Consider the following 271,977-nt stretch of genomic DNA (forward strand, 5'->3'; position numbering starts at 1 on the left):
CGACTCCTGGGGCACCTCCCTGTACGCGAACAGCAGGTGAGGTAAGTACTTGTCCCAATCCTGTGGGTGCTGGTTCATAAAGGTTCTCAGCATCATCTTTAGCGTCCCGTTAAACCTCTCCACCAGCCCGTTGGACTGGGGGTGATAAGCTGAGGCCCAGTCGTGCCGGACCCCACATTTCTCCCACAAACACCGGAGCAGGGCCAACATGAAGACTCTTGGTCTGTCAAGACTTCCTTGGGGAACCCCACTCGGCTGAAAATGGTCAGGAGCGCATCGGCCACGGTGTCGGCTTCAATGGAAGCTAAGGGCACTGCCTCGGGGTAGCGGGTGGCAAAATCTACCACCACCAGAATGTATTTCTTCCCCGACCGGGTCGTCCTGCTGAGAGGCCCCACGATGTCCATGGCCACCTTCTGGAAAGGCTCCTCTATGATGGGCAAAGGTCTCAAAGCCGCTTTCCCCTTGTCCCTGGCCTTCCCCACCCTCTGACAGGGGTCACAGGATCGGCAATACTGCCGGACCATGGTAAAGACCCCAGGCCAGTAAAAGTTCTGTAGCAACCTCTGCCGGGTGCGCCGGATTCCCTGGTGCCCTGCGAGGGGGATGTCACGGGCCAGGTACAGGAGCTTGCGGCGATACTTCTGGGGGACCACCAGCTGCCTCCTGATCCCACAGGACTGTACTTCCCTTGTGGGAGCCCATTCTCGGTACAGGAACCCCTTCTCCCACAGGAACCTCTCCTGGCAGCCTCTCCTCATGGTCCGTCCCACCCTGAGGTCGGCCAGGTCCCTGAGCTTCCGCAAGGAGGGATCTTTCCTCAACTCGGCCTGGAACTCAGCGGCTGGGGCAGGGACGGGGCCCGGTTCCCCCTCAGTGACCAGGTCTGAGGCCTCAGCCTCGCTGAGCCGTGCCCCTCGGCCCTCCCTCCCCACCAGGGTAGGGTCCTGCCCCTCCAGTGTGGTACCCTCCCCGAGGTCAGGGTGCAGTGCCCCTCGCCAGCTCTGGCTACAGATCACAACCAGGGTGGTCTGGGGGTTGCTTGGCCAGTCCTCCAGGTCCCCTCCCATTAACACCTCAGTGGGCAAATGGTGGTGCACGCCCATGTCCTTGGGGCCCTTCTTGGCCCCCCATTTCAGGTGTACCCTTGCCACAGGCACCTTGAATGGGGTCCCGTCCACCCCTGTCAGGGTCAGGTAGGTGTTGGGCACCACCCGATCTGGGGCCACCACCTCAGGCCAGGCCAGCGTCACCTCCGCGCCCGTATCCCAGTATCCATTGACCTTCCTCCCATCCACCTCCAGGGGAACAAGGCACTCTCTCCGGAGGGACAGCCCCGCGCCCACCCTGTAAACCGAGCACCCTGAGTCCAGAGCATCCAGCACTCTGGCGGAGCTGGCCTGGAGCCCTCCCCCCTCCTGAGCAGTTGTTAAGCTGTCAGCCCCCCTTGCCTAGGCCATCTGCCCCTCATCCGGCTGGGTCCCTACCCAGTTAACCCTGGGAAGGTTCAGTCTGCTCAGTCTGTCCCTGAGCTTGGGGCACTGGGTCCGTGTGTGGCCTCTCTGGCCACAGTGATAGCAGCCATTGGTCCCCTTGAGCCGGTTGGTTGGCCCTGACACTGGATGTTCTTCTTGGGAAGGGGTTCTCCATATTCCCCCTTTGGGAGGTCCCAGGGTGACTCTCTCTCTGCATCAGGGCGGGCCTGTTCCTTTGGGACTCCTCCCTACCACCCCCTGTCCGGTTCTTCACAAACTCATCGGCCAGCCACCTTGCGTGTCGTGGGTTCTCTGGCTTTTTGTCCATCAACCATAGCCTCATGTTGGATGGGCACTGCTCATACAGTGGCTCTAGTATGATCAGTTTAACCAGGTTTTCCTTCGTCTGGGCCCCCTCTGCCCACTTGGTGGCATATCCCTCCATGCGGATGGCTAGTTGCAGATATGAGGCCTCAGGGCTTTTACACTGACTCCAGAACCCTTCCCAATACATCTCAGGAGTCAGCCCAAACTCGCGGAGCAGGGCCTTTTTGAATAGTTCGTAGTCCCCTTTCTCCACCTCTTCCAGTCAGCGGTTCAATGCCATGGCTTTGGGATCCAGTAAGGGGGTGAGAAACCGGAGCCTGTCCGCAGGATCAACCTGGTGCAGCTCGCAGGCTGTCTCAAAGGCATCCAGGAAGTCATCCAAGTCCTCCCCCTCCTTACGCTGGACCAGGATGCACTTGTCAAAGCTCCTTGCAGTCCCGGGTCCCCCATCACTCACAGCAGCCAGGGGCTAACTGCTCCTCAGCCTGGCCAATTCCAGCTCATACTGCTTCTGTTTCTCCTTCTCCTGAAGCTCATGCTGACACTGCTTTTCCCACTCTTCCCGCTCCTCCTGCGGTTCCAGCTGCCTGAACTCCAACTCTCTCAGTTTTAGCTCCTTCTCCCAGTGCAGCCAGAGATGGGGAGCTCTTCCAGGAGGATCCCCTGCTGGACACGGGGGTCACGGGGCCCTCTGTATTCGCTGGGCTCCTCCCAGCCCTTCCCCTAGGCATAGGTCAGAGGGGTCTCGGGAAGCCCTCAGCAGCCGCCTGTTCGCTCCCCACTGGAACAGACACTGGTGCCTGTGCTGGATCTGCCAGGCGGCTTCCCTCAGAGACAGGGATCCGTTCGTTCCAGCGATCTCCCTCCTCCAGCTGGGCAACCAGCTGTTCTTTGGTGAGTCTCTCAATGCGCAGCCCCCTCTGCCTGCACAGCTCCACCAGGTCACTCTTAAGGCACTTCGCATACATCTCCTTCCTGGCCACTCACAGGCCTGTGTGCTCGCTGCTCCCCACAGGTTCCAGGGAGAACCCCTAGGGTGCCAGCCCTTCTCGAGGAAGTGCCATCCATGGGGTGCAGTAAATCCCACGGCTACCATCTGTTGTCACAGAGTGGGGGGGAGTCCAGACCCTGCACCCTCACTTCCTGTGATTCACTGTGACTCTCAGCCAGCCAGTAACACAGAAGGTTTATTAGAGGACAGGAACACAGTTCCAAGCAGGGCTTGCAGGTCCAACCCCTCAGCCAGGTCCCTCTGGGGGGCAAGAAGCTTAGACCCCAGACTTGGGGTTTCCTGCGTCTTCCCAGCCAGCCCCAAACTGAAAACTCCCCTCCTCCAGTCTCACTCCTCCTCCCCTCGGCTCCTCCTCCAGCCTTTGTCCAGTTTCCAGGCAAAGGTGTCACCTGGGTCCAGCCCTCTCCCAGCTCAGGTGACAGGCTCAGATCTCCTCACTCCAGTGAAGTCACCCCCTGCTCTCCCACTCCCCATGCAGACAGTCCCAGCAGAACTAGACATTCCCAGGTCAATCTGCCCCACTCCCTACTGCATCACAGAACTACCCAAGAGGCAACCATGACCTCCCTCACTCCCCCCAACACCTACCTCCAGGAGCTGCCTCAGGCTTGGGGCAACACCTTCCACCACTGTCCAGACACTGGCCCCCAGGACTCCCCTGACACTCTAGTAACACTCCTGCTTTAAAGAGACTCCACAAAACAATGGGGCCTTAGGTCCTGAGACCAAAGCTGGGACCACTGGCTTCCTGTTGAGGGTGACTGCATTCCCCACCAACTCAGCCCCCTGGCTGCTCACTCTGGACTCCCACTCAGAGCCCTGTGGCCCTGGAGCAAAATTTACCCGGCTCCAGAGGGTGCAAATCCAGAGGGACATGCGGCTGGGGCAGCGTTGGACATCTGGCCATGCCACTCTGACACGTATGCAAATCACATCAGCCCTCAACTTTCCTCTATCACCCGCAGGGGGAGCCAGAGAACACCATATGCAAATAAGCCTGGTAGCCCCTAGCAGCACAGCCTTAATTCCCCTGCTTCACCTCTAGAGGGCACCGATGAGCCGGCATCCTGGCAGGCCGGGTGGTGCTGGTCCGTGCACTGCCAGAACAGAACATGTGCACAGACGCACGTGTGAACACACCGTACAGGTGTATTGGCGTGCAATATACACGGCCCGGCCATGTGCAACCCTGTGTGATACTCACTGCGTGTGCAACACACCAGGGCTTGCGCCTGGCCCCAGACACCTTGTGTGAGAGACTTGGCCAAATCCCAGCAAGGCCTGTACACAATGGGAGCCTCTGCCCCGCCCAGCCTGCTGGTCTGCAGCCAGTCCCCACTGTGACCCAGACGCCCCGTGCTGGCAGCAGACGGGGGGCTCCGCAGTTACGCATCTAGGTGCAGGGCGTTGCCTAGACAGGCCCAGACATGCCTGTTTCCCCTCTGCGCTCCAGCTTCGCCATATGGCGCCAAGGGGCCATGCGGGGCCTCAGCTGAAAGCGACAGCTCGCTGGCTGTCTGGTTCGTGCTGGCTGGATATGTGGGAAATATTGAATCTGTAACTCGTAGACAGCTGTGGCCAAAGCTGCGGGGGGTGACGCTGGTCCCTGGGGTGGCTCTCAGAGCTCCCCGCAGCATGAGCCCGTGAGAACGACCACCCCAGCTCAGCCACGTGGGGACAGTCAGACTCCAGACCAGAGAACTTTGCTCAGCTCCAAGGACTCACTCCGGGAGCCTAAGGGCTGGGGTGCAGATTGGCAGCCAGCAGAAGGAAGGAGTGGGGCTTGCGGAGTCCGGAGCAAGGCACTGGTGGGCGAGTTCCCCGGTGGGCGTGGACGCTATCACTGTGAGCAGGTGATAGCGATTCACCCTGTGCCCCTTGGGTAACCCTGAATGTGTCACCCCCAGCCAAGGCGAGGCATCTGCAGATGGCTCGGGGGCTCAGGCCTGCTAGAACTTTGAAACACTCCATGCCAATTTCCTGTGCAGTTCGGGGGGGGGGGGGGGGGCTGAGATCCATGTGGCTGGGATCCTGGCCCTGCACCAGGGCAGGCCACTGCAAGGAGACAGGGAGCAGGTGGGGTCAGGCAATGTGACATTATGGGTGTATTATAATATCTCATTGAAAGGTGACAGGGCCAGAAGGAGTTAATTAACTCCCAGACTGACCTGACCCGGAGATGAACTTTAAAGACTGGGTAGGAAGAGATGGAAATGGAGAGAGCTGTGAAATGCAGCTGGCATTGTTAGAGAGAGAAGGGGAGTTGTGTGCTCAGGTCTTGTGATGTCAGCAAAGGAGTCTTGTCTATGGCTGTAGCTTTGATTCAAAGATCAAAAGAGGAATATTAACATTTAGGAAGACACTGGAGTGAAATAGTGTTATTGTCTGTATGTCTCTTTGAAGGTTGTGGTAACCTGTATCTGAACTGTTGAAAGGATAAATTACCCTTTGCTAATTGCCATGATGTATGGGAGAAGGAAAGTTAAGCTTATTGTTTTCTCAGGCCAAAAGGCTGCAGGAAATGTATAAAGACCTTGGGACATGATCCCTCTTCATCTCAGATCTGCTTTGGGTTTCAAGAGGGGGAAACCCTGAGCCCTAAGGATTGAGATCCCCAGTCACTGACTGGAGTCACCCTGAACATGGACATTAGATGATAACCTATGGACTGGTTTCAGAGTAACAGCCGTGTTAGTCTGTATTCGCAAAAAGAAAAGGAGGACTTGTGGCACCTTAGAGACTAACCAATTTATCTGAGCATAAGCTTTCGTGAGCTACAGCTCACTTCATCGGATGCACCTATGAAACCTATGAACTGTTTCTAAAAGGACTTTTGGCAGCTACAAGCTCAGCTCTGCTCTGTATCTGAACCTCAAGAATTGAACTCAAGTCTGTCTGTATATTGATCTTTTAACCAATTCTCTCTCTTTGCTTTTTTAATAAATTTTAGTTTAGTTAATAAGAATTGGCTATAAGCGTGTATTTTAGGTAAGATCTAAGTCAGGGGTCGGCAACTTATGGCACTCTGCTGCCTGCCGGGTCCCAGCCGCCAGCCCTGCTCAGCCTGCTGCCGAACCCAGGCCAGGACCCCAGCATGCAGCAACGTGCCATTCAAAATCCTGCCCCCCCATGAAGAAGCTTGCTGGGTTCCTGTCCCTCTTCCTCCCTGCCGCCCATCAGCTGATGGCCCTTGTGTGGGAGGAGGAGAAGCAGAGCTGCAGCTCTCGCTGCTCTGGGGAGGAGGCGGAGAAGAGGTGGGGACAGGGCCTTGGGGAAGGGGGTGGAATCAGGGCAGGAGGCGTTCGAGGAGCATGGTGGGCGGGTAGGCGGGAGAGGGCTGGCGTCAGGCTGGTGCTGGGAGGGCGGCACACTGCTGATGCTGGGCAGAGCCCCTCTGAGCTGGGACTGGATGCCCAGCAGAACTGAACTGTTCCTGAAATGATAGGGCAGAAATGGGCGGGGAACAACCCTCAACAGCCCATGAGAAAACAAACCCTGGTGATTTGGGGTGATCTGATTTTTAGGCCGATTGCTGGAGCTTTTGGAGTCTCTCCTGAGCTGGGGATGCTTGGGGTGGCCATGCTGCAGCCCCCACCATGGCCCCCCACCCCTATCTCTAGGCCACCCCCATCCACCTCCCCACAGCAACACTCCACCTTCAGTTGCGGTGCAGCCCCCACCGACACTCCCTGCACCCCCCAAGGGGGACCACAGTGCCGGAAAGGAGAGGCCTGGAAGCCCCGGCCCCAGGACACGAGAGATACTCTCCCAGCCCCCACCCCACTCAGACAGCCTTTCCCGGTGCTTGCCCCCAGCCAGCTCTGGGTGGATGGATGGACAGACATAGCAGCACCCACACACTGTTTTTCTCCAGGATTCTCTTTATTAAAAATGTGCAAGGTACAAAAATGGCAGCAGGAGAGAGAGCGAGGGCCACGCCCAGCACTCCCTGTGCCCACTGAGGCCAATGGCACCTGCCAGGTCCCCAGTGCATGGGCACCAGCTCCTGAGCAAACCCAGACAGACAGACACAGACTTATCAACTTCTGAAAAAGACAAAGTTGCTTACAAATCTCTAAGCAGTTTGCACCAGGCAAACCAATCCATACAGCACATGCAGGTGGGGGGCTGCCACCTGCAGAGACCCGGGCCAGGGACGAGAGCCTTTAGCTAACACGTCCTGTTCCCCACCCCACCCCACCCAGATTCAGCTGACGCTGAGGAATCAGAATATTACAGCTCCCAGAGGCTGTCGCCTCTAGATCTCATTTGGACCATCCCAGCTGGGTGTGATTTTGTTTCGTTGGAGCTGCTGCCCAGAGTCTCTGGAAAGCAGGGCCTGTCCCTCCCTGGACCCGCCTGGGGCTGGAAGGCAGGCCCTGGGCAGAGATTCCATGTGCCAACTCTTCCACCTCCCCTGCCAGCCTGGGGCTGCCGCATGGAACGAAACAACAAAAACCAAGAGTCTGCAGGAATGTACAAGCCGCTGGTGGGGAGAGGCGCTGGCCTGCGCCGGGCCAGTTCTGGTCCAGGGATGTACAAGCCGCTGGTGGGGAGAGGCGCTGGCCTGCGCCGGGCCGGCTCTGGTGCAGGAATGTACAAGCCGCTGGCGGGGAGAGGCGCTGGCCTGCGCCGGGCCGGCTCTGGTGCAGGAATGTACAAGCCGCTGGCGGGGAGAGGCGCTGGCCTGCGCCGGGCCGGCTCTGGTGCAGGAATGTACAAGCCGCTGGCGGGGAGAGGCGCTGGTTGACTCTGGTGCAGGTGAAGCTGCCTGGGCCCTACTACTCTGGGCAGTTCAGGATGTCATATTTCACGTAGCCCACTTGCTCCACCTGGTAGCGTGGGGTCATTCGCCAGTAGAAACGGTCCTGGCAGAAGTGGTACTTTCCTGGGCCGGGGAGGAATCCAGAGGGAAGGGGTTAGCATGAAGGAGGAGCTGTGGGACCTGCCTATTCCCAGGCTCCGGGGAAGCCATGCGCAGCCCCTGCTGCCCAGCCAGGCTGAGCACTCTGCCCGGGTACAGGGGCAGTGCCAAGGAGCCATGGAGAACTCCCGCTCCCAGCTCCGCAGAGCCAGGGCCCCACGCTCAGGTCCATCGTGGCCCAGAGAGAGGCCCCGCATCCCAGAGCCCAGAACCCTTCTCACCTTGGTAGAGGAAGACATTGTGGGCATTGAGGGGCACGCCGGCGAAGGTGTCATCAGTGAGACGTGGGTAGCCCTTATCCACCTTCTGGACTTTCACGTCCAGCCTGTGGGGAGAAGAGCAGCGCTGGATCAGGCACCCACAGACCCAGACATGGGGCCCTGCCCACGTGGGCCTCTGTCACAGGGGCAGGAAACGAGCTAATTCCCTGAACCCGATTGCCGCCCCCGTCCCCGTCAGCTAAGCATCAACTTCAACCCGTGCCCAGCCCCCGTCCCCATTGGCCCAGCATCCACCCTGCCCTGGTCGCCACCCTTGTCCCGGTCGGCCAACCCCGGCCTCACGCTCCGGGGCACGCCCTCACCTCCAGTACTTCTCCCCGCTGAAGAGCAGCACCTTGCCGCGTCCCCGCTGCAGGGCCCCCGAGATCCGCTCTGCCTCCTTGCCGATGCCCAGCTTCTCGATCCCGCGGGGGCCCACCACGCTGCTGCCCGTGTACACCCAGAAACGCCGACCTGCCACAGTGACACGGTGCTAGCACGACAGCCCCAGCCGCAGGAGGACGTGCGCCCACGCAGCCCACGGCAGGGCGCCCGCCCACACAGGGGCACCGCGGTCCAGCAAGCCCCCCGCAGGAGCAGAGTGGCAGGGCACGGAGCTGCAGCCCTGGCTAGGGAAGGACCAGTCCCTCAGCCGGTCACTACGAGACTGGCCACTGGGCCCCTCACCCAGCTCCAGGGCGCCCAGGGCTCTAATGACCAGCTCGGCCCCGTCCCATGCTGCTTGGTGGCCCCCAGAGAGAGGCGCTAGGACGGACTTTGGCACGGGTGGCCCACCCCATGCAGCAGCCAGCCCCGAGTGGCCCCCAGGCTTGTGGCAGGGCAGCGTGAACGTGGGGAAGCTGGGACAAGAACCCAGCACCAGTGCAGCAGAAGCCAGGCCTGGCCCCCAGTGAGGGACACCCAGGGCACCAGGGAGTGGGTCTCTATGGGGCCGGGAGATCCTGGCAAGCTGGGCAGGTCCCAATCCTCACCCGAGAAGAAGAAGAGCTTCTTGGTGAGCACGTCCTGGAAGGCAGCGTCGATGGGGGCCGGAAGGGCTGGCCAGGTGGCCTTGATCCGGAATGGGCCCTGAATCGCCCTCTTCCGGGACATGGAGCTTTTCCAGTAATTCCTGAGGGTGCAAGATCCCAGCGTCATGGGGGGTGAACCCCAGGGTCCCTCCGCCCCCCAGAAACCCCTGTCAAGCTTGGCCCTGCTGCAGCAGACTTGGGGGTCACACTCTAGGGGCGAGGGGGCCCCACCAGCTCCCTTCATCAGCAGAGGGCTGGGAGCGGCTCCGCTGGGAGCAGGGGCGACTCCAGGATTAAATTCCCATGTAGATACCAAGGTCTGGGCTCCCCTCATCCCTGTGCCCCCCACCCCCACTGGGCACAGGGTGCAGGGCTCACTCACCCGCTCTTGAAGAAATGCAGCTCCCCATTGATCTTGGTGATGGCGTCGAAGGAATTCACTTTGCAGGCATCGTTGCTGGGGTCCACAGGGCTGGGCTCAGTTGGCAAGGGGGAGTCGTCAGGCTCGGCCGTGGTTGTGGTATCCTCGGCTTGTGTGGTTGCCTGGTCAGGGATGTCTGGCGCCTGCGTCGTTGGTGCTGGGGGCTTGGGACCAGAGCCACGGCCTGGGAGACGGGAAGCAACATGAGGCCAAAGCCGCAGGAGAAGGGCCCGTCTGCTGGCGGGCGATACAAGGGCCCCAGCAGGGCAGACCGGCGCAGCTGGGACAGGTGCACGCAGGTTGTGAGCCAGAGGCCCCGGCCCCTGGTGCCACCACGTGGGTCACGCTGCCAGCGCTCTGGGCTTGGAACAAGCCTATCTGGAGCAGTGGGGAGCTTGACGGGCTCTCATTGTGTGCCCTGGCACTCAATTCCTGCAGTTGGCGCCACCCTGGACAGGGAAGCGCCGGGGGAGATTTCAGAGACCCAGGCACGGCTCTCGAGCATGGGCTGCAGCCCGCCATGCATCCACACTCCCCTCTCGCCCGACAGGGAGGCATCCCTGCTACGCTGGCATGCAGCAGTCAGGGTTGCCATAGAAACTGGCATCTCCATGGACACTGATGGAAACGCTGAGCCAGTGACATGTTCAAGTCGGGGCCATTTCTCTTTCCAGGATCCACGCCGTGGCCCTGCCCTGCCCTGCCCCCCACCCCTGCCTGTGCCCGGGCTCAGGGCAGCTGCTCACCGTAGAGGAATTGGATGCCGCTGACATCGTCTGGGTGCAGGTGGAAGTCCTTGATGTAGCTGTACATGGGGTACATCAAGGCCTCGCGGACACTCGAGTGGTCCAGGCCCAGAGAATGGCCGAACTCATGGGCAGCAACCAGGAAGAGGCTGTAACCTGAAACCCCAGAACAGCTGTCAGGGCCCAGGCAGAGCGCCCGGCCCCGGGGGTCTGACGCCCACCCCCGCAGCCGCCGGCCACCCGCACTGGCCCCTGGGGGTCCGATACCGCCCCCCGCCAGCCCCGCCCGACCCTGGGGGTCCGATGCCCCCCCCCAGCCAGCCCCGCCCGACCCTGGGGGTCCGATGCCGCCCCCCGCCAGCCCCGCCCGACCCTGGGGGTCCGATGCCGCCCCCCGCCAGCCCCGCCCGACCCTGGGGGTCCGATGCCGCCCCCCGCCAGCCCCGCCCGACCCTGGGGGTCCGATACCGCCCCCCGCCAGCCCCGCCCGACCCTGGGGGTCCGATACCGCCCCCCGCCAGCCCCGCCCGACCCTGGGGGTCCGATACCGCCCCCCGCCAGCCCCGCCCGACCCTGGGGGTCCGATACCGCCCCCCCAGCCAGCCCCGCCTAGCCCTGGGGGTCCGATACCGCCCCCCGCCAGTCCCGCCCGACCCTGGGGGTCTGATGCCCCCCCCCCAGCCAGCCCCGCCTAGCCCTGGGGGTCCAATACCGCCCCCCGCCAGTCCCGCCCGACCCTGGGGGTCTGATGCCCCCCCCAGCCAGTCCCGCCCGACCCTGGGGGTCTGATGCTCCCCCCCCCCAGCCAGCCCTACATTGCAGTCCAGAGAGCCCTGACCAGCCGCCTGCCGCAAGCACATGCCCCAGGGGGCTGAGGTGCAGCAGCAGTAGGTGGGCTGGGGCCAGGGTCCGTGGCTGCTTGCTAGGAAGGGCCCAGCGCGGGGCAGGGGGTGGCCAGGGGCACAGGGAGCGGCTGTACCTTGGTCGGGACAGAAGCCCCACTTGTAGTCGGTGTCGTAGTTGCTCGTGGTGGAGCACCAGAGCTTCCCGTCCTGCCGCCCCTCGCTGGTGCACGCACTGTAGGCCTGGCCCAGGAACGTGAACGGGAACACGCATGGGTCACCCTGCGAGTTCCCGCCAATCACAGCTGTGTCTGCAGCACAAAACCAGCCGGGTGAGCAAGATTCCAGCCCCCTGGCGGGGGGGCAGCACCCCTAGGCTGCTTGGGCCCCTCTGAACAAGGAGACATCCGCTGGGGCAGCTGCCACTGCAAACACAGACTCTCTGGGGGCCCCCAAAGTGCAGGGGACACAGATATGGGGAGGGCAGCAGGGGCCGGGCTTCTGAGGAGTCTGATGCCAGCCCAGCTCAGGCACCGGCCCCACCTCAGGCCCAAATGGTCCTGGGCAAAGAGGCCAACCCCAGCAAGTGCCAAGGTGCACGCGCCAGGCGTGAGTGCGCTGCGGGCTCCCAAATTCAGCCCCCTCTCAGGCTCTCTCTGCAACTGGCCAGGGCTGCGAGCAGCCAGGGCAGAGGATGCCGGGGATTCGTTCCCACGGAGCCAGCTGGGGCTGCACGCTGGGCAGGAGTGCTGACAGCCCAAAGCAGAGGGTGGGGCAGGGCCCAGATAAGCAGCAGAGCCATCCAGGTTCCAGTGCTGGACGGGGCCCCTGGGGCAGATGGGGACTGCGCCCCGCTGCAGCCCCCCCGGGGTGCCCAAGGGGAGAGACTCCTGCAGAGCGCAGCAGGGCCGTGGGAGGTGCTGTGCCGTAAGGGGCCACCCCATCAGCTGACCCGGCTGTTGCCTGAACAGTCCCACCCTGCACCCCAGGAGCCCAGTACCTCTGCTGGGGCAGAACCCGTATTTCTGGTCCTGGTCGAAGCTGCCGGTGGTGGCGCACCAGCGGTAGCCGTCAGAGCGCCCAGCGGTGGTGCAGGCATCATAGGACTTCCCCTCGAAAACGAAGGGGAAGACGCACTTGGCCCCGTCGCTGTTGCCGTCGTAGGTGTAGAGAACTACCCGAGGGAAACAGAGAGTGCTGGAACGTCTCCGCCAGGCAGCGGCCTCCGGACTCACAGCAACCCCCCCGCAGTGCCGGGGAACCTGCCGCCTGCCCGCGATACCCTCCCTGCCCGGGGCCCCGCCCCAGGGCTGCCCCGATACTCACGCTCGCTGGGGCAGAAGCCGTAGACCTTGTCCCTGTCGTAGTTGGGGGTGGTGGCGCACCAGGGCAGCCCGTCGGAGCGCCCCTCCGAGGTGCAGGTGGAGTAGGACTGTCCTTCGAAGGTGAAGGGGAAGTGGCAGGCGGCCCCGTTGGCGTTCCCGTAGCTGGTTTTTACCACTGGTGGGGAGAGAGGAGGGGTGTGGTCAGGGTCTGCTGCCAGTGCCAGCAGCAGGGCGGGTTCCCCAGCCAGGCAGCGGCCCTGGAGTCTGACCTCACCTATCCCTGTTCCCAGCGTCCAGAACTCGTCATCGTCAAAGTGGGCATCTCCCTGAACCCCTTTGCCAGGGGGGAAAGCGTGGGCCAGAAGTCCGTCCTTCCCGTCAAACGGATACCCGTCACCGTGCTCTGGAGACAGAACCCCACAGTCAGCCACATGCCTGGCTCCTGAAAGTCCCCTCTGCCCAGAGAGAGCAGGGCAGAGAGGGGAGATGGCCGAAGCCCCCCATACAGACCCCCCCACGCGTACCAGGCCACGCTCGCGCACCCCGGCAGGCACACGCACCCAGCAAACACCCATGCTACCAGGGGCTGACAGGAGGTGTAAATGAGCAAGTATAACCCAGGAAACCTCCCCCTGTGCCTGCCCTTGGCCCCCTCACAAGCCCTGCTGCGGCACCCCTGGTACCCCACCCACCTGCCCTGACAGAGGGGCTCACCCTGGACGCCAAACTGGATCATGATGTCAGCCTCGCCGCTCTGCAGCCGGGTGAAGGTGAGCGGGGTCACGTCACTCCACACCTTGAAGGCTCGCGCAAAGGCATCATCTATCACAGAGGCGTCCAGGTCTGGGGAGTAGTTTAGTACCCTGCGGAGCGGGGTGGGGATGAGCAGCACAGGGTCAGACCACAGGGCTCAGGTGCACCAGGGTAACCCCCCAGCCACATCTAACCATGGACTAACCGGAGACACCCGAGACACCCAGGGGATGTGCTGCACTCTCACGACTCAAACCAAGGCCTCAGGTGCTCCAGCCCCACACGGTGGCTAGCAGAGCCCCGTTGTGCCATGGCACGGAGCCGCAGCATAGACTCATGGAATCGCAGGGGTGGAAGGGACCTCAGGAGGTCATCGAGTCCAACCCCCTGCTCAAAGCAGGACCAACCCCCAGCTAACTCCCCGCCCCTCATGAGAGCAGGCTCACGGTGCAGCACCCCCATCAATGATCAGCACCCCTCTGGGCTGGGCCTCCCTAGGCCAGGGTGACTGCCGGGGACCTCAGCCCAAGCCGGCTGGAGGACATTAGTCAGAGCTGGGCTCCTGGCAGGGCTGCAGCTGTAAATCAGGCCTGCATGGCCTTGGGCCAAGGCTCTCCCTCCCTGCCCCCAGGTGCAATCTCCTGTCTGTGGGGCATCACTGGTATTTTGAAGTCCAGGTGTGGCCTGGGGGGCGGGAGGGGCTCACCGGTAAGTGAGGTCATTGTGATCCCACTTGAGGTCTCCTTCGAAGGTGAGGAAGCTGCCCACATCGGGGACACCGCATCGAGGTGCCCGCATGGCATCCAACGTGTTGGCATCCAGCTCCCCTGTCTCCTCCAGCCCCAGCTGCTTCTGCATCCTCCTGAGCGCCTTGCCCAGGGACACCTGCCTGCTGCGGGTCTGCCCCTCTGCCTCCACATAGCCGAAGCGCAGCAGGTAGCTCTAAGAAAGGAGAGACGGTCAGAGGGGCGAGCAACGCCGGGCAGGATGGGCAGTGCCTGCTGCTGTCACGGAGTGTGGGGGAGTCCAGGCCCTGCACCCCTCTTCCTAGGATTCACTGAGACTCTCAGCCACCCAGTAAAACAGAAGGTTTATTGGACAACAGGAACACAGTCCAAAACAGAGCTTGTGGGTACAACCAGGACCCCTCAGTCAAGTCCTTCTGGGGGAGCAGGGAGCTTAGACCCCAGCCCTGGGGTTCCCTGCGTTCCTCCACCCAGCCCCAAACTGAAACTAAACCCCCCCAGCAGGTTCCCTGCTGCAGCCTCTGTTCACATTCCTCCGCAGAGGTGTTACCTCCCCCTCCCGCTCCTGGCTCAGGTGACAGGCTCTCACGTCTCCCATCCCCAGGGCACATTCCCAGGTCAACACTCCCCCCTCCCTGCTGCCTCACATCATCACAGCTGCCAGGACAGGACCAGCTGGGTGACCCAGAGGGAAAGTGACCCATCCCACTCCCATTCCCAAGGAGACTCCCAGCTTTCCCCAGCCCTGCATCCAGGACACTCCCTGCCCCTCATGAGAGCAGGCTCATGGTGCGCCCTCCAACCTGCGCTCTTCCATCCCTCCTTTGCCATGGATCAGGGGAAACAGACAAGGCCCTCGAGCGGTCACTGGGCTCAACTTGGCAGGGGACCCACGAGCCCACTGTCCTAACAGCCGACCGGCTGCACGGGCACCCCAGGGATGCCCTACTGGGGGTCCCAGCCCTTACAGGCGAGCCAAGTACTCACTTCTGCAAGCTGTAGATCCGTCACATTACTGACCAGCTCCCCGGGGAAAGAGATCACAGCCTGGGGCTTGGAGTGGAGTGGTGCAGCCCAGCAGCTCAGGGCCAGGAGCCCCATGGCTAGCGGGGCCAGGAGAGTGAGCCCCATGGTGAGGCAGTGGGCTGAAGTTCCCTTGCTGGCTGGCTGGCTGGCTCTGAGTGCCGGGCTGCCCTGCTGCTCTGTGCAGTGCAGAGCTGCCAGCTCCTATTTATGCTGTGCAGGGGGAGTGAGTCACTCAGCCCCTCTCCCAGCTGAGGTGACTAACGGCACACTCAGGCCCTTGGGGCTTTGCTCAGCCCTTTAACTATTTCAACACCTTGTTTACCAAAACACAGGGCCCCCGCAGGAAGCAGGACATCCTGTGAGGCAAGAGCAGCGGGGGAGGGGTTGGACAGGCCCCTCCGTGCCAATGCCGTGCCTGGGACGTGCCCAGCTGGCACTCCGGAAAGCAGCACACAGGCCCCAGCAGAGGGGCCTCCTCCCCAGGCTTCAGCACTGGGTTGCTCACGGCCTGGGAAAGTCGCAAACTTTTGCTGCCCGAACCTGGTTCTCCCACATGGGTTTGGGGCAACAGCTCCTCCCCCAAGCCCTGTACGAATTCGGGGCTGGACTGGGGCCAGGTGTCTGTTCCTTGGCCCAGCTCGCAGGGGTAATTCTGCTCAGTGGAGTAAACAAGCAGAGAAGCAGACCCAGGAGATGGTGCCCGATGGGAGAGGGGTGGGGTGCACGGTCAGGTGGAGCAATGTGCCCAGGGTGCTTTGTGGTACAGGGAAGGGAGCTGCCCACACGTGCACGGCACTGGTGCAGAGCCACCAGGGCACAGCTCCCACAGTCCTTTGCAACCGACCTCCTTGGGGCCCCTGAAGAAAATCACAAGCTCCAAGGCCCATGGGTCAGGCCAGGCATCCTGTGTCACCAGCACTGGGCAGTCCCGGGGTGCTCTGCAGGAGTCTCACCTCGCCCCGTGCAGGGCCAGGCTGACCGGGGCCCTGGGGGACAGGGCAGCGATTACCCTCCCCCCAGCCAGGGCCAGCGCCAGCCCCTTTCCTTGCAGGTCACTTTTCCCCACGTGTCGTTTCCTCGGCCCAGGTTCAGGCAGGCTCCAGCCCCAGCGACTCACCCTCCCGGCACAGAGCCACAGATCAGCCCAGCATGTGGCCCACCCTCTGCCGTGGCGCAAGGCTCCGTGGGCCTTTCCCACAGGTAACAACCGATCCCCCCAGCCCCACGACCTGCCCTGTTGGCACACACAGGGCTCTGGCTGCATGGCACGGCACAGCTCTCCCTCCGCCCTGGCCAAGGTGGCAGAAGCCTCGCCCGCGTGGCACTGTTTAGACTTGGTGGGAACCCGCGTGACGGAGGGGAAAGCGAACAGGGCAAAGGAAGGAGGGGAAGGAAGTGGCCAAGAGGCAGCTCAGGCCCTGCTGACCAGGACTTTGAAGCATCTGAGTGGCCAGGCTGGACCAGCCCAGGGACTTTCCCGTCTGCTGCCCTGTCACCAAGAGGGGCCAGTGGCAGCTGCCTGTGAGGCCGGCACAAAGCCCGTGGCTGGGGCAGCTTCCTCCAGTCTGTCAGCTGCGGTGAGGGTCCCTTGCTCCCTCCTGCCTTGAAAGTGGGAGCCTACACCCCACCTGCCAGCCCTGTGCCCCTGGAGCTGGCCCTGCCCTAAGCTGAAGACTCCCAGCTGGATCACTCTTCGCACAGGAAAGTCTCTGCAGGCCCCATCCTCCTCCTCAGTCCTGAGTCGGGTGGGGTGCGGCCCGGCTGCAGCCTGAAGGATTTTCCTGCCTTTCCCCTAGGAGCCCTGGGGGGAGCCGAGCTGTGTCCACAGCCCCGCATCTTGGCTGATGGATTTGAACCTCACCCCTCAAGGTCCAGTCGCTTACACCTGTACCGGGCCCTGGCTGGCACGGGGCACTGCCAGGGGGCTAGAGGATGGGGAGGAACAGGTCCAAGAGCTCATTACTCGCCAGCTGGCTTCACCCCTCGCCAGCCATGCACAGGCCCTGGGGAACTATCCCCTCTCCCCTTTAGGGGCCGGGGGGACCATTGGCAGCAGGTGTCCGCACCCCTGCAAGCCAAGGAGCCCATCCTTGTGTGCCGATGAGCCAGGATCGCAGTGGGAGTCGGGGCTCCTAGGCAGCTGAGAGCCCTGGCAGCAGTGGGATGATGGCAGAGAGCAGGCCAGGGCCGGCTGCACCTGGCAAGGAACCCTCCTCCCCCTCCAAACACAGCGTGGGAAGCCAGGGATGAGAAATGGGGCCAGTTGCTTCATCTCACACCACAGCCTGCAAGAGTGACGGGGAGGAAGTTACTAACCGAATGAAGAAAACCCTTCCTCCTTGAATCACCGCTCTGCACACATGCTAAGCTCATTCCATGGGAGCCCCCCGCCGGAGAGGGAGCCCCCCGCCCCAGGAATCCCCTGCCCAGCACTAAGCACCATGCACCTACCGACCCCCAGGTGCTCTGCAAGGCAACGGTGGAGATACTCCATGCCGCAGGCGCTACTCCCAACCTGGGGCACCTACAAACTCCACAGCTTGGGGAGCAGCTGGGGGCAGGGCAGCAGGCTTGGGGGGCTGCTCCAAGGCTCCATCTGCAGCCGCAGGCCGTGGGCATCTCAGTGCGTCAGGCCAGGGGCGCTGGAACAATTTGTACAGTGCGGGGGCTGAGAGCCATTGAACCAAACTGGAAACCGTGTGTGTGATGGGAACCACTTCCAGCCAGGGGGTGCAGCAGCCCCCCAGCATCCCTAGTTCCAGCACCTATGCATCAGGCCCAGCACCGGCTCCCTGGGCTCGAAGGCAGGGGCAGCAGAAGGGGGATTATTTCCCTTCCCTTGCTCGCCCTCTGTGCTGGGAACCCGCCTTCCCAGGACACAGAGCCCAGATGGCAAACGGGCTATAAGGGGGGAGCCAAATTCCACCCTGAGATGCGCCCGCTGCTGACACTTCGGCCCCTGGCTGGTTCGGTGGGCACCAGGCTGCAGAATCCGGCACACTGCCGGCCAGGGTGATGCCCACCCCAAGTCCTTACACGAGGTGCTGGACCCTGCAGGCCAGCCCCAGGCCAGCAAGGATGGCAAAGCCTCTTGAGAAAAAAGTTTCAAGACTTGGCCCAAACAACCCAGGAATCTGCCCAGGGTGGTTCCATGGCTGGGCTATGCAGGCTGGGCCATATGAGCACAAGGGTCCCCCCAGGCTTTGGGTCTATGAAACCACAGGGAGGCTCCTCTCCCGTGGGAACGTGCCCGTCCGCAGCGGCCGCCCACGCTCCAGCGATGTAAAACTCCCAGCAGAGCCACCCCAGCTCCTAGATAGACCTTTGGTCTGACCCAGTATGGCTTAGCCCTTCTCCCAGAGCCCCAGCCCGTCTCCTGCCTGGACTCACCTCTGGCCTGGGGGGAATGCCACCCCCCTGCCCTCAGACCCCTGCGATTCTAGCTGGATCCAGGATTCTCCTCCCCGTCCTGCCCTGGCCTGCTGGGAACCTCGCTGAGAGCGGACAAATGCCTGCTGCTGGACCCTCAGTAGCTGAATTGCTCCCTCACATTTGTGCAACCTGGGGACCCTTGGCTGGGCAGAGCCACCAGGGTGCCCAGGGTGGTATTTGAAGGACGCGCTGGGGTGGGGCGCGGGCTCTTCCAAACGCACGAAGGCAGGTGCAGCCCATGACCAGCCCCTGTGCACGTGAGCAATGTCCAGCCTACGCTCGCCTCTGGCCGGGGCAGTCTGACCCCGCTGGCACAGACCCTGGCTCTGCAGGCCTCCCCACGCTGGGCGGGGGTTCTGCCACCGGGGTCCGGCTGGCCCCGTGAGAGCGGGTCAAACACCGAGAGTCGGGAAGATCCTGGACACCAATACACAAAGCAGCTGGCACAGAGCCCGGGGCTCCCAGGATCCTCCCCGGGCCAGCCGCTCCCACTGACTCACAGCCAGGCTAAAACAGCTGCTGCTGGCATCAGCACCTGGGGATTTTCGGGTGACTGCTTGGAGCCAAACAAGGAGAAGAGGCCAGGGCAGAGCATGGGTAGGGAAATTTCACCCCCTCTGTCTGGAGCTAGTGAGCCTCCATGGAGGGCACCGGGGGAATTCCAGCACTAGCCCGGGGGCACCTCCCGTCTGGCACACACCCCAGCCAGCGCGCAGGCCCAGCAAGCGAGGCCGCTGCCTCCAGGCCAGGCCCAGGTTCCAGCTCTGCCGTGGATTCGGTGGGGCTGCTGCATACCCCCAAACCAACATAGCAACTGCCTCTGCGCAGGGGAGTCCCAGGCCAGCCTCAGGGCCAGAGCCTGGGAAGTGATCAAGATAAACAGGCAAATGAGTGCCAGAGAAGCGGAGCTGGCCCGGAGGGAAGGGGGTGCAGGCAGGCGTTTCAGAGAGGGGGGCTGTAACTTGCCCGTCACTCACATACAGCCCTGCGCTTCAGAGCAGGAGCCGTCCCCCATGTACCTGCACCTCGGGGCCACAGCTCCAGAAGGGTCTAGGGAGAAAAGCACCTGCACAAAGGAAGGTGAGGAGAGCACTGCAGAGCCAGCCAGGGACCAGAGGGCTGAATGCGGGGTGGGGAGAATCGCTGTTTCATCCCAAGAGCACCAGGGGCAGGAGAGAGGGAGGAGGGACCCTGCAAGCCCCTGCGCAGACCTGCTCTGTCCTGGCGTTTGCAGTAGCCCAGAAGCTTCCCAAGGCCCAACCACCAGAAAAGCAGCGCGGCTCCCCTTCCTGCAGTGCGTCAGCCCAGAGTCTGGCTCTCACCAGCCGAAAGGGGAAGAAGCCACCGTCAGCTGCCCACCAGCCTCTTACTCACAGCCAGGTCTTCCTGCCAGACACACATGTTGGGGAAGCCCCCTTCCACCAGCCATGTGAGGGCCCCTGCTGCAGGAGGCTTCCTGCCCGCTGCTGCAGACGCCCAGCTAGTGCCGATGGCTGGCTCCTGCAGAGGGTAGCATCTCAGGAACCCCCTTATCTTACACACGAATGCTGAGTGAGCACCCCCAACCCCCCAGAGGTGCAGGGTCCTACCCCAGGGCAACTGGCCGGGAGCCTCCTGTGAGAGGGGTGTGACGAAGTGGGACTGTTCTTAATGTTTCCTCTGAATAGTGTGGGGGTGCCTCAGTTTCCTCTAGGCAGTTCTTAAGTATCTAGGTGGTGGGGTAAGGGTGTATGATCATTGCAGAGCCCTAGAGGGCCGGTGTGTGCAGGAGTCTGGACACAGAGAATGGCCGACACCCTGTTTCCTGGCCACTGATGGCCTGGGCCCTTCCCCCCCTGCAAGGTGAGAGCTAAAGGGTTGGAGAACAAAGGAATCAGGTGACCACCTGGCCCGGGAAAGGAACAAAGCCCAGAGGAGGAGGGGCTGGAGGGAGTTTCAGTTTGGGGCTGGCTGGGACATGGAGTGAAGTGCAGACGTGGTTGTCTGGCTCACTGCCCCCCAGAATGGACCCAGCTGAGGGGTCCCGTTCTCTGCACCTGCAAGCTCTGTTTTAGACCATGTTCCTGTCGTCTAATAAACCTTCTGTTTTACTGGCTGGCTGAGAGTCCCGTCTGACTGCGAAGTTGGGGTGCAGGACCCTCTGGCTTCCCCAGGAGCCCCACCTGAGTGGACTCACTGGGGGGAAGCGCACGGAGGGGCAGAGGATGCTGAATGCTCCGAGGTCAGACCCAGGAAGGTGGAAGCTGTGTGAGCTGTGTGTCCTGCAGACAGGCTGCTCACAGAAAGGCGACTACCCCAGAGTCCTGACTGGCTTCATGGGGAGCAGTTCCAGAGCATCGCCCAGGGACTCCGTGACAAGGGGAGCTACAGGGATATCCTTCCACCATGGCCAACCCCAGCATGCACAGACCAGAGGCAGCACCCCCCCGCCCGAGATTCTTAACAAGGAAGAACTGGAGGGGTGGGGTGAGCTGCGTTCTGCTCTCTGAGCTGCATGGGTCACGTTCTCCAGCTTCTCTCCAGCACCAGGAGGGCTCGAGACTCTTTTAAAAGTGGTGTCACGATCCATTCTAGGAGGAGCCCTTCAGTGGGCCAGACCCCTCATCTTGCGAGCCCCCCTGCGCGCTCCATCAGCCAGTCCCACTGAGACAGATCCTGAGGGAGACGCGTACGGACGTCCCTCGCCCAGCATGGGCAGTGACGCTCACACAGCGCTGTCCCACAGTCGGGTTTATTCGCTAGCGGGGACATGGCCCAGGCAGGCCTTAGGGTAGCACAGAGAACTGAAGGGTAAAGCACAGTCCAGTCTGGTTAGCTCAGCGCCCAGCCAAGCTGTAGGGACCCCTTGGTTCAAGCTCCATCTCTCCATCTGTCCACCTCCTTGGTCAGAATCCGGTGGGCCCGCTCGGCTGCTTCAGAGCCCACACGTAACCTCCCCCTTGTTCTCCAGCTAGGGAAATGCTGCTTGGCTTCCTGCCGAGAGGTGGGGCCATCCATGGTCCTTGGGTGCCAGGTGTCAATGACCAGCAATTGGATCTGCCATTGTGTTCTCAAGAGCTCCATTGATATGAGACCTAAGACCCAGACAGCCGGGCGCCATTCACACCTGTGTCTTAGCCCACCCTGAGAGCAAAGAGTCCCTTTCAACCCACTAGGAAACAATGCAGCACATGAGGAAACCGGGGCACACACAATATTACAAAAAATCCCTACTTTGTCACAAAGGGATGTCACGGACTCACAGGTCGTGCCCACTCTTGGCCCCGTGTGGTCCCTGGGGGGAACCCGATGTGACGAAGCGGGACTGTTCTTAATGATTCCTCTGAATATTGTGGGAGTGCCTCAGTTTTCCCTATGCAATTCTTAAGTATCTAGCTGGTGGGGTAAGGGTGTATGATCGTTGCAGAGCCCTAGAGGGCAGGTGTGTGCAGGGGTCTGGACACAGAGAATGGCCGACACCCTGTTTCCTGGCAACTGATGGCCTGGCCCTTCCCCCCTGCAAAGTGAGAGCTAAAGGGTTGGAGAACAAAGGAATCCGGTGACCTCCTGGCCCGGGACAGGGACAAAGCCCAGAAGAGAAAGGGCTGGGGCAGACGGCGTTGTCTGGCTCACTGCCCCCCAAAATGGACCCAGCTGAGGGGTCCTGTTCTCTGCACCTACAAGCTCTGTGTTAGACCATGTTCCTGTCATCTAATAAACTTCTGTTTTACTGGCTGGCTGAGAGTCACATCGGACTGCGGAGTTGGGGGGCAGGACCCTCTGCCTTCCCCAAGACCCCGCCTGGGCAGACTCGCTTTGGGAAGTGCACAGAGGGGCAGAGGATGCTGAATGCTCCAAGGTCAGACCCAGGAAGGTGGAAGCTGTGTGAGCTGTGTGTCCTGCAGACAGGCTGCTCCCAGAAAGGAGACTTCCCCAGAGTCCTGACTGGCTTCATGGGGAGCAGTTCCAGAGCATCACCCGGTGACACTGTGACATCCCCTTCAGTGAAACAGCCCTTCTTGGGGGTCCACTCTCTCTCCGGGTTAAGCCCCTCCACCTCCTGGAGCCGCCCCTCTCCGAGACTTAGCATGCCTGTTTCTCGCCATCGGCCCCCTCAGGGAGTCCCCTTGCTCTGGACCCCTGGGGCCTCCACTCCCAGAGGGAATAATGCACCCCGGTTTTCTAGACCAGGGTGACACTCAACCAGTTTAAAACAGGGGGGTTTATTGAGCGTTCAAACCCAGCACAGGAAACTCTCAGGGCCTCATGCTTGGTCTCCCTCAGCACAGCACATCCAAGTCTCCCTTGCATCCAGGTGGGCTCTGCCTGCTCTCTCTCTCCAGCCCAGAGACCCTCTGCTTCCCAGCTGGGCAGCTGAGATCCCCGGCCCCAAGCTCCCCCTCTGTCCATTGTCTTCTCTCCAGGTAAACAGGGTCGCCTGGGCCCCCCCTCCCCAATTCTGTCCTCTGGCCCCCTCTGGCTGGAACCACCTGGTCAGATCACCGGGGTCCTCTCTTCACAGCCCATTGTCTTCCCATTGGCCAGAACGGGCTGTGACTCCTGAGCTGGGCCTCCGGGTCCCCAGGTCACCAGTCACTGGGGTATCCGTTCCCCAGGCAATTGGCTGGGGTCCCAAGTTCCATCGCTGGTCCTCTGTAACAACAAACTCCCTCTCCCATCCCCTCGTTAAACCAGTTACAGCCAGGGACACGGCGTCCCACCCCCTCTGCCTGCAAACCATCAGAAAAACAAGGAAAAAACAAGAAAACCCCCACTTCATCACAATGGAAACTGACATTTGCACGTAATCACCTGACTCCCAGAGCTGTGGCTTTAAGAAAACACCAAATATCGCAAGACTTGGAGACTCTGCCTTCAGAAAGTGAAAATCCAAGCCCAGGGAAGCCAAGAGAAGGACAACACTTGCTCTCTCCCGCTAATACAGAGGAGGTAGCTCTGTCACAGATTGAGGTGTCAGGGAAGAGGACTGGAACAACCTCATTGCACTGTAACTGATCAGTTCCTGGGAGCAGGAAGTGGAGCGAAGAGTTCGGAGAGGGCCTAGGAACAAAGGGGCAGAGCTGCTAACCACACCAGGCAAGCTCATTACCAGCAGCTCCTGCCACAGAGGATGGGGTAGCAAAGGTCCTGCTCAGAGAGGTGGGAATTGCAGGGACAGTGGGAGGGGAAAGGCTGTCAGGCAGCTGGAGAAAGGAGGGGATGGGAGCAAGGCGCCAGGGGCAGAGTCCTTCATGATCTCAGACCTCCATGGATGGGTACAGAGAAAGGGGGTGAACTGCTGCATTTTGGAGCCCTGGGAAGCACATGCAGGAGGGAACCGCAGCGTGAGAACAAGGGGGTGCAAGGAAGGGGAACAGCACGGTGCAGAGCCTGAGCAGGGAGTCAACATCTTGTGAGGATGACACAGCACAGTGTCCGGCAGAGAGCAGCTCAGGTTGCCACATGAAAGCAAAATCTGAGGACAGGAAGCAGCTGTAAAAGCAGGCAATGTGCTGACGGCAGGGACGCCACCCAACACCACCCAGATCTGAGTGGGGCTCGGGGTGCAGCCAGGCATCTGGACTCTGGGAACAGCAGGGTGTGACGTTCTGTACCTCTGGGGAACACCCAGCACCCCCATGTTCACCCTTATAAAACGAATGTGTGATATCCAGTGCAAAGTTTGTCAAGTCGGCTGTCTTAGGAAGGCTCATGATGCACTGAGCATGGTTGTTCTAGTGATGCAATAGTAATTGTTGTTACAGTGATGTTACAGGTTATAATTTCATACATGTAGTTATGAGCCTGAAAATGTGTCCTCACAGCTTAAAGCAAGCCCAGGCAAAACTCTCCAAGAGCAGAGGGGCAGTTCACACCTCATCAGGGCAGGTATGGGACAAACCCAGCCCAGCCTCACAGGGACAAAGGACACTGGCCAAGGCAGCAACAAAGGATCTGTTGGACTCTGGAGTAAGTCACCCCCCTTCCCTTGGTAAGTTTGGGACTACGATGAGGTAATGCTGACCTGACCCTGAAGTGGGGGAGGGGGCAAAGCCAAGAGAGAAGAAAGAACATGATAAAAGGGAGAGACCTTTGCCATGCTCTTCCTCTCTCTTCCAACTCCATCTGCAGACACCACCACCACCCGGCTGAAGTGCTGATCAAAGGGGAGAGCCTGGCTGAAGAGCAACCAGCCAGCCTGTGTGAGAAGCATCTACATTTGTAAGGGCATTGAAAGTGTTAAGAGCAGCTTAGAATGTTTTGCTTTTATTTCATTTGACCAAATCTAACTTGCTGTGTTTTGACTTATAATCACTTAAAATCTAGCTTTATAGTTAATAAGTCTGTATGTTTATTCTACCTGAAGCAGTGCATTTGGTTTGAAGTGTGTCAGAGACTCCCCTTGGGATAACAAGCCTGGTACATATCAATTTCTTTGTTAAATTGATAAACTCATATAAGCTTGCAGCGTCCAGCGGGCATAACGGGACACTGCAAGACGGAGGTTCCTAGGGTTGTGTCTGGGATCGGAGATATTGGCTAGTGTCATTCGGATGCACAATCCAAGGAGCAGCTTACATGCCAGAGGCTGTGTGTGAACAGCCCCGGAGTGGGGGTTCTCACAGCAGAGCAGGGTCAGGCTGGCTCCCAGAGGCAAGGATTGGAGTGACCTAGCAGATCACTGGTCTGGATAACACCAGGGGAACGTCACACAGGGACGCCACCCAACACCAGCAGGGGCTGTGTGGGGCTTGGGGCACAGCCAGGCACCCACAGACAAGGCGCCTGGGAGCCCATCTTAGCCAATGCCAGGGCAAGCCAAGCACAAGCCAGACAAAAGGCAGCAACCCCCCGCCTTCCCCTACCCACAACAGCATGGCAAGCTGCAGCAGCCAAGCTGCTGGGCACAGACACTGGAGCAGGCTCTGGGGCATGGGCCACGCTCTCCCCCGCTGCTGGATGCAGCATTTTCAACTCATGCCCACGGGGACCCCCGGGCACACGGATTCTCATGGGGGCACTGGAGCAGAGCCCATCTGGGGGCAGCTCTTCCTGGCTCAGTCACAGAAAGGCTCGTGCTGCAGGTGGAAGGAAACATGCTGGCAGCAGGAGCTGGAAGGGGGTCAGGCTGGAAGGGGGTCAGGCACTGCCGCTGGGCACCAGCACCTTGGCTCCACTGTCCCCGGTTCAGGGCTCCCACCTGCCAGCCCCTGCACTGGTTCCCACCTCATCCAGGGCAGGCTTAGAAGGGGTTTGCTGAAGGGTTGAGGGAGATCAGGTGGGATCCTTCAGTGCTTGTCACCCCTGTGACAGGCCCCCCAGTGAGCCCCTCACCCGCTGTCTCCACTGCACACCTCAGCACCCTCAGGTGACAAGGGGCAGGGCCCCGCTTGCCCGTGCAGCGCACAAGCCGTGGTGCCCCCGCTCCCTCCTGTGCTGGAGCAGCGGGGCCAAGGCGTTCCCACCATGCAGCACTGGCCTGAGGGGTCCGGGAACCTTTGTGGCGAGCAGCACAAGGCCAGAGCTCTGCGCCAGGGTGCAAGGAGACAGGGCCAGCCATGGTTAGACACCCCGGGGAGGACAGCGCTGTGGCCATGGCCTGTGAGTAAGTCCAGTGGGTGGAGCACAGCAGGGTCAGCCCAAGGTGCCCACTGTAACCACCCAACTGCCCCACACCCTTGGTGCTCCTCACAATCCCGATCCCCACCCCCATCCCATGCTCTAGCAATCTGCGCCCAGGCTCCTCAGATGGGCTTTGTCTCCACACTCCTCTGCGATAGCCTTAGGCAATTCCCCTCCCGCAGCTGGGCCTCAGTGTTCTCATCTGTGGAGTGGGCTCAGTGACACACCCGCCCCTGGAAGCGAGAGACACTGCCTCAGCTTCACTGCCCATTGGCCAGATCTGCTCTGGGTTGCCGGCAGGAACGGCTCAGCCTGCACCGTGGCATTTCCCAGCCTGCTCACGCCGGGCATGCCCCTTCTCCATGTCTCCTGCTCTTGAGCCAGGGCAGAGCCATTCAGGAGTAAACACTGAAAAGGGGCCCTGAGCCAACCCACCCATCCCCACAGCCGGGAGGTGATTCACTTCCAGCACCACCCTCAGACAAGGATATTCCACCAAGCTTATCAGCCACAAGGCAAGACTCAGCAACCACTCCCCTCCCACCAGCCATGCTCTCCCCCCCGCCTCCCCACGGGCCTGCTTAGATCCTGCAGCCCTCTTCTATTGCCACGTCCACACAGGGCTGGCTGTGCCCCGGGGCTCAGCACTGTTCTGCTGGGGCCAGCCACCTGCCTCACCCTTTACAAAGCCGAGAGGGTCCTGGTCTCCCCTCTCTGCAGCTGGTGCCAAGGGGGGGCAAAACACCCATTTGTTTCGATAGCACTGTACCCCCCGTGCCTGGCTAAGTGCCACCCTGCAGGCGGCCATCTGCAGCATGGGGTGCAGAGTGCTGCTCCCGGCCTTACAGGGTGCTGCAGGGTGGTCCCTCCTGGGGGGCTTCTCACCTCACTGTCACACTGCAAAAGCTGGAGCAACAGCTCCGCATAGCTAAGGGCCCTATTTCCCCTCCCCCCAACAGGTACATGCCAAGATGCCCCACCCCTCCGGGGAGAGCACCTCTGAGGGCCAAGGCACTGAGCCTGGGGGGCCAGGCTCTCTGTCCTCTGCTGAGACTGCCCCAAAGGGGCCAGGCACAAGTAGTGTGAAGAGGAGTTAGTGCTGTCAATGCTTCCCCTGGGGCAACATTCACTGGAGACTCTGACTTGTTTCCCAGGGCTTGGTGGCCATTGCCAGGCCGGCTGCATTAGACTGGAGACCTAGAGGGAAAAAGGTCCCTAAGCCCCCTCTGCAGCTTGTTCTTTCCAACATCACCCCCCACCCATCTTTGGGGACTAATGCACCTCACCCAGTCCACTCTGCCATGAGTCGAGATGGCACAATCCACACACCACAGGAGAGGGAAGGGGAGGCAGGAGTGTCACGGCCCCACAGGATTGGTGTATGGCCCCAGCTTCGGAACGGTCTCTAGGACGAACCCCTCTGATGTGCCCTTCCTCCAGGGTAGGCCGTGCAGCTTCACTGCCTCCTTACACACAACCTCTGGGCTTGCAGCCCCCGGGAGCTCCGTCAGCAAGTCCCTGAGGGAGACGCGTACGGACGTCCCTCGCCCAGCATGGGCAGTGACGCTCACACAGCGCTGTCCCACAGTCGGGTTTATTCGCTAGCTGGGACATGGCCCAGGCAAGACTTAGGGTAGCACAGAGAACTGAAGGGTAAAGCACAGTCCAGTCTGGTTAGCCCAGCGCCCAGCCAAGCTGTAGGGACCCCTTGGTTCAAGCTCTGTCTGTCTCCTCCTTGGTCAGACCCGGGTGAGAGCCCCAGCTCGGTCCAGCAGCCAGCTCTCCTCCCCGACCTCTCCCATCCTCTGCTCTGGAGCTGGGGACCGTTGTTCAGCTCCCTAGGAGAGGTGGAGAAGGCCACAGGCCTCTGGGCCTTGGTTGCTAGGTGTCCATGTCCTGGCGACTGGATTCGCCATGGTCTTCTCAGCCGCTCCGCTGATATCGAGACCTCGGCCCAGACTAGGGACACCCACTGCTCTGCTTCTTCGCCTGCCCTCAGGCATCAGGTCTAGGCTACAAACTTAGATGGGTATAACTGTCACTCAGGAATAATCCACTCCTCTGAGCAACGCCGCTATACCGACTGTCCCCACGGCATAGACAGCGCTTCTCCTGCCAACGCAGCCACCACCTCTGCGGGAGGTGGATTACCTACTCCGGCGAGAACAGCTCTCCTGTCAGCGTAGTAGCATCTTCACTTAAGTGCTACCATGTTACAGCTGTGCCAAACCCTGAGAGCAAGCCGTCCTTTCCCACCTCACCGGGTAACAATGGAGAATACTGGGGAAACTGAGGCACAAATACGACTCCAAAATATTACAAAATATTCCCCCTTGGTCAAAAGGGGCAGGTGGTTTGATGCTCTCAGTCTAACCCGGGGGCCTGTGGCACACATGGTTCCCGCCCGCTACAGTACTAGCCAGTAACCTTACTGCATGGCCAGCAAATCATCTCAAAGGGTTCAGACAGCAGCTGCCTTCTAGATCCAGAGAGCAGCAGTTCCAACAAGGAGTGTTAGCCTGACTGCTATGCAACAGATACAAAAGCCACTAGCCAAATGGTAGGTTTCAGAGTAACAGCCGTGTTAGTCTGTATTCGCAAAAAGAAAAGGAGTACTTGGTTAGCCAAATGGTGATATAGGAACCATGGTAATGAGAGGAACTGGGGCTTCATGGAGAACAAGTCTTGCCAGACAAAACTGATGTGTTGTGGTTTTTAACCTAAAAGTACAGAAGCAGTGGAGGAAGGGAAATGGTAGATACAACATACACGGATTCCAACAAAACATTTCACACAATGGCGCAAATTCTCAGCTGCAAAATTAATTCAGACTGGCTTGGATACAAACACCGCCATATGGACTAACAGTGGCTGGGAGCCCATGAGTAAACAGCAGAGAATCAAACCAGGAAGGCAGCAACTGGAAACTGCAGGGGTGTGCAGAGCCATTCTTGCACTAATGATCAGCAAGGCAGAGTAGACACCACACGGTGCAGATTCTGGGAATGCCAGCACGGCCAATTTGCAGGGGCCTAGAGATTCGAAAGCTGGGCAGAGAACAGTCACATGCCCCTCGGAGGGCAAGGGCGGGGGGAAGAGGTCAAAACTGGGCATCTCCACACCAGATATGGAGCTAACATGGTTAAAAAGTCTAGAATAGACAAGGCACCTTGCCTTAAGCACATTCTCTGGTGGTTAAAATCTGCAGCAGCACCAACATCCCACCTTAAATCCTAGTGTAGACGAGGCCTACCTAGTGAGTGGATCGGCTTGTTCCAGTGTATGCAACCTTCTGGGGAGATCCCCTCCAGATTCCTGCCCAGGACGTCTTGAGCAGGACTGCAAATCACTGCTCTGTTGTCTCAGGTGTGGAGCCAGCAGCCAGCACAGCTCCTGCTGGTCCCAGGGGAGCAACTTGGGCACCACATGGGGCTCGCTCCCCTGGGGCCCGCAGCCACTGCCCTGCTCTCACTCACCTTGTTGTTTTCACTTATTTTTCAGTAATCTGCTGATTTCCCCCCTTTCCTAAGCTAACCAATGCTGATGAATCAGCAGCCCCAGGAGGGGCTGAAATCCGGTGGGCTGGAGCAGTGGCTCTGAGGTCTCAGGTCCTGGCAAGGAAGCCACAAGAACAAAGTCGAGGGGAAAAAACAGCCAGAAGAGCAGTTCCCCATGTGGAGAGGGGCCAGGCCATGCTGCTGTTAGCACTTTTAACCCTGAGTGCAGCCTGATAGGGCCTTGGATTCAGGGCCCAGCGAGAGTGACCCGACTAGCCAGTCTCCCAGGCAGGAGGCTTACACACAGCCTGGCACCCACGTGTGCAGTGACAGCCATTCCCATGCCACGCTGCAGCATGGCGGATGTCGAAACACAGGGGCAAGGTTAAGTGTAGGCAGGCCGGCCAAAGCACACGCACCGAGGGCCCTCACTCACTTCCTTGGTCCCTGGGTGCTGTCTTCTTCAGCGTCAAGAAAAGCATCTTCAGCGTCAAGTTAAGACCCTGGAGTCACATTTTGGGGCTCCTTGAGCATCTCTTTGGATGAATATTTCCTCCACAAATACATTCACAGTTACAGCCCATAGCGCTGCTCCGTAGGTCTTGCCGGGCAGTTCTCCACCCTGAGCTCCTACGCCCCCCTCCTCAGGCGGGGAACTCCTTCAACACAGCACCTGGCCATCCTATGCCACAGCCTCACTGGCTGGGGAAGAGGGGCACTGTGCCCTCAGGTGCAGCTATGGCATTCCCTGTCTTTGCACCAGCCCTGTGTGCACAAATCCCAGATGAGTGGAATTACATAATGTGGGCACAATCTCTCAAAAGCTCTAGGAGATGGCCCTATTCAGCCGTTGGGCACGATTCACAGCAAAGGGCACGGAGAAATAGTGCCCAAGATAAGAGGGCCCCTGCTTGGTCACAGAGCAGTATAGGAACAATCCCTGGGAAGCAGTCCTGGCATGCCCTTCCGGGAGGTGGTCTGGACTGCTGGGAAGGGGCCGAGTGCTGAAGCAGCTGAGTGAAGCAATGTGGTGTGAGGAAAAACCCATTTCCTGCAGCAATGGTTGTTTTGCTCAACATTTCACAAAATGTGCTGATGCAACAGGTGGAATATAAATACGAGCCTTGTTTATGTAGCTGCAGGGCATTAATTCATGTCTCCATCTCCTTAATCAGGTTTTTTCTGTTGTTTTAAATAGGAGGAACAAACATCACTGGTAATGACAGTCACAGCCTAGTGAGCAGCCCAGTGACAACTCACACAGCTCAGAGTGTTAGAGGAACCACACCGCACTCAGCGCTATTCGGAGACTGAGTCAGAGCCAGACTACACCACGGGGATGCTACTGGGGTAGTTTCAGCCTCTCCATTTCTAAAGCCACCTCGCTAGTCAGCACAGCTATCAGCCTCTGCTCACTGAAGACCCAAAGGCAGGAACAGCTGGGGCACATCAGCAAAGCCTAGATTCACAGAGTTGAAGGCCAGATGGGACCATCAGATTGTCTCATCTGACCTGCTGTATCCCACAGGCCAGAGAACCTCATTACTCCTGTACTGAACCAGTAACTTGTGTTTGATTAAAGCATCTGCCATTGGCTCCAGTTTGGATCTGAAGACATCAAGAGATGGAGAACCCACCACTTCCCTTGGGAGTTTGTTCCATGGTTAATCAATCACACTGTAAAACATGTACCTTATTTCTCATTTGAATTTGTCCAGGCTTTAACTTCCAGCCCTTGGTTCTTGTTCTGCCTTTCCCCACTATGTACCGAAGAGCTCTTTAACCCAGTCTTCGCTCTGTGAAGTACTTATGTCACGGAGTCCCCAGGCGATGCTCTGGAACTGCTCCCCATGAAGCCAGTCAGGACTCTGGGGAAGTCTCCTTTCTGGGAGCAGCCTGTCTGCAGGACACACAGCTCACACAGCTTCCACCTTCCTGGGTCTGACCTCGGAGCATTCAGCATCCTCTGCCCCTCCATGCGCTTCCCACAGCAAGTCCGCCCAGGCGGGCTCCTGGGGAAGCCAGAGGGTCCTGCTCCCCAACTCCGCAGTCAGACGTGACTCTCAGCCAGCCAGTAACACAGAGGTTTATTAGACGACAGGGACATGGTCTAACACAGAGCTTGTAGGAACAGAGAACAGGACCCCTCAGCTGGGTCCATTTTGGGGGGCAGTGAGCCAGACAATCATGGCTGTACTTCACTCCATGTCTCCAGCCAGCCTCAAACTGAAACTCCCTCCAGCCCCCACCCCGGGGTTTTTTCCTTTCCTGGGCCAGGAGGTCACCGGATTCCTTTGTTCTCCAACCCTTTAGCTCTCACCTTGCAGGGGGGAAGGGCCCAGGCCATCAGTTGCCAGGAAACAGGGTGTCAGCCATTCTCTGTGTCCAGACCCCTGCACACACCTGCCCTCTAGGGCTCTGCAGTGATCATACACCCTTACCCCACCAGCTAGATACTTAAGAACTGCCTAGGGGAAACTGAGGCACCCCCACACTATTCAGAGGAACCATTAAGAACAGTCCCACTTCGTCACAACTTATAATCATGATCAAGTTCTCCCTTGATCTTCTTGAGAAACTAAGCAAATTGAGCTCTTTAAGTCTCTCACTTTCAGGCAGGTTTCCCAGCTCTCAAATCATTTTGGGGGCCCAGATCTGGAACAGCAGGGGGTATTGAAGATCAGCAGTGAGGTGCATTAGCAGAGCTGGGGAAAGGCAGGGACAGGAGGCTGAACTATGCCTGGCTTGGAAATGCCATTAGTTTACCTGCAAGCATACATTTCAGAAGGGGGCCAGGCCCCCGTGTCCAGCAGAGCTCTGGCCTTTGGGTTGGTGGAGGGTGAGGGGTCTCTAAGTCACACCAGAGGCCAAAGCATATGGGGAGCAAAAGGTGACTTAGAGAAGCCTATGGGGTGGGCTACATCACAAGGGCAGGAATAAGTCCCTCTGGCCTGTTCCACCAGCGATGGGGTACCAAAATACAGCCTGCCCCTGCCATGTCCCTTCCAGCCCTGGGACATCCCCTCCACCCAGGGAATCCCCAACTGACCCCTTAAAGCAGCTGGGCAGAGGGCCATGCAAGAGGAACTAAGTTAGTTTGCATCATTTGATGCCCAGTTCCCAGCCCAGTAAGCAGTTTGTGCTCCAGTTCCAACTCAATCTAATCCAGCCCCAGGGCCCCAGCTCCAAGCTGTCACCTGCCCCGTGGCAGGAAGACCGAGTGGGTGTTGTGCAGGGTGCCAAAGGGCGCTCCAGGCTCTATGCACAGACTGTGGTTTGAGGATGGTCAGGATGGAGCTGTGAGATTATAAATCTTGCACAGAGCATTCATTGTAAGGGGCAGTCACCTGTCAAGGGACCCCCCCCCCTCACATCCCACACCAGAGAGGCTGCTTCCGCCTCCACAGGCAGGACACACTGCATTATTATTGTGATGTCACAGGTCTGAGGATTGCTTTATAGAAAAGAAAGGCAGACAAGATCCATGCTCACCAGGGGCCTCCCGCAAGACTGAGCTCTCAGTGCAATGGGATTCTCCCTGCCACAGTCACAGAAAAGTGTGCAGAGCCTGATGCAATCACTCATGCCTCATTCCAGCCCAGAAACGACTTTCAGCTCAGCTGTCCCAAAGTGATTGATTGGGGCATAAACCTTTCAGTGATGTATTTAATTAGCCTGAATAAAAACCAGATAAGAGATGCAAATGTAATTTGCTGATGGTACAGTGGAAGTTACTCTTCTGCCCTCTGGTGGGCACTTGGCATCTAGGCTGGCTTCCACTCCAATCCACAGGAGTCACAGGCTGATTCACAGTCTTAGGGTATGTCTACACTACGGAATAAGGTCGAATTTATAGAAGTCGTTTTTTTAGAAATCGGTTTTATATATTCGAGTATGTGTGTCCCCACAGAAAAATGCTCTAAGTGCATTAACTCGGCGGAGCGCTTCCACAGGACCGAGGCTAGAGTCGACTTCCGGAGCGTTGCACTGTGGGTAACTATCCCACAGTTCCCACAGTCTCCGCTGCCCATTGGAATTCTGGGTTGAGATCCCAATGCCTGATGGGGCTAAAACATTGTTGCGGGTGGTTCTGGGTACATATCGTCAGGCTCCCGTTCCCTCCCTCCCTCCATGAAAGCAAGGGCAGACAATCGTTTCGCGCCTTTGTTCCTGAGTTACCTGTGCAGAAGCCATACCACGGCAAGCATGGAGCCCGCTCAGGTAACCGTCACCCTATGTCTCCTGGGTGCTGGCAGACGCGGTACGGCTTTGCTGCACAGTAGCAGCAACCCATTGCCTTCTGGCAGCAGACGGTGCAATACGACTGGTAGTTGTCCTCGTCGTGTCCGAGGTGCTCCTGGCCACGTCGGCTGGGAGCGCCTGGGCAGACATGGGCGCAGGGACTAAATTTGGAATGACTTGACCAGGTCATTCTCTTTAGTCCTGCAGTCAGTCCTATTGAACCGTCTTATGGTGAGCGGTCAGGCGATACGGACTGCTAGCAGTCGTACTGTACCATCTTCTGCCAGGCAGGCAAGAGATGAGGATGGCTAGCAGTCGTACTGTACCATCTTCTGCTGAGCAGCCATGAGATGTGGATGGCATGCAGTCCTTCTGCACCGTCTGCTGCCAGCCAAAGATGTAAAAGATAGATGGAGTGGGTCAAAACAAGAAATAGACCAGATTTGTTTTGTACTCATTTGCCTCCTCCCCTGTCTAGGGGACTCATTCCTCTAGGTCACACTGCAGTCACTCACAGAGAAGGTGCAGCGAGGTAAATCTAGCCATGTATCAATCAGAGGCCAGGCTAACCTCCTTGTTCCAATAAGAACGATAACTTAGGTGCACCATTTCTTATTGGAACCCTCCGTGAAGTCCTGCCTGAAATACTCCTTGATGTAAAGACACCCCCTTTGTTGATTTTAGCTCCTTGAAGCCAACCCTGTAAGCCGTGTCGTCAGTCGCCCCTCCCTCCGTCAGAGCAACGGCAGACAATCGTTCCGCGCCTTTTTTCTGTGCGGACGCCATACCAAGGCAAGCATGGAGGCCGCTCAGCTCACTTTGGCAATTAGGAGCACATTAAACATCACACGCATTATCCAGCAGTATATGCAGCACCAGAACCTGGCAAAGCGATACCGGGCGAGGAGGCGACATCAGCACGGTCCCGTGAGTGATCAGGACATGGACACAGATTTCTCTGAAAGCATGGGCCCTGCCAATGCATGCATCATGGTGCTAATGGGGCAGGTTCATGCTGTGGAACGCCGATTCTGGGCTCGGGAAACAAGCACAGACTGGTGGGACCGCATAGTGTTGCAGGTCTGGGACGATTCCCAGTGATGCGAAACTTTCGCATGCATAAGGGCACTTTCATGGAACTTTGTGACTTGCTTTCCCCTGCCCTGAGGCGCATGAATACCAAGATGAGAGCAGCCCTCACAGTTGAGAAGCGAATGGCGATAGCCCTGTGGAAGCTTGCAACGCCAGACAGCTACCGGTCAGTTGGGAATCAATTTGGAGTGGGCAAATCTACTGTGGGGGCTGCTGTGATGCAAGTAGCCCACGCAATCAAAGATCTGCTGATATCAAGGGTAGTGACCCTGGGAAATGTGCAGGTCATAGTGGATGGCTTTGCTGCAATGGGATTCCCTAACTGTGGTGGGGCTATAGACGGAACCCATATCCCTATCTTGGCACCGGAGCACCAAGCCGGCGAGTACATAAACCGCAAAGGGTACTTTTCGATAGTGCTGCAAGCTCTGGTGGATCACAAGGGACGTTTCACCAACATCAACGTGGGATGGCCGGGAAAGGTGCATGATGCTCGCATCTTCAGGAACTCTGGTCTGTTTCAAAAGCTGCAGGAAGGGACTTTCTTCCCAGACCAGAAAATAACTGTTGGGGATGTTGAAATGCCTATATGTATCCTTGGGGACCCAGCCTACCCCTTAATGCCATGGCTCATGAAGCCGTACACAGGCAGCCTGGACAGTGGTCAGGAGCTGTTCAACTACAGGCTGAGCAAGTGCAGAATGGTGGTAGAATGTGCATTTGGACGTTTAAAGGCGCGCTGGCGCAGTTTACTGACTCGCTTAGACCTCAGCGAAACCAATATTCCCACTGTTATTACTGCTTGCTGTGTGCTCCACAATATCTGTGAGAGTAAGGGGGAGACGTTTATGGCGGGGTGGGAGGTTGAAGCAAATCGCCTGGCTGCTGGTTACGTGCAGCCAGACACCAGGGCGGTTAGAAGAGCACAGGAGGGCGCGGTACGCATCAGAGAAGCTTTGAAAACCAGTTTCATGACTGGCCAGGCTACGGTGTGAAAGTTCTGTTTGTTTCTCCTTGATGAAACCCCCCGCCCCTTGGTTCACTCTACTTCCCTGTAAGCTAACCACCCGCCCCTCCTCCCTTCAATCACTGCTTGCAGAGGCAATAAAGTCATTGTTGCTTCACATTCATGCATTCTTTATTCATTCATCACACAAATAGGGGGATGACTACCAAGGTAGCCCAGGAGGGGTGGTGGAGGAGGGAAGGAAAATGCCACACAGCACTTTAAGCACAGCACTTTAAAAGTTTACAACTTTAAAATTTATTGAATGACAGCCTTCTTTTTTTTGGGCAATCCTCTGTGGTGGAGTGGCTGGTTGGCCGGAGGCCCCCCCACCGCGTTCTTGGGCGTCTGGGTGTGGAGGCTATGGAACTTGGGGAGGAGGGCGGTTGGTTACAGAGGGGCAGCAGTGGCAGTCTGTGCTCCAGCTGCCTTTGCTGCAGCTCAACCATACACTGGAGCATTCTGGTTTGGTCCTGCAGCAGCCTCAGCATTGAATCCTGCCTCCTCTCATCACGCTGCCGCCACATTTGAGCTTCAGCCCTGTCTTCAGCCCGCCACTTACTCTCTTCAGCCCGCCACTTCTCCTCCCCGTCATTTTGTGCTTTCCTGCACTCTGACATTATTTGCCTCCACGCATTCGTCTGTGCTCTGTCAGCGTGGGAGGACAGCATGAGCTCGGAGAACATTTCATCGCGAGTGCGTGTTTTTTTTTTTCTTTCTAAGCTTCACTAGCCTCTGGGAAGGAGAAGATCCTGTGATCATTGAAACACATGCAGCTGGTGGAGAAAAAAAAAGGGACAGCGGTATTTAAAAAGACACATTTTATAAAACAGTGGCTACACTCTTTCAGGGTAAACCTTGCTGTTAACATTACATACATAGCACATGTGCTTTCGTTACAAGGTCGCATTTTGCCTCCTCCCACCGCGTGACTACCCCCTCAACCTTCCCCCCTCCCTGTGGCTAACAGCAGGGAACATTTCTGTTTAGCCACAGGCAAACAGCCCAGCAGGAATGGGCTCCTCTGAGTGTCCCCTGAAGAAAAGCACTCTATTTCAACCAGGTGACCATGAATTATCTCTCACTCTCCTGAGGATAACACAGAGAGATAAAGAACGGATGTTGTTTGAATGCCAGCAAACATACACTGCAATGCTTTGTTCTACAATGATTCCCGAGTAAGTGTTACTGGCCTGGAGTGGTAAAGTGTCCTACCATGAAGGACGCAATAAGGCTGCCCTCCCCAGAAACCTTTTGCAAAGGCTTTAGGACTACATCTAGGAGAACTGCAAATGCCAGGGCAAAGTAATCCTTTCACATGCTTGCTTTTAAACCATGTATAGTATTTTAAAAGGTACACTCACCAGAGGTCCCTTCTCCGCCTGCTGGGTCCAGGAGGCAGCCTTGGGTGGGTTCGGGGGGTACTGGCTCCAGGTCTAGGGTGAGAAACAGTTCCTGGCTGTCGGGAAAACCGGTTTCTCCGCTTGCTTGCTGTGAGCTGTCTACAACCTCCTCCTCCTCATCTTCTTCGTCCCCAAAACCTGCTTCCGTATTGCCTCCATCTCCATTGAAGGAGTCAAACAACACGGCTGGGGTAGTGGTGGCTGAACCCCCTAAAATGGCATGCAGCTCATCATAGAAGTGGCATGTTTGGGGCTCTGACCCAGAGCGGCCGTTCGCCTCTCTGGTTTTCTGGTAGGCTTGCCTCAGCTCCTTAAGTTTCACGTGGCACTGCTTCGGGTCCCTGTTATGGCCTCTGTCCTTCGTGCCCTGGGAGATTTTGACAAACGTTTTGGCATTTCGAAAACTGGAACGGAGTTCTGATAGCATGGATTCCTCTCCCCAAACAGCGATCAGATCCCGTACCTCCCGTTCGGTCCATGCTGGAGCTCTTTTGCGATTCTGGGACTCCATCATGGTCACCTGTGCTGATGAGCTCTGCATGGTCACCTGCAGCTTGCCACGCTGGCCAAACAGGAAATGAGATTCAAAAGTTTGCGGTTCTTTTCCTGTCTACCTGGCCAGTGCATCTGAGTTGAGAGTGCTGTCCAGAGCGGTCAGAATGGAGCACTCTGGGATAGCTCCCGGAGGCCAATACCATCGAATTGTGTCCACAGTACCCCAAACTCGAGCCGGCAACGTCGATTTAAGCGCTAATCCACTTGTCAGGGGTGGAGTAAGGAAATCGATTTTAAGAGCCCTTTAAGTCGAAATAAAGGGCTTCATTGTGTGGACGGGTGCAGGTTTACATCGATTTAACACTGCTAAATTCGACCTAAAGTCCTAGTGTAGACCAGGGCCTACTGCCCCAGCCAAAGAGCTTCAGGTAGCAGAGCAACTACAACGCAAAAGGCCAGGGCTTACTCCCATCATGCTCTTCGGTAAACCGATTGCTGCCCCCATGAGAAGGGCAATGTTGGGCTCTCACAGGGACACTGCAACCGGGACCAGTCTGAGTGCATTCCCCTCCATGATTAGGAGCACAGAAGACAGAAAGCCCCAAGTAGGGAGTGAAGTGAACAAGGAGCCCCCCCAACACACACACACACAATTTTTACTAGAGCCTACGGGACCACAGGAGACCCATCAATCAATCACTCAAGTAACTGAGAAACACTCTGAAGTCTTAACGCCAGTTAACAAGATCAGGAGATCAATGTGCTGTCAAAAGAGAAGCCAGCAGAAGAACTCAGTCCAGGTTATCTTTCTGCCTGCAGAATTCAGTACCAGCTGAATGTAAGCCAAGAAGCCAGAAGAAATAGCTAACAGTGTCATTCTCTGGTGAGTAACAGTGGACCAGACCCTTGTATGATGAGTACCTCCTGTTCAGGAAGCTCACATCTGTAGAAGACTGTGGGGAAGTTCAGGGTAAATGGGTTACAGTCCCATAACTTCCCCATGCTCATCTGGAATAGTGAATAGTGACACGTCTGAAAGCCAGTTTCCCTCTCATCAACCTGCCCAGGCCCAAATCCCAGATTGCTTCTCCTCCAACACAGGCACAAAGGCAGGAAATCACCTGTGCCAATGATACCATCAGCTGTGTGCACTCCAGTACCATGGAGATGAGTTCAGCATGCCGGCCAAGACAGACCAACTGATCTCCCTTAGAGGTTTCCATAACACCCATCAGCATCATATTTTGGATGTAGGACAAATGCAGAATGCGAACACAGGTCCTGTCCAACAAGCACGGAGAAACAATTCTATGTGTTTAATGTGATTATATTTGCCTCACTGGTGATTTTGTATGTTCAGTTACTGACCAGGAATCTAAACAGATTGGATTGCCTTCCCCATTCCGCTCCAACACATCTGGAACACGTGTTACCACCAGCCTAAGACATCACCAACTAGTCCTTCAACCCTCCCCTCCCCTCCCCTCGCTCTGCCCTCTTGTGGGTGAAAAGAAACTACTTCCTCTTTAAGAAAAAAAGGAGGACTTGTGGCACCTTAGAGACTAACCAATTTATTTGAGCATGAGCTTTCGTGAGCTACAGCTCACTTCAGCGGATCCTCTTTAGATCACTACACCAGAAATTCCCTGTCCCAAGGGATGGGACAGAGTTGGAGCCCTGTCTACTACACGGTGCCTTGGTAAACAGTCTGGGTTTAAACTCAATTTAAACACCGCTTCAGCTAAAATAGTTCCTGATTAGTTCCCTCCCTAGAATTGGAAATGTAGTTTAAACAGGATTCAGCCTCATTCATGCTGGCTAGCCAACCCACGCTAGAATCCATCTGACCACTTCCCTGGCAGGATAAAAGCCCTGCACTCTGCTTACGCCAGGCTGATGCACAGCCAGCACAGTGGCTGTACGGATCACCCTACAACGGCAATGCACTGAGAACAGCCAACTCGTTTCACCTCAGACCGCAGGAGTTGCTACGAGGATTTCTCCTGTTTCCCCACTCTGGTCACTCCTGATTCCCACCCACCTGCCGGCCCCTTCTTTGGGAGGGAACAAGCAGGCCTCTACCCTGGCAGTCACACACGAACACGAACACATGAACACACACACAAAAGGAGTAATTGTGGCACCTCAGAGACGAACCAATTTATTTCGTGAGCTACAGCTCACTTCACACACACGGTCACAGTCAGACAGACACGGACAGACAGACACACACACGGTCACAGTCAGACAGACACAGACAGACACACACACACACGGTCACAGTCAGACACAGACAGAGACACACGGTCACAGTCACACAGACACGGACAGACAGACACACACACGGTCACAGTCACACAGACAGAGACACACAGTCAGACACAGACACACACGGTCACAGTCAGACACAGACACGGTCACAGTCAGACAGACACGGACAGACAGACACACACACGGTCACAGTCACACAGACAGAGACACACAGTCAGACACAGACACACACGGTCACAGTCAGACACAGACAGACACACACACGGTCACAGTCACACAGACAGAGACACACAGTCAGACACAGACACACACGGTCACAGTCAGACAGACACAGACAGACAGACACACACACGGTCACAGTCAGACTCAGACACACACACACGGTCACAGTCAGACAGACACGGACAGACAGACACACACACGGTCACAGTCAGACAGACACGGACAGACAGACACACACACGGTCACAGTCAGACTCAGACACACACACACGGTCACAGTCAGACAGACACGGACAGACAGACACACACACGGTCACAGTCAGACAGACACAGACACACAGTCAGACACAGACACACACGGTCACAGTCAGACAGACACGGACAGACAGACACACACACAGTCAGACAGACACGGACAGACAGACACACGGTCAGACACGGTCAGACACAGGGACGAAGCCGGGCCGCGGCTGACCGGCCCCACTGAACACGCGGAGCCGCCGCTCCGGGAACCGAGCGCCCGGCGCTGAGCGGGGCCCCCGGGGCGGGACCGGGACCGGGACCGGGACCGGGACCGGCCTGGCGGCGGCGGCGGCGGCGGCGGCGCCTCCCCACCCCCCGCTCCCGGCCGCGGCCCGAAGGCGGCTCTGCCCGCGCCGAGGGCGCCGGGGGCGGCGAACGGAGCCGGAGCCGGAGCCGGGCCCGGTCCGCGGGCGGAGCCGCCGCGGCCACGTGACCCGCCTGACCCCAGCGTGACCCCAACGCTCAGGGTCCGGCCAGCACGAGCCCCGCACGTCATGACGTCCTGTGCGTGCGACTTCACCTATTGACGCGCCGATGCTTCCGCGGGGAAATATAGTCCCCGGGGAGACCTTCTCTGGGCGCCGGTGCTCGGAGCTCCGGCACCGGAGGCGGGTCGGTGCCGGGGTCGGGGGGCGCCCCAACCGGAGGGTGCGGCCTGGGGAGATCGCGCCCCTCCGCCCCCGGTGCGGTGAAGTAAGTAGTCCGGCGCGGGGTCCCGACGGGAATATCCCTCCGCGGGGGATGGCGGCCGAAGGGATGCCGGGTCCGGGGGCGCCGCGGCCGCCGCAGCGGGACGCGCCGAGGGACGGGCCCCGGCACGGTGAGGGGGCGGCGCTCAGGCCCCGGGGCCCGGCTTCCCCCCGCCCGGCCGGCGCCGCCGGGCCGCCCGCGCGCGGGGACCCCGCGCCAAGATGGCGCCGGCCCGAGCGGGGGCGCAGGCAGCGCCAGGGGCAGCCCCGGCCCGGCCGCCCGCAGGGCCCCGCCAGGGAGGCCGGGGAGGGGAGGGGAGCGGAGCGGAGGGGCCGCGCCGCGCCGCCCCGCCCCCACCCCCCCGGGAGCGGGGTCCCGGGGCGCAGCCATGGAGGCCGGGCCCTGCCCTGCCCTGGGGCGGTGGGGCGAGGCCGGGGCCGGGGCGGCCCGTGCTCGGGGCTCCGGCTGCTGCCCCCCGCCCGGCCCCGCGGCTTGGGCGAGGCCCGGGGCAGACGCCGGGAGCCCGGAGCCTGCCCCCGACACCGACTCGTTCCGTGGCGCGGGGCCGCGGGATCCGGCCGTAACGGGCGCGGGGCCGCCCGGGAGGAAGCGGCTCGTGGCGGCCGGCCCCGGCCCTCCGCCCCGGGCAGCGGGGAAGGGGCGAAGGACGGGCCGAGCAGCGGCTCCTCACGCCGCCCGGAGTTTCCGCCTGCAGCGCCGTGCACTAGCGGGGGGAAACTCCATCTGCAGGGCCCGAGGCGTAACCCTGCTCCGCGGCCCGGTTAAAGTTATGGAGCCGTGGGGTTTCCGCATCAGTCTCGGGTCACTTGTGTATTCAGCACCCTGCCGTTCAGACCAGGTGTGGGTCTACGTTTTGTCTCGCTCTGCGCTGTACCAGAAGAGCGATTAAAGCAGAGAGACCTGGAGTCTGGACTCCTGGGTTTTTTATTCTTAGCTCCGTTGCCTGACATGAGAACGGCCAGACTGGGTCAGAGCAAAGGTCCCTCTAGCCCCGTGTCCTGCCTGCCGACAGCGGCCAGTGTCAGGTGCTCCAGAGGGAAGGAACAGAACAGGTAACCATCGATTGATCCAAGCCCTGTGGCCCATTCCTGGCTTCTGGCAAACAGAGGCTCGGGACACCGTCCCTGCCTATCCAGGCTAATAGCCATCGATGGACCTATCCTCCATGAGCTTATCTCATTCCTTTTTTAACCCTGTTATAGTCTTGGCCTTCACAACATCCTCTGGCAAAGAGTTCCACCGGTCGACTGTGCGTTGTGTGAAGAAATACTTTGTTTGTTTTAAACTTGCTACCTATGAGGAGTCCCAAGTCACTTCACTTTTCTGTCCTCTGGTGTATTTCTCTGTAAAATAGCAATAATTATGCTTTCCTATTCGATGGTGCTGTGTTATGAGGTTAAATTATTATTAAGGGGGGCAGGAGTGTTTGTGATGCTCTGATGAGGCTCCAAAGATGGGCAAAGTATTCCCATTGCTTGTTTACTGAAATGGTAACCTCCCCCTTAGTTCTGTGGTCAGTGTCATGTGACCTGGCTGTAGAGACTGTGATTGGGGATCCCCAAGTAGATTAGTCATTCCTTATTCTGGGGGGGATGCAGTCTCTGTATTTGACAGCCCTGCATTCTCCAGCTGAGCCCTTCTTCCTGCTAATATTGGGTAAAGTGAGTGCAGGCTAGGTTCCCACCCAGCGCTCATCTGAAGTTCGGTTTTGCTTTGTCTCCCCTTGGCTAGGATGAAAGTCTGGCATTTCCTGGTTGCCTTCAAGAACAAGAGTAGGAGGCGTGTCAGGCTGTAATCAGTCCTGGGATATCGCTGCCCCGGTATGTTTCATGCCTGGAACAAGTTCCAGAGGAGTACGGTGAGGGTGCACAACCTATGTCCCATCAGAGCATCTCATAAGGCTTCATTAGCATTTTGTCGTCATGTTTACATCATTTTAGTTTACACGTGTGTGTAAATAGACAATATTGTACATAGAAACAACCTATCTAAATACATACAAAACAAGCTGAACTTCAAATATAAATCAATACAGGTGACTTTAAATCTTATTAAAATATACGGAATTTGTTTGGCCCACTCAAGGTTGTGCTTAGTTTTATGTGGCCCTCCTGTGTAATAAGGTTGGGCACCATGGGAGTACAGCACACAACAAAGAGCATGAGCTGAAATATTGAGCTTCACAGCCTAGCTATGGGACAAGAGGAGGAAGGCAGGGTGGCATGAAGTAGAGTCATTGGCTTGGTCTACACTACATACTTTGGAATAACTATGAAAAATCCACACCCCTCAGTAATGTAATTATACCTAACCCCCATGTGGACAGTGCTATGCTGGCGGGCGAGCGTCTCCCACCAACATAGCTACTGCCTCTCACAGGGGTGAACTTACTAAGCTGACAGGAGCGCTCTCTCCTGTCAGCATAAAGCGTCTTCATCAGACACTCAATTTATAGTGTAGACCTGTCCCTAAAGACCAGTCGTGGTCTGATGTTTCCTTTCCTTCGTGAGAGCACCCCTGCTGTGTTATGTTTATATTTATTTTGTGCCAATTACTGTGATATCTAGGTGCCTGTCATTCTTCTCAGGTGGCTGGAAGGCATGGCAGGGTGTTATGTGCCCCAAGCGTACAGCAGGTCTGACTGCAGCACTTCCTCTTGCCTAGGTCACACTTAAGGGGCCCAGGCAAATTGGGCATGGAGGTGGAGGAGAACGAAGTGGAGAGCAGCAGCGATGCGGCCCCTCATCCGGCACAGGAAGAACCTTCGGAGAGCGGGCTTGGAGTGGAGACCTCTGAGGCCATGTCCGCAGACAGCAGCGATGCTGCTCCAGTGCCCGTCCTCTCAGAAGCAGATGACTCTGGCGTGGGGCAGAGCTCAGACAGCAGCGGGGTGTCTCTGGTAGGGGGTGGGTCTGGAAACCCCTTTGGGACGGGAGTGAGGAGGTGTCTGTGATTTTGTAGATGGGTGTAAGTTGTCAGACTCTGAGAATACTGATAGTATCCTTCAGGGAGTAGGATCTCTGACCCAGCCTAGGTGGGAGCCAACCCTACACAGCACAGGGCAAAGTGGACCACAGGGCCAGCTCTGTTTGAGGGGTCTTCTACAGTATGGATATACACACCAGGTTTGTATCTGCCAAGCCAAGGGGAAGAGCCCTGCCTACCTAGCTGGATTAGCAGAGGGGAGAGTGCATCTTGTGTCTTTAAGGGTATCTCCTAGCTATTCCCCTGGGCTGAAGGGTCATCAGTAGAAGCCAGAAAAGCTATCACTTGTCACCCTCTTGTGGGGGCCTTTGGGAACTTTCTTCTGGGCAGGTGCCTCCTGCGAGGCACGATGCTGATGGGGTATGCAGTTACAGGTTCGCTCCTGGGATGGCTCAACAGAGGCCTCTAAACTGAACTCCCCAGACTGTCTGTTTTCCAGGAGGAAGTGTCGGAGAGCAGCTCCAGCACAGATGCTATTCCTAGGGTCTACCTTCCCGACTCTTCATCTATCGCCCAGTCTACCCTGGTCTCCAGCGTCTCCACAGTGAGCCAGTCCATTATGGTATCGGAATCCCCACAGGTCCTGGTTCACTCCAGCGTCATCACCGATGGGGCCACAATGGTATCGGACTCCACTGCATCCACCTCCTCAGACCTGGGCTGTGCCATAGACAAAATCATTGAGTCCACAATTGGGCCTGACATCATCCAGAGTGAGTGCATCACCACATCAGTCATTGCCTGCTCCCTTTCCTGGTGCCCCAGGGATCTGGCATAGCTCAGTGTAATGTGCCCAGGGCTGGGCAAGGGGGACAGGCAGTGGAGACACGACAGTTGAGTGGGGAAGGAGCTGCTGCTCTAGCGAAGACTCAAGGAAACCGACTCGGTCAAAATGGAAATCCCATGTTGTGGGAGACTGCTCCTGCTTGCTTGCCCTGACCATTAGAAGTGGTGCCTGCTGTTCCTGGCCTTACCACTAGGTGGTGAAAGAAGGGACTTGCAGGGCAGCTCGCCATCGCTGCTGGAATGGGTTTCCATCTTCCGTCCGTCCTGAGTTCACAGCACTGAGTCCATGGAAGAGCGCCTGTGCAACCCCAAGTTAACTTTCCTCTCTCTCTCCTTCCTGCTTGCCCACCCTGACTTCCTAGAAGAATGCCTTCTCTTATTAATAATCAGCCTCTACAGTCGGTCCCCATCACCCTCCCGCTCTCTGTTCCCTTCCTAGGCTGCATCGCAGTGACGAGCGCTGAGGATAGCGGTGCCCAGACTACCCAGTATCTCATTCTGCAGGGACCTGATGATGGTAAGTGAATGCTTCTGGGTCCTCCACGGACTTCTTCTGCTTCTGAGCCCTTTTCCCATTTCCATCCTTCTACAACAAGAACAAAGGCCAGAAATCCCTGTGAGGGAATTGTACAGAAGCCCTGGTTGTGGGGAGAGTTCTTGGCTACTCTAGTCCCAGTTTCTCCCAGCAGGGGTCACTGTAGGCAGCAGGGTGGGAATGCTGTGGGGCAGAGCTCCTAGTTACTCCAGTCCCCTCCCAGCAGGGGACACTGTAGGCAGCAGGGTGGGAATGCTGTGGGGCAGAGCTCCTAGTTACTCCAGTCCCCTCCCAGCAGGGGTCACTGTAGGCAGCAGGGTGGGAATGCTGTGGGGCAGAGCTCCTAGTTACTCCAGTCCCCTCCCAGCAGGGGTCACTGTAGGCAGCAGGGTGGGAATGCTGTGGGGCAGAGCTCCTAGTTACTCCAGTCCCCTCCCAGCAGGGGTCACTGTAGGCAGCAGGGTGGGAATGCTGTGGGGCAGAGCTCCTAGTTACTCCAGTCCCCTCCCAGCAGGGGTCACTGTAGGCAGCAGGGTGGGAATGCTGTGGGGCAGAGCTCCTAGTTACTCCAGTCCCCTCCCAGCAGGGGACACTGTAGGCAGCAGGGTGGGAATGCTGTGGGGCAGAGCTCCTAGTTACTCCAGTCCCCTCCCAGCAGGGGTCACTGTAGGCAGCAGGGTGGGAATGCTGTGGGGCAGAGCTCCTAGTTACTCCAGTCCCCTCCCAGCAGGGGTCACTGTAGGCAGCAGGGTGGGAATGCTGTGGGGCAGAGCTCCTAGTTACTCCAGTCCCCTCCCAGCAGGGGTCACTGTAGGCAGCAGGGTGGGAATGCTGTGGGGCAGAGCTCCTAGTTACTCCAGTCCCCTCCCAGCAGGGGACACTGTAGGCAGCAGGGTGGGAATGCTGTGGGGCAGAGCTCCTAGTTACTCCAGTCCCCTCCCAGCAGGGGACACTGTAGGCAGCAGGGTGGGAATGCTGTGGGGCAGAGCTCCTAGTTACTCCAGTCCCCTCCCAGCAGGGGACACTGTAGGCAGCAGGGTGGGAATGCTGTGGGGCAGAGCTCCTAGTTACTCCAGTCCCCTCCCAGCAGGGGACACTGTAGGCAGCAGGGTGGGAATGCTGTGGGGCAGAGCTCCTAGTTACTCCAGTCCCCTCCCAGCAGGGGTCACTGTAGGCAGCAGGGCGGGAATGCTGTGGGGCAGAGCTCCTAGTTACTCCAGTCCCCTCCCAGCAGGGGACACTGTAGACAGCAGGGTGGGAATGCTGTGGGGCAGAGCTCCTAGTTACTCCAGTCCCCTCCCAGCAGGGGACACTGTAGGCAGCAGGGCGGGAATGCTGTGGGGCAGAGCTCCTAGTTACTCCAGTCCCCTCCCAGCAGGGGTCACTGTAGGCAGCAGGGCGGGAATGCTGTGGGGCAGGGCTCCTAGTTACTCCAGTCCCCTCCCAGCAGGGGACACTGTAGGCAGCAGGGTGGGAATGCTGTGGGGCAGGGCTCCTAGTTACTCCAGTCCCCTCCCAGCAGGGGTCACTGTAGGCAGCAGGGTGGGAATGCTGTGGGGCAGGGCTCCTAGTTACTCCAGTCCCCTCCCAGCAGGGGACACTGTAGGCAGCAGGGTGGGAATGCTGTGGGGCAGAGCTCCTAGTTACTCCAGTCCCCTCCCAGCAGGGGTCACTGTAGGCAGCAGGGTGGGAATGCTGTGGGGCAGGGCTCCTAGTTACTCCAGTCCCCTCCCAGCAGGGGTCACTGTAGGCAGCAGGGCGGGAATGCTGTGGGGCAGGGCTCCTAGTTACTCCAGTCCCCTCCCAGCAGGGGACACTGTAGGCAGCAGGGTGGGAATGCTGTGGGGCAGAGCTCCTAGTTACTCCAGTCCCCTCCCAGCAGGGGTCACTGTAGGCAGCAGGGTGGGAATGCTGTGGGGCAGGGCTCCTAGTTACTCCAGTCCCCTCCCAGCAGGGGTCACTGTAGGCAGCAGGGCGGGAATGCTGTGGGGCAGGGCTCCTAGTTACTCCAGTCCCCTCCCAGCAGGGGACACTGTAGGCAGCAGGGTGGGAATGCTGTGGGGCAGGGCTCCTAGTTACTCCAGTCCCCTCCCAGCAGGGGTCACTGTAGGCAGCAGGGTGGGAATGCTGTGGGGCAGGGCTCCTAGTTACTCCAGTCCCCTCCCAGCAGGGGACACTGTAGGCAGCAGGGTGGGAATGCTGTGGGGCAGAGCTCCTAGTTACTCCAGTCCCCTCCCAGCAGGGGACACTGTAGGCAGCAGGGCGGGAATGCTGTGGGGCAGGGCTCCTAGTTACTCCAGTCCCCTCCCAGCAGGGGACACTGTAGGCAGCAGGGTGGGAATGCTGTGGGGCAGAGCTCCTAGTTACTCCAGTCCCCTCCCAGCAGGGGTCACTGTAGGCAGCAGGGTGGGAATGCTGTGGGGCAGAGCTCCTAGTTACTCCAGTCCCCTCCCAGCAGGGGACACTGTAGGCAGCAGGGTGGGAATGCTGTGGGGCAGAGCTCCTAGTTACTCCAGTCCCCTCCCAGCAGGGGACACTGTAGGCAGCAGGGTGGGAATGCTGTGGGGCAGGGCTCCTAGTTACTCCAGTCCCCTCCCAGCAGGGGTCACTGTAGGCAGCAGGGTGGGAATGCTGTGGGGCAGGGCTGCTAGTTACTCCAGTCCCCTCCCAGCAGGGGTCACTGTAGGCAGCAGGGTGGGAATGCTGTGGGGCAGAGCTCCTAGTTACTCCAGTCCCCTCCCAGCAGGGGACACTGTAGGCAGCAGGGCGGGAATGCTGTGGGGCAGAGCTCCTAGTTACTCCAGTCCCCTCCCAGCAGGGGACACTGTAGACAGCAGGGTGGGAATGCTGTGGGGCAGAGCTCCTAGTTACTCCAGTCCCCTCCCAGCAGGGGTCACTGTAGGCAGCAGGGCAGGGGCATTGGCTATGGGGAAGCTCTTGGCTACTTGAGCCACTGCCTAGTAGTGTGAAGTGTGTGTAGCTGTGAGGGTCCAAGTTCCTTGGTGAGCTCTTGTTGGTGCTTTAGGTGCCCCCATGGTGTCCCAGATGGCCACTTCTGCTCTGGCCAACAGTTTGGCAATAGAAGCCATAGCCGATGGACCCACCTCCACGTGCCTAGACCAGCCTGGCCCTTCCGAGCAGTCTGAAATATTGGAGCTGCCCACACGGCTGGCTCAGGCCAGAGGGGCAGACGCTGGGGAGGAGCCAGACCAGCCGGACCTGGAGAGCTTGGAGGAGATGATGGAGGTGGTGGTGGTACAACAGTTCAGGTGCAAGATGTGTCAGTACAAGAGCATCTGCAAGGAAACGCTCATCAACCACATGAAGGAGCGCCATTTCCAGCCAGGTAGGAGTGCCGCCACCTCTGGGCGGCTTGCGTACCAGGAGGGGGTGCTGTGCGGGGTCGGAGCGGAGTTTATCAGGTGGGGCGCAAGGTAGTTAATGTATCAGGTGTGGGCACCGCTGTCCCCAGGGAGGCGTCTTATAATGGCTCTGTTGTAGCTGGAAAGAATCCAGACTTACACCAGTGTAACTGGGGGCAGAATTTGGTTTTCTGTCATTCGTTTACTGAGGACTAAATTTTTCAGCCCTTAAGTCTGAATTCTCCTGTTGGGGAGAATTTGGCTCTGAATATATAATTACTAGAAATATGAATGACTAAATATCACTATCTACAGCTTACAAAGTGAAAATCTACTTTAAACAACCGTATGAAAATAAAAAATTTTAAGTCTGAAGCTTTGGAGTCGCCCAATGAAATGAATAGGCAGCAGGTTTAAAACAAACAAAAGGAAGTACTTCACACAACACACAGTCAACCTGTGAAACTAGTTGTCAGGGGATATTGTGAACTGGGTTCAAAAAAGAACTAGATAAGTTCCTGGAGGATAGGTCCATCAATGGCTACTAGCCAAGATGGTCAGGGACACAATCCCATGATCTGGGTGTCCCGAAACCTCCAACTGCCAGAAGCTGGGGCTGGAAGACAGGGTGGATCACTCAATAAATTATCCTGTTCAATTAATTCCCTCTGAAGCATCTGGCCCTGGCTGCTGTCAGAAGACAGGATACTGGGCTAGATGGACCATTGGTCTGACCCGGTATGGCCGTTCTGATGTTCTTTATAAACCAGGTAGGGATGCTGATGACTCTCGGGGTGGGAGGAAGGAGATTTCTATACCAGGTGGGTGTGCTGCCATCTCAAAGTGTGCGAGTGGGTGCTTCCATGTCTGCAAAGGGGTAGGTGACTTGTCTACCGGGTGGGGTGCCTGCTCTGTGACACACCCCAGCTTGACTGGTGAGAGCAGCACGCTGCCCAAGTGATTCTCTTACTGCTTTCTCTGCCAGTGGCTGCTGCTCTGGCCTTGAAGAAGGGGCGTCTGCGGAAGGGGGGACCCTCCCCAAAGCCCCTGGAGGAGGATGTGCTGAAGGAGGAAGAAGAGGATGATATCATGGATGCTGGAGCCATTGATGACCCTGAAGGTACAGCCCCTTCTCTCTGGCCAGTGCAGCCAGCCACTGCCAGGGTTTGTGTCTAATGCCTCGGGCCATTCTCCCCACAGAGGACAGTGACTATAACCCAGCCGAGGATGAGCCTCGTGGACGGCAGCCCAAATACAGCCGCATTGTCCCCACGTCAAGTGAGGAGAGGCCACGTCGGCGGCCGGGGAGACCCCGCAAGTTCCCTCGCCTAGAGGACATGCCGAAGCCTGAAGGTAGGGGGTTGGAGAGGAGCTGCGGGTCCTGGCTGGCGGAGGGTGGAAGCTCGGGCCTGCTCCCCAAAGCAGGGATGAGGCAGACCCTGACGTGCTGGGTTGCTGTTGGGCAGGTGGTGAGGAGGAGCCCTTAGTCACGTCCCAGAGCACTCTGAGCAGCGAGCTGCAGAGCTCCGAGGCAGCCAGCTCCTCCGTCCTGCAGAACGGGGCCAGTGACCGCCTCGTGGAGCCCAGCATCAGCCAGTTGGACTCGGAGAACAAGGATCCGTCCTCCAACACAGGCCCTGAGGAGGCTGACACCGTGCCCAGGAGGCGAGGTCGGCCCTCCCGCCGCTTCCTGGGCAAGAAATACCGCAAGTACATCGGGCGCAGGTGAGGGGTGCTGGGCTGTGCCCGGGCTGGCGGGCTGTGCCCAGGGCTGGGCTGGCTGCCGTCATGGCACTGAGCACCGGCCCTGCTTTTGCAGGTACTACTACAAGTCCCCCAAGCCTCTGATGAGGCCCTACCTGTGCCGAATCTGTGGCTCACGCTTCCTCACGCACGATGACCTGCGCTTCCACGTTAACTCCCACGAGGCCAACGACCCGCAGCTCTTCAAGTGCCTACAGTGCAGCTACCGCTCCCGCCGCTGGTCCTCCCTCAAGGTGAGCATGGCCTGCCCCGCCCCAGCCCACCCTGGGGGTCGCTGCTGGCTCTGTGCCTCACGGCCTGCTCTTTACCTCTCACAGGAACACATGTTTAACCACGTGGGCAGCAAGCCATACAAGTGTGGGGAGTGTGATTACACAAGTGTGTACAAGAAGGATGTTATCCGCCACTCGACTGTGCACAGCCGGGACCGGTGAGTAGAGTGGGGGCCACGGGACTGATCCCTGTGTCCTGGCCAGGCAGCCCCTTCCCTGTACCCAGCTCCCCTCTGCCCCCATGTGCTGAGCCAAGCAGCCCCTTCCCCATGATTCCAAATGAAGCCAGGGCTGAGCTCAGTAGGCAGGATCTGCTTCTGTTCCCCTTTCCCTTCCCAGCACCAGGGGCCCCCTTTGGCAGTCACTGGGTGGGAGGGTTGTTTGGGGGGGGTCTCAGACTCAGGGAGAGTCTGACCCATTTTGTTTTTCTTCTCTCTCAGGAAGAAGAGAGCTGACCCGGTGAGTTCCCAGCTCCCTGATGGCTTGTGTCTTAGCCCCAGTTCTTACTGGGGGGTCCCCTGGCAGGCTTCTTTCTGCTTCTGCCGCCTGGTAGATAGGGATGGTTCTTGGCTGACTGGAGCCCCAAATCTGGCTGGCGAGGGGGCTGAGAGGGGCTGTCAGTGGCTCTCTTAGACACATGGGCTCATCTCTGCATCCCCTCTCTCTCTCTCTCTCTCCCCCCCCAGCCCCCAAAGTTGAACTCATTCCCCTGCCCAGTGTGTAGCCGAGTCTACCCCATGCAGAAGAGACTGACCCAGCACATGAAGACTCACAGCACGGAGAAGCCACACATGTGTGACAAGGTGGGGAGGGCATGGGGGGAAGGGGTGGGGCAAGATGCGCCCGGGGGCCTGGATGGGCAGTGAGTGTTGCTCTGTTTGGTTGCAGTGTGGAAAGTCCTTCAAGAAGCGCTACACCTTTAAGATGCATCTGCTGACACACATCCAGGCCATTGCTAACCGCAGGTAGGAGCAGGGGGATTCCCGGCCTGTGTCGGGCTAGCCTTGGGGTGGCCAAAGCCTGCTGGGTTGTCACCCCATCCCAAAGAGTGCCCAGGCACCCTGCCCCGAGTAATGGCCCAGTCTCCTTCCCTGGCAGGTTTAAGTGCGAGTTCTGTGACTATGTCTGCGAGGATAAAAAGATCCTGCTGAACCACCAGCTGTCACACATGAACGACAAGCCGTACAAATGCAGCTTCTGCAAGTACTCCACCTTCCGTGAGGACTTCTTGGTGTCGCACATGGCCGTCAAGCACACGGGTGAGAGGAGCCCGCCCACCCCCGTGCCCCTGGGCCTTGAGCCAGCCCCTCCCCTCAGATGCTGTCCCTGCTCCCCTGCTGGCTGACCACTGCACCCCTCTCTCTGGCTGCAGGGGGAAAGCCATTTGCCTGCGAGTACTGTCACTTCACCACCAAGCACAAGAAGAACCTGCGCTTGCATGTGCAGTGCCGCCATGCTGACACCTTCGAGGAGTGGGCCCAGCGGCACCCCGAGGAGCCCCCCTGCCGGCGCCGCCCCTTCTTCACCCTGCAGCAGATCGAGGAGCTGAAGCAGCAGCACAGCCAGGTGCAGACTCCCACAGAGCCTGCGGCCAGCCCCCCAGTGAGTACCATGGCCCCTGGCCCTTCCACCTGCCCCCTTCCCTCAGGCTCGGGCGTGCTCTCAGCTGTTTTTCTCATCCAGGTTCCTCCTGGCCCTGTGACCTACCACACAGTGCAGCCCCTCCCAACGGCGGAACCCTCCGTCTCTTCCCAGGATTCCTTGGGGGGAACCACCATCATTTATGAGCAAGGTGAGCTCCCAAGGAAGGGAGAGGGGCCTACCTGGGCAGGCACAGTGCAACTCACCTGCTCTCTCTACCTCTCCCAGATGTGGAGGGATCGGCAGAGCTGGCCACGCAGACAGCGCTGGATCTCCTGCTGAACATGAGCAGCCAGCGGGAGCTGGCCACAGGCTCCCTGCAGGTGAGGTCACAATGCCCACCACAGTTGAGAGGAGAGCCCCAGGCCTGACCCCCGCTCACCACCACCCGTCTGTTTTCCGTGCAGGTGGCGGTGGTGAAGTCGGATGACTCTGGAGCAGCGCAGGCCCCCAAAGTCCCATCACAGCAGGAGGAGGGGGCAGATCTGGATCCCACCGGGCAGCAGCAGAAGGTGGTGACGCTCCATGTAGCTGAGCACGGAGAGGCCTTAGTGCAGGAGGCCTATGAGGAGGCGACCCTGGGGAGCGCTGAGCTGCAGCAGATCACCATCCCATTCGGGAGCACCACGGAGTACAGCATCATCACGCCTGTCAGTGAGGAGATCCAGGCCCCGCAGACACTCTACAGGTAGGTGCCAAACTGGCTGCCCCTGCCCTGGGTCCCAGAGTCGTCAGATGCTGCTCCAGTCCCGAGTGTTAGTCATGTGGCTATCTAGGGCTGCCTTCCCTGCAGGAGAGTGCCTCTGCTCTCACCCTGCCCCCATTGTCAGGGCAGCCCTGGCTAGAGGGGAATGGGAGAGCCCTGGGGAAGAGGTGGGGACCCCTCTGACCCTGCCCTCTGCCCCTGTAGTGAGGAGGAGAGCCCAGCAGAGACCACCCGTACAGTCGTGGTGAGTGACGCCATGATGGCCGAAGCGCTGACAGAGCACAGCAGTCACTACATCCTGTCAGCCAGTTTCCCAGGGAACCAGCTCCATCATGTCGAGGTAAGAGGGGCCCGGACTCCTGTGTCCTGGAGGGGTGTAAGGCAGTGTAACTCTCAGGGTCTTCTCTCCCAGCAGCTCAGTGGGGACCCTGCCCTCTCACCAGGGGAAGGCCAGGAGGCCCAGGCCTCTGGCAGCAAGTGGCCCATGCTGCAGTGCCTGGCCAGGCAGCTCCGAAAGAACTCTGCCTTCTCCCCAGCACCGGAGGGGCAGGAGATCCCGTCTGCAAAGGTCAAATGGCCCGCACTGCAGGGTGTGGCCAAGAAGCTGTCGTGCAAGATTTCCACAACCAAGAAGCTGTCGTGCAAGATTTCCACAACCAAGAAATTCTCGTGCAAGATTTGCACAGCCATGTTCACAGGGAGAGCAGAGATGGAGAGTCACAAGAGGGCACACGTAGGGCCCAACACCTTCAAGTGTCCCGACTGCCCATTCACAGCAGCTGTGTGGCTGGAGGTCCGGGTAGGTTGGCTGGGCACCCATGGGCTGGGTGGGTGTCTGGTGTCGGCAGCTGGCTGATCTCACTCTCTCCTGCCCCCAGAGTCACATGGCACAGCACGCCAGCCTTCGACCCCACAAGTGCTCCCACTGCAGCTTTGCCTCCAAGAACAAGAAGGACCTGCGCAGACACATGCTGACGCACACCAATGAGAAGCCCTTCGCCTGCCAGATCTGTGGGCAGAGGTGGGTGAAACCAGCCAGGGCCCTCCAGTGCCTCCAGGAGGTTCTCTGCAGCAGCACATGGTGATAGCGAGCCACCTGTCCCTGGACATGCCCCTCCCACTGGGACTCTGCTCTCTGAATGGGCCTCCTGTTCTCTGCGCAGTAGCAGCCAGCCTGGCCCCTCCTCCTTTCCAGCTCCCAGATCTTCTTGGCAATGTAGAGCTGGAAATGAGGAGCCAGGCCTTGGAATACACCTCTGCTGGCTCCTGCCCTGTGCCTTCCAGGGAAGGGACGGTGTGAGAGGCCCTGCTGCCCTCAGCAAGCTCCAGCCCCCACTCTCGCTGTCCTTGTAGGTTTAACCGGAACGGGCATCTCAAATTCCACATGCAGCGTCTGCACTGCTCCGAGGGGAAGCGGCTGGGGCAGCCAGCAGCCGCCACCCAGCAGACCATCATACTGAACAGCGACGAGGAAACATTGACCACGCTGCAGAGTAAGATACCCGCCTTCCCTGATGGTGCAGGGGTCTGTGCCGAGCACTGCCTGATCTCAGACCATCTTGGGCTGAGCACTCGATGCAGCTTGTAAGCTAAGCAGGATTGGCCCTGATCAGGTCTTGGATGGGAGATCCCTTGTGAAGTTGCAGGATGCTCCAGGGAGCAGGTGGGGGCCCTCTCCCCTTGCAGCCAGTGCTGACCCGTGTCCCAGCATGGTTCTAGGGGACAGGGGGCTGCAGAGCAGTGTGAGTGACTCTGGGGTGGACGCTCTCCTTTTGCAGCCAACGCTGACCCCAGTGCAGTGCTAATGGGTGATGAGGACAGCTTTCTCCGGGTCAGTGCTGGGGGGTGAGCACCTGCTACTACTGCAAAGCCCCTCTTGTGGTTGGGATGTGAATGGAGGTCTCTGCTGCCTTTATTGTAGGTGTCAAGGTCTTAGCCCCAGTATCCTCGTTACCTTCCAGTTTGGCCGGTTCCATGTGACCTCTTTCGCTCTAGCTCCTGAGCAAGTGGGGTTAATGGCTTGTTCCCAGCTTGCCTGCTGGTGTGTGTTTTGGCTCCAGTTGATCCTGGGCTTGGGAGTAAGGGAGGGGATGGCGCTGGCTGATGGTGGGGTTGTGGGACAGGAGGATTGAGCAGGGCAGGGGATAGCGGTGGCTGAGGATCGTTTTCTCTCCCTTTCCAGCGGCTTTGCAGTCTGGCCAGGCAGTGCTGGCTCCTGAACGGCTGCAGCAGGCTCTGGGGCAGGAGCACATCATCGTAGCACAGGAGCAGAGCATCACGAGCCCGGTGAGTCAGCCAGATGTGCTAGCCACACAACCCCACACCCCCACCCCCAAGCAGTGGCCTGTGTCCACCGTTCAGAGGGGCTGGGTTCAGCTACCGCAGTCACAGGCTGCCCCTTCTCTATCTTGCAGGAGGAGGCCACGTACATCCAGGAGATCACAACGGCTGACGGGCAGACAGTGCAACACTTGGTGACCGCTGATAATCAGGTATGGGGGGAGCTGCTGTCCGTATGGCTCTGGCACCTGTAGGTGGGGTGCTGTGGAGAGCAAGCGAAAGTCCTGCAGGAGCCCCAGAGGAGGGCCTGTGGGGACTTGACTGGAGTGAAAGGAACCAATGGCAAACTCCAGCTGAATCTCAGCAGGGAGGTGACCCAGGCTGAGGCAAGTTCCCCAGCGAAGTGGGGAGCCTTAGTGCTTGGGCATCTCAATGCCAGGCTGGAGAGATGCTGGAAAGGTGCCGCAGGGCCGCGTCCCGCACAACCTGCGCCAGTGCTGTGGGTCGAGGTGGGTGCTGAGTCTCTGTTTCCCCTGTAGGTCCAGTACATCATTGCCCAGGACAGCGTGCAGCACCTGCTCCCCCACGAGTACGTTGTTGTCCCAGAGGGGCATCACATCCAGGTAAGGCCCCTGCTGTCCTGGCCCTGGCTAGCGGCCAGATCGTTTCCTAGGTTGTGGAGCCCAGGATGGAGCCATGGGCTGGGGCAGGAGGGGGTCCATGTTCCCTTGAAATCCAGGCCAGTCTCCTCCATGTGGATGAAGTGATCCGGCCTTGGGGGGGCGTCTGAGGAGCTGCCCTCCCCTCCCCAGCTCTCAGTCCAGCCCCTGTCTTTCAGGTACAAGATGGCCAGATCACCCACATCCAGTATGAACAAGGCAGCCAGTTCCTCCAGGAGCCTCAGGTAATGGGAGCAGCCACTGGCTGGGACTGGCCCTGGAGTTCCCAGACTTGTGGGAGAGGCCCTGGTGGGGAGGGGGAGCATCATGTGGCTGGGGAGGGGGTCCCAGGGTGTGGGCATTAATAACTCAGCGAGAAGGTGAATCACCAGTTAAACAGCCTCTGCTTTAGCTAGCTTTGTGAGGGGCCTGCACGTTCCACGAGCGCTCTGCTGCAGACAGAGGTAAGCAGGGCAGGGTGAGCCGCCCCCCCCACCCCACCCCACCCCCGGTCAGGCTTCCCGCCTGCCCGGTCTGATTCGTCTCCCTCTGTTCCCAGCAGATCCAGTACATGCCAGTTTCCCCAGAGCAGCAGCTGGTTACCCAGGCTCAGCTGGAAGCTGCGGCACACTCAGCAGTGACAGGTACAGAGTCAGGGCTCTCTGAGCTGAGCCCAGGCCGTGGGCTCTGGCGTGCTGGGTCCTGGGAAAGGCTTTGCCTCCTGCCCACTGTCTGTCTGCGAGTCCTGGTGCCCGGATTCATGGGGCATCCCAGCCCCAGGTGGTGTAACATAGTTGTTCCATCTCCTGGCTGCCTTCACGCGAGCTAGTGGTCTTAGTCACATGCTGCCTTCAAAAACCGCCCACCACCGTTGCTAGCAGGCTTGACAGGGCGGTTGTGGATTGGGCGGGCTGTGGTTACCCAGCTGCCCTCCTGGCAGGGCACAGGGAATGTGGGCGAAGCGTGCTCTTCTGCTGCATGTGCCCCCTAACTTAGGAGAACGAGCCAGGCTTGCTGCTGCTTAAGGAGCTGTACGTGGGAAGTGCTGATTCCCTGCACTCAGTGCTGTGGGTGCCCCAGGCTACCTCCTGGGCGGGAGCCATGCAGCTATGCTGACACCCAGGCAGAGCCCAGCAATCTGCTGCTATCCCCTCTTTGCTGGATGGAAACGCCTCGGGCGGACCCGGCTTGGCAGGTGGTGATTATAGCACGTCTCCTGGAGCCACAGAGCATGGAGTCCCCTAGAGCCCATTGTAAAAATGCTTTCTACGCCCCTCCCCCATGCAGGCTTTGGCCACCCCGCCTGTCCTGTGCGCCTGGCAAAGGCCCCAGCAAGGGCCCCCTTCCCTGCCTCCTGGACTGGGGCAACGGAAGGGTTGATGCTGCTCTCCCTCTCTCCGCAGCAGTGGCCGATGCTGCCATGGCCCAAGCCCAGGGCATGTTCACCACAGAGGCAACGGCTGAGCAGATCCAGCAGCTGCAGCAGGGGATCCATTACGATGTCATCACGCTGACGGATTAAGGGCTGGGCACTTGCTGCGGACAGGCAGATGCTCTGGGCCAGCCATCCACTAGCCAGGCTGAAAGGGGCTATAGGGTACAAGTCTGAGCACCCTCTGGCTGGGATTTGCTATTGACTTGCCGTATGCAGCAGGAGGGCTGGGTCTTGCCTATCCGCCCCTCTGCACAGGGTGCTGCATCCTAAGCAAGGGCTGCTCCCCTGGCATTCATGTGGCTAAGGGGCTGGGTGGGTGGTGGCGTGGCCCTGGCCTCTGGGCCTTTTGCACCTGACAGTCCCGGATCCTTTTTCCTGCATTGTGTCCTCGAGCTGCCGCCTGCCTGCCCTACGAGGTCCCAGCGTGAGATGGTGCTGAGCACAGCCATGTCGTGAAAAGGCCGTTCAATTGCAACAGCCGTGTAGGGTGCATGGGCCTGGCACGGAGAGGGCCTCCCACCTCGGCTTTCCTGGCCTGCAGGCAGGCAGCGCCCAGGCTCTGCACAGGGAGAGCAGCACGACCTGGAGAGAGGGAACCATACAGGAAGAGGCAATAGTTGAGATGTTCTATTTTTCTTCCAAACAGAGACGGACTCTGCTGGAGAGAGCTGGTTTGTACGGGGGAAGGGGGATAAATGCAAACCATCTGAAGCTTTGACTCTGCTTATGAATAAAAAGGCATCGGACTCTGCCTGGCCTTGTGGAGTGGGGCTCAGGGCTGCAGGGGCCCTTCGCAGACATGCAGCTCCCCCGGTCCGGCCCAGCCTCCCTTCTTGCACCCTGGGCATGTGGCGGGAGGGGGGGTGCTTGTGAGGTGCTCCCCCTGCAGCCACTACCTCACACAATCTGCCTGGCACGGAAGGGCCCCTTGGCTCTGTGTTGGAATTCCTGAGGTGAGCCCCCCACTGGCTTGAGCTGCTTGGAGACCGGCCTGGGGTGCAGGGGGCCGGAGCCTGCCACTGTGGTTAAGAGCTCGCGCTATCAGCTGCCGCCCCCCGCAGTGACCTTGACTAAGCACCGAACTGGGCGCCTCTACGCGGATGCTGGTGTAGCGTAGTGAAGAAATTAATGGAGTGGTAAACAGCCTAAATCCCATGTAACTCCGTCCCAAGCTACACATGCTGCCCCTCCCTGAGCCGATTGTGGGGAAGTATTTACATGTGATTATAACAGCTAATCTCAGAGTTTTAGTTCTCTCGGTTTGCATTAAATTGATTATCCATGGGGGGGGGGGGGCTAGAACCACCCACCTTCAGGGTGAGCCTTACCATGGTCTCCAGCCCTGGATGCTGCTGCTGGGCCGGGGCTTGGCTGCTGCCCCCTTCTCCCAGGGTTTGCAAAGGTGCTGCAGTGTAAGAGCTGGGGCAAGCGAGGGTACGTATCTTCCACCCCAAGCAAGGTGCTGGTTCAACATGAGCCCCCAGGGTTCCAAAGCCAGGGTGTTAGGGGGGACAGCAGGGGCCCTGTTTTCCTCCGGCTGCCGCAGGGGTGACTTGGATTCCTGATGAGCAGCGTGTGGGCTTGCAGAAGCCCCGGTTGCTCCTCCCTAGCCTGGCCAAGCCTCGTGAGGTGCTGCGATGGGGCATGGAGAGCTGAGCCAGGCCACACATTTGGGTTTGAGGATTTGTGTGGCAGCTGTCCCCCTCAGCCCTGCTGGCCTGGGGATGACCGCATGGCTGTGCCATCGGCTCCTCGTCTCTCACCAGTGCCACCCCAGCTAGTGCTCTGCCCTGGGGCCTGGAGTTCTGACCCAGACTAACCATTTCCTCAGTGCCCACCTCAGCTGTGCCGTCTGCACAGTGGGCCTAAGGCCATGCTGGGCTTAGAGGGGCTGAGCTCATTCTCATGGGCCAGGCTGTGACGCTCTGGGATACTCGACAGGGGCGCTGCTGGTGCACACAGGATGGACCCCAGGCTGCAAGAGCCCTTGGACGCACACACCCCTCTCTGCTCCGGCCAGGAGCAGGGCCTGGCCTGGCCTGACCTTCCAGGAGCAAGCGGCCTCCAGCGGCCCGCGAGTTTTCCCTTGGCCTTGGCGGGGGCAGGAGGGGCTGGTGCCTAAGGCCCTGGTGTACTGCCTGCACTGTCCCCTCCTGCCATGGGTGGACCTGCCCTGTGCCTGGCTCCTGCAGATAGCACCTCCCAGGCTGCCCCCTCCCCTAGGCTGTGGACCTTCCCCCCCCCCCCCCACACACACAAACACAGGGTGACCCCCCCCTCCCCTAGGGTGTGGACTTCTCCCCCCCCACACACAGGCTGCTGCCCCTCCCCTAGGCTGCGCACCTCCCCCCCCACAAACACAGGCTGCTTGCAGCAGCCCCCACTTCACGCCGCCCCCCACAGGCCTTGCCCCACCCATCCCCTAGGCTGCAACCGCCTCCACACACACAGGCCCCCCCCTTTCAGGCAGTGCCCCACCCAGCCCCTAGACTGCAGCCCCTCCCGCCCAGGCTGCCCCCCTCTCGTAGGCTGCAGGGGTCCCCCCCACAGGCAGCCCCACATCCCCTAGCCTGCAGGCCCCCCTCCCACACGGTCTGCTTGCTGCAGTCCCCACTTCAGGCCGCCCCCCATCCCCTAGCCTGCAGGCCCGTCCCCCTCCCGTCAGCCCCCCACACACACAGGCCGTGCCCCACCCAGCCCGTAGGCTGCAGCCCCAGGCCGCCCCCCATCCCCTAGCCTGCAGGCCCGTCCCCCTCCCGTCAGCCCCCCCCCCACACAGGCCGTGCCCCACCCAGCCCGTAGGCTGCAGCCCCAGGCCGCCCCCCATCCCCTAGCCTGCAGGCCCGTCCCCCTCCCGTCAGCCCCCCACACACACACACAGGCCGTGCCCCACCCAGCCCGTAGGCTGCAGCCCCAGGCCGCCCCCCATCCCCTAGCCTGCAGGCCCGTCCCCCTCCCGTCAGCCCCCCCCACACACACACAGGCCGTGCCCCACCCAGCCCGTAGGCTGCAGCCCCAGGCCGCCCCCCATCCCCTAGCCTGCAGGCCCGTCCCCCTCCCGTCAGCCCCCCCCACACACAGGCCGTGCCCCACCCAGCCCGTAGGCTGCAGCCCCAGGCCGCCCCCCATCCCCTAGCCTGCAGGCCCGTCCCCCTCCCGTCAGCCCCCCACACACACACACAGGCCGTGCCCCACCCAGCCCGTAGGCTGCAGCCCCAGGCCGCCCCCCATCCCCTAGCCTGCAGGCCCGTCCCCCTCCCGTCAGCCCCCCACACACACACACAGGCCGTGCCCCACCCAGCCCGTAGGCTGCAGCCCCAGGCCGCCCCCCATCCCCTAGCCTGCAGGCCCGTCCCCCTCCCGTCAGCCCCCCACACACACAGGCCGTGCCCCACCCAGCCCGTAGGCTGCAGCCCCAGGCCGCCCCCATGCTCTAAGCTGCCGCCTGCCCCGCACTCCGCCAACAGCCCGGACGGTCGCCGGGGGCTCTGAGAGCCGGGCTGGACCCGGCGGCTGGACCCGGGGCCGGCAGCGGGGCTCGGGGCAGAGACTGCGAGGTGCCCGGGGCTCGACCCCCGCGGAGGGGCCACTCCGGGGCGCAGCGTCCTGGGCTGGACCGTGCGCTCCGCGCCCCGCCTGCCACAGCACCCCGGCCCAGCGCGGAGCCGAGCCGCGGGAGCGACACCGGCCCCCTCCGGGCCCCCGGCTCCCAGGTGGGCCAGGGCTGGGCGGAGGGCTCGGGGAGGATGGTCCCTAAGGGGTCCCCGCATCTCGGCTGTCCCAGAGCCAGCGCCCCGTGCCCGGCGCCGCGGGACCCGGGCCCAGCATCCAGCTCGGAACCAGCATTTCGGCCGCCGCCCAGGGAGAGACTCGCAGCTCCCCCAGGATCGGTGCTTGGCCCCCGGGAGATCCCCCCAGAGATCGGTGCTTGGCCCCTAGAGAGACCCCCCCAGAGATCGGTGCTTGGCCCCTAGAGAGACCCCCCCAGGATCAGTGCTTGGCCCCCGGGAGATCCCCCCAGAGATCGGTGCTTGGCCCCTAGAGAGACCCCCCCAGGATCAGTGCTTGGCCCCCGGGGAGACCCCCCCCAGAGATTGGTGCTTGGCCCCTAGAGAGACCCCCCCCAGGATCAGTGCTTGGCCCCCACGGAGACCCCCTGCCCAGGATCAGTGCTTGGCCCCCAGGGAGACCCCCCCAGGATCAGTGCTTGGCCCCCGGGGAGACCCCCCCAGAGATCGGTGCTTGGCCCCCGGGGAGACCCCCCCCAGAGATCGGTGCTTGGCCCCCACGGAGACCCCCCGCCCAGGATCAGTGCTTGGCCCCCGGGGAGACCCCCTAGAGTTTGGTGCTTGGCCCCTAGAGAGACCCCCCCCAGGATCAGTTCTTGGCCCGTAGAGAGACACCCCCCCCAGAGATCGGTGCTTGGCCCCTAGAGAGTCTCCCAGAGATCAGTGCTTGGCCCCCACGGAGACCCCCCCGTCCAGGATCAGTGCTTGGCCCCCGGGGAGACCCCCCCAGAGATCGGTGCTTGGCCCCTAGAGATTCTCCCAGAGATCGGTGCTTGGCCCCCAGGGAGACCTCCCCTCAGACTGGTTCTGGGCCCATTGGAGACACCCCCCACCCCAGCATTAGTGTTCAGCCTGTGGCCCAAGCCATGCTGAGAAACTGGAGGGAGTTGAGGGAAGAGCAAAAGGGCCAGGGTCCCCCACGTGGCTGGGCGAAGCCTGGGCTCCAGGGGAATCGGGGTGCATGCCAAGCAAGCTGGAGCGGAGTTGCCGGCAGAATCGGGGGCTGTTGCTCGGAGCCGTGGGCTGACAGGCCCCCTTCATGAGAGTGGCCGGCCTGTGCAGGCCCCGGGACCTTGTCACTGCTGAGTGTGAGCTGTGTGCTGGGAGCAGTACAGGGGGAACCAGGTTTCTCTTTGTGTTTGGCCCATGGTGCTCTGGCCATAGGACAGGGTGGGTGAGAGGCCTCTTGTGGCTTGGGGACAGGATGGAGTAGTTGGGGGGGGGCTTTGCCTGGCACTAGGAGGGGCGAAGGGGGTGCTATGCTGGCCGTGCTGTGTGCACAGGATCTGGGGCGTTGGGGAGGTGACCCCTGTGCTAGGCGGGGTCTGAGCCCCTGGGCCCCTCCACCAGTTCAGGGGAAAAGGGGGGGCTGTGATGCGGGCTGGACTTACCCTAGGAGAGCTGTGGGGGTCAGCGCTTGGAGACACCACCGCTCTTGCTGCTCATTAGCCTGGGTGACCTTCCCGTTCCCCGTCCCTGGCCAGAGCTAAGCGGGTTTGTTACATGTTTAATATCCTGAGAGTGTGATTAGTCGGTGTTTAATTACGGATCCAACCTGGGAGATAATCTGTGTCTGAGCAGGGAGACGCGCCGGGCGGGTTCCCATCTGGGGGCTCCTGACTCCCAGGCCCCTGCCCTAAAACAGCTGCTCACAGCTGCCTGAACCAAGCCGCCCCTGGCTGCTCCCCAAATGCTCAGCTCCAGCCCCCCTTGCCTGAGCTCCTTTGTCCTGTTTCTTCTGGGTCAGTCCCCAGTGGAAGCCGGAAAGTCTCTGCCGCCTCCCTCAGCACATCCTGCCAGAAATGGCCCAGGCTGCGGGGGCTGCAGTCAGGGCAGGATATAGGGGTTTGCCTCTCCCTTGTGCTAACAGGAATGGGGGTTGGGCTTAGCTTCCCCCTTGCACAATGATTGAGCAACTAATTCGTTAACCATTTATCAGCCCCAGCCAGAGTGTTTCCAGCCCTCACTCTGACCACAGGCTCCTGAGAGAGATGCCGGCTGCCTCTCGTGGACTGTGGGCGATTTCAGCCAGCAGTGGCCCCACGGCACCCCTGGGTGTGTGTAGGCCAGCTGGCTCGCTCTGGGGCTCCAAGCAGGCCCTTCTGGCCTCAACCCAGAGCTGGCAAAGGTGCTGTGTCCCCCGCCTGGTCCTGAGTGGGGCTGGTCTGCACACACAGCAGCAGCGGTTTAAGTGAAGGTGTAACTTGAAACAGATCTTGTGGTCCAGGTGCAGGCCTGTGTCGGGAAGGGGAACCAGGTGGCCTCATTTGTTTCTATTCCAACATCTGGGTGGATAAGGTCGTGCACAAGAAGCTACTAGAGAGGCTAGTTGTCATCACGGATGAGAGGCAAACGGCCTAGGAGACAGCAAAGAGCAGGGAGAAATGGTCACTTAGTTCTCACCGTGTCACAAAGTCAAAGCAGGCTCCAAGGTGCCAGGCTGGAGCCTGTGTTGTTTAATCAAGTTATTAGTGATCGGAGCAGGAGGTGGGCAGGGTAGGGGCAAACGTGGCAGCTGGCGGGAAGTTAACTATTCCGGACTGGAGAGAGCAAACGCAGCCGGGAGAGTGGACAACACAGTTTGTCTCACTTCACTTCCCGCTCTTGGGTGATGGTCAGTGGCACAGAGGAAGGTCTAACACCATCCAATGGGGCATGCTGAAGTTAGACAAATTAGGAAATAAGGCGTCATTTTTCACAGGTGAGGTAGTTTCCCATTGGAACGACTTCCCGGGGCACAGGGTGGGTTCCCATCACTGACTCCTTTAAATCCAGACGGGATGTTTCTCCAAGAGCTCTGCTCTAGGAATGGTTTGGGGGCAGGTCTCTGGCCCGGTCAGACTGGATGATCGCAGTGGTCCCTTCTGGCCTCGGAATCCAGGAACATGGTGGCAAATGGAACTCAGTGTTGATAAACATGAAGTAATGCACATTGGAGGGGACAATTTGACACCTCCTGGGGGTCTAGATTAACTGCCAGGGACGGGAGCTGGGTGCCAGTGGAGACCTCTGCTGTGGGCAAAAGAGCTGAGCTGTTCGGCAGCACAAGGGCCGGGGTGGAGAATAACACGGGGAACGTTCTAGCACCTTTGCATCAATCGATGGTGCGGATCCTGTGGGCAGCGCTGGGCCCCCGTCGCACGCAGCTGAGGGGTCAGGGAAGGGTGAAGAGAACAAGCAAAGCTGGAAAAACGGAGCTGTGGGCAGAGCTGGCAGAGATTGGGATTGTTACCCTCGAGGGCGGGGGAGCAGAGGGGGCAGGACACCAGTCTATCCAGTCCTGGATGGGGCAGAGCAGTGAGAAAGGGGGCGTCAGTTCTCCCTGTCCCACAGCACAGGCCCCAGGGAGCGGCCAGTGAAACTGACAGATGGGAAATTCAAAACTAATAAAGGAAAGTCTTGTTCACACATTGTGTAATTAGCCTGTGGAACTCACTGCCACAGGATGTCACTGAGCCAAGAACTTGGCTAGATTCCAAGGGGGATGGAGATCCCGAATCTCCAGAGCTGTCACAGTTAATGCTAACAAAATGTTTGGAAGAGTTCCAGGGTCTGAACTGGTCTTTGACTATTGGAGATCAGGGTGAGACCTTTGTGGGGGGCCGATTCTCCCCGTTGATTGACTGTGGGATCCTTGTACCTCCCTCTGACATGTCTGGGGCTGGCTGTTTGGAGACTGGAGCAATGGGCCTCAGGGCTGAGCCTGTCTGGCCGTTCCTGTGTCCCTCCTGGTGCCCTTGCGATGTTAACCTGGCAGGTGCCGGTTCAGTGTAAGAGGTGGGTCTCATCTCTGGGAGTCGCGGCTTCACCCAAACTGGCCCGGCCCCGCTGGGGATAGAATCTGGGTGATGGCTCTCTCCCCTAGGCTGACCTCGGGCTGGCATGGCAGATGCTCCCGGAGGACACTGCCTGGGGGGCTGCTGAGCAGGGAGTGTCTGGGCCCCCAGACCCCTTCCAGCCCCAGGGCCCTGTGCAAGGGGTCACTTTAAACCCAGTGCTCCCCCCCGCCCCCCGCAGCTGTCAGCTGGCCTGTCTGGGTGGAGCCCTGGGAGAGGGTTCCTGTCTGCATGTCTGCTCTGGGGAGATAGGACTGTGTGTGATCCCAGCCAGGCCAGCCCTCCTCTCCAGCACTCTCGCCAGAGAGACCCCCGCAGCCAGGGGGTCCTGGCAGCTCCCTTCTGGCCTGGGGAGCAGCTTCCAGCAGGTACCAACACGCTCAACTAGTGACCTCGAACTGCCGTGGGCCTGCTGGGCACTCCAGCCTTGCTGCCTTGGGGGTGACCCTGCCTGCCCGGGGGGCTCTGGGGCTGTCGGGGGGTGTGATCCTGCCTGCCCGGGGGGCTCTGGGGCTGTCGGAGGGCGTGACCCTGCCTGCCCGGGGGACTCTGGGGCTGTCGGGTGGGGTGACCCTGCCTACACATGGGGCTGCCTGGAGGGGAGGGGGGTGACTCTGCCTGCCCGGGGGGCTCTGGGGCTGTTGGGGAGGTGACCCTGCCTGCCCGAGGGGCTCTGGGGCTGTTGGGGGGGGTGACCCTGTCTGCCCGGGGGACTCTGGGGCTGTTGGGAGGGGGGGTGACCCTGCCTGCCCAGGGAACTCTGGGGCTGTTGGGGGGGGTGACCCTGCCTGCCCGGGGGGGTGACCCTGCCTGTCTGGGGGGTTCTGGGGCTGCCTGGGGGGTGACCCTGCCTGTCTGGGGGGCTCTGGGGCTGTTGGGAGGGGGGGGTGACCCTGCCTGCCCGGGGGACTCTGGGGCTGTTGGGGGGGTGACGCTGCCTGCCTGGGGGGGTGACCCTGCCTGTCTGGGGGGCTCTGGGGCTGCCTGGGGGGGTGACGCTGCCTGCCCGGGGGGCTGTGGGGCTGCCTTGGGGGGAACCCTGCCCACCCGTGGGGCTCAGTCCTGTGCTACCTGCATGTTCACTTTGGTCCTGCTGGGCGCTGCGCAGGGGGCCGGTGTGATGCTGCTTAGCCCCCAGCTGTTAGCTCTGGCCCCCGAGCTGCATCTACACAGGGCTACAACCCCGCTGCTGGCCTGGGCTCCGGCTGCGGGACTGAAAATCGCTGTGCAGACGCTCAGGCGCCCTGCGAGGTGGGAGGTTCCCAGAGCTCGGCTCCAGCCTGCGATTTTTTCGCCCCGGAGCCCGAGTCAGGTGGCCTGGGCCAGCCCCAGCCATGCTGCGGGGCTTTTATCCCTGCGCGGAGGGACCCGGGTCTGCTTGTTCCATTGTTTGTGGCTGGCTGTTTCCTAAGCCTGTACTGAGGGCTGGTGACCAGGCACTTCCTCAGCCCGGAGCAGCATGCCAGAGAGCCCGGCTCGATGGGGAGGGGATCTCTGCGCTGGCAGGTGGGGCAGGAAGGGGTCAGTCAATAGAAGGGAGTTCTCCTCGGCATGATTGTGACGTTGTCCCGGGGGACTCACCGCCACAGGATGTTAGGGAGGCAGGGCTCCATGGGGCTGCTCCAGCTGCAGTAACGCTGGCTCTCGGGATGTTCTGGGGGACAGGAGTTTTCCAGCATTTTGTGCCTTGTTCTGGTGGGAAAGGGCCAGAACAGGGGAATCCAGCTGCTGCCAGGAGCAGCTGGAGGGGGCCCCACTGGGGAAGGGACTGTGGTTGGCCCCCAGTGGCATGAACGGCAGTCCCCGTTCCAGGGAGGTCTGAACAGCCCTTGTCCCCACAGCTCAGCCCCACGAGGCCTTCATGGATCTTGGGAACTAGCTAGCCCTGGTCCAGCAGGGCACCTCCTGAGCTAAGCCCAGGCCCCAGGGCCCAGCGGTGGGAGGGCGCTGGGTGCACCAGGCCATGACTTGCTCTGATCTGACCCACAGGGCGAAGAGTACGTGGTGCTGAAGCAAGGCTCCCGGGAAGCGGCGCCTGGCCTGCTGGCTGGCATGGCCCTGTGGGAGGGCCGGCGGGCAGGGCCAGCTGAAGGGCCTGCAATGCCCCACATCCTGGTCACTGACATCAGTGCTTCGGTGAGACGCAGGGAACCCTCGCACCCCCCAGGGCACTGCCATGGGCTTCCTCCTCCCTTGGCTCCCTGGCCCCTGCCCACCACAGCAGCCCCCACATCCTGTGCCCCGCGGGGGCTTGTGTGGCCCTGGGAGCTTGGGGAGGGCACGTAGGGCGCTGCCGGCAGCAGAGGTGGGAACGGCGCTCGGGTTGGGCACACGTGCTGGGCGGCTCCCCGAGGCCCCATGGTGAAGGGGGGCTGAGCGGTTTGGCCCCTGCTGTGCTACCATCCCTGGGGCCAGGCTGGGTTTGGGGCTCTCCCCTCAGGCAGCTGCTGGCTGGCTGCAGAGCACCTGGCCCATCCTGATGCACGAGGCCCTGAGCTTGGGTGCTGGGAGCCGGGGGCTCCTCTGTTCCAGGCTGGGCCCCTGTGTTTCCTCGGGGAAGGGGAAGGGGGAGATTTCTGGGCCGGGGAAAGGGGAAGAGGGAGAGCTCTGGGCCAGGGGGAGAGGAAAGGGGTCCCAGGGGGAGGGGAAGAGGGAGAGCTCTGGGCCGGGGCCCCAGCATGGAGCCCCAGGGGCTCTGTTTCACTCAGGCCCCAGCCCCTGTGCTCCCTGCAGGCAGGTCATCCTGAATTCCTCCCTTGGCAGTCTCCTGGGGGGCAGAGCCCTGCAGCCTGGGGCAGCCCTGCGACAGCCCCCAACCCACAGCCTGAGCCAGAGCCCCCAAGAGCGGCAGAAGAGGATGCAGAGAGCGTCTCCAAGGTGAGGGGTGCCCGGCAAAGTAGCCAGTGGCGGCGGGAGGGGCGGAAGGAGCCCGGTCTGGGGCTCACATGCAGGCAGGGCCCCCCAGGGACGCACTGGGTAGCAGGTCTCTAACTGCCAGGGGAGGGGTGTGCTGTGGGAGACACCCCCGGTGAATGGGCAGAGAATGGCGAGTGTTGGCGGGGACCGTGGTCTCGGGGGCATGGGCAACAGGAGGTACAGCGGGGTTAGAGCCCCAGGGGTTTGGGGCCGCTGCAGACGGCGATCCCGAGCAGGAGTCTGGGGTCGCTGGCAGCTGCCAACACCGTGCTGCTGAGGGGCTGAATGGGGGCACTGGGGAAATGCAGGGGCTGGGCCGGGCCCCTGGCTGGGATTGTGTGTGCCCTGCAGGCCCCAGCAGCCCCATGGGCCAGCCGGGACCCGGCACCACTGCACATGGCAGTATTCCTGGCCCTGCTCCACGGAGCAGACAGACGTGTTGCGGGCTCCAGCTCCGTCACCAGGGGCCCGACCCCAGGCCTGGCTCTGCTGGCCAAGCAGCCCGGCGGCTCTTGGGTCTCTGCCACACGGAACCCAGGTCAGTCCTGGGCTGCGGAGAGCCTGGCACCCAGCTGCAGGGCTGGCAGGCAGGACAGGGAGGTTCCCTGGAAGGTGGGGGAGGAGGTGGGGCTGGGGGACTCCCCCCCAGCTGTGGTGTCCCTTGGTGCCGTCAGAATGGGCAGTGGGCACTGGCTGCAGCTGCGTCACTCCCCCTGCCCCCATGTGTGGGGAGAGCGCCCCTTCCTGGCAGCCCCGTGCACCTCCCGCCCTCTCCCTCTGCTCTCCCGGCAGCCTGCGTCGGAGCAGGAGGCCTCCGAAGATGGAGGGAGCAGCCTGGGCTCCAGCCCTGTGGCGGTGAGTAGTAGGGAGGACGGGGTGTCGGACGCCCAGGACCGGTGCTATGCCCCCAGCCGTGGAACAGTCTCTAGGACAGGCCCCGTCAGTGTGCCAGGCCCCCCCGCTCCCTGGGGTCTCCCTCTTCCTGCACAGGGCAGGCCGTGCAGCTCCTTAGACAGGACCTGCAGGGCTCCAGCCTTTCTGCTTGGCACCGTCAGCTCCGCTCAGCCAGTTCCACTGAGCCAGCCCCTGGCAGAGCCTCGTGCGCCCTGCCGGGGTGACCGCACCTCGCCCAGCCTTTCATTGGCACTCGCACGGCGTTGGCACAACAGGCGGGTTTGCTCGTCCCTGGACACGGCCCAGGGAGGCCGTAGGGTGGCCCAGAGCGAGAGAGGTGGAAGCGCAGATGGTTCTGGTGGCCCCAAGCCCAGCCACGCTGCAGGGACCTCCGTGTTCAGGCTCTGGATCTCTCGGAGCGGCTGGGTCCCTTCCCAGGCGAGAGCCCCGACTCCCTCCGGCAGCCGACGCTGAGCCCCTCCTCGCCTCATCCCCGGCCCGTGTTCTCGAGCTGGGGTCCGCCCAGCTTCCCTGCTGAGAAGTGGGAACCCATCTCCCTCTGGGCCGAGGGCCGCTGTGAGCCCCCCCGCCCTGTGGGGTCCCGGTGCTGCTGAGAGGTGGGAACTAGGGCTATCAATTCATCGCAGTTAACTCATGTGATTAACTCAAAAAAATTAATCGCGATTTATTGCACTGTTAAACAATAAAATACCAATTGAAATTTATTAAATATTTTGGATGTTTTTCTACATTTACAAATATATCGATTTCAATTACAACACAAAGTACAAAGGGTACAGTGCTCACTTGATATTATTTTTGTTACAAATATTTGCACTGTAAAATGATAAAAGAAATAGTATTTTTCAATTCACCACATACAAGTACTGTAATGCAATCTCTTTGTCGTGAAAGTGCAATTTACAAATGTAGATTTTTTTGAGTTACATAACTGCACTCAAAAACAAAACAGTGTAAAACTTTAGAGTCTACAAATCCACTCAGTCCTACTTCTTGTTCAGCCAATTGCTCAGAAAAACAAGTTTGTTTACATTTACGGAAGATAATGCTGCCCTCTTCTTATTTACAACGTCACCTGAAAGTGAGAACAGGCATTCGCATGGCACTTTTGTAGCTGGCATTGCAGGGTATTTATGTGCCAGATACGCTAAACATTCATATGCCCCTTCGTGCTTTGGCCACCATTCCAGAGGACATGCTTCCATGCTGATGATGTTCGTTAAAAAAGCAGTGTGTTAATTAAATTAGTGACTGAACTCCTTGGGGGAAAACTGTATGTCCCCTGTTCTGTTTTACCCGCATTCTGCCATATAGTTCATGTTATAGCAGTCTCGGATGCTGACCCACCACATATTGTTGTTTTAAGAACACTTTCACAGCAGATTTGACAAAACGCAAAGAAGGTACCAATGTGAGATTTCTAAAGATAGCTACAGCACTCGACCCAAGGTTTAAGAATCAGAAGTCCCTTCCAAAATCTGAGAGGGAAGAGGTGTGGAGCATGCTTTCAGAAGTCTTAAAAGAGCAACACTCCAATGCGGAAACTGCCGAACCCACACCACCAAAAAAGAAAATCAACCTTCTGCTGGTGGCATCTGACTCAGAAAATGAAAATGAACACGCGTCAGTCTGGACTGCTTTGGATTGTTATCGAGCAGAACCTGTCATCAGCATGGACGCATGTCCCCTAGAATGGTGGCTGAAGCATGAAGGGACATATGAATCTTTAACGCGTCTGGTACGTAAATATCTTACAACACTGGCTACAAAAGTGCCATGCGAATGCCTGTTCTCACTTTCTGTTGACGTAAACAAGAAGTGGGCAGCATTATCTCCTGCAAATGGAAACAAACTTGTTTGTCCACTGAAGGCACCCGATGAAGTGAGCTGTAGCTCACGAAAGCTTATGCTCAAATAAATTTGTTAGTCTCTAAGGTGCCTTTCCTTTTTGCAGATACAGACTAACACAGCTGCTACTCTGAAACTTGTTTGTCTGAGTAATTGGCTGAAGTAGGTGTGACGAAGTGGGACTGGTCTTAATGTTTCCTCCGAATAGTGTGGGGGTGCCTCAGTTTCCCCTATGCAGTTCTTAAGTGTCTAGGTGGTGGGGTAAGGGTGTATGATCATTGCAGAGCCCTAGAGGGCAGGTGTGTGCAGGGGTCTGGACACAGAGAATGGCCAACACCCTGTTTCCTGGCAACTGATGGCCTGGCCCTTCCCCCCTGCAAGGTGAGAGCTAAAGGGTTGGAGAACAAAGGAATCCGGTGACCTCCTGGCCCGGGAAAGGGACAAAGCCCAGAGGAGGAGGGGCTGGAGAGAGTTTCAGTTTGGGGCTGGCTGGGACATGGAGTGAAGGGCAGACGTGGTTGTCTGGCTCACTGCCTCCCCCCAAAATGGACCCAGCTGAGGGGTCCTGTTCTCTGCACCTGCAAGCTCTGTTTTAGACCCTGTTCCTGTCATCTAATAAACCTCTGTTTTACTGGCTGGCTGAGAGTCATGTCTGACTGCGAAGTTGGGGGGCAGGACCCTCTGGCTTCCCCAGGAGCCTGCCTGGCTGGACTCGCTGTGGGAAGCGCAAGGAAGGGCAGAGGAGGCTGAATGCTCTGAGGTCAGACCCAGGAAGGTGGAAGCTGGGTGAGCTGTGTGTCCTGAAGACAGGCTGCTCACAGAAAGGTGACTTCCCCAGAGTCCTGACTGGCTTCATGGGGAGCAGTTCCAGAGCATCGCCCAGGGACTCCGTGACAGTAGGACCGAGTGGACTTGTAGGCTCTAAAGTTTTACACTGTTTTATTTTTGAATGCAGTTAATTTTTGTACGTAATTCTACATTTATAAGTTCAACTTTCATGATAAAGAGATTGCACTGCAGTACTTGTGTTAGGTGAATTGTAAAATACTATTTCTTTTGTTTTTTACAGTGCAAATATTTGAAATAAAAATAATAATATCAAGTGAGCCCTGTGCCCTTTCTATTCTGTGTTGTAATTGAAATTGATATATTTGAAAATGTAGAAAACATCCAAAAATGTTTAAATAAATGGTATTCTAGTATTCTTTAAGAGTGTGATTAATCACGATTAATTTTTTAAATGGCTTGACAGCCCGAGTGAGAACCCGTCTCCCTCTGGGCCGAGAGCCATTGTGAGGCCCCCCTCCGGCCCTGTCGGGCCCCAGTGCTGCTATCTGTCGCTCACTGTGTCTCTCCCCCGCAGCTGGACCTGGTGGAGAAGGAGTGGCTGCAGGGGGCGGCCAGTGGCCACCTGCTCACCCTGAGTCACCTGCTCAAACAGGAGCCATCCCTAGCCACCAGGAAGGCAAGTGTGGCCCCCATGCCCGGCCTGATGTGCTCAGCTGGCTGGGGAAAGTGGGAGGGGCTCTGGGCCCAACCCGCTGCTCTTGGGCAGGGAGGGGGCTGCTCTGTGTCCCAGAGAGGGGGGCTGCCCCAGCCCTAACCTGAGCTCAATCATTTTCTCTCTCTTTCTCTGGTTTCGCGGGACGTGCTGCAGGACTTCACCTCGGTGAGTACAGGGCCATGCCAGGCCCATGCTCCCTCCAGCCCTGAGCAGGTGGCTCAGGCTGGAGCTGGGGGTGGGTCGCGCAATGGTCCAATTCCTCTGCACTGCCTTGCAAATCCCAGAGGGGCCTGGGGCAAAGTCAAGCACTTGGGACCCCAAACTCCTGTGAAATCCCAGCCCCTCCTGCAGCTAATGAACCCACTGGCCTCACCTGTCCTCCACGGCCCGGCACCTGCCTGTCCCCTCCCCGCCCTCTTGCCCTCCCCCAGGCCTGTACCCCGCCCCCTCCATCTACAGGCTCTGATTTCCTGCTCTCTCTCTCTTCCCGGTCGCTGACCTGCTCTGGTTCCGGTGCGGCTCAGGGGGTAAGTGGGGGCAATTGGAACTGGCTGCTCCCGCAGAGGCTCTGGGGGGTGTTAGGTTTGCTGCAGGTTGGTTGACCCCTGGTCTCTGGCGGGAGCCCCAGTGCACAGCAGGGAGCCCAGGTAGTCTGGACGGGAGCTCAGCTGAGCCCCAGGGGTCACTAGCAGGGTAGTCCAGCCAACAGCCCGGGCTATAGGGAAGAAGGGGCCCTGAAGAACAGCTCCTCCCAGGCCCCGGCAGGGTGTCCAAATCCAGACGTTTGGTGGTCGAGTTTCCTGCCCCAAGTGGAAGGTTTTGGCTGCCGTCCCCCACGTTGGGCCAGTGCCGCACTGGCTCTGGGGGCCCCGTGCAATGCTTCTAACACGTCTCCTTCTCTGCCCGACCCTGCTGCCCGTCCCTGCTGGCGCTGCCATCCACCTCGCCCGGGAGCAGTTTGTAAGTATGACCCTTCTGGGACCCCAGGATCAGCCTCACCCCCTCCCTGCTGCATTCCCAGGCCGGGGCTCCCTGGCTCCTCCCCAGCGAGCTGAGCGCTGGCAGATGGGGTGCAGGGCAGGGGGGCCCAGCAGGGCACTAGGGCAGAGTGGGCAGATGGACTCAGCTCAGGGCTGGGAGTCAGGACTCCTGGGTTCTGTTTCTTGCTCTGATGCTGGCTCACTGTGGGGCCTTCGTGGTCAGCCCTTTCCCTGGGCCTCAGTTTCCCCATCTGACGGGCCTGACAATAGCCCCTCCCTCTCTGCACTCACCTAGGCCTGCCCCACTGTCACTGGTCTCTGCACAGGGGTTAGACATAGTGACTCCTGCCCGGGGCAGTGCCCCGTCAGCCCCACGGGAGGTGTCATGGAGCCGCTGGGGGAGAGGTGCTGGTGTCTGTGTCCTGCCCCCGTTCCCCGCTGGAGGTGCGATGCAGGTAGTGCCTCTTCCCGGGAGAGTGGGGCTGAGGGTGGAGCAGAGGTGGCTTTGCCTGAGCCCAGCATGGGGGGAGCCAGGCCCTGTCAGGGGATGGGTGAGGCTGGGTTGGGGGTTCTGAGCCCAGCCCTGCCTCTCCCCGCAGACGGCGCTGCACTGGGCGGCCAAACACGGCAAGGAGGACATGGCCTCGCTGCTGGTGGCTGCAGGCGCTGATGTCAACATGCGAGCGGTGAGTCCCGGCAGGCGAGGGGAGGCAGGCGGGCTCGGGGCCCTGTGCAGGGCTGGCACTGGAGGGGCTCCAGCCCCAGACAGCAGGTCCCAGTAGGGGCTCTGCCAGCCCCAGCCCCTGGCCTCCCAGCATCCCTGAGAGGGGGCCAGAGGGTGGGGTCCCTGGCCTGGGAAGCCCTGGGGGGTGGAGGGGCTGTGAGCAGCGAAGGAGGGGGGCAATCCATACATGCCTGGCTCTAATGGGTTCTCTTCTTCCCTCCCCATGCTGCTGGCCCTTTGCTCGGACCCAGCACGTGAGTACCTGCCTGCCGTGTGCCCAGCTGCTCGCGGGTGGGAGGAGCCGAGGGCACGCGGGGCTGCCGGGGGCTTGCCAGGACACCATTGCTGGCGATGGCCCCAGAGGGCTGCAGCCTGAGCTCAGCAGCAGGTGGGATGGGCCATGTCGGGAGAGGGGTGGCGGCTGGGGCCCAGCTGCACTGGGAGCATGGCACTGCGTGTGCCGGGCGTGTAGGGTTACCTGGAAGGGGTCCTGGAGCTCTGTACTAAGCCTGTGCTCTCTTCTCCCCTCCCCCACCCACACAGGGCGTGAGTATGCAGGTGCTCGGGAAGGACAGACGGACAGACCTCGCAGCAGGCTCCTCAGGACAGATTAGGCAGTGGCTCTGGTGCCCAGGGGCAGGGTGATAGTTGGTGGAGCAGGACTGGATGCTGGGGGGGTCTCATTGGGAAGGGGGGGTCTCATTGGGAAGGATGGGGGCAGAGAGATCACTGGGGGGCTGTGCTGTGGAAGGGGGTGTTTCTGTAGGGTCGGGGGGCCTCTCTAAGGGGGTGATGTCCATGTCCCCTGGGTGGGAGATTGGCCCATTTCCTTCCTGCTGGGCTGGGCTGGGGGTCTGAAGCCACCGGTTCCTCGCGTCCTGATGCCTCCTGTGTCCCCCCCAGGGCTACACCCCCCTGCACATTGCCGCACTGCATGGGCACCGCCAGGTCATGGACCTGCTCGTCCGGAGCTACGGTGAGCAGCACCCGCCCCAGGGACCTGCCCCCCCTGGCCTGGGGCCCTTCTGATGACACCACTGGCACAGGAAAGCACTGGGAAGGGGGTTAGGTGGGGCTGACGCCAAGGGCCCCACCCACTGGGTGACCCCTGTGGGGGTGGGGGTCATGCCCCAGGGCGTGGAGCCCTCCTGGTGCATTCTCCATCGCCAGGCCAGAGCTGAGCTGTGTGTCCCGGCAGGTGCCAAGCAGAACGTGCGGGATTACAGCGGGCACCTGGCCAGGCACTACCTGAGAGCAGACAAGCCCCTGGACAGAGCTGCCACGATGCCCCGTGAGAAGTGCCCCTTGTCTGTCTGTCTGTCCACCCTTCGGGGGCCCCGTCTCCCTGTGGGGCCCCCTGCCCCAGCTCCAGGGGTCGGGCGCCTCCCTTGCAACCTCTCCAGAAGGCGGGTCCATGGTGGGATGTGGGGCCACAAGCAGCGTGTGCATGGGGGAGAGCACACAAGCCAGGGCCTGGCTGCCTGCGGGGAGGGGCCGTGTAAGGGCTGGGCACTCCCTGCCACCCTGTGCACCCGCTGAGCTGCAGCTGTGCCCCCAGGGCTGGGGGGGGCTGCCGGGGGTAGGGGGGGGCTGGGGGTTGTAGGCCCTGCTGGGAGGGGGCTGCGTCTCCTGCCCTGACACTGCCCTGCCCTCTCTCTCCCCCAGAGCTGCCAGAAGTGCACGGCAGGAACAGGGCTCTGGCCTGCCTGCTCTTGCCCAAGGGCAGCAGCCGGGCCCGGAAGCGCTGGGGCTCTGCCGAGGACCTGATGGAGGAGGAGGAGCGGGGGCAGGCGAAGCACCTCACCGTGCCAGACTCATACCGCACCGTGCGCAAGTTCTCCCGCTAGTGGGGCCGGCTCCCGGCCCCTGCCAGCCCCGGCCCCAGTCCCACCCACTGCCTGGGGGCTCAGGCTGCCCCGAGTGCTCAGGGTCTGGGGAAGGGCAGTGGATGGGCCCTGCTAGCGACTGCCCGGCCGGAGCAGGGCCAAGAGGCGCCGTGTTTCCCAAAGTTCATACTAACACAGCTCCTCCCCCTGTCCAGTCCTGACCTGCAGCCGCTGCTGTCCTGCCCTGGCGATTCCCGTGTCCGTGGCGCTGACCATCACCCTCGGTGGTGGGGCTCGCTCGGTTACAGCCCGGCTGCACCTCGCCCCTGCCGCACTCTGCCTTTTTCTAATGGATCCTGACACTGAAATAAAACACTGCGTGCAGCTGTGGGTCTGGGTCTGCCTGAGCCCCGGCCAGGTGTGGGGGCAGAGTCCAGTCCTCGGGGTCGGGGGCACCCTCCTGCCAGGGATTGAGTGAACGGCGGGGCTGAGGACCAGAGCCCCTGGGGGCAGGGCGGGGTGGCACCAGGGTGAGAGGCTGACGTACACCCGCCCATGCTCGCCCTGCTGCTGGGGTCTCCCTGGCACCGCGGAGCAGCTGCTGTTTGGAATCTGCCCCCTGCTGCCGGCCCTGCCCGCCGGGGCTCGCCTGCCCCTCCCCAGGCAGCGAGGGTGCAGATCGCAATGGTTCTGCCCAGGGCTCAGTAATGGACCCTTCAGCCGGGGCCACTCCAGCCACCCACAGCTGGGCTCAGTGCACCCCGGTAGCACGGGGCACCGCCCTGAGGACCCCAGAGCTGTGGCTGCAGCTGGGGTGAGGGGCCAGGCAGCAAGGTGGGTTCTCTCCCCTGCCCGCGCAGCAGGCCTGGCTCCAGCCCCGGCTCTGAGGCGCTGCCCACGCTGGGCAGGGCCCAGGGGTTTCCTTGGACGCGGCGCCCAGGCAGTGGCGGGGGCCTGCCACACTATAGGCCTCAGGCAGCCCGGTTCCCTTCACCGCAGGCCCCACTGGAGCACCGGTGCCAGACCAACGGCTCCTCCCGTCTCGCCCCAGCCGTGGGCTAAGGCGTGTGCCACCCCCGCCCTGCCCCCGCCAGCTGCACCGCTGCCGCCCTCCGGTCATGGGCCCCCGTGTGTGGGCATGAGGCTGAGCCCATCCCCCCTCCAGCCCAGTGGGGGCTAGCCCGGGGGGCTTGGGGATGTCGTGCCCCATGTGTCGTTGCAGCAGGCCCCTCACTGTGCCAGCCAGGCACTGTTGCCCTACGCACGGGCCTCCTCCGGCCTGGCTCCACGGGTCATCCCCGGGACGGCTGGCACGGGAGCGTGGTGGTGGCATGACCGTGGCATGTTCGGCACACAGGGACCCAGCCGGGCTGGGGGATTTGCCGCCCAGACAATCTGTGCGGGCGCTTTAATGTGAGCTGGCATCAGGCTGCTCGTCCTTGCTAAGCAGCTGTCAATCACCCTGCTGGCCCCACACGGCCCCCCCCCCAGCCCCCTATAAAGCTCTGGGCTCTGGGCTCCCTCCCACTGGTCCTAGCAGCATGGCAGTTGCACAGCTGGTGTGGGGGGAGGCTCAGGCTGGCAACAAGCCGGGGGCCCCCAGAGGTGTGTGGGGTTCCCCAGAGCTGCTGCCTCCCCCTCCCCACGCTCTCCTGCAGCTGCCCTGCACCCGCCCAGCCCCACAGGGCTCCAACCTGCTGCCGCCGCACCTGAGCCTCCTTGCACAGCCAGTAAGTGACGCGCCAGGCCTGGGGCGTTGGGGGGGGCCGCAGGGGCTGTCTGCTGCCATCCAGCGGGTGCCCCGCGCGTGGCCCACCCCACCCCAGCGGGAAAAGGGGGGCAGGCAGTTAGCTGCGCGGAAGGCAGGCGCCAAGCACCCACTGGCAAAGTGTCTGCCACCCTGAGCTCAAATGGGAGAGGAGGCTAGTGAGTGGCTCAGGGGCAGGGAGCCAGGAGTCCTGGGGGGGGGGTGTCTAGCCCTGGCACTGGGGCAGGGGCATTGCGGGTGAGTGGGTAAAGCTGGGCATCACTGCCCACTCTGCTACTCACGCCTTGGTCCCCTGCAGCCAGCTGAACAGACTCTGCCCCAGAGACTGGGACTTGCCTGCCTCCCCTCCTGGGGTCTCTCATTCCCTGTGGGGTAGCAGCTCTCCCTGTTGTGGGGTGGCTGGGGGAGTGGCTGGCTGTAGGGGCACTCTAAGCCCCCCCCCCGGGACAATAGTACCCAGGAGCTGTGGTCCTGCCCTGGCCATTGGGTCAGGCGGGGCTGCAGTGCTCCCCACAGGGGTGGGTGATGGGAGCCCCCTCCAGCAAACCCCAGGGGGCTGCCTGTGGCATTCAGTACTCTGCATTGGTGGGGCAGAGCTGGGCCTGCCCAGCATCCTCCTTCCCCTGCCCCACAGACTGTGTCTGTCCCCAGGCTCAGCTCAGTGGGTCAGGGCTCTGCTCTGGCAGGGCTGGGCTGGGACAGTCCCACATCGTCGTCCCCCCCCCCCCCGCCCCCGCCCCACAAGCTCCTGGAGCAGCCCCAGCAGCACACAGGGCTAGCCCAGGGGTGTATCCACAGAGCCCAGCCTGCCCCTAGCACACAGAGCCAAGAGGGCGTGGGGGGGGGCGTTCCCAGTGTGGGAGCCCCAGCAGGATATGGGGGAAGGGCACTAGATTGGCCGGAGCAAAGGCCCCGCTCTCCGCTCGGGGTGGCTGTGTGGGGAACAGCCCCCGTGACAGGAGGGAGCAGATGCCAACAAATGTGCCAGTCCCATGTGGCTGAACACTGGGAGATGTGCTGGGGCATCCCCGGGGCAGGGCTGGGAGCGCATGGCTTGGGCAATCCACCAGCGAGCCCCTTCCCTGCCCACGCACCTCTGCAACCAGGGCTTCACCGCCCCTTCCCCTGCCTTCCAGGTGACGGCTGCTTACAACCTCCAGCCCCTGCTCCTGCCCGGCCCCGTGCTGTGCTCCCCCCGCTTCGGCCAGGGCCTGCCCGCGGAGCTGTCCCGAGCCAAGGCGGCCACCTCCCGGGAGAGCACCAGCGCCCTGAAGGCCTGGCTGGGCCAGCACTTGAGGCACCCCTACCCCAGCAAGGGCGAGAAGCTCATGCTGGCCATCAGCAGCAAGATGAGCCTCACCCAGGTCTCCACCTGGTTCGCCAACGCACGGCGGCGCCTCAAGAAGGAGAAGCAGCTGAGTTGGGCCCCCTGCAGCAAGTCGGACAGAGACGCCGGCGAGGGCGAGACTCAGGGCGAGCAACAGCCCGGGGGGCAGGGCGAGGGGCCAGGGGGCAGCCCAGGCACAGGGGGCAGCCCCAAGGAGGGCAGTCCAGGCCCCTGCCTGGAGTCAGAGCACCAGCGGCCAAGCCCGCAGCCCAACGCTGCTGAGCTGACACAGGGGACGCCGGCCCAGCAGCCCAAGATCTGGTGTCTGGCTGAGATTGCGACATGCCCCCAGCAGGAGCAGAGCTGCTGCCTGCGGCTGGAGATGGCACCGCCCTGCTGGGGTGTCCTACCCCCACAGCTCAGCCTGGCCCTTCCCTGGTGCCCCGAGAGCCACCGGACGCTCCCACAGTGACAGCGTGGCACGGGCGGCAGCCGGCCTGGGACTCACGGCCGGGGGGAGGGGGCTCTGCCCACGGGGAGCTGGGCTGTAGACAGGCCCTCCCAGGTGTTCAGCGGTGCAAGAGCCAGGGAGCCTGTAGATTTGGGGGAGGCTCTAGGGTAAAGAGTGAGTCCGTGGGGCAAAGAGGGCTTGGGGAGATGGTTCCTTGAGTGGCTCCCAAAAGACAGTAAAATATCTAGGGGGAGGGGGAGACTGAAGGGGGGGAAGGGTAGGAGGGGGCTGGAGGTTGGGGAGAGGGTGAGGCCAGGGGACGGTGCGGGAGGCCATGCAGATTGGGTTTGAATGGGGCCCAGGCTCCAGCCAGGGCGAGGTTGCTGCCATTGGGCTGTTGCCAGGGTTCTCATCAGCCCCACAGGATGGCAAGCGACAGGGCCAAGGGAGGCAGGGGGGCCAGCCCCACGTGCTCACGCCAGGAGCCTGCAGGCTGCACTCCAGCCACACTGTCCCCAACCTGGTGGCCCCCAATGCTCCCCCGGGGGGCACAGAGCCTAGCTGGGGGTCCAGGGGCAGCACCCACATAGCCGGGGTGATTGGGCTTTGCCATGTTCTGTCTAATAAAGATGAATGAGCAACTCAATGTCACCAGCCTCTTCCTGGGCGTGTGTGTTACCAGACGGCGGGCTCCACCACCCACCCACCCCGACCTCGGGACCCCACTGCCAAGAGCAGGGGGAGGGTGTACACTGGGAGGGGCCAGACCCCCATCCATGGAGTCAGGAGGGCTGCAGCCCCCCAGTGGCTTGGCCTCCACTCACAGCTTGGCTGGGGGCCTGGAGCCCCTCCCCCCCCCCGGGCTCACACCCACCAGGGGCTGGGAGAGTTTGTACAGGGGGGTGCTGACACCATTGAACAAAATTGTAAACCCTGGATGTGATGGAACCACGTCCAGCCAGGGGGTGCAGCACCCCCAGTTCCAGCTCCTCTGCCCCCCCCCCGGGCTGTGGGGATCGAACATCCCACGGGAAGGAACAGCCCGCGGAACAGCCAGCCACTAGCGGCCTCCCCGCCCCCGCTGTCTTAGGCAATGGCTCCCCCTAGTGGCCGTGGGGGTTACTGCATGAGGCCGGCCGGGGCGGGGACTGCAGGACGTGGCCGGTGGGTCCCAGGAGGGCTCTGGCAGCCTGCGGTTGCAGCGTCTCTGGAAGCGGAGAGCGCTGCCCCAGGGCGCTGGCCTTGCTGGGCTGACGGGAGCTGGCTGGGGACCCACAGGCCAGAGGCAGCGCTGGGGCTGCTCCGTTCCATGCTGCCACAGCCCAAGCTTTGGTCAGGTCTCCCCCTAAGCTCCGGCGCCCAAAGTCAGGGGCTCCATCTCCCAGAAACAGCTGCCGGCCACATGCAGCAAGAGAGCTGTCCCACTGCGCCCACCTCTGCAGGCCCAGCCACCCTGCTCACCCCTCACAGCCCCATGGGCAACCCCCAGCCAGCGGAGCGTTCTGGGGCACTGGGAGCTCCGCAGCGGATGGTCTGGAGGGACCTGGAGAGCTGGGCTGGGGCAGGTTTCAGGCTTGGGTGGCTTCTCGCTGGTGGCAAAGGGGGTCTGAGCCTCAGGAGCAGCACGAGCTGGGGGGTGGAACATGGAGACCCAGCGATGTAAACCCCCCTCCCCGATGGCTGAGGGTTCCTGGCACACTGGGCTGCTCCTGGGCTGCAGGGTGGGAAGGACAGGCATCCTACTGTGGGCAAACTCCACCCGTCCCTGTGCTGCGCAGATCCCTCCCTGTGACAGAGGGCACGAGTGCAAACATGGCCATGGGCCGGGCTCTCCGGGGCCCCATTCTCCAGGGCCGGGCTCTCCGGAGCCAGGCTCCACAGCTCCATGTGTGGCTCACCAGGGATATAAACCCTCCTGCTAATGCAGCACAGTCCTTACCGGACACAATGGGGTCTAGATTATAGCCCCTCCGCTGACTGTGGAGATCATGCAGATGCGGGGAGGGGTCCCCCCAAAGCCAGCAGGGCAGGCACCCACCCACACCTCTGTAGCAGGGTCTGACAGGCCAACAGCACCAGTAACATGCAGAGCAGACACGGCTCGCAACAAGTCTGTGGTTTGCACCGGAAGACGCTCCAAGACATAAAGACTGAAAATAAAGATCACATGGGCTGGGGGCTTCCTCCTCCATCCCCCGCATGCTCCAGCAGCCAGGTCAGCGAGCTCAGGGGCACAGCAGGAGAGAGCAGAAGAGGGTGAATCTGAGGGCAGACAGGGCAGGCCTGGCCTCCCATGGACAGTCCCAGGCCCCACAGATGAGGAATAGCACCGACACCAAGGGGAGCTGTAATGCTGGTTTTTAATGTCCCTAAGAACTAGGAAACAAAAATCAAAAATAGACTTTGCTTTCTTTGATAAAAGTAATAAAATGGTTAGCGGTGTTAAATTAATCCTTAAAAAACAAAACCCAAGGAGGTTAAATAAAGCCCAGAGGGCTTTGGGTAAAAACCACAACGACTACAAAACAGCTGCAAAGACGTTTTTACACACTAGAAGAAATTCCTTTTCTCTGCTTTTCTTTTATACAGTAAACAGCTTCGGCAAACACGGAACTCGTACATGTGGAAAGGAAACATGGATGCTAGGGAAACAAACCCTGCAGGGAGCATGGTCGCCACGGACAGAACTATTTACACTATGGACACAGAGCTGGGCTGGTGCCAGGCCAGCAGGAAGAGCCTCTGGACCCTGCCTGCTTCTCTCTTGGAAATGCCAGGCTTCAGCCAGCTGCAAGAGACCTTCTAGGCCACAGCTCTGTCAGTCAGTCCGTCCGTCTGTCCGTCCATCCATCCTTCGCCTGTGCAGCCGTCTCAGCACCAGCTGCCTCTTCCTCAGAGCTTTAGTGTTTGATGGGGCTGCAAACTCTTCCTATGACTGCGACCTTTGGCTTCATTGCCCCTCGACTAGGGCAGCAGCCAGTTTTCTTCCCACGGAGCGTAAGGCGAGGGAATCTCCCTGGACTCTGGTGAGGGAAGTGGCCTTGCAGGTTTACAGAAGAAAGCAAGCAGGGTGGAGCTGCCTGGAGAGAGTCCCCCAGGCCTGGGCTACTCGGCCAGCAGTCTCTCCACCTGCCACATCAAACCTTCCCTCCTCTGGAGCACTGTTACCTTCGCCCCTGGCGTCTGTCCCCGCACACTGCCCTCTGCAGATTAATTGGCATTGGTCTCCCGGCTGGTGCTTTGCTCTCGGCCCGTCTCCCGATCTTTATCTGCAGTTGAGGAAGAAGAGGAGGAGGAGGAGGAGGAACCTGTGGAACTGAGGGTCCGTCCCGAGTGCTTATAGGCTGTGACGAGCTCCTGCAGCCGCTCTGGCGTGGGCTCCCACTTGGTGAAGCCTGCGTTGTTTTGTAGGAAGATGACAGCAGTGTCGTGCACGGCTTTGTAGTACATCTCCTCTCTGCAAGGGAAGATGACAGGCACTCAGTACTCGCTTCGTGGCCCTGTCCAACCAGTCGCTCAGCTGCGCCTGGACCCTCCCACACTGACATCTCCCCATCCCCCTGCAGTAACTGGGTGCTGGCAAGCGCTGAGTGGGGATGCTCTCAGCCAGCCCCAGGCACAGGGCACAGCCTTGGGGAGGTCCAGGCTGTGCAAGGCCAGTGCCTGGTGCCTTCAGGACCCAGGGGAGCAGCAGGCTCAGGTGGAGGGGAACTCGAAGATCTCGCGGCACAGACACTGGCAGAAGCTGTAGAAGACACAGAGAATGAGGGTGGAGGGCACCAGGCTGACCAGCACGATGCCCAGGTTGTGGCGCTCAATGAGCAGGAGGTAGATGCCAAAGGGCAGGGAGCTGAAGTAGATGAGGCAGAGCATCCAGAGGATGAAGTGGGGTATGGCCTGCCAGGTGCAAGAGCGGCATTTCTGGATGGGGCCGCAGCAGGGCAGCGAGTCCAGGCTGGTGGGGCGGTACAGGCGTATCATGTCCAGCATGCCCAAGCCTTCGGGGGGCGCCGCGTCCTCCGGCACCTCCAGGATGGTGATGACCAGGCAGTCAGAGGAGCTGCGGGAGGGCTCCAGGACGCTGGGGCACAGGATGACCTCGGGGGAGGGCAGAGTGCCTCGCTTCTTTGCCCGCTCGTGGTACATCAGCACTGCCAGCACCTTGCTGTCGTCCTGGAGCAGCTGCACATCCTCCTCGGGGACCTGGGTCTCCTGCCGGCAGAAAGGGCAGCTGAGCAGGTGGGGTGAGGACTCCCCCACGGCCACCATCTTGCGCAGGCACTTAGCACAGACCCGGTGGCAGCAGCTCAGCAGCTTGGGCTTGCGGGCTCGTGCGTCGTAGCGATGGTAGCAGATCTTGCACTCCAGCTCCTGCGCCGTGAACACCAGCGGCTGGCAGCTCCCCAGCTCGCCATCCTTGTGGCTCATCGTCTCCCTTCCTGAAGCCGCTCGGCGCTCCCGGAGAGAAGGTCCTCGAGCCCAGCGGGGACGGTCGGGGAGCCCAGCCTGGAGAGAGAGACAGGGGAGACCTCCATGAGTAAAGGGTTTGTAAGCAGAGTCCCAAGGGCCTGCCTGGCCCCGGCTTCCCTCGCTCAGGGCCTCCAGCAAAGCCAGCCCAGGCTAGAAACAGGGTTGGGGCCTCCTTCTGGGCAGCAATTCAGGGGGCTCTGCAGCGCAGAGGAGCTAAGGAGAGGTGGGGCTGTCCCTTCCCTCCCACGCTGCCGCCTATCCCGCCTGGGCTGGAGTGTGGCCCCGGCCTCGTGGCAGGTGTGCACATCACAGGAGCCCTCAGAGCGGGCACTTGCTGGCTGCCCCTGCCCGCTGGCAGGCCCGGGGCTCGGCTGCTGCCAGCCCAGAGGCGGCCGGCCACGAGTCCTGGCAGTCTGCGTGGGCACAGGCTCTCCGCTTCCCTCCGTGATGGAAGGTGGGGCCCGGGTGGCAGCGATCAGCCGCCCCACCCAGCCAGGGGCCTAGGTCTGAGCCGGGCCCAGGCGCCGCCGGACCAGGCTGTGACCCTGCGGGCGGCTCCCCGGGCGCGGGCAGGTGCGAGGCTGGAGCCTCCCACAGAAAAGCAGGAGCCGGGGCCAAAGGCAAGGCCACTGGCCGCGGCGGAGCGCGGGCACCCGGCTGCTCCTCCAGGCCGGGCCTGGGGCCCCGGGGAGATGCCCCAGCCTGCGCCCCTGCGCCCGGGACGCGGCGCCGGAGCCGGAGCCGCCCAGGGCGCGCCGGCAGCCCCCTCCCAGCCCGGCCCGGCCCGGCCCCTCCTCCCGCAGCCGGCTGGGGCCCCGCGCGGGACGCGGCCGCTCACCTGCTCGCCGGGAGCCCGGGCTGCGGCGGGGCCGGGTGCGCGCCCCGTGGCGCCGGCCGAGCCCTGCCCAGCCCCGCGCGCAGCCGGCCACCGACGCAAGGAGCCTGCGAGCATCCGCCTCGGCGTCGGCGTGGCAGCGAGGAGCTGGGGGGACCGGCCAGCCCGGCCCGGCTCAGCTCAGCCCCAGCCAGGGGAGGGGGCCGCTCCAGCCCTGCCTCCACCGCCAGGAGCGCCCCCTGCCTCGGGAAATGCTGTTTGAGCCATCACTTGTATTGCGGTGGGACCCGGGCCCGCTGTGCCAGGCGCTGTACAAACCCGAACTGCTCCCCGGAGAGCCCAGCTCCCGCTCCCCTCTCCGCCTCAGGGGCCGCCCGGGAGCAGAAGTGGCTGCAGGGCACAGCCCAGAGCGGCTGGCCAGTGAAGCAGTGGGGATGGAGGCAGGGCAGATAATGTCGAACCGTGGGCCTGTGTCAGCCCTCCCGCTCTGTGGGGTGGGGGGCAGACCCAGGCTCGGCAGCGCTGGCAGAGAGCAGGGCCCCAGGTACCCTCTGCAGAGCTGCACTCCCGCGGCCTAGGGGCACCTTATACAATTGCGGAATAAACCCTCTTCCTTTCCTAGCCCGAGCCCCCCCCCCAGGCAGCTTTACAGTAGCTCCTGTGCACCCTGGGGCAGGGCTGGAGCAGGGGGGTCCACACTGAGTCCAAAGCTTCACTGCAGGACATTGCAACAGACAAGCCTGAGCCCAGTCCCGCCTGGGAGCGCTCTGCTGCTCATTCCCTCCTCCCCGGGCCTGTAGGGATCCCCTCGGGGAGAGAAAATGGAAGGGGGCTTAGGTGACTCATATGCCTGCCCTGTGCGCCCAGAGCCCAGACTCCAGGGATTTCAAGGGAGCACAGGAGGAACTAAAGAGCCCCATGCCCAGCACAAACCTGCCTCAAGCCTAGGCTCGCCCCAGCTGTCATCTACCAGTGCAGCATCTAAGCTCCTCCACAGGCCTGAGGCAGCTAGGCCCTGCTGAGCTCAGAGATGGAGGCTTCTGCTTTGTTGGCTGAGGGATCGTTGGTGGTCACTGTCCTTACCACCTCCTACCTGGAGGCTGGAAGGGGACCCAGCTCTCTGCCAGGTCACCCTTTCCCCACTGGCACACGGCACTTTTGCTGTAGAGTTTCTGCTGGAGCTTAAACCAACCCCGTTCCCTTTCATATCCCTCTTTATGCACCAGCATCGGCTCTGGGCAAAGGAGGTCAGGCAGCCTGGCCCCCCCAGGTGGACGGGCAGCTGCACCAGCTCACCCCCAGATCAGTACTGTCATACATTTGGAGCGAAATCCGGTGCTGATAAAGGGTGCTGGATTGCCAGCCCTGAGTCATCCCTACAACAGACAGCTGCTACAAGGGCAGTGCAAACATCCCTCATGGCCAGTGCAGCTGCCCGGGACACAGCAGTGCTGAGGCCGGGAGGGAGAGAGGAGTAGAAACTGAACTGAAAACCTAAGAAAGGCGGAGGACTCTGAGATGGGTGCATAATTATCCTCATTTCATAGATGGGGAACTAAGGCAGAGGGAGGTTAAGGTCAAAACTTCCCCCTCATTTTGGGTGCCCAATCTGAGCCAGCGTGCTCAGCGCTATCTAGCACTGTTTATGTTCAAAGCATAGATCACTGTGACTTCAGTTCAGCTCTGAGCACGGCCCTCCTACAATGCAGACCCAACTGTCTCGCATCAGGGACCCCAGAAATGAGGAATACAGTCAGCGACCATCTGTGAGAAGTCTGGTTTTAATGACTTGCCCCATATAACAGTAAAGTACTTTGTGGCACAGCCAGGGACAGAATCCAATTCTCCAGGGCAGCATTCAACTGCCTTAACCCTGAATTAAAGGGGAAACCACCATAGGTCACACTGAAAGGTGAACAGTCAGGCTGGAGGGAGGTCACTAAGGGAGTTCCTCAGGGATTGGTCTTGGAACCAATCTTATTTAACATTTTCATTCATGGCCTCAGCCCAAAAAGTGAGAGCATGCTAATGAAATCTGTGGATGACACAAAGTTGGGAGACACTGACAATACAGAGGAGCAGCATACCATGCAAGAGGATCTGGAAGACCTTGAAAACTAGTGTAATTGAAATGGGATGAAATTTAATAGTGCAAAGTGCAAGATCATGCAGTTAGGGACTAACAACAAGAATTTATGCTTGAAACTGGGGCCATATCACTTGGAAGTGACACAGGAAGAGAAAGACCTGGCTGTGCTGGTTGATCACAGGATGACTATGAGCCAACAATGGGATGTGGCTGTAGAAAAAGGCTAATGCAAGCCTAGGATGAATCAGGCGAGGTATTGCCCTTATACAAGGCACTAGTGAGACCTCATCTGGAATACCGTGTGCAGCTCTAGTTTCCCACGTTTAAAAAAGATGAATTCAAACCGGAAAGGGTGCAGAGAAGAGCTACTGGGATGACCCAAGAAATGGAAAACCTACCTTAGGAGAAGTGACTCAGAAGCGTGGCTCATTTAGCCTAACCAAACAAAGGCTGAGGGGAGATGTGATTGTTCCCTATAAATACATCAGAGACACAAACACCAGGTTACCGAAGTAAAGGTCCACTGTTGGCACAAGAACAAATAGATACAAACTGGCCATCAAGTTTAGGCTTGAAATTAGACGAAGGTTTCTAACCATCAGAGGAGTGAAGGTCTGGAACAACCTCCCAAAGGGAGCAGTGGGGGCAAAAATGTAACTGGCATCAAGACCGAGCTTGATCAATTTATGGAGAGGATGGTATGATGGCACTGCCTACAATGGCGTGTGCCCCATCTGTGGCTGATAGTAGCAAATATTCCTAACAGCCAGAGATGGGGCACTCGTTGAAGAGGGCTGAGAGTTACTAGATAATTCTTTCCAGGTGTCTGGCTGGTGCATCTTCCCCACATGCTCAAGGTCTAATTGATCACCGCATTTGGGGTCAGGAAGGAATTTTTCTCCAGGTCTGATGGGCAGAGAACCTGGGGATTTTTCACCTTCCTCTGAAGCGTGGGGCACGGGTCACTTGCAAGTTTAAACTAGTGTAAATAGTGGATTCTCTATAACTGGATGTCTTTAAATCATGATTTGAGGACTTCAGTAACTCAGCAAGATGTTAGGCATCTATTACAAGAGTGGGTGGGAGAGAGACTGTGGCCTGCAGTGTGCATGTGGTCAGATTAGTTGATCATGATTGTCCTTTCTGGACTTAAGTCTGAGGCTATCCTTTCTTTTCCTGAAATTCCCTGCTTCATTCACTATACACCTTCCAACTTCTTCAACAAATGAGGCAGAAATATCAGCCTCCTTCACTACACCTGTGTGATTTATCCCCAGAGCAGGTCCATTCTGCACCGAGGCAACGGTCCCGTGGAAAAAAAATTGTATGTGATCATGTAATTGAAAACTGTATCATAATGCATATGCCCAAGAGGGGAGAGTTAAGGTTCTATGGGCAACCTTAATTCTGGTGTTTACTTGTTTTTGAGTGCTTGACTTTGGGACCTTAATGTTTTTTTAATGTAATTTCCTAGGTATTTAAAAGAGCAAACAAAAAAAATTCCATCAGGTGGCATCATAGTGACATCAGCATGGTTCATCACTAGGGCTAGAACCTGTACATCCACCACAGACCTCTGCCACTTGAACTAACGGAGTAACTGATAGCAGTAGTAGGTTATCTTCCACAGGGACCAGCACTACAGAGGGTATCACACTTTGCAAGTGGGTTTCAGCTATTCACAAAGAGCAGAAGAACAGGGAGACTCTAGGATCTTGGGTCCCATCCCAGACTCTGTAGAGGAGGGTGCTCTAGTGCAGACTCTTCGGCCCATTCTCCCCATACTTGTCTCTTCCACTACCCTGGGTCCTTGGCCCCAGCTCCTTGCCCTTGTCTCTCCAGTCCCAGTCCCAATGCCCAACCAATTATAGCTCCCCCTCCCCCAACTCCTTGTTTCCTTAGCTTAGCCAGCCTCAATACCCCTCCTAGTACCTCATCTCTTCCCCTGCCACTGAGACTTCCTCCAGATCTAATCTCAATCATCTCCCCAAGCCTCTGCCTGGCTCTTGGTTCCCAGGCTCTTTGCCCAGCCAAACCCAGTTCTCTCTCTCTCAGCTCAGCTCCTTGTCAGATCTCTCTTCTCCTCCCCCTTCCCACTGGTTCCCCGTTCCAGTCTGCTTATCCAGCCAGCAATTCCTCCCCCTAGCCCCTTGCCAAATCCTCAACCCCCCCATTTACCACACTGGCTCCCAGTCCCAGTCTCCTTGCACAAGCGATCCCACTCAGACTCCTGGTCCCAATCTACGTTTTGTCTAGCGTTTGTCCTCTCTTCATTCAAATCAGACAGCTGCCTCCTCGCTGCTGCCTGGGTGCCTGCAGGGGGATTATTAAGGGCACAGGAGAGAGGGTCCCTGCTCTCAGTTCCAGTGCCCAGCCCAGAGGGGAGTAATCATTACAGGAAATGCCTGTGCTGGATCATGCTCAGTCACTTGTGGGGCTGGTGCACGTGCAGTCCAGTAGGAGCTGAGAGGAGGGAATATGCTCGACTGCGCTGTGGAGACGGCCCTAGGAGAGCCTCAAGTCTGCTCAGTGAGGATAGAATCTTGAAACAACTGCTAAAAGCAAAGACAGCTCTGCCAGGCATGTGCAACTGCCATTTTCCCAAAGGTTTACATAACTTGGCCATATTTGGATTTTCACAATAATGGTGTAAAGGTCCAACCTTTCCGTGACACTAAGGTTACCTGCCTGACATAGTTCAAGAAAACTGATGAGGTTCAACAAGGACAAGTGCAGATTCCTGCACTTAGGACGGAAGAATCCCATGCACTGCTACAGACTAGGGACCGAGTGGCTAGGCAGCAGTTCTGCAGAAAAGGACCTAGGGGTGACAGTGGATGAGAAGCTGGATATGAGTCAGTGTGCCCTTGTTGCCAAGACCAATGGCATTTTGGGATGTATAAGTAGGGGCATTGCCAGCAGATTGAGGGACGTGATCGTTCCCCTCTATTCAGTGTTGGTGAGGCCTCACCTGGAGTATTGGGTCCAGTTTTTGGCCCCACACTACACGAAGGATGTGGAAAAACTGGAAAGAGTCCCATGGAGGGCAACAAAAATTATTAGGGGGCTGGAGCACATGACTTATGAGGAGAGGCTGAGGGAACTGGGATTGTTTAGTCTGCAGAAGAGGAGGAGGGGGGGTGGGATTTGATAGCTGCTTTCAATTACCTGAAAGGGGGTTCCAAAGAGGATGGAGCTAGGCTGTTCTCAGTGGTACCAGATGACAGAACAAGGAGTAATAATCTCAAGGTGCAGTGGGGGAGGTCTAGGTTGGATATTAGAAAACACTTTCACTAGGAGGGTGGTGAAGCACTGGAATGGGTTACTTAGGGAGGTGGTGGAATCTCCTTCCTTAGAGGTTTTTAAGATCAAGCCTGACAAAGCCCTGGCTGGGATGATTTAGTTGGGGATTGGTCCTGCTTTGAGCAGGGGGTTGGACTGGATGACCTCCCGAGGTCCCTTCCAACCCTGATATTCTATGATCTGCTCCAAAACATGGAGGTCCTAGAGCTTTTCAAAGAAATGTTTTCAGAATTTATGAACAAGGGCAAAACAATGTATTTTTCTCTTGCTTTGTTCTAAGAAATGCCTGAATCATTTTGGCTGAAATTGTCCAAATATTTCAGCCTGAAGCAGGCTGCTGTCACTGCCGCCCTCTCTATAGAGCCACACGGCTCTCTGCTCTCTCTTACCTACTCTGTCCCCTGATGCACCTGATCTTTGCCTTTAACATTAGCTACGCCCTTATCCCAACAATACTCAGGTGCATATTTAGGGATCTCCAGCAACTCCTAGCAAGTTCATTACTGGATCCTGTCTTGTTCTCCTGGCCACACTTAAAAGGATCCTGAAACATTTGAATGGTTCAGAAAAGAGCTACAAGAATGATTTAAGGTCCAGAAAACCTGCCTTTACACCTTACAGCATGTGACCTAAGAAGATCAATCCATTTAGTTAATCAGAGAAGATTAAGAGGTGACTTGCTCAGTCTGTCAGTACCTACATGAGGAAGAGGGCTCTTCAATCTAGCAGACAAAGATAGCACAAGATCCAATAGCTGGAAGCAGCCTGGAAAGGAGGCACACATTTTAATACAGAGGAGAATTAATCACTGGAACTTACCGAGGGATGTGGTGGATGCGCTATTATGTGGAGTCTTTAAATCTAAAAGATAAGCCTTAGCTGAGCCAGCAGTTATGGGTTTAATGTAGAAAAAGGCAGGATTATACAGAAAATCAAATTAGATAAAAACACAATGGCCCTTCCTAGCCTTACCAATCTATAAATCCTCCCTTACTGCCCTCCAGGCCTCTCTGACCAACATATCTGTGGCTTTATCTCATTTCAGTTGAATGTTCCAAACTCCAAAGAGCTGCTCTTGGGCAGGAGGTGCCTCCCCAAGCCAACTCCACCGTCTCATATACCTCTGGCTTGCCACCGTCTCCAGTCCTGGCATCATATTCACCTACATTTGTACGATGGCGTAACAGGATCTCATTCACAATGGTCTCAACTGCACTGCATCCAGGCCTCTCCTCCTCTTGCCTGGATTATAGCAATTCCCTCTTCCAAGACCTCTGCAAGTCCCAGTACCTCAGAATCCAGCATATGCAGGGTGCTTCTGCCCCCTTCTCCTCAAATACAAAGAAGTGAGCTCATGTCACCCACAATCCTCAGCACCATTAACTGATTCCCCCATTATTCTAAGAGCCAGTTCAAATTTGCCCTGCTCCTGACTTCACTAAGAGAACGCTGACACCTCCCCGCCTCCATGTCCTCTTAAACATTCTTTCTATTACTGGAGTGAACGCCTCTCTGTGGTAGTTCTAAGGAGCCTATGACCTACGTATTAGAGTGCCTACCATCTCTCCCTCTCAGTTATGTGCAATTTTTAATCTCAGCAAAAGGGTCTCTTTTCCCTTGCCTATGCATGGGAGTCTCTGCTATCTATCATTGGAATGGTTTTATTTAACTCCCAGACATTTTGGATATAGTATTTTAGTGATGTGGCACTCAACTCTGCCCAACTCAACCCACAAACACTGCAGACAAACAGATTCAAAGTGATGATCATTTTCCTAGAGTTCACCCAGTCCAGGGGCACAGGAGAAGGCAGTCAATCTGAGGGCAGACAGGGCAGGCCTGGCCTCCCACGGACAGTCCCGGCCTCCCACGGACAGTCCCAGGCCCCACAGATGAGGAATAGCACCGACACCAAGGGGAGCTGTAATGCTGGTTTTTAATGTCCCTAAGAACTAGGAAACAAAAATCAAAAATAGACTTTGCTTTCTTTGATAAAAGTAATAAAATGGTTAGCGGTGTTAAATTAATCCTTAAAAAACAAAACCCAAGGAGGTTAAATAAAGCCCAGAGGGCTTTGGGTAAAAACCACAACGACTACAAAACAGCTGCAAAGACGTTTTTACACACTAGAAGAAATTCCTTTTCTCTGCTTTTCTTTTATACAGTAAACAGCTTCGGCAAACACGGAACTCGTACATGTGGAAAGGAAACATGGATGCTAGGGAAACAAACCCTGCAGGGAGCATGGTCGCCACGGACAGAACTATTTACACTATGGACACAGAGCTGGGCTGGTGCCAGGCCAGCAGGAAGAGCCTCTGGACCCTGCCTGCTTCTCTCTTGGAAATGCCAGGCTTCAGCCAGCTGCAAGAGACCTTCTAGGCCACAGCTCTGTCAGTCAGTCCGTCCGTCTGTCCGTCCATCCATCCTTCGCCTGTGCAGCCGTCTCAGCACCAGCTGCCTCTTCCTCAGAGCTTTAGTGTTTGATGGGGCTGCAAACTCTTCCTATGACTGCGACCTTTGGCTTCATTGCCCCTCGACTAGGGCAGCAGCCAGTTTTCTTCCCACGGAGCGTAAGGCGAGGGAATCTCCCTGGACTCTGGTGAGGGAAGTGGCCTTGCAGGTTTACAGAAGAAAGCAAGCAGGGTGGAGCTGCCTGGAGAGAGTCCCCCAGGCCTGGGCTACTCGGCCAGCAGTCTCTCCACCTGCCACATCAAACCTTCCCTCCTCTGGAGCACTGTTACCTTCGCCCCTGGCGTCTGTCCCCGCACACTGCCCTCTGCAGATTAATTGGCATTGGTCTCCCGGCTGGTGCTTTGCTCTCGGCCCGTCTCCCGATCTTTATCTGCAGTTGAGGAAGAAGAGGAGGAGGAGGAGGAACCTGTGGAACTGAGGGTCCGTCCCGAGTGCTTATAGGCTGTGACGAGCTCCTGCAGCCGCTCTGGCGTGGGCTCCCACTTGGTGAAGCCTGCGTTGTTTTGTAGGAAGATGACAGCAGTGTTGTGCACGGCTTTGTAGTACATCTCCTCTCTGCAAGGGAAGATGACAGGCACTCAGTATTCGCTTCGTGGCCCTGTCCAACCAGTCGCTCAGCTGCACCTGGACCCTCCCACACTAATGTCCTCCCCATCTCCCTTCCCTTCTGAAGCACCGAGGAACAGCCATTCTCTCTTAAAAGAAAGCCATACTGGTGAGTTAAAATTCAAAGACGCATCATGCAGCCCCTCACGTGGGAGGTATCTGTCCTGACGTGCCAATATAGCTAGGACCCCGCTGTGAGCTCAGCGGTGCCCACATGCGGTCAAGAGCCTTCCAAAGGATAACCTCAGAGAATCAGTGTGTGTTACTTCCCATGGACACTACAAGGGCTGCTCTTGGCTAAGCACGCACCACAGCACCATTAGCTCCTGGGGAAGTTAGAGAAGAGGGAACACTGTACAAATCTTGCAGCGCAGCTCCTTCTCCAACATACATAGCTAGGAATTCCGACCATCCCAGCTACGAAAAATCATGTCAGACAGCCTAGGCCAACCAGAAACCAATTGGGGACAAGTGATATTTAAGCACTTGCTGCCCACCAAGCAAGCTGGTAGCCTGCCATACAGAAGACTATGGTGAAAACTGGCTCAAGCTTCTGCTTCTTTTTAACTGTTACTGAATGGTGGCAGCAACAGGACATTTACAAGCCCAGAAAGCTACTGTGCTCAGCCAGCTGCACCTCAGACTGTATGCTGGTGAGTGGCACATGACTCTTCTCCACAGTACAATATGACATACGCAGGTCAGATCAGAGACATGTCCCTGAGGGAGAGGCTGATGTAAATTTTTAATAGTAGGGAAATATACACAAATATGGTGACCCTTGATACTGTCTGTTGAGCCCAATCTAAGATGTGCTCGAGGTTCATTTTGGATAAGTCACTTGGCTTTTTTCCTAGCCTGTTCCATACCCCTGACCAATGTCACCTTGGAGCAGGGGATTCCTGCCAAGGGCCTCTCTAAAATGCAGTACATCTCAAGAGCATCCCAACCAAGACTTGCGAGAAAGCCTACTTTTTGCAGATATGCTGAGACCCGCTGCGGTACTCATGATCGAAGGCTGGCAGGATGAGTTGGTGCCGCTTGAACTTGCTCTGCTCCATGCGGGTCAGGGCTGGCGTCGGAGGGTCCCTCCACTCAGGGATGAAGACAATGAAGGAGAGGGGCTCATTGGAGCTCTCCAGCAGTTTCTAATCCACAAGGAAAAGAAGTCTTATTCTTGACCAAGTAATGACAATCACGACAGGCTCTGTGAGAAGGAAATGCACCCTTCTCTGAGACCAGCATAAGAGCTGTCACAGTCCTCAGTGACCTGCTGATCTATAACCCTGCCATGGGGATGCGGGATAGCGGCAGAGGAAAGAGAGAGAGGACTGTCCCAGTCCAAGCACAGTGACAGGGATGAGCAGACGTACCTCAAAGTGAGAGACCATGGCATCCATCAGTTCCTCACAGAACGGAGGATTTGCCTCAAAAGAGCCACTTATGGGAAAGAAATCCAGGAATGGGCTGAAGGGAACAAGGGAAAAGATCCCAGTTAGGAAGGACCAACCATTAATGCAAACATCTTAGAAGGCATCAGCATCTGCTAAAGGGCAGCCACCTGCAGCCCGACTTCCTAGCAGGGCAGGGCCTGCTCATTTACTTCCCCTGTGGCACAAACTGTCACCAAGGAGAGACACCACCTGAGAACCCGCAGGCTGACATTCCTTGGCTCCAAGTTCACTATTTTCTTGATATCATCAATTATTCGCTGTCATCAATAAGTACTTAAGTCCAGGATAGAGTTCCCACCCCAGCCAAAAATGCACACACATAAATATACATACGGCAAGGGCAACAGAATGCAAGAGACTCACCCCCTGGATCCAAAATACCCATCTGTGTCCAGGAAGGCCGAACAGTACTGTTTAAAATAGCAGTTCAGGGGCGAGGCAAAGCATTCAAAACTCACTCCAAAGAGTTTGTGGAGGGCTTCAAAGACATGCACCGGGAGTGCCCCCTGCAGGCCAGTTCCTTCATACAGACCAACACCAAACATCATCTGAGGAGAGCAAACCCTCTGTGAGTGATTCCCATAAGAGCTATGCGCCGCCATTGCTCCCCTCTCACTGCACTCTGACCCAGGGCCACATGCCCCACTCCACCAGGCTGACAGTACCCCTTCTTCGCCCCACACTCTCAAGTCTCCAGAACAGTCAAGAATGCACTCTGGACACTTCATCCAACTGGGCCCCACCACTACTCACCACCCATCTCCCCTCACCTGGAACTCAGCCTAAGAGCAGCAGGCTATTCTGTAAATGTGTGCACTTCTCCAAGCTTGAGGGTGAATGCCAAGACCACATGATAGTTCCCCAGCATAGCACCCTACCCGAACATCTTGGAGAAAACCCTGTTTAAGCCCAACTTTGCTCCACTTCTGGATCTATTGTTCAGTTTTCTGCTGGGTCTCCCAGAGCACTGCTGACAGTGTCAGTATTACAGTTCCACCAGAACTGCCTGCTGCCCAAAAGCTGAGAAGGAACCAGTACCTGGTATCGACGGAGAAGGCACCAAACCCTGGGCAGAAACCTCTCGCAGCCAGAGTCGTCAATGCAACTGTACCGATAGAGAAGCCACTGGAAGAGAAACCCAGGTCATTAAAAATAGCAATAAAGGAAACAGGAGTGTTAGAGAGCCACAGGATGCTGAAGTGATAAGAAATCAGAGAGATGGGGGGTGCTAATACAATCCCATCCATTGAGAGAAGCAGGCACTGAGGTGATGGGAGTGGTAGAGACTTTAGAGAGCTTTGTACAATTTTTCAGGAACATCTACTTTTAATAGGTTTCAGAGCGGTAGTCGTGTTAGTCTGTAACAGCAAAAAGAATGAGGAGTACTTCTGGCACCTTAGAGACTAAAAGAAAAGGAGTACTTGTGGCACCTTAGAGACTAACCAATTTATTTGAGCATGAGCTTTCTGTAGCTCATGAAAGCTTATGCTCAAATAAATTGGTTAGTCTCTAAGGTGCCACAAGTACTCCTTTTCTTTTTGCGAATACAGACTAACACGGCTGTTATTCTGAAACCTTAGAGACTAACAAATTTATTTGTGCATAAGCTCTCATGGGCTAAAACCCACCTCATCGGATGCATGCAATGGAAAATACAGTAGGAAGATATATATACACACACAGAGAACATGAAAAAATGGGTGTTGCCATACCGACTAACGAAACTAATCAATTAAGGTGGGCTATTATCAGCAAGAGAAAAAAAAAACTTTTGTAGTGATAATCAGGATGGCCCATTTCAAACAGTTGACAGGAGGGTGTGAGTAATAGTAGGGGAAATAAACATGGGGAAATAGCTTTTACTTTGTGTAATGACCCATCCACTCCCAGTCTTTATTCAAGCCTAATTTAATGGTGTCCAGTTTGCAAATTAATTCCAGTTCTGCAGTTTCTTAAAACTATAATACCCACCTGCTGAAGTGAAGAAACAGATTGACAGAGCCAGAAGAATACCCAGAAGTCACCTATTCCAGGACAGACCCAACAAAGAAAGTAACAGAACGCCACTAGCCATCACCTTCAGCCCCCAACTAAAACCTCTCCAGCGCATCATTGAGGATCTACAACCTATCCTGAAGGATGACCCATCACTCTCACAGATCTTGGAGACAGGCCAGTCTTGCCTACAGACAGCCCCCCAACCTGAAGCAAATACTCACCGGCAACCACACACCAAAAACACTAACCCAGGAACCTATCCTTGCAACAAACCCCATTGCCAACTCTGTCCACATATCTATTCAAGGGACACCATCATAGTACCTAATCACATTGGCCACACCATCAGAGGCTCGTTCACCTGCACATCTACCAATGTGATATATGCCATCATGTGCCAGCAATGCCCCTTTGCACGTACATTGGTCAAACCGGACAGTCTCTACGTAAAAGAATAAATGGACACAAATCAGACGTCAAGAATTATAACATTCATAAACCAGTCGGAGAACACTTCAACCTCCCTGGTCACTCAATTACAGACCTAAAAGTCGCAATTCTTCAACAAAAAAAACTTCAAAAACAGACTCCAACAAGAAACTGCAGAACTGGAATTAATTTGCAAACTGGACACCATTAAATTAGGCTTGAATAAAGACTGGGAGTGGATGGGTCATTACACAAAGTAAAAGCTTATGCCCTACTTTTAAAGTGGCACACTGCGGGCTAGACACTAGAGGGAACTTACCTTTTACCAAAGACCTCACATCCAGAGTTGGGCTTGCTGTGGGGTGGGCATGTGACACAAATCGGAACCCTGGGGGCCTACTAACACCACTCTTCAGGTAAGCCTCCCCTGACTGAGATGGTAGGAGCTGTCCTGATTTCAGCAGGTATTCTTATTTAACACTCTTGTTGCAGTAGCACCTAGAAGCCTCTGCCAGGTCAGAAGAACATAAGAAAGGCCATATTGGGTCAGACCAAAGGTCCACCAAGCCCAGTATCCTGTCTACCGACAGTGGCCAATGCCAGGTGCCCCAGAGGGAGTGAACCTAACAGGTAATGATCTAGTGATCTCTCTCCTGCCATCCATCTCCACCCGCTGACAAACAGAGGCTAGGGACACCATTCCTTACCCATCCATTAATGGCTATTAGCCAGGACTTAACCTCCATGAATTTATCCAGTTTTCTTTTAAATTCTGTTATAGTCCTAGCCTTCACAAGCTCCTCAGGCAAGGAGTTCCACAGGTTGACTGTGCGCTGAGTGAAGAATAACTTTCCTTTTATTTGTTTTAAATCTGCTACCCATTACTTTCATTTGATGGCCTCTAGTTCTTATATTATGGAAACAAGTAAATAACTTTTCCTTATTCACTTTCTCCACACCACTCATGATTTTATAGACCTCTATCATATCCCCCCTTACTCTCCTCTTTTCCAAGCTGAAAAGTCCTAGCCTCTTTAATCTCTCCTCATATGGGACTCGTTCCAAACCCCTAATAGTTTTAGTTGCCCTTCTCTGAACCTTTACTAATGCCAGTATATCTTTTTTGAAATGAGGGGACCACATCTGTATGCAGTATTCAAGATGTGGGTGCACCATGGATTTATATAAGGGAAGTAAGATATTCTCAGTCTTATTCTCTATCCCTTTTTTATTTATTCCTAACATCCTGTTTGCTTTTTTGACTGCCGCTGCACACTGCGTGGACGTCTTCAGAGAACTATCCACAAAGACTCCGGGGCCCACTGTGCTAGGCACTGGACACACAAACATATAACAAAGTGACAGCCCCTGCTCCATGGAGCTTACTGCTTTTAAGATTCTTTATTTTCTTGGGGCATGGACTGTCCCTTATTATACATTTGTGCAGGCCTATCATATCTAATCAGACTACTGGTCCATCGAGTCCAGCACAGGCCAATAGCTGATGCTTCAAAGGCAAAACACTAATGATTCACCTGGCCAACTGAGCAAAGTTGCACATATGGGGAAGGAGATTCCTTTCTGACCTCACCACTGATCAGCTAACACCCTGAAACAGGTGAACTTGTTATTTTAGTTTGCATTATTACACGTTAGTAGACATAAAATTACCTCGCTGTGGTTCTTCACTCAGTTACCAGTAATGACAGGTATTTCACAAGATGCCTACACACTGAGGAACTGCTGCCTTTTATTGGCTCTAAATACGCTGCACTCTAAGTTTTAATGGACAGTCTTTTAATGAGTGGCCTAATACTGAAAGGTGGGTAACAGCAGGCAATGATCAGTTTTCACTTAGACCCTTCAGCATTCTGAGCACATAGGCCAGTCCATAAATACTCCTTTGTTTGTACAGTTCCTTGTCATACATGGAGGCCTGCTTTGGCCTCTACATTCTCCACCCCCGCTGGATCTCTGAATTCTCAAACTCTCAAAGTCAAGCAACCAGCACTGGGCAGAATTCCCCTTCCAATGTGGAAAGAGACCATGCTGTTTCAGAGTCCCTCTCAGAAGGCAAGGAGAAGGCAGATCTCTCCCATTAAAAGGCAATTCACAATGGTGAGTGTGTTTCTCTCGCTCAGCAGGACTGAAGTACAGCCCTTACCAGCTTGCTGAAGTAGCTGCGGCTCACTTTCACCATCTCCCCCTTGTACCGAACACATGCGACATTGTTCTCCACGTGCATTTCTACATTGGGGACTGGTGGGGAAGGGATGGCCAGTCTCACTGGGTAACAGTATACAAGCCGATCCTGGACCTCTGGTGCTTCTACCTCGGCTATGTGGGAGACAGAGAAAGACAGTCACATTAGAATCCAAGCACACTAAGGGGACAGGCTCCACCTCCACCCCAAAGACAGGAGTAATGGGTCTGGAGCAAAGGCGGTAGGCCCCACTCCAAACACATAAGGAGACAGGACTGGGGTGACCACATTACAGGTCAACCAGGCAGTCCACTCAGGCACCCAGTTAAGAACTGCACCCACAGCTTACTTTAAATACGTGTTGGCCAAGTGAAGCAAGACCCTACACTCAACTCAACAGCACTTCTCTGGCTTCAACACAATAACTCTGGACACTGCAGCTAATCAACCTCACTCAGGGAATATTCTCTGGGCATCCATGGCTATGGCTTTTGATGCAAACTGGAACACTAGACAAGCCAGATTAAGAGGAAAATCAAGGCCCCCAGGCTGGTGCTGCAAGAAGAATCTCTCTATTGCCCCCTGCTGAAGCCTACACATATCAGCGACAGCTGCTTAATTTGCTGTGGGGCCCAGGGAAGACTGTAACCTGGACTCTAAGGCAGTGTCTACACTAGCACTTATGTCAGCAAAAAACTTCTATCGCTCAGGGGTGTGGGGGAAAAAAAACCCAACAATCCACACCCCTGAGCGACTTGGTAGCAGAGCATGTCCCGCCAACATCGCTCCTGCCGCTCATTCGGGGTAGTTCAATTATCCCGTCGGCACAGAGCGACTACAAGGGAGACCCTACAGTGGTGCAGCTGCAGCGGTACAGCTGTGCCGCTTGTAAGGTCACTAGTGTAGACATAGTGTAAGAAATAAGATAGCAAGTTTGTAAGGGAGGAAGTAGGGATCAGGAGGAGGGGATGGAGAAGTGGGGGCGGGGGAACAGACATCTGGGAGGCATGAGAGGATACTGGCCATCTAGTCCTCAAGATGCAGGTGGTGGGGAAGGAAGGAGACCCAGACAATGCTGGGGAAGAGTAGTGCTTGGGGCAGCAGGGACTTGGAGCAGAGATGGAGAGGGGAAGATGGGGACTGGTGGGCACACACTGCCCCAGGCTAGCTGGGACAATGGAGGAATACAAGAAGCCCCTGGTTTGTACATTATTCTCAGCCTACCGAAACTACAAAGTGTGAGACCCCCTGGTGTACACTTCTAAGATGATTCATATTAATTGGCAGGGGGGTCTCGGAGGCCCACCTGCCCACTGCTCTCCTACTGTGCTATTGTCACTTGAGCTAGCACTGGACCCACCACGTCTGTTGTAATTAAACATGGCCCCTAGGATTCAGAAAGCAGCCTCCCCCACTACAACAAGTTGCATTTGCATGCGACAGGCTAGGCTGCATTCCACCACTCTGTTGTCATGTGGTGCGTTGTACTGTGCCTCTTCAGAGCTTGTGGCCTACCAGATATATTGTGCTCCTTGAGGACGGCAAGATGCTTTTCCCGGATCCGCTTGACATATTCGAGCGATATGTGGTAAATCTTACTGCAAATGCCTTCAACAGAGTCCTTGGCTGCAGCAGACACATGGGGCCCACACTGCTTACGTAAGTGCTCTAGGCGGTCCTGCAGTCAGAGAGAGGCCCTTACACACCATAATCACCAACTCTCCCTCAGCCTTGCACCAAATCTACATGGGCTTCTAACAAGGCTCTCTCTTTTGTAAGGATAAGGCCTTTGTCTGCAGCCATATCAGGAGAGCAGCAGCCATTACCCAAGAAGCAGAAAGTCACATCCTCACATTCCATCTAAATTGCATCAAAACAATGTAATATCGAGCTGTTAAGAAGGAGATCCTGTCCTAAGAGCACCCACCATCACCAGATAAAGAAAAGGATCTTACGATAGTTAAAGAAAACTTTTTTTGATAGCATTCTGTCTCGCATGAAATCACTTATCAACAGTTGTGATTGTAAAATCTTTACTTCTATTGTTTTGCCTTTTGGTCCCTACTTCTCTGGTTTAATCTGTATGGTCTCTGATATGTTAGGATTGGTTAGAAAATTGTTTATTAATATTTTAGTAAAATGATTGGTTAAGATACAGCTAAGCAGGACTCAAATTTCACTATAAACTGGGGTCCAAAAGGAAGTTCTTTGGAACCAACTCCAGGACACCACCCCAAGATCAGCTGCCAGACCTCAACACCCTGCCAACCACAATGTGCAGAAGCTGGAATCCCCTAGATGCCCTGATCGGCCACCAAGAAAAGTTCATCTGCCTTATTGGGAGTGGTGAGCATTGTATGTTTAGCGTGTGCATTCTGTTTTGGTGATTGTTAATAAATAGAGGTTAAGTAGGATATTACTGTGTAAGGCTTTCACTGCTAAAAGACCCCGCGAACCCAGAGTGCAGGGTTACGCCTGAACCCTTGAAACAGGGTAAGGGTGGGTACCCTAGAGAGTGTGTGAGTAACAGAGAATTTTGGGCAGGTAACACTTCTATCTCACAAAGCAACTGTAAGTGATAAAACAACCACAGACTATCCAATGAGGGGCTTTTCCCTGCCCTCCACCTTTTCTTGGATTCAAGCGTATTCAGTTGTACTGAGCTGGAAAGGGGATACTGACCATGTAGTCCTCCTTAGAGGCTGAATGGTCCCGTCGCAGCCAGCTGAAGGTGTCCTCCACATTCCATTTCACAACTTTCCTACTGTCTGGTGATGCACTCCTGCACACAGTGGGGAAATAGGAATTTAACCCACATCTGCTGTGACAACATGTCCCCTCCCAACACAGGGCCCTCCTATCAGTTGGGGAAATTTGGCAGCTGTGTCTTCCTCAATGCAGTGCCCTGTCACTGCCATCCACGATTCCTGTGGGCAGTTTCTCAGATGCCTGCCTGATCAGGACCTGCCATGCTGTCTCCAAGACACAGTGGAGATGGCTGCTCTCCTCTCTGCAACAGGAGAGGTAAGTAAAGGAATTGCCCTAACTGACCAATGGTCCCTTCATCTCCAAAGGTGTCCACTACTGGAAGCTTTGAGGGAAGGCATAAAATCCTCCACTCCCCAACGAACTAAAACTAAAAACTGAATGAATAGAAGTTGCAATCTTCTACCATGTCTGGATTGGACTATCTGTAGAGGGTTTAAATTTTGAGCTCCTTGGGGCAGGGCTCTGCCTTGCTTCAGCCACCAATGCTGCTCAATGAAAAGGAATATGGCATCTCACGGTGCCATTCTGTACCTCAGCCAGGAGTTTATTCTTTCTTCCTGACCCTGAAGGATCTTTAGCCCTTGTCATGCACTTAACTTGTGCACATACTATCCTCATTAACAGAAAACATGGCAAAAATAAAAGATGGACCTATTTGTCTCAATACTATCCTGTAATGGAGAGTTCCACAGAGCATTCAAAGCTGGGTAATACTGCCTTTTATCCATTTTAAATTGGCTGCCTTTTCCTACCATTGGTGCCTACTGTTCTTGTCTTATCACAAGGATACACAGTACACAGTTGGCCCTCTCTGTGCCAGGCATTTCACTGACTCTCACTATCTCCTTGTCTTCTTTCCAGTCACAATAGCATAAATCTTTCCAAACTCATGCTCAGCTGATCCACTCCCCCACAAGATGCTGCTGATCATTTTCATTGCCTTTCTTGGGGGTCTTTTCTAGTCCTGCTTCATTCTTACTGAGATGAGGTGACCAATACTGAAAAGAATTCAAGGTAGGGATGCAACAGCCACTTCTAGAAAGGCTTTAGAATATTCTCTGCTCTCAGAAGCTGATAATACAAACTGCAAGAGACAATCCCAACCTGGATTCAATAAGCCGTTTTGCAGCCTCGGCATATTTGAATAGGAGTCGCTTGGCTTCCTCACGGAACTTGATTCGGGATAATCTGAAACAAATACAAATACACACATATCACAGTCAGCTTCCCAGTTACCACTCCAAGCAGGAAGCATCAGGGCCAGCTCCCACCTTTCACACAAGCTTGCTGCTGCTCCACTGGGGAAAGTCAAACTCAGCAGTAAAGAATTCCCTAGGAAAACCCCTATAATGCCCCAAGAACAGAAACCCCAAATGTGTACTTTGCTTGAGTAGTACCTGATGGGAATGTCATTCATGATTTCTCTAAACATGGAAGGAGAGACTACTGGCTCACAGTTGCTTGGTAACAGAGGGTCTGTCCCTTTATCCACTACCTTCCGCTCCAACATCCAGCGATTAAAGGATTCCCGTGGAGGGTCAATCCCTAGAGGAAAAGAAAAAAGGTTTGTTCATTACTATTTAATAATAGTATTATGGTTAGGGCCCTACCGAATTCACAGCCACGAAGAACACGTCATGGACTGTTAAATCTTGTCTTCCCCCATGAAATCTAGTCTTGTGTGCTTTTACCCTGTACTGTACAGATTTCACGTGGGAGACCAGCGTTTCTCAAACTGGGGGCCCTGACCCAAAAGGGTGTTGTGGTGGGTGCCGCAAGGTTATTTTAGGGGGTTGCAGTATTGCCGTCTTCACTTCAGCACTGCTTTCAGAGCTGGGCAGCTGGCGACGGGGCTGTTGGCCGGGCACCCGCTCTGAAGACAGTGTCCATACCACACCACTCTTACTTCTGCGCTGCTGGCTGGAGTGTGGCGGCTACTGATCAAGAGCCCAGTTCTGAATGCAACAGCGCAGAAGTAAGGGTGGCAATACCATCGCATGCCATCCTTACTTCTGCTGGCAGCAGGTCTGCCTTCAGAGCTGGGCTCCCAGCCAGCTGCCACCATTCTCCAGCTGCCCAGCTCTGAAGGCAGTGCCGCCGCCATGAGCAGTGCAGAAGTAAGGGTAGCAGTTCCACAACCCCTTTACAATAACCTTGAGACCTCCCCCGCAACCTTTTTTTGGGTCAGGATCCCTACAATTACAACACCCTGAAATTTCAGATTTAAATAGCTGAAATCATGAAATTTTTAAAATCCTGTAGCCATGAAATTGACCAAAATGGATCATGAATTTGGTAGGGCCCTAATTATGGTACTGCCCAGATGCTTGAACCAGGGTCCCATCCTGCTGCATGCAATCTCTGCTTGATGGGTCTACAATCTTATATGGCTTTCTAAAATTGTGTCAGAGACCATAAGGAAGGCAAAGAACAGGGAAGAAGAGAGACAGACTAGAGGGGCAGATGAAGAGGAGACAAAAGGAAGGAGAGCAAGGCTCTGCAGCGGCAGGGGGAAAGCGAGAGACAGGAATTTACCCTCTCGCTGCTGGCAGAGCTCCCGGTAATGCTGCCGCAGCTTCAGCATGAGCTGGGATCGAAGCAGCTCCACCTCGGGGTGCAGAGGTAGCACTTCAGACGGTGCCCTCTGCTGAATCACGGCATTTGTTTGGATATCCAGGTCCCAGTATACTCTGTGGCAGGAGCAACAGTCGTCAGGATGGTCAGATATTTAACCAAATTGTCTCCCCTTAAAGAAGTCACCTTGGGACATACCAGCAGTCAGAAGACTGAACCACCCAGCCTCCCCCAACCTGGGGCCTGCCAAGTTCTCCCTCACAGGCATGGGGAAAGTCTACTGTCCCCAGCTTGGTAATAAGGAAAGAGCAGAAGCAAAGAGGAGACAACTCACTCAGTTGGTCGTAAAAGAGCTGCCTGTTGTTTATCTTCGGGTGTAATACCACATATCTTTAAAACAGGGGTTCCTGGAATACTGGGAGAACTGGGGACTGGCTGGGCAGTCGTGTTCCCTGGAACATCCACCTGAGAGTGAGAAATGCCAGTCATCACACTAGAAAGTAAGGCACTGGGGCACTGTGTCGATTATCCCCCAAATCACTCCTGCAACAGTGCAGAACTCAGGATGCCCAGCTGATTGCCAGAGACAGAGTATGTTCACATTGCCTCTGACATACACAAATATGGGCACCTACATTACCCCATTGTTCAGTCATAGCCCACTTCCCAGCACAGAGGCACACATAATTCCCTCACCGCCGCAAGTACAACAACTATTGGGTACAGGTCTGAGTCCAATTTCCCTATTCCTTGGGTGCCAGGCGACATGGGATCTGAGTTACTAGACAGTAATTGGATTCAGGGTAGCAGCCGTGTTAGTCTGTATTCGCAAAAAGAAAAGGAGGACTTGTGGCACCTTAGAGACTAACCCATTTATTTGAGCATAAGCTTTCGTGAGCTACAGCTCACTTCATCGGATCCACTGAATGCATCTGATGAAGTGAGCTGTAACTCAGGAAAGCTTATGCTCAAATAAATCTGTTAGTCTCTAAGGTGCCAGAAGTACTCCTTTTCTTTAGGCAGTAATTGGGGCTGTCCTCTGACCTTGAACAGTTCAAGTGACTCTTTGAGACCAAGTTCTAGGCCCCCCCTTGATTTCTGTTTCTAATACAGATCTCAAACACGAAAGGAAGGCAGACACAGTGAAGACAGTGCCTTTGTAAGGGGCTTCCTTTAGGATTAGTTACTCTGTGCTGCTCTAGGAATTTTGGCTAATGAGGCTTAAATATCTTTTCCTGTCACAGTTTCACATTGGAGCCTGTTTTTGAAGTTTTTTTGTTGAAGAAAACTCACTTACAGACAGCCCCCCAACCTAAAGCAAATATTCACCAGCAGCTACACACCACACAACAAAAACACCAACCCAGGACCAAACTCTGCAACAAACCCCGGTGCCAACTCTGTCCACATATCTATTCAAGGGACACAATCATAGGACCTAACCACATCAGCCACACCATCAGAGGCTCGTTCACCTGCACATCTACCAATGTGCTATGTGCCAGCAATGCCCCTCTGCCACGTACATTGGCCAAACTGGACAGTCTCTACGCAAAAGAATAAATGGACACAAATCTGACATCAGGAATTATAACATTCAAAAACCAGTAGGAGAGCACTTCAATCTCCCTGGACACTCCATAACAGACCTAAAAGTGGCCACTCTTCAACAAAAAAACTTCAAAAACAGACTTCAGCATGAAACTGCAGAACTGGAATTAATTTGCAAACTGGACACCATCACATTAGGCCTGAATAAAGACTGGGAGTGGTTGGGTCATTACAAAACTTAAACCTAATTTCCCCCATACTAATTTCCCCCTACAGTTACTCACACTTTCTTGTCAATTGTTTGAAGTGGGCCATTCATTACCACTACAATAGTTTTTTTTCCTCCCTTGGTATCCTACTGTTAATTGAATTGTCTTGTTAGACTGACCTCACACCTGGTAAGGCAACTCCCATCTTTTCATGTATTTATACCTGCTCCTGTATTTTCCACTCCATGCATCTGATGAAGTGGGTTCTAGCCCACAAAAGCTTATGCCCAAATAAATTTGTTAGTCTCTAAGGTGCCACACAGACTCCTCATTGTTTTTGCTGATACAGACTAACACGGCTACCACTCCGAAACTTTTCAGAGAATATTACAATTCACAGAGATTCACATCAGATCTCACAGATGCTTGGCTGTAAAGTCCTCCAGGACCCCTGTCCCCACTCCCCCCCAACATGTTTTCTTTCACAGCCCAAGCACCATCTCACAAAAACAGCTAGGAAGAACCTTCTCTTTGCCAACTGGTTTGTGCTTGCTAATGCTCTCAGATTCAGCTGCTGCAGTTTTGATCAACAGCAGCAAGATTTGTGCCCTCTCTCTCACCTTGGCCTGTGCTTTTCAGCCCTCATCCCCTCCCTCAAACGAATGCCTCACTCCCTTTGGGACACAGCCTCCCATCTGCTGTACACTATGGAATCAGATATTTTTGGCCTTTCATTACTGGAAGCACCTTTCAGTTGGTTTCCTGGTTTGGTAGGAGTGGTTACTTTCAGGCTGGTTTGACAGGAGACCTTTGCTTTAGAGGCATAGCATGTAAAGCAGGAAAGGACCACCAGATCATACAGTCTGACCTCCTGTATATTGTAGAACTGATCAATGAAATTGTTTTTAATTGTTCACTTTATTAATATAACTTCATAAGCAAAATCTTATTAATGAAACAACATTCATTCATAAAACCGGTTACCCCAATAATAACTGGTTGAGTTTCACTTTCAATCCAATTGCTGCTTAAATCACTGAAATTTACACTGTTTCAACATTGTAACTTCTGCTCACTGTTTGTCATTCATTATACTCCTCTAAATTGTAACTTCTCTTCTCTGTTTGCCATTCCTTCCTTGTAACTCAAACTCCATTTTAAAATGCTCACTCCATTTTGTAAAAGCTTGCTGCAACCTTCATTTTTGCAAAACCCTGCTGTAATCTTATTAGTTTAGTTTAGATGTGTGAATGAGGTATATATGGATGATGGAATCAACCTCCAGCCCCAGCCTGTCCTGATGAAATAAAGTGTAAACACCAACACAGTCCTGACAAAGCAAGAAGAGTCCACTCTAAAAAGAACAAAAGTACAATTGAAGAAACATCAAAGCCAGTTCCCAGGCTGAAAGTCAGGTCTGCGATTGACAGGTGATCAATCACACCGGACCCAGAGGCAGCCTGACACAGCAAGACCTATAGACTCTGGATTCATACTAAAGCCTACAAAAAGGATGGATGAGATGGAAGACTTTGGAGGGTAACATTCTGCTGCCAACATGGAAGGGCATCGGTGTATGCCCAACAGAGACCCAACTCTTCATTGTGCCCGGCTTTACGAACCCAAGCCACGAACTCAAGCTACATTCAGCAGCTGCAGAACATTTGGGAGTGGGTGTATGTGTGTACGTACATACATAGGTATTAGATATTAGTTATTGGTCATAAATCAAATTGTGTTATGATAAACGTGACATCTTGTCTTGTCCCCTGAAACAATCCTGTGTAGTTTTGTCTGCATAACAATATCAAAGGCCACCAACACTAGTTAGCACCTGCACACTAACGCAGCAAACAAAATTAAAGTATCACAGACCACAGGAGATCAGACTGTTCTGTGCACAGGGAAAAAATAGGAGGGGACTAGGGGCACAAGTGCCCCAGGCCTCTGCAATGGCAGAGAAACGATTAAGTGAGATATACCCAGATAATCCTGGCAAGTGACCCACACCCACATGCTGCAGAAGAAGGCGAACTCCACGTGGGCACCAATGATACTGCCAAGAATGAGCGGATCACTGCAGACTACGTGGCTCTGGGAAGAAGGATAAAGGAGTTTGAGGCGCAAGTGCTTTTCTCATCCATCCTCCCCGTGAAAGGAAAAGGCCTGGGTAGAGACCATCGAATCGTGGAAGTCAACGAATGGCTACGCAGGTGGTGTCGGAGAGAAAGCTTTGGATTCTTTGACCATGGGATGGAGTTCCAAGAAGGAGGAGTGTTAGGCAGAGACGGGCTCCGCCTAACAAAGAGAGGGAAGTGCATCTTCTCAAGCAGGCTGGCTAACCTAGTGAGGAGGGCTTTAAACTAGGTTCACCGGGGGAAGGAGACCAAAGCCCTGAGGTAAGTGGGAAAGTGGAATACCGGGAGGAAGCACGAGCAGGAACGCGCGAGAAGGCAGGGCTCCTGCCTCATACTGAGAAAGAGGGACGATCAGCGAGTTCTCAAGTGCCTATACACAAATGCAAGAAGCCTGAGAAACAAGCAGGGAGAACTGGAAGCCCTGGCACAGTCAAGGAATTATGATGTGATTGGAATAACAGAGACTTGGTGGGATAACTCACATGACTGGAGTATTGTCATGGATGGATATAAACTGTTCAGGAAGGACAAGCAGGGCAGAAAAGGTGGGGGAGTTGCACTGTATGTATGTAAGGGAGCAGTATGACTGCTCAGAGCTCAAGTATGAAACTGCAGAAAAACCTGAGAGTCTCTGGATTAAGTTTAGAAGTGTGAGCAACAAGGGTGATATCGTGGTGCGAGTCTGCTACAGACCACCGGACCAGAGGGATGAGGTGGACGAGGCTTTCTTCCGGCAACTCACAGAAGTTATTAGATCTCAGGCCCTGGTTCTCATGGGAGACTTCAATCACCCTGATATCTGCTGGGAGAGCAATACAGCGGAGCACAGACAAGCCAGGACGTTTTTGGAAAATGTAGGGGACAATTTCCTGGTGCAAGTGCTGGAGGAACCAACTAGGGGCAGAGCTCTTCTTAACCTGCTGCTCACAAACCGGGAAGAATTAGTAGGGGAACCAAAAGTGGATGGGAACCTGGGAGGCAGTAACCATGAGATGGTCGAGTTCAGGATCCTGACAGGGAAGAAAGGAGAGCAGCAGAATACGGACCCTGGACTTCAGAAAAGCAGACTTTGACTCCCTCAGGGAACTGATGGGCAGGATCCCCTGGGAGAACAACATGAGGGGGAAAGGAGTCCAGGAGAGCTGGCTGTATTTTAAAGAATCCTTATTGAGGTTACAGGGACAAACCATCCCGATGCGTAGAAAAAATAGTAAATATGGCAGGCGACCAGCTTGGCTTAACAGTGAAATCCTTGCTGATCTTGAACACAAAAAAGAAGCTTACAAGAAGTGGAAGATTGGACAAGTGACCAGGGATGAGTATAAAAATATTGCTCGGGCATGCAGGAGTGAAATCAGGAAGGCCAAATCACGCCTGGAGTTGCAGCTAGCAAGAGATGTTAAGAGTAACAAGAAGGTTTTCTTCAGGTATGTTAGCAACAAGAAGAAAGTCAAGGAAAGTGTGGGCCCCTTACTGAATGAGGGAGGCAACCTAGAGACAGAGGATGTGGAAAAAGCTAATGTACTCAATGCTTTTTTTGCCTCTGTCTTCACGAACAAGGTCAGCTCCCAGACTACTGCACTGGGCAGCACAGCATGGGGAGGAGGTGACCAGCCCTCTGTGGAGAAAGAAGTGGTTCGGGACTATTTAGAAAAGCTGGACGAGCACAAGTCCATGGGGCCGGATGCGCTGCATCTGAGAGCGCTAAAGGAGTTGGTGGATATGATCGCAGAGCCATTGGCCATTATCTTTGAAAACTCATGGCGATTGGGGGAAGTCCCAGACGACTGGAAAAAGGCTAATGTAGTGCCCATCTTTAAAAAAAGGAAGGAGGAGGATCCTGGGAACTACAGGCCAGTCAGCCTCACCTCAGTCCCTGGAAAAATCATGGAGCAGGTCCTCAAGGAATCAATTCTGAAGCACTTAGAGGAGAGGAAAGTGATCAGGAACAGTCAGCATGGATTCACCAAGGGCAAGTCATGCCTGACTAATCTAATTGCCTTCTATGACAAGATAACTGGCTCTGTGGATGAGGGGAAAGCGGTGGACGTGTTGTTCCTTGACTTTAGCAACACTTTTCACACGGTCTCCCACAGTATTCTTGCCAGCAAGTTAAAGAAGTATGGGCTGGATGAATGGACTATAAGGTGGATAGAAAGCTGGCTAGACTGTCAGGCTCAACGGGTAGTGATCAATGGCTCTATGTAGTCTCGGCAGCCGGTATCAAGTGGAGTGCCCCAAGGGTTGGTCCTCGGGCCAGTTTTGTTCAATATCTTCATAAATGATCTGGAGGATGGTGTGGATTGCACCCTCAGCAAGTTTGCAGAAGACACTAAACTGGGAGGAGTGGTAGATACACTAGAGGGTAGGGATAGGATACAGAGGGCCCTAGACAAATTAGAGGATTGGGCCAAAAGGAATCTGATGAGGTTCAGCAAGGACAAGTGCAGAGTCCTGCACTTAGGACGGAAGAGTCCCATGCACTGCTACAGACTAGGGACCAAAAGGCTAGGCAGCAGTTCTGCAGAAAAGGACTAGGGGTTACAGTGGACGAGAAGCTGGATATGCGTCAACAGTGTGCCCCTGTTGTCAAGAAGGCCAATGGCATTTGGGGATGTATATATATATGTAGGGGCATTGCCAGCAGACCGTTCCCCTCTATTCGACATTGGTGAGGCCTCATCTGGAGTACTGTGTCCAGTTTTGCGCTCCACGCTACAAGAAGGATGTGGAAAAATTGGAAAGAGTACAGCGGAGGGCAACAAAAATGATTAGAGGACTGGAACACATGACTTACGAAGAGAGGCTGAGGGAACTGGGATTGTTTAGACTGAGGAAGGAAAGAATGAAGGGGGATTTGATAGCTGCTTTCAACTACCTGAAAGGGGGTTCCAAAGAGGATGGATCTAGACTGTTCTCAGTGGTACCAGATGACAGAACGAGGAGTAATGGTCTCAAGTTGCAGTGGGGGAGGTTTAGGTTGGATATTAGGAAAAACTTTTTCACTAGGAGGGTGGTGAAACACTGGAATGCATTATCTAGGGAGGTGGTAGAATCTCCTTCCTTAGATATTTTTAAGGTCAGGCTTGACAAAGCCCTGGCTGGGATGATTTAGTTGGGGATTGGTCCTGCTTTGAGCAGGGGGTTGGACTAGATGACCTCCTGAGGTCCCTTCCAATCCTGATATTCTATGATTCTATGACTCCTCCCGCCCCAACCCCCAAGATCACTGCCAACATGACTCGAGGGAAAATTCCTTCCCAATGCCACATATGATGGTCGGTTAGATCCTGAGCATGCCCCTTTCAGGCCCAGCAGGCTGATACACAAGGCTCTGCCTACTTGCTGCACTGTACTGAGACACACTATCTGTAATATTAGACAGTCAGAAATTTGGAGTCATCCTGCTACCGCCATCCCTTTTGTAGGGGTTTCTGTGCTCCTCAGGAACTCAGCAGCCTTCCCCCCATGCAGACAGCCTCAGTTCCACTCCCTTTTCCCTCAGCAACCCAGGTTTTTCCTCAATATTCAAAACACATAGCCACTGAATCTTCAGTTCTTATAGGAGCTTCCATGAGTAACTCAGCTCTGTTACCTGCTGACCAATGCTTTAATAGCCCTCCTGTCTAAACTATATTTGACATTAATTCTAGTGTTTAGTCCAACCTGGATGGGCTTAAGGACACCCTACAGAGAATTAGGACCTACCTTAGCTTTCTTCACACTATTACCACTGGGCTGAACTTCCTCAGAGAGTCTTCTCTTCCTTGGCTTGCTCTCCGGAGTGGTTTCCACCACTCCTCCTTCCACAGGCATTGGAGCAGCATTCAATCCCAGAGGATCCGACTAAGAGGATTAGTTACAGAGTTACAATGAGAATCATTAGTTCACAAGCCTTTCACAACCCCACAATTCTAACTGGCGAGAACAAGCTCTTGTCTTTCCCATTTCATTGCCCCAGTCTCTCAAGTGGAGAGAAACTGGGGCATTAGAGGTTGACATGCAGAGAGTAGGTACAGTGTCTGGAACAATTCCAGCAATGTGTCGTCCCCCTGGAAAAGAGAAATGCCTCGCCAGGGCCAGATAAGACTCTTGTAGCAAGGTAAGCTGCTTCCCCACAGTGCCCTGCCAGTACCAGACACCTTCATCCCAAGAGTGAAGCAAACCCTCAGAAGAGGAGCGCTCTCTCTACAATCCCACTCCAACACGAGTGCCACACAAGTCCCAGTGGGGCATCCCTGCATTACTATGACCACCCGAGGTAAACAGTTACTCACAATGACATCATGCTGTCCCAGGACAGGCATCTCCCACAGTGACTGGTTGGTGAAACGGTTGAAGTAGTAAGGGCGATTCTCCCGTTTACTCCAGCACTTCTCCCAGCCAGCCTGCACCAGCTCATCTAGGAGAGAGGAAAAGTATCAGCACAAGAGCAGCCCCACTGCTCCAGTCTCCATCGCTGTCTGTCACAGCACATGCTAAACCCGGGGGGGGGGGGGGGGAGAAGGATCATCCCAAAATTCCCTCTACCACTCCAAGAGGCTCCTTACCCTAAACTTTCTCGTCTCCCTCTCTGCTGCCACAGGGCTCCAGAATCCTATCCCTGACCCCCTAGACAGCAGAACAAGTACCTGGCAGGTCCTGCACCAGTCGGATGGGTTTCGGGGAGCTGGGCTGGTTCTGGTTAGAGGTACCAGGTGAGTGACTCATCAGAGAAGCTTCCTCCCCAGGGCTGCCGTGATTCTCATTGGCCATTTCTCAGCACAGGCACTAGAGAAAATACACACAAAACAGGTTCAGAGTAGCAGCCGTGTTAGTCTGTATTCGCAAAAAGAAAAGGAGGACTTGTGGCACCTTAGAGACTAACCAATTTATCTGAGCATAAGCTTTCGTGAGCTACAGTGACGAAGTGAGCCGTAGCTCATGAAAGCTTATGCTCAAATAAATTGGTTAGTCTCTAAGGTGCCACAAGTCCTCCTGTTCTTTATACACAAACAGCACATCAAAATAGGATTTGTGCAAGGCTAGCTCTGTGCCCAGAGCCAGTTCAACAGCTTAGCTCTAGCAATGCAGTCCTGTATCAGCAACAGCAAAGAAGGCTTGAAAGTGGGGGAGGAAAGGCAGCACCTGACTTGGTGGCAGAAAGCTGTTACAGGTGTCTGTTAACCTAATTATTCACTGATTAATAGGAACTTTGAACTCTGAACAGCACACAAGAGGGGAATCACTTAGCAGCATTAAAAATACACAACTTACAACTAGACCCCATCAGAAAGGTCAAGTGTCTGATCCCCTACTCGCCTACCTGGGACAGAAATCACTCCTCACCTGAGAACATATGCAGACCTCCCCCCATCTCAGCTTTAAACTTGAGACATCTATTAAACATTCAAGTACTACATAAAATAACTCCAGTGCTCTATGAGAAAGGCAACCAGTGAGCTCCACAGGTGCAAACACAGGCTGGAAGGCAAGAACTCCTTGGTCTTGTCACTGACTTGCTCCAGGGCTTTGAATAAGTTACCACACCTCTCTGTACTTCAATTTCTTGATCTGCAAAATGGGGGTGACACTCCCAGCTCTACCCACAAAAGGGAATGTGAAGGTTAATTGGGTCATACTGCTAAAGCACTATGTAAGTATTATTAAATGTTGTCAGCTGGAGAGAAGCCTCCAGGCTCTTCTCTTCTCAGTGAGCCCTCCCTGTGAAGCTATCAAAACACTTGTCCTGGGGCAAGTATCAGAGATGGCTTCTCTACCAACCCTAAACATGCTGGCTCCACAGTGAAGCAAGGAAAAAGGGATGAATGTAAAGTTTTCAGCCATTACCCCCATTTTTCCAACTCGGCAGCTGCCTTTGTATTTCACCACCCTTTTGTCCTCCCAGTTCAGTATCTAAGATATTGCCACCTCTTTGCCTTTAAAAGAAGTGTATTTAAGTGGTAGTAATATTAAATAATATTGCAAAGTGGCCATGCTCTCATCTTTCATCTATAGAGACCCATGTGAGTGACTACCAGATTTATCAGTCTAGTTTCCACTTCTGCATATTAAAAGAAGTCCCTGAACATTTCACAATAGGCGGTGTGTCCAGCAGAAGTGGAACAGAAGGAAGTCAGGAATGAGCACTGGCTGCCTGTGGTGATAACTACAAAAGGAGACTGTGGTGCAGGTCAGAACTGAAGTGTATTGGTAGGCATGCTTGGCGGGGGAGGTGCCACAAAGAGGGAACCACCCTCCCTCCTTCTCCCAGGAAAGGCAATATAGTGGGTTAGTGTAAACGTGCAGGTCTTCTAGAAGCCTTGATTCTCCACAACCAGGCAAAAGACAAGCCCACAGCTGAAAGGCTGTATATTATCCGAGAGCACCTATTAGACAGCCTGCACCACAGCATACAAACGTTTAGACCCTTCAGCAAGTGGAGGAATTATATTAATTTTGCATATCTGTGCTGTTTCTCCAACCCCAGTGTGACCTCTACAGTCATCCTAACTCCATTGCTGGGAGTGAGCAAAGGCTGCAAAACTAGCTCAATCATTTTGCAGGAAAAATGCAACAGCTCAGCCTCACTCTATACTCACTTTTATGTACCAGACCATAGCTGGAATAGGTGTATCATAGGGCTCCAGACTCACAAGCTTCATTAAATAGTCCATTAAATTAAGCACCCATCTTGTCTGATTTTTAAAGCTTTTAATCCCTCTTTAGAAAAATACATAAAACACCCAAGCCTATGCTTATTCAATACGATCGCTGGTGTGTCCTCCATTATATATTGTGTGCCTTATACTTAAGTGTAGTGGGGTAAGGCCCAAAATAAACCAGGTGTGTACTTCAAGAAGCTACAGCTATTTACAGGCTACAAAGTGTTAAATAAAATGACAGAAGTTGGTGCAAGGTTTGATCATATGTGGCATATAATAATATTTAGCTAATTCTTTTCATCCATAAGTGCTTTAAACTTGAACAAATGACCATTTCCATCTCCATTTACAGACAGGAAAATGGAAGCAAAGAGTGTGATTCTTCCCAAGTCACTGACGAAAATGTGGCAGAGCAGACTATAAACCCAGGTCCTCTTATACCCAGTCCCCTTCTCTCTCCAGTGGATCGTACTGATGGGACTATTTGGAGGAGCAGTTTGGTCTGTATCTCACCGATGCTGGGACTTATTAAAACGGATCCAAAATAACCATTATATATTAGTTATGTTATCAGTGTTGTGTACAGTACTTTACAGACATAAGATCTGGCCCCTGCCCCAAAGAGCTTATAACTGGAAGTGGTAACTACCAAAACAGAGCACAGTGAGGTGGAAGAAGACACACAGCAAGGAGTACAGCCAGAAGGAGTATGATTTGCTCCATTTCATCAGTCGGGGAGTTTACACGTTTCTCTCTATAATCAGACAGAAGGATGGATGCAGACATTAGAAATCAGCAGCAGAGAAGGAGAAAATTTGTGAAGATATCTCCTGCCATCCCCAGGGCAGGGCTGCTCGCTGGGGCTGGGAAAGTTGAACACCATCACAATTCATTTCTGCACTGCGTTTGGGTGTTGTAATTGCCCAACACCAGAGCGTGTATCCACCCTAGCCCCCAGGCTACTTCTATTCTCCCAGACACCGAGAATGACACTGACAAGCTAATGATTTGGTGGTTGTTTTTAATGGGTAACACACGGGGAGGCCATAGGTAAGCAGCAGAAGGCGGCGCCGGTGTTAACTCACATGAGCATCAAAAAGAAAGGACACCAGCCTAACGCACAGTCCGAGAGCGCCAAGAGGCGTGTGCGCCGGGCGGCGCGCTGAGCTGGTCCAGGCCGAGCCGGTCCAGGCCGAGCCGGGGCGCTTCGGCGGCCGCGGAGACGCGATGCCCAGCGGCGCGCTGGCGGGGGCGGCGATCCCTCGCCGGGCCGGAGGCGCAGCGCAGCAGGGCCCGCTCCCGCGGGCGGGCGGGCGACGGTCCGTGGGCGCCGCCGAGTTACTTACAATTGCGGGTCGGCTCGCGGGCCTCTCCAGCGACGCCGTGCGCTGCGCGGGGCTGCGGCCGCATCTTCACAGCGGGCGGGGGCGCGCCTGGCCCGCGGCGGGCGCTACGGGGCGAGAACGGGCCGCGTCAGTCTCCGCCCGCGGGCCCGGGCCCGGGCCCCGGCCCCGCGGGGGGAGGGCGGCGGACGGACCCCGCGGCCTGCGCAGGCGCGCGGACCCGCTCCCCCACCGTGCGCGCTCCCGGGCCCCCGGCCGCGGCGGCAGAGGGAGCCCGCGGCCGGGCCCCGCGCAGGACACTAAGATGGCGGCCGAGGACCCGGGGCCGCCGCCCGCCTCCGCGCGGGCCCTCGCCCCCCTCCCGGCGCCCTGGCCCCGCCTCATCTCCCGGGGCGCGGCCCCTGCCCACGCGGGCGCGGCCGGTACCTGCGTGCGAGGTCAGGGGCTGGGGGCACCGGAGAGCGGCCCGCTTCCTGCTACCGTCCCGCCTCCGCCGCGCCCTCCCCTCCGCCGCCATCTTGTAGCGGGACCCGGAGCAGCCAGTGCGCAGCCGCTGGGCCGCCCCGCCCCTGGCACTGCGCAGGCGCCGCGGTCGAACGCAGACACTGCGCAAGCGTGACTCTCTCCGCACCCCCGCCGCGGGCAATGCGCATGTGTAGAAGCGAGACTCGCTCTTCGGGTGCCAACAATACGCATGCGCTGATCCAGCGACGCCCGCTCCCTTCCTGGCGCCATCTGTAGTGTGGCCTTATTGGAAATCCTGGGAGGCTCCTCCCTTCTGGGCGGGGCCAGACACGGATGCTGGCTGGGGGCGGAGCTCTAGCCGCCAGGACTCCTGGGTTCTTCTCTGGGCGGGTGATTCGTGGAGCCGAAGGTTGCAGGGCCCTTGGGTCGTGGAGCCTGGCCCCTGCCTGGCACGTGGGCACTTGGGTGTCCCTGGGGTGTCCCTGGGGCCTGGCCCGGGTGGGACACGAGGCTGGGTGCAGCGGGGCCAGGCTCTGGCGGCGGGGAACTACCGGAGCTGCCCCCTCTGCCCGTCCCGGCCGGGCTGCCAGGCTCTGGCGGCGGGAGTCACGGGAGCCTCGCCCTCCCCCTCTGCCCGTCCCGGCCGGGGTGCCAGGCTCTGGCGGCGGGAGTCACGGGAGCCTCGCCCTCCCCCTCTGCCCGTCCCGGCCGGGCTGCCAGGCTCTGGCGGCGGGAGTCACGGGAGCCTCGCCCTCCCCCTCTGCCCGTCCCGGCCGGGGTGCCAGGCTCTGGCGGCGGGAGTCACGGGAGCCTCGCCCTCCCCCTCTGCCCGTCCCGGCCTGGGTGCCAGGCTCTGGCGGCGGGAGTCACGGGAGCCTCGCCCTCCCCCTCTGCCCGTCCCGGCCGGGCTGCCAGGCTCTGGCGGCGGGAGTCACGGGAGCCTCGCCCTCCCCCTCTGCCCGTCCCGGCCGGGCTGCCAGGCTCTGGCGGCGGGAGTCACGGGAGCCTCGCCCTCCCCCTCTGCCCGTCCCGGCCGGGGTGCCAGGCTCTGGCGGCGGGAGTCACGGGAGCCTCCCCTTCCTCCTCTGCCCGTCCCTGCCGGGGTGCCAGGCTCTGGCGGCGGGAGTCACGGGAGCCTCCCCTTCCTCCTCTGCCCGTCCCGGCCGGGCTGCCAGGCTCTGGCGGCGGGAGTCACGGGAGCCTCGCCCTCCCCCTCTGCCCGTCCCGGCCGGGGTGCCAGGCTCTGGCGGCGGGAGTCACGGGAGCCTCGCCCTCCTCCTCTGCCCGTCCCGGCCGGGCTGCCAGGCTCTGGCGGCGGGAGCCTCGCCCTCCCCCTCTGCCCGTCCCGGCCGGGGTGCCAGGCTCTGGCGGCGGGAGTCACGGGAGCCTCGCCCTCCCCCTCTGCCCGTCCCGGCCGGGCTGCCAGGCTCTGGCGGCGGGAGTCACGGGAGCCTCGCCCTCCCCCTCTGCCCGTCCCGGCCGGGCTGCCAGGCTCTGGCGGCGGGAGTCACGGGAGCCTCGCCCTCCCCCTCTGCCCGTCCCGGCCGGGGTGCCAGGCTCTGGCGGCGGGAGTCACGGGAGCCTCGCCCTCCCCCTCTGCCCGTCCCGGCCGGGGTGCCAGGCTCTGGCGGCGGGAGTCACGGGAGCCTCGCCCTCCCCCTCTGCCCGTCCCGGCCGGGCTGCCAGGCTCTGGCGGCGGGAGTCACGGGAGCCTCCCCTTCCTCCTCTGCTCGTCCCGGCCGGGCTGCCAGGCTCTGGCGGCGGGAGTCACGGGAGCCTCGCCCTCCCCCTCTGCCCGTCCCGGCCAGGGTGCCAGGCTCTGGGGGCGGGAGTCACGGGAGCCTCGCCCTCCCCCTCTGCCCGTCCCGGCCGGGCTGCCAGGCTCTGGCGGCGGGAGTCACGGGAGCCTCGCCCTCCCCCTCTGCCCGTCCCGGCCGGGGTGCCAGGCTCTGGGGGCGGGAGTCACGGGAGCCTTGCCCTCCCCCTCTGCCCGTCCCGGCCGGGCTGCCAGGCTCTGGGGGCGGGAGTCACGGGAGCCTCGCCCTCCCCTTCTGCCCGTCCCGGCCGGGGTGCCAGGCTCTGGCAGCAGAATGCTTTGCTGCGAGCACCAGTGGTGCAGCCATGGGAGGCGTTGCGTGGGTGTGCAGAGAGCCGGGCAGGGATGTATACATTAGGGTTCAAGCATGTAGCGCTCTCAGCTTGCCCAAGCTAAGCCTCACTGTTCACACTGCCATTTATAGCCATGCTAGTTCGGCGTGCAGTGTTGACATACCTTAAAGCATCTTCCAGAAAGGCCTCTCGTCTGGCTCTGAAGGTGTCAAGAAATGGAGAATCCTGCACTTCCCTTAGTAGTTTGTGGTGAACTGTCCTGCAGTGGCTCAGGAGTGTGAGTAGTAAGCTTAGGGCAGACTGTTCCCAACCAGTGATCAAGTGCAAACTCCTTGGGCTCCGTAACAGCCTATCCAGAGCGTCACACAGTCCCCGTGGGCATGCCAGTCTGTCTCGCCACCCAGGGGACCCTGCTTTTGTGACATGGTCCCTTACATTGAGTATCACAACAATATTTGAGTTCAAGGACCAGTCACTTACCCAGGTCAAGTGTACTTTAGATCTCACACCACAGACAGTACTTGTCTATCCTATAATAAACTATCTAAAGATTTATTAACTAGGAAAAGGAAACAGGAGTTATTTACAAGGTTAAAGCAGGCAAACACACACAAATCTTAAGCTTCAAAAATAACAGAAGCTTCTACAATAAGCAAGCTGTAGATGTCCTTTAGGGCTAATCCAAGCAAAGCACTAGGGATTTTTTGCTTATGCCTAGAAATCTTGTTCTCACAGTCCAAGCAGCATAAAGATACTGTTCCTCCTTGACAGTATTCCCTTTTCTACTTCTGCTTTGAACTGCAAGCTCAGTTGATGGGAGGAATTCACTTGCAAGCAGGGCTTAAGTTCAACAATTATTTACTGGAGCCCCATCTCCCCATTTGGGGATCAGGGCTTTAGCCGGGGCTTCAGCCCCCATGGTGCACATTGGGGCTCAAGCCCTGAGCCCCAGCATGCGCTGCAGGGCTGAGACCACAAGCCCTGGGGCCTCCTGCAGGCTGAAACCTGTGGGAGGTGCCAGGGCTTCTGGGAGTTTGAAAATATTTACCAGAGGTCCTGCTGCGGTGGGCTCCGGCTGAATTTAAGCTGTGCTTGCAAGACTCATCTTCATGGGGGAGGGGAGGAGGAGAGTAAACAGCAAAGTCTCGAGTCCTCTCTAACGTTCCACTTTAGTCCATCTGGTGTTGCTGGGCCTTCCCTGTCGGGCAGGACATAACATCTGTTGGAGACCAGCATTTCACACTGGTTAATGTCCCCTCCTGCCTGGAGAGTTACAGTTACAACGGCTCACAATGCTCAAGCATTACCTTATACTATGGGATACAGATGCTATATGTGAGATTAATGCAGGCAGCCGCGCCCCAGCATTCGATAGACTAAACACTCAACACGTTCCTGTACTTCCTGTTTTAACATTACTAACACCCAGGTGAGCCGGACTGGCTCCAGCTGTGTGTGTCAGTGTTCAGTTGAGGCATGGGGACCCTGGTCTGAGCTGGCACCTGGTCTGCTAGTGTCACAGTTTGTTCCAGTGATCAATCACCCTCCCTGTTAAATACCTTGCATAATGACAGGTTTCAGAGTAGCAGCCGTGTTAGTCTGTATTCGCAAAAAGAACAGGAGGACTTGTGACACCTTAGAGACTAACCAATTTATTTGAGCATGAGCTTTCGTGAGCTACAGCTCACTTCATCGGATGCATACTGTGGAAACTGCAGAAGACATTATATACACAGAGACCATGACACAATACCTCCTCCCACCCCACTGTCCTGCTGGTAATAGCTTATCTAAAATGATCATCAAGTTGGGCCATTTCCAGCACAAATCCAGGTTTTCTCACCCTCCGCCCCCCCCCCCCCCAAACTCACTCTGCTGCAGGTAATAGCCCATCCAAAGTGACCACTCTCCTCACAATGTGTATGAAAATCAAGGTGGGCCATTTCCAGCACAAATCCAGGTTTTCTCACCCCCCCACCCCCGTACACACACAAACTCAGGGGGGGTGAGAAAACCTGGATTTGTGCTGGAAATGGCCCACCTTGATTTTCATACACATTGTGAGGAGAGTGGTCACTTTGGATAAGCTATTACCAGCAGGAGAGTGAGTTTTTGTGTGTGGTTTTTGGAGGGGGGTGGAGGGGTGAGAAAACCTGGATTTGTGCTGGAAATGGCCCACCTTGATTATCATACACATTTTAAAGAGAGTGGTCACTTTGGATGGGCTATTACCAGCAGGAGAGTGAGTTGGGGGGGGGGGGGGGGGAGGGTGAGAAAACCTGGATTTGTGCTGGAAATGGCCCAACTTGATGATCACTTTAGATAAGCTATTACCAGCAGGAGAGTGGGGTGGGAGGAGGTATTGTTTCATATTCTCTGTGTATATATAAAGTCTGCTGCAGTTTCCACAATATGCATCCGATGAAGTGAGCTGTAGCTCACGAAAGCTCATGCTCAAATAAATTGGTTAGTCTCTAAGATGCCACAAGTCCTCCTTTTCTTTTTGTTAAATACCTGTGCCTTATTTCTAAATTGAATTTGTCTAGCTTTATCTTTTGGCCCCTAGTTCTTGTTATACCTTTCCCTGTTAGACTGCAGAGCCCTTTACGACTGAATATTTCCTGCCTGTGAAGGTCCTTGTACACCAGAAGCAACCCTGAGAACCCATGTCCCAAACATTAATTAATCCCATAAGTCCGCCAGGAAGTGGTATCATCAGCCCCATTTCAGAGAGAGGGGAACTGAGGCCAAGAGTTGTGAAATGCCCAGCAAGTCTCTCAGATGGGAAACCCAGTCAACTGCCTCTGTGCTCCTTCTGCTCTAAACACTTTACCTCACTCTCCTCCTGACCCTGCCAATGGAACGTAGGCATCCTGACTCCCAGACCCATGCCTGGACCACTAGCCCACACTTTGAGCTTGTCTGCACTTAAAATGCTGCAGCTTCAATATAGACTCTTCTCACACCAACAGGAGGGGTTCTCCCATCGGCGCAGGTAATCCTCCTCCCTGAGAGGAAGTAGCTAGGTGGACAGAGAATTCTCCTAGCGCTGGGCTACCCCGGGGGTTAGGTCGGTATAGCTGCGTCTCAGGGGTGTGCATTTTTCACACCCCTGAGAGATGCAGCTATGCCACAGTAAATGCCTAGGGTAGACGAGGCCTCCCTCTCAGGTGCGTTATGGAGGTTCTCTGTCCTTACTCAGAGGAAGGTTCACTTTAATGCAATAGTGCAGAGGCGAGGCTAGCTCGGCAACCCAAAAAACCCAGGAGTGTGGCTGGCTGGGTGCTAGTATTATTTATTTGTATTATCAGAGCGTCCCCAGGGAGCTAGGTACTGTACAAACACAAAGGACAGTCGCTGCCCCAAAGAGCTTACCGTCTAAGGCTTCTCTACACTAGGAACTGACATCGGTGTAGCTACATCTCTGGGGGGCAGGAGGTGAAAAATACACACACCCACCGAGAGACCCAGCTAGAGTGACCTAGCCCTAGTGTAGACAGTGTTCTGTCAATGGCAGAATTCTTCCGCTGGCCTAGCTGCACCTCAGGGCAGTGGGTTACCTAGCGACAAGACGCCCTCCCGTCTGCACAGCGTCTACACTGAAGCACTACCGTGGCGCTGTTGTAGTGCTTAAAGTGTAGACCCCCTAAGTATTAACAAGAAACAACAGCTCCAGACCGGGGGGGGATGCACAACAGGGGGCGGGGGTGGCGCCAAGGAAACAGACCGTATGGGGCAGAAATGACGGACAGTGGTCTCAGCTCAAAAGCAGCCCAGCCACTGTGAAATTTTTTGTAGCCTCACAGCAAAAGAGAGTTTCACCCGCTGGGGTGCACCTGGCACCGGGGCCCTGGGATAATAGTGACATCCTGGTAAGGGCCTGCCCTGCCTTCGTGGTTAGGGGCACCTGTCACGGAGTCCCCGGGCGATGCTCTGGAACTGCTCCCCATGAAGCCAGGCAGGACTCTGGGGCAGTCTCCTTTCTGTGAGCAGCCTGTCTGGAGGGCACACAGCTCACCCGGCTTCCACCTTCCTGGGCTCAGAGCATTCAGCATCCTCTGCCCCTCCGTGCGCTTCCCCCAGTGAGTCCGCTCAGGTGGGGCTCCTGGGGAAGCCAGAGGGTCCTGCCCCCCAACTCCGCAGTCAGACGTGACTCTCAGCCAGCCAGTAAAACAGAGGTTTATTAGATGACAGGAACATGGTCTAAAACAGAGCTTGCTGGTGCAGAGAACAGGACCCTTCAGCTAGGTCCATTCTGGGGGGCAGTGAGCCAGACAACCACGTCTGCCCTTCACTCCATGTCCCCAGCCAGCCCCAAACTGAAACTCCCTCCAGCCCCTCCTCCTCTGGGCTTTGTTCCTTTCCCGGGCCAGGAGGTCACCGGATTCCTTTGTTCTCCAACCCTTTAGCTCTCACCTTGCAGGGGGGAAGGGCCCAGGCCATCAGGTGCCAGGAAACAGGGTGTCGGCCATTCTCTGTGTCCAGACCCCTGCACACACCTGCCCTCTAGGGCTCTGCAATGATCATACACCCTTATCCCACCCCCTAGATATTTAAGAACTGCCTAGGGGAAACTGAGGCACACCCACATTATTCAGAGGAAACATTAAGAACAGTCCTGCTTCGTCACAGCATCTGCAGCATATACTTTGCAGGTGGAGACAGAGTGGGGTGATCTTTGGAGGACCCACAGCCAGCTGCTCCTGTGGCGGCTCTCCGGTCTATTTAGGGTTGTGGAACCTCTCATTTAGCTAACGAGTGCCCTTTGTTCTGCCCCTGTGGTCACATTAAATGGGCTGGTTTCTTTTAGGGATTTAATTGTTAGATCCCTAGTAATTTAACATATAGAATTAAAACTCGGTCCTCTCCCCCGCCTTGCGTCCCTCTGCAGAGGGAGACTGAGTGAGCAGCACCCATGGCTCTGCTGCTCAGCTGGACTTTCTGCACAAAAGCAGCTTGCTTCATCACGTGTTTCAGCCTCCTGCTGCCTGGATGGGTGGTTCCCCTCCGAAAGATCCAAACAGAGGGTTAGTCTGCAAATAGCTAGATGACCAAAGAAGCTTTGAAGTCCTGACAGCCAGTCTGTGGGAGTGAGCTGGGGCTGCTAGCCAGGGAGATGGTGAGAGTGAGACAAAGCGCTGTTAATGGTCTCCTCTGGGTCACACCAAACTGCAGCTTTTCCAGCATTGGCTAGGCCAAGTTGCGCCAGGAAACCACATCAGCATCTCCTGAGCCCTCAGATGCCTACACTGATTAGTACATCCTTCTGGGAAGTCGTACATTCTACATACAAATATCCTAAAGGGATTTTCCAAACCCCCTTCACCAATTCTGGCTGCCCTGTCGTCGCTGGGAACTGCTCTTTTTGTGGTATTTCCCAGTGGGTACCCCAGTTTAGCTACCTTAAAATGCACCCAAAGTGGAACACAAATTAGTAAAGTTTACCTTGCAACAACCTGGGAAGTCATTGTTTTCCTCCGGCTTTCCATGAGAACAGGGTTCCCTGAGCTCTCCCTGCTGCACCAGACCTAGCAAATAGCACTTTGCTGTTTATTTGTTAATTCTCCTTTTGTTTATTAGGCTCTTAGGATCAGATTTTAGGCAACATGAGCTGTGCAAACACACAAGCAATTACTGTGATCTTACCACAAAGACTCCTAATTAGTCAAGCACTTACCCAGATGCACATGATAATCGTGTGCAGATTAGACACAGACCCATGTGGACATTTGTTTGCACAATTGTTCTAATTGTGTGTGTGAGAGATGAAGGGAGGAGAATTTTCTTAGCGTTTTGTATGAACAGTGTGTGCCTCACTTTGCCCCATGTGCTGTGTGTGTAACAAGGTGGTGGGAGAGGGTGTTTGCTGTTGCAGAGGACCAAGTGTGACCTCGCCTAGCGGCCTGGACCCCAGACAATGACCTGGACACACACGGTGGAACGTAGCAACCAGTGACCTGGAGGCCCACCCCCTTGGAAGCCAGCTGGCTCTGGCCAGCGGGAGGACAAAGGCCTGAGGAGAGAGGACCCTGGGGATCTGGAAGGCGCTGGTTCTGGCCAGTGGAAACAAAGGAGGAAAGAGAGAGGGCCCAGGTGGAGGAGGGGCTAGGGAAGGGGATATAGGGTGGTCAGCTGGAAGGAAGGAGGTTGCTGCTGGACTGGGGACAAAGAGCAGGCTGGATGGAGGCAGACCCAGATGGACGCTGCTGAGAGTTTCTAGGCCCGAGGGCCCTGAGAACTTCCTGTGCTGCATTCGGATGTAGAAGAAACCCTCCTGTGTTATGCTGGCTGAGGGTCACTGCAGGCAAGAGATTGGGGTTGCATTGCTCCCCCTAGGTGGGGACTCTCCGTGGAGGCCCCTGGAAAAAGCTGAGCGTGTAGAAGGCTCAGAGGGGCTGCAGTCCCGGGGGTGGCCTGGCCAGAGGGTCTAACCCTCACGGAGGGCTGTCACCCTGAAGGGGGTTCCTCCCAGGGATCGTCCAGAGCCGAGAGAGCATGGGGCCTGGCAGCCTGCCAGTCAGGCACGGGATTGTGCAAGCATCTGTGGCCAGGAGCAGAACTCCCAGCTCATGCGATTTCTCTCCGAACAGTCTGTGGCATCTGCACGAGTGTCCCTGAAGGAACCAGCAGGGGCCATTCCCAAGGAAATCCCAGCGTGGGGAGCCTTTCCCTGTGACTGTGAGATCCCAGCAAGCTTGGGTCAGGTGTGGGGCAGCTCTGGCATGGAGCATGGACACTCCTGAGGTAGCCCTGGTGACTGCCCCTTGTGGGGTTAAGAACCTCGGCTCTGGCCTTGGCGCCTCCCTTTGGGCTCATGGGGAGGCGGCAGCAGGCAGAGGTGGGGCTGGGCAGAGGGGTGTGTCCAGAGCCCCCAGGGACTGACTAAGCTGAGTGTTGATCACTTTAGATAAGCTATTACCAGCAGGACAGTGGGGTGGGAGGAGGTATTGTTTCATGATTTCTGTGTGTATATAAAGTCTGCTGCAGTTTCCACGGTAAACATCTGATGAAGTGAGCTGTAGCTCACGAAAGCTCATGCTCAAATAAATTGGTTAGTCTCTAAGGTGCCACAAGTCCTCCTTTTCTTTTTGCGAATACAGACTAACACGGCTGTTCCTCTGTAAGCTGAGTGTGTAGCCCCAGTAGGCTGGACACCAGGCTGCCCCCAGCTCGGCTCCTGCCTCAAGGAGCGCAACCTGACCTCTGTTTGCAGCCTCCGCAGGCAGGGGCCAAGGCCATCGGTGTTCGCCTCTGCCCCCTGGAGATGGCCCCAGAAGGTCAGGGCTGAAGCGTGGGGGTGGGACGCTGGTTGTGCTGGGCCAGCTGTGGGGATAGGCTCGAGGGCCCCCGCACCAGCACTGAATTCGCTTCGGACACGTGAATAGCGGGGAGCATAACACAAGCCTGACCCCTAAGTGCAGACATAATGCCCCCCCCCCAGCTGCTTCACGCCCCCCACAACCCCAACAGGCCAAATGTTGCTGTGGCCTCAGGAGCGTGCGCTGGGTGGTTTGCACACGTGCTCACGGCCATTGCACACACACGCTGAGGGAGCCCAGGCCCTTTGTGCTGGTTTGGGAGCCCAGGCCCTTTGTCCCTGGGCAGGCAGCCCATAGGCAGGGGAAACTGGCTTGGCAGAGTCTGGTCTTGGCATGCCTGAGACCTGCATCCTCTCCGCCTCTCGCTGCCTCCCAGGCCCACTGTCTCCTCCCAGCCCTGGGCTCATGAGGAGTGGCAGACAGTGGGATATATAAAGGAAGGGGAAGCACAGCCAGCCCCTGAGAAACTGTTGGAGCCAGTGGTTCTCTCCTGCCCTGCCTCCCTCCACGTGACTCAGCCCCGGTAGAGCCAGGAAAAAGTAACCCCAGGGAACTGTAAGTACAAGAAATGAAGCGGGTATTGTGCAGCCAGGCAAATCCCCAGGCCCACACAGGCAGCCCTGGCCCAGGGAAGGAAAGTGCCCTTTGTAACCAGATGGGGAGTGTGTGTGTCTGGGGGTGCCCCAAAGTTCTCTCCATGGCCAGAGCCCAGTAGAAGCTGTAGAGATGGGTAGGAGGGAGAGGGCCCCACTAAGGGAGGGGGGTCCCTGTACAATGCCTGCAGGGACTCTGCTCCTGTTACAACCCAGGAGGGGGCGGCTGGGTGACAGCGTCTCAGCTGTGGGTCTTTGCGGAAGGGGCCGTGTGCACAGGGCGCCCCACTGGAGGGGGGCATGGGGGGAATTCCTCATTGGAGAGCCGAGATTTTCACCTCTTCCCGATGGGTGAGCGCTGGCTGCGGGGGCGAGCGCTAAGGTGCGGGTTGGAAGGAGCAGGGGTGAGGCTGCGATAAGGTCGATGTGGGGAGTACTTGTTCATTGGGTGCCCGGCATGGGGCAGGGGGATGGGATGGATCTCTCTGCCCTGCCGTGCCTGTGACGGGCATGGCGACCGCATCCATGGCTGCAGCATTATCCTGCTTGCCATGGTGTGGGCAGAACCCTTGCAGATTCATGAGCACGTGTGTGGACTGGCTGGCTGCTCCCTACCCAGCAAACGGGCATGGAAAGGGGTTATGCAGAAGCTCTGCCTGGAGACCAAGATCAGCCAGCTGCCCCTGCCCTGCCTCTGCTTTCTGAGTGTGCCCAGCGCTATGGGTCTTACGCTTTACCAACTGACCTTGACTAGCTCAGCTGGTAAAGCATGAGACTTTTAATAGCAAAGTTGTGGGTTCAAATCTCATGTTTGGTGTTTGATCTTGCAACCTTAGCTACCACTACAGGACGGGGGCCCTGCTCCAGCCCCAGCCTCTGGCAAGCTGGCTAGTACTGCTGAGGCCCTGACTTGGTTTCCAGAGCACGTCTGGGTGCAGGGGCTGGGGTGGGAGTCCCGGACCTGGCAGCTCTGGGGGAAGAGCAAGCGACCTGCTCACAGTGCCTGGGGGGGGAAGGGGGTGACACAATGCTGGCCTGTTGCAGCTGTGGATAATCGGCCCCGAGAGGGGGCAAGGATTCAAGGGGATTTTCAAAGAACGTCAATCTGCCCAAATCTGCTGGAGTTAAAGCCAGGAGCACGTGAGGCAGCGAGGGGGAGGCAGGGGTGACGGGCTGGCTTGGTCAGGGAGCGAGGAGGAGTGGGGGCGTTCTCACTGGGGCAGAGTGTGGGAATGTCTCCCAGCAGGAGGCACTCTGGCCAGGGCAAAGACGGGGGCAAGGCCCCAGCCTGTTCCACGCAGTCCTGATCTCACCCAGGTACATACAGCGCAATGCGCAGTCCCTTGCGGGTGCAAGGCCCAATGGACGGGGTGGCACAAGCGGGCAGAACCAACGCTCTCTGCTCCACTTTTAACCTGATTCAACTGCATCCAGGACACCTGTGGCCATCCCCTCCCCCCTCTGGGGGCAGCTGTGCCCCTCTCTGGGGGTGCCCTATCCCTCCCCCTCTCTGGGGGTGCCCTGTCCCTCCCGGCGCTGCTGCGGGAAGCTGGCAGGAACCAGCCATTTGTTTTGCTGCCCGGGGCGCTCTGAGCCCAGCAACGGTTCCCCTGGGGACAGAGGCATGTGCGGGCGAGGGGCCAGGCTGGCCGGGGGAGGCAGGGGGGCGGGCCGGGCCAGGCCAGCCGGGGGGGGGCGGGGGAGGCGGGCTGGACGCGGATTCCACCCCTTCCTGCAGCCCCGGGCCCTGGCTCCCTGCTGCAGGCGTGTGGCCGGGGTGGGGGGCGCAGGGGCAGCCGGGGTGCAGCATCGGGCCCCGCGGCGGGGAAGGGGCCGGCGTGCCGAGCCCTGGCCCCGCGCAGACGGGCTGGAGCTGGTGACGGAGGGGGCCGGGAGATCGGGGCAGCGGCTGAATGCGGCTGGTCTTGCCGGAGCCTGCAGCCAGTGGTGGGGACCCCCCCGCGCCCTGGCCCTGCTCCCCTATGCCCAGGAGTTGGGTGCTGCACCAGGACCGGGCGGGGGGGGTGAGGGTTCAGCAACACCACTCCCGCCCATGGCAGCTGGCTCAGCTGGGCGCCCCCCCGGGGCAGCTCACACACTCCTTGTCCCTCCCTGGGCCCTTCTTTGGGCAGCGCATTGGGAGACCCCTGGCGAGGTGGCACTGGGGGTCCGGGGGGGACGGCCCCAGGAAGCCAAGTGACCTGCATGGGAGGAAGCGGAGCCAGTCACAGGGTGTCATCGGGGGAGCATCTGGGCAGGGTGACTGAGGGAGGGAGCCACAGTGCTTGGGGGGCGGCCAGGGGCCTGGGCCAGAGTCTGGTAGGACCACGCAATGGATGGTAATGGGCTAGGGGCCTTCTTCACCCCCGGCTGCCCGCGCCCGCCTGGTGTCCGGGCATCTCCGGCCAGCGGGGAGGTGCAGTGACTCGGTGGCTGAGAATGGTGCCCAGCTGCCTGCTCCGCTGGTCTCGACAACCCTGCTCTGGCCTCCTCCAGGAAGAGACACGCCATGGCTCTGTGCAACTTCCTGCTCCTCGGGCTGCCCTGGCTGGTCGCTGCAGTGACAGCTGCTAACCCTGGGTGCAAGATCCGGATCACCACCAAGGGCCTGGAGCTGGGTAAGGAGCTGGCGGTGCAGGAGTCAATTGGCCTGGCACCCCGAGGTGGCACCAGACCAGGGCGTGCCCACTGTTCCGGGGTTCCCCACGACGGGATGCTCCCGGCTGCCGGTGCTGAGCTGGTGGGGTGGGGCAGGATGTTCCGCTGTCCTTTTGCCCCAGTCCCACTGGGCTCCTTCCCTCCCCAGGGAGGGTGGGCTCTCTGTGCTGTTTACATACAATCGGGTTGCCAGGAAAAGGCCTGGCCAGTGCCCTGGGATTGAAGGGGAGGCGGGGCAGGGCCCTGGCCTCCTTTCCTCCCTGTGGAGCCAAGGCCGGGGCAGAGAGCGGGGCTGTTGTTTTGCAGTGAAGCAGGAAGGGCTGCGCTTTGTGGACCAGGAGCTGAAGCACATCAGCATCCCTGACCTGCACGGGAAGGAAGGGCAGTTCCAGTACAACATCAGCGGGTCAGTGAGGGTCGGGGGGAGAGCTCTGGGTGGCATCTGCTGCCTCTGGCCCAGAATCCCACGCTCCCTCTGGGCATCCCTTCACCAGCAATGACGGGGGCAGGACCTGGGGCTGGAGGGGCCGGAGACAGCAGCATGTGTAATGGGCTGGGACTGTGCAGTGGGGCTGGCTGGGGCTGCAAAGGGGCAAGGAGCCGGCAGCTGGGCGTGACTCAGGGATGGGTGGAGCTGGCTTATGGCAGGAGGTGGAGGGAGGGTCCCAGGGAGGGGCTGGTAGCCCTGGACTGGGTGCAGCCCTGAAGACCCAGGCCTCGGGGCATGCTGCTGCCCAGGGGTGCCGGGGCCTCTCCCATTGCAGTGACCCCGACGTGGCTCAGCACGAGCCCAGGAGTCATGGCCACAGCCGGGGCGGCAAAGCCGAGCTAGAGACGCTGGGGGACTGGGCGGAGGGAGAGGGCTGGGGCGTGCGGCTGACTCTGCCTCTGCCCCCCGCAGGGTGAAGGTGATGGACCTGCAGCTGGCGCTCTCCAACCTGCACTTCCAGCCCCCGCAGCACCTTGCCTTCAACATCAACAATGCCTCCATCAGCCTCCGCTTCCGGCGTCAGCTGCTCTACTGGTTCTTGTGAGCGACCACGCCCCTCCCCCTCCGCCCCCCCAGTGCAGGTTCGGGTCCCAGGCCCCCTCCGCCCACAGTGCAGGGTCAGGCCCCTCTCCCCCCGCTCCCCACCAGCCCGGGGTCCGGTCCCAGGCCCTCTCCCCCTTCCCCTGCCAGCGGCGGTCAGGCCTCCCGCCGGGCTGGGATCAGAGGCTCACTCCGACATTTGCCTTCAGGTTCTTGACGCCCCCGGTGCTGGGCAAGTCACTGGGCTCTGGCTGGGCCAGCCCCCCACCCCTCAGCTTTCTCACCCCATGCAGGCTCGGGGCAGCGGCTCCTCTGGGGCAGCTCAGCTGGGAGGTGCCTGTTTACGTGGGTGCTGCTCACCTGCTTTAACCATTTGCTTCCCAGCTACGATATTGGCTCCATCAATGCCTCTGCCGAAGGCGTCAACGTCCGCACCCTGCTGAAGCTCTCCATGGACAAGGCTGGGCGCCTCAAGATTTCTAACATCACCTGTAATGCCTCCATTGCCAGGATGCAGACTGGCTTCACGGGTACACTCAGGTACCGCCTGGGGGGCCACCTGTCCCACACTCCTGGGCACCACCTCACGGTGCTTTGTCCCCCAACCACTGGTCAGCAGCCCCATCGCCCCCCATGGTACCTTTGCTCTCATGCCAGGAGGCTCTCTGGTCTCCTAGCAAGAGGGCAGGGGTTTGAGGACTGTGATTCTGTCTTCACAGGAAGGTCTATGAATTCCTGTCTGCCTTCATCACCACAGGAATACGCTTCCTTCTCAATCAGCAGGTATGATGTGGGCAGAGACATCCCCCTTGGGGCTGGGGACAGGGGCACAAACAGCGGGGGCTGAGCAGGCAGGGAGTGGATCAACAGAGGGCACTTCCCCCTTGCAGGTCCCAGCCCCAAATCATGAACTGTGGTCAGCACGAGGGCAGTGGCTGCGGGTTGAGGTTGTGGGGCCCAGGCAAAGCGGGGACAGATGGGGTGGAAGGGGGCTGTGGGTCGGGGTTGGGGGGCACAGGCAGAGCAGGGGAAGGTGGGGTGGAAGGGGGCTGCAGGTCGGGGTTGAGGGGTGCAGGTGGAAGGAGGCTGCAGGTTGGGGGGCCCAGGCAGAGTGGGGCAGGTGGGGTGGAAGGGGGCTGTGGGTCGGGGTTCGGGGGCACGGGTGGAAGGGGGCTGTGGGTCAGGGGATGCAGGCAGAGCAGGGGAAGGTGGGGTGGAAGGGGGCTGCGGGTCAGGAGGGCAGGCAGAGCAGGGGTAGGTGGGGTGGAAGGGGGCTGCGGGTCGGGGTTCGGGGGCACGGGTGGAAGGGGGCTGCGGGTTGGGGGATGAAGGCAGAGCAGGGGAAGGTGGGGTGGAAGGGGGCTGCGGGACAGGAGGGCAGGCAGAGCAGGGGTAGGTGGGGTGGGAGGGGGCTGCGGGATGGGGTTGGGGGGCACAGCCATTGCACGGTGCCTGGGAGGAGCTGGTGCTCTCGCTCCATCCGGTTCAGGGGCACCGGGTGCCCTCTTGCGCTGTGGCTTTAACGAAGTCGGACGACAGCTCCTGGAGCTGGGGCAGGACGGTCCCGGTCCCTTGGGGTCGGTGGCTAGGCCCCTGGGAGAGGGAGACGCTCCCGTGGAGGCTGCAGGGACACCCGCCAGCCTAGACCCTCCTCCCTGCCTGTGTGCCTGGCCCCGTCCTGCCGACCCCGTCCCCAGCCTGTGGTGTCTGTTTCAGATCTGCCCCGCGCTGCATTACGCGGGGCGTGTGGAGCTGAACTCGCTGCTGGACACGGTGTCGGGTGAGTTCGCATCCCTGGGGCCGTGAGGGGGGCTTGGATTGACGAGACCGGACTTGGGCTCCGCTCAGCCTGGGCCTCGGTGCAGGGCTGCACTGTGCTGCCATGCTGGGGGGCAGGTCCACGCTCGGAGGGCAGTGGGCTGCAGCTGCGGGAACAGGCTGGGGCTCAGCGACTGTTCTGCTCGGGAAGCTGGGGGCAGGACTGAAAGGGCCCAGAGCCGGGGAGGAGGGGGAGTCAGCCTGGCTGGGTCGAGGTCAGGCCTCACCAGGCCACTGACCCTGCCTTCCTTGGGCACAGTGCGCAGCCCGGTGGATGAGCACATCAGCATCGATTACTCCCTCCTCAGCCACCCCGTCGTCTCCCCCGACACCCTCGATCTGGACTTCAAGGTAACGGGGGGCAGTGGGGAGCGGCTCCAGCGTGTCCGAGGGGGCCACGCCCTGTGATGCCCTGGCTCCGGGGCGCGCTCCGGGTTGGCCCAGCACGCGCGCAGATACCACTGCGTGGGGATGCCAGGCCCGAACCCGGGGCTGCAATGGCCAAGTGCCCGGGGAGCCCTGTTCTGGGGGTTGGGACTCACCAGCTCTGCGCTGCCCAGGGCATGTTCTACTACCAGTCGAACGAGACGCTGGTGAACCAGGCGGCGGCACCGGTGATCAAGGAGACGGAGCGCATGGTCTACGCGGCTTTCTCCGAGTACTTCTTCAACTCTGCCATGGACGCCTACTACCAGGCGGGGGTGCTGAGCAAGGAGATTGCAGGGGAGGAGGTGAGGAGGGATGGGGGGAGGGACGCGGGGTGTGCAGAGGGCAGTGGGGGCGGCGTGCACATGGGGGAGAAGGGGCAGGGACGCTGGGCGTGCACATGGAGGGAGGGGCTGGGTAACAGCAGTGCACCGCGGGGGAACCTCCTTACCCAGGACGGTTGTACATTGCTTCAGGTGCCCAAGGACCTGGAGGTTTTGCTGAGAGCCACGTTCTTCGGAAGCATCATCATGCTGGTAAGATCGGTGGTCATGGGGTGGGCGACCTTGGGAGGAGGCCATTCCTGTGGAGGGGGTGCAGCTCCTTGGGTGGGGGGTGCAGTGCGGGCCCAGGCCCCAGGAGGATGGCAGTGGAGCAGCTGGTGAGAAGAGCCAGCTGCCCTCGGGGACCCGGCTCAGCCCCTGAGCTGCCTGCTCCCCCACCCCCCTGACCCTGCTCTCCCCCGACAGAGCCCCGCTGTGGTGGACGCGCCCCTGAAGCTGGTGCTGCAAGCGTCGGCTCCTCCACTCTGGACAATCAAACCCACGGGCACCTCTGTCTCGGTCGCTGCCGTCCTGAACATCTCCTTGGTGCCCGTCGACCACCCCGCCATCCAGCTCTCCAGCATGACCATGGTGAGCTGTTCCCCGGGGCAGCAGGGAGCCCAGCCCCAACCTGTTACAGGTCATGCAGCTGTGCAGAACCTGGTCCCATGAGCCCATGGCCAGCAGCGAACCTGCCGCTGCAGAGCGGCAGGGAGGCATGGGGCAGGGCTGTCTGCTCCCTGGGGTGGGCAGTAATGGGGCTGTGGCCTTGTCTCCCCTCCAGGATGCCAAGCTGAGTGCCAAGGTGTCTTTGCGAGGGAAAGCGCTGGAGGTGCAGTTGGATCTGAGAAGGTAACTCCCCTGTCCCTGGGAGCCCCTTGCTAGGGCGTCTGGGCAGCGTCCCAAGGCACAGATTGCAGAGCCGTCCCAGGGCTGGAGCTCGAAGCTGTGTTCACAGTGCTCTCTCTCCCTCCGGGCAGGTTCCGGATCTACTCCAAGCAGTCGGCACTGGAGTCCCTGGCGGTGAGTGGGGCAGGCGGCCTGCATGGAGCCCATGGCCTTGTGGGACAGCCGCAGGGGACCAGCTCTTCTCCCTGCATCCCCAGGGAAAATCCACCAAGGGATTTGGGGAGAAAATGGGGGGCTGCGGGATGGTGAGGGGAGTGGGGAAACATCTAGGTTGGCAGGGGGCGGTGCCTAAAGCGGGGCAGCGTGTGGAAAAGGTGGGACATTCCCAAAGATGGGGGGCGGGAAGGGGGGCCTCTCACTTTAAAAAAGAACACCCAGCCCAAGGCCTGCAGCTGCCCTTGCTTGGCCCTAAACTGCTCTGCCTTCTGCCGTGACCCCAACACGGGCCTCGGTCCAGCAAACCTATTACCCAGGCCAAGTACAGGGGGCATAAGAACGGTCCTCCTGGCCCAGTGGCCAGGCACTTCAAAGGGAATGGTCAGAACCGGCAGTTCCTGAGTGATCATCCTGTCGGCCAGTCCCAGCTTCTGGCAGTCAGAAGCTTAGGGACACCCAGAACATAGGGCTGCATCCCTGATCATCTGAGCTAAAAGCCGGTGATGGACCTATCCTCCATGAATTTATCCAGTTCTTTTTTGAACCCAGTTATAGTTTTGGCCTTCACATCCCCTGGCAACAAGTTCCACAGGCTGACAGGGCGTTGGGTGATGTGGTACTTCCTTGTGTTTGTTTTAAACATGCTGCCTGGTCATTCATTGGGTGACCCTTGGTTCCTGTGTTATGTGAAGGGGAAAATAACGCTTCCTAGTCAGTTTCTCCACCCCAGCCATGATTTTATAGACCTCTGTCACATCCCCCCACAGTCGTCTCTTCTCCAAGCTGGACAGTCCCAGGCATATAGAATCAGAGGATCAGGGGTGGAAGGGACCTCAGGAGGTCGTCTAGTCCCACCCCCTGCTCAAAGCAGGGCCAGTCCCCAACTAAATCATCCCAGCCAGGGCTTTGTCAAGCCTGACCTTGAAAACCTCAAAGGAAGGAGATTCCACCACCTCCCTAGGTAACGCATTCCAGTGCGTCACCCACCCTCCTAGTGAAAAAGTTTTTCCTAATATCCAACCTAGACCTCCCCCACTGCAACTTGAGACCATTACTCCTTGTCCTGTCCTCTTCTACCACTGAGAATAGTCTAGAAACATCCTCTCTGGAACAACCTCTCAGGTAGTTGAAAGCAGCTATCAAATCCCCCCTCATTCTTCTCTTCTGAAGACTAAACAATCCCAGTTCCCTCAGCCTCTCCTCATAAGTCATGTGTTCCAGTCCCCTAATCAGTGCCCTCCGCTGGACTCTCTCCAATTTGTCCACATCCCTTCTGTAGTGGGTGGGCCCAAAACTGGACCCAATACTCCACATCTGGCCTCACCAGTGCTAAACAGAGGGGAATAATCACTTCCCTCGATCTGCTGGCAATGCTCCTAGTAATGCAGCCCAATATGCCATTAGCCTTCTTGGCAACAAGGGCACACTGCTGACTCCTATCCAGCTTCTCATCCAAAGTAACCCCTCGGTCCTTTTCTGCAGAACTGCTGCTTAGCCAGTCGGTCCCTAGTCTGTAGCAGTGAATGGGATTCTTCCGTCTTAAGTGCAGGACTTCAGATTTCTTTTGGCCCAATCCTCCAATTTGTCTAGGTCACTCTGGACCCTATCCTTACCCTCCAGTATATCTACCTCTCCCTCCAGCTTAAAGGGTGCAATCCATCCCATCATCCAGATCATTAATGAAGATATTAAACAAAACTGGCCCCCGGACCAACCCTTGGGGCACTCTGCTTGATACCAGCTGCCAACTAGACATGGAGTCATTGATCACTACCTGTTGAGCCTGATGATCTAGCCAGCTTTCTCTCCACCTTATAGTCCATTCATCCAGACCATACTTCTTTAACTTGCTGGCAAGAATACTGTGGGAGACCATATCAAAAGTCTTTTTAATTTCTCCTCATACGGAAGCTGTTCCATTCCTCTAATAATTTTTGTTGCCCTTCTCTGTACCATGTCCAAATCTAATATGTCTTTTTTGAGACAGGGCACCAGAACTGCACCAAGTAGCCAAGGTGAGGGCCTACCATGGATTAATATACTGGTGTCTCTCCCTTTCCTAATGATTCTCAACATCCTGTTCGCTTTTTTGACTGTTGCTGCACATTGGGATATTTTCAGAGAACGATCCAAGAAGACTCCAAGATCTTTCTTGAGTTTAGATCCCATCATTTTGTATATATAGTTGAGATTGTTTTCCAGTGTTCATTACTTTGCATTTATCTATGTTGAATTTCATCTGCCATTTTGTTGCCTGGTCACCCAGTTTTGTGAGATCCCTTTGTAACTCTTCAGTCTGCTTTCCATTTAACTATACTGAGTAATTTTGTACCATCTGCAAATTTTGCCACCTCAGTTTACCTTTTTCCTGATCATTTATGAACATGTTAAACAACATCGGTCCCCGTACAGTTCCTTGCGGGATCTATTTACCCCTCTCTTCTGTGAAAACTGACCATTGATTCCTATCTTTTAACCAGCGACCAATCCAGGAGAGGACCTTCTCTCTTATCCCATGACAGCTTCCTTTGCTTAAGAGCCTTTGGTGAGGGACCTTGTCAAGGGCTTTCTGAAAGTCCAAGTACATTATATCTACTGGATCATCCTTTTCCACATTTGTGGACCCCTCAAAGAATTCTAATGGATGGTGGAGGCATGATTTCCCTTTACAAAAGCCATGTGCCTCTTCAACATATTGTATTAATTTATGTGGCTGCTAATTCTGTTCTTTAGTGTACTTTCAACCAGTTTGCCTGGTACTGAAATTAGGGTCACCGGCGTGTAATTTCCAGAATCACCATTGGAGCCTTTAAAAAAAATTAGCTATCCACCAATCATCTGGTACAGTCAGCGGCTGAATTAAGCAACAGGTTGCATAGCACAGTGAATAGTTCTGCAATTTCATGTCTGAGTTCCTTCAGAACTCTTGGGGGAATACCATCTGGTCCTGGTGATTTATTACTGTTTAGTTTATCAGTTTGTTCCAAAACCTCTTCTAATGACACCTCAATCTGGGACAGTTCCTCAGATCTGTCACCTAGAAAGAACGGCTCAGGTGTGGGAATCTCCTCACATCCTCTGCAGCAAAGACTGATGCAAAGATTTCATTTAGTTTCTCCACAATGGCTGTGTCTTCCTTGAGTGCTCCTTCAGGCCCTGGATCGTCCAGGGGCTCCGGATCGTCCAGTGGCCCCACTGACTGTTTGGCAGGCTTCCTGTTTCTGATGTACTTAAGCGTTAGCTTTGTGTGTCTTTTGCGCCCTGCCTAATTATACTTCGATGCGTGACGTGTCAGAGTTTCTGTTCCTTTCTATGTTCCGCAGTAGAATTCGACTTCCAATTTTTAAAGGATGCCTTTTTATAGCTCACAAGCTCATGCTCAAATAAATGTTAGTCTCTAAGGTGCCACAAGTCTTCCTGTTCTTTTTATCTCTAGCCCCCTCTTTTACTCTGTTTAGCCAGGTGGCATTTCTGGTCCTCTTACTGTTTTATCTCATTTGGGATTTACATTGAGTTTGAGCCTCTCTTACGGAGTGTCCATTCAGCTTGCAGTCATTTCACTCATGACTGTTACTTTTAATTTCCATTTAACTAACTGCCTCGTGCTCGTGTAGTTCCCCTTTCTGAAGTTAAATACTACTGGGGTGGGTTTCTTTGACAGCCATCCCCCAGTATATTAAATTGAATTACATGATGATTGCTGTAACTGAGCAACTTGTAGACTAAATCCTGTGCACTACCAGAATCCCCTCCCCGTGTGACTTCCCCTGTGTGGCTAGAAATTTGGTCTCTATCCTACCCTGAGGCAAGATGTTCCCAGCCACTGTGGGGATAGTTGAAATCCGCCCTTATTATTGGGTTTCCTGTTTTTGTGGAGACTTGGTGCTGGCCCTTCCCGGGGGTGGGGGTGCATGCAGGGGGAGCTATGTGTCCCAGCCCAGCTCTAACACTTCTTCCTCTCTCCCCACAGCTGTTCCCACTGCAGGCCCCCCTGAAGACACTGCTGCAGCTGGTGATCATGCCCATCCTCAACGGTAGGGACTTGTGCTGCAGGAGGGGGCTGGGCTTGGTCTGGGCACTGGGCTTGGTCTGGGCACTGGCCCAAGGACACTCTCAAAGGCTCCCTTTTCTTTTCTGCAGAGAGGACAAAGAAGGGCGTCCCGATCCCCCTACCTGAGGGCATGGACTTCACCAAGGAGATAGTCACTAGCCATGTGGTACGTGTGCCTTGTAGGCGAGGCCCAGCAGCTCCGGGCCCCACAGTGCTACCCTAAGCTCTCTGCACCCCCCCAGGCCAGCTGTGTTCAGGCACTGGGCTGCTACAGGGCTGGGCCCCTGTGACTCTTTGGCTTGGGGGGGCAGAGGTGAGGCCCCTGCAGTACTAATGCTCCTTCCCTTCACACCCTACAGGGATTCATCACGGTGGGGGCAGATCTCCATTTCTCTAAGGGACTTCGGGAGGTGATTGAGAAATACAAGCCTGCTCAGGCCAGCCGCCCGCTGGGCCCAGAGCCAACAACCCCAGCTGGGCTCTAACCCTTCCCTGCTGATTTCCTTTAACACCACGGCACTCCAGGCCAGCCTGCCTGAGTCTTCACGAGAAAGCAGCCAGCCAGCCCCTGCAGGCCACACCTGGCCCCGCATGCAGCTGCTTGGGGCATGGCAGCAACTGCACCAATAAACAGGGCTAGACCCAGCCGGGGCAGTCTGGGCATCACTGGGGGAGGGGCCTTTCCTAGCAGCTGTCAGACTGCTCCCCCTGCCCCTAGAGCTGATGGGGGCCCAGGAACCAGGGCTACAGCCAGCTGGGGAACACAGCCCAGCAGTACGCAAGCCCCCACAGAGTGGGGAAATCTGGGGCTCCTGTGCCCAGAGGGCTCTGCATGCACCCCCGCCCCCCAAGCTCAGCTCCATGCTGGCCCCAAGGACCCCCTGGAATATAGCTGCATTAGCCCAGTAGCTCTCAGGGGCCAGGGCAGGACAGCAGCTCCAGAGGGAGGTGTTCCTCTGAACCCAGGGCCTCTTGCCTGACAACCCTTGGCCTCGGGAGCTAGCCCCTGCTGGCCCCATCCCCACTGTAGGGAAGAGCTATTAGCTTGGGGTAGCTAGTACTAGGAGCCCAACTGCTCCCTCACCCCACAGGCTGGAATGGCCTAGCCCCACCCCTGCCCTGCTGCAGGCTGCCCCCTTCCCTCTGGGGCCCTCAGTGCCATTCGGCTGCTGCACAGGCTTGCACTGCACTTCCCAGCAACAGTGGCAGGACTAGGGTTAGTTGCCCCCTGGGGAGCATATGGCCAGACTGGGGCAGAGGTGAGGCCCAGCCAGCCTCCTCACCACAGCCCCTCCCCACAAGGGCCAAGAACATCTGCAGGGGGGAGACTATGAAGGTCTCCCCTAGCCACTGGGGAGCTGCTTCTCACCTGACCAAGGAAACTTTATTCCTTCTACTACTCCTACCCCTGGCTCACATGGGCCCCCTAGACATCCAGGCTCCAAGCTCTAGCCCCATGAGCTGGTGGGGATGTGGGGGAAGAAATGTGCAACGGTCACAAGGATCTAGGTTCAGCTGTGACATTTTATTGCAAGGCCCAGGGAGCAGCCCATGCCCCAGGGAGTGAGTGGGGGCAGGGCCAGGAATGTCTTCATTTCAAACCTCCTTCATCAGGACACGTGAGAACTTTTCCAGGGCAGACCTGAGACAGCACAGCCTCCTGCAGGCACAGAGTGTGATGCCTAAGCCAGCCCCATGGGACATGTGCAGGGGACCTGGGTGCTGTTCCACCCCCAAGGTGAGATGGCAGCTCCAGGGCAGGAGGCAGCAGAACCCCACGAGGTAAAGGCCACAGCAGGAGCTCTGGAGAAGTGAGAGCAGCTGTGCTGAGACAGGCAGCCTCCCATCCGCTGAGCTCTACCCCTGCCCCTGCTGTGCACTGGTACCAAGCCTGCACTGCCTACAGGCAGGGGCCCCCATGAGAGGCAAAGGGCAGCACCCCCAGGAAGCAGGGAAGCCCAGGCCAGTCTTCCCCCGGTGGAGGAGCTAGGGAGCAGTAGGACACACACTGGCCTGGGCCAGCAGCCAGAGGCTCTGCTCAGCACTGTGGAAAACCCGTATCTGCTGCCGTTGCTGAGCAGCGAGAGGCCCTGGTCGTGCCAGGAAGTGGCCCATAGCTGGGGAGGGGAGAGGCGAGGCGAGGAGCTGCCCCAGGCAGCAGCGCGGGCCCCGCTCTGCCACACACTCAGTAGGGCTGCTGTTGAATGAAGCGTCTGAACATGGTGAAGGCGGCTTGCGGTTGGTCTGTGGGCACCATGTGGCCAGCTCCCTGCAGAAGACAGGTGAAGGCACCAGGTCAAGACCAGCCATGCAGGGCTGGAGGGAGCATCCAAGCAGCCTTAATGGGTGGGCCAGTGATTCTCAACCTCTGCCAGAGCCAGCCAGGCCCCCGTCCCACAAGATATCCCAACTCTCCCTGCAACTGGCCCAGCCACCCTCCTGCCTGCAAGGCTGAAGGTCGCTAGGTCCCAGAGGGTGTGTGAGGCCACAGCTCCAGCCCCCTGGCCTCCTCTCCCAGGCCAGCTCAGCCTCAGGCTAAAGCACAGAGGAGCTGCTGAATCTCACCCCAGCACGAGGATGAAGGCAGGGAGGTCGAAGGGGTGATTAGGGGATTGTGTGGGGCAGCTCAGCTCCCAACTGCTGCTATGAACATATTGCTTGCAGCCCAGGGTCCCACCCTGCCACACTGGTGGGGCTGGTTACCTTGATGGTGAGGAAGGCGATGTTGGTGAATTCCTTCACAAAGCCCCCGATCTGGTCCTCAGTCCCATCATTATACAGCCAGGGCCTGCGGGCCACCTGCACCTGGAACCAGAGCTCAGCAGCCTTAGAGCTGACCCTGTGCCAATCTGGCCCCTTGCTCTCCCCAGGTGTCCCCTCCCCCAGCTCTGGGCAGGGCAGGCCATTCCCCAGACACTCCTGCCAGTACTGGCTCTTTGCCAATAGCTTTTCCCTGATGCCTGGTCACTGCAGCAGTCCCAGGCTAGTGCTGGGCAGTGATGTGCTGATGGGGTGCAAGTCCCCCTCCCCTGCCTACCTTCTGGTCCAGGGAGTCCACAAACCACTCGTCCCCCAGGAAGTTGCAGGCCATGTCAATGTCACCATTGTACACCAGGATCCGGTATTTCTGCCAAGAGCACAAGGGCATCACCTAGGCGGAGGGACAGCAGCTCTGCGCCTCACCTCGGGATCTGCTCAGAGCACCTGGCAGCCAAGGGAAGGGGCTGGGCAAGCTCAGCAGCTGACTGTGGAGCTGCTGTGTCAGACATGCCTGCAGCTGAACCCCACCTCGGGTGTCACTTCTCCCCCAGGGGTCTGGGACCTGGGACCTCTCAGACTCACCATGGTGCCAAGCAGCTTCAGGTACTGGTCGGTCACAGTCAGGTACTGCCGCTTGTAGCTGTGGTTCACCTCAGAGCTGCGAAGGAACAGGCAGAGTTACACTGGCAGAGACCCACCCAGTGCTGGCCAGGAAGCAGGGTCCCCTCCAGGACAGAAGCCTCCGCACCTGCATATATGCCACTCAGGTGCCTCTGGAGAGATGTGCAGTGCCTTCCTCACTTCAGGGGTGTTCAGGTAGGTGGTGGAGGCTGTGGAATTGGTGCAGGGGGGTTCCAGGCGAACCCCTTTCTTGGCTGCTGGCATCCGGAGCAGATTCTGGGAGAGGAAGAGTTATAAGGAGAGAGAAAAGCTGCAGCCATGGGGCAGACCCCCAATTCCCCCAAGCCTCCTGCACAACGCAGCAGGGAGAGTTAACCTCCTCTGCCCTGGCCCACCATGGGCAGCACTGCAGGCTGACCAGAGCCAGTGCCAGCCCCAGAGTTTGAGACACTGCCTGCCCCAGAGGTCAACTAGGTTAGCACAGCAGGACGGGGCTCCCTCAGTCAGACTAGCAGGGTTGGAAGGGACCTCAGGAGGTTTTAGTCCAACCCCTGCTCAAAGCAGGACCAACCCCAACTAAATCATCCCAGCCAGGGCTTTGTCAAGCTGGGCCTTAAAAACCTCAAAGGAAGGAGATTCCACCACCTCCCTAGGTAACGCATTCCAGTGCTTCACCACCCTCCTAGAGAAACAGGGTTTCCTAATATCCAACCTAAACCTCTCCCACTGCAACTTGAGACCATTGCTCCTACTTCGTGAGGGCAGGCAGGTACCCGTTCCCTACACCCCAGAGAGAAGGAGCCCTGACACTTACCTGCCTCCAGGAGTACTTCAGGGGCTGCTGGATGAAGGAGATGCCCAGGTCATGGCTGATGAGCTGATCTTGATCATACCTGCAACCAGGGCACGAGCAGCCTCAGAACCAGGCCTGGGCCCCTCTGCGAGCGCCTCCACCCCCAACCCTCACTTGCTCAGGTTCCCCTTTCTAGGGCAGATTATTAGACTAGGCCATTGGTCTAGGCATCCTACTGAGGAAGGACAGAGCCCCAGACAGCAGCCGGGAAACCCCAACCCAAGCTGCTTCCTGGAGGGATCCTCTCCAGGGCCCCTGCCGAGATGGCCAGCAAGGACCTATTTGCAACAGGTTGGCAGACTCCTGCACTCCTCCCACTGGCTACTGGGCTGCAGGACTTTGAAGCAGTGCTGATCTCTCCAGACTCAAGTCAGCCACCCGGAGAGGAGCTGGAGCCAGCTGTTCCTACCTGTAGCTTCCAGGGACACCGCCAGCACATGGGGCATAGAGATTGTAGATGTTCAGGCCTGACTCCTCCACGATCTGGATCATCTCTTGCATCTGGAACAAGCCATGTGGGTTGGAATCCAGCAGGCATGTTACAGCAACTTATAGCTCAGGTGCTACCATGGTCTGAAGGGCACTGACTGATTCAAGGAGCTGCCATGGGCCCATCTGCTCAGCCCCCTGTCCCTTTAAACCCTGCCCTTGGATCCAATCCCTCATGGAGCCATGCCTGGTCAAACAGCCAGGGTAAGGACCTTGCTGCTGGTGCAGAACCCAACACAGGGCGCAGGGATCAGCCAGACTCCGCGCTGCCCTAGGGAATGAGAGCACTGCTACAACGGGCTATGTGGTACGCCGGGACCTCCCCAGCACTCCCTGGCCAATACTCACCCTGAGTGTGCAGTTCAGGTTGGAGCTTTTATGGAAGTTGCATTTTCCCTGGGAGCAGCAGAAGCGCTGCAGATCTGTCCACAGCCTGGAGCAAGAGACCCTTGTGAGAACATGGAACAATGCAAGAGGCCAGGACATGAAGCCACCAGCCTGTAGGAAACTCCAATGACTACCAAGCACTGCAGCACTTCTCTGCTACACAGACTCCATGGGCACATCACCCCTGTCCTCTGCTCCCACAGGACAGCAAGGAGAGTCCTCATCTTCACAGTGCTCACTGGGCTGCATGCAGAACAGCTACAAACCTAAGGCTCTGGGCTGACAATCATGAAGAACTCCACTCCTCAGACACAATGGAGCTGTCCCGATCAGGGAAAAGCAGGTGACAGAGCTGCCTCAGGAGTGGCCCCAGACTGTGGGACAAGGGACCACCCCAAACCTCCTGTGCCAAGCATGCTGCTCCGACCAGCCTTCTCCAGTAAGACAGAGCAGTGCCGGCACAGAAACCAAACCCGAACCACCCCTCCACTGCATGCAACCCTCCCCGAGGAGAGGGAGGAAGAACATGCCCCATGTGACAGATGTCAGTCACATCCCTTACTGCGTGCCCGGCCAGGCTCAGACACTGCAGAGAGGAGGGTGAGGGGGGAAGACCTCAAGTAGAACAGAATGGAATCCCAAGCAAGCAGAGCCCTGGGGGCATGGGCTAGTCTTCCAAGCCCTTTCATCACAGCAGATCCCTGTCCCTGGAAAGGCTGCAACCCCCCAGCAACAGCGAGGAACTGGCCTGCTGGTGCCCCAGCTGTGCTGCGGGAACCAAGTTTCAAGGGCAGCACCCTGGCCAGGAAGGCTGGGCCAGAGCAGAGAATGGCCACTGACTCTCCCATTTGCACTCAGATTCTGAGCGCTCGAGGCCAGATCCCTCTAGCTGAGACTCAGTAGCCCACAGCCCCTGCACATTCTTACCTGGTTCCCAGGAGGCCATGGTAATAGGCAAAGTAAACCAGGGAGTTGTCATTGATCTCATAGGAGGAGAGGCCATTTCCCACGGCGAGTCCCTAGAACACAGGGCGCAACAGGCAGAACTTGCTAGGCATTCTTCCACACCAGAGTAGGGACCAAGGCACCCACTGAGCAGAATCGGAGCAGGGCAAGCTGGTCTGGACAATGGGGTCTCCACAAACTCCCCACTGGAGATGGATAATCCGGAGCAGTTTAAGACCCCGCAGCATGGACATGGTATGATGCAAAGCCATGGGGAGAGACCTGTCCCCTTGGCACACTCTTCCCTCTGCTGGAAGGCATCTCCACTGAGGCCACCTGGTCCCTCCCCATCTGCTCAAGGACTGGCCCACATTACAACATGCAGCAGCAGGAAGAAACCATGAGGCTAGTGGGATTCACATGGCTGCCCTCTCTCCTCACCATATGCTCCAGGGAAGGGGCCAGAGCCTGCATATCCCTTACCTTCAAGTTGATGCTGGTGTCCTGCATCACCCACTCAGCCAGCGTGGGTATGTAAATGCCCGCATAGCTCTCCCCAGTGAGGAAGAACTTGTTCTTGCTGTACTCCGGGAAGAGGCGGAAGAACTCCTTCAGCGCCAGGTAGTTATCATGGGCCACCTGCAATCAGAGAGGAGGCTGAGGCAGGCTGTGCTTTAGGCCCCCTGCTCTGGAACCAGCTCCTTGCTGCAGGAGCTGGACAGTCACTGCTAGCAGCCCCAGAATCTCACTCACCTGGGTGTCATTAGTGGCATACTTTTTGTCATCAGAGTAGGAGAAGCCAACACCTGCTGGGGACTCCAGGTACAGCATGTTGGCAATCTGTAGAGACAGCCACAGATCACTCAGGGAGAATAGGTAACAGCCAAGACCCTCCACTCTGAGGCTCTGAAGGTGCCAGATCATGGTACTAGCTTGATCTCCAATCTAACCATAACACCTGCTAACATGGTCAGGTTAAAGTCTCAGTCTCACTTCTTTCTGGTGCTGGCTAGAACATGCTGGCTAACTCCCTAGCACCATAGCTTTATGTCCTAGTCTAGACAGAACCTAGGAGGCAAGATGGAGGGAAATAAGGGAGAACCTGCCAGAGGCTCCATTTCTATGGGAAAAATGAAGGCAAGGCTTAGGGCTTCCCACAACATGTACAAGGCCCAGCACCCTCCTTGGCCTGCACCCTAGCACAGCTGTTGCCAGGTGCACAGGACAAGCCATTCCACTCCCATGGCAAGGGTGGAGGAGACAGTCCCTTTCAGGAAGTGGAGTCCATACCTTATTCCAGGAATAGTCATTGTACTGCAGGGTGGTTCCATCTGGCTGAATCTGATAAAGGAGAAGCCTCTGTTACCATAACAGAAGAGCCAATGCAGGAGATGCACCCTCATGCTAGCCAGCCTGTCCCCCTTGGAGGAAGCAGCAGAACCATCCCCAAACCCAGTGCCTAGGTGGCTTGAACCAGCAGCGTTCAGGAGATAGTAAGGTTCCCCTCCCTGCAGTTACAGCCCAGTCACTGTCAACCCTTGGAGAGATATTGTTGCCAGCAAACCAGGGCAAGGGCGGGGGACTTAGGGTGGCTCAGGCCAAGGAGAGGGATGGTGGTTACTTACGGTGAAGGGGCCATGCTCTGTCAACAAGCCAGACATGGAGCTGCAACCAGGTCCCCCGTTCAGCCACAGCACCAGAGGGCTGCTCTCAGGGTTGCTCTGAGCCTCTGTAAACCTGCAGACAGTGATACGCAGACCTCAATGGTTTAGGAGTCAAATTAGTGATTACCCAAAAAAGCCAGGAGTGGGAATTAGTGCTCTAGTAAACAAAGCAATGATCGATTCATAGTGAAACAGTAGGACATGGAAATATTTAGTGCACAGATGTTATTCTCACAGCAAAATGACTGACCACATATATTTTATCAACTACACAGGCCTGGTCCTGCCCACACTCCACTCCAAGGCTGCCTCCTACTTCCTGCTCTTGCCCCCCATGGCCCAGCACTCTGGGCAGTTCCTCCCTCCACAGCAGCCGGGTGGGGGGCTCTGGACTCTAGTGGGAGATGGGGGGAGGGGTAGCACCACCCATGTTAACAACCTAGTAAACGCAGCCTGGTTGGTTAATGGCTAAATCCCCAGGTTTTAGGATCACCAGAGCCGCCCCCAGTGGAATATTCCTACTATGGACAAAGTACCCCATGAGCCCAGACCCCAACCCACAGCTCATCCCCCCCAGGACCCCACACAGGGCAGAGGGAGGGCAGCAGAGGGGCAAAGAGTCCCCACACCCCGCCCCTACCAGTAGTGCAGGCTCTTGTGTGGGTCGACGCGGAGGTAGCCCGAGTAGTGGCGGAAGGAGGGCTGCTTGGCCAGCCCCGGCAGGTAGGTCACCTCGTCGGTGGAGAGCACAGCCCCGACGCAGGGGGCCGCCAGCAGCAGCGCACAGAGCAGGACGGGCCCCATCTGCAGGAGGGTAGAGGAGAGTCAGCCCAGCAGGGGGAGCCCCGGCCCTGCCCCAGGACCCCCAGGGCCCCCCAAACTCAGCCCTTCCCCCTAGGGCCAGGACCCCCCCAGCCCCCACCCCCAGTCAGAGCCCCCCAGCCCCAGGGCCCCCCAGCTCCATCCCCAGGGCCCCCTGGACTCCGCCCCAGCCCCTGAGCCAGGATCCCCCACTCCCCTAGACCCCCCCCAGCCCCGCTCAGAGCCCCCAGGGGCCAGGACCCACTCCCCAAGACCCCCCGGACTCCGCTCCACCCCCCGGCCCCGCTCAGAGCCCACCAGCTCCATCCCCAGGGCCCCATCCCCATAGCCCCCCAGACTCCACCCCAGCACAGGACCCCCCGCTCAGAGCCAGGACCCCCCCAGCCCCTCTCAGAGCCCCCCAGAGCCAGGACCCCCCAGCTCCACCCCCTCACCCCTCCGGGCCAGGACCCCCCCGGCCCCGCTCAGAGCCCCCCAGCCCCAGGGCCCCATCCCCAGGGCCCCCCAGACTCCGCCCCGGCCCTGCTCAGAGCCCCCCCGGGCCAGGACCCCCCCGGCCCCGCTCAGAACCCCCCAGAGCCAGGACCCCCCAGCTCCACCCCCCTCGCCCCTCCGGGCCAGGACCCCCCCGGCCCCGCTCAGAGCCCCCCGGCCCCAGGGCCCCATCCCCAGGGCCCCCCAGACTCCGCCCCGGCCCTGCTCAGAGCCCCCCCGGGCCAGGACCCCCCCGGCCCCGCTCAGAGCCCCCCAGAGCCAGGACCCCCCCAGCTCCACCCCCTCACCCCCCCGGCCCCGCTCAGAACCCCCCAGAGCCAGGACCCCCCCCAGCTCCACCCCCTCCCCCGGGCCAGGACCCCCCCGGCCCCGCTCAGAGCCCCCCAGAGCCAGGACCCCCCCCAGCTCCACCCCCTCCCCCGGGCCAGGACCCCCCCGGCCCCGCTCAGAGCCCCCCCAGAGCCAGGACCCCCCAGCTCCACCCCCTCACCCCCCCGGGCCAGGACCCCCCCGGGCTCTCACCTTCCGGCAGCGGCAGCAGGTTCCCCTTCACTCGCAGGCAAGGCACATGACTCCCGTTCATATAAACCGAGACCGTCACGTGACGCTGGGCGCAGCTGATCGCGGAGGGGCGGGGCCAACCCCGAATAGAGCCAATCAGAGCCCAGCGGCGGCCAGTCCCCGCCCTCAATTGCGGCTTCTGTCCCGTGCGGGAGCAGCGCCGCCTGGCGGAGGGGCCGGGCGCTGGGCGGGGCAGAGCCGCGTCGGGCCGGGGGGCGCCCGGGGCGCAGACGGACCCGCCCCGTCCCGTGGCCCTGCCCGGCTGGGGGTGTCGGGGCGGGCAGCCGGGCCCCCTGCCCGCAGAAGGGCCGGTGGGCGGCTTGTGACCCAGGCCACCCGTGGGGCAAGTCGCATGACCCCATGTCCCGTCTCATAGGGACAGCCCCGAGATTCGAGGCTTTTTCTTACATAGCGGCCCCTTAGCCCCCCGCCCCGATGCTCACACTTGCTGTCTGGCCCCCTCGCTCCGGCTGCCGGTAGCAGGTGGCCCCGGGCACAGATCGCCAGGCCCTGCCTCACTCGGAAATACACCCAGGGCGGCCTGCCTGGGTGAGCCCAGCGCCGGGGGCCGCAGCCGCGGGGAACCCGCCCCGGGCCTGGAAGGGGAGGCAGGGCCCGGGCGAGGGAAGGGCAATAACAGCAGGCCGAGCTGTAGCAAAGTGTTTAATTTTCATGCTCGGGTGCCGGCTGTGACAGCATTGTCCACCCACAGCCCCTTAGTGATGTGAGCTCCGCTCTGCTCAGGGGGACATGACACGATGCCGGCTTATTTTCTCCAGCTTCGCTCAGGCTCTCCATAGCAGCTTGAGCTTTCGTGAGCTAAGGCTGACTTCATCGGATGCATACTGTGGAAACTGCAGAAGACATCTTCAAGGTGCCACGAGTCCTCCTGTTCTTTTTGCGAATAGAGACTAACACGGCTGCTACTCTGAAACATAGCAGCTTGGTGGCACTAGGACCCTTGAGAGCCTGAGTGGGGCTCTGCTTTCCCGATTAGGAGTGTACAAATGTCACCACTCGAGCCAGGTGCTTGAGCCTGACGGGCCTACTTAAAAATAGCCACAACCCTGTGCTCTCTGGGAATGCCACAGAGATGGCTGCTGCCTGCCACCCACCCACCCGCTTCCACCTCGTCCACGGCACCAACATCCGCATCGACCCCTCCCACACTCAGGCCACCAGGGTGGAGAGCTTTGCCAACGGACTATGTTTCAGCCAGGAGCCCCTGGAGCCTGGACAGATCTTCCTGGTGGAGATCGAGGAGAAGGAGCTGGGCTGGTGTGGCCACTTGCGGGTGGGGCTAACAGCACGTGACCCAAGAAGCCTGGATGTGGTGCCAGAGTATTCACTCCCAGACCTGGTCAATATGGGGGACACCTGGGTTTTTGCCATCACCAGGCACCACAACCGTGTTACTCCAGATGGCTCGGAGGCTCGGGTCCAAGGCTTCCTCTCAGACCCCTACCTGCTCATAGAACAAGTCAGGATTCCCCGAGACAAGCTAGTGGGACGGAGCAGGCCTAGCCAGTACAGCCACATGCTGGATGACTTGTACAAGACAAATGTGCTGCCCCCGACAGCCCGGAGGAGCAGGATTGGGGTGTTGTATGCCATCCGGTCTGACGGGATGGCAGACATGCACATCATCATCAATGGAGAGGACATGGGACCGAGTGCCAGGAGCCTCCCTGCCTCCCGCCCACTCTATGCAGTGATCGATGTCTTTGCGTCAACGAAGAGCGTCCGTGTCATTCAAGTGGAATATGGCTGTAGGTATCTGTGTTTCCTCCCCTCCCTGTAGAACTATGCTGGACAGGCCCTCTCTGGCTGGATCAGAGTTCAGGAAGGTCAGAGTGGGGTGAGGCTCAAAAAAACTACTTACATCCAGTAAGATTAAATGTCTCAGTCTACAAGGGGCACAAGCTCAGATACCATGGTGCTGGGCATGGGACTGACAGATTAGACAGGAGAAAGCACTCATTTCCTGCTGGATACAGCTTTACCCCTGAAAATCAGACCTAGCTCAGGTTCCCCAACACTCATTTCTCTGACCTTCCATCTCCTGCATCTCTGACCTCTCCATCTTCTGGCACCCTGGCCTTGTTGCCTCTTTTCTCTACACTCCAGAGGCTCTCACCTCTGTGTCCTGATCTCCATGGCTCTAGTTTCTGCCTCCCTGCCCTGCCCACCTCTAGTCCCTGAGTTCCTGACTGCTCTCATTTTTGTGACATTTCCAAGTTGGGATCAGCTTAGAGAGGCAGTTCTGGGCTGAGGTTTGGGTGCAGTGAGCTGAAACAGTGTGTTGCCATTTATGTGCTACAGAACTTCCAGGGACTCCTGTGTTACGGCCTCTGGTGAAGATGTTCATAGTTAGGGATAGTGGGTACAGGACCATCCAGCCTATTCCAGTAGCGGTAAAGTCATTTCCACCCCACAGCTGTTCAGTGGGCCATGTGTGAAATCAGTTTGGTGTCTCAGTCAAACTCCTGATGGGACAGGTGGCCATGTCACAAAATCCACCATCGCTAATTAGCCACCTCGTTAGCTACCTTAGAGAGGCCAGGTACTAAGTGAGACAAGGAGACTGTGTAAGAACTCTTGACAGATGTTAATGGCTAGTAACATAAGAATTGCTATGCTAGCTAATATGCCACATTTGTTGTAATGGAACAGTGCTTATTGACTGATACCTGGATTCTAGATGTGAGGCCACATGTACAACACTACGATAAAACCAAAGAACAATTATAAATATGGAACAGGCACAAGAGTGACTTATCGATGTAGGGGAAGCCTTCCCTTGTTTCACTGGCTTAAAGTTCAGATTATTTTGGCACCAAGGCTAAAATCCAGTGGTTTCTCAGCTAGTTGTTTAGAGTTAGTTCTGTGAATATCCAAACACAGGGAGATAAGATGTGCTCTGCTGTGCAGGCTTTTCAGTCCTAGAATGATATTTTGAACCTGACTTGTGTATTTGCATGTGCGATTATCAATCATTAAAACTACTTTGATCAAACAGGACCTCAATGCTCTAATGAGCGACTTTGGTAGCAAGCAGCCTCTCATGGTATTCCTGGACTGGACCACACCTTTTGTGGAGGGCCTGTGTCCAGCTCAGAATGTGAATAAATATCTTTTTCCCCATCAGCCCTCTAGGCTGGAAGCTGTTGGGGGCAGTTGCAGTACCAGGCAGGTTGCCTCAGCATGTTCACTCGGGCTTTGTAAAATGGCTGGAACTCATGCAGGAGGCAGACTGTGGCTCGTCTCTCACTTAACTTGAGGCTTCAGTAATTTCTATTTCTGCAAAGCTTTCTTAGCATGTAAAGAGAAGTTTTACTGCCCCTGTTTATTGGCCAGGAGCCAGTTTGCAGAGTAAACACAGAAAGCAGAAGCTGCCACTATTGGTGATGCTTGTGGGTCACAAGTGAGATTCAGGGCGAGTGAGCCTGGGGAGGAAGATACTGCTGCAGATAGCAACAGAGAGACTTCTTACCTAGTCCCCTGGTCATAACAACCCGAGCGCCCAGTGCCTCCACGTTAAGGTAAACAAAACTATCTGAAAATACTCCCAAGCTCAGACACATCCTCTAAATAGTGGTAAGATGTTTGGGCTCAGTAGTGCTCTACTTGTATCTCTGCCTCAGACTGCACCTCAAATTCCTAGAAGTCACCAGCATTTACGGCAGCCATTTTACACAGAGACATTGAGCAAGAGTTCAGGTTAATCACAGCTGACGGGTTCTTAACCACAGGGCTGACACAATGGCCAGATCATTCCGTCCTTTGAACTCTCCGAGATGGTCCTGTAGTCAGGGGTGGGGCACTGTAGCAGGATAACATGGGGTGAGCAGGCCTTGCTACTGCCTAGACTGTACTATGGATAGCGAATTCACTCTCCAGGAGTTTCTGGTGACTTTTACCAGAATAACTCAAATAACTCAAAGAATTAAGAAATAAAATGTCTAGAAGCACCCTGTAGATTTTATTTTTTCTGTTGAGTGTTGAGAACCTTACAGGGAATCTGATGGGACTTTGGGGGTGGGATCAGAGCCTGCGGCCCAGCAGGAGTACTGCTGCAAGGGAACAGAGAACTCACTGACTAAACCAGCTCTAACCAGTTAATCGTAACACTGTTGTGAAACCAGTCTCTTGGGGAATCCCCAGGCAGACCTCTGAGGCATCCAACATTCAATCCTGCGTGTTTGCTAACTCAGGGACAGAAAGAGAGAGAGAGGGGAGGGCTAGGGAGCAGAAGTTCATGCAGAGTTTAGATGAATTAATAGGGCCTTTTCAAAATCCATCAGGAAAATGCACCAGCACAGGCACATAAACTGCTCTCCTAGGGTTTACTGGGAGGACAGAAAAGTAAGTACTTCCATCCTTCACTCTCCTGCTTCTCATCAGTAGCCCTCCCAAGGGGCAGCACTATTTGCCCGGAGAGCCTTGCCCCAACATAATCAGCAGGCAGATCTTTGTGAGTCTGAATTAATGGTGCCCTTGAAGCAGATTAACCTGCTGCTGTCCCAGAACAAACTGCCTTCCAGGAGCCACTGTCCTCTTCTCTTCTGCAACAGTGCCGCCTGCCTCCTAAGCTTGGGGTGATTCAAATGCTCTCAGAGCAGCAAGCTCAGCTTCTTCCTTTCCTTCCTCTTTCAGTCCCTTCCTTACAGACCCTCTGTAGACTGGTCATCCAGAAGCACATTGTCCACCGATTGGCCATCGATGGGCTGGACCTGCCTCCACTGTTGAAGAACTTCTGCAAATACGAATGAGATGACAAGATCTCCTTCAGCAGGCAAGCCCTTCAAACTTTCAGACCCTGTGAGTGACCAAGAATGGCCTTCCAGAAAGGGATCCATGCTTCCAGAACTGCTCTTCCATCTTCAACCAAGGAGCCCCAGGAGCAGAGGTGACCCCCCACCCCCCACTTCACAGCAGCTGACTGGAACCTCAGCAGTTACACCCATCCTGACACACATTGTGCCATGGAAGTCTGCTGTGCCATAAAATGGCACAGAGACCACTGGAATGGCAGAGCCTTACAGCACAGACAATCGATAGCAGAAGGGAAGGAATCGCAGCAGTTGGGGGATTCCCTGCACACAAAGGGATATGGAGGGATTGGTGCCAGATTGTTGTTATAAAAATGAGAGGATAATAAAGTGCTTCAAAACAGAAGCAAATTGTTGGGAGTACTGGTGTGGCCTAGTCTCAGACTCCTCCACATAGCAATGGGGAGAGGGTGGCACAGAATATCCCCCTGAGGTTGTGTCAATTTCAGGTATTTCAGAGTCAATAAACTTGCCCTAACCAAAGGAGTTGGGGGATATTCACTTCCCATCAGCATCCTGCATAAGAAGGTTCCGAAGGGACAATCCAAGTGGAGCCCTGGCTGCTTCTTCCAGGCACAGAGGGACTCAGAGCCATTAGAAATGGAATAGATGAAGCAGGGGTAGAATTCCCTGCTTTGCAGGATCATGAGATCTCAGTGGGGATGAACAGAGAGTTAGAATCGTGGCATAAACAGGCAGGGAGGTCAGTGGCTTGCTGGTTCCAGTGTGAGGTAAGGTCAGGGCCTGTGATGCTGGTTCTAGAATGGGGAGAGGTCAGTACTGGTACATTATGGGGAGAAGAGGCACCAGCCTGAGTCCTACACTGGCAATGTCTTATTTAATGAAGGAAAAAGCTTCTTCGGGTTTTTTAACTTCCATCCAAGGTAACTGCTTTTCCTTCCAATATGGAATCATTTTGTACAGAAACCAGAAAGTGATTGGAAGGTGGCTCAAAGATCTGTTTGCTGCATGGCCAATTTACCCATCAAATAGAAGGTTTAGGATTAAGGGCTTGTTACATCACAATCCACACTTCATACGGAGGCCCAAATAAAATGCCACCCCGAGGTGGCATGTAAACAGGACATGACTATATCATAATTATCTCAGCAATCCCTGCTTTGTACAAGGCCTTTCCATGGTCCAGGAAGTTATAATCATATCGTCCTATCTGCCCTGCAAAACCAAGCTGCATATTAACTATGTCAGAGCTCCCCGTAATTGAGCTCTAATCCTCCATCCCACTCTGGATGGAAGGTGATTCCACCCCCACCCCCACCCCTAGCTGTAGATTAGCCGGTCCATTTGTACAGATAATACACTCTTGATGGGTCAGCATCGCTCTGTCCCACAGTAGGGCAGCAACATCCAAGTCTGCAAGACCTTCCTTATTAAATTCCTCAGGAAAGCCTGCCTGCTACCCCTCAGAATGAACACACTCTCCATGTTCAAAGCACTGGCCAAATGTTAACTAACTCTCACCACACTATGGAGAGGGGGCTGAGAAGAGAGGCTAATGGCCTCAAGCCCAACTCCTTTCTTTCAGCTGGAAACAAAGAGAGCCAGCACCATGTGAGGATCAGTTCTTTGCAGACTATGTCTGTCAATCCCACCAATGGCTGGGCAGGTGTTTGCACACACAAAGCAAGCCTCTCTTTGAAAATCGGGCCTTAGCTCATTAAGAAAAAATACAGCAGAGCTGGGATTGGAATGCAGTTGCCAATGCAATGTGCGATCACTAACCCATGCGGCTTCCAGCTCACAGGGTGGAGTGGGATGCAGGAGGAGAGCGTCTCCTGAGCCCTGCAACTGGAATGAAAATTACACCCTAGTTCTCATTCCACTGGTGTAATTTCTCTTAGGAAAGATGTTTACTTAAAAATAGTGGTGCCTTATTTCCAGTGTTTCACATGTAATGGTAGATGTAATGGACAGCCCTGGGATATGAATGCAGCAGAGACCCTGGTACAAACTATGTATATTGTAAATCAATTCTGCCACAAACTGACTTCTTGCTCCTCAGGCACCTATCTAGGAACATGCAGGACTACATTTTCAAAGCTAGGCCTCAGATTTGCAATTTCCAGTGCTGGGGCACACCACAGAATGTTAATGTGCTCAATTACAGAGCACAGCGAGACCCCTTTGAAAGCACGGCCGCTTTATTTTAGTGGTTGAAAGGCTGTTTATGCAGAGACCTGCCTCAGCCCTGGAGCCCACCTGTTGAGGATTGGCAGAAGCCCAATCTGCTATTAACATTCAGTCTTCTCCTCTATCTTTTCCTTCCCCCTCACAGATGCCAGCAGACAGCTCCAAGTGGCAAAAAGCAACCTACTAAGTGTTTATCAGTCTGGGGAGACATCTCTTCCTGCTGGGGTTTTGGTTCCAGGAGTGCTCAGACGGAAACCACAGGAAATTGCAGCTCCTTCACACATAGAAGCAACCCTTCTGTATCAGGAGAAGGCACTAAAGCAGCCTTGTAATGGTGCCCAGCAGAGTCCAAGGTTCCCTCTCAGTAGCAGATCAGGGTACAGGGACACAAGGTGGGAGCCTTACAGTGGACACTACTGTGGAAGGTACTCTAGAAAGTTTCCCCAGCATAAACAGGATGAGATCTCTGTATGGGATTATCCATCTGAATGGGTCAGAGACAAGTGGCCATGTGGCCCCTCTGGCATGTATCCAAGTGCCTCTGTGAAAGGATATCCTCCAACTCAGCAAAGGAATGGGCAGCACGTTGGTGAGCTGGGCAGCCCAGGGGGAGACTTCCCACTGGCTACCTGTGGATTTCCTCCCAGAGGTGCTTTTCTTATGCCCATAAAACTCAGTAAGAACAGAGGTGGACAGTCAGTGCAAAACCCTCCTCCCGACATCTGCATCCTCACTCTTGCCATGATGATAGCTGGCATCCCCACAGTGCCTGTGCCAGGGATTAAAGAGGAGGATCTGATCAGAGCTGCACAGAACTTCATGACAGAGAATCCAGAGCAAGGTGTACAGGGGGAGATAACTCCAAAAAGGACAGGGGATGCACAGTTCTGGAAGAAAGACAGACCAAGGAAGAGACCAGTAGACACAGGCTTCCAGCCCCTTTCCATAGCACACTTTGAGAAGTAAAGCCAAGGAGAAATTCACAATTCAAAGCAAAAGGCTTTCACAAAAATATTGGATGCTATATTTACATAAAGGAGATTATATTACAGAACTCTAGCTCAAAAGGAAATATCTAACCATACAGTAGTTCTGTTCCTGTGAATGGAGTGTTGATTCGGAGGTTAACAAAACTGTGAATGAACCATTGATAAAAAAAAACCACAAACAATTTGATGTGACATGAATAAATCAGGTTAGCTAGGGTGGGACAAATTACTTACCTAAATAGCACCTTCTGTCCTATTCCCTCACCACTCCCTGCTGGCTGGTACAGAATATTATATCTACATATCCCTGCCCCCAGGGTCTCTTTGCCTGAAGCTGCCAGAAAGGGACCGCACACCAACCCATCCATATATCCCCATGTCATGCAACAGCTCTTACTGGCTGGGACTGTGGCTGCTCTCTCCTCTGCATGCCCCCTTTGTCCCATTACAATACATGTCCCACTACTGTATATCTGATTTCTCCACTTCCCTGTTTGTCTTCCAGTAACTCTAATTTCAGATTTACGGTAACATTGATTTGTTCCCTCCGCCCATGTCAGTGACACACCTGTTGATGATAGAGGGCAAATTTAAGAGTTGCCATAACCAGCCAAACCACTCCAGTGCTCACAGCAGAGGCTGCAGACAGCAGCTCCCTGGTAGCATGGGTTGCTACCCTCCAAGGTTTGTGGCTCCTTAACAAGCAGGTTCAGTTAAATAATTAGAGGCAATGAAGTGAGACGAGAAAAAACAAAAGATGTGGTTTCAAAACAAAGGTCTGACTTCACATGAGCAAATACTGCTCTACCAGACTAGTGGGAAGCCCCATGTCACCATGACAGGGAAGGGAGGGGAACCACAGGCTGGCTCAGATACACACACCACAACAGATACACACCTGGGACTAAACCATATGAACCCTGCTGCAATAACAGATAGCAAAAGGATCCCATGAGGGTCTGAATGCATGAACTATGGTTCAGGCAAGTTAGTCCCAGGTATTACCCTCCTCCCCAACTCCATTCCCAGCAGGGTTTCCTGTTGGCTAGGCCAGAGACAGACTTCCTACCTAAGTCCACTTCCTTAGGTCTCATAGGCAAGAGGAAGTGTTCACCCAGTAGATATTTAGGATCTGAAGCCAAAGGGGAAAAACTACCATGATGCAAATTTAAGGCTCACATTTATTAGTTTCTAAGGAGAATAAAGTGGAAGACATACCACTAGATTACATTTTAACAGACATTTTTGTAGTATTTCACACCTCACTTCTCCTAGAGGCCCAGAAAGCTGGAGAGTCACACCTCGAAGAGGCCTACAGCAGAGGCACAGAGCTCTCCAGTTCTGAACTACAGCTTCACCTGAACATAAGGTCCAATCCAGCTATCGGCCAATTCTCGGAGGGTGTTGTACCTCCGATCAAACTCCTCCCTGCTGCACTGGGTAAGAAGCCGGCTAATCTCCGCTGTAAGAAAGGATACTGCTAAGGATTTATCCAGAGACTCATTCCAGGAGCTTTTCAGAACCTCCAAAAGGCCATCAGTCCCATTTTGCCCTGCCTGAGAGATATTAGGTTCCTTCTGCCATTGCTCGCTCAGCATCTCTGGCTGTAAGATCTTCTTATCAGAGTTCAACACAGCCAGGATGTGCCTGCAGGGCAGCTGGAAAGTTTGATTGAAGTGGCAAGTGCAGCTTTTCAGGCTCCTTTGGTTCACTTTGTGGGTGTCTTCAAGGATCTGTATATTGACTATGTCTTCATTGGTGCCTATGAGCTGCACAGACTTTTGTGCCACTGCAAACTCGTTCAAGCATAGTCTGGCTGCAGGCTCTGTGCAAATGTCTCTCAGAGACTGCCTGATGCAGTCTTCAGTCTCTTGGTTACACGCCACACCTTGGTCACCCTTTGGGTCTTCAGTGATGATCTCCAGTTTAATTTCATGGGATAAAGGATCCAAGGGGCTCTGAGGGTTTGCTAGCTGGTTCTGCGAGGCAGGCAAGGGATTTTGAAGAACCAGGGGATTTGGAAGGGAATTCTGACCTGGCCATTTCTGATGAGCTGCTGTGAGATTGAGAGAAACTGGCAAAGAATACGGAGCTGGCTCGTTCTGAAAAGGGAAGATCTGAGGGGCTGCCAGCTGATTCTGAAGAAGCAGGGAGCTCTGAGGAGCTGCCAGGGGATGCGGAAGAAGAACCAGGGGATTTGGAGGGGAATTCTGACCTGGCCATTTCTGATGAGCTGCTGTGAGACTGGGAGAAACTGGTGGAGAACTCTGAGCTGGTTGATTCTGAAGAGCTATTTGGGTGTTGTGAGAGGTTGGTGGTGAGTCCTGAGCTGGCAGGCTCTGAAAAACTGTCTCAGTAGACATGGTACTGCTCAGAGGGTTAACAGAGAACAGCACAGCATCAGGTGGCCTCTTTGAAACACACTTCTGGTAGTGTTTCGCCAGAGAAGTGATGCAGATCTCCAGAGACAGTCCAGTGCAGAAGACCTGGCTTAAGCCCCGTGTGATGATCTCCAAGTCTTTAAAATACTGATTGCATTCCATCCAATTCCTCCATCTGTGCATAGCCCATATCTTGTCATTGAGAAGCCAGTGGGTATGAAGCTGGGGAAGCAAATCTGGCTTTACAAAGTCACTCAGGATGGTATGCATCATTTTCAGGTTGCTTTCAGTGGCTGCACACATAGTGTTCCTCAAGGCATTTAAGATCAGTCTCTCTGAGATGCATTCCAAAGACATCTGATGAATCTTCTGCTGCAGGTGCTTGCATACATGGAAAACAGATAGCTGCACCTCTGCAGATGGGAATGCTTCTGAAAGTGTCTGCAACAATCGAAAGTGTGGATCTACCAGAAAGGTCTTAATTTTCTTCCACTCAGGGTTGAAGGCCTTGAAAGTCCTATACATGTGAGCCAGGCTTTCTGCAGATTCTTTAACTGGGACAGCAAAATGAATTACCTTTGTCATCTCACCCTGCAGCTTCAGGAAAGGTCTGTCCACCATGAACATATACAGAGCTTTGCCCCGCGGATTGTGGGTTCTGTGGATGAATATGACATCAGGAAAATGCACAAATATGTTCCTCATGAGGACGGTCTGGAAGCTGATAGAGTCCAGCTGAGAGTTTTTATCTAATTGATAAGCGACCAGGGAGCCACAATCAAAGCTCAGCAGTTCCTTCACGGTAACTAGGGCCATTGTTAATCTGAGGGGTCTATTCCCCCTTTCCTCACAGCATTCAGCCCCGACTCTCTTGATGACTGGGCGATTCCCTGTGATCCATCCACGCTGGGAAAGCCAGGGTCCTGGCGACCATCCCAACGGCCACACGGCCTCGGCGGGTGACGGGCCTGCGGGGAAGGAGGAAGAAGGGCGGAGTTAGACGGCTGCATTGGGCGTGGCCACACGGGCAGACACCGGGCCAGGGAGCCCCAGAGCAAAGCCCAGCTGCGGGGTGCCGCCTGCAGGGGGCAGCACGTCTCGGGGGGGGGCAGATCGCCCCCCACGGAACTGGACTACGGAGGTGGGGCCAAGGGAAGGGAGAGGTCCCGGCATGCACTGCTCCAGCCCCGCCCTCGTGTGTGTGGCGGGGTGGGCAGCCCCACCTCCCGGCATGCACTGCTCCAGCCCCGCCCTGGCTGTGCGCGCGGGCGGGGGAGGGGTGGCCCCACCTCCCGGCATGCACTGCTCCAGCCCCGCCCTGGCTGTGCGCGCGGGCGGGGGAGGGGTGGCCCCACCTCCCGGCATGCACTGCTCCAGCCCCGCCCTGGCTGTGCGCGCGGGCGGGGGAGGGGTGGCCCCACCTCCCGGCATGCACTGCTCCAGCCCCGCCCTGGCTGTGCGCGCGGGCGGGGAGGGGTGGCCCCACCTCCCGGCATGCACTGCTCCAGCCCCGCCCTGGCTGTGCGCGCGGGCGGGGAGCGGTGGCCCCACCTCCCGGCATGCACTGCTCCAGCCCGGACCCTGCAGGAGGCCTCCGCACGGCGACAGAATGTCCCGGCGTGCCCCGCCCCCGCCCCGCTCCCGGAGCCGTCCCGGCCGTTCTCCTTTTCTCGCCCGCCCCCTCTCACCTTAACGCGGCGCCTGGTCCGTCATCGCCGCCATCTTCTTTGCTTGGCCCGGGGCACAGACTGACAGCCAACCAAACCACCAATCATAAAGCGGCTGTTCCGGAACGCCAGCCAATCAAAAAGAGATCCCGACTCTTTTCAGGCGAATCCACCAATCAGAGTACAGAGAGAACGGACAGACTAACCAATCAGAGGATAGCATGGCCGTGAGCGGGAGTCCGGTCTCCATGGTTACACGTCCTCCAATGGGAGCGGTGGAGAAGGTCGCAGCAACATTTCTCAGACCCCGCTGGGCTGCGTCATGTGACACCGACCCCCTCCCCCCCAGAAGCAGGCGGTGCTGAGCCAGGGCGGGAAGGGACCGCGGGAGGTTCCAGTCCAACCCCTGCTCAGAGCAGGGCCAACCCCACCCAAACCGCCCCCCCCAGGGCTGTGTCAAGCCGGGCCTTAAAAACCTCTAAGGAAGGAGATGCCACCACCTCCCTGGGGAGCCCAGTCCAGGGCTTCACCCCCCTCCTCCTGAAACAGTGTTTCCTAATCGCCAGCCTAGCCCTCCCCCCCGCACCTTGAGACCACTGCTCCTCGTTCTGTCATCTGCCACCCCCACGAACTACCCAGCTCCATCCTCTCTGGAATCCCCCTTCAGGGAGTTGAAAGCAGCTATCAAATCCCCCCTCATTCTTCTCTTCCGCAGACTAAACAATCCCAGTTCCCTCAGCCTCTCCTCATAAGTCATGTGTTCCAGGCCCCTAATCATTTTTGTTGACCTCTGCTGGACGTTTTCCAATTTATCCACATCCTTCTTGTAGCGTGGGGCCCAAAACTGGACACAGTACTCCAGATGAGGCCTCACCCATGTCGAATAGAGGGGAACAATCACATCCCTCGATCTGCTCGCTATGCCCCTACTTATACATCCCAAAATGCCATTGGCCTTCTTGGCAACAAGGGCACACTGCTGACTCATATCCAGCTTCTTGTCCACTGTAACCCCTAGGCCCTTTTCTGCAGAACTGCTGCCTAGCCACTTGATCCCTAGTCCGTAGCAGTGCAGGACTCTGCATTTGCTCTTGTGCACTCAAAGTTTGCTGGAGTTTACAGCCAGCAGCGGTAGGCCCAGCCCACCGGTAGCTGGGGAGGCTCAGGCCAATCTCCACCCTCAGCAGAGGTGGCTTAACGTTTTGTGGAGCCCAGAGCACATTCCATTCTGCCTCTGTGCCCAGCAGCCTCCCCATCCCCCACTACAGCACACAACCAGTTTGCTCCTTTCTCCCCACCCTGGCTCCAAGACCAGAGAAGCTCTGTCACTCCCTCCCCCAGGCCCCAGTGGGCCATGAGAGCTACCCTTGTCCGCAGCAGGGAGTCTGGGCGCTTTCCCTGCCCACCAAGCACTCCAGTTGGGGATTGCTCCTGCTGGGAAGCAGGGTTGGGACATGGGGGCTTTCCCCACTCCACTCCTATCCAGCTCTCGTGTCAGCGATAGGGGGCCAAGGCCCTGCGCACATGCCCCATCATCTCAGTGGGGATCTACCACTGCCTACCCCAAGGCATGGCCCTGGCCTGCACAGGCTCTGCTTCAACCTAGACCATGCAGCTGCTGCCTCAGAGAGGCCCAGAACTAGACCCTGCCCAGGAGATATGGTGCCAGTGACACATGGATTTGGGCACCTCCACACAAGCTCATCTCTGACCTAAAAATGGGCCTCAAGGTCATACAGTTTAAGGTTAACATGCAGCACCCAATCATTTAGTCTGACCTCCTGTATACCACAGGCCACTCAGCATCACTCAGCAACCCCTGCACCAAGCCCAAATCAACCAACAGGATGAGACCCATAGATTGCAGCCTTCAGAACACTAAGCTAAAGTGGGCCACAGGCAGAGAACTGGAGGGAGCGAGGCTCACCACTGGCCAAGGCCCTTGCAAATAGCAGGGAATTGACAATGATATATGCAGATGAGCCTAGCCTGCAACCCCCTACTCCATGCTGCAGTGGAAGGGGACACCCATACCTAAATTTCTTTCCAATCTGACTGGGGAAAAAATTCCTTCCCAATCTGGAATAGGGAAATCAGTTAGAGCCTCAGATGGGCCCATGACCCAAGCACTTGGGAAAAAGAATTCTGCACCACCACAGAGCACTGGCCCACTCTGTCCCATATCCCCATTTGATGCTTGGAAGGAAGGAGGAACGAAACTCTGAATATGTCATGGGGGTCACAGAAAAAGAGTTTCCTTCCTGGCCCTTGGAGATGACCAGCTGAAGTTCTGAAGCATGAGCTTTTAGGATCATTATAGAGGACTCACAGGGCTCCTCTGATCAAACAACACAGCTAGGTCTCTCCCTTCTGTTGCTTTCAGCTGATGAAAACCAAGCTTGCCTTTCAGAAAGGCAAAACAACCTCCATTATGCGTGCATGCGCACACACACACTCCCCTCCCCCTGGTAAGGCAACTACTAACTTTTCATGTACAAATATATTTAAACTTCCTACTGTATTTTCCACCCCATGCATCTGATGAAGTGGATTTTAGCCCACGAAAGCTTATGCCCAAATAAATTTGTTAGTCTCTAAGGTGCCACAAGGACTCCTCATTGTTTTTCCGGATACAGACTAACACGGCTACCACTCTGAAACCACACACACACACACACACACACACAGGAAAAAGCTCCCCTTAAAGCCACCATGGACTAACATAGGGTCTGGAGTGTGATAATGGCTTAGCAGCAGTTTAGTGCAGACAAGAGTCCACTCTGGAGAGTTAGTTTTGCTTCCTGTGGCATTGCCCAATGCTGTTATTCCAAGTTTTCCAGTTGGAGAGGCCCCTGGCAGCACACAAAGGAAAGAAGGGTCCATCCTGATCAACTGAAGGGAAAGGGCCTGTTTTTCTTTCCTTTCTAGGATGGACATTGCTTCTACTACAGCAAACAAAAATCCTCAATTAAGTAAGTTATTTGTATACAAAGATATTACATTAACATTAAATTGTAATGGTGGGAAAAACAACCCTTCCACCCAGAGCTCCCAAGCCACTTCCCCTTGGACACTACCACATTGAATACAATCAAGGAAGGCACATATTTCATGTTTATAGGGCTGAAGTTCAAAGACTGGAGATGATAGCTGCCTCAGCACTACTTTACATGCTTTTGGTTAGAAACCACTATGGGACTATAAGCAAAGAAGCATTTTAAGCCAAGCATGAAGGACAGGGTATGGCCCAAGACAAAATGGAAAACAAATTTAATGACAAAACAAAGTCAGAACCATATTTTAACAATTAATTTGGTCTAAATACACAGCAGCGAACTGACCACTGCTTGCAGTGGTCTCAGCACAAACAGCAACATACAAACCATAAACTCATTATTGCACTTTCTTCCAGCTGCTATTTAGAGGAGAGCAGGGCACAGCCCTGAAATAGTGCACAGCAGAGGATGTAGGGAGGAAGGCAGCTGGACTTGCATCTCTGCCTGTTCAAAGCCAAGTACTTTTTTTTCCTTTTTGAAGTCTTACCACAGCAAGGAATGAGAACAAGTTCACCCCAAATTTAAAAACCAAGAATTAGTTTTCAGAAATCAAAGTAGTGAGTTAGGAAACTTATTCATTTTAATCACTATAACCAGGTTTTGAGTGTAAGGCCCTCTATACCAGGTTCAGCTTAGTTTTCAGGCCTCTGTGGCAGATGACTGGGCTAAGGAGACCATCCCACAGGGAGCACTACTGGCTTGACTTCAGCAGCCCTGAGGTTCTTACATAGACACCTAGCATGTACTTGGCAAGTGGGAATTGCCATCTTCTAGCCAGCTATAATCTCTTACCAGAAAAACCAAACCAAAACGAAACCCACAACATGGCTAGTCCGAGAAGACACACGAGCACACAGGAAAGTCTCAAGTTTATTACTGAGATCTTCAACAGTCTTGGAAGTTAACAGTTAACCCTGAGTCTCCTGGGACAGGGAATGGGGAGAGAACCATAAGAGGCTGGGAGAGGATTAAACCATCAGCTCCCACTAACAGCTTGTTGAATCTCCAAGTTTGAATCGAGAACGTCTGGCATTTCAAATCAGGAACATGTTGGTACCTGTCAATGATCTCTCAGAGGTTGCACCTGCATCCTCCATTTCTATTTCCTCCTGCTTTACCCAAAGAAATGGCAAGTCCCCCACATTTCTGAAGGTAGAGCATTTCCCAGCCTCCACTGGCTCTGAGGATTTAGCCCAGATATCCACAATCATTTTGAGTGTGGAGCTGCGCTCCTCTAGCTCTTCCCCATCACACTGCATCAGGAGATTAGCAAGCTCCTTGCTGAGGGACTGGATTTTGTCATATCTTTCTTCTTCTGCTGCTGGTTGGCTACCCATTGAGGGCCCAATATCATCTAGGAGGTTATCTCCCAAGACTGAAAGGTGCTGGTACTTCTTCTGCCAACGCTTGCATACCATAGCTTCCTCCACAGCCTTCTTGTTGGCATGCAGCACAGACAGGATGTGCCTGCAGGGGAGCTGGTACCGGCAGTGGAAGTAACAGCTGCAGTTCTTGCAGTCTTTGCTGACCTGGTGTGTGTCTTCTAGCAGCTGAACCACAATATTGTCTTTCAGGACATTAATGAGCTGAGTTGACTTCTGCACCACCTCCCACTCATTCAGACACAGCTGGTAGCCTAGGTCTGTGCAACTCTCTCGGATTGCTGCCAGCATGGTGCCTGGGGTATTTGCAGGTTTCTGTTTGGCAAGTTGGTTGGGCGGTTCAGGACATTTGTTTTGGGGCTGTGAGGCAGCAACAGGGGTACGTTTCATGGAGGCACGGGTACGCACCTTCGGCTTTTCCACACGTTTGCTTTGATTCTCTTCTTCAACACTTGAGAAACCCTGGTTCAGGTTTTCCAGACCTTTGGTATTGAAGCAGTCAGCATATTCAACAAAGTGAAGGATGCTGGTCTCCAGGGACAACTGCTTGTTGAAGAGACTGGATATTTTATGAGTGATGAGATCCAGACTGTCTACGTAGGTGCTGCAGGAATGAAGGCCCTTCTTTGCATGCATGTACCACAGCATCTCACAGGAGAACCAATTGGCCTGAAGATAGTTGTACAACTCTTTGTCCACCAAGCGCTTTACCAGCTGAGACAAGATGTCTAGATTTGCATTTGAGGTGGAAAAAACCACCTCCCTCAAAGCCAACTTCAGTTTATGCTTGAAGGAAACAGTGGCCACTGTTTCCTTTACTTTCTTCTCAAGGAATCTGACAGTGTGGTAGACAGAGAGAAGCACCTGGGTTGAGGGGAAGAGCTCCTGCATGGTGGCTTTGTGAAGGAAAGACATGTCCACAAAGACCACCTTGACCTTCTGCCACTCAGGATTGAACTCTTTGAAGACAGTCAGCATTTTGCTTACATTCTCACCGGTGTCCTCCTTCAGGACAGCGAAGTGCACCATCTTCCCTACTCGGTCCTTACTCTCCACAAGGAAGGCATAAAGCACATGTCCTCTCTCACTCTGCACCCTGTGCAACAAAAGGCTCTCAGGAAATTTGACAAACAGGCTCCTCATCTTGCTGGTCTGGAAGTTCAGTCTGTCTAGGTCCTGGTTGCTGCCCACGCTAATAGAGGCCAATGAGCCCATGTCCACTCTCAGGAAGTTTTTCATGACCTCTGCAATTCTGACTAAAGCTGAAGTTGAGACACTTTCCTTCACTGCCTCAGGTTGCATAGCAACCTTGCTAAGTGGAGCAGGTGACCCATTCAAAGTCATGTCAGCCATCACACACTCCTCACTGACTGTTACAGTGGCTTCTGCCTCTCTTGATTGTTGTCTACGCAGTTTTGTTGCAGGGCTGCCATCTGCCATGCAACTTGCAATTTTGGTTGTGGTTCTCGTCACTAGAGAAGAGCTAGTACGGGACAAGGAAGTTCCCCCCGGGTCTACATGGATGTGATTACTGTTCAGTTCAGTAATCACCAGCCGGTCTATTTCCTCATTATACTGCAGGACAAAAAAAGCTGGGCACAAGCTGGGCTGTGGTTTCCTCTTCTTACTGTATTCCCGTGTCCGGACACAGCCAAACTTCACCTGGATGAACCTGGGGAAGTGGAGAGACAGTTAGCAATGGAACAGAACGTAGTCTGACCAAACAGTACTGGTGCAGAGCCATCTCCCTCTCTGACATGCCAACACTGTAGCCAAGGACTGCATGACAAGCACATATCACCATAATAGGAGATGTTAGGATGAAATGATTTCACCGAATATGGCTAGTGTTCTACATACAGGTCAAGAAAGAAGAGGCTAAAGTGATACTTATAATGTTTGATCACTGTCTTGGGTTAGACTGAAATCTCCATCTCTGACTAATCCTCTGCAATTGGTCTCAGACACTCCCAGTCCTCGGAGGTGGCAAGGTCAAAGCATATCACTGACATGATCACTTCAGGAAATTTTATTTGCTCTTATTATATTCCTTTGCAGCCCAAATCACTCCTACAGCTGTCTTCTGCAACAAGAGGAGCAGATGACAAGTTACTTTAGTTCAACATAGTAAGGAAGCATTTCCTATCATGCATCAGGAATTTATGTTTCAAGAACGCAAGTTTGGAGGAATTAAGGAACTGGAGTCTGATCATTCAGCCTTTTATTCACATGAGTGACTCCACTAACTTATAAAGACGGCAAATTGGGCCCATTACTTCAATAGGGCTGCTCACATAAGTAAGACCTGTATAATCAGACCTTAAGTAAGGTGCAATGGAAGGCAATACTAAAACCCATTAGTGTGAAGGTGACTGGGGAATGCTAATAGACACTAATTAAGGCACACAACAGACAGTTCCTCAGAAAAAGAAAATTGCAAGAAATAAAAGTTAGCCTGTATGGTCTCACAAGTCATCAGCTCACCGATCAAGGTTAAAAAGGCTGTCCTGGAAATGAAAGGCAGGCAGGCGAGGGAGAGGGGGTGAGCATGCCCTCAAACTAACAATCAATCAGTTCAGGCAACAGGGAAAGAACTATGAACAACAAAAAACGCAAAATGAGGGAATACTACCAGAGGAACTAAGGGGAAAGAGAGAGAGAGAGTATATTATGGGAGGAGATAGGTACTAGCCAAAAAGACATTAGTAAAAGGTGAAGGTGTGAAATTAATGTTGACTCAAAATAGGATGAGAGTTTGAAACTGGCAAGTATGACAGATAGCCAATGAGTGCCTGCATACTGGTATTTGCATTTAACTTAAGCACACACAAATTTGAAAATCTGGCCCATGATTTTTAAGGACGATGTGACACAGCCACAACTGATCACTTCAAACAGGTACAAATAACTCTCATGCCTAGTGGCTAGAGCACCAGACTAGGCCTCAGGAGACCTGGGTTCCATTTTTCGTTCTGTCACTAGCCTGCTGGGTGACCCTTGGGCATGACATCTCCTTGATCAGTGCCTCAGTTTCCCATTCTATAAAACAGTGATAGTCACACTGACCTCCTTTGTAAAGCATGTTGAGATCTACTAATAAGTGCAGAGAAGAGTTGGGTATTGTTATTGTCCCAAAACACTTCTCAAAGGATCCACTTCTTCTCCAGTGAAGCACATCCACCTCTGGGATGGACCAAGGCAGCTATTTAACTACATATGGTAACACTGCATGGCAGTTTCAGACAAAAAGTGAAAAAGAACCCCATTTCCAATGTAGACTGCAGAAGCTATTTAGTTAGGCAGCACAGACTGACCCTGTGCTGGGACTTGGCCGGGCACTACGGTTAATATCCTATCCCTGGTAGAAGGTCAGAGGATCTTTAATGACCACAGGTGGGTCAGGAAGGATCTTGGTCTTACCTCAGGAAACAGGAGAGTATTTTCATAAGTGCCTGAGGCCCCCTTCCCTCCCACCCCTAGAGCACAAAGAGCCTTACGTGATGTCCTCGCGGATGCTGGTCCCATGTTTCCGGTTGTAAAAGCGGACAGAGACACAGTTCTTTAAGCCATAGTGACACTTGTTCTCTTTCTTGTAAGTGCTGAAACACTCCTTGAAGTCATCATAGTTTCTAAAGCATGAGCCAACTTCCATGGCTCTTCAGTCCCCTGCATGTGCCCTGTCGCCACGCCTAGGCTCCGAGCCTCGCCCCAAGTTTAGGGCTGGAACATGACGGCGCTAGAAGAGCTCCAGCTTTGCTGCACAGCATGCCACACACCTCAGCGTCTCCTGCGGGCAACGTCCCGCGCGCCTCAGAGCCAGGGCCTCTGTAACCCTTCTCGGACTCCTGGACTTCTCCCCAGCCCCCCGAGCCGCCACTGAGCTTAACCCTCTCTGCTCCCCATGCCACCCCGGCAGCCCCTTCGCTGGGCGCCGCCCCAGGCCCCAGCTGGGTTCACCCAGCCCGGCTCCCCCTTGCCTGCAATGGGCCCAGCGCCCAGCACGGCCTGGGCAGGCAAAAGAGCCCCTCGCCCTGCGCTGGGGCTCACGCGGGGGCGGGGACCGAGCCCCACCTGCCTCTACAGCTGCTGATGAAGATGGAGACGGTACGTGAGCCAGCTCAGCTCATATTAACCCAGCCACAGCCACCGCCCTCCTCAGCGAATTGGCCAATCAGCGGCTATGATCCCAGATTGACAGCAGCCTCACCAAGCAACACAGAACTTGGGGATCACGTGACAAGTGACTGACAATTGAGCAGTCCAATAAGATCGCACGTCCCGCCCCCATATCTTAGGCGGGTACTTCCCGCTTCTTCAAGAAGATACCGGATGTACAGGATGATGGGCAGCTCCTGCAGCCAATCAGCGGGTGCATTCGTGTTAACGCCTATAGCAGCCCGCCTTTGGAGGTCGTTTCTGGGTGGACTTCGCGTCACGTGACTAAAGAAGATGGCGGCCCCCGCGAGCGCCGGCGGCTTCCGGGTTCCAGCGGCGGGGGCCAGAGCCGAGTCTCCCGGGAGCGGGGACCGGCCCGATGCGGGGCAACCGGCGCCCGCCGGCGACCTGCGCAGCGTCCTGGTCACCAGCGTCCTCAGCCTGGAGCCCCTGGACCTGGACCTGTTCAGGTGCCGGCGGCGCCGCTCCCCGGGGCCCCCGCCGCCCGCGCGGCCTCCGCGTCCCCCCCCCCCGCCGCCCGCGCCCCCGGAGAGCGGGGAATCGCCGCGTGGCGTCTCCCCCGGCCCCCCCCCCCCCGCGCCTCCCTGCCCCGGGGCCCCCCGCCCTCCCCGCCCCGGAGCGCCCCCCGCGCGGCCTCCGCGCCCCCCCCCCGCCGCCCGCGCCGCCGGAGAGCGGGGAATCGCCGCGTGGCGTCTCCCCCAGGGCTTCCCCTGCCCCCACCGCGCCCCCCTGCCCCGGGGCCCCCTGCCCCGCCCCGGAGCGCCCCCCCGCGCGGCCGGGAAGCGGCCGGCCAGCGAGCGCGGACCGGAGAGCCGCTCCGCCTGGTCCCCCGCCGGCGGGAAACGCCACGGGGCAGTGCCCCGGGGCTGATCTCCGCCTCGTTCCTGTCCCCGCAGAGGGCGGCACTACTGGGTCCCCGCCACGCGGCGGCTCTTCGGCGGGCAGATCGTGGGCCAGGCTCTGGTGGCGGCCGCCAAGGCGGTGGGCGAGGACGTCCACGCCCACTCCCTGCACTGTTACTTCGTGCGAGCAGGTAAACGCGACCTGGGGAAGCCAGAGCGCGCTCCGGCCGGGGGATGGCGCCGGTCCAAGTGCAAGGGGCATTTCCTTGACCTTGACCGCGCTGCCCTAGCACAAAGAGCGACCAGTGGCTGCTCCCGGTTAAGGGTGTTCCGGTGTCGCTGACCTATGAGGGAACGCGGCTCGTTTAAAGTTGCGCAAGGCTCCCCTGTAACGTTGTTTGGCAGCCGGCTGTTTTGTCCACTGCTCGCAGGGAGAGCAGCCCCTTGGCGCTGGGGACTTGGAACCAGGGTGGGCCGGCAGCCCCCCATCAGCTCCCCTGGGTTCCCTGTTCAGCCATCCCTCCCTCCACTGCCCTGTGCTGCTCCCCAGCCTCCCGCTTGGCGTGCAGCCCGGGGGGGGAGGGGGAATGGGTGCTGATGTCAGGGTGTCTCCTTTCTGCTGCTCCTCTCCCCCCACTCCTACACCCCATCTCCACAGAGATGACACATGACAGGGCTCAAGAGGGAGGGAGCTTGCTGGCAGCAGCTGCTTTGTCAATTTGCTGATCTGCTTAAAAGGGCGGTGTACTTACAGTGCAGTCAGCGTACTTAAAGGGGCAATGCACGTCTCTCTCTCTCACACACAGACGCACACACTATGTGTGGTGCTCTCACACACACAATCCCCTCCCCCCGGCACGTTGGAAAGTGGAGGGAGTGGTGTGCTCTAGTGGGATAGCGTGGGTTCTTCATCACTGTTCAGTTTCCGCAGGGAATGTTTGCAGCCACTGCTATGCATCTGTTGTGCCTCTTCCCTCCATTCATGCTGCCTTGTCGGGTGTGAGGATACGTTAACAACGTGTAAACCCTTAGGGCTCAGCTGAATGCTAGTTCATCATTTAGCAGTAAGGCATTCCCTGGGAAATATCCCCCCACTCTCTGACTTCACCACCTCAACCAAGCTTCACAATCATCATTGCTGTGTACAGTGTTCAATTATTTATTTAAAACTTATACTGTGTGTGTGTATATATTTATTTTGTCTGGAGAAAAAAAATTTCCCTGGAACCTAACCCCACTATTTACATTAATTCTTATGGGGAAATTGGACTTGCTTAACATCATTTTGCTTAAAGTAGCATTTTTCAGGAACATAACTACAACATTAAGCGAAGAGTTACTGTCTGTAGCTGCAGAAACAAGACACCTATTCCCTGGGGGGTCAGAGGATGAGAGAACTATTACTACATGACATAAGTCATGTCACTTAATGAAGGACTGGAAGGTGCTCCGATACTACGGTGACAAGCACTGTATACGAACTTACCTACAATAAAAGGTTGCCTGGCTAATCTGCCAAGGATGCTCCAGGCAACACTTCACCTGGAGTCACTGTAGTGTGGTGGGGGAGGATATTGAGGTCACTAGTAGGAACTGGTGGAGCCCCCTGGGTGTTCCGATCTGGGTGCAGTGCCCAGCTGTTGCTGGGGTAAAGTGAGGGAGCTTCTCTTGCCAGTACATGCAGAGTAAGCTGAAGTATGATACGTGATCTTCAGAGTCATCCAGGTCTGGGGCCCTTTACTGGTTGGAGGAACAGCACCTATCTGTGGCGGGTTTGGGATTTCATATTGCAAATCACTTCTCTGCCTTGTTTTATACAGCTGTAAAATGGGTAAAGTGCCTGAGCTCAGGGGTGGTGGGAATTAGTGCACTGCTCTGTGTGTTAGTCACCCAGCAAAGCCAATCCCCTCCAGGGACTGTGAGCCTGAAGCAGACATTGGCAGCAGCAAAGAGTCCTCATGGGAACGCCTTAGGAAACTGCTCCTCACTGAGGGATCCTTGGGTAGGAAACTCACCCAAGGCGGTATCAGCCTGGTAGCTTCCAAGGCAGCTCTGGATTCAAGTCCTGATCTTAATGCAGATGATGGGGGCCAGGCAGAGGGTCCCTTCTTCTGTAAATGTTATCCCCTTCAAACAGCAGCTGTTAGCGCTCAGGTGCTCGGCGCTGCCCTTGGGTAGCTAGGAGTGAGATGTTGCTCTATGTCACACGGCCTTTCCCTGTTCCAGGGGATCCTACGGTGCCGGTTCTATACCAGGTGGAGCGCACACGCACAGGGAAGAGCTTCTCTGTTCGCTCAGTGAAGGCCATTCAGCATGGGAAGCCAATCCTCATCTGCCAGGCCTCCTTCCAGCAGACCCAGGAGAGCCCTGTGCAGCACCAGTTCACCATGCCCACTGTGCCACCCCCGGAGGAGCTGCTGTCTCAAGAAGAGCTAATTCAGAAATACCTGCAGTGAGTGAACGGAGAGGAAGCAGGGCAGCAGTTTCTGCCCTCATTTGTGTGTGCTGGGGAATGGTTGGGGAGAGGCAGCTCTCACAGCTTGCTAAACAGAGTCAGCCCAGAGGGAGGAAACCCACCTCCCGAGAGATGGGTCCAGCTTCAGCAGAGGAGAGTGACTGTGTGATTGTCTGGCAATGGGAAGCTCCCTGAAAGCTCTGCCAGAGCACCTCCATCCTGGGGCTGTGAGCGGACATACTGCAGCCGATGTGGGGATTCCCCCCCAAATCAACTTGGCTAGTGGGCTGCCCTTGTAGCCCTGACGTCACTACAGCAGCTCTTGCTGGAAATCTAGCACTAGTGTCACTGTGTTTGTTGTCTAAAGGGATCCCAATTTGGTGGAGAAATACAGGCTGGGACTCAACAAGATCCTGGCCCAGGAGGTACCGGTTGAGATCAAGCCTGTGAGCCCGTCAAAGACGTTCTGCCAGCTGTCTCAGGAGCCCAAGCAGCTGCTCTGGGTTCGGGCACGAGGCTACATTGGTAAGTCCTGTGTCAAGGACTAAGTACCTGCTTCCGGCATGCACGCCCAGAGCATCCCCTTACTTCCTCCAGGCTCCCAGAAAGACTCTGCTGCCTAGTAGGTGAGCAGGGAATGGCAGCCAAGAACTCCTGTGGCCTGTACCCAGCTCTGCCATGGACTCATTCTGTGGCCGTGAGCAAGTTCTAGTCAACACTTGCCAGTGTCCCCCTTTGTAACATGGGGATAATGACACTGGATTTCATCCTAAGGGCCAAGTGCTGCAATGCAATTGGTAACTGCCGCTACCTTGGGGTGGCCAGATAAGTGCCCCTTGGCAGAGGCCTGAGGCTCTTTGGCCACACAGCCAAGATGTAGGTCTGGAGCTTTACAGAGAAGCTGACTCCTGGGGGAATTCTGCACCACTGTACATGCTTCCCTGCAGAAAAATGACTCTGATGGGGAAGCAAAGGGAAGCCAAAAGAGCAGTCACGTGACTCCCACAGCAGTATGTTTCAAGTGCCCAGGTAAATCACTGTGGGGCAGAGGGTGAGACTAGGGAAGACCTGGCTGGTGGCGCCTACCCTGCGCCTGGCTCAGCTGCTAGTTCTGGCTGGGGAGGATGGGACTTCCTCTTTCCCTGCACGGCATCCAGGGCTAGGTCAGACCCATTCCCAGATTTCTCCCCCAGGTACAGGAAGCTCTGTAAATTCCCCCCTCTGCTTCCTGCACCTGTCGCTCCTTAGCTGCAGGGGGAGGGATCCCTGTACAGGGAGCTGCTCCCCCATCTGCCCAACACCCGTGCACCCAGACATCCTCATACCCGGACCCTCCCGCTGAGCCTCACCCACCAGCACTCAGTACCCCTGCACCCTGATGAGCCCCACTCCCCCCAGACCACCCCGACGAGCCACCCAGATTCCCACCCCACTAAGCCCAACCAGTTGCACCTGGATCCCCCACTGCTCCTCCCACACCAACCCCCCTGCTGAGCTCTATTCCCCCTCCCCACATCCAGACCCCCTTGCTGAGCCCCAACTACCTTCACCTGGACTCCCCTGCAGAGTGCCATTGCATTCAAAACCCTGCGACAAGCCCCTGTGCATCCAGGTCTCCCACGGAGCCACCCACACCTGGATCCCCCCATTCACACACACTAAGCCCCTCCACACTTGGATCTGCCTTGCTGAGCCTGCCCGCCCACACCTGGAATGAAGGGGCAGGCCCGGTCAAGGCTGGGTGTAGCCTCACTGCTGAGTCCGTGTTCTGGGCGGGGGAGAGCTGCCGGTGATCTCCCACCTCTTGCTCCCAAGCCTGTGATGGCCTGTGTGCACAGCCCCACTGCCTCCCTAACCCAGGACAGGCCAACAGTTCGGGTGCAGCAGGGACTCACCTTTTGTAGCTGCTGGCTCATTCACTGTGCTCATCAGCTCAGTGGCCAGGTATAGTGTATAGTATACACCCCTCAGGGGAGCTGAACCCTCAGCAGCTCCACAGACGTTTCCCCAAGGCACCCACTCCGCGAGGACGAGCGTGGCACGACCGGGCTCATCTCTGAACTCTGAGGCTGGGTTCTGGTTGCTTGGCAGGGGAGTGTGATATGAAGTTGCACTGCTGCGTGGCTGCCTACATCTCCGACTATGCCTTCCTGGGCACAGCTCTGCTCCCGCACCGGCAGCATCCTGTCAAGTTCATGGTGTCCCTCGACCACTCCATGTGGTTCCACGCCCCCTTCCGCGCTGACCACTGGATGCTGTACGAGTGTGAGAGCCCCTGGGCCGGTAAGTCCTCCCCCTGCTGCAGGTGCTGGGGAGCTGCTTGGCCACAGGATAATGGATGCTCTCTCTCCCGGGCAGGTGGGTGCCGAGGGCTGGTGCATGGGCGGCTGTGGCGCAGGGATGGAGTCCTGGCTGTCACCTGCGCGCAGGAAGGAGTCATCAGGGTGACGCAGAGCCCAGCTGAGAGCAAACTGTAGCTGGACAAGTCAGCAGCAGCCACATCCACCCCTGCTCTGGGGGTGCAGGCTGGGCAGCTGGCAGTGCTGGGCCCCTGCGCGAAGATGGGCATGACCAAGATCTGGGGCAGGAGTGGAAAGAAGCCTCAGGCCAGCAGGAGCTCCGTGCTGCTGGAAGCCTCAGCCCAGACTGCAACCGCCCAGGGCTGCACCAGAGGGACCACGCAGTCACAGCAGCCGTGGGAATATCTGTTTTATTGACTGTTGATTAGAGCGGCCTGTCAGACACTGTCCCCCGCCTCCCTCTAATAAAGCCTCCATGGCCCACCCAGACTCAGTCCCTCCATGGCATTTAGACATCTGCTCTGGAGTAGCACCCTGCTGGGGCTATGACCTACTCAGAAGGGAGCCCCTGGGGCCTTGGAGGAGGGGCAGAGACCCAGAGGGGTATGAGGAGAGCGTGGGGCTGGAGCTCAGGCTGCAGGGCATCTCTGGCTGGGCCAGGGAAGAAAGCTGCTGCAGAGCCCTTGCAGCTTCCCTTTCTCAGTTCTCCTCCCCAGCCCCAGTGGCTTGGCTGCAGCTTCTGCTCTCGCTCTCCCTGCAGGCTGGGCAGGCTTTGAGAGGCCCCAGGGGAGTCTCAGCCACTCCCGCAGTAGCCTAGCACAGTAAGGCCTGGTAGAGGGGGAGGAGGAGAAGGACGGACTGACTGTCTTCACCTCTCAGCCAAAGCACAAGGCACGGTGGGTCCTGGGGATCTCTCCTCCCAGCCCCCGCTGCTGCCCTGGCCCCTAGGGTTGTTGCTGAAAGGCTGGAGAGCTGTCTCCTTGCAATGGGGCCAGGGGAGGATTAATCTGAACACACTCTGGGGAGTCTCGGTCCCTTTTCCTACCAAGTCTTCAAGTATTGTTAAAAGTTCCCAAGGAGAGCCCCAGACTCTGCCTGGCGCCAGCGAATCCCTTTAGTACTGTATCAATATGGCCCAGCAGCAGCTCCCTCCCCTAAGGGAGCCAGGAGTCGACCTGGCACCAGGGAGGCTGCACGCCCAGCACTGGGGGACGGGCCATTTCACATCCTTGGAGAAGCACATTTCCAAGAGAACAGGTCCCAGGACAGGCAGGTGCTGGGCCAGTCCAGGGCCACCCCTCTGCCAGTGTCCCGCTCTCCCCCCTGCACCATACAGACAAAGCCCTGCCACTGCACACTCAGCCTGACCTGCAGCTCCCCCTCTACCACTCTAGGCCTAGGCTCAAGACACACCCCATCCCTGATCTACAGCCGCTGCTGCTCTTCCAGTCCCCATGGACAATGCAGCCTCCTTCCTCGAGACCCACGCTGCTCGGTCCCCGCCCAGTCCCAGTGCTGGGGGCCTGGGCACTCAGTCCAAAGCCTCCTTGATCAAGAACTCCTTCAGGGTGGGCTGCTGCTGGAGAGCCACCCCAGTTCCTTGCAGCCCCTGCAGCCTGGCCTCCGACTGGCGCTTGTCTTTCCCCACCTTCCAGGACAGGTGGACGTGCGCCTGAAGGAAGGGCTCCAGCAAGGAGTGGCTGTCTTGGGCCTCCAGGAGCTGCAGAGCCTGCTCGCAGTAGCGATGAGCCTCGCTCAGCTCGTCCAGCTCCTGGTGACAAACCACCAGGCCAGCCAGCGTGAGGAGGAAGCGGCCCGAGTTGCAGACGCCCAGCTTGTCCTGGAGCTGGTAGGCGTTGCTCCAGGTGGCCAGGGCCTCGCGGTACATGCCGCTGCAGGTGAGGCGCTGTGCTGCCTGCAGGTCATGCAGGAAGAAGAACTCCAGGAAGTCGGAGGAGCGGCGGATCTCAGTGATGGAGTGCAGGTGGGACAGGAACTGCTCAAAGGCCCGGCTCCGCTTGGCGATGGTTTCTGCTGTGAAGTTCTTGCGTAGCCTCTTCCTGGGGAAGGAGACGCCTGCCATGTCGCAGCCAAACCGGTGACGCAGGCGCCGGTTCAGTCTCTCGAAGTCCGAGTAGCGCCGGGCAATAGCGGCCGGGGCCTTGTCAAACTGTCCGGAGCGGATCAGGTAGACGGTGTAGAGCTGTGGGAGAGCAGGGCCGTGAGCGAGAAGCAGCTGGGGTGCACAGGCTCTCCAGGATCTGCCTGCCCCCAGACTCAGCACGCGGGAGGGGAACGCTGCGGACGGCGGCGCAGCGAACCGATCGCAGCCGGGTGCACGCGCTGGGGAAGGGGACAGGCAGCAGAGACCTCCTGGTGGCTCTGCCTGGGGCAGGGAAGGGCTGGCGGGAGCAGGGGGAGGGGAGCAGGCTGGGTAACAGCAGCAAGAGTTACCTGAGGCTCGTCTGAGCCGCCAGCGCCATCCGAGCAGCACAGGGAGAGACAGAGACAAGAATCAGCTCCAGCCCCCCCCGGTCGCCTTGCCCTCCCTCTCCGTCCAACGGGGACGGCACACTCCCAAGGGTCTTGGGACCCAAGCGTCTTGGGACCCAAGCACTTTTCATGAGTGGCGTGCTTGGGTGGGAGGAGCAGGGGGCATCCAGCACCCACAGGATTGGGCAGCCCGTACCCCGTCTCCCCCTCCAGAGTCCCAGCCTGGCCCCCGCGGCCAGTGTCACTCACCACGTATTTGGAGGAGCGCTCACTGACAACGCTGGCGCTGGTGACCTCAAAGAGCAGGCGCTGGGGAGCCAGGCTGCTGCGCGATCTCCTCCAGAAGTCGTGGAGCTGGCGTGTCAGTAGGTTACTGCCCAGGTGCTCAGCTGGAGCAGGGCTCTGATCTGCACCGGAGACAAGCCAAGCGCTCACCCCGCAGGCCAGCCACCCTGGTAAAGGGAGAGGGAGGGGGAGGGCTCGCCCCCAGTGGCCCGGGGCCCCCAGTGGCCCGGGGCCCCCAGTGGCCCGGGGCCCCCAGTGGCCCGGGGCCCCCAGTGGCCCGGGGCCCCCAGTGGCCCGGGGCCCCCAGTGGCCCGGGGCCCCCAGTGGCCCGGGGCCCCCAGTGGCCCGGGGCCCCCAGTGGCCCGGGGCCCCCAGTGGCCCGGGGCCCCTCCTGCAGAGAGAGGCCTGGGGAGTGCAGGGCTCCCTGTTGGGCGCAGGCGTGGGCAGTCCATTGGCACTGGCCCCTCATGCCAGCCCACATTCCCCCATGCTGCCTTCCCAGGCACACGCTGTGGGGCCTACAACCAACTTGACGGCAGGCTGGCTGAGCCCACTGTCCATCAGGCTGGCCGGTGTGGTCTCGCTGGTTCCTCGTGCTCCCCCGGCAGCTGTTGTCTCCTCATGCACTCAGACTGGACGCTCCTTGGGGCTGCCTTTGTTCTGGGTTTATACAGCACCTAGCACGAGGGGCCCACGGCTGGGCCTTGCCAGCGCTACTGGAATAACAGAGCCTCCATCCCCACCCCAGCAGAAAAGGGTCTTGGCTGGGCCAGCACCCCCACCCCAGACCCGAGTAACTAGGGGACCCTGGCACCTGCCTCCATTCTCCATGGCTCCGGGGTTCTTGGGCAGCCCCAGCTCCTGGCTAGCGGCATCCTCCTCATTCTCCTCCTCCTCCTCCTCATTACTGGTGAAGCTCAGGGTGCCGCTGAGCCGCGTGGACAGCCCGTCCGTGTCGTCCTCCAGTTCGGAGCTCTCTGGGAATTCCTCCGCCTCTGAGCCGCCTCCGCCGTGTCCCTCCCGGTCACCCTCGCCCTCTCCAGCCAGGGCATGCCGCAGCCGGTGCAGGAGGCGGGAGGCCATGGGGCTCGGCTCAGCAGCTGCAGGAGGAGAGGCTGGTCAGGAAGGGGGGCAATGAACCAGGCCTGCGTGGGAGAAGGCGCTTGCATCCAGGGGTGGGGCAGGGAGAGGTGAGACCGTGGCCAGCAGTCAGAGATGGCGTTGGGGGCCATTCTGCACCTGCCACAGTCCAGGGAGACCCCAGAGGAGGAGGGCACAGGCTGAGCAGTGGGGGGGTCGGGATTGGGGTCAAGGCTGAGGACAGGGTTCGGGAGGGCGACAGGTGCAGGCAGGAGCTTCCAATCCGGTGCTCCAAGTGCTTTGTGGTTTTCGCTACAAACCTGCGGGGAAATGAGACCCCCCAGGGCCCCGCGCCCCCCAGGACACAGCCGCTCCCTCCGGCACAGAGCCGGCCCCAGCCCCAGGGTCGCTGCTCCCTCTCTCTGCCTTGCACCAGCCAGGGGCTGCCAGGCTGCGGGGCAGCGAGCTCGGTACCCCATGGAGGGAGCGGGGGTAACTGGGTGGAAGGAGGGGCAGCTGGGGGCCAAAGGGGAGGGGGCAGAGGCAGCTAGGGGGTTAATGGAGCATCAATGGGGGGGTCAGTGGGGGCCGGGCCGCCCGCGGGAAATGGGGGGTCAGTGGGGGCCGGGCCGGGCCGCACTATCCCGGAGCCGCTCCCCGGCCCCCGAGCTGCTCACCGGGGCCGCGGTCCGGATTGCGATGGCCGCTCAGCCGCGGCTCCTCCTTGGATCCTCCCCGCCGCAGCTCCGCCTCCGCCCGGGAACCCGGATCCTGCCCAGCCGGGGGCTGGCTGATCCCGATCGGGCTCCCCTGTGTGCACGGCGCCTCATCAGGATCCGCCTCCGCCGCCCAATCCGGAGTTAATCCTGAGCCACACAACGGCACCCAACCAATCCGGATCCATCCCTGTCTCCCACTGGGTGCCCCGGACCCCCGTGCGCAGAGCACCCAACCGCAACAGCCTTCTCCCCCCCTGCCCCCAACCATCCAGCCAATCCAGAGTCAATTCAGATCGAACCCAGTGTGTGGAGTGCCCAGTCCGGATTCTAACTCGGTCTAGTAGGATTCTATGTCCCATGCCCAGGATCTGGATCCAGCGCCAGGGGCTCTCTACACACATCTCTAACCTGGATCAAAGTATCTCTGAGTGCCGGGAATCAGCAGGGAATCAGATCCAGCCCAGCTGGTCTGTATCCGCCCAGGGTGGGTTTATCTAAAAACTGCCCAGTGCACGAGTGCATCCAAGAGACCCTCAGGGAGCACCACACACCAGGGGGCTCAGCCTGAGCCTGAGGGGGACCCCCCTTCTCCCATGCGCTCCCCACAGGGACATGAGTGTTTCAGCAGTTGGCACGAGCAGCTGGCAGAGTGAGGGCAAGTGCCAGGGGTTTGGCAGACATACTGTCCTGGGGCCACGGTACAGAGACACGCTCACAGCCCCATTCCTGGGGCCCGCAGGCCTGTCCCTGTCATGGGTGAGAAGCTGCTGGCTCCCCAGGGCTCTGCGTCTCTCCAAACTGGGAAGTCAGCCACAGCCTGGGCATCCTTCCCAGCCCCAGCCTGGATCCAGCTGCTTCCCTTCCTTATTTAGAGAGATGCACCCACTCCCTCCTCGGCAGGTTTTCTTAGGAATGTCTATTAATATCAGACGGAGCCCAGCTCAGCTGCTCCCATCAGTCGGACTCCTCCCTCGGAGCTGGGCCCAGTGTGCCCCCGGGCCCTGTCCCCACTCCTGCCTCCTCGGGCCATGGGCTGCCACCCTTCAGCTGCCATCCAGGGCTGGAGGAGGCTCAGCCCTGGGGCAGCATCTACCCTAAAGCCCGAGACCCACTGCTGGTTTGAGAGGGCAGTGGAACCACAGAGGCCGTGCTGGTCTCTGCCCTGAGCAGGGCGGGGCCCTAGGCAATGAGACGGTGCAAACGGCCCCGGCTCCACTAAGCCGGCAGGGACCCATGTCAGACGCAGGTTGATTTACGTCAGGGACACAACAGGAATTTGGGGGAAGCTCTGTGCCCTTCCCCAGGGCTGTATGCATGCAAAGGGGGGATGGGGAGCGGGAACAGAGGGATGGGGATGGACTCTCGCTGATGACCCTGCTTCCAGAGTAGCACACTTGTTGATGCCCAAAGCGTCACACACCTGGGCACTGACTGTGCCAGTTCCCAGCCTTGCAGTGTCCCTGGATCATCCCCTCCGCCAGTGGCCAGCACGGACCCTTTGTGCCCCCTCTGCTCTCAGTCATGGCTGTAAACATGGCATCAACTCCAGGGTCTGGAATGGCCTGGCTGGGGCAGTCTGGGCTCCAAGCAGCCATTCCTGGCCCTGGCCATTCCCATGGGCCCCCAGGGTTGGAGGGGACTGGGGTTCCACTTCTTTTGCTATTGCTGTGTTCCCAAGGACAGCACCCTTCCCTAGATGGGTGGGAAACCGGATCCCCATGTAAACAAGAGAGTGACAACAGGAGAGCTCCAGAGGGCGCCAGGAATCTGAGCCGCCATGCAGGACAAGGCTACCTAGCCGGGGCTCCCAACCTCTCCTCCAGCCCCCTAGTGACTGCTCCACTCCCACAGCAAGCCTGTATATGGAGTGTCATGGGGAGATGTGCTCCTGCCCTCCCCTCTGGCCTGTGCTGCTGCCCGCTCCCAGAGAAAGGATGGGGAAGATGCTGTTTGCTGGGTGGATGAGAAAATCCAGGCCTGGCTCTTCTCCCAAGGGCTGTGCCCAGCTCCCAGGCTCAGCTGTGGAGTGGATGGGCTTGGCAAGGCCAGAAGCAAGCCAAGGATCCTGTAGTCCCATGGCATCCTCCTCCCCTCCTTGGACAGAGCCTTGGGCACTTTGCTGGCACTCCCCGGTGTGTCCATCCATGGAGCTGTGACAGCGCCTTCAGGCACGGCTCGTGCTCCAGCATACCCAGTGCTAGACAGGTGTCATGCCCGGCCCTTTGGCCACCATGCCGGGGCCTCTTGCAGCCGAGCTGGTCCCATCCCCTCTGTTGCCATGTCAGGCTTCTCAGTGCAGGGCGTTCCACTCCCCGGGTGCAGAGCCAGGAGGTTCCTGCTGCTCCTTGCGCTCTGCGGCTGGAGGCACCTTGGGGTGAGATGTTTGGAGGACAGTCAGGATGGGCTCTGGCCCCTGCCTGAGGGGCCAGTTACAGGAATGCAGGGAAGGGAGCCATGGGGTAGAGGGAGCGCTGGAGTGGGGGAAAGACAGGACGACGCAGGGACATCTGAGAACTGGGGGGTGAGGGGGATAGAAACAAGGAATAAACCCTGCCCCCCCAAATAGCTGTAGACATTGGCTGGCAGAGACCCCACATCATCTGGAAAAAGGGATAAATACGCCAAGCTGCATGGCCCAGCTGGGCTGGGAGATGAGCCAGCCATGGGACAGTGGCACCTGGGAAAGGATGGGGGGTTGAAGGCTGGGCGGGGGCAGGGTCAGAGCGTGTGGCATGGCTGCTTCCACCACTTGGGGGGCCTGGAGCTCACAGGGATTCCTCAGCTTATAGCACAAAAGCAGGAGATGTTCTCGGCCTGGGACAGGGAGCAGGCACCTGTCCTATCCATCCGCCTTCCCCCATTCTACCTGCCCTGCCCCTGCCCCCCAGCTCACTCCCCTGCCCTCCCCAGCCCCGCCCCAGCCTGGGGGCCCATATGGAAGTCACCTTCTTTGCTGCGCTGAAGGCAAAAGGTCGTTCTCCCCCTCAGGCCCCCTTTTCTCGGGCAGCCGTGGGCTCTTCCTTGGCTCTTCCCAGGGAGCCAGCTGCCTCCAGCTGGGACCCTTTCCCTCCTGGGCCAGCCCATGGCAGGTGCTCAGCCGGGAGGAGCCGTGTCTCCAGTGTCCTGCCCCCTGGAGGCGTCGAATTCCTCGCCGGCTCCCTGACCTGCTCTTAATCCCCACTGCTCGGCCAATAAAGCTTTTGCTAAATTAGGTAAAATGGCCTGGGCACCAATCAGGGGCCGAGGGCTAACGGGAGGCAGCTGATAGGCTGCTGCAAGAGCGGCACCCGGTGACACCCAATGGCGTGGTGCTGGGAGGCAGGATGTTGGTTGAGGACAGTACAAATTGGGGGGCCAGGGGCGGAGGGGAAGCTCCTGGGGTCTGTGTGTTGCAGGCTGCGGTGACTCTGGTCTGTGGGCGCTGCCGGGCGACCAGTCAACATGGTAAGACCCTGTGCGGGAACAGCCTGGTAGCAGATGGCGCGGCCTGGGCTTGTGCTGGCAGAGTCTGGAGTGGGGGAGCTGGAGCCGGGCTGGACGGTGGGGGCACCTGTGCGTGGTGGAGGTGCGTTCCCCCGCTGGGAGATGGCCAGCTCAGGCGTGTGCCCATTGGAGAGGCTGGCACAGGAGCCATGGGACGGTCAGGTCCTGCAGGGCAGAGATTATGCTCCAGGAGGAGCCACTGCCTATGGGAACATGCACGCGGGCGAGAGCGCTGTGCACAGGGCGGCTCCTGATCAGAGCGTTAGCAGGGGGAAGTCGGCTGGGCTGGTTGTATGAGATCAAGGCGGATCGGGGCTACAGGGACAAGGTCCCTGCGGGTGGGGGGTGTTGGGGCATTTGGGAAAACAAGGTGATGATGTTGCGATTTGCAGAGTTTCGTCCCATACTGTCCCGCCCCCTCCCCTCTGAACGGTGCCAACCCAGGGGTGTGGAACAGGGCACGGTTACTAAGGAGCCCAGAGGGCTGGGTGAGGAATGGGCAGGGGCTGCTCCCATCTCACTCAGCTGGGAGAGGAAGCCCTGAGGCAGCCCTGTCCTAGCATCCCATCCCTTGGGGGTAGGGTAGTGCTGCACTGGGGGCAGGAGGCTGCATTTCGACTCTGAGGAAGCAGAGGTCTGGCTGGGATTCAGGAGCAGCGCTGAGCACAGCAGGCTGGCCAGTAAGCTGAGCTCTGGGTCATAAGACACCCGTCTGCAGGCCTGCAAGCTCCCACCAGCTGCCTGGGCCTGGCCCTCAAGGAGTAACTCAATCCGATTCCCAACAGGTGCGTGGGCCTGGCGTCCCGCTGGTCCCCTGAAAGGGAGCCGAGTCTCTGCTAAGAATAGCCGCGCACGTCCAGGGCTGGGAACCCCCAGCCCGCAGGTCCCACTGCAAGTGTCGATGGAGCAGCCTGGGCTAGGCTAGTGACCAGGCAGCCAGCAGAGCTGGGAGCCGGGCGCTCAGGCTCATGCCCAGCCGCAAGGCTGCTCCCCCCAGTCCCAATGACCAGAGAGGCAGAGGAGTTGGGGGGGCAGAGGATTGTGGGGAGTGAGGGAGCTGCCCCTGGAGCTGAGCCTGGGGGCAGGTCATGGCAGGGAGGGAGCCGGGTTCCAGCAGCAGCAACTGGCCATGAGTGGCCTGTTCATGCAGGCCCCTCCCCGCGGCCTGCAGGATCTCGGGGCCAGCCGCAGAGCTCACAGGATGCTTGGCAGCCCTGCAGGGGTTGGTTGGGGACCGCCCAGGACAGTGCACAGCTGACAGGTCTGTGTAAATCCCATGTAATACGTTCACGCCTGCCTTTCCCTGGCACACGCCCGGCACCCAGGCCATGGGATGCCCATGGACCACGGTGGGCAGTGGCCTGGGTGGCAGGTGCTCTGTGGCAGGGCTCTGGGACGTGCGGCTGAGTCCAGAATTGCATGGCTCTGAGCTCAGGTGCTGGGGCTGTGCTCAGCCTTGGGGTCTGGGTCTGTGTGGCTCAGGGACCCGCCTCGCCTGCACCCTGCTGCAGAGAGGGGACAGACCCGGCAGCTCCCCCTGGCCTGCTGAGAGAAGAGGCAGCAGGGCCTGGGCTGGGGCTCTGGGTGAGCAGCTGTTCTGTTTGCCTTACAGACGACGGATCAGCAGGCGGAAGCGCGGTCCTTCCTCAGCGAGGAAATGATTGCGGGTGAGTGTAACCGAGCCCCTCTGGGCACTGGGCAGGAGGGGCTGTCAGAGCTCCCCGCAGAGAGGGGAAAGGACAGGAGCTGCTGGCCCAGGGTGACGCAGAAAGGGGACCTGTCTGCAGGACCTGCCCTCTCCTGGGAAGGGAAGAGGGCGATAGACCTGACCAGCACATCCTACTCCCAAGCCTGGGAGGGCACTGGGCTGTCTCCATGGCTCTGCCCACCCCTTGGTACCCGGAGGATGCCAGGGGCCCAGAGCCGAGCAGAGCGATGGGCACTGGGCAGAGCTGAGGATCATTCTCAGCTGCTGGGAGCTGGGCAAGCTCCCTGCTAACTCGGGCCTGTCCTGCAGAGTTCAAGGCCGCCTTCGACATGTTTGACGCGGATGGCGGCGGGGACATCAGCACCAAGGAGCTGGGCACTGTCATGCGCATGCTGGGGCAGACTCCCACCAAGGAGGAGCTGGATGCCATCATTGAGGAGGTGGATGAAGATGGTGAGCAGCATCTTCCTCTCGGAACAATCCCTGGGGAGGGGGCAGGGGCTGGCGGTTCCTGACCTCAGGGCGGCTTCTTCCCGCAGGCAGCGGCACCATCGACTTCGAAGAGTTCCTGGTCATGATGGTGCGTCAGATGAAGGAGGATGCCAAGGGCAAGTCGGAGGAGGAGCTGGCAGAGTGCTTCCGCGTCTTCGACAGGTGAGTCAGCTCCACCGGCCTGGCTCAGAGGACGCGCGTCTCCCCCCGCGCGGCTGGGGGCGGGGACCTGCAGTGACCAGCTCAGTGTGGGGGGGTCACATCACTGCCGAACTCTTCTGAGTCTCGCTGCCCCCGCAGGCTGCAGGAAGGTCCCTGGCCCAGTGGCCATTGACCAGGCTGCCTCACGCGTGGCCACAGACCCCTGTGCCCTGACTAGCGTTGCTGCCTCCCTTTCAGCCCAGGGGACGCCCGTCTCTGCCCCAAGTTCCACCTGAGCCTCAGTCATCCAGGCTCCTGCGCTGGCTGCACCAAGTGGGTCGGCTGCTAGAGCAGGGGCCAGGCCGGGGGCTCAGAGTTTCTGGCCGCCCCTGCTCTCCGCCTGCCCAGCCAGCCCTGCTCAGAGCCGCATGCCCTGCCCCACAGGAACACAGACGGGTACATCGATGCCGAGGAGCTGGCCGAGATCTTCCGATCCTCTGGCGAGAGCGTGACTGAGGAGGAGATTGAGGAGCTCATGAAAGATGGGGACAAAAACAATGACGGACGCATCGACTTTGATGGTGAGGCCCAGGGCTCCCTCACCAAGGCTTTGTGGGGCTGCCCAGAGCAGCTCTCATGCCCCCACCCTTGGCTGGGCTCCTCCCTTCCCCAGCCCACCTTGAGCCCAGCAGATCTGTGCTCAGAGCTCTCCTAAGCCCCAAGTGCTCCACCTTCCCAGCCTCTCCACTGAGCTGAGGGATGCCCCCGCGTACAGAAGGGCCACAGCTGGGTGTGGGCGCCAGGGTACCCTGATAGCCCGATGCCAGTGAGCGTTGTGCTGCATTACGGGCATGCTGCACCCCCCATCCCCAACCCAGCCCCTGAGCTCCCTGCACCCACTCCCCAGTGCTGACCCGGTGTCTGGCTGCTTGTGCCTGCAGAGTTCCTGAAGATGATGGAAGGTGTGCAGTAAAGGATGGACATTCCTGCAAGCCAGACCCTGCTTCCAGCCCTGCTCCATCACCGCACAGCAAAGCCAAGCCCACTCTGGGAGCAGCCTCCAGCCAGAGCACCTGGTCTCCCCTGCCCCGCGAAGCGCTCGCTTTGTACAGTTCCACTGTTCCCCGAGACCAGCTCCCTTGTGGCCATGCCCTGGGGCTGGTGGGTTGTGGACTCACCTCTCACATGGCTGGAAAGAGCCTTTCCCCCATCTGTAAACGCTGTGTATAGTACTGAAGCCTCATTAAAAGGGTCAAAGGTTTGAACCTGCTGGAGCCTGGATTCTAGCTGGTTCTGATATGGGGAGTGGAGCGGGCAGGGGACCCTCTGGCCAGAGACCCCAGCCCAGGCACCCCGGGAGGAGTCTGCAGGAAGCAGGTGGGGGGATGTGAGGTCCCCCCAGGGGCATGACACTGGCGTTGGGGCAGGGTGGGGGGACCACTGCCAGTGCCTGGGGTGGGTATCACCACGTGTGGCCGGTGCAGCCCTGCTCACAGCACTTGGTAACTGCTCGTAGCAGCACCTGGCGCCCCACTCAACAAGCAGGGCCATTGTGCCCCAGACTGCTGCCATCCGCTGACGAGCGGCGCCTGCCCCCCCGTGCTCGCAGCCTGGGTTAGTGCCAGGCAGGCAGGGCTCATGCAGGCAAGCACGGGGCGCAGCTGGGCCTCCAGTGCATGCAGGGAGCAGCTGGACTCAGGTCGACTGGGCGCGGCCAGGGGGCTGCACTCTGGGCTGCCTTTCCCACATGGCCGCTGGGGACCAGGCCAGCAGTGAGCTCAGATTTTCCGCAGGGGAGGAGCTCACTCGCTGGCAGCTTTGCATCTCAGCACAGGGGCTGCGGTGCAGGAACCAAGCGGCCACCCAGGCCCTCCCTTGTGGGGCTGCAGGGACAGCCGGAGGGGGCAGGGCCCGGGACCAGGGCACCACTGAGGAATCCCTTTACCTCAGGGAAGGGCTGGCCCACAGGGCACGGCTGGCCCACAGGGCGCAGGGGCTGGGAACATGGGGGTGCTCTTATTCTGGGGGGGCTGAGTCACACTGAGCCCCTCCAAGCCAGGAACCTCGGCAGCCATCACCAGCCTGGCGTGGCAGAGAGGCTGCACAGTGACCCCATGCCAGCGCCCCCTCTGCTCTCCCTTACAGGAACCGCTTCTGCTCCAGTCACCAGAGCGATCACAGCTCGGGCTGCCGGCCCCACCCCAACGGGTCCTGGGCCAGCCCCTGCATTGCAGGGCCACATGCATGGCCCCGGGGGACTGCCTCCCCCATGGAGGGGCTTCGTGCTTTAGAGGATCACTTTCAAACAGCCCCTAAATCATTCAGGGTGGGGAGGGAGACAGCCAGACTAGGGCAGGCCTTGGGCCGGGGGGCAGGGCCTGTCGTCACCCCCTGCTGCCCATGGCTAGGCCCCCCCAACCTGTCAGCAGGTGGGATCCCACAGCCGGGGAGCCACAAGCACAGGCCACGGCAGCTCCTCGCCACGGCAGCCGGCGACAGGGTCCCATCTAGGAGGAAGATGAAACTTTGGGAGCCTCACAGGCCAGGACTCCCCCCCCTGCCCAGCCCCCCCCCAGGCCTCATGGGTTAAACCCACCCCCAGAAAACAGCGAGGCAGCGCCATGCCCAGTGGCGCCTCTCGCCTGCCTAGACCTGCCGCAGCTCCCCTGGGACCCCTGAGCCCGCCCCTGACAGTCTGCCTCAGGCTCAGCCTGGCCAGCCAGAGGAGACTCCAGCAGCGGGGAGCGAGGGCGCTGCTCCCGGGACCGGGAAGCCGAGGGGCTGGGGTGCAGCGGCTCCGACAGCCAGAGTTTGCAGGGCTGGCTCAGGCCTGTCCCCCAGGGAACTGCATTGCATTGCGGTGACAGGACTGGAGCAGGGAGGCGCTGCTGGCGGGGGGAGAGTCCGGCTCCTCCAGGGAGTGCACAGTGAACAGCTCGGCACAGGCCACCTTCCCACTTGGTCCCTGCCTCTCGGAGAACAGCTGGAGCCGACGAGGGGTCCTGCATCACAGGCAACAGCAGCCCCCAGCCTGCACGAGGCCCCTGAGAGCCCTTTGTGGCTCAGCCCACCAGCTACACCCAGGCGCGGAGGCCCCGGCCCCGGCCTGCTGTGCAGCCCGACCCACTGGCTGGTGCCGCTTCCCTACCCACCAGCAGGCCCTGGAGCAAGCGAGGCCCAGCTGAGGCCCTGGGGGAGCCGGTCCTGGCTGGGCTGCATGCGGGCGCTGGAGAGGGACCACCCAGCAGCAAGGTCCTTGCCCTGGCAGATGTCCCACGCGCCTGACTCCCACAGCGTGGGGGAGCTGAGGGGGGCGTGTGCAGCCACCCACACCTCCCTGAGCAAAGTCATCGTGTGGCACAACCAGCTGGCGCTGCAGCTGGGGGGCACGGCGGACTCGCCCCAGCTGCGGGATGAGCTGCAGGAGCGGAGCAAGGAGGCGCACGAGCTCAGCAAGGGTAAGGAACTGAGCCCAGCCCGTTATCGCCTGGGGACTGCCTGCCCGGAGCAGGGCAAGAGAGGAGGGGAGATGCCAGGCTGCCCCGCCCCATGGCCCAGCTCAGGAGGCACGGCCAAAGATCCCAGCTGAAGGGCAGCACAAAGACAGAGCAGCCTCCAGCCCAGCCCCTGGGTGCTCGCTGCACAGGGGCTGTGCGCTGGGCACCTGCTCTTCCCCAGGCCTGGGGCTACAGCGCTCAGACAGCTTGGGCTGGTCTAGCAAAGAGCATAGACCACCCTGCCTGTGGCCAGCTCCTGCTTTCCTCTGCATTCAAATGGGAGCCCGCTCCCCATGTCCGCCTCCCTCTCGGCCTGCATCTTCTGCCCCAGAGCCAGGCCGGCCACACAGCAGCAGCAATGGGCAGTTCTGAGAGCTAATGCTTGCATCCCCCGCCAGTGCCTTGTCCCCATGGAGAGTAACAGCCAGCTAGCATTGCCATGTAACGGACCTACTGAGCTCAGGTGGTAGAGGCTTGAGCTGTGGCATTGAGCTCACCCCTCTGTGAGCCATGGGGAGGTTGCTTGTTACCCCTCAGAGAGTTACTCTTTAACCTCCTCCCACCCCATTAGAGTTGGTGGCTGGGGGTTTCCTTCTAGTAACAGAGGGCAGAGTTTACACCTGCAAGGATGTGCATAGGACCACACCCCTAGGTGAGAACACGCCGTGCAGATGTCTTGGGCAAGCCCACTGGACAAGCACACAGCTCGCACTCAGTGCTCACAGTTTGGCCCTCTGTCACCAGGATATTTCATCACAGCTGGCTCCTTGCTAGGACAGCTGTTCAATTACCTTCCACTCGAGCCCATCCAGTGCTTTGCTCTGCTGGCTTCCCTCCCAGGGATGGTAACACTGAATGCACATCTCCCTGCAGGCCTGCGGAACATGCTCCTAGCTGGGCTGCAGCAGCCGCTGGCCAGCCCAGAGGAGCGGCAGGAGCTGGAGAGGCTGTGGGTGCTGTCCCTGTCAGCTCTGGAGCTCTTCCACCAAGACCTCTGCAGAGCCCATCATCTCTGCCAACTCTTCCCCCTGCAGGGGTGGGGGGTGCAGCTGCTGAGCACTGGAGTCACAGGGAAGACCACAGATGGAGGGCACAAGCCCTGGAGGAGGCCAAGCCGCAAGGGCACCAGGAGCACAGAGCAGCTGGGAGCTGCCCCCAGCCTGGAGGAGCAGATTGAGCATGTGGGGGCCATGCTGCTGGAGATGGAGACCAGAGTCAATGTCCCTGTCTGGACAGTGGAGGCCACAGAAGAGACTGGGCCTGAGAGCAGCTTGGCCTTTGAGGCAGAGGGGTCATGCAGCGAGAGGCAGGCTGCAGAGGTGGCAGGTGGCCTAGGGTGCTGTGGGCAGTGTCAGGACTGGCCTGCACTCTGCTGCACAGTGTCATGACCATCTACCCATGCCAAGGGGCAGGAGAAAACCCAGAACAAGGACCCTTGGCCATAGCAGCTGAGAGAGAAAAATTCCTTGGCGCACACAGAGCCCCACAGGGAGAACCAGGAAGAGGGCTCTGGCTTGGGGTAGGAACAAGTTGGCTGAGGGCACCCCTGCCAGCAGGGCAGACAGCTCAGTGAACACGTGGGACAGCGTTGGCAAGCTGGGTGAGCACTGCAGGCCGAGGGAACGGGTGGTTAAGAGGAGCCATCGCAGAGGAGACCATGGGGGGGATTAATAAACGCCATTGTTCTCCCACTTGTGTTCATTCCTGTAGAGCTTGCAAAATGCCCCTCCCCTAGGGAACCATTTCCACCCCCACAGCAGTGGCGGTGATGGAGGTCACAGAGATCTGTGCTTGGAATCTCCATCTGCTGGGGTGACGGGCCCCAGGCGGTGGGAGATCAGCAGCTGAGAGCTCTTGGTTCAAAATGCCCTGGGCTCAGTTCCTGCTGCGGCATGGCAGCCAAGCCAGAGGGGGTCACTGTGACCCAAGACACCATGCGGCTAAATGCAAGTACTACGATCTGTGCAAAACCAAAGTTAAAAAACGAGAGTTTATTTATACAGTAACCGTGGGTTCCACCTGCAGAATTAATTTAAAACAGCTTATGATACAGAGTCCTGTACAGAGCAGCCAGAGGACAGTTCCAGAGAGCAGACAGGGACGGACAGACAAACAGCTGTGGCCCAGGCAAGCGTCAGGTCTCCTGGCTCTTCGCCTGCTTTGCGTATGTTTCCTGCAGGTATTTCTTGAAGGCTAGGGAGGGAGGGGAGAACTGTTGGAGAGGGGCAGACTCTGGGACCACAGGGGCTCACCCTGGGCTTTTTTGTAGCTCCTGCAGCTGGTGAGAGGGTCACCCTGTGACAGGCTAGGAAGGAAGACATCCTCCTCTACTAGGCCAGAGCACAGCAATGAAGCCAGGCTGAGCGAGTGGCCAAGTCCGAGGCCCCCCATCAGGTACAGTCCCTGGGGAGGGTGATTATTACCCAAAAAGGTCTGAAGGCAGCTGTCCTCCCCTCCATGCCCAGGTGCTGGAGGGCAGCTGTAACCCTGTGCTGGGCCTGCAGGCAGCTCAGCCAGGAGTAGCCCAGAGCCATAGTGCCTAATGGACCCCAACAGGAGACACTCACCTGCTTGGTTCTTCCAGAGTTCGGCCGCATGTGTGTTCAGGGGGCTCTCAATGTTCGGCTCTGAGGATTGGGAGACGGGATTGGGAGGTCAGTGTGAGGACAGAGGAGGCTGCCTGTTTCTTACACAGCAACACGCCCACCCCACTCCTTAAGAATGGCCCTACTGGGTCAGACCAAGGGTCCATCTAGCCCAGTATCCTGTCTGCTGATAGTGGCCAATGCCAAGTGCCCCAGAGGGAATGAACAGAACAGGGAATCATCAAGTGATCCATACCCAGCTTCTGGCAAACAGAGGCTAGGGACACCATTCCTGCCCATGCTGGCTAATAGCCATTGATGGACCTATCCTCCCTGAATTTATCTAGTTCTTTTTTGAACCCTGTCATGGTCTTGGCCTTCACAACATCCTCTGGCAAGGAGTTCCACTGGCAAGGTTGACTGTGCGTTGTGTGAAGACATATTTCCTTGTGTTTAAACCTGCTGCCTGTTAATTTCATTTGGTGACCCCTAGTTCTTGTGTTATGAGTAGCAACACTTCCTTATCTACTGTCTCTGCACCACTCATGATTTTATAGACCTCAATCAGATCCCCCCCTTAGCCGTCTCTTTTCCAAGCTGAAAAGTCCCAGTCTTATTAATCTCTCCTCATACAGAAGCCATTTCATACCCCACATAATTTGTTGCCATTTTTTGGACCTTTTCCAATTCCAATATTTTTTTTTTTTTTTTTTTTGAGACGGGGCGACCACGTCTGCACGCAGTATTCCTGGTGTGGGCGTCCCATGGATTTATTTATATAGCAGCAACATGATATTTTCTCTTATATCTATTTTTTTTGACGGCTGCTGCCCATTGAGTGGATGTTTTCAGAGAACTATCCACACTGACTCCAAGTCCTCTTTCCTGAGTGTCAACAGCTAATTTAGACCCCTTCATTTTATAGGTATACTTGGGATGATGTTTTCCAATTTGCATTACTTTGCATTTATCAACATTGAAGTTCACCTGCCATTTTGTTGCCCAGTCACCCAGTTTTGAGAGATCCTCTTGTAGCTCTTCGCAGTCTGCCTGGGTTTTAACTATCTGCAAATTTTGCCATCTCTCTGTTTACCCCTTTTTCCAAGATCATTTAGGAGTATGTTGAATAGGACTGGTCCCAGAACAGATCCCTGGGGGACACCACTATTTACCTCTCGCCATTCTGAAAACTGACCATTTATACCTACCCTTTGTTTCCTATCTTTCAACCAGTTACCAATCCAGGAGAGCACCTTTCCTCTTATCCTGTGGCAGCTCACTTTGCATAAGAGCCTTTGGTGAGGGACCTTGTCAAAGGCTTTCTGAAAATCTAACTACACTACGTGCACTGGATCCCCTTGGTCCACATGCTTGTTGACCCCCTCAAAGAATTCTAGTAGATTGGTGAGGCATGATTTCCCTTTATTAAAACCATGTTGACTCTTTCTCAACAAATTATGTTCATCAATGTATCTGACAATATTATTCTTTATTATAGTTTCAACCAGTTTGCTAGGTACTGAACTCAGGTTTACAGGCCTGTAACTGCCATGATCACCTCTGGAGCCCTTTTTAAAAACTGTCGTCACACTATCTATCCTCCAGTCATATGGTACAGAAGCCGATTTAAATGATAGGTTACAGACTAGTTAGTAAATGTGAAACTGCAGAACTGAGTTCCTTCAGAACTCTTGGGGGAATACCATCTGGTCCTGGCGACTTATTGCTGTTTAATTTATCAATTTGTTCCCAAACCTCCACTAATGATACCTCAAATCTGGGACAGTTCCTCAGATCCGTCACCTAAAAAGAACGGCTCAGGTTTGGGAATCTCCCTCACATCCTCAGCCGTGAAGATTGATGCAAAGAATTCATTTAGTTTCTCCACAATGGCCTTATCATCCTTGAGTGCTCCTTTAGCACCTCGATTGTCCAGTGGCCCCACTGGTTGTTTAGCATCTGGTCACATGCTCCCCCCCTCCCCGTGATGCCCTGCTCCATTCAACACCCTGTGCCCTCCTCCCCTAGCTCACACCCCAGCCTGCTTGCTGTCAGCTGTAGCTGTCATTCTATTTGTATCATGGTAGCGCCTAGAAGCCCCAGCCACGGACAAAGCCCCAATCACACCCGGCCTTGTACAAACCTAACAAAAGCACTGTCCCTGCCCCAGCGAGCCGAGCTGATGGTCCCAGTATCGGATGAGACAACGGACGGGGACACAAGGAAATGATGAAGCAATACTGATGGGCTGTAGTCACAGCCCACCTGTGGGCTAATCACTTGGAGGCAAGAACATGCTTTGGGCAAGCAAGGGGAGTGAGGAGAGTGAGAGGAGACTGCAGTGGGAAAGGGGAAGCCCAGGAACTCAGAGCTGCAGGACACCATGGGGCAATCCCCAGGCAGCCTCACCTCCCAGCAGGCTCTGAATGGACAGCAGGATCGTCCGGACGTCGTAGAGCGCAGACCACTTGTCCTTGAGGATGTCCAGGCAGATGTTGCCCTGCGTGTCCACGTTGGGGTGGTAGCAGGGGGTGAGGAACTTGACAGTGGGGGCATTGTAGGGATACCCATCGGGAAACTCCAGGGAAAGCTTATACCTCAAGTCCTCGTACACCTGGGGGAGGGAGGAAATAGAGAGTTAGCAGGACGGACCCAGGCCCCTCCGTGCCTCAGGGAGGCCAGGCAGACCCCTGGGCTCGCTTGTCCCCCCCTCAGCCCCCGCAGGCTCACCGTCCCAGCGGCGCCGTCGATGGTCCCGATCCATCGGAAGAGATTGTCCGACTCGGGGAAGGCGGAGATCCCTTTGTCGCCGGCCATCTGAGCAGAGACGGGACAACGGTCAGGAGCGAATGCCCCGGCGACACTGCCCCCCCCCGCCGCAGCCCCCCCGGCAGGCCGGGGGCCGCCCCGCAGGACCCGGCCCAGGCCAGCCCCGGCCCAGCTGAGCCCTGCCGGGCCTGGGGTCCGGTCGGGCCGCCTACTCACCATCAGCGCCATCAGCTCCTGCTGCAGCCTGCGGGGACGGAGGGACATGGGCGGTGAGGCGTGGCCCGCAGCCCCCCCAACCAGCCCCCCTGCGCCCAGGCCCGGCTCCCCCGCCCCCTCCGCCCAACCGGCCCCCCCGCGCCCAGGCCCAGCTCCCCCGCCCCCTCCGCCCAACCGGCCCCCCCGCGCCCAGGCCCAGCTCCCCCGCCCCCTCCGCCCAACCGGCCCCCCTGCGCCCAGGCCCGGCCCCCCCGCCCCCTCCGCCCAACCGGCCCCCCCGCGCCCAGGCCCGGCCCCCCCGCCCCCTCCGCCCAACCGGCCCCCCGCGCCCAGGCCCAGCTCCCCCGCCCCCTCCGCCCAACCGGCCCCCCCGCGCCCAGGCCCGGCCCCCCCGCCCCCTCCGCCCAACCGGCCCCCCCGCGCCCAGGCCCGGCCCCCCCGCCCCCTCCGCCCAACCGGCCCCCCCGCGCCCAGGCCCGGCCCCCCCGCCCCCTCCGCCCCAACCGGCCCCCCCGCGCCCAGGCCCGGCCCCCCCGCCCCCTCCGCCCAACCGGCCCCCCCCGCGCCCAGGCCCGGCCCCCCCGCCCCCTCCGCCCAACCGGCCCCCCCGCGCCCAGGCCCGGCCCCCCCGCCCCCTCCGCCCAACCGGCCCCCCCGCGCCCAGGCCCGGCCCCCCCGCCCCCTCCGCCCAACCGGCCCCCCCGCGCCCAGGCCCGGCCCCCCCGCCCCCTCCGCCCAACCGGCCCCCCCGCGCCCAGGCCCGGCCCCCCCGCCCCCTCCGCCCAACCGGCCCCCCCGCGCCCAGGCCCGGCCCCCCCGCCCCCTCCGCCCAACCGGCCCCCCCGCGCCCAGGCCCGGCTCCCCCACCCCCCAGCGCCCTCCGCCCAACCGCCCCCCCCGCGCCCTCCGCCCAACCGGCTCCCCCGCCCCCCCCGCGCCCTCCGCCCAACCGGCTCCCCCGCGCCCAGGCCCGGCTCCCCCGCCCCCCAGCGCCCTCCGCCCAACCGGCCCCCCCGCGCCCGGCGGCCCCCCCCCCAACCGGCCCCCCCGCGCCCAGGCCCGGCTCCCCCGCCCCACCGGCCCCCCAACCGGCCCCCCCGCTCACCGCTTCCCCACGGAGCCGCGGGCCGCGCTGCTGCCGGGCTCGGCCCCCTTGCGGGCGGCGCTGGGGCGGGCGGCGGGGTCCGCGTTCTGCGAGGCCATCGCGGCGCTACTTCGCCCCGCCCGCGCTCCCGCGGCCGCTCGCTCCCCGCGCCGGCGTTTGAAACGAACCCCCGGCCCCTCCGCCAATCAGCGGCCCGTTTGGTTTCGATCCAGCCAATCGCGGCTCGTCGGGCACGGGGGCGGCCGGGCAACCGGCCTCCCGCCCGATGGGCCCCAGGATTGGCCCGAGGCAGCGTCAGTTACCCGGGACTGGCCGTGACGCGAAGGGCGGGGCAGGGCCCTTAAAGGGCCAGTGACCCGCGGGGCGGCAGCACCGCCCCCCTCCCGGCCGGGGCTGGCGGGCGGGGCGCCGGGAGGGGGGCGGGGCGCCGGGAGGGGGGCGGGGCGCCCCCCCCCCCGCCCCAGCCAGGCCGCCCCGACTCCCGCCCCTGGCGCGGGCCCCCCCGACTCCCGCCCCTGGCGCGGGCCCCGAACCCGTGTCGCCCCCGGCGCAGGGCCGATCCCTCCCGCACCACCGGGCCGGCTGCGGCCCAAGCACGGAGGACCGGGGCAGCCTGGGCCTAGATCAGCCCCGGGGGCAGCGCCTCAAGAACCCTCCCCAGGAGGAGCCGCTTGCCCGCCCTCGGCCCCGGCTCCTGGCCCCAAGGAGGGGGAGAAACTCTCCTTCGCTCACGGGCCCTGGCTAAGGAACCAACAGCTCCCTCTCCCTCCTTCCCACGCAGCTATCCGCCCGGCCCCCCCCGGCCCCGGCCCGGCCCCCCCCGGCCCGGCCCGGCCCGGCCCCGGCCCCGGCCCCGGCCCCCGCATAGGCGCAGCAGGCTCCAGCAGGCTCCAGCACCAGCGTTTATTACAAATCTCTTTGTACACGGAGAGGAGCTGAAACAGGAAGTTCACACAGAAAAGTGCAGCGCCGAGGAGAAGCAGGAAGCAGCCAGTAACTTTGCTTACTGCCAGCCACCACCCACTCGGGGAAGGGCCCAAACAGCTCTCAGGAGGTTTAATCCCAGCTGCTGCACTGCTTTTCCCTGTGGGCAGCATTCTGCTACCTGGGCCCCTGAAAGCACAAGCCCCAACATGTCCAGTGAAACACCAAGGAAGGAAAGATAAAAAAAAACCGGGCAAGAGTCCATGTTGTGACAGGCTGTGACTGGATGCCGCTTGGCAGGGAGGGTGAGGTTTCTTATGTTTCATGGGTTCCCTCTGGAGGCTGTGGGTCCCCTTCATGGCGAAGTGTCTCCATATATTTCTGCATCTTTTCAGTCATCCAGGCAGGTGGGATAAAAGGTTTTAGTTCCTCCAGCTTCAAATCAAGAGAGCTCCTGGTGAGCAAGTGGGAGACGGGAGTGAGCATGTGGGAGGGACACAGACACTGTCTGGTCAGATTCAGGAAAGCTCAGCACCCACTACTCAGGTAAGATTTTCCAGAGAAGGGGGCTCCCATGAGAAGCCTGATTTTCAGGAGTGCAGCATGGTGGGCACACACTGGGTGCTGAGAAGTCTCATCCCAGTCGTGGGTGCTGAGCACAAGGTCATCTGGTAGAGCATAATACTAGGCAGGACCCACTCTGCTTCCTGCCTTGCTCGCTCTCTTGCTCCCTGTGGACATGACGACTCCCCCATCCCCTCCCCCTGTCATTTCTAGTTTCATAAAGGGGAGATGGCAGGGGTTTCAGCACAGCTGAAGTCCTGGTTCCTTGCCTCACCTGTAATCGTCACTGGCAGCCAGATCCTGAATATCCTCCTCTATGAGGAGGTAGGCCTGCAGCAGTTGGGAAACAAGAGATGGTTAGGAGCCATTCTGGTTGAACATACACAGGCTAAGAAGATTTTCCACTTGGCTACTCAGAAATGAGATCTGCTGGCATGAAGTAGTGGCGCTAGCTCTGTAAATAGCACCCACACCCCAATACCTCAAAGAAACCAGGTCAGGTGTGAGCAGAATTGCTCCTGAGAGTCCAGGGGAAGTGGGTTTCTGCATCTCATGGTTCCACCTTGCTCACTCTTCCAAACCCTCATCGTCATAACAGTTGCATCAAAGCTGATGACTTCCTCGGCTGAAGCAACAGTCGCTAAATCTCAGCCCCAAGTGATGAGGAGCAGAGAGTGGCCTGCCAGACAGTGCTCTGAAGGGGCTACAGCATGGATGAGCCCATCAGAAAACCCAGAGCCCTGGAATCCGGGCTGCTTACTGCACTGGGTTCAGCTTATTTGCACACTTTAATTCTGAGCCAGTCTACTTTACGATTCTCTCCCTGTCCCCACCAAGATCCCAGGCTGCGGCAGGAGCCAGCCCTGGCCACACTCACCATCTTGCCCCCTGTGGCCCTCATGTGCTGCTGTTCTGCCAGCCAGTGCTTGTCTTGAGGATCAGCCGCATACTGCAACAGAGCAGCAAGGTGAGAACACCACGATCAACATACCAACATCTATAGCCACCATCATGGGGCAACTTCTGGGTGTGGACACAGAGTCTAGGCCCAGTCCTCTGTGGAAACCCAGGGGGTAACCCCATGTCTCCCAGTAAGAGATTTTCCTATGAATAAGGACTCAGCCCCATCCTGCTTACTCCTCAAAGCAAAGCCTCCTGTGCCGAGCAAATTCATCACCCACCAGGAAGCAAGTCTAGTGTATTACATTCACTTTAATACTTCACAATAGATTGAAAAATTGTAACGTCCACAATGTACTCGAGTCCCTGCCCCGGGAGCCCAACAAGCAACGTCAGCAGGGTGTGAGGGGGGAGAACATACAAGCACAAGTAGACATTCCCCACCCCCATCACAGGCAACTTCTGAGCAAACCCCAAAAGAAGCACTGTGCTGAGGTTTCTGACCTTAAAGAGATGGGGGTGTTTGATGTAGAGTCGCCCTCTGGTTCCTCCCATTCCAAGGGCCCTGAAACAGGAACATGGTGGGGGGAGGGGGTTAGGCCTGTGCAGAGGGGCAGCTGAAGTGTGATGTATGGAGGCTTCCTTCTGTCCCCAGAGCCTGTGCCCTTCCCACTCTGCTTCAGAGTGCAGAGAGATTTAACTCGTGAGAGGAGCACCATGGGCTCCAGCCCCAGAGGCAGTGCTGCTGCCCCCTTCTTCCCCTTACCCAGAACCCTGGGGCACACAGCCAGCACCCCACAGGGCGATTCCTTACTTGTTTGCTCGAGATCCCAGCACAAAAGTTGTGGACTCAGTCAGCCGGGCTGGATCCCACTAAAGAGTGATTGGGAAAGGGGCAGAAATTAGAAACCCAATAGATCCAGATCCAACACCCTTTCTTTGAGCCTCAGATTTCTGTAGCAAACTCCTGCAGGGGCCCCGCTGGCTCTGGTGGGCTCCATGGAGGGGAAAATACGCCTCATACCTTGACTGATCTAACAGGCAGTGGAGTTTCTCTGGCCTTCCCAGCAGAACGTGCTGCCCTGGGACAGTTCATCCATAGCCAGGAGGAATCTACTTCCTCTGAGCTGCTGGGCTGCACCGGGGAGTGCTCACAGGCTGTGCATATGGAGGCAGCAGATGAGGGCCTCCACCCAGCCCACTGCTCTCCCCCCTTTGTCATTGCAGGGAGGAGGCAGAGCTGGGTAAAGCCTGACCTAGAATCAGCCTCTGTTCCTGTAGGTGGCAGCACGATCACTGCCAGAGGCAATGGGGAGAAGGGAGGCTGCATGGAGCACTACTGAGCCAAGCCCAGAGAAAAGACAGCCAGCTGCACACTGTACCTTTGGTCCCTCCCGGCGCACTGGCTCACAGGATTTGAGCTTCCACCTGAAGGGGAAAGAACACAAAATAGTCCTGAATTCCCAGAAGGCTCATGCCAAGAAGCCACAAAAGAATTTAAATCAACACTGGATAAAAAGCACTAGGAAAGGGCCTGCCAGGAGCAGATCCTGTGGGGAGGGCTGGTCATCCACAGTGTGTTGCCAGCCATAGATTTTACTAATCCAAGCTGCCTACAGCCTAAAACGATTCTGCTCTCCTGATCGGGACATACATCCCCTCCCCCTCTCCAGACAGACAGAGCACCCCTGAATATCCCTCTTCCCCCACACACCCATTTCTCTGGTGCTGGCTCCTCTTCCGCATCAACCCCTCTCCTCTCCAGAGTCCCACAAGACTCTCAGCCCTCTACTCTCTTGTATCTCCCCTGGCTCCTCTGATCCCTGCCTTGAGCCTTACCCTGACAATACTCAGCCACACATATTTCAGGGCCTTCCGTAACCCTCCCCCATGACCTCCCTGACCAGGCTCATTTAGCTGAAGAAAAGCTGGCAGGTCTCACACACACAAATGCTTCTCTTGGCCAGGAGGAGCCCCCACGTTGAGCTCCAGACACTCCTCTTCCTTCTTGACTCAGACCTTCCATTTCCGTCCAGAGGCCCTGCCCTGAATGCCATGCTTGACCATGAGTTTCTCTCTACATCCCCCATGGCTGCAAATCTGTCATTGCCACCTGCGTGACACACTGCCCCTGTGTGCAGTTGCCCTGACTCGGCCCAAATCCTACGCAAGTCTCCATCTTCTCGGCAGAGCTTCGTCACCTCTGTTACTGCAATTTCCTTCTCTATGGCTTCTGAGTCCCCACCCTCCTGTCTCTAGCACAGGCACTATGCCTCTGCCTTCTCACTGGCAGGGAGCGGGGCCATAGCGCTCCCATCTACAGGCTCCTCATTCACTTGTTTGAGCTTGGCCAGGCTCCAGCCAACCACGTGTATCTTCACTCCCCTCGCCTGAGCCTTCTTTTTGCCCATATGCACAATCTCACCATAGCCAAGAACTTTCTGCCCTGCGGCTCTCATGTTTGGAACTGCCTCCCTGTAGGGTCTGGACTCGGAGAGAGCACGAGTCAACCTCAGCTGAAAGCATCTCGCCCACTTGCGTGATCCATTTGCATGAGACACACCAGGAGAGAGAGAGCTGGGCTGCCCTACGCCCTTCCTCAGCCAACCTTGTGTCTCGCCTCTTATCTCCACACTTACGTGGCCACACCTGAGGCTCCACGATCGTTCAGCAGGCTCTGCCCTGGAGGTCGCCCCTTCCTCTGCAAGAGAGAAATCCCTCTTTAGCTCACTCACCTGAGAAGCACACATGTGCATTCCCTGCTGGGAAGGCGGGTGTCCCAACCACATGAGGAACCTGTTAAGAGTAGCTATTAAGAAATGCTGAGACTGGGCAAAAGGAGCCAGCATTCCTGAGTAGAGTCGGGGCCACAGGCTGCCCTGGGGGCTTCCCCCTTCCTAACCCTCTCTCAGCTATAGGGAGGGAGCAGCCAGTGAGGCCTGCACAAGAAATGAGGGCCAAGCTTCCTCATGAGGCAGTGTATTGGGGTGGAGTCCTTGCATGGGCCTTACCTTTTTGGGAACAGGGCTTCCTCGCCGACTGGATTCCTCTTCCATCTGCCGGGCACGCTGGCGAAGAAATTAGCGATGGGATGAACACAGCCCTTCTCTCTCACAGAAGCACCCTAGCCACTCAGACAACTACCCTCTTCTCCGTTGCACCCAGAAACGTGTGCCACTCGAACAGGTAGCGCCACCCCAGCCTGATCCTTAGAGATGGGCACACGGGGTTCTACCTGCCCAAGGCAGAGACCAGGCCTGGGCCCCTCCTCTCCCAGCCTTCACTCTCCCCAATTCCATTTCCTCATCAGAAGGACTGACAGAAAGGCAAGAAATCCACTTACACAGAGCTCTCCTCTGCAGTCAGGTGGCTTTACAAAGGACAGACTGGCTAGGAGATCCCTGCTCCACCCCCTTACTTGTTCTGGTTCCATTTCTTGATCATCACTACCAGCACGTAAGAATCTAATACTGCTAGGGGCCTCTCCTAGCTCCTGCCAAGCCACTGCTAGAGAAAAAGCAATCAGAAGCCCAACCCCAGTCTCCCAGGCCAGGTCCCTGAAGTTCAGCCCTCTGCGACAGCAGCTCTACCTTTGGCACTGACTGCTCATGGGTCAGTCTGGGTATCACCTTCTTGCCATCAGAGAACAGCAGCTTGGCCTGTGGGGAGAGAGGGAAGGGTTATCTGCCTCCAGGAAGCTGCTGTACTTTAGGGCCTCCAGGAGGGCCAGGAAGGAGGCTGGATGTGGGACAGGTTCTCTCCCCGAGAGGCATTCACAGATGGGTTTGATTCCTATAACAGCTTTTACACGCGGCCTATTTGGCTCAGATCACTGGAATAACATGAACACAGAGTCTCAAAGGCCAGAAGGGACCTGGCTGATCATTTAGTTTGACACCCCCCCACCCTCCCCAATAACACAGGCCAGAGAACTTCCCTGAATTAATTTCTGTTTGAACTGGAGCAGATCTTCCAGAAAAACATACAAGTATGATTTTAAAATGTCCAGTGATGGCGAATCCACCACGACCCTTCGTACATTGTCACAATGGTTAATTACTCTTGGCTGTTAATAATTTGCACCCTATTTACAGTCTGAATATTCTTGCTTCAACTTCCAGCCATTGCACTGTGTTAGACTTTCATCTGCTAGACTGAAGAGCCCCCATCAAACTTCTGTGCCCTAGTTGGGTACTTATACACTGGGATCAAGTGACCTCTTAACCTTCTCTTTAAGCTAAACAAATTGAACTCCTTGAAGGCAGGTTTTCCAATCCCTTAATAATTCCCATAGTTCATCTCGGATCCCCCCTGTCCAGCATCCCTCCTGACTTGTCGACATCAGAACTGGCCACAGAAGCAGCTGAACCAGTGCCAAATACAGAGTTAATGTAACCGCTTTATTTGATTTCCCCCTCTTTCTACATCCAAGGATAACATTTATCCTCTTGGCCACAGCATGACACTGGGAGCGCGTGTTCAGCTCATTATCCACAATGGCCCCCAAGTCTTTTTCAGAGTCACTGCTTCCCAAGCTAGAGTCCCTCACTCTGTAAGTATGGCCCACATTCTGTATTCCTAGATTTATACATTTACACTGAGCCACATTACATGCCTATGGTTTGCTTGCGCCCAGCTTACCAAGTGATCCAGATCGCTCTATCAGTGACCTGTCCTTTTCATTATTTACCATTCCCTGCATTTTTGTGTCATCTGCAAACTTTATCAAGGATGATTTTAGGTTTTCTTTCAGGTCATTGATAAAAACGTTCAACAGGGTGGGGTCAAGAACTGATCCCTGCGGGACCCCACTCAAAGCACACCTGCTTGATGATGAGTACCCGTTTACATTAGAGAGCTGTCACTTACCCCTTTTGAAATCCATTTCATGTGTGCCATGTTAATTTTGTATCATTCTAGTTTCTTAATCGAAATGTACGGTACGTAGTCGAATGCCTTTTACAGCCACACTAGTGTGTACAAGGTACAGCAACACTATTGCCTTTATCAACCACACTTGTAACCTCACCAAAAAGATACCAAGTTAGTGTCACAGGATCTGTTTCCCGTAAGCCCACTCTGTTTGGCATGATTTCAAGGAGGGCACAATAACTATGTATCAGTCGAGCCCTCACGTCAGACCCGTCAGAAGACTCAGATATGCTTCAGTTCAGAGAGTGGCTTCTGCTGCCTTGCACAATGTGCCCATTCTGATGTAACATGTTAGTAAGCGCTCTCCAACTCTACAGGGTGCAAACTCTGGCAGAGGAAAGGCAAAGCTGATCATTCACTGGGAGGTTGTAGCTCCTTTCTATTAATGAGCAGAAAATTGTGAAATCTAATTAAGATCAATTTATTTACTTCAATTTAAGATCGGAGAGACGCCTCTCCTGGAATGTAGATGCCCCAACAGATAATTAATATCACAAACAAACCCTAGCAGCATTAGAATCTCAGAGATAGGAACTAGTCAGTCAGCCACCTACACAGTGGGCTCCTCCCCGCCACTTCCTCATTCTGAGCAGCAGAACCTCAGCCCCTCCAAACCCACGCCAAACAGAGGACTGGGCACAGTGCCTCCAAGGTCACCACATTTGGGTGTTTCAGACCAGGGAGAGCAAGTTCCAGAGTCCGGGGGGGCCCTCACAGACAGTGTCCTGCCAACCGCCCTCTCCGTTCTATAATTAAAGGGATCCAATTTGAGTACCCCTCCAACAGAGGCGGTGGAGGCCTGGCCCAGGGAGAGAGGTGTGGATCCCTGAGGTAAGGCCAGTCCCAGGCTATTTAGGGCTGCAGAGACCAATGGGCAGCCAGTGCTGAACCCGGAGCATGGGGTCATGTGCTCCCAGAAAAGGGCCCCGCTCAGTAAGTAAGTGCCACGTTCTGCACCACCGCCAGTCTCCAGCTGGCTGTAAGGGGCAGCCCCATGCCGAGCACACGGCAATAGTCTGATCTTCAGGTGCCTCAGGCCTGGAGAACAGTGTCAAGATCGGGATGTGAAAGGGAAGATCCCCACCTCCTGGCCAGGCATGGCTGGTGTGAGGCTGACTGGGTTACAGCGGTGATGGGATCATCCCACTGCTGCTGGGGGCCTAGAATCACCCCTGAAATTCCTTGTTGGTTGGCTTTGCATTAACCAGACTTGGAGAGAACTAGAGAAAGGGGTGGGAGAGGAGAAGCAGCTCAGAGCTGGCTCCATACCCCGGCTCCTCATCCATGTCATGTTTATGAGGCCAACATCACCACAGTGTGCATGAGCTGGAGAAGAGCATGCAGTTCCTTCCACCAGAGCCCTCTGCTGGCTGATCCCTACAACCAGCTCTCCCTAGGTCAGGGATACTCAGACCCCAGTGGTTCAGGAGCCAAATTAGCGATCAACATTACCGAAAAGAGCCACAGGAGTGTGAATTCATTGTTTCATTTACTGTATAATTCGCACAGCAAAATGACTGACCATATATTATGTTTCAGAGTAGCAGCCGTGTTAGTCTGTATTTGCAAAAAGAAAAGGAGTACTAGTGGCACCTTAGAGACTAACCAATTTATTTGAGCATGAGCTTTCGTGAGCTACAGCTCACTTCATCGGATGCATGTATTATGTTATTAGCTACAACTGCTTAACAACACAGTAAAAGCACCCTGATTGGTTAATAATTAAGTCACACACCTCTTAATATTGTGTGCTGCAAAGAGCTGCAGGAGACACAATAAGGAGCCACTGGTGGGTGGTGAGCCACAGTCTGAGTATCCCTGACCTAGATACAAAGGCATGTTAGCAAGGACATTTTGTACTGTGAGGTTTTGGGCACCCAGCCTGTGAGTCTCTGCATCCTCAGGAGATTGTGGGGCAGATATTTCCACCCCTGTGTTCTTTCTTACACGGCTACTCCCAGAGGGCGGTGACCCCAGCTGTGTTTGGCAATGGCACAGCCCTACCTGTTCTAGGCAGCTCCGACATGTTTCCTGGATGAGCTGCTCTGGGTCCACCTCCTCCCCGACATTCTCTCTCACGTTAACCGCTGCCTTCTGGAAAAACTGGAAAGGGGCCCAAGAGATGGTTAGAATGACGCTGGCTGCTCTAACCTCTTTCCAGAGGAGGCTGCCTCCTGGGGACAAGGCTCTCATCTGCACAGACAAAGTCAGGGGCTGGTGACTCCAGGAGCCACTTCTGCTCATGCTACAACCAAATACTGTATGGTCATCAGGGTCAGCACTGAGCACCCGGGATGCAATCCCATCAGGAAGTTCTGTGCCCCTTGGGAGCAGAGTCCATCCTCTCTGGTCACTCGCTGTTGTCCACCAGAACTTGTTTTTAAAGTTTCATCTTAACTGTGCGCATTTCGACTCCTCCAGAAGGGACTGGGAGCCCTCTGAGTGGGACCCTTTCAGGGTTAGACTGAGCAGCCCCCACCTGCCTTTCTTATCCAGTTCACAAGGTTGCGGTGTGTATGTAAAGAGGGCTACAGGGCTGGGGCTTCACTGGGTCAGTGCCTAGTAGCACAGGCTGGAGGCAGGAAAAGGCTGAGATCCACCCAAGAGATTTCCCTTTCCTAGTGAGCTTTTACCTTCATGTATTTATTGAAGACTATTTGGATCTCCTCATTGATACTAGGCTGCAGAACAGCTCGCAACAAATCCATGGAGACAGCAGGATCTGTAAAGCTGAACACGAGATAAATTACTCCACCCGCCCTTACTGCCCCACATAGCTCAGAAAATCCCCAAGGCCCAGAATCCCACTCTACAATGCTGTTCCAAATGTTCTCACCCACATGGATGTCCATCAGAGTTCACAGACTTCTAACAAAGGACATAACTCTAACAACACAGGCTGCAAGCTTATTTCCACACCAAATCTAGCAGCACAATTACCCGCTGACTCCAAACCTAGGTCTCCCAACAGAAGAGAAGTGTTGGATATAACACCCCTCTGAATTCATCACTGCTTCAAGTGTCAGCTGGAGAGGAGTGATGTAAAAGTATAACTGGGTTCAAAGAAGAACCAGATAAGTTCCGAGAGGATAGGTCCATCAGTGGCTATTAGCCAAGATGGTCAGGGACCAAACTTCACACTCTGGATGTCCCTAAACTTCTGACTGCCAGAAGCTGGGATTGGATGACAGGGGATGGATCACTTGACAATTTCTGGGATCATTCCCTCTGGGGTATCTGGCATTGGCCTCTGTTAGAAGCCAGGTACCGGGCTGGATCGAGCATTGGTTTGATCCAGAACAGGCGTTCTTATACTCATTTGAATCTCCATTTCACCAGGATTGGACAGGCTGCTGAGCCAGTGACCTGTGCTACCACTAGACTCTGGGTCATCTCACAGTGACCACCATCACTTAGCAATTGTAGAGCATTTCAGTCTTCAAAGAACTTTATGCACATTACTTCCCTGGGTAAAAAGCCCCATTTTACAGACAGAGAAACCAAGACCCAGATCACCAAAATGCCTTGCTCAGCGCCGCATCGGGAGTTAATGGCAGAGCCAGGATTAGAATTTGGGAGCTCCCATACACTGCCTTTCCTCAGTCCTCTAGACAACGTTGCTTCTTCCTGATATCAAACCCCATTTGTTTGGGTTTAATCCTATTGTTTAGTGGGTCTGGTGGGTGGCAGGGGAGGGTCTTTTTAACTGCCCGAGAGGGGAAAAATCCCTGAGCACCTGCACACCTCGGGATGCAGCGACTTCACAGGCCAGAGACCCGTCAGCAAGCCCAAGGCATCTCGCGTCTGCCAGGAGAGCCCTGTGTCGGGACGAGCAAGGCTGGGCGCTGGCTGCCCAGCGCGGCCCCTCCTGGCAGCACCCCACCGTGACGGCCCCAGCCCGGGGGCAGCTGGTACCTTGTTGTCATCTGCGAGCGCCGACCCCGCCGCTGCACCTGGCGGTGCTTGATCATGATGTTCCAGGGGCTCTGCAGGGGGAGGAGCAGAGGGGGGTTGGAGCGGGAAGTGCCCAGAGAGGGGCCCGCACCCCGCCCACCTCAGGGCCCGGCGGGGGGGGCACAGACGGCCCCCCTAGATCGGGGGGGGCGCTCTGGGCTGTCAGGCAAACCCTACAGGCCGCTCCGAGCGCAGGGGCCGCCCGGCCCCGGCCCCGGCCCCGGCCTGGAGCGCCCGGGCTCTGCCTTACGGCGCCGGCCGAGCGGGAGCGGGAGCGGGGCGGGCGGACACGGACGGCCCCGCCCCGCCGGCTCTCAGCGTGCTCACCAGCTGCCCGTCCCCCTCCTCCGGGCCCCCTTCCCCCGGCGGCCCCGGCTGCTGCTCGGGATCCCGGGCGGCCCCCATCCCGGCTGCGCAGCGCCCCCGACCCGCCGCACCGGAAGGAGCGGGGCCGAGCGGACGTCATCAGACCCGCGACGCCTCGCCCGGAGGGAGCGCGACGGGCTGCCATGGCAACCGCGCCGCCATCTTGCTGCGGGGCTGGGGGCTGGGTCCCGGGTCCCAGTCAGTGCCCGGGGCTCTGCCCCCCGCGCTCTGCGGCGGGGCCTGAGGCCGCACAGCACGAGCCAGGCCCCCGCCCCCGGTCCCATCTGTCTGGGGCTCAGTGAGCCCCTATCATTGAGTCAGCAGTGTGCCCTTGTTGCCAAGAAGGCCAATGGCATTTTGGGATGTATAAGTAGGGGCAGAGCGAGCAGATCGAGGGACGTGATCGTTCCCCTCTATTCGACATGGGTGAGGCCTCATCTGGAGTACTGTGTCCAGTTTTGGGCCCCGCACTACAAGAAGGATGTGGATAAATTGGAAAGAGTCCAGCGAAGGGCAACAAAAATGATTAGGGGTCTGGAACACATGACTTATGAGGAGAGGCTGCGGGAACTGGGATTGTTTAGTCTGCAGAAGAGAAGAATGAGGGGGGATTTGATAGCTGCTTTCAACTACCTGAAAGGGGGTTCCAAAGAGGATGGCTCTAGACTGTTCTCAATGGTAGCAGATGACAGAACGAGGAGTAATGGTCTCAAGTTGCAGTGGGGGAGGTTTAGATTGGATATTAGGAAAAACTTTTTCACTAAGAGGGTGGTGAAACACTGGAATGCGTTACCTAGGGAGGTGGTAGAATCTCCTTCCTTAGAGGTTTTTAAGGTCAGGCTTGACAAAGCCCTGGCTGGGATGATTTAACTGGGAATTGGACCTGCTTCGAGCAGGGGGTTGGACTAGATGACCTCCTGAGGTCCCTTCCAACCCTGATATTCTATGATTCCCGGCTGGGCCCGTCAGAGCGCGCAGGCCGGCCCACCCGCCTGCCGCTGCCGGTGCCGCTCGCCCCAGAGGCGCGCTGTGAGCCCATCCGATCGGATCCCTCTTGCCCCGCCTCCTGTCTGCCGACTGCGGCCAGGGCCAGGCGCCCCCACGGGAGTGAACAGAACAGGGAACCAGGGACTGACCCATCCCCAGCTCCGGGCAGGCAAGGGCTCGGGGCACCCTCCCTGCGCAGCCTGGCGAATGGCCACCTGTCCTCCGTGCACCGACCTAGTTCTTTATTGAACCCTGTCATGGCCTTGGCCTTCACGACATCCTCTGGCAAGGAGTTGCACAGGTCGACTCTGCGCTGGGTGCAGACACACTTCCCTGTGTTTGTTTTAAACCGGTTGCCTGTTAATTTCAGTTGGTGACTCCTAGTTCTTGTGTTATGAGAAGGAGTAAAGAACACTTCCTTATTTGCTTTCTCCACACCGGCCATGATTTTATAACCCCCTTAGTCGTCTCTTTTCCAAGCTGAAAAGTGCCAGTCTTATTAATCTGTCCTTATACGGGAGCCATTCCAGACCCCCTATCTTTTTCAAGATGGGGCGACCACATCTGCGCACAGTATTCAAGATGTGGGTGTACCATGGATTTATATAGGGGCAATATGATATTTTCTCTCTTATTATCTATCCCTTTCTTAATGATTCCTAGCATTCTGTTCGGTTTTTTGTCGGCCGTTGCACATTGAGTGGATGTTTTCAGAGAACTATCCACAATGAGTCCAAGATCTCTTTCTTGAGTGGTAACAGCTAATTTAGACCCCATCATTTTATATGTATAGTTGGGATTATTTTTCCAATGTGCATAACTTAGTATTTATCAAATTGAATTTCATCTGCCATTTTGTTGCCCCGTCACCCAGTTTTGTGAGATCCTTTTGTAGCTCTTCGCAGTCTGTTTGGCACTTAACTATCTTGAGTAGTTTTGTATCATCTGCAAATTTTGTCACTTCTCTGTTTAGCCCTTTTTCCAGATCATTTATGAATATATTGAATAGGACTGGTCCCAGAACAGACCCCTGGGGGACACCACTATTTACCTCGCTCCATTCTGAAAACTGACCTTGATTCCTACTCTTTGTTTCCTCTCTTTTAACCAGTTACCAATCCATATGTTATGCCGGGATTTAGAATCATAGAATAATAGGGTTGGAAGAGACCTCAGGAGGTCATCTAGTCCAATCCCCTGCTCAAAGGAGGACCAACACCAATTAAATCATCCCAGCCAAGGCTTTGTCAAGCTTGGCCTTAAAAACCTCTAAGGATGGAGATTCCACCACCTCCATAGGTAACCCATTCCAGTGCTTCACCACCCTCCTAGTGAAATAGGGTTTCCTAATATCAAACCTGGACCTCCCCCATTGCAACTTGAGACCATTGCTTCTTGTTCTGTCATCTGCCACCACTGAGAACAGCCCAGCTCCATCCTCTTTGGAACCCCCGTTCAGGTAGTTGAAGGCTGCTATCAAATCCCCCCTCATCCTTCTCTTCTGCGGACTAAATAACCCCAGTTCCCTCAGCCTCTCCTCATAAGTCGTGCCCCAGCCCCCTAATCATTTTCATTGCCCTCTGCTGGACTCTCTCCAATTTGTGCACATCCTTTCTGTAGTGGGGGGACCAAAACTGGATGCAATACTCTAGGTGTGGCCTCACCAGTGCTGAATAGAAGGGAATAATCACTTCCCTTGATCTGCTGGCAATACTCTTACTAACTAACTTCTTGTTAACATCTGGAAATGCTAGCAGCCAGGGTGCAGTCTGTGTGTTACTGTGCCATGGCCTGTGCCCAGCATGCTGGGCAGCTAATGAGAAGCAGCTGGCTCCACCTCAACCCCTCCAAATGCCCTTTAAACAACACAGATCTTGATTTTCAAATGTATGTGCACTCTGCCGGTTTTGCATGTGTGTGTGTATGAAAATCCAGGATTTTGCATCAGAATTCGCAGGCATGCATTGGGCAGCAGATGTTGTAGATATATCCTGGGACACAAGAAGGATTTTGGACAAGGTGTAAGCTGCTGCACTTGGAACCCAGTGCCATTCAAAGATCATCCTTACAGGCTCCCCACAGACCAGTCTGGGGGAAATTTGGCACTAGAAATTTACATAAGATGATTTTTAAATCAAGCAAATTAGCAGGGTCTTCTTTCCACCAACCCAAAAGGGGCTCATAAAGAAGACAACACGAACTGGAGACTGTGTGCTGTGGTTATTTGTCATCTCTCCCACTTCCTGTCTGGTGCTGGTTCCATAAAGCAGCTAGGTGTTAAACTGCCTATAGATTTGCTCAGGGGAGCATGAGAGTGTAACCCATACTCAGAGCAGCTGCAGAGACCTTTACAATCATTTACAGTCCTTGAAATGTGTCTTTGCTAAAGCAGTATTGCAGCAAGATACAAATAAATAAACCAAGCGGAGAGAAAAGTGCCGTTTAGTGTGCAGATGAAACACAAGCATGTCACGGGGAGTTAATGAAGAGGAAGTCCAGCCCTTAGAACTTGCATGACTATTTAAATATTTTAAATCTTATGCTACATGAAGAAACAGTCTTTCTACACAAGGTCATTTGTATTAAACCTATAAAAACTGATGTATATGCAAAGAAAAACAAGTAGTTGTCCAAAATCGTACACAGCTTGTAACTGCTAAATTTACGAGAGCAGTGGGATGCTTTGCCTAGTAAAATATTCCCCATTAAGATAGCTTTAAACTTGAAAAATGTAAGAAAAATTGTACTATTAATTCCAAATCAGGAATAGAGGGATCTTATAAAGACTGGATTTGGTCTCTAACTCAGTTCACCCTTTGGATGTTAGAGGGACCACAATCATAGAATATCAGGATTGGAAGGGACCTCAGGAGGTCATCTAGTCCAACCCCCTGCTCAAAGCAGGAACAATCCCCAATTTTTGCCCCAAATCCCTAAATGGCCCCCTCAAGGATTGAACTCACAACCCTGGGTTTAGCAGGCCAATGCTCAAACCACTGAGCTATCCCTCCCCCCACATAGACATTAACCCATTTGCTTCATCATATCATCAGTAAATGTTTCCCTCATTCCATCTAAAATAAGCTGGAATTTAACTGGGAAAAAAAGTTACTGCAGCTCCAATCCTCCGTTGGGAGCTGGAGCTTGTCGTCTCTCTTGCACCTCCCCCAATAGCCCAGGGAACATTAGGATCTGATGAACCTGAAAGATGTCTCTCTTCTGTGTTGTAATCTGATTTAAAACTTCATCTTGATCAGTTACAAAGCTGGGGGGGTGTGTGTGAGAAAACCTGGATTTGTGCTGGAAATGGCCCAACTTGATTATCATACACATTGTAAGGACAGTGATCACTTTAGATAAGCTATTAGCAGCAGGAGAGTGGGGTGGGAGGAGGTATTTTTTCATGCTTTGTGTGTATATAAAAAGATCTTCTACACTTTCCACAGTATGCATCCGATGAAGGGAGCTGTAGCTCACGAAAGCTCATGCTCAAATAAATTGGTTAGTCTCTAAGGTGCCACAAGTCCTCCTTTTCTAGTTACAAAGCAGAGCACAATTAGAAGGGTTCAACATATGCGTTTATGAACTAAACTTTTTTGCTTCAATAAAGGTTTGGATATAGGCAAACAAAAACCCTTTCTATTGATACGGGTGGGTGAAACATTACCATTTCTTCTAGTAAAGTGAGCCAAGTGTTGAGAGGATTGTCTCTTTCAAACTCTTCATTCAGGCCTAGTTCACAGATGCTGGTGGCACTGGACTTCTCCAAAGCCTCCAGCCTACAATATAAAGAAACATTACCGTGTATTATATTGTATTATGTTGTTTGACAAAGATTTACTAATTTGTTGGCCAGATTTTATCTGTCTATGCTTATATTTTATCTATCAGCATGCATTAAAATAGCACCCAAAGACATCAGTCAGAATTGGCACCCCCGTGTACTGTGGCGCTTTTCATACATACAGGAAAAAACTGTCTTTGTCCCTGAAGAGTTTACAGTCTAATATAAGATAAGACACAGGAGGTGAGTGTGATGAACAAGAGGAGAGAAGTGGGAAGGAAGGACAAGGCTAGTAATAAGCTCATACTGCTACATAGGCTCAACCCAGGTTTGAGCCTGTATCCATTGAAGTCAATGGGAGTGTTGTCCTTGACTTAATTGGGTCAGGATTAGGCATTTCCTGGGTAACGTGGTGTTTTGAAATAATTAGAATTTTTTTTCCCCACAATCAATCAATAATATCAGCTCTTCCTAAGCACCCTTCAACATGGCCACCATCAACTGGCTGATTTCTTGACAACATCCCAGCAGAAATGTGGATGAGGAGTCTGAAAGAGGAGAATGTGTTGGCATTACGGATCAGTTCTATATGTAGTGAGCAACACGGAGGGAGCATGAAACCCTTTGTGGGAGGAGCAGAACAATGGCTGCCCAAGTCTGAAAGGAAGAAATAATGGCCCTAGGAGTGTGAGTGGGGAGATGCTCAGTTACAATTTAATAAATTCCTTATCACAATCTGATGAAGTTGTGTCTTATTCCTCTGTCCCCATGCTCAGGCGGTGTGGCATTTAGGGTTCCAGCTAGTACGTCATATTGTGTTGCAGGGTTTGATGAAGAGCCAGCTTTCATTTTCTAAAAAGCCAAGCCCACTTGTTTCCATTTACTAGAACAGGAAGCTTAGAGGGCACAAGTACTCCTGCAAGTGCAAGCTGCCCAGACCATGCAGATCCTGTATTTGGGTGAGTCCTCATTAGGCGTTTATTCATCACCTTTGTATTTCTTTCTCTTGTTGTTGGCTGTATTCCATGCAAGGAGGGTGGGGAGTGTACCCCACAACAGGCTGTGTGTTCCAGCAAGATGAGGGCCTGACAGTGAAGCAGATCAGGCCAATGTTAAGTGGAATTCCCTAGGACAGGTTTTCTAAAACTTCAGTTGCACCACGATCCCCTTCTGACAACAAAAATTACTACATGACTCCAGGAGTGGGGACTGAGCTCACCCGAACCCTGCTGCCGAGGGCGTGGGGTGGGAGGAAGGTGTGGTGGTGGCAAAGACTGAACCCCAGGCATGGGAGGGGTAGAGGAGGGGCAAAGCCGAAACCCAAGGGCTGAAGCCCCAGGCTTCAGCTTTGGCCCCAGGCAGTTGGGCTTGGGCTTTGGCCCCAGGCCCCAGCAAGTCTAAGCCAGCCCTGGTGACCCCATTAAAATGGGGTTGCCGCAACCCACTTTGGGGTCCCGACGCACAGTTTGAGAACTGTTGCCCTACGGGATCGTGAGTTGTGTGGCTTATTTGTACATTCCAGGGGGAATGTTATTACTTGTCTGAGTGGCTGTAACTTGGGAGTGGAATTTATTCTTAAATCCAAATTCAATCAGAGCCTCTCCTCTAATAGTCTCCTCTCTTATTATTTGCATCCTGGCAGTGCCAATAATATGCCAGATACATGGGGAGCTATCCTCTGCCCCAGGTGTCTCCTAAAGAAGGATGCAAGATGATTTTGTGGTTAAGAAGATTTAGGTTCTGTTCCTGGCTCTACAACAGACTCACTCTGAGATCTTGGACAAGTTGCTTAATCTCTCTGAGCCTCAATATTCCCACCTGGAAAATGAGGATAATACTTTCCTACTTCCAGAGGGGTTGAGACTAAATACAGTAGTGGTTGTGATGTGTTCAAGGCTCTATGATAACAAAAACCCTACTCTGCGGAGCTCTTAGCGCGTGGTAGCAGGGTCTATGCGGCCAGTTAGTGCGTGGCAAGCTCACACACTGTTAGTGACAGGTTTCAGAGTAACAGCTGTGTTAGTCTGTATTCGCAAAAAGAAAAGGAGGACTCGTGGCACCTTAGAGACTAACCAATTTATTTGAGCATAAGCTTTCGTGAGCTACAGCTCACTTCATCGGATGCATACCGTGGAAACTGCAGCAGACTTTATATACACACAGAGACTATGAAACAATACCTCCTCCCACCCCACTGTCCTGCTGGTAATAGCTTATCTAAAGTGAGTGGGCCTGCCATTCACTCTGGGTACATCTACATTTTGAGCTGGAGGGATGATTCTCAGCTCAAGGAGACATACCCACACTAGCTCTGATCAAGCTCGCGCACTAAAAGTAGAGCATAGCTGCACGACATGAGCAGCAGGAAGGGTTAGCTGCCCTGAATGTGATCCTCCCGAGACACTAGGTGCATACTCTGAGTAGCTAACCCCACTCCCTGCTTGTTCCGCTGTGGCTATGCTCTATTTTTCATACGCTAGTTCACTCTGAGCAAGTGTAGGTCTGACTCCTTGAGCTGGGAATTTACACCTCTAGCTCAAAGTGTAGACATACTCTAAGTCTCTTTGTAGACAAGACCCAAGTCACAGTTCCGTGCTCTGCTACAGACTTCCTGTGTGACCTTGTGCATGTCAGATAGTCTCTGTGAAATGAGAATAATGGTACTTGCCTACTTCAGGGATGTTGCGAGGATAAATCATGTAATGATTGAGACATGCTCAGAGACTACAGCAATGGGGGCCATTGAAGATACTCGCTTCTATGAAGTGCCTCCAAGCACTGCTTTCTCGTTCATTCTCCCCGGTGTCTGAGACTCCTGTGTTATGATCCTGTAGTGTGACTCAAACAAACAGATTAATTGAAACAGAACATCTGAAGGACAGTGTAGAATTCCATACCTCTGGCTTGCAAGGGTGCAATGGCTCTCTTTCCTACTAGTTTTCAACTTTTTTGTTTATTTTTTTACTAAGGCCTTGTCTACACTAGACAGTGTTTGTGGTATAGCTATACCGGTTTAGCTATATCAGCAAACCCTCCTAGTGGACATGCAACTTATACTGGCAAAAGATATAAGCCAGTATATTGCCAGTAGAGTTTGTATTTAGTCCCTGAACAAAATAAGCTTTATCAACAAAATGACTTTTCTGCTGGTGTAACTGTGTCTGGACCTGTTGCTAGCATAGCGATGTCAGAGGTGTGATTTTTTTCACACTTCTAACTGACATAGATATGTCATAAGAATGGCCCTACTGGGTCAGACCAAGGGTCCATCTAGCCCAGTATCCTGTCTTCTGACAGTGGCCAATGCCAGGTGCCCTAGATGGAATGAACAGAACAGGGAATCACCAAGCGATCCATCCCCTGTCCCCCATTCCCAGCTCCTGGAAAACAGAGGCTAGGGACACCGTCCCTACCCATCCTGGCTAATAGCCATTGATGGACCTATTCTCCATGAACTTATCTAGTTCTTTTTTGAACGCTGTTATAGTCTTGGCCTTCACAACATCCTCTGGCAACAAGTTCCACAGGTTGACTGTGTGTTGTGTGAAGACATACTTCCTTTTGTTTGTTTTAAACCTGCTGCCTATTAATTTCATTTGGTGACCCCTAGTTCTTGTGTTCTGAGAAGGAGTAAATAACACTTCCTTATTTACTTTCTCCACACCAGTCATGATTTTATGGACCTGTATCATATCCCCACTTAGTCATTTCTTGGCCAGGCTGAAAAGTCCCAGTCTTATTAATCTCTCCTCAAATGGAAGCTGTTCCATACCCTTAATAATTTTTGTTGCCCCTTTTCTGAAGCTTTTGCAATTCCAAAATGTCTTTCTTGAGATGGGGTGACCACATCTGCACACAGTATTCAAGATGTGAGTGTACTATGGATTTATATAGAGGCAATATGACATTTTCTGTCTTATTATCTATCCCTTTCTTCATGATTCCCAACATTCTGTTAGCCAGCAAAACTTTTAAGTGTAGACCAGCCCTAAGTAAGTACATGTCAACTGTTCCTGGCTGCCACATAGAAGACTAGACTGAGTCAAGAGACCAAAACTCTTAGCCCACCTAGAGATGAGTAAGTGTCCATGGGTCACTGGCCATGCTGAGAGCATTTTAATAAGTATTTTGATGCAGGTAAGAAAAGGAAGAAAACAAAACAAAACTAAATTAGGGGCTTAAATAAAATTGGCCTGATTTTCAGAGGCACTGATCACCCACAACTTGTTCTGAAGCCAGTGGGAATGGCTGGTGCTCAGTTCCTCTGAGCCCTGGTCTACACTACAGGGTTAGGTCGAATTTAGCTGCGTTAGGTCGATTTTAAAATGAATGTGTCTACACAACCAACCCCGTTCCGTCAACCTAAAGGGCTCTTAAAATCGACTTCTATACTCCTCCCTGGCGAGGGGAGTAGCGCTAAAATCGACCTTGCTGGGTCAAATCTGGGGTAGTGCAGACGCAATTATCCGGGAGCTATCCCAGAGTGCTCCAATGTGACTGCTTTGGACAGCACTTTCAACTCCGGTGCACTAGCCAGGTACACAGGAAAAGCCCTGGGAAATTTTGAATTTCATTTCCTGTTTGGTCAGCGTGGCAAGCTCAGCAGCACAGGTGACCATGCAGTCCCCCCAGAATCACAAACGAGCTCCAGCATGGAGCGAATGGGAGACACTGGATCTGATTGCTGTATGGGGAGAAGAATCTGTGCAGGCCGAACTTCAATCAAAAAGAAGAAATGCTAATATATATGCCAAAATCGCACAGGGCATGGTGGAGAGAGGCTATAACAGGGACACAGAGCAGTGCCATGTGAAAATCAAGGAGCTCAGGGAAGCCTACCAAAAGATAAAGGAGGCAAATGGTCGCTCCAGATCAGAGCCCCATAGATGCTGCTTCTATATCAGCTGCATGGCATTCTAGTGGGGGGACCCTACCATTATCCCACCACTGTCCGTGGACACCTGCAAGGGGGGGAGTCTCACGCAACAGAAAGGAGGATTTTGTGGAGGAGGAGGAGGAGGAGAATGCGCAGCAGGCAAGCAGTAAATCCGTTCTCCCCGGCAGCCAGGACCTTTTCATCACCCTGAAGCCAATACCCTCCCAAGGCGGGATCCCCAACCCTGAAGCCAGAGAAGGCAGCTCTGGTGAGTGCACATTTGTAACTACAGTACAGGGTTTAAAAGCAATAGTGTTTAATGTTTGATTTGCCCTGAAGAATTGGGATGCATTTGTGGCCAGTACAGCTACTAGAAAAGTCTGTTAACGTGTCTGGGGATGGAGCGGGAATCCTCCAGGGCCATCTCCATGAAGCTCTCCTGGAGGTACTCTGAAAGCCTTTGCAGAAGGTTTCTGGGAAGGGCTGCCTTATTTCGTCCTCCACAGTAGGACACTTTACCATGCCAAGCCAGTAGCAAGTAGACTGGAATCATTGCAGCACAAAACATGGCAGCGAATGGTCCTGGGTTTTGGTTGCATTCAAGCAACATTTGGTCTTTATCTTTCTGTGTTAGCCTCAAGAGAGTGATACCATTCATGGTCACCTGGTTGAAATAGGGGAATTTTTGTAAGGGATCAGACCCCATTCATGCTGGGTTGTTTGCGCTGGGCTAAAAGGGATCATCCTGCAGAATAGCCTCGCGGTGGGGGGAGGGGTGAAGGAATCATCACAGAGAATAGCCACGCAGTGGGGTGCAGGGAGGTGTGTGCTGCACATCCACCCGAAAACCGCAGCCCCTCCTTTTAAATGTGAAACCCAACCCCAGCATTGCTTGCTGTGGGAAAGGATGGCGCTGCAGTTTGAAACCATTCCCACATGTTATGAAGGCGTAAGAAGCCAACCCCGCGTACCAAAAGGCTTACCATAGCTGTCTGGAAACCGAATTCTGTTGCCCAGCCATGTGTGATGTGTCACCATACTGGCAGGCACTCAATATAAAAGGCAAAATGCCACCTTGTACCTAAAGCACATGTGCTGTCAGCTGTGAATTGCTTGATTCACTGTGAAAGGGTCTCCCTTTTGTTCTCAGAAATGTATCATCTGAAATTTTACTCTCCCTTTTTATCTCCCCCCAGGTGCATATGTTTCTATGCTCCCCCATCATCTCCGTCCCTGAGGTTATCACAGATTAGAAGGCAAAAAAAAACCACACTCGTGATGACATGAAAGCCAACAAGAGCACAGACCCCCATTGCATCCATTGTATAACCGCCTGCCCTCCTCCCCAAGTACCATATCCTCCTCACCCAGATGCCCAAGAACGTGGGGGGGGGCCCCCCTCCGGGCATCCAGCCACTCCACTCCAGAGGATGGCCCAAGTAACAGAAGGCTGTCATTCAAACAGTTTTGAATTGTAGTGTGGCTACAATAAGCAATGTGGCCTTGTCCTTCCCTCCTCCTGCACCCCACCTCACCTGGGCTGCCTTGTCTGTTATCTCACCTTTTTTTTAATTAATAAAGAAAGAATGCATGGTTTCAAAACAATAGTTACTTTATTTCCTTTGCCAGCTGTGATCGAAGTGAGGAGGGTGGCTGGTTTACAGGGAATTAAAATCAACAAAGGGGGCGGGTTTGCAGCAAGGAGAAACACACACAACTGTCACACCATAGCCTGGCCAGTCATGAAACTGGTTTTCAAAGCCTCTCTGATGTGCAGTGCGCCTAGCTGTGCTCTTCTAATCGCTGTGGTGTCTGGCTGCTCAAAATCGGCAGCCAGGCGATTTGCCTCAACCTCCCACCCCGCCATAAACGTTTCCCCCTTACTCTCACAGATATTGTGGAGCACACAGCAAGCAGCAATAACAATGGGAATCTTGGTTGCGCTGAGGTCTGACCTAGTCAGCAAACAGCGCCAGCGCGCTTTTAAACGGCCAAAGATACATTCTACCACCATTCTGCACTTGCTCAGCCTATAGTTGAACTGCGCCTTACTACTGTCCAGGCTGCCTGTATACGGCTTCATGAGCCATGGGAGCAAGGGGTAGGCTGGGTCCCCAAAGATAACTATTGGCATTTCAACATCCTCAATGGTAATTTTCTGGTCTGGGAAGTAAGTTCCTTCTTGCAACTGCTCGAACAGCCCAGAATTCCTAAAGATGCGAGCGTCATGTACCTTTCCCAGCCATCCCACGTTGATGTCGGTGAAATGTTCCTTGTGATCTACCAGTGCTTGCAGCACCATTGAGAAGTACCCCTTGCAGTTTACGTACTGGTTGGCAAGGTGGTCCGGTACCAAGATAGGGATATGCGTTCCGTCTATCACCCCATCACAGTTAGGGAACCCCATTGCAGCAAAGCCATCCAGTATGACCAGCCCATTTCCCAGAGGCACTACCCTTGGTAGCAGAATGTCAGTGATTGCATTGGGTACTTGGATCACAGCAGTCCCCACAGTAGACTTGCCCACTCCAAATTGATTCCCGACTGACTGGTAGCAGTCAGGCGTTGCAAGCTTCCACAGGGCTATCCCCACTCGCTTCTCAACTGTCAGGGCAGCTCTCATCTTGGTATTCCTGTGCTTCAGGGTGGGGGAAAGCAACTCACAAAGTTCAAGGAAAGTGGCTTTACACATGCAAAAGTTTTGCAGCCACTGTGAATCATCCCATACCTGCAACAGTATGTGGTCCCACCAGTCTGTGCTTGTTTGCCAGGCCCAGAATCGGCATTCCACTGTATCAACCAGCCCCACTGCTGCCATGATGTCCCAATTGCCACAGCCCATGCTTTCAGGAACGTCTGTGTCCATGTCCTCATCACAATCACCCTCGTGCTGGTGTCTCTTAGCCCGGTTCTGCATATACTCCAGGATAATGCGTGAGGTGTTTACAATGCTCACAACAGCAGCGGTGAGCTGAGCGGGCTCCATGCTTGCCGTGGTATGGCGTCTGCATGGGTAACCCAGAAAAAAAGGCGCGAAACAATTCTCTGCTGTTGCTTTCACGGAGGGAGGAGCGACTGACGACATGTACCCAAAACCACCCGCGACATGTTTTTGCCCCATCAGGTATTGGGAGCTTAACCCAGAATTCCAATGGGCAGCGGAGACTGCAGGAACTGTGGGATAGCTACGCACAGTGCACCGCTCCGTAAGTCGATGCTAGCCATGGTATTGAGGACACATTCCGCCGACTTAATGCGCTTAGTGGGAACGTACACAATCGACTGTATAAAATCGATTTCTAAAAATCGACTTCTATAAAATCAACCTAATTTTGTAGTTTAGACATACCCTGAGAATTAATTTAAGTGGCTAAATTTGGACGTAGGGGCCTACCTTTAGGCAGCCAGGTCTGAAGATGTTGGTCAGTATGTAAAACAAAGGCAAACAGTGATTTTTATAATAGTTGTAAAATTTAAAAACACATTTTGAAGGCCACTGAGTGACCTCGGTCTCATTCTGCTGTTGTCAAGGTGCTTTAAATGTCAGAAGTCTCTTTCAAATAAATTAATAGCAACTCAGAGAAACAACAGTCACCTTTCTGTAACTCCTCTGACAGCTCAGAGGACTCGGGGGCGAGGCGTGTGCCGCGTAGAGATGGAGAAGGTGTGCTGGAACCTGTAAGCGCCAGTAGGTGCAAGAGGCATGTGAGTGGGTAGGCACAGAACTGACGAGAAACCCTCCCAAAGTGACCTGGGTTCCAGCCCTGGTGGAAACAGCTCCTGTTGCTATAAGGAATTCTGAAGCGGATTTATTGGTGGCCTTTCCTGGATATAAGTCTGGGGAAGCAGGCCGCTCATAACCCTGATTCTCTCCTTTCATTTCTAGCTCTTTGTTGCCTATGGCTTCTCCTGCAAAGAACAGCTGTGGCAGCTGGGTCCATAAAAGTCCAGTGTGGGGAAACAGCAGTCCTACCGTGTCCCACTGTTGCTGGAGGGATGCACAACTACTGGGCCATTGGCTGGTACAAGGTAACCACATTATTAACCGTCCTGGAAAGTCACAACCATTCTGAGCCAAAACAAATTTAATTATAAGCTTCTCGTGGCCACCAAACCCAGCGCATGTCTCCCTGGGATCTTGTCCTCCCTACATTATTTCACAAGCTGTGAATGTTGGGCAGATAGGGGAATAGACCCAGAGAGGGACTGCGGCATTGCTTCTTTCTGTCTTATTCCTCCTGACTCTTGGAGGAGATGGTAGCTCCTCCATGTAGCTGCTGTGGGCTCTCCCTTCAGTGACATTAAAGGCCTCATCTTCATGTCCAGCTTCCAGGTTTGGGGGTGCATTTTAGCACGTTGTCTCAATTGGGCTGCACCTGTTTCATATGAAAGAAACATTCATTTGCACATGCAGCTCCGCTAGCTGGATGACCCACTATCTAATTTATACAAGCAAATGGGGGGTCACCCACTTGTATGATCACAGTCAGCTGTGCATGCAAATGTTTGCACAAAAATGGAAATCAGCATGTTTGGACCTAAGATCTCTGGCAACACAGTCCATTGCTTATCCCTGTTCAATGTCTGACATGCTAATGGGGCTTCTGTTGGGGCACTGCAGGTAGCCAATGAGAGTCATGAAATGGGGCTGATTCGGAGACATGAGAACAGCACGCATGTGTATTCAGGGACCCAGAGGGAGTTCCTGATGGATGTGCAGCAATCGCTGGTCATTCCTGAGGTCCAGCCGGAGGACTCTGGTGCGTACCGCTGTTCCCTGTGGGCCAGAGTTGGGCATTTCAATCAGCAGGCAGACATTATCCTGCAGATATCAGGTGAGTTGGCAGCACCATATTAATAGGGCTGGAATCACAGCCAAACATCACAGGGATACAAAAGAGCTTTGAAAAAGGACATTGTGGCACAGAGCTTTGCCCTCCTCCAGCAAAAGGCAATGGGCTAAAGAAACTAGTGAGATTTGGAGTGATACAGACTAACACGGCTGTTACTCTGAAACCTGTCACCCAGATACAGTTCATTGTAGTTCCCATGGGCTGGACTGAGCCTTTAAGCTCAGCCCTGAGTAGGGGGCAGTATAGAGTTGTTCCTGCCCAGGAAGGACCTGTGATTTGGAGAGTCACCATTCCCCTCCTGCTCCCGCTCTTGCACTGGGTGGGGGAAGTGAGCTGTGACACCTTTTGAGCATGCTTGATTAGGGGACTGGAACACATGAGTTATGAGGAGAGGCTGAGGGAGCTGGGATTGTTTAGCCTGCAGAAGAGAAGAATGAGGGGGGATTTGATAGCTGCTTTCAACTACCTGAAAGGGGGTTCCAAAGAGGATGGCTCTAGACTGTTCTCAATGGTAGCAGATGACAGAACGAGGAGTAATGGTCTCAAGTTGCAGTGGGGGAGGTTTAGATTGGATATTAGGAAAAACTTTTTCACTAAGAGGGTGGTGAAACACTGGAATGCGTTACCTAGGGAGGTGGTAGAATCTCCTTCCTTAGAGGTTTTTAAGGTCAGGCTTGACAAAGCCCTGGCTGGGATGATTTAACTGGGAATTGGTCCTGCTTTGAGCAGGGGGTTGGACTAGATGACCTTCTGGGGTCCCTTCCAACCCTGAGATTCTATGATTCTATGATTCTATGATTCATGCAGCTTACTTCCCTGCTTGTGCCTGGCCAGGCCAGCCATGATTCTGCCCACTTGCTCCCAGGGGGAGAGGGCTGCCTCTGCTCTGCCCCTGCACCTGGGCCCAGGAAGGTCACCCACAGGGCGTGAGGCCTTGCTCCCCTGCATAGCCACACAGGGCCAGGGTACAATCTTGCCCCATGTGTGTGAAAACGAAGTGGTGCGAGATTCACCCCTCTGTGCGCGTTTCAGTAACGAAATGTGTGTTACAATGATGGAGTTACTGACACTAACAAAAGCATTTTACAAAGGTTCAAAACTATTAACATGTACAAAAGTGGAAAAAGGATGCAGGCTAGAGACGGTGAGTTGTTTTCAAACACAAGAAGCCTGTGACTGGCTCCTAGCGCTGCAGGACAGTGCCCTCCCAGAGAAGGGCCTTTGGACTTCTTTGTGGGACTGTCCACCGAGCGGCCAAATGCAGCCCTGGTGTAAGTGTGTGCCACGTCATTGAAATCAGTGAGTCACATCTGCTCAGAGCTGAATTTGGCCCAGTGTCTTTGTTTGCTGCATTGCTAACTTGTGAAAGTGCCCTGGGGCAGGCAGGAGGAATTGGTTTGGGTTCCAGGTTATGGAAATGATTGCCTAATTATTACCACCAGTCCCTGAATACTGATAACATTTGTCATACAACGTGCTTGACGGACAGTTTAGGCCCGTATAGGAACTTGGATAGATGTCACTTCCCCCAGGAGCTATATGCATCCATGTCTGTACAACTTTCTATTCACCAGTGCACAACTCATATTTGATTAATCTGAAAATCCAGGCAGGGATTTAGGGAGCCAAACTGTAACTTCCTACACTGGAATCTGGCCAAGAAACCAAGGCAAACACCCTTGCTCTTGAGAAAAGGATCCAGGGACCTCTAAGGGTGGAGTATGGGTTCTGAACTGCCTCAGAAGGAAGAGTAACACCAGGGCCACTGCCTGCAGCACCTGGGTTTCTCTTGGAGGTCTCTCATCTAAGCATTGACCTGGCCTGGTCATACTTAGCTCTGAGATCTAACACCATGCCTCAGTAGCGTGGCTTCGGGCTGTGAAGTCTCAGTACATTGAAATCTGATCACTATGTGCTATTGCTGGGTAGTTTGATATTTCAGATCAATAGCTGGGTGTGTCCAGAGTGAACTGTTATTTGCTAAAAGAAAAGGAGGACTAGAGGCACCTTAGAGACTAACCAATTTATTTGAGCATGAGCTTTCGTGAGCTACAGCTCACTTCATCGGATGTATTTGCTGCAGTTCTCACCTCTCAGGGCATCAGCCACGTAGATGGAGCAATTAACTCAATGGTGTTTTCAGTCTAACAACGATTAATAACAACAATGCAGGATAAACAACTGACTGTCTGGGATGAAAGCCATGAAGCTGCAAGGTGTGGAATACTGGAAATGCAATAGAAGGTGGTGGATCACTCAGTGCTGACATCAGAATTGAGCCACAGCCGGGAAGAGTGGAGTAAACCTGTACTTAAAACCTGCTTCTTGCAAGGAGCCTTCCCACACAGATTTCCTCAGCAGCCTGCCACCCTGAATGGCTCCCTCTCACTGAGTCTGACTGGAAGCACTTTGAGGCAGGGAGGACTCTTGTCTTTCTAGGTTTCATGTGAAGAGCCACATAGTGGTTCAGAGGTATAGAAATAATGTCCAGTTCCAACCAATTCCTCCTGCATACCTTGTTCCTCGGGGTTCGGGGGAATAAAAATTATTGCCAGGCCAAGCTGCAGCTTTCAAACTTCAGCCATTTCTGGGCTTGGTATCTCATCTCCTCCCCATGCCTGGTGCATTTGTGTCCTGTGCAGGCTGATCATTAGGACCTTCTGACATGCTTCATCCCCCATTCTCTCACCCACCCTCCTGTTGGCCAGTTAATTGAGTAGGGAGGTTTTCTCTACTTGTCTGCCCTCAAATGCTCTGGGCCAGAGTCTGACCTGAGTCACACTTGTGTAAATAGAAACGGAGGACTTGTGGCACCTTAGAGACTAACAAATTTAGTCTCTAAGGTGCCACAAGTTCTCCTTTTCTTTTTGCGGTTACAGACTAAGATGGCTGCTACTCTGAAACTTGTGTAAATGCAGAGTAACTCCATTTAAATCAGTTAATGTCCCAGTAACGGAAGCCATCTGACTCACTAACTGGTACTTCTTAGAGATAGCCCGTCAGCCTGAAATCACACCCAAGGTAAAGGAGGGTAAATCTGGTGACAGTATATTTATTTTTAATTTACTCATGAATAACAATGCACCAGATCCCCTCGCAGTAATCAGAGGTGGGGTTGCAGATACCAATTGTGGCAGTTTGTAACTTGAGTGTGGAAGCCTCATATAGATCCCAGCTTTTTGAACCCCTGTCTCCCCCAGCATGAAGTCTAGCTGTCAGTAGTAGGGGCTGGGGGAGTTCACTTTCTTTTGGTCTGACCTTAGCCCTAGGGCTAGCACTGCCTGTACCTGTCTTTTTGTCTTCTCAGAGTGCTCGACTCTCCAGTCAGCCACATTATCCAGGGAGACTCTGCTGCTGGATTCAGAGCAAGGGAGCAGCGTGAGCCCTAATTCCACCTGCTGCTGGGGGAAACCGGTTCCTGTCCTTGCTACTGTCCTGGGGCTGTTGGCTGTCAACTTGGGGAAAGGGCTGCTCAGTCTTGCCTTCACTCTGGTGAGTCTCTGTGTAGCCAGGAGAGTTTTACAGGGTCAACTGGCCTGGGAGCGAAGATGGGAGTTCAAGGCTGCAATTTGTGAGGGAGAGGAGAGGGGGAGAGGGAGAGAATCCCCCTCTGAAAGAGAGTCCCAGCCAAATGACATGAAGCCCCACTGGGAATGAGTCTCTAGTTGGTTGGGGCAAGAGGAGCTGCTTACTGATGGGATTTGAGAAAATTATAAACATGCTGCACTTGGAATCAAGTTGCAAACCGAGAGCAACTTCAGAGCGAACCTGCTCTGCCAGCCCCCTGCCGTGTCTCTCCAGGGATGGTGCCTCCTGGGGCTTGCAGGAAGAAGTGCCTCCTGGAGAGGGCTGGGAGAATGGCTATCCTGAATACAGTTTGCTTTTCTCTGTGTGAGTATGTGTCTATCCCCTTTGTGCTACACTACAGCCAAAGGGCGTCAGACGGAGGACAAGCCTAGCGGAGAGAGAACAAGTGGGGAGGGAGTCCAGGGTGCTGCGGAATAATCTGAGCTTCCACTCAGCAATGAAATTTTTGCCCTCATTAATCCAGACTCCAAAACCCAGTGGGTTCCAACAGCACACTGAGCAAAGCATCATCCAGCCTGGAGTACTCTGGGTAAGGATGGTAAGGTGAGGCAGGTCTCAGATAAAAGGTCCTGTTTTCCAAAATTGGCTTTTAAAATATTGTAAATGCAAAACTATGTGAATAGCTGCTTGAATATGGAACAACAACATAAATGCAAAAGGGACTTGCCTTTGCAAAGGGGAGAATTAGGCTTCAGCCTCCAGATCTGCCTGTGCAAATGCCATTTATGTGCACATAATCTGACGGTGAGTGGAGGCCAGCTGAAAGTGTGGCCTTTAAGGCTGAAGCTGTCATTTCAGGAGCTAATAACTTCTCTGCTTTAATGATTCTCTCTAGGCGATTGTCGTCATTCTGAAAGGAAAGAGAAGGAAAAAAGCAGGAGAAAGGTTTTAAGGAAGAAGTGAGGAGACGATGGAAAGACCGAGATTTGCTTCTCTGACAGAGGACTTGGAACTTGCTTGCAGGAACTAGGAGCAGCTGTATTTGCAGCTTGAACCTTTAGCACTGTAAGTAGGGTCAGAGTTTAAACGACTCCAGTAGCTTTGAATGATTTGAAGTCAGCTAACTTTGCCCACAGCTGCAAGTCTGCTTTTAATTCTTCCTTTTGGAAAACACGGTGTCTGCCTTGAATGTCCCAACGCCAAGCTCAGGTCTTGGGGGATGTGCGGAACTTTTATATCCAGACACAAGACTCTCACTCCACTCTCCGCAGCTGCTTTGAGGCAGGGAGTGAACATGATCAACAGAGAAGAAGCTGGTGAGATTGGAGAAAGAGAGGTGCCATCTGCTCTCTGTGGGACGTGGACTTCTGTTGTTTTTCTCAGAGTTCTGTATATTGTTTCAAAATACAACTGCATACCAGAACTGGTGAGACAAGGTGTGTGTATGTCTGAGTGCTGGTTGCTGCGTTCTCCCACTGCAGGGGCACGCGGCTGAGGAGGGACTCCGCTTTGGGAGTTACTCTAAGCTGGCTTGCCTCTGGATTCTCTCAGTACTTTCTTTTCTAGTATTTTAATGCCACTTTCTTTGCACTGTTAGGTCAAGTTTGTGGATGCTCCGAACGCGTCACCTCTCCCCTCGGCCCCCGAATGGTCCCAGGGAGTGGAAGACTAGGGGTCCTGCATGGTTGTCTGGGTACACCATGGAATGCTAGGCAGAGTCGCTATGAATGGCCCTGTCTGTCTAGGTTTGATGGTGCACCCATTGCCATCCAAGTGTCTTCAGACTCATCTGTTAGGCACGTTTGTAGTAGGAAGCCTGTTCCTGGTAGAGTGTACTGTGCGCAAGACCTAAACATGTGGGCAGGGCTCATATTGCCTCTCAATTTAAAAAAGGGAAAGAATATAAACCAGGAAACTGCAGGTCAGTGAATCTAAATTCAGTTGTCAGTAAAACTCTGGAGACCATAAGCAAGGGCGGGTGGAGGGAAGAGGTTGCAGAGACAGGAATTATTAGCAGAAACCAATTTGGTGCATGCCGGAGTGATCTAATCTCCTGTTGAAGAGGGCAAAGAAGCTCCTGATGAGGTGAATGTGGATAATGCTGGTTACCGAATGTCCTTCCATGTTGTCTTGGCTCTTTCTTTATCCATTGACTTCAGTTGGAGCTTTGCTTCAGGGCTTCAAGATCTGGCCCTTAGATTTAGGCATTAGCAAATGTGCCACATAACCTGCACAAGTCAGTCTGGGAGCAGAAGACAGCCATGTAAGCTGGGTATAGCAGAAGCATAGTTAAATGGATGTCATTGAAACAAAAGGACCCTGTAAATGGCACCAGCTCGTAGAGCAGAACGGTCACAGACACTATCCAGAATATTTCAACCTGTTACAGGAGAGGCTAGGCAAGGGTTGGTGGGCATAGCAGGAATAAATCGGAAGTCATCCACTTGGACCAAAGGATGACTTTGTGGATAATGAAAGGGACTCATGGGGTTATGTTAGCATTGCCATGAAGTGGTTGCTGTTTGTTCAGCTGCAGCCTGAAAGACCAAGAGGATTGTATTCTGCACCAGAAGGAGTTGTGTAAAGCAGACAAGACATGTTATAAAGCCCTGGCCAAGGCCAGGGACAGGCCCTTCCTGGACTCCTGCATCCAGTTCAGGGCACATCATCACCCTACAGAATCACAAATTCAGGAGAAGGGGCAGAGAAGAGCTGCTGAACTAATCACATCTATGGAGAGCCTTAGTTCTGATCACAAGCTAGAGATCCTACGTCTGTACAGTCTGGAGAAGAGAAGGCTCCAAGGCAGGGGTGGGCAAACTTTTTGGCCCGAGGGCCACATCTGCATGGGGAAATTGTATGCAAGGTCATGAATGTAGGGCTGGGGCAAGGGGTTTGGGTGTAGGAGGGAGTGCGGGATGTGGGAGTGGGTACGGTGTGCAGGAAGGGGCTCAGGGCAAGGGGTTGGGGTGCAGGAGAGGTGCAGGGTGCAGGAGGGGGCTCAGAGCAAGGGGTTGAGGTGCAGGAGAGGTGCGGGGTGCAGGAGGGGACTCAGGGCAGGGACTTGGGGTACAGGAGGGGGTGCAGGTGCAGGAGGGGGCTCAGGGCAGGGGGTTGGGGTGCAGGAAAGGGGGAGGAGTGCAGGAGGGGGCTTACGGCAGGGGGTTGGGGTGCAGGAGGGGTACAGCAGGGGGCTCAAGGCAGGGGGTTAGGGGGCTCAGGGCAGGGAGTTGGGGTGAGGGGTACAGGAGGGGTTTGGGGTGTGGGCTCTGGACTGGCGCCACTTACCTTGAGCGGCTCCAGGGTGGCAGTGGTACGCAGCGGGGCTAAGGCAGGCTCCCTGCCTGCCCTGGCCCCGTGCTGCTCCCGGAAGTGGTCAGCATGTCTGGCAGTGGCTCCTGGGGGTGGGGTGGGGCAGGTGGCTCTGCCGTGTGCTGCTCTTGCCTGTGGGTACCACCCCTGAAGCTCCCATTGGCCGCAGTTCCCCATTCCTGGCCAATGGGAGCTGCGGTGGGCGGTGCCTGCAGGCAAGGACAGCGCATGGAGCCCTCTGCCCCGCCTCCCAAGGGGCCGCAGGGATGTGGTGCCGGCCACTTGTGGGAGCGGCACAGGGCCAGGGCAGACAGGGAGCCTGCCTTAGCCCCACTGCGCCGCAGGGCTACCAATCCCGTGGGATGGATTGAAAGCCCTGATGGCCAGATCTGGCCCTTGGGCTGTAGTTTGCCCACCTCTGCTCCGAGGGGTGGGGAGGAGAAGATTTTATAGCATTTCAGGACCTCTTAGGGACTTGGGTGAGGAAGGGGGACTCCTGGAAATTCCTGTCATTGGGGATGAAAAAGAAATGATATTTGCATTAAAAAGGCACAGAGGGCTTTTGCTGTTTCCAATCCGCAGCCCAGGGAGGCGCTGATACAGTCCAACTGATTGGGCCTCCCGGGAAATGGGGAGTCGTACGTGTGCCCATGGCTTGTCAGTAAACAAATGTGATCAGTCTCCTAATTGGTGCATAGCCCAATGCAAATCAGCATGATTCTTGGGGCTCCAGAAGAAGTCCCCCACAGGTGGCCTTGGTAAAGAACTTGGGAAGCTACTGCCTTCCTCTGAAGCCTGGAGCAAGGACTCTCTGCTGGGCTCAAGGGAGTATATCCTACATGACCCATTTTCTGCGGTCGCCAATGACCCTGGGCATTGGTGGATCTCAGTCCCTCCGCTTTCCTCCTTAGGTTTCTTTGCTTTTGTCTTCCAAGGCAATTTCTAAGCATGACGAGGACCTGTTCATATCCTTATTCTGTGTGGGCAGGGACAGATATCTGGAGCTGGCTCCTTAGAATGTGGAATTAGGCTAAAATATGGGCTGTCCTTATAGATCACCTGTGAGCTGCTTCCTCCCACACTTGAACCAGCTCCACCTGGGTGCGACTTTAAATTGCAGGCTGGCTCAGCTCTGGGCACTCAGACCCAGCTCTTGGCAGCACCATGAAGTCAAGGGGCCTCTTTCTCCTCCTGGGGCTCTTCACCCTCTGGACAGCGCTGCAGGGTGCTCCAACACAAAGTGAGTACAGGCAGAGAAGGGGGCAGGGCATGGAGGGGAGACCTGGCATGGAGGGGGCAAGGGCAGTGGGTGCTTAGAAATACCTGACACTTTAGTTGGTTTGTCTCATCCATGACCTGACGCAGGGACCAATAGAAACACGTCTCCGTTGTCAGAGCCACTGGCACAGGGATGGGACTGACCCCAGCAAAGCCAGGGTGAGGGGATGAGATTCCCTCGGAGCAGCAGACAGAATTACAGACCAGCTGGACTGGCCAGACACTGCGAGTTCCCGAGATGCTGAGTGACAGTCACTGAGGGCCAGGCATCCGAGGGCTCAGGCTGGCAGGCTCTGGACTGTTTTAACTGGAGGCTTTTATTATCAATATAAGAATATGCAGGAGCCCAAACTTTACACTACAACATCCCACTGTCTTATGGGGGCCGTGCACCATGCTCATGCCTAGTATGCCAGCCAGATCTCCGTCATCTCAGACTCCTCATCCACACTGGCACCTGGCTCCAGCTCCTGCGGCCTTTGGCACAGAACATCGTCCCTAACTGCCCTCCCCAATTCCCTGTTCGGGAAGACGCATCAGAGCTGCACCTACCGACTCTCTGATTCTTGGAGAGCAGTCCCCAGAATCTGTGGGCATGTAAATGGGTGGGAGGGAAGTAGCCACAATCTGAGCTGGTTGTAGGTTGGCAGGCAGGAGTCAGCGAGGGGAACAGGGTTGTCTAAGGTTGAGGAACCCAGGTACAGATGGGAGAGAAGAGGGGAGGCTCTACCCATGGTACTTCACATGGGTCCCCAAGGCTGTTTTTGCTCTGAACTCTGTTTCTCGTCTCAAACATGGGCTGCTGGGTGCTCCTGATTGCCCAGGACACACAGACCTGCTTCAAACGTACCCTCTTCTTGGCAGGGTTTGTTAACACAAACCAAACCTTGGGGTCCTGCTGGCATTTCAGCAGCCAAACACTAACTTTGCAGACCTGGAAAGCATCCCCATATAACAGCGCAGCCCTTAGTGACACTCCTGAGCCACCACTGAAATGCCTCTGGTAATTTGCTCAGATCTCTGAGAAAGGGTCCGTTTGGTTTGGAGCATTGTGTGCCGTGTGTCAGCTCAAAGGGGTATTTGGAGAAAAAGCCAAACAAAATCTATTCTGCTTTTTTCCCAGTGGGGCGCTTTATGTAAAACACTTGATTTCTCCTTGACTGATCAGCTGTGCCCATGTTGCTAGGCCCTCAGTTAGCTCCCAAAGGGCAAGAGCGGAAATGTCTCCCTTGGCCCAGAGCATATACTCAGGGAAAGAAGGTCACTTTCCTGTGGCTGAAGAAAATCAAAGGTGGGGATTGCGAAGTCCTGAATGGTGGAAATGTCCATGCTGTCCATGTGCTTTGGAGAAATGCCCTGCACCTCTGTGAGCCTGCTACTGCTCCCATTGGAGTCAGCTGGATCGGGTCCTTTGTTGTTCAGCCACGTATTGCCATGGTCCATGTTGACCATCCTGTAGAGTCCTTTTAGCTAATTCAGCCCAAAGGCTCGAATTTGAGTGCCGGGGATCAGGCTCCTTCCTCTGTGTTTAGGCCCCTAAACAGACTTCCATGGAAGCTGTGGATGCTCAGCACCTCTGATAATGAGGCCACTTATTTAGGTTCCTCTCTCCCCCGTCCCCCACACAGAGACTGGGAGTGGCTAAGTCATTATGCAAGGTAACCTATTTCCCCTTGTTTTTTCCTACCTCCCCCCCTCAGACGTTCTTGTTAAACCCTGGATTTGTGCTGGAAATGGCCCACCTTGATTATCATACACATTGTAAGGAGAGTGATCACTTTAGATAAGCTATTACCAGCAGGAGAGTGGGTTTGTGGGGGGAGGTATTTTTTCATGCTTTGTGTGTATAAAAAGATCTTCTACACTTTCCACGGTATGCATCCGATGAAGTGAGCTGTAGCTCACGAAAGCTCATGCTCAAATAAATTTGTTAGTCTCTAAGGTGCCACAAGTCCTCCTTTTCTTTTTGTGAATACAGACTAACACGGCTGCTACTCTGAAACTTGTATTGTCATTGGGACTCAGGGGGAACCTACCTCAAGATTAATAGGGACAGTTCACATCGCTCAGCAGTATTGTTTTAAGCTCCTGGCAGAACTGAGATTGAAGCTTTTGACATTTTGCTCTGTGCCTATGAGGAGGAGTGGGACAGAGGTAGTGTAACAGGTTTTGGTGCCAGTTGGGAATGGGGGTAGGTGAACTACAAACATGTCAGATGTTTGGGCCTCTTTTCATTTCCTCTGAAGCAGTTCAGCCACCTGCTAGGAAGGATCTTCCTAACTCGCACAGAAGGAGAGCTGGCTGTATTTTAAAGAATCCTTATTGAGGTTACAGGAACAAACGATCCCGATGTGTAGAAAGAATAGTAAATATGGCAGGCGATCACCTTGGCTTAACAGTGAAATCCTTGCTGATCAAAAAAAGAAAAAAAGAAACACAAAAAAGAAGCTTACAAGAAGTGGAAGATTGGACAAATGACCAGGGAGGAGTATAAAAATATTGCTCGGGCATGCAGGAGTGAAATCAGGAAGGCCAAACCACACTTGGAGTTGCAGCTAGCAAGAGGTGTTAAGAGTAACAAGAAGGGTTTCTTCAGGTATGTTAGCAACAAGAAGAAAGTCAAGGAAAGTGTGGGCCCCTTACTGAATGAGGGAGGCAACCTAGTGACAGAGGATGTGGAAAAAGCTAATGTACTCAATGCTTTTTTTGCCTCTGTCTTCACGAACAAGGTCAGCTCCCAGACTACTGCACTGGGCAGCACAGCATGGGGAGGAGGTGACCAGCCCTCTGTGGAAAAAGAAGTGGTTCGGGACTATTTAGAAAAGCTGGACAAGCACAAGTCCATGGGGCCGGTTGTGCTGCATCCGAGAGTGTTAAAGGAGTTGGCAGATGTGATTGCAGAGCCATTGGCCATTATCTTTGAAAACTCATGGCGATCCGGGGAAGTCCCGGACGACTGGAAAAAGGCTAATGTAGTGCCCATCTTTAAAAAAGGGAAGAAGGAGGATCCTGGGAACTGCAGGCCAGTCAGCCTCACCTCAGTCCCTGGAAAAATCATGGAGCAGGTCCTCAAGGAATCAATTCTGAAGCACTTAGAGGAGAGTAAAGTGATCAGGAACAGTCAGCATGGATTCACCAAGGGCAAGTAATGCCTGACTAATCTAATTGCCTTCTATGACGAGATAACTGGCTCTGTGGATGAGGGGAAAGCGGTGGACGTGTTGTTCCTTGACTTTAGCAAAGCTTTTGACACGGTCTCCCACAGTATTCCTGCCAGCAATTTAAAGAAGTATGGGCTGGATGAATGCACTATAAGGTGGAGAGAAAGCTGGCTAGATTGTTGGGCTCAGCGGGTAGTGATCAATGGCTCCATGTCTAGTTGGCAGCTGGTATCAAGTGGAATGCCCCAAGGGTCGGTCCTGGGGCCGGTTTTGTTCAATATCTTCATAAATGATCTGGAGAATGGTGTGGATTGCACCCTCAGCAAGTTTGCAGACGATACTAAACTGGGAGGAGAGGTAGATACGCTGGAGGGTAGGGATGGGATACAGAGGGACCTAGACAAATTGGAGGATTGGGCCAAAAGAAATCTGATGAGGTTCAACAAGGACAAGTGCAGAGTCCTGCACTTAGGACGGAAGAATCCAATGCACTGCTACAGACTAGGGACCGAATGGCTCGGCAGCAGTTCTGCAGAAAAGGACCTAGGGGTTACAGTGGACCAGAAGCTGGATATGAGTCAACAGTGTGCCCTTGTTGCCAAGAAGGCCAATGGCATTTTGGGATGTATAAGTAGGGGCATTGCCAGCAGATCGAGGGACGTGATCGTTCCCCTCTATTCGACATTGGTGAGGCCTCATCTGGAGTACTGTGTCCAGTTTTGGGCCCCACACTACAGGAAGGATGTGGAAAAATTGGAGAGAGTCCAGTGGAGGGCAACAAAAATGATTAGGGGGCTGGAGCACATGACTTATGAGGAGAGGCTGAGGGAACTGGGATTGTTTAGTCTGCAGAAGAGCAGGAGGGGGGGATTTGATAGCTACTTTCAACTACCTGAAAGGGGGTTCCAAAGAGGATGGAGCTTGGCTGTTCTCAGTGGTTGTAAATGACAGAACAAGAAGTAATGGTCTCAAGTTGCAGTGGGGGAGGTTTAGATTGGATATTAGGAAAAACTTTTTCACTAGGAGGGTGGTGAAGCCCTAGAATGAGTTCCCTAGGGAGGTGGTGGAATCTCCTTCCTTAGATGTTTTTAAGGTCAGGCTTGACAAAGCCCTGGCAGGGATGATTTAGTTAGGGATTGGTCCTGCTTTGAGCAGGGGGTTGGACTAGATGACCTCCTGGGGTCCCTTCCAACCCTGATATTCTATGATTCTATGAGGAGAAAAGATCACCTACATCCAGGAAGTCTTCTTGGGCTTCAAGGATCTGATCCCCTTGTGCCAGCCAAGAAACAACCTGCTTCCATGAGCTCAGCTCATTGATGCCACGAGCACTAGACACCCTGAAGGAGACTCAAGCAAAAACCTGGGAGTTTGAGGCTTGTTCTTCCTGGCTAATAAAAAAGGGCCACAAGTAACTGGTGCCTCTCCTGACTGAAACAGCTAGTGCCTCCATTATTGAAGAAATCTTCCCTCCCTCCTTCAAACTCCCAAGAGTCCAGCCAACAATAAAGAAACCCACCCTGGATGCACTGGACCTAGCTAATTACTGCCTGGTTTCAAACCCACCATTCCTATGCAAGCTCAGAGATGTTAGCTGAAAGCTGCTTATAAGCTTATGTAGGCAAAGCCAATATCCTAGCCCCAGCACGGTGTGGATTCAGCCCAAGACATGGAACCGAAACAGTATTCCTGGCACTGATGGATGATCTGCTGCTGTGGATAGAGGGCAGGCGTCCATTCTTATTCTTCTGGACTTCTCTGCAGTGTTTGTCAGATACTTCTTCCCTGTTTGAAGGTGGACGCAGGGCTCAGGAGGAGGCAGAAAAACGGTCTGAGTTTTCTTGGAAGGACGCACCCAAAGGATGGTGATGGAAGTCGCAATCCTGCCACTAGACCCTCACTTGTGAAGTGCCTGAAAGATCAATTCTGTTTCCTGTCCTATTCAGCATCTCCATGCAGCCTCTAGGAGAACTGATGAGACATCACTCAGATGCCAACAATATGCAGATGACATATCGCTCTATGAAAAGGAGGACTTGTGGCACCTTAGAGACTAACCAATTTATTTGAGCATAAGCTTTCGTGAGCTACAGCTCACTTCATCGGATGCATGTATTATGTTATTAGCTACAACTGCTTAACAACACAGTAAAAGCACCCTGTGTAAGGTTGTAAGGAGAGTGGTCACTTTAGATAAGCTATTACCAGCAGGAGAGTGGGGTGGGAGGAGGTATTTTTTCATGCTTTGTGTGTATATAAAAAGATCTTCTACACTTTCCACAGTATGCATCCGATAAAGTGAGCTGTAGCTCACGAAAGCTCGTGCTCAAATAAATTGGTTAGTCTCTAAGGTGCCACAAGTCCTCCTTTTCTTTTTGTGAATACAGACTAACACGGCTGTTACTCTGAAACATATCGCTCTATCTTATCCTTCACAACATACAACAACAGCACCGTCACTAAGCTGGCCCACTGCTTGGTTGGGGTCAGCTCATCCAAGAAGAACTGATTGAAACTGAAACCTAGCAAGACAGCAGTCATGTTGGTTAGCAGGCACGGTTATCAGGGGGAAGTAATTTGGAGTTTGCAGCCCCCATTCATCCTCTTCTGGTTGAAGATACATGCCCCAGTCAAGTCAAGTCAGTCTGTAGTTTAGGAGTTAGGATTCCTTGTTGATGTTAAGCTCTCACAGGGCAGCGTCTCCAGGTCAGTTTCTGCTGTCTCTGATGGGCTAGGAGACTCCATGCCATCTTGACAGATGAGGTCCTTGTCTGAGCAATACTTCAGTGTGACAAAGTGGATATTTTCTGTAATATTTTTATGATTCTGGTGTGTGCCTCAATTTCCCCTGTATGCTGCATTGTTACCAAGTAAGGGGAAAAGGACTGTTTGCTCTCAGGGCAGGCTAAAAAAACATAAATATGAGTGTCACCTCGCTGTCTGGGCCTCAGTCCCCATACCAATGGAGTACCTAAGAAGACAATGGAAAATCCAATCACCAAGTCATAGACACCTAGCCACCAGTGATGCAGAGGGATATAGATTTCTCCACCTCTCATGAGGAAAGCTGAGCACAATCCCCCAGCTTGAGAACTGTTAAGGAAAAGTTAACACATGTGACTCCATTTTGGGTTGGGGCTCACCATTGTCTAAAAGCAAGCACATCATGCACGAGGAGGAGTGTTCCTTAGACACTGCATCCCTGTAAAAATCCTCCTTGTCTCCAGCCTGCCTTGACTCCCAGTATCTGTTTTTTGTCAGTCTCTAACTCCCTATCTCCTGGCCAGAACAAAGGACTGGAGCGGGTGAGGTGGGGGAAGAAGAGCTGGCTGCTAGAAGCAGCCCGGGCTCTTACCTGGCATCTGACCAAGGAGGTCAGACTGAGAGACAGACAGAGCTTGAGCAACGGGCTTCAGTCGTGTCACTTACTGCACTTCTGGAAGTTGCTCAGATACCACAGGGATGGGTGCAGTATAAGAACCTGAATAGAACAGAATCAGGTACCATATGTACAACTACCTAGGGACTATCCAAGGTAAGGGGCAATGCTCATATCCTGTGGACAGGTTGCTGCAGCATGAAGAAAGTGCATAGGGTGGATTGGCAGCAGCCATATGTGACTGAGGCATATTTGGGTCTCTGACTCTCCTGTTTTCTCTCCCTTTTCAGGGATCCCTGGCACAGCTTCTCCTCTCCATGGTGATGACCCAGGGAAGCACATATCAGAAGAAGACAAGCTGAAGGAAAAACTTGTGTTGGGGACAACAAAACCGGTGTCTGGACCAGAACCTGAGTCAACTGGAAAACCGGTGTCTGTTTTAAAACCTGGATCTGATGAAAAACCTGTGTCTGGTGAAGAAGATGATGAGGATGACTTGGACGGGGGAGATGGCGACCCTGACCTGAGCGAGGATGACTTGGACGGGGGAGATGGTGACCCTGACCTGAGCGAGGATGACTCGGATGGGGGAGATGGTGACGCTGACCTGAGCGAGGATGATTTGGACGGGGGAGTTGGCGATGCTGACCTGACCGAGGATGACTCGGATGGGGGAGATGGCGACCCTGAACTGAGCGAGGATGATTTGGACGGGGGAGATGGCGACGCTGACCTGAGCGAGGATGACTCGGACGGGGGAGATGGCGACGCTGACCTGAGCGAGGATGACTCGGATGGGGGAGATGGTGACGCTGACCTGAGCGACGATGACTTGGACGGGGGAGATGGTGATGCTGACCTGAGCGAGGATGATTTGGACGGGGGAGTTGGCGACGCTGACCTGAGCGAGGATGACTCGGACGGGGGAGATGGCGACCCTGACCTGAGCGAGGATGATTTGGACGGGGGAGATGGCGACGCTGACCTGAGCGAGGATGACTCGGACGGGGGAGATGGCGACGCTGACCTGAGCGAGGATGACTCGGATGGGGGAGATGGTGACCCTGACCTGAGCGAGGATGACTCGGACGGGGGAGATGGCGACCCTGACCTGAGCGAGGATGACTCGGACGGGGGAGATGGTGACGCTGACCTGAGCGACGATGACTTGGACGGGGAAGTTGGCGACGCTGACCTGAGCGAGGATGACTCGGACGGGGGAGATGGTGACCCTGATCTGAGCGAGGATGACTCGGACGGGAGAGATGGCGACCCTGACCTGAGCGAGGATGACTCGGACGGGGGAGATGGCGACCCTGAACTGAGCGAGGATGACTTGGACGGGGAAGTTGGCGACCCTGACCTGAGCGAGGATGACTCGGACGGGGAAGATGGCGACCCTGACCTGAGCGAGGATGACTCGGGCACGGGAGATGGCGACCCTGACCTGAGCGAGGATGACTTGGACGGGGGAGATGGTGACCGTGACCTGAGCGAGGATGACTCGGACGGGGGAGATGGCGACCCTGACCTGAGCGAGGATGACTCGGACGGGGGAGATGGCGACCCTGACCTGAGCGAGGATGACTCGGACGGGGGAGATGGCGACCCTGACCTGAGCGAGGATGACTTGGACGGGGGAGATGGCGACCCTGACCTGAGCGAGGATGACTCGGACGGGGGAGTTGGCGATGCTGACCTGAGCGAGGATTCTTCTCTGAGGGATGGGGGCTCTGATGGGGCTGAAGACTGTGACAAGTGAGGTGATAATTCTGACCTGTGGGATGGTGGCTCTAAACAGCTGATGGTTTGGAAACCTTCTGATATCAGATCAGCCGGCAAATACATTCCTGGCAACAAGAGCCTCTCTTTCCTGTTTGATGTTTTCCAGCTGTCCCTTCTCTTTTACCAGTTTTTGCCTGGGAACAAGCTGCCTCCTCGAATGACAAGGTTACTGCTCAGGGATCACTCTCTCTGGGTGAAGGAAATCAATGTTCAGGGATCTTCGCTCCCTGGCTTGAGTAGGGTGCAAGGGGACGTTGGGGTTCTCTCTCTAGGCTCTTACTCTAAGCTCGTCACACTAGTGTCTGAGCACTTTGATTCAGCTTTCAGGTCACTTTTTCTTGGGATATATTTTCTGTCTTATTAAATCTTTCCTGATGGGTTAGCCAGCCCCTGGCACTGATGTTCTCCACTCCTAGCGGTGTTCCAGGTTCAGGCCAGTTCTCTGATACCTGTCCCATTGCATGGTGCACCCAGAGCCATTCCCTCCGGACACCTTCAGTCTGGGCCTGGGGCCAGTGTCTTCCTCCAGCAGCCGGAATGCTGAGCTGAAGGAAAACTCATTTACTCATAAATTCCCCTGCTGATGTGGCTCCCCCTGCCCCGAGGTCAGCCAGACCTTCTGGCTAAGAGCAATCATAGCCCTGGTTTGGGCAGCTTGGATGGGCCTCTGCCGCTCCATTCTCCTGGGGACGGTGTAGACTTGAGGTAACGTGTTGGAAACCATACGTATGACTCCGTTACCCAGCTGTGCACATAAAAACTGAGCTCCATTCCTGGCAGGCTACTGAGAAAGGATTGTGGAGCGAGCAAACGGGCTGTTTACACTTGGCGCCCAAATCCAGGGTTAACAGTGTGTAATCAGCTCTGCCATGTGTAACTGTTTGGCTTGGGTAAGACATTGTCTATCTGTGTGTAGGTTTCCCCAGGGGTAGAATGGGGGGGGACCTACCTCCTGGGGACTCTGAGGACTCACCAGTACAGCACTTAGTAAATGTGTACATGTAACTTTTAGAATGTAGGGGAAGAAATTGTGTGTAGGGTTGTAGGGGCTGATTCTCCACAAGTCTCCAGCCCAGTGCTGGGCGCAGTCGTATGATTTCCATGAACAAGCGTTGAGGATACACCTTCAAGCTGTGTATTTGGCAACTGGGTGTTCAAATGGCCACCTGTGCGGCTAATCTGCACGTTGCATGGACAGACATCGTAATGGTGCCTGCAGATTAGAGACACAATTGTGCAGGTGCTCGGCCAGTGTCCTTGGGGAGTTAGGCCGTACTTATGTTCTACATCAGGGAACACAAAGAGCCCGGCTTTGTAAAAACCCTTCTTGTTTTCACCGTTCTCTTCCTTGGAGTAAAAAGTCCCCTCCCCGTAACACTGTTGTTAACGGAGCTGTGTGTTTATCTCTGCTGCTTTGCCCACCATTCTGCGTGTAGCTGGGTGTCCGAGCCACCTTCCTGTCTGGTTGATGCAGCGTGTGTTCTCTGCCACGTGACGTGCGCTGGGAGGTAGCTTGGTCTCTTTCTTTTAGAAATGAAAACCTCTCTTCAATAAATGTGGATATTAAAAATAACCCGTGCCAGGATATTGCTGTGAATGTCTGTCTGTGGTTTCATAAGCCTGTGTCCCTGGCCAGTGCTCTCCCCTTGCCCTCCCAGACAGGAGCTTCTCTTCTCTCTTGGGCCTAATTTCAGGGTACCATGAGACGCCCTTTCCACTAGTTCCTCAGCCAGTGGCCAGGAACACAGAGGAACACACTGATCCTGCACGTGCTCAGATGCTTAACTTCAATGGGACTTGTCACGGAGTCCCTGGGCGATGCTCTGGAACTGCTCCCCATGAAGCCAGGCAGGACTCTGGGGAAGTCTCCTTCCTGTGAGCAGCCTGTCTGGAGGGCACACAGCTCACCCAGCTTCCACCTTCCTGGGTCTGACCTCGGAGCCTTCAGCGTCCTTTGCCCCTCCGTGCGCTTCCCACAGCAAGTCCGTCCAGGCAGGGTCCTGGGGAAGCCAGAGGGTCCTGCCCCCCAACTCCGCAGGCAGACGGGACTCTCAGCCAGCCAGTAAAACAGAGGTTTATTAGAGGACAGGAACACGGTCTAAAACAGAGCTTGTAGGTACAGAGAACAGGACCCCTCAGCTGGGTCCATTCTGGGGGGCAGGGAGCCAGACAACCCCGTCTGCACTTCACTCCATGTCCCAGCCAGCCCCAAACTGAAACTCTGTCCAGCCCCTCCTCCTCTGGGCTTTGTTCCTTTCCCGGGCCAGGAGGTCACCTGATTCCTTTGTTCTCCAACCCTTTAGCTCTCACCTTGCAGGGGGGAAGGGCCCAGGCCATCAGTTGCCAGGAAACAGGGTGTCGGCCATTCTCTGTGTCCAGATCCCTGCACACACCTGCCCTCTAGGGCTCTGCAACGACCAAACACCCTTATCCCACCACCTAGATACTTAAGAGCTGCATAGGGGAAACTCAGGCACCCCACACTATTCAGAGGAAAGCTTAAGAACAGTCCCACTTCATCACACTAGTCATGGGCCAAAAGCCAAACACAGAGGTATTTGCAGGAGTGGGGCCAAAATTAGTCCCTGCAGTACAATTTCTAGTGGCAAATTAGATCCGCACTAATATGAACCCTCACCCCTTCCAGTGACCAGCACATTCTATCCCCCGAGCCCAATCAGGGCACCCCCCGACGTGTGAAAGGCCAAAGGCCAAAGCAAAATGCCAGAGGAGGAGGAAGGGAAGATGGCACTGTTAGGGAGAAGACACCTGACCAGGGTGCGAGTGTAGATGGGAGCCAAAGAACCTTGTCTTTCTGCATCTGCTTTCGTGTGCCAGGACTCATCTGCCAGGGATTCTACTTCTTCTTTGGTGGTTTGAGTGCCCCAAGGCATGTGAGCGTTCCGAGACCCCTGGGGAGCCTGCCCGCCGGACCCAGCCCTCCCCAGGGTTTCATTAAAACAGCCACACAGAGGCAGCCAAATAAAGGTGGGAATGGTGGGAGATCCAGACCTCCCCCAGAAGCAGCCGCTTCACAAAGCGCCTCAGACCGAGCAGGCAGTGGGACACGTTCCCAGAGCTGCTTGTACACAAATATGCAAGTGCATTTGGGAGCCCAGTGCACATGACTGTGTGTGCAAATGTGTGACTTGCACTAGGCAGCCAGGTGTGCAGCTGCACAGGCCAAATTAGGCACAAAACCTGCACAATTGTGAAAACCCGGGCACTAGTGTAAAGATTGGTCTGCTCCATGTGGCTGCTCCCAGAGCTCCCGAGGCACATCCCAGAGCTTGTCTGTGGTTACTGGGAAAGTTTCCCACCAGGCAACTCAGCATCTCAGCCTCTGGATTGCAGCCCTGAATAGAAGCAGCTGCCTTGGATCCAGCTTGACAGGCTGGGGTGGGGTGGGTGGTGGGGGCTGCCCAGGCTGGGAGAGGCCTGACCTGGAGAACGGAAGCAGAGGCCGAGGTGCTGGGATGTCAGGAAATGTTTACTGAGGAAGAGAAGAAATCCCAGGAAGCCACGACCTGTTCTCCTGGCAAGAGCACCGGGGATGGGGGAGAGTCCCTGGGGGTCGGGGCTTTGTCTTCCTGCTAGTCCGATCTTTGGCAATTGACCCCAGTGCGGCTGAGGCAGCTCGTCCCCTGAGGAGTCCGGGTCCTGGCAGACGGGAGTTAGGGAGACCCTGGGAAATAGGACAAAGCCGTCAGAGCCCTTGTACCATGGCACTGTGAGGCACCTCCCCCACTCCTTAACCAGTCCTGCCTTGAAGACGGTTTAAATTCCAGCCCGGCTCAGCACTGGGGACTCAGAGCTGACCCTCAGCAGCACATGGCATCAGGGTGCATTGACCCCAGGTGCCTTACACACCCAGCAGGTATATTTCCATTTCCTTGGCTAGTCACTTGCACGGCTAGAGCTGCAGGCAGAAAGGAACTGAGACTCTTCCAGCTCTGGAGGGTGGGGGCGGGTGGGAGGACAGGACGGGATGGGCCCCCTTCAGTCTGCAGCTATGGGACGGTGAGAGATGGGCCATGTATGCAGTGTGTGATGCTGTATGGACTAGCTGTGACCATTTATAATGTTCTTGATACCAGTGTTACAAAATTGCAATGAATCGTACAAGATATGCGCTGTAAGGTATCAGTGGAAAAGTTATGATTGGCTAAATATGATAATCATGTTTATATGTATGGATCCTATTTGTATTGTGAGTTATAAATATGTGTGGTATATTTGTATTTCAAACTTGTGCTGTGTTTCTGGGTGACACCCCCAGACAGATTGGCATCAGCACTATCCAGCCAGCTACACAATGAACCCACGGAGAGATGGCAGGGGTTACACCTATGAGTCAGCAGGACATGTAGGGACGAGTCTGTGGACAGGGGCCTGCAATTGCTTTTCCATGCCCATGTGTTTGTAGGTTTGTGTTTGGGACACAGGATGTACAAGCCACAAGACAAAGAATATAAAATGGCAGCTGCATCTTCTCCATTTTTGTCTTCAATCCTGCTTCTCACCTCTGGAGTAACTTCTCTACAAACTGAAGCTCTGAACAAAGGACTGAATAACCCATCCAAGCTGTGGATGTGTTCCAGAGGGACTCTACAAGTCAGCAAACTCCCCAATGCTACTAAGAACCTGATATATGGACTCTGAAGTCATATGTATGGACCTGATTGTTTTGACCATTTAACAGCTCTCTTGTTCTTTTCTTTTCTAATAAACCTTTAGTTTTAGACGCTAAAGGATGGGCTGGCAGTTTGGTATTTTGGGTAAGATCCAACCTAATATTCACCTGGCAATGTGACTGGCCCTTTGGGGTTCAGAAGAACATTTTGTAGAGTGAGAAGAGTTTTCAAATAACTCCTCACCTTACTGCACTGAGCTGCTGATTGGGAGCCAGGGAACTGGAATGCAATAAGGGGGCTGTGTGATTTCTTTTCTAGCTTCCTGATAACCAGTGTGGGGGATCAGGAGCACAGTTTGTGACTGATTGGTGAATCTGACTTCAGTGTTAACCTCCAGTTTTGGGAGGATCTGTCTTTTTTTTTCAGCCTGTCCTGACCTTGGCATTTTCAGTGAGGGCTTCCCTTTCCACCACAGATAAACACACATTCACCGTCTCCACGCATCAGATATGCACGCGCTGTGCGTGTACAGTGCATATTCCACGTCTAGATAATACTTAGTCCTGCCATGAGTGCAGGGGACTGGACTAGATGAGCCCCCAAAGTCCCTTCCAGTCCTATGATTCTATGCTCCATACCAACTGCAGAAGCCCTGAAACACACCGAGACTACACCCAGGCACCGTCGGATTAGGTAGGGAACATACACGAGGGGCCCCATTTACTGGAGAGCAGCCTGGGGGCCCTGGTGTGTTCCCAGCATTGCACTGTATAAGTAGCAGCACCTGTCCAGGTTGTCATGGGTCTTACCCTGGCCTGCACAGGCCTGGAGACAATCTTCTTTAGTCTCAAAGTTGTTCTTAAAAAGAAAAGGAGGACTTGTGGTACCTTAGAGACTAACCAATTTATTTGAGCATGAGTTTTCGTGAGCTACAGCTCACTTCATCGGATGCATACTGTGGAAACTGTACAGTATGCATCTGATGAAGTGAGCTGTAGCTCATGAAAGCTCATGCTCAGATAAATGGGTTAGTCTCTAAGGTGCCACAAGTCCTCCTTTTCTTTTTGCGAATACAGACTAACACGGCTGCTACTCTGAAAGTTGTTCTTGTTCCCATTGCAGCCACCATAAGAGAATTCTTCACGCTTCTTAGAATGCCAGTTGTAGACCCAGCGAGGAATGGCAGCAGTACAGGGGCCCACTTCAGTGGGGAGGCTGCAGATATCTGCGGACACAGGACAGAGAGATAAGGGACTCAGAAGCAGGGACTTCTGCCAAGGATCTGTCTCCCGCACACCCAGATGAAGAGGGTAGGCATGAGCGCGCAGGAAAAGAGGCTTGTCCTATGGGCGTCTCTGTGCAATGTGATGTGGCCTTTACCACCCAAAGTGAGAAATCATCAGGGAAAAATATCCGTGTCCAGCTTCAGCAGAGACTCAGCACCCTGGGGCAAGGGTGTTCCAGAGGATGGAAGAGTCCCTCCTGCCTCTGCAGAGCTGGCATTGCCCCTCCCAGCGCTAGAGGAACGGCACAAAGGATTGCACGTGGACACGGAAATGGACGTCTGGAAGTCTGAGAGTCCCTGGAAAGGAAGATGGCCCCTGTCTTCATGCTGCTGTGGGGAGCTTGGTCTGAGTGCCCTGCCCAGCTGAGCCAGGCTGGGATTTAAACAATGGCCCAGGTGGGGCCTGGTCAGGATGGGGGGAGGTGGCTCACAGTGACCTCTCGGCTCCTGCCATGGACCAGCGCCAGGCACGCACTGTCTGACACTAAATCAGTCCCCCCGGAAGGAACGAGGAAACAACCCGGATCCCGGGTCTGAGAACCTCCCTGCACTCAGCAGCTCTGTGACTGCAGAGTTCAGTGTAAACGGGGTGACTCCACTGCAGTCCCTAGGGACGTGAGTGTGAAACCCAAGAGAGATCGGGATGAGCCCTGAAGAGACTCACTCCTTCACTGTGGAAACATTTCAGCCCAGAAATGACCAATACCCTCTTCCTGCTTCAGCAAAGACCCCAAGCCCCTGAGCTCATTGGATCATTCAGGCCACGGTCAGTCAGTAACTGATTTCTCCTCCTATCTCCCAGTGGGAGAGGGAGGTACCCTGGCCTACGGGCAGCCCTGTGTCACAGGCTGGAACAGGGCGCGGGGTCGGACAGGTTTGTGCCGACCGCTCGTGTTTAGAATATCCCGCCCCCATTCCCATCTGTGGCCTGTACAAAGCAGGGCTGGACCTGAGTTAGCAGGTGTAGGGGCCCTCAGCATGCGAGAGCTCAGGGCCCTCAGGTCAGGGAGTGGAGATCAGCCCCAGTGGCCCGGCCATCTTCCCAAACTGTCCTGCAGGACTAGGGGCGACCCAGCCCCCAGCCCTGAGCCTCACCGCGCCCTCCGCACTTCCTGAGACATCCTGTTTGAGTCTCAGAGTTGTTCTCGTTCCCATCACAACCTCTATATGTGAATTTCTCACACTTCTTGGCCTGCCAATTGTAGAACCAGTGAGGGATCATGGCATAACAGGACCCGGGGTCAGCAGGGAGTCTACAAAGGTCTGAGGGGCAGAGCAGAGAGAGAAGTGTCTGAAAGGCAGAGCAAAGCCATTCTGAGCTGGGTTTCTCCCTTCATCCCCTGGTCCCTTCCCCTTCCACTGCCTGCTGCCTGCACTTACCCCCAGCCGCAGGCGGCAGCTGGACCCAGAGGGCCAGGAGCCCCAGGAGGAGGACGATGGCCCCTGACTTCATGGTGCTGCCGGGAGCTGGGTCCAGTGCCCAGCCCTGAGCCGGGCTGGGATTTAAACCCGGTGGGGCCGGGTCAGAAGGGGAGGAGGTGCCTGCAGTGAGCTCTCGGCTCCTGCCATGCTCCAGCTCCCAGCACGTGCTGTCCGACAATAAATCAGCTCCCCCAGGTGGAATGAGGAAACAAGCCGGATCCTGGGGTTTGCGAAACCCCCTTGAAGGGAGCCTGGAGAAACAGGGAGGTCCAGGCCCAAAAGTCCCGTTGGCTGCAGTCTCAGAGACTGATGGGGGCACATGCCCGCCCCATCCTAGGGGACAGACCCTACTCAGAGCCCAAGGGAAGGGAAATCCCTGGCTCCTGCCAGGGGCTCCGGGGTGCGCATGTGTAGTTCCTTCCTGGCCCCAGGGGTACAGACAGCTTGGCCCACGGGGGAGTGCGCGTCACCCTTCAACCCCAGACATGGGCTGGGAGCCAGGTCACGGCCCTTTCCCCGTTGTGTCCCCAGTAGCTGGTTCCGCCAGCCCCCTTGGGGCCCAGGAGACGGGACCGGCTCTGGAAAAAGTCCCCGCGGGGGATTCGATCCCCAGCAGCGCCCACTGGACCCCTGGCTACTGCTCAGCTGCCCCTGCCCTGCAGCCTGGCTGCGTCTGTCCAGCAGGGACTGACCAGAGGGACTGTGGTGCCACGGCCCAGCCCCCGTCCCTTCCATTTCCAACACGGGGAACCCTGCCCAGGGGAACGAGGAAATGGCCATGGCCCAGAGCAACGGGGGATCAGCCGTGGACACACTGGGCTTGTGCTGCTGCCCTTGTGAACTGCCAGAGCCTGACATGGGCCCAGAGCCCCCAGAGCCGCCCTCCCGGAGAAACCAGCCAGATGGGTCCAGAGCAGCCCTGCAGGGCCGGAGGCCTGGTCACCTGAGGGGACCGGCCCGACCTGCCCACACCAGCCAGGGCGATGCAGAGAGGAGGGAGGAGCCCGCCTGGCCCCCCCCATCTGTTCTTCCGTGAGACACTCGCCACCAGGACACCTGGAGGAGGTGCCTGACTTGCATGGCAATAATATGGCTGGATCCCCAGAACTGGGTCTTGCTGGGGAGAGGGACCGACCCCATTGGGGAGAGTGGGGTTGACAGGCTCTGAGCTGGGGCTTCCTCCCCCAAGCGACTCCCCCCAGAGCTACTGGGGAGGGGCCGGCTTGGAAAATCCTCCCCCGACCCTTTCACCTCAAATGCCTGTTCCCCAGCGACTCTGGATTGTGTCCCCTGAACCCCTCACAGAGGTGCTGTCTGGGGTCCTGTGGAGACAGCCCTGCTCCCCTTAAGGTGCTGAGCAGCTGTGCGTCCCCACCCCAGCAATGTGTCTGGGTGTATGAGGTGCCCTCCCCTCTAGGCTCTGACCCCCCCGGAGGCTGGTGGTCCTTAATACCCTCTCCCTCCAGGACACAGGGCGAGCCCAGCCTCTGGGGGCTTAAACACAACACCCCCGGGAGCACCCCATAGACAATCAGCGTCTCTCAGTCTCTGGATTGCAGCCCTGAACAGAAGCAGCTGCCTTGGATCCAGCTTGACAGGCCCAGAGGGGTGGGGTGGGTGGTGGGGGCTGCCCAGGCTGGGGGAGGCCTGACCTGGAGAACGGAAGCAGAGGCCGAGGTGCTGGGACATCAGGAAATGTTTATTGAGGAAGAGAAGGAATCCCAGGAAACCTCGACCTGTTCTCCTGGCAAGAGCACCGGGGATGGGGGAGAGACCCTGGGGGTTGGGGCTTTGTCTTCAGGCTGATCCGATCTTGGCAATTGGCCTGTGGGCTGAGGCAGCTCGTCCTGGCAGACGGGAGTCAGGGAGACCCTGGAAAATAGGAGGAAGCCGTCAGCGCCCTGGTCCCGTATCGCTGCTCCCCAAACACCCTGTGCTTGGCGTGGCAACAGGGCAGCTGGTGAGGGTGACACCATCCCAGGCAGACAGGTGCCCATGCCAGGAGGGATGGGGCCACAGCGCGTCTCTGGGCGGCTGCTGAGCCGCAGGGTGTCCTTGTGGCCGGAAGACGGGACTCACCTGATGGAGCCACCGTCAGGCAGATGTAGCCACAGCCATTAAAGCAGCACTTCTGTCCTTCTTTACAGTCAGAGTCGCTGTCGCAGCCATGCAGGCAAATGCCAGGGCCTGAGGTCTTGGGGCAAACCCCGGGTCTCTCTGCAATGCAGAATGAGCACACAGGGAGACACCAGTCTTGTCACTTAGCTGCACCAGCCAAAGGGACTCCCAGCCTCTGCCTTAGGACCTTGAACTGGCAGCTCCCTGGGCAGAGGTCCAGGGCAGCAGACACTTCCAGCTTCCTGAGACAGCTCTGGGCTGGGGGGCCTGGGAGTTGGGATCGGGTATGGCAGGCTCATGGGACTGGGTTTTGTTCCCCTGCCGCTGCAGAGCTGCCTGTCCCCCCGCCCAGCGCTCTGGACCCTTCCCCTGTGCTATCAGCCCTAGTGCTGCATGCAGGTGTGAGGACAGCCTCAGCCCATGGCACTGCACAGCCAGCTCTCGCTCAGAGCTCCGCGATTGCTACCCAGCGTAGCCAGACCATGCTGCACAACGGACAGAGCGGGCAGCTGGGTCCGAGGGGCCGGGCGTTTAGTCTCTGCTGTCAGGATTTCCGGGTGGAAGTGAAGCCTCCAGCACAACCCCAGTAGAACAGCCCACTTGTGCCAGAACTGGAGTCAGATGCCGGCAGCGCAGTCTCCCCTGCCCAGGCTCTTGGCCGGGGCCCTGGGTCCCTGGCTGCCCCATGTGTCCATTAGCTTCTTCAGGAGGCAGGTCAAACCGTGATACAGGGTGGCAGTGGCTGCCCAGGGCCACGCAGTAGGAGGCTATACTGGAACTCAGGACTTCCTGGCTAACAGGGCCATGGCTCCGAGCCCTGTGATTTAGGACCCCCCAGGTCCCTCCCCAGCCACAGCAGGGCTGGAACTCAGGGGACCTTTTATTTGACCAGACCTCCCACCGTGAGAGATACCAGGGCTCCTTGAACTGCTGGAGACCAGCCCCAGTGTAATTCTGCCCCCCCAGTTTATGGTATGGATCTGGGCAGCACCTGCCCCCGCCCCACCGAGGGAGAGGCCGGGCTCTGTCCCACGCACCAGGAGGCCTGCAGGCACGCACACACTCTGCCTTCGTCTTAAAGTTGTTCTTGTTGCCCTTGCAGCCTCCGTAGATGAAGCTTTCACACGTCCTGGAGGCCGGGTTGTAGAAGTAGCGAGGGATCCGTCCCTTGCAAGGGCCCTGCTCAGGCGGGAGTCGGCAAATGTCATCTGGGGAGAGGAGATGGGTTGTGATGAGAGCAGAGATCTGCACTGGATGGCCCTGAACACACGCGTGTGCTCTCTGGGAGGAGGCGACGGCAGGATGCCTCTGGCCTGCATGCTGTGGCCGTTCACTCCTGACCTGAGAGCTCTTCCAAGAAAAGTGGGTGCCACAGGAGAGAAACATCCACTTCCACTTCCAGCAAAGACTCTGAGCCCTGGGATCTGGGAGTGACGGCCCCAGGGAAAGCACATTTAAGGGCAATTCTTGCACTGCAAGTTGTGACTTCCTCTACAAAAGAGAGAGCTCCCGGGACCCTCATCTGAGCCATGGGCAACTTCCCTTACTTACGTTTATCTCCCTGACCAGCTACAGCCTGCAGCTCGGCCCAGACGGCGAGGAGCCCCAGGAGCAGGAAGATGCTGCCTGACTCCATGGTTCTGACGGGAGTTGGGTCTGAGTGCCCAGCGCTAAACCAGGCTGGGATTTAAAGCCTAGTCCACGTGGGACCTGGTCAGGAGCGGGGGGAGGTGCCCGCAGTGACCTATCGGCTCCTGCCATGCTCCAGCTCCCAGCACGCGCTGTCTGACAATAAATCAGTCCCCCCGGATGGAACGAGGAAACAACCCGGATCCCGGGGTTTGGGAAACCCCCTCGAAGGAGCCTGGAGAAACAGGAAGGTCCAGAGCGCCCTGTGGGGAGACAGCCTGGTGCAAAGTGAGACTGACGGGGAGGTGAGCTGGGGAGCCCAGGGTTCCTGTGAGCAGGGCATGGAGATGGGGCACGTTGTGCAGCAGGGCTGAGAAGGCCAAGAGGATTCTGGGTAGCAGGCGACATGGTGTAACGAAGGCGTGGTGACATGGTACAGGCTGTCTGCCCTGCTGGTACCAGGGCGTCACACCCCCTGCGCTGCTCAGCCCTGCTGGAGTCTCCTCAGTGCCCTGCCGCAGCGTGTGCCAAAGCAAACATCCTCCACGCCTGGCATGTTACTGAAGCCCCGCCCAAAGCCAGGGACAGGCCCCTCCTGGACACCTGCATGCAGCTCCGGGCATGTCAGCTCCCTAGGGAAGCAGAAATCCTGGAGAAGGTGCAGAGATGAGCAGCTGCTGAGGGTCTCAGCTAGAGATCTGAACCCTGGGCAGCCTGGGGACCAGCAGCTCTGGAGGGGTGATGGCTAGATGAGGATCTGTCAGGCTGAAACAGTAGCCGGGGTGACATGGCAGTGCTGGGAATGGAATCCACCTAGAGCCAATCCCGTCTGGGATCCTGGGCCCCAGCGGGGCTGGCAGAACCAGCTACTGGGGACTAAGTGAGGAACGGGCTGTGACCTGGCTCCCACCCTGTGTCCGGAGTAAAAGGTGACTCGCACTCCTCTGTGGGCTGGGTTGTCCCCAGACCTAGGATCAGGAAGGAATCACGAGTACGCACACACACACACACTTATGCCAGGGTTTCTCCTTGTCTTGGGCACTGAGCAGATACTGTCCCCTAGGATGGGGTGGGCATGTTCTGCCATCAGTCCCTGGATCTGACTGGGACCGTGGAGCCTGGGCCTACCTGTTTCTCCAGGTTCCTTTGGGGGGTTTCTCAGACCACAAGATCCGGGTTGTTTCCTCGTTCCATGCAGGGGAAATTACAGGTGAAACTGGTTTATTGTGAAATGCAGTGAGTTGCATGCTGGCCCAGGGAAGGAGCCCAAAGGTCACTATGAGTCACCTCCCCTCTCAGCTGCAGCAGGGACAGGGTTTAAATCCCTGCCCGGCTCAGCCATGGGCACTCAGACCCAGCCCCTGGCAGCACCATGACGTCAGGGGCCATCTTCCTGCTCCTGGGGCTCCTGGCCCTCTGGGCCCAGCTGCCGCCTGCGTCTGGAGGTGAGTGCGGGCAGCCGGCAGAGAAGGGAGCAGGGGCAGTGGGTGCTTGGAAATACCTGACCCATTAGGCAGTGGGTTGGTTTGTCTCATCCGTGACCTGACACCGGGACCAATAGAAACACGTCTCCGTTGTCAGAGCCACTGGCACAGGGATGGGACTGACCCCAGCAAAGCCAGGGTGAGGGGATGAGATTCCCTCGGAGCAGCAGACAGAATTACAGACTGGCCGGACACTGAGTTCCTAAGATGCTGAGCGACAGGCACTGAGGGGGGCAGATGTCCCAGGCTCAGGCCTGTGGGGGAGAGTGGTCCTAGCTTTCAGCTCTGTGTAGAAAGCTCAGATACTGCAGGGCTGAGCACAGAGGAAACAGCTACAGGGAGAGATGGTGACACAGATGTCAGATTAGAAGACTCCCCGGATGAATCTCTTGATAAATTTGAGAGAATTTATGAAATTCAGTATAGGCAGGTACCAAGTACTGCACGGGGGAAACACACACATACCACGGGGGAATAACGGGCTAGGCAACAGTATGCAGAAAGGGATCGGGGGCCACAGTGGATCACAAATTGAATATAAGTCAACAAGGTGATACTGCTGCAAAAAAGGTACAAGTCATTCTGGGTTGGATTAACAGGGGTGTCGTATGTAAGACACGGGAGGTCATTGTCCCGCTCTGCTCAGCACTGGGTGCTGCACTTTAGGAAAGACGTGGAGAAATTGGAGAGAGTCCAGAGGAGAGCAACGAAAATGATAAGAAGTTTAGAAAAACCTGAGCTATGAACAGTGGTGGATTAGCCACTGGGCCAATGGGGATCGGGCCCAGGGGCCCCAGGCAATTGGGGGGCCCTGGAAAAATGGGCACCGCTGTCCCCCGACCTGCTCTGCCCGCCCAGTGCTTCTGCTGGGGAGTGGGGTTGGGGCATGGGGTCTTGCCCCACTCTGCCCACTTGGCGCTCCTGCTGGGGAGCGGGGGAAGCCCCCACACCCCGAGCCCATTTCCCCAACAGGAGCATGGGGAGGGGCAAGAGGGACTACAGGTAGAAGGGGTGGGGAGGGGCCCTCACTTCCTCTGGCCCAGGTCCCCACAAAACCCGAATCCGCCTCTGCTGGTGAGGAAAGGTTTAAAGAACTGGGCATCTTCAGTATAGAAATGAGACGACTGAGAGGGGAATAACAGCCCTCAAATCTGTAAAAGGTTGTTGTAAAGAGGAGATGGATCAACTGTTCTCCAAGGGTAGAAGAAGGAGGAACCAGCTTAGTTTGCAGGAAGAGAGATTTAGCTGAGATATTAGGACAAGCTTTCTAACTCTAAGGCTTGGTAAGCTCTGGAATAGGTGACTGAGGGGGGTTGTGGAACCCACATCACTGGGGGATTGTCACGGGGTCCCCGGGCAATACTCTGGAACTGCTCCCCACAAAGCCAGTCAGGACTCTGGGGAAGTCTCCTTTCTGTGAGCAGCCTGTCTGCAGGACACACAGCTCACACAGCTTCCACCTTCCTGGGTCTGACCTCGGAGCATTCAGCATCCTCTGTGCCCTCCGTGCGCTACCTACAGCGAGTCCGCTCAGGCGGGGTCCTGGGGAAGCCAGAGGGTCCTGCCCCCCAACTCCGCAGTCAGACGGGACTCTCAGCCAGCCAGTAAAACAGAGGTTTATTAGACGACAGGAACAGGGTCTAACACAGAGCTTGTAGGTGCAGAGAACCGGACCCCTCAGCTGGGTCCATTTTGGGGGGCAGTGAGCCAGACAACCACATCTGCCCTTCACTCCACATCTCCAGCCAGCCCCAAACTGAAACTCCCTCGAGCCCCTCCTCCTCTGGGCTTTGTCCCTTTCCCAGGCCAGGAGGTCACCGGATTTCTTTGTTCTCCAACCCTTTAGCTCTCACCTTGCAGGGGGGAAGGGCCCAGGCCATCAGTTGCCAGGAAACAGGGTGTCGGCCATTCTCTGTGTCCAGACCCCTGCACACCCCTGCCCTCTAGGACTCTGCAACGATCATACACCCTTACCCCACGACCTAGATACTTAAGAACTACACAGGGGAAACTGAGGCACCCCCACACTATTCAGAGGAAACATTAAGAACAGTCCCGCTTCGTCACACAAGCTCTGGACTCTCGTTCCGAGGACTGCACTGGTGGAGGAGCCCAATGGCCCTGGCCCTGAGTGGGCTGCACCCTGGGCTCCAGATGGTGCAGGAGAGGGACCTCTGTTGCCAACTCTGGTCTGCAGAGATCATTAACGCGAACCGGCCCTGTGGCTGGCCTGCTCCCTCTGGCCCCGCACTCCGGCTGAGAGGCAGTTCCGCATTTCCGTGCTGTCAGCAGAGGCCCTTTGGCTCAGGCTGAGACGGGCCATCCTGCTGGGAACACAAAGTCTCTTCCAGCCTGGGCCCCCTCTCGGGCGCTGGTTTTCCAGGCCCTGTCAGGCAGCGCAGTCTTTGGGAAGCAGGGGCCATTCAGACGTTTGCCCCATTGCACCCCTGGGAGGAATTTCTTTTCCTGCTTTTAAAAAGCAGTGAGGTTTTTGGGTCCCACGTCACTACAGGTGGCTGAGAGCGACGCTCCCTGTCGCAGGGAGGCCGTGAGAGAAGCACCGGCATTGTCACAGTGACGGCCACCCCCTGGTGCTGCCCACAGAGCGAGAAGGCTGATGAGCAGCCGGGGGGTGAAGCTGCCCTCCCGCAGCGGCTGAAGTGGGGAGTGTGGCTCTGAGTGGGAGCAGGGGGATGAGCGGCGTCCAGGGCTCCCTGGCTGGGGTCTCTCTTCAGTCCTGCTCTGGCCTGTTTCCCACAGCGAGCTGGGAGCCTTTAGCAGGGGCAGATGAGCGTCAGGGCGGGTGTCTCATGGCCACATGATCCTCTGTGTCCCAGGGAGCCGTGGGAGCTGCCCAAAGCCGCTCGGCGCTGGGCTCTGCGCAGAGTTATGCACCAGCGACGGTTCCTGTCCTGAAGGAGAAAAGTGCTGCAGTAACGGGTGTGGCCACCAGTGCATCAGAGTGTCTGGAGGTGAGTTTAATGCCTGCCTCCGCAGGGAGCCTGGGCTGCCAGGGCCAGAGGGGGGATATGCCCATATCTGAGCAGGTGGGAGGAATCGGAGGAACACAGTGAAGGGCCAGGGCCCCAGCCGCATTAGCCAGCCCCTACCCCCGGGCTGGGAGTTCCACACTCATGTGCCCCCACTGGAGTCACTCCAGTTTACATGGACCCACCAGTCATGGCGCTGGTGAGCGCAGGGAGCCCTGGGCATGCGGGGGGCAGTGATATGGGAGCAGGGCTCTGACAGCTTCGTTCTACTTCCCAGGGTCTCCCTAACGCCTGTCTGCCTGAACCCAGGTGCCAGAGGGGACATGCCGCCCCCATGACCCACACAAGACAATTGCCGAGAACTGATCAGCCTGCAAAGGCCCCGCTTCCAGGGACCTCCCCCTGCTCCCCTCACTCTGCCCAGGCCCTTTGGCTGCTCCGACTGCCCTCGGGCTACATCTGCTACCTGGCACCACTGGTGCCTCCATGCACAGTAGGCTGGTTGGGCATGGCGGGGGAGCGAGCATGTGCCCGGCCGCTGCCCGGCTCTGCCTTGGAGCAGCACCCTGAGAAGGGCGTAGTAAAGCCTGTCCCTGCATAACAATCTGTGTGTGTGAGTGCTTCGACGTGTGGCTGCCAGGACAGGCTGGCTGGGGGCACCAGGGTGGCCAGGGAATCATAGAATCATAGAATATCAGGGTTGGAAGGGACCTCAGGAATAGCCACTGCAGCAGTCCAGCCCCTGGATTCAGTCACTGCAAGCTCCCAAATTACTCCAGGCCCAAATCCCCCCTTTCCCGCTCAGGGCCAGCAGGGCTATTTGCACAGGACCCCACAGAGCATCTGGGCAGAGCCACTGAGGGGCTTTCCAAGGGGAGCTGCAGGGATCAGGCCCCCCAGTCACTTGCTGCTCTGCTGCCAGGACCTTCACCCCCTCTGCTCACCCTGTTTATGTCTCCAGCCCTGCCCCGGCTCTGCCCTGACGCCAGTTAGACTCGCACCACATGCCTCCACCTGGGGGGCACAGACACTAGCTGAGCCGGTCGCATCCCTGGCAGCACTGGGCAGAGCGGCCTGACGCTCCCACACACTGTGCAGAGCCTGGCGCCGGGTCCGGTCAGGACCAGGCAAAGGGTTGGGGCGAGCCAGGGGGATTTTCCCAGCCTGCCCCTCCCTGGTCGCTCTGCTGCGAGACAGTGTCTGACAGGCTGTGAGCTGGGGGCTCTCACATCCGGGGGGTCTTCCCCTCCCAAGCAGGGCCCAGGGGATCAGGCCTTTGGGGACAGGCACTTGCTCCATGTGTCTGGGTCTGGGTCAAGACACTAGTGGCGAGTGTCTCTCAGGGGAGGATGGTGGTGGGGGAGCTGGCAGGGACCAGGCCTCCCCTTGCAGGGCTGCTCTGGAGCAGCCTGGCTGGTCAGTCAGGGAGGGCAGGTCCTGGGTGCTGAGGACTCTGGGCCCCTCAGGACTCAGTGAGCAGGGCCCCTTCCTGTCCCCTTCCCTGCCTGCTCAGCCATTTCCTTGTTCCCCGCAGTGAGGAACAGCACCAGGGCCTGGTCTGTTGGGAAGCAATGGCGCATGGGTACAGGACTGTCCCTACAGCTCAGTACCCCAGGCCCCTGCAGTGCTGGGAACGTGCCAGGTGTACCGCGCCCCCAAGGCAAGCACTGTAGCTAGGTCTCATAGGTGCCGGCCCGGTGCTCCCAATAACCTCCCGGACACACGGCTCAGGGACAGGCCATTTCGTAGGGCTGCGGCAACGGGGAAGGTTCCACATATGCTAGGCACAGAGGCTTAACCAGTTACAGTTCAAAGTGAGCACTGGCAGGTCTTGGTTGGCCCCTGGGGCAGCCCGATCAAGAGTCAGGGCTCTCCAGGCCCTGCACTGGGGTGAAGGCTGATGGCAGCTGCCCCCCAGCCCAAGGGATGAGCCACCAGCTCGCCAGGAGCACAGCCTGATGCTTGACTAAGCAGCTCCCCTGGGAGAGGAATCCCCACCAGGAAGGGAACCTGTTACAGGCGTCTGTTTTCCCAAATGAGCCCCACACCTCACACCTGCCCCTCCCTCCAGCCCTTGCCACCCACACAGGATGGGCACGGGGCCTACTGATTGCGCAGGGCGGGTGACCCACTTGCCCTCTCTGGCGGGTGCTGCTGACGACTCAGGAATGATTCGTGGGTAGCTGACACAGCACAGTGAGTCAGCCCCAGTCCATGCTGCTGTCAGAGCTCAGAGCCAGAGCCGGACCTTTTCCAGACAGTGGAGAGGGGCCAAATGGGGGTGCGATGTCATGCCAATGGACCATTCCGGCCCGTTCCCCGGCCTGCCCCTCCCTAGTCGCTCTGCGCCGGCTGCCCCGCTCTACAAGGGACCACACCAGAGACAGAGGGCTGGTGTGATGTGGCCAGCACGCCCTAGTGCAGGGACAGGATGGAGGGGCCATGTGGGCACCATGCACTAGAGGGATGATGGGTCACGGGAGCTGGGATTTGTTTGAACAAATGTTTCTGAGGTGAGGGTGCCAGGTCTAGGATCACAGCCCATGCGTTCTGAACAGGTCTCTCGTCAGTACTGACCTCACCCTGCCTTTGTCTGTGGCAGGGAAGCCTGGTTTGGACCAGCGAGCCCTCCATGCATGAGGACCTGCCTGGATGACAGCCATGGGGCACGTGGCTGCTCCCAAAGCTGGGGGAGCCATTCGATTCCCCGCAGGCCATGCCCTGCCTCGGGCAGGGCCACGGGACTCTGGGCTGGGCTGCCCTACTGGTGCCCATCATGGTGGTCCTGTGACTCTCAGGGGGCCAGCAGATCCCAGGGGTCACAGACCCACTTTGCCTCGGAGCGTCACACTGTCCCCTTGATGTGAGGCCCTGGGCCTTCACTTTTCACCAGGGCTCCGCTGGGCGCTGCCCCAAGATGGGGTCCCTGGCTTCAGCACGCTGTTTCTCGCCAGGGCTCTTTCCTCCTCAGTAGGCCCAGGGGCAGTGCCTCCTCCCCACGCAGTCCTGTCCATGAGAACGAGGGGCCAAGAGATCCCGGGAAGGGGCAGGGCATTCCCAGAAAGAACAGGAATTAGCCCTTCACCCAGCAGGGGCAGCCTGGGGGTTTCCGGCCACGGCTGAGCCCGGGGCCATGGACTGAAGCGGGCTGTGAAGGAGGCAGCGTGTGTGGCTCCACTCTGTGAGCTCGGGGCGAATGCAACCCCAGGCTGCGGGGGGAGAGGGGTCCCCTTTCCCCCTTGGAACTGGCTCAGCGCACGCCTCACTTGCTCCCCATCCTACTTCACAACACACGCTGGGCGTGGGCCGCTGTCCGGCCCCGGCCCTGGGGCAGGAGGCTGAGCTGGGGCAGGCTGCACCGGGCTGAGTGGAAACTGTTGCTTGGCGTTTCTCCTTGATCCCCCTTGGTCATGAGCCCTCCAAGCTGGAGGTGACCCCAGCCCTGCCGTCCCCTGGCAGCCATGTGGGGCTGAGGCTGCGGGCAGCTGTGAGCTGCTCCAGTGGTTTGTTGAGGGATATCCTGTTACCAAAGCGCTATTGTTCCAGGGGACAAAATGTGCCAGGTCATCACAGCCTGATCCTCACCCCTCTCCCGACTCTGCCCAGGGCACCTGCCCTGGCTTCCACCCCAGGGATGGCCCCAAAGGAGACCCTGACCACCTCCAGCAGGACAGGGGCGAAGGAGAGAGGCCAGACCCCCACACACATCCCATACATTGCTCAGATTCCCCCACCCCCTGGGGCAAAAGCCTTCGTGTGTCCTAGGTGGTCATTGTGTTGGTGACAAACGCCAGGTGCAGCGGGAACAAAGAGAGCTTAAATCACTCCGTGAGCTGCGAGCAAACCCTGCCACCCCCAAACTGGCACCGCCGTGCTGGGCTGTGGGGACAACTGGTCTCACTCACCCGGAGCATGGCTACTCCCGTCCGGCCTGACACAGGCCCAGCTCAGCCTGTGGCTCCTGGCTCCATGTTGCTACTGGGAGCTCATCTGAGAGCCCAGGCCAAGTCTGGCTGAGATTTACACTGTGTGGGGACAGGAGGGGCCAACTGGAGGCATGTGATGGATCTGCTAAGCAGGGGCTTACAGCTCCCAGCAGCCGCCTCCCTTCCTCCTGGCCAGGTAGGGTAAAGGCCATGAGCCAGAGAGCGGCTGGCTCTGTTTGGGAAATGGTGGTGGCCACATGACCAGCCAGGAGCTGCAGGGAAGCCGGATGCAGATCAGATTCCCCAGGGACCGCGTGCAGAGGCTGTGATGGCCGGACATCTCAGCTCGGTGCTGGCCTGTGTGGGGCTTGTGAGGGAGCAGCAGTGGCTGGACAATGGGCCAGTGCAGAGGGGCCCCAAGGAGAGACACTAGCTGAGCCTGGAATGGAAACCCACAATCTGATAGAGACTGGACTGGAGAGGGTGCCCCGGTGCAGGGCCTGGAGAGTCCTGACTCTCAACCGGGCTGCCCCAGGGGCCAACCAAGACCTGCCAGTGCTCACTTTGAACTGTAACTGGTTATGCCTCTGTGCCTAGGGTATGTGGAACCTTCCCCTTTGCTGCAGCCCTACGAAATGCCCGTTCCCTGAGCCGTGTGTCTGAGTCTCTGAGAGGTTATTGGGAGCACCAGGCCGGCCCCTACGAGACCTAGCTCCAGCGGCAGCCTTGGCTGTGTGGTACACCTGGCACGGTACTGGTACCCGCTCCAATAATTACACCCGGCTTTGGCTCGCCTCGGGGGGAGCTCAGTCTCGTCTGGCTTTGCTGCCCTCACCGCAGCACGGCAGTGAGCAGGAAACGAACCCGGCAGTGAAGATCACAGCTGAGCAAAGCAAAGCTCCTTCCTTCACAAGCAGCACGCCAGGATCTGAGCACCAGGGTGCTTCTCTGCAGCTGCCCCAGACGGCTTCTGCAGCTCCTTCAGTTAGACCCCCGGCTGCTCCCAGAGCTGCTGGCCTCGGAGAGCCCTGCCAGCCCCTGATGTCATCCAGGCAAAGCCTTCCTTTCAGCCATACCGATAGATCAGGACCAGCCCCGCCGGGTCTCCTTGCGAGCTGCACTGCTGTCGGGGGCGCCCTCTGCCCTGCTCGCAGCATCGCTAACCTCACTGCAACCCTCTGCGAGCTCCGATCTCTCTGCACTGCCAGCCCAGGCCAGCCCAGCGCGGTGCCTTGCGGAGGGAGACTCACGGCTGCACAGCACTGCACCGTGGCCCCAGGCCAAGGGCAGCATGACTGAGGTCGTTCTTCAGGCCTCGGTTGAGAGCCATGGCTACTCTCCCATGGTCTGGAGGGAGGGGAAGAAACCTGAGGGCATTGGCAGCAGAGCGGGACGGTTATCTACACCGCCTGCAGTTCCCCTACGACTCCACCAAGGTGAGCTTATCCAGAGCCCAGTGGCCATGGCAGGGGCATACCCAGGCTGTCCAAAAGGATGTGAACCCCAAGTCATCCCTCCACGGCAGGGCAGCCGCACCGGGGCCTGGTCACAAGAGTCCCCTTGGACCATGGCAATGGAATAGGGACCCCAGGGTATGGCAAGGTTCTCATGGGAGCAGCCAGGCATGGGTCTGCCCAGGGCAAGCGCGCGCTGCACTCACACGTCAGCCGTGGGCTGGGGAGCAGCTCCAGCTCCCCAAAGCAGAGCAGTTGTTACACGTCACTCGTGATGGGGGCTTGTCTGAGCACAGAGCCAGTGGCCATGCTGAAATCCTGCCCGATGAAACTCGGTGCCCTAGTTACCGGCCTGGCTGTCTGGCCTGGAGGACGAGTGTGCAATGTATGCAAATTCTGCCAGGGTGAGGTGTGGTTTCATTCTGAAATGGCTGAGTGGGTGGAATAATGCTGCCATATGCTGGGAACAGGTCGGCGTAGGGTGGGAGCCTCATTCCTCACTCACCCTTCTGCTAGTGGGCAGGGGAGCACGGCCATGAAAACAAGGAAGCTGTAAGAAGATTCATAGATTCATAGATACTAAGGTCAGAAGGGACCATTATGGTCATCTAGTCTGACCTCCTGCACAACGCAGGCCACAGAATTTCACCCACCCACTCCTACAAAAAACCTCTCACCTACGTCTGAGCTATTGAAGTCCTCAAATCGTGGTTTAAAGACTTCAAGGAGCAGAGAATCCTCCAGCAAGTGACCTGTGCCCCATGCTACAGAGGAAGGTGAAAAAGCTCGAGGGCCTCTTCCAATCTGCCCTGGAGGAAAATTCCTTCCCGACCCCAAATATGGCGATCAGCTAAGCCCTGAGCATATGGGCAAAATTTACCAGCCAGATACTACAGAAAATTCTTTCCTGGGTAACTCAGATCCCACCCCATCTAACATCCCATCACATGCCATTAGGCCTATTTACCATGAATATCTAATTACCAAAACCATGTTATCCCATCATACCATCTCCTCCATAAACTTATTGAGTTTAATCTTAAAGACAGAAGAGGCAGCCAGTCAACAATGAGATGTTTAAACTCAGCTTCATCTACTGTCCCTCCTCAGGCGAGGCAGTCGTCCCTGGTCTCTAGTTCATGAGGAGGAGAGCCTGCTCGGGAGGTGACGAGAACACCAACCTTCCATGATTTCACAAAGGACAAGACCCCTGACTTTGGTTGAATGAAACCCAGGTGATTCTGCTCCCTGATGTTCTGGAGCTGTTGAGAGCCCTCTTGTCCCACAGCAGCCTGTGCTTTGGACCTGTGTCCTTCTTGGCTGGGTCCTTTACTGGTGAAACGTGGCAGCACTACTCCCTGAAAAGGTTTTCAAGAAAGCATCAATTCAGCCTCTGCCCAGGAAGTCATTTCTTGACTGACAGTTTGGACAGTTCTTGCCTGGTGTCACATCTTCTGTTTCAGACCCAGATTGCAGTGAGAAAACTCTCACAGGCATCCCCATGCTGCTGATGTCGGTCACAGACCTGGCTCCAGCACAGAGCCCACACTGGTCAAGCTCAGCTCCTGACAAGAAATGGAGCTCAGGGGTCTTTAGACCCGTGGGCGGTCTCCTGTGTTGTCGAACACAAGGTGCTGCTGACTCACCTGTGGAGTCTGGTGGGGCAAATGGGGCTGCTCCCGTCTGGCTTTGCTCTTGACTCTGATCTCAGCGGTTAGTCATGGGCAATCTCTCCTCTTCCAGTGTGGGGTGCCACAGGAGGGCGTTCTGTAGCCCCCGCCCAGCTGCTGTCTGAGGCCAGCAGGAGGGTTAGGAGGAGGCCTGTGGCGCAGTGTTTTCAGGGGCCTGACAGCACCCGATGTGTAGAAAGAATAGTAAATATGGCAGGCGACCAGTGAAATCCTACTGATCTTAAACACAAAAAAGAAGCTTACAAGAAGTGGAAGACTGGACAAATGACCAGGGATGAGTATAAAAATATTGCTCGGGCATGCAGGAGTGAAATCAGGAAGGCCAAATCACATCTGGAGTTGCAGCTAGCAAGAGATGTTAAGAGTAACAAGAAGGGTTTCTTCAGGTATGTTGGCAACAAGAAGAAAGTCAAGGAAAGTGTGGGGCCCTTACTGAATGAGGGAGGCAACTTAGTGACAGAAGATGTGGAAAAAGCTAATGTACTCAATACTTTTTTTGCCTCTGTCTTCACAAACAAGGTCAGCTCCCAGACTACTGCACTGGGCAGCACGTGACCAGCCCTCTGTGGAGAAAGAAGTGGTTCGGGACTATTTAGAAAACCTGGACGTGCACAAGTCCATGGGGCCGGATGCGTTGCATCCGAGAGTGCTAAAGGAGTTGGCGGATGTGATTGCAGAGCCATTGTCCATTATCTTTGAAAACTCATGGCGATCCGGGGAAGTCCTGGACAACTGGAAAAAGGCTAATGTAGTGCCCATCTTTAAAAAAGGGAAGAAGGAGGATCCTGGGAACTACAGGCCAGTCAGCCTCACCTCAGTCCCCGGAAAAATCATGGAGCAGGTCCTCAAGGAATCAATTCTGAAGCACTTAGAGGAGAGTAAAGTGATCAGGAACAGTCAGCATGGATTCACCAAGGACAAGTCATGCCTGACTAATCTAATCACCTTCTATGACGAGATTACTGGTTCTGTGGATGAAGGGAAAGCAGTGGACGTGTTGTTCCTTGACTTTAGCAAAGCTTTTGACACTGTCTCCCACAGTGTTCTTGTCAGCAAGTTAAAGAAGTATGGGCTGGATGAATGCACTATAAGGTGGGTAGAAAGTTGGTTAGATTGTCGGGCTCAACGGGTAGTGATCAATGGCTCCATGTCTAGTTGGCAGCCAGTATCAAGCGGAGTGCCCCAAGCGTCGGTCCTGGGGCCGGTTTTGTTCAATATCTTCATAAATGATCTGGAGGATGGTGTGGATTGCACCCTCAGCAAGTTTGCAGACGACACTAAACTGGGAGGAGAGGTAGATATGCTGGAGGGCAGGGATAGGATACAGAGGGACCTAGACAAATTGGAGGATTGGAGCAAAAGAAATCTGATGAGGTTCAACAAGGACAAGTGCAGAGTCCTGCACTTAGGACGGAAGAATCCAATGCACTGCTACAGACTAGGGACCGAATGGCTCGGCAGCAGTTCTGCAGAAAAGGACCTAGGGGTTACAGTGGACCAGAAGCTGGATATGAGTCAACAGTGTGCCCTTGTTGCCAAGAAGGCCAATGGCATTTTGGGATGTATAAGTAGGGGCATTGCCAGCAGATCGAGGGACGTGATCGTTCCCCTCTATTCGACATTGGTGAGGCCTCATCTGGAGTACTGTGTCCAGTTTTGGGCCCCAACCTACAAGAAGGATGTGGAAAAATTGGAGAGAGTCCAGCGGAGGGCAGCAAAAATGATTAGGGAACAGGAACACATGACTTATGAGGAGAGGCTGAGGGAACTGGGATTGTTTAGTCTACAGAAGAGAAGAATGAAGGGGGATTTGATAGCTGCTTTCAGCTACCTGAAAGGTGGTTCCAAAGAGGATGGATCTAGACTGTTCTCATTGGTAGCGGATGACAGAACAAGAAGTAATTGTGAGGATGTGACGCAGCAGGGAGGGGGGAGTGTTGACCTGGGAATGTGCCCTGGGGCTGGGAGACCTGAGAGCCTGTCACCTGAGCCAGGAGGGGGAGGTAACACCTCTGCCGAGGAATGTGAACAGAGGCTGCAGAAGGGAACCTGCTGGGGGGATTTAGTTTTCAGTTTGGGGCTGGATGGAGGAAAGCAGGGAACCCCAGGGCTGGGGTCTAAGCTCCCTGCTCCCCCAGAAGGACTTGACTGAGGGGTCCTGGTTGTACCCACAAGCTCTGTTTTGGACTGTGTTCCTGTTGTCCAATAAACCTTCTGTTTTACTGGCTGGCTGAGAGTCTCAGTGAATCTCAGGAAGAGGGGTGCAGGGCCTGGACTCCCCCACACTCCATGACAGTAATGGTCTCAAGTTGCAGTGGGGGAGGTTTAGGATGGATATTAGGAAAAACTTGTTCACTAGGAGGGTGGTGAAACACTGGAATGCGTTACCTAGGGAGGTGGTGGAATCTCCTTCCTTTGAAGTTTTTAAGATCAGGCTTGACAAAGCCCTGGCAGGGATGATTTAGTTGGGGATTGGTCCTGCTTTGAGCAGAGGGTTGGACTGGATGACCTCCTGAGGTCCCTTCCAACCCTGAGATTCTATGATTCTATGAAGGTCTCCATTTTGCCCAACATGGACAGTGCAGTTCAGTGCCGCAGCCCTTGTCCTGTTGAGCTTGGGGCCCGATCGAGGAGCTGGCGGAGGCCCAGACAGCACTGGAGGGAGTGAAGGAGCTGGCAGAGGTGACATCAGTCCCTTTGATTGAGGGGTGCATTTGCCATTATTTACTGGGGGGGTGATTCAAGGCCCCCAGCAGCGGTGGGATGATCCCATCACCGCCGTAACCCAGTCAGCCTCACACCAGCTGTGCCTGGCCAGGAGGTCGGGACCTTCCCTTTCACGTCCCGACCTTGACACTGTTCTCCAGGCCTGGGGCACCTGAAGATCAGACTATTGCCGTGTGCTCGGCATGGGGCTGCCCCTTACAGCCAGCTGGAGACTGGCGGTGGTGCAGAACGCGGCACTTGCTTACTGAGCGGGACCCTTCTCTGGGAGCACATGACCCCATGCTCCGGGATCAGCACTGGCTGCCCATTGGTCTCTGCAGCTCTAAATGGCCTGGGACTGGCCTTACTCAGGGATCCCTTCTATCCCCAGGCAGGGACCGGGGGGAAAGTTTATAGGTTATAGGACAGAAGGAGGGGCTGGCAGGCTATTCTCTGTGAGGGTTCTAGGACTCTGGAGCCTGCTCCTCCCTGATCCAAAATAGCCCGAATTCGATGACCTTCCGGGCATGCTGCAAAACCCTTTGTTTTGCCAGGGACGGGAGAGGGCAGGTTCTGTGCGTGTTTGTGAGCATGGAGTTCTCTCTTGGCTTTGATGGCTGCTGAGTGAATGTTTTACTTAGATCCATATGTGATGTCACCAGGAGCTGATCCTTTGTTACTGGCAGTTTCAATAAGTGTTTGGGAACTTCGATATTTTGCCTGGGCACCTTTTATTATTGTTTAAATTTACATCACTAAAGATAACACTTCTCATTGCAGAGTCTCACCTGGGTAGGGACCGATACCAGGAACTGGCTTCCCACACAAGGAAATAAACCAGGACTGGACTGTGCCAAACGAATCTAGGTCACTGAGCCACCTCCCCCCTCGTGACCCAGCCCCCACCAGGTTAGTGTTTGAATATGGGCCCGGCTCAGCACTGGGCACTCAGACCCGGCTCCCAGAAGCACCATGAAGGCAGGGGGCATCTTCCTCCTCCTGGGGCTCCTGGCCCTCTGGGTTGAGCCACCACCTGCACCTGCAAGTTTCCAGGTGCAGTCACTGCTCACAGGCCGTGCAGGGCTGATATGAAGGTCTAGTCCTCAGCGTCAGGCCCTCTCCGGGGAGCCCTGCCCTGCATGCCAGCACTGGCCAGGTCTGACCGGTCCCGCCTCTCCCAGGTCCCAGACGTCAGTGTCTCTGCCGAAGCTGGCAGGGGTGTTTTTCTCCTGGCCAGGACCCTCGTGCCTGCTTGGGTCGAGCTCTGTCCCAGCCAGGTTCTATCCTGCCCGGAGTGTCCTCCGGAGTATCCTCACCCAGGTCATTGCCTTCCCATAGCTGTCGTTCTCCACACTGCATGTGTAACTCACACACCTCCTGGGTGTGGGGTTCTGTCCCATCTAGCGGGATGATTAGAGAGAGAGATTAATGAGTCTGCTCTGCAGCCTTAGCTAAGGGCCCTGTGGCTTTTAGATCATGAGTAGAGGCTCATGCACGAAGCTCCAGAGGCCCCTGCGATCCTGTGATCCTGTTCGCCGACAGCTAGAGTCTGTCGGTGTTCCACATCGGATTAATATCTCCAGCCTGGGCTCAGAGCTAATCCCCTCCGTAGGTGAACTCAGTTTAACAGCTCTTCTCTGCACCGTCTCCTGCCTTGGGCACGGCTTCGGTACCATGCCTGGCGTGGCATACAACACACTGTGGAGGATGTTTGCATTGGCACACGCTGCGGCAGGGCACTGAGGAGACTCCAGCAGGGCTGAGCAGCGCAGGGGGTGTGACGCCCTGGTACCAGCAGGGCAGACAGCCTGTACCATGTCACCACGCCTTCGTTACACCATGTCGCCTGCTACCCAGAATCCTCTTGGCCTTCTCAGCCCTGCTGCACAACGTGCCCCATCTCCATGCCCTGCTCACAGGAACCCTGGGCTCCCCAGCTCACCTCCCCGTCAGTCTCACTTTGCACCAGGCTGTCTCCCCACAGGGCGCTCTGGGACTTGGACCTCCCTATTACTACAGGTTCCTTTGAGGGGATTTCCCAAACCAGGCTCCTCCCTCTGGTCTGCATCGCCCTGGCTGGTGTGGGCAGGTCGGGCCGGTCCCCTCAGGTGACCAGGCCTCCGGCCCTGCAGGGCTGCTCTGGACCCATCTGGCTGGTTTCTCCGGGAGGGCGGCTCTGGGGGCTCTGGGCCCATGTCAGGCTCTGGCAGTTCACAAGGGCAGCAGCACAAGCCCAGTGTGTCCACGGCTGATCCCCCGTTGCTCTGGGCCATGGCCATTTCCTCGTTCCCCTGGGCAGGGTTCCCCGTGTTGGAAATGGAAGGGACGGGGGCTGGGCCGTGGCACCACAGTCCCTCTGGTCAGTCCCTGCTGGACAGACGCAGCCAGGCTGCAGGGCAGGGGCAGCTGAGCAGTAGCCAGGGGTCCAGTGGGCGCTGCTGGGGATCGAATCCCCCGCGGGGACTTTTTCCAGAGCCGGTCCCGTCTCCTGGGCCCCAAGGGGGCTGGCGGAACCAGCTACTGGGGACACAACGGGGAAAGGGCCGTGACCTGGCTCCCAGCCCATGTCTGGGGTTGAAGGGTGACGCGCACTCCCCCGTGGGCCAAGCTGTCTGTACCTCTGGGGCCAGGAAGGAATTACACATGCGCACCCCGGAGCCCCTGGCAGGAGCCAGGGATTTCCCTTCCCTTGGGCACTGAGTAGGGTCTGTCCCCTAGGATGGGGCGGGCATGTGCCCCCATCAGTCTCTGAGACTGCAGCCAACGGGACTTTTGGGCCTGGACCTCCCTGTTTCTCCAGGCTCCCTTCAAGGGGGTTTCGCAAACCCCAGGATCCGGCTTGTTTCCTCGTTCTACCTGGGGGAACTGATTTATTGTCAGACAGCACGTGCTGGGAGCTGGAGCATGGCAGGAGCCGAGAGCTCACTGCAGGCACCTCCTCCCCTTCTGACCCGGCCCCACCGGGTTTAAATCCCAGCCTGGCTCAGCTGGGCAGGGCACTCAGACCAAGCTCCCCACAGCAGCATGAAGACAGGGGCCATCTTCCTTTCCAGGGACTCTCAGACTTCCAGACGTCCATTTCCGTGTCCACGTGCAATCCTTTGTGCCATTCCTCTAGCGCTGGGAGGGGCAATGCCAGCTCTGCAGGGGCAGGAGGGACTCTTCCATCCTCTGGAACACCCTTGCCCCAGGGTGCTGAGTCTCTGCTGAAGCTGGACACGGATATTTTTCCCTGATGATTTCTCACTTTGGGTGGTAAAGGCCACATCACATTGCACAGAGACGCCCATAGGACAAGCCTCTTTTCCTGCGCGCTCATGCCTACCCTCTTCATCTGGGTGTGGGGGAGACAGATCCTTGGCAGAAGTCCCTGCTTCTGAGTCCCTTATCTCTCTGTCCTGTGTCCGCAGATATCTGCAGCCTCCCCACTGAAGTGGGCCCCTGTACTGCTGCCATTCCTCGCTGGGTCTACAACTGGCATTCTAAGAAGCGTGAAGAATTCTCTTATGGTGGCTGCAATGGGAACAAGAACAACTTTGAGACTAAAGAAGATTGTCTCCAGGCCTGTGCAGGCCAGGGTAAGACCCATGACAACCTGGACAGGTGCTGCTACTTATACAGTGCAATGCTGGGAACACACCAGGGCCCCCAGGCTGCTCTCCAGTAAATGGGGCCCCTCGTGTATGTTCCCTACCTAATCCGACGGTGCCTGGGTGTAGTCTCGGTATGTTTCAGGGCTTCTGCAGTTGGTATGGAGCATAGAATCATAGGACTGGAAGGGACTTTGGGGGCTCATCTAGTCCAGTCCCCTGCACTCATGGCAGGACTAAGTATTATCTAGACGTGGAATATGCACTGTACACGCACAGCGCGTGCATATCTGATGCGTGGAGACGGTGAATGTGTGTTTACCTGTGGTGGAAAGGGAAGCCCTCACTGAAAATGCCAAGGTCAGGACAGGCTGAAAAAAAAAGACAGATCCTCCCAAAACTGGAGGTTAACACTGAAGTCAGATTCACCAATCAGTCACAAACTGTGCTCCTGATCCCCCACACTGGTTATCAGGAAGCTAGAAAAGAAATCACACAGCCCCCTTATTGCATTCCAGTTCCCTGGCTCCCAATCAGCAGCTCAGTGCAGTAAGGTGAGGAGTTATTTGAAAACTCTTCTCACTCTACAAAATGTTCTTCTGAACCCCAAAGGGCCAGTCACATTGCCAGGTGAATATTAGGTTGGATCTTACCCAAAATACCAAACTGCCAGCCCATCCTTTAGCGTCTAAAACTAAAGGTTTATTAGAAAAGAAAAGAACAAGAGAGCTGTTAAATGGTCAAAACAATCAGGTCCATACATATGACTTCAGAGTCCATATATCAGGTTCTTAGTAGCATTGGGGAGTTTGCTGACTTGTAGAGTCCCTCTGGAACACATCCACAGCTTGGATGGGTTATTCAGTCCTTTGTTCAGAGCTTCAGTTTGTAGAGAAGTTACTCCAGAGGTGAGAAGCAGGATTGAAGACAAAAATGGAGAAGATGCAGCTGCCATTTTATATTCTTTGTCTTGTGGCTTGTACATCCTGTGTCCCAAACACAAACCTACAAACACATGGGCATGGAAAAGCAATTGCAGGCCCCTGTCCACAGACTCGTCCCTACATGTCCTGCTGACTCATAGGTGTAACCCCTGCCATCTCTCCGTGGGTTCATTGTGTAGCTGGCTGGATAGTGCTGATGCCAATCTGTCTGGGGGTGTCACCCAGAAACACAGCACAAGTTTGAAATACAAATATACCACACATATTTATAACTCACAATACAAATAGGATCCATACATATAAACATGATTATCATATTTAGCCAATCATAACTTTTCCACTGATACCTTACAGCGCATATCTTGTACGATTCATTGCAATTTTGTAACACTGGTATCAAGAACATTATAAATGGTCACAGCTAGTCCATACAGCATCACACACTGCATACATGGCCCATCTCTCACCGTCCCATAGCTGCAGACTGAAGGGGGCCCATCCCGTCCTGTCCTCCCACCCGCCCCCACCCTCCAGAGCTGGAAGAGTCTCAGTTCCTTTCTGCCTGCAGCTCTAGCCGTGCAAGTGACTAGCCAAGGAAATGGAAATATACCTGCTGGGTGTGTAAGGCACCTGGGGTCAATGCACCCTGATGCCATGTGCTGCTGAGGGTCAGCTCTGAGTCCCCAGTGCTGAGCCGGGCTGGAATTTAAACCGTCTTCAAGGCAGGACTGGTTAAGGAGTGGGGGAGGTGCCTCACAGTGCCATGGTACAAGGGCTCTGACGGCTTTGTCCTATTTCCCAGGGTCTCCCTAACTCCCGTCTGCCAGGACCCGGACTCCTCAGGGGACGAGCTGCCTCAGCCGCACTGGGGTCAATTGCCAAAGATCGGACTAGCAGGAAGACAAAGCCCCGACCCCCAGGGACTCTCCCCCATCCCCGGTGCTCTTGCCAGGAGAACAGGTCGTGGCTTCCTGGGATTTCTTCTCTTCCTCAGTAAACATTTCCTGACATCCCAGCACCTCGGCCTCTGCTTCCGTTCTCCAGGTCAGGCCTCTCCCAGCCTGAGCAGTCCCCACCACCCACCCCACCCCACCCCACCCCACCCCTCTGGGCCTGTCAAGCTGGATCCAAGGCAGCTGCTTCTATTCAGGGCTGCAATCTAGAGGCTGAGAGATGCTGAGTTGCCTGATGGGAAACTTTCCCAGTAACCACAGACAAGCTCTGGGATGTGCCTCGGGAGCTCTGGGAGCAGCCACATGGAGCAGACCAGTCTTTACACTAGTGCCCGGGTTTTCACAATTGTGCAGGTTTTGTGCCTAATTTGGCCTGTGCAGCTGCACACCTGGCTGCCTAGTGCAAGTCACACATTTGCACACACAGTCATGTGCACTGGGCTCCCAAATGCACTTGCATATTTGTGTACAAGCAGCTCTGGGAACGTGTCCCACTGCCTGCTCGGTCTGAGGCGCTTTGTGAAGCGGCTGCTTCTGGGGGAGGTCTGGAACTCCCACCATTCCCACCTTTATTTGGCTGCCTCTGTGTGGCTGTTTTAATGAAACCCTGGGGAGGGCTGGGTCCGGCGGGCAGGCTCCCCAGGGGTCTCGGAACGCTCACATGCCTTGGGGCACTCAAACCACCAAAGAAGAAGTAGAATCCCTGGCAGATGAGTCCTGGCACACGAAAGCAGATGCAGAAAGACAAGGTTCTTTGGCTCCCATCTACACTCGCACCCTGGTCAGGTGTCTTCTCCCTAACAGTGCCATCTTCCCTTCCTCCTCCTCTGGCATTTTGCTTTGGCCTTTGGCCTTTCACACGTCGGGGGGTGCCCTGACTGGGCTCGGGGGATAGAATGTGCTGGGCACAGGAAGGGGTGAGGGTTCATATTAGTGCGGATCTAATTTGCCACTAGAAATTGTACTGCAGGGACTAATTTTGGCCCCACTCCTGCAAATACCTCTGTTTGGCTTTTGGCCCATGACTAGTGTGATGAAGTGGGACTGTTCTTAATCTTTCCTCTGAATAGTGTGGGGTGCCTGAGTTTCCCCTATGCAGTTCTTAAGTATCTAGGGGGTGGGGTAAGGGTGTATGATCCTTGCAGAGCCCTAGAAGGCAGGTGTGTGCAGGGGTCTGGACATAGAGAATGGCCGACACCCTGTTTCCTGGCAACTGATGGCCTGGGCCCTTCCCCTGCAAGGTGAGAGTTAAAGGGTTGGAGAACAAAGGAATCAGGTGACCTCCTAGCCCGGGGAAAGGGACAAAGCCCAGAGGAGGAGGGGCTGGAGAGAGTTTCAGTATTGGGGCTGGCTGGGGAGGAGGAGTGAAGTGCAGACGTGGTTGTCTGGCTCACTGCCCTCCGAAATGGACCCAGCTGAGGGGTCCTGTTCTCTGCACCTACAAGCTCTGTGTTAGACCATGTTCCTGTCATCTAATAAACCTCTGTTTTACTGGCTGGCTGAGAGTCACGTCTGACTGCGGAGTTGGGGGGCAGGACCCTCTGGCTTCCCCAGGACCCTGCCTGGGCGGACTTGCTGTGGGAAGCGCACGGAGGGGCAAAGGACGCTGAAGGCTCCGAGGTCAGACCCAGGAAGGTGGAAGCCGGGTGAGCTGTGTGCCCTCCAGACAGGCTGCTCACAGAGAGGAGACTTCCCCAGAGTCCTGCCTGGCTTCATGGGGAGCAGTTCCAGAGCATCGTCCAGGGACTCCGTGACAAGTCCCATTGAAGTTAAGCATCTGAGCACGTGCAGGATCAGTGTGTTCCTCTGTGTTCCTGGCCACTAACTGAGGAACTAGTGGAAAGGGCGTCTCATGGTACCCTGAAATTAGGCACAATAGAGAAGAGAAGCTCCTGTCTGGGAGGGCAAGGAGAGAGCACAGGCCAGGGACACAGGCTTATGAAACCACAGACAGACATTCAGAGCAATATCCCGGCAGGGGTTATTTTTAATATCCACATTTATTGAAGAGAGGTTTTCATTTCTAAAAGAAAGAGACCAAGCTACCTCCCAGCGCACGTCACGTGGTAGAGAACACACGCTGCATCAACCAGACAGGAAGGTGGCTCGGACACCCAGCTACACGCAGAATGGTGGGCAAAGGAGCGGAGATAAACACACAGCTCCGTTAACAACAGTGTTACGGGGAGGGGACTTTTTATTCCAAAGAAGAGAACGGTGAAAACAAGAAGGGTTTTTACAAAGCCGGGCTCTTTGTGTTCCCATGGTGTAGAACACACGTACGGCCTAACTCCCCAAGGACACTGGCCGAGCACCTGCACAATTGTGTCTCTAATCTGCAGGCACCATTACGATGTCTGTCCATGCAACGTGCAGATTAGCCTGCACGGGTGGCCATTTGAACACCCAGTTGCCAAATACACAGCTTGAAGGTGTATCCTCAACGCTTGTTCATGGAAATCAGGCAGCCTACGACTACGCCCAGCACTGGGCTGGTGACTTGTGGAGAATCAGCCCCTACAACCCTACACCTAATTTCTTCTCCAGCAGGAGAGTGAATTTGTATGGGGGGGTGGAGGGTGAGAAAACCTGGATTTATGCTGGAAATGGCCCACCTGATGATCACTTTAGATAAGCTATTACCAGTTGGACAGTGGGGTGGGAGGAGGTATTTTTTCATATTCTCTGTGTATATATAAAGTCTGCTACAGTTTCCATGGTGTGCATCCGATGAAATGAGCTGTAGCTCACGAAAGCTCATGCTCAAATAAATTGGTTAGTCTCTAAGGTGCCACAAGTCCTCCTTTTCTTTTTGCGAATACAGACTAACACGGCTGTTACTCTGAAACCTACATTCTAAGAGTTACATGTACACATTTACTAAGTGACAGGTTTCAGAGTAACAGCCATGTTGGTCTGTATTCACAAAAAGAAAAGGAGGACTTGTGGCACCTTAGAGACTAACCAATTTATTTGAGCACGAGCTTTCGTGAGCTACAGCTCACTTTATCGGATGCATACTGTGGAAAGTGTAGAAGATCTTTTTATATACACACAAAGCATGAAAAAATACCTCCTCCCACCCCACTCTCCTGCTGGTAATAGCTTATCTGAAGTGATCACTCTCTTTATAATGTGTATGACAATCAAGTTGGGCCATTTCCAGCACAAATCCAGGTTTTCTCACCCCCCGCCCCCCATAAACCCACTCTCCTGCTGGTAATAGCTTATCTAAAGTGACCACTCTCCTTACAATGTGTATGATAATCAAGGTGGGCCATTTCCAGCACAAATCCAGGGTTTAACAGGAACATCTGAGGAGGGGGGGGAGGAAAAAACAAGGGAAAATAGGTTACCTTGCATAATGACTTAGCCACTCCCAGTCTCTATTCAAGCCTAAGTTAATTGTATCCAATTTGCAAATGAATTCCAATTCAACAGTTTCTCGCTGGAGTCTGGATTTGAAGTTTTTTTGTTGTAATATAGCAACTTTCATGTCTGTAATCGCGTGACCAGAGAGATTGAAGTGTTCTCTGACTGGTTTATGAATGTTATAATTCTTGACATCTGATTTGTGTCCATTTATTCTTTTACGTAGAGACTGTCCAGTTTGACCAATGTACATGGCAGAGGGGCATTGCTGGCACATGATGGCATATATCACATTGGTGGATGTGCAGGTGAACGAGCCTCTGATAGTGTGGCTGATGTTATTAAGCCCTGTGATGGTGTCCCCAGAATAGATATGT

The 271,977-nt window shown here is 56.3% G+C and overlaps 19 protein-coding genes and 2 long non-coding RNA genes across 45 annotated transcripts; 10 read left to right on the forward strand and 11 right to left on the reverse strand.

Moving 5' to 3' along the window:
- Positions 1-6,677: 6,677 nt before the first annotated feature.
- MMP9 (matrix metallopeptidase 9) lies at positions 6,678-15,101 on the reverse strand. Its single transcript, XM_073308875.2, has 13 exons — positions 14,850-15,101; positions 13,823-14,058; positions 13,078-13,226; positions 12,638-12,766; positions 12,365-12,538; positions 12,039-12,212; positions 11,176-11,349; positions 10,197-10,352; positions 9,412-9,634; positions 8,991-9,130; positions 8,322-8,472; positions 7,960-8,063; positions 6,678-7,702 (listed from the first exon to the last, which is right to left on the reverse strand). Exons 1-13 carry the CDS (start codon positions 14,991-14,993, stop codon positions 7,596-7,598), a joined length of 2,061 nt encoding a protein of 686 aa, XP_073164976.1. The 5' UTR covers positions 14,994-15,101; the 3' UTR covers positions 6,678-7,595.
- Positions 15,102-42,007: 26,906 nt separating this feature from the next.
- ZNF335 (zinc finger protein 335) lies at positions 42,008-58,339 on the forward strand. 4 transcript variants are annotated; one of them, XM_073309731.2, is made up of 28 exons: positions 42,008-42,215; positions 43,828-44,062; positions 44,588-44,861; positions 45,374-45,451; positions 48,495-48,815; positions 49,817-49,951; positions 50,032-50,184; positions 50,298-50,556; positions 50,651-50,828; positions 50,913-51,025; positions 51,308-51,326; positions 51,554-51,670; positions 51,756-51,832; positions 51,966-52,126; positions 52,240-52,469; positions 52,551-52,659; positions 52,737-52,831; positions 52,916-53,196; positions 53,419-53,554; positions 53,612-54,013; positions 54,093-54,235; positions 54,568-54,707; positions 55,397-55,500; positions 55,629-55,706; positions 56,034-56,117; positions 56,333-56,398; positions 56,713-56,797; positions 57,557-58,339. In XM_073309731.2, exons 1-28 carry the CDS (start codon positions 42,112-42,114, stop codon positions 57,673-57,675), a joined length of 4,296 nt encoding a protein of 1,431 aa, XP_073165832.2. In that variant the 5' UTR covers positions 42,008-42,111; the 3' UTR covers positions 57,676-58,339. The 4 variants fall into 4 exon arrangements, with proteins under 4 accessions (XP_073165832.2, XP_073165834.2, XP_073165835.2 ...); XM_073309733.2 differs by having other exon boundaries at positions 56,716-56,797; XM_073309734.2 differs by having other exon boundaries at positions 53,627-54,013; positions 56,716-56,797.
- Positions 58,340-60,971: 2,632 nt separating this feature from the next.
- Positions 60,972-73,003, forward strand: LOC140897395 (uncharacterized). Of its 7 annotated transcripts, XM_073309997.2 has the most exons (7): positions 65,208-65,580; positions 67,202-67,348; positions 67,946-68,089; positions 68,921-68,983; positions 72,255-72,356; positions 72,549-72,560; positions 72,920-73,003. In XM_073309997.2, exons 1-7 carry the CDS (start codon positions 65,266-65,268, stop codon positions 72,995-72,997), a joined length of 861 nt encoding a protein of 286 aa, XP_073166098.2. In that variant the 5' UTR covers positions 65,208-65,265; the 3' UTR covers positions 72,998-73,003. The 7 variants fall into 7 exon arrangements, with proteins under 7 accessions (XP_073166100.2, XP_073166096.2, XP_073166097.2 ...); XM_073309999.2 differs by lacking the exons at positions 65,208-65,580; positions 72,920-73,003 and adding an exon at positions 60,972-61,301 and having other exon boundaries at positions 72,549-72,907; XM_073309993.2 differs by lacking the exon at positions 72,920-73,003 and having other exon boundaries at positions 65,197-65,580; positions 72,549-72,907.
- LOC140897397 (uncharacterized) lies at positions 63,296-66,511 on the reverse strand. Its single transcript, XR_012154719.1, has 2 exons — positions 66,284-66,511; positions 63,296-63,733 (listed from the first exon to the last, which is right to left on the reverse strand). It is a non-coding gene; the product is annotated as an uncharacterized LOC140897397 (long non-coding RNA).
- A 268-nt stretch (positions 73,004-73,271) lies between the features above and the next one.
- Positions 73,272-76,309, forward strand: LOC144929236 (uncharacterized). 2 transcript variants are annotated; one of them, XM_078848296.1, is made up of 5 exons: positions 73,272-73,355; positions 73,975-74,061; positions 75,003-75,075; positions 75,298-75,390; positions 75,765-76,309. In XM_078848296.1, the coding sequence occupies exons 1-5, from the start codon at positions 73,272-73,274 to the stop codon at positions 75,944-75,946; spliced, it is 519 nt and encodes a 172-aa protein (XP_078704422.1). In that variant the 3' UTR covers positions 75,947-76,309. The 2 variants fall into 2 exon arrangements, with proteins under 2 accessions (XP_078704422.1, XP_078704423.1); XM_078848297.1 differs by lacking the exon at positions 75,298-75,390.
- A 96-nt stretch (positions 76,310-76,405) lies between these two features.
- LOC140897396 (uncharacterized) lies at positions 76,406-79,701 on the forward strand. Its single transcript, XM_073310000.2, has one exon. The coding sequence runs from the start codon at positions 78,686-78,688 to the stop codon at positions 79,490-79,492; it is 807 nt and encodes a 268-aa protein (XP_073166101.1). The 5' UTR covers positions 76,406-78,685; the 3' UTR covers positions 79,493-79,701.
- Positions 79,702-81,814: 2,113 nt separating this feature from the next.
- LOC140897315 (E3 ubiquitin-protein ligase RNF182) lies at positions 81,815-90,964 on the reverse strand. The gene is made up of 2 exons (XM_073309787.2): positions 84,780-90,964; positions 81,815-83,977 (listed from the first exon to the last, which is right to left on the reverse strand). The coding sequence occupies exons 1-2, from the start codon at positions 84,891-84,893 to the stop codon at positions 83,168-83,170; spliced, it is 924 nt and encodes a 307-aa protein (XP_073165888.1). The 5' UTR covers positions 84,894-90,964; the 3' UTR covers positions 81,815-83,167.
- An 84-nt stretch (positions 90,965-91,048) lies between these two features.
- On the reverse strand, positions 91,049-117,112 carry PCIF1 (phosphorylated CTD interacting factor 1). 5 transcript variants are annotated; one of them, XM_073309771.2, is made up of 18 exons: positions 116,988-117,112; positions 116,304-116,668; positions 113,206-113,344; positions 112,852-112,976; positions 112,283-112,420; positions 105,011-105,141; positions 104,638-104,792; positions 103,500-103,647; positions 103,207-103,290; positions 102,016-102,115; positions 100,849-101,011; positions 99,295-99,467; positions 95,742-95,828; positions 95,067-95,251; positions 94,623-94,716; positions 94,222-94,397; positions 92,913-93,198; positions 91,049-92,120 (listed from the first exon to the last, which is right to left on the reverse strand). In XM_073309771.2, the coding sequence occupies exons 3-17, from the start codon at positions 113,327-113,329 to the stop codon at positions 92,955-92,957; spliced, it is 2,127 nt and encodes a 708-aa protein (XP_073165872.2). In that variant the 5' UTR covers positions 113,330-113,344; positions 116,304-116,668; positions 116,988-117,112; the 3' UTR covers positions 91,049-92,120; positions 92,913-92,954. The 5 variants fall into 5 exon arrangements, with proteins under 5 accessions (XP_073165872.2, XP_073165869.2, XP_073165870.2 ...); XM_073309768.2 differs by lacking the exon at positions 91,049-92,120 and adding an exon at positions 115,868-115,972 and having other exon boundaries at positions 92,271-93,198; XM_073309769.2 differs by lacking the exon at positions 91,049-92,120 and having other exon boundaries at positions 92,271-93,198; positions 116,565-116,668.
- Positions 117,113-126,872: 9,760 nt separating this feature from the next.
- Positions 126,873-139,064, forward strand: PLTP (phospholipid transfer protein). Its single transcript, XM_073308681.1, has 16 exons — positions 126,873-127,009; positions 129,544-129,665; positions 130,012-130,111; positions 130,607-130,735; positions 131,120-131,275; positions 131,455-131,518; positions 132,452-132,515; positions 132,813-132,904; positions 133,114-133,284; positions 133,456-133,515; positions 133,729-133,893; positions 134,087-134,154; positions 134,283-134,325; positions 138,338-138,401; positions 138,508-138,584; positions 138,778-139,064. The coding sequence occupies exons 2-16, from the start codon at positions 129,557-129,559 to the stop codon at positions 138,901-138,903; spliced, it is 1,488 nt and encodes a 495-aa protein (XP_073164782.1). The 5' UTR covers positions 126,873-127,009; positions 129,544-129,556; the 3' UTR covers positions 138,904-139,064.
- An 858-nt stretch (positions 139,065-139,922) lies between these two features.
- Positions 139,923-148,080, reverse strand: CTSA (cathepsin A). Of its 3 annotated transcripts, none has more exons than XM_073308683.1 (15): positions 147,977-148,080; positions 146,778-146,941; positions 146,099-146,210; positions 145,764-145,814; positions 145,227-145,313; positions 144,957-145,112; positions 144,456-144,547; positions 143,490-143,574; positions 143,062-143,153; positions 142,614-142,692; positions 141,927-142,075; positions 141,761-141,836; positions 141,456-141,545; positions 141,122-141,223; positions 139,923-140,687 (listed from the first exon to the last, which is right to left on the reverse strand). In XM_073308683.1, the coding sequence occupies exons 2-15, from the start codon at positions 146,939-146,941 to the stop codon at positions 140,604-140,606; spliced, it is 1,419 nt and encodes a 472-aa protein (XP_073164784.1). In that variant the 5' UTR covers positions 147,977-148,080; the 3' UTR covers positions 139,923-140,603. The 3 variants fall into 3 exon arrangements, with proteins under 3 accessions (XP_073164784.1, XP_073164783.1, XP_073164785.1); XM_073308682.1 differs by having other exon boundaries at positions 141,456-141,569; XM_073308684.1 differs by lacking the exon at positions 141,456-141,545.
- Positions 148,081-148,136: 56 nt separating this feature from the next.
- NEURL2 (neuralized E3 ubiquitin protein ligase 2) lies at positions 148,137-153,185 on the forward strand. Its single transcript, XM_073308685.1, has 2 exons — positions 148,137-149,784; positions 152,672-153,185. The coding sequence occupies exons 1-2, from the start codon at positions 149,109-149,111 to the stop codon at positions 152,785-152,787; spliced, it is 792 nt and encodes a 263-aa protein (XP_073164786.1). The 5' UTR covers positions 148,137-149,108; the 3' UTR covers positions 152,788-153,185.
- Positions 153,186-157,150: 3,965 nt separating this feature from the next.
- ZSWIM1 (zinc finger SWIM-type containing 1) lies at positions 157,151-160,125 on the reverse strand. Its single transcript, XM_073308966.2, has 2 exons — positions 160,057-160,125; positions 157,151-159,336 (listed from the first exon to the last, which is right to left on the reverse strand). The coding sequence occupies exon 2, from the start codon at positions 159,182-159,184 to the stop codon at positions 157,334-157,336; it is 1,851 nt and encodes a 616-aa protein (XP_073165067.1). The 5' UTR covers positions 159,185-159,336; positions 160,057-160,125; the 3' UTR covers positions 157,151-157,333.
- Positions 160,126-163,288: 3,163 nt separating this feature from the next.
- On the reverse strand, positions 163,289-168,837 carry ZSWIM3 (zinc finger SWIM-type containing 3). Its single transcript, XM_073309766.2, has 2 exons — positions 167,971-168,837; positions 163,289-166,145 (listed from the first exon to the last, which is right to left on the reverse strand). Exons 1-2 carry the CDS (start codon positions 168,123-168,125, stop codon positions 164,126-164,128), a joined length of 2,175 nt encoding a protein of 724 aa, XP_073165867.1. The 5' UTR covers positions 168,126-168,837; the 3' UTR covers positions 163,289-164,125.
- Positions 168,829-174,729, forward strand: ACOT8 (acyl-CoA thioesterase 8). 3 transcript variants are annotated; one of them, XM_073309776.2, is made up of 6 exons: positions 168,837-169,098; positions 169,546-169,682; positions 171,718-171,943; positions 172,314-172,471; positions 174,038-174,229; positions 174,305-174,729. In XM_073309776.2, the coding sequence occupies exons 1-6, from the start codon at positions 168,923-168,925 to the stop codon at positions 174,421-174,423; spliced, it is 1,008 nt and encodes a 335-aa protein (XP_073165877.2). In that variant the 5' UTR covers positions 168,837-168,922; the 3' UTR covers positions 174,424-174,729. The 3 variants fall into 3 exon arrangements, with proteins under 3 accessions (XP_073165875.2, XP_073165877.2, XP_073165878.2); XM_073309774.2 differs by having other exon boundaries at positions 168,829-169,098; positions 174,038-174,729; XM_073309777.2 differs by lacking the exon at positions 174,038-174,229.
- Positions 174,643-179,072, reverse strand: SNX21 (sorting nexin family member 21). Of its 3 annotated transcripts, none has more exons than XM_073309773.2 (4): positions 178,782-179,072; positions 177,843-178,124; positions 176,701-177,146; positions 174,643-176,449 (listed from the first exon to the last, which is right to left on the reverse strand). In XM_073309773.2, the coding sequence occupies exons 2-4, from the start codon at positions 178,105-178,107 to the stop codon at positions 175,778-175,780; spliced, it is 1,383 nt and encodes a 460-aa protein (XP_073165874.2). In that variant the 5' UTR covers positions 178,108-178,124; positions 178,782-179,072; the 3' UTR covers positions 174,643-175,777. The 3 variants fall into 3 exon arrangements, with proteins under 3 accessions (XP_073165874.2, XP_073165873.1, XP_078704424.1); XM_073309772.2 differs by having other exon boundaries at positions 176,989-177,146; positions 178,782-179,007; XM_078848298.1 differs by lacking the exon at positions 178,782-179,072 and adding an exon at positions 178,425-178,775.
- A 1,282-nt stretch (positions 179,073-180,354) lies between these two features.
- TNNC2 (troponin C2, fast skeletal type) lies at positions 180,355-185,893 on the forward strand. Its single transcript, XM_073309796.2, has 6 exons — positions 180,355-182,267; positions 183,919-183,973; positions 184,324-184,467; positions 184,554-184,668; positions 185,092-185,228; positions 185,589-185,893. The coding sequence occupies exons 1-6, from the start codon at positions 182,265-182,267 to the stop codon at positions 185,618-185,620; spliced, it is 486 nt and encodes a 161-aa protein (XP_073165897.1). The 5' UTR covers positions 180,355-182,264; the 3' UTR covers positions 185,621-185,893.
- Positions 185,894-187,518: 1,625 nt separating this feature from the next.
- Positions 187,519-189,919, forward strand: LOC140897316 (regulator of G-protein signaling 9-binding protein). The gene is made up of 2 exons (XM_073309788.1): positions 187,519-188,105; positions 189,018-189,919. Exons 1-2 carry the CDS (start codon positions 187,865-187,867, stop codon positions 189,530-189,532), a joined length of 756 nt encoding a protein of 251 aa, XP_073165889.1. The 5' UTR covers positions 187,519-187,864; the 3' UTR covers positions 189,533-189,919.
- A 197-nt stretch (positions 189,920-190,116) lies between these two features.
- UBE2C (ubiquitin conjugating enzyme E2 C) lies at positions 190,117-195,173 on the reverse strand. 2 transcript variants are annotated; one of them, XM_073309793.2, is made up of 6 exons: positions 194,820-195,168; positions 193,715-193,742; positions 193,460-193,546; positions 193,139-193,343; positions 190,712-190,771; positions 190,117-190,337 (listed from the first exon to the last, which is right to left on the reverse strand). In XM_073309793.2, the coding sequence occupies exons 1-6, from the start codon at positions 194,915-194,917 to the stop codon at positions 190,279-190,281; spliced, it is 537 nt and encodes a 178-aa protein (XP_073165894.1). In that variant the 5' UTR covers positions 194,918-195,168; the 3' UTR covers positions 190,117-190,278. The 2 variants fall into 2 exon arrangements, with proteins under 2 accessions (XP_073165894.1, XP_073165896.1); XM_073309795.2 differs by lacking the exon at positions 190,712-190,771 and having other exon boundaries at positions 194,820-195,173.
- Positions 195,174-195,707: 534 nt separating this feature from the next.
- On the reverse strand, positions 195,708-206,529 carry DNTTIP1 (deoxynucleotidyltransferase terminal interacting protein 1). Of its 4 annotated transcripts, XM_073309778.2 has the most exons (13): positions 206,421-206,527; positions 206,055-206,125; positions 204,773-204,869; positions 204,144-204,242; positions 200,798-200,866; positions 200,219-200,275; positions 199,847-199,908; positions 198,590-198,635; positions 198,022-198,080; positions 197,712-197,772; positions 197,185-197,256; positions 196,582-196,637; positions 195,708-196,197 (listed from the first exon to the last, which is right to left on the reverse strand). In XM_073309778.2, the coding sequence occupies exons 1-13, from the start codon at positions 206,496-206,498 to the stop codon at positions 196,059-196,061; spliced, it is 966 nt and encodes a 321-aa protein (XP_073165879.1). In that variant the 5' UTR covers positions 206,499-206,527; the 3' UTR covers positions 195,708-196,058. The 4 variants fall into 4 exon arrangements, with proteins under 4 accessions (XP_073165879.1, XP_073165887.1, XP_073165880.1 ...); XM_073309786.2 differs by lacking the exon at positions 204,144-204,242 and having other exon boundaries at positions 206,421-206,529; XM_073309779.2 differs by lacking the exon at positions 200,798-200,866 and having other exon boundaries at positions 206,421-206,528.
- Positions 206,530-246,423: 39,894 nt separating this feature from the next.
- On the reverse strand, positions 246,424-248,537 carry SPINT4 (serine peptidase inhibitor, Kunitz type 4). The gene is made up of 4 exons (XM_073309799.1): positions 248,413-248,537; positions 247,899-248,069; positions 246,823-246,960; positions 246,424-246,615 (listed from the first exon to the last, which is right to left on the reverse strand). Exons 1-4 carry the CDS (start codon positions 248,495-248,497, stop codon positions 246,605-246,607), a joined length of 405 nt encoding a protein of 134 aa, XP_073165900.1. The 5' UTR covers positions 248,498-248,537; the 3' UTR covers positions 246,424-246,604.
- A 1,264-nt stretch (positions 248,538-249,801) lies between these two features.
- On the forward strand, positions 249,802-253,550 carry LOC140897324 (uncharacterized). The gene is made up of 3 exons (XR_012154703.2): positions 249,802-249,935; positions 252,812-252,946; positions 253,242-253,550. It is a non-coding gene; the product is annotated as an uncharacterized LOC140897324 (long non-coding RNA).
- Positions 253,551-271,977: the final 18,427 nt, after the last annotated feature.

This window comes from Lepidochelys kempii, chromosome 13 (assembly GCF_965140285.1).
Source record: "Lepidochelys kempii isolate rLepKem1 chromosome 13, rLepKem1.hap1, whole genome shotgun sequence".
NCBI lineage: Eukaryota > Metazoa > Chordata > Testudines > Cheloniidae > Lepidochelys > Lepidochelys kempii.

Coding starts and splice junctions, on each gene's coding strand:
- DNTTIP1 (XM_073309778.2), bottom strand. CDS start 206,498: ATGGGGGCCGCCCGGGATCCCGAGCAGCAGCCGGGGCCGCCGGGGGAA. Junction 200,276..200,797: donor ATGAGCAGTCAGTGCCAAAG/GTAGAGCTGCTG, acceptor TTTCTTCGCCAG/CGTGCCCGGCAGATGGAAGA. Junction 196,198..196,581: donor GCTGCCAGTGACGATTACAG/GTGAGGCAAGGA, acceptor CTTGCTCACCAG/GAGCTCTCTTGATTTGAAGC.
- TNNC2 (XM_073309796.2), top strand. Junction 183,974..184,323: donor CAGCGAGGAAATGATTGCGG/GTGAGTGTAACC, acceptor CCTGTCCTGCAG/AGTTCAAGGCCGCCTTCGAC. Junction 184,669..185,091: donor TGCTTCCGCGTCTTCGACAG/GTGAGTCAGCTC, acceptor CCTGCCCCACAG/GAACACAGACGGGTACATCG.
- CTSA (XM_073308682.1), bottom strand. CDS start 146,941: ATGGGGCCCGTCCTGCTCTGTGCGCTGCTGCTGGCGGCCCCCTGCGTC. Junction 142,076..142,613: donor TGAAGTACTCCTGGAGGCAG/GTAAGTGTCAGG, acceptor TTCCTCTCCCAG/AATCTGCTCCGGATGCCAGC. Junction 141,224..141,455: donor TGGACTCCCTGGACCAGAAG/GTAGGCAGGGGA, acceptor CTCTGGTTCCAG/GTGCAGGTGGCCCGCAGGCC.
- SPINT4 (XM_073309799.1), bottom strand. CDS start 248,497: ATGGAGTCAGGCAGCATCTTCCTGCTCCTGGGGCTCCTCGCCGTCTGG. Junction 248,070..248,412: donor AGCTGGTCAGGGAGATAAAC/GTAAGTAAGGGA, acceptor TCCTCTCCCCAG/ATGACATTTGCCGACTCCCG. Junction 246,961..247,898: donor GCGTGCCTGCAGGCCTCCTG/GTGCGTGGGACA, acceptor TCTGCATTGCAG/AGAGACCCGGGGTTTGCCCC.
- PLTP (XM_073308681.1), top strand. CDS start 129,557: ATGGCTCTGTGCAACTTCCTGCTCCTCGGGCTGCCCTGGCTGGTCGCT. Junction 131,276..131,454: donor GGCTTCACGGGTACACTCAG/GTACCGCCTGGG, acceptor CTGTCTTCACAG/GAAGGTCTATGAATTCCTGT. Junction 138,402..138,507: donor GATCATGCCCATCCTCAACG/GTAGGGACTTGT, acceptor TCTTTTCTGCAG/AGAGGACAAAGAAGGGCGTC.
- ZSWIM1 (XM_073308966.2), bottom strand. CDS start 159,184: ATGGCCCTAGTTACCGTGAAGGAACTGCTGAGCTTTGATTGTGGCTCC.
- ZSWIM3 (XM_073309766.2), bottom strand. CDS start 168,125: ATGGAAGTTGGCTCATGCTTTAGAAACTATGATGACTTCAAGGAGTGT. Junction 166,146..167,970: donor AGCATCCGCGAGGACATCAC/GTAAGGCTCTTT, acceptor CCACTTCCCCAG/GTTCATCCAGGTGAAGTTTG.
- LOC144929236 (XM_078848296.1), top strand. CDS start 73,272: ATGCTTCTAACACGTCTCCTTCTCTGCCCGACCCTGCTGCCCGTCCCT. Junction 73,356..73,974: donor ACCTCGCCCGGGAGCAGTTT/GTAAGTATGACC, acceptor CTCTCCCCGCAG/ACGGCGCTGCACTGGGCGGC. Junction 75,391..75,764: donor CAGAGCTGCCACGATGCCCC/GTGAGAAGTGCC, acceptor TCTCTCCCCCAG/AGCTGCCAGAAGTGCACGGC.
- MMP9 (XM_073308875.2), bottom strand. CDS start 14,993: ATGGGGCTCACTCTCCTGGCCCCGCTAGCCATGGGGCTCCTGGCCCTG. Junction 12,539..12,637: donor GACGCTGGGAACAGGGATAG/GTGAGGTCAGAC, acceptor TCTCCCCACCAG/TGGTAAAAACCAGCTACGGG. Junction 9,635..10,196: donor CGGCATCCAATTCCTCTACG/GTGAGCAGCTGC, acceptor CCCGTCTCCCAG/GCCGTGGCTCTGGTCCCAAG.
- LOC140897315 (XM_073309787.2), bottom strand. CDS start 84,893: ATGCTCGCAGGCTCCTTGCGTCGGTGGCCGGCTGCGCGCGGGGCTGGG. Junction 83,978..84,779: donor CCCGGGCTCCCGGCGAGCAG/GTGAGCGGCCGC, acceptor CTCTCTCTCCAG/GCTGGGCTCCCCGACCGTCC.
- NEURL2 (XM_073308685.1), top strand. CDS start 149,109: ATGGCTGCTGCCTGCCACCCACCCACCCGCTTCCACCTCGTCCACGGC. Junction 149,785..152,671: donor CATTCAAGTGGAATATGGCT/GTAGGTATCTGT, acceptor TTCCTCTTTCAG/TCCCTTCCTTACAGACCCTC.
- UBE2C (XM_073309793.2), bottom strand. CDS start 194,917: ATGGCCTCGCAGAACGCGGACCCCGCCGCCCGCCCCAGCGCCGCCCGC. Junction 193,743..194,819: donor CGCGGCTCCGTGGGGAAGCG/GTGAGCGGGGGG, acceptor CCGTCCCCGCAG/GCTGCAGCAGGAGCTGATGG. Junction 190,772..193,138: donor CATTCAGAGCCTGCTGGGAG/GTGAGGCTGCCT, acceptor CCCAATCCTCAG/AGCCGAACATTGAGAGCCCC.
- LOC140897316 (XM_073309788.1), top strand. CDS start 187,865: ATGCGGGCGCTGGAGAGGGACCACCCAGCAGCAAGGTCCTTGCCCTGG. Junction 188,106..189,017: donor GGCGCACGAGCTCAGCAAGG/GTAAGGAACTGA, acceptor ATCTCCCTGCAG/GCCTGCGGAACATGCTCCTA.
- SNX21 (XM_073309773.2), bottom strand. CDS start 178,107: ATGGCCTCCCGCCTCCTGCACCGGCTGCGGCATGCCCTGGCTGGAGAG. Junction 177,147..177,842: donor CGGAGCCATGGAGAATGGAG/GCAGGTGCCAGG, acceptor TCTCCGGTGCAG/ATCAGAGCCCTGCTCCAGCT. Junction 176,450..176,700: donor GCGGCTCAGACGAGCCTCAG/GTAACTCTTGCT, acceptor GCTCTCCCACAG/CTCTACACCGTCTACCTGAT.
- LOC140897396 (XM_073310000.2), top strand. CDS start 78,686: ATGTGGCTGAACACTGGGAGATGTGCTGGGGCATCCCCGGGGCAGGGC.
- PCIF1 (XM_073309771.2), bottom strand. CDS start 113,329: ATGGCCAATGAGAATCACGGCAGCCCTGGGGAGGAAGCTTCTCTGATG. Junction 112,421..112,851: donor TGGGACAGCATGATGTCATT/GTGAGTAACTGT, acceptor TAATCCTCTTAG/TCGGATCCTCTGGGATTGAA. Junction 94,717..95,066: donor GGGTATTTTGGATCCAGGGG/GTGAGTCTCTTG, acceptor TGTTCCCTTCAG/CCCATTCCTGGATTTCTTTC.
- LOC140897395 (XM_073309993.2), top strand. CDS start 65,266: ATGCTCCCGGAGGACACTGCCTGGGGGGCTGCTGAGCAGGGAGTGTCT. Junction 68,984..72,254: donor TGGGCTCCAGCCCTGTGGCG/GTGAGTAGTAGG, acceptor TCTCCCCCGCAG/CTGGACCTGGTGGAGAAGGA. Junction 72,357..72,548: donor CATCCCTAGCCACCAGGAAG/GCAAGTGTGGCC, acceptor GACGTGCTGCAG/GACTTCACCTCGGTGAGTAC.
- ZNF335 (XM_073309731.2), top strand. CDS start 42,112: ATGAGAACGGCCAGACTGGGTCAGAGCAAAGGTCCCTCTAGCCCCGTG. Junction 49,952..50,031: donor AGCCATTGATGACCCTGAAG/GTACAGCCCCTT, acceptor TTCTCCCCACAG/AGGACAGTGACTATAACCCA. Junction 50,185..50,297: donor GGACATGCCGAAGCCTGAAG/GTAGGGGGTTGG, acceptor GCTGTTGGGCAG/GTGGTGAGGAGGAGCCCTTA.
- ACOT8 (XM_073309774.2), top strand. CDS start 168,923: ATGGCGGCCCCCGCGAGCGCCGGCGGCTTCCGGGTTCCAGCGGCGGGG. Junction 169,099..169,545: donor CTGGACCTGGACCTGTTCAG/GTGCCGGCGGCG, acceptor CTGTCCCCGCAG/AGGGCGGCACTACTGGGTCC. Junction 171,944..172,313: donor CTAATTCAGAAATACCTGCA/GTGAGTGAACGG, acceptor TGTTGTCTAAAG/GGATCCCAATTTGGTGGAGA.